This window comes from Bacillus rossius, chromosome 2 (genome assembly GCF_032445375.1).
Source record: "Bacillus rossius redtenbacheri isolate Brsri chromosome 2, Brsri_v3, whole genome shotgun sequence".
In the NCBI taxonomy this organism is placed as follows: Eukaryota; Metazoa; Arthropoda; class Insecta; order Phasmatodea; family Bacillidae; genus Bacillus; species Bacillus rossius.
In genome coordinates, this window is record NC_086331.1 from 24,440,975 (window position 1) to 24,701,203 (window position 260,229).

The 260,229-nt window shown below is 41.3% G+C and overlaps 2 protein-coding genes across 5 annotated transcripts; one reads left to right on the forward strand and one right to left on the reverse strand.

Moving 5' to 3' along the window:
- The first annotated feature begins 18,455 nt into the window (after positions 1 to 18,455).
- Positions 18,456 to 147,682, forward strand: LOC134529177 (uncharacterized). 3 transcript variants are annotated; one of them, XM_063363013.1, is made up of 3 exons: positions 18,456 to 18,686; positions 138,761 to 139,503; positions 145,589 to 147,682. In XM_063363013.1, the coding sequence occupies exons 2-3, from the start codon at positions 138,783 to 138,785 to the stop codon at positions 147,022 to 147,024; spliced, it is 2,157 nt and encodes a 718-aa protein (XP_063219083.1). In that variant the 5' UTR covers positions 18,456 to 18,686; positions 138,761 to 138,782; the 3' UTR covers positions 147,025 to 147,682. The 3 variants fall into 3 exon arrangements, with proteins under 3 accessions (XP_063219083.1, XP_063219084.1, XP_063219082.1); XM_063363012.1 differs by lacking the exon at positions 18,456 to 18,686 and adding an exon at positions 33,557 to 33,818; XM_063363014.1 differs by lacking the exon at positions 145,589 to 147,682 and having other exon boundaries at positions 18,471 to 18,686; positions 138,761 to 139,766.
- A 9,796-nt stretch (positions 147,683 to 157,478) lies between these two features.
- Positions 157,479 to 206,127, reverse strand: LOC134529179 (myb-like protein X). 2 transcript variants are annotated; one of them, XM_063363015.1, is made up of 5 exons: positions 206,007 to 206,127; positions 201,208 to 201,321; positions 194,372 to 194,485; positions 161,320 to 162,326; positions 157,479 to 158,366 (listed from the first exon to the last, which is right to left on the reverse strand). In XM_063363015.1, the coding sequence occupies exons 2-4, from the start codon at positions 201,302 to 201,304 to the stop codon at positions 161,365 to 161,367; spliced, it is 1,173 nt and encodes a 390-aa protein (XP_063219085.1). In that variant the 5' UTR covers positions 201,305 to 201,321; positions 206,007 to 206,127; the 3' UTR covers positions 157,479 to 158,366; positions 161,320 to 161,364. The 2 variants fall into 2 exon arrangements, with proteins under 2 accessions (XP_063219085.1, XP_063219086.1); XM_063363016.1 differs by lacking the exons at positions 194,372 to 194,485; positions 201,208 to 201,321; positions 206,007 to 206,127 and adding an exon at positions 177,436 to 177,466 and having other exon boundaries at positions 157,594 to 158,366.
- Positions 206,128 to 260,229: the final 54,102 nt, after the last annotated feature.

Here is a 260,229-nt window from a genome sequence, read left to right on the forward strand (position 1 = left end):
ATTCGACTTTGAATTTTTTTAAAATACTGCCCATCTTGTTAAAATTCATCGAAGGGTTAGTACTAATAAATATCCCTTTGGCTTTGTGAACTTAGGTTCACGCCATCCACCACAGATGGAAACACCCTGGTTACACATTTCCGTTTCATGCGACTTCCGTTTCATTCGCGGAAAAAAAAAACTCCCACCGAATGTCGTATATTGAGAGATAAGATATTTAAATAGATTAAAAAAAAAAAAACAGAGAAAGGCGCAGTCTAGGTCCGTGCAGGAGATTTTTCGTGAAAACGTCTGGAAAAAATCATATGTGTTTCGTATTAATATGTCATTTCATTATCCATCTCTTTAATGCAACTTGCGTTTTATATATTTCCGAGCATATTTACGAGACATATAGGACGACATCTTAAATTATTTTGTTAACAATCACACGCTTGCGTCTACACTGGTACGATGACGTCACAGGCCAAACAAATTCTGCGCGACAAACACGTACAGAAATAATCAATCCGTTGTGGGCTCAGCCATTGTTGACGCATTATTAGTCTCGTAGTTATTAGCGATTCAAATCTGACGGTGTTTTGTCACTCGAGAAAGTTCGACCAACTATCGCCGTAACGAGCTAATAAGGCGTTTTCACGCCAAAAGATGCGCGAACTCGGGTTATTCGGGAACTGACCCTGGGTCAATGAATGGTAGGTTTCCCCCTCCCCGCACGACGCGCGAACTTCCGGCGACAACGGACAGTCCGCGCGAAACGTCCGGCGATAACGGACAGTCCGCGCGAACGTCCGGTGATAACGGACAGTCCGCGCGAACGTCCGGCGATAACGGACAGTCCGCGCGAACGTCCGGTGATAACGGACAGTCCGCGCGAACGTCCGGCGATAACGGACAGTCCGCGCGAACGTCCGGCGATAACGGACAGTCCGCGCGAACGTCCGGCGACAACGGACAGTCCGCGCGAACGTCCGGCGACAATGGACAGTCCGCGCGAACGTCCGGCGACAACGGACAGTCCGCGCGAACGTCCGGCGATAACGGACAGTCCGCGCGAACGTCCGGCGATAACGGACAGTCCGCGCGAACGTCCGGCGACAACGGACAGTCCGCGCGAACGTCCGGCGATAACGGACAGCCCGCGCGAACGTCCGGCGACAACGGACAGTCCGCGCGAACGTCCGGTGACAACGGACAGGCCGCGCGAACGTCCGGCGATAACGGACAGCCCGCGCGAACGTCCGGCGACAACGGACAGCCCGCGCGAACGTCCGGCGATAACGGACAGCCCGCGCGAACGTCCGGCGATAACGGACAGTCCGCGCGAACGTCCGGCGATAACGGACAGTCCGCGCGAACGTCCGGCGATAACGGACAGCCCGCGCGAACGTCCGGCGATAACGGACAGTCCGCGCGAACGTCCGGCGACAACGGACAGTCCGCGCGAAAGTCCGGCGACAACGGACAGTCCTCGCTTGCACTCGGTGCACCTTGACGGACTGCGTGTGGCTGTTGCTGGGCCTCAAAAGGCCCTACTGTTTTTGCAGAAAATAAGAAGTCATAAACCTACGAAAGTGGGATTGAACACCAACACTATGATCACCTTGTACAATGCAGTATATCTGGGCATACTTACCTATGCGTGCTCAGTTTGGTATGAATTATTACGCAATCAACATGTAAGAAGAAAATTATGCTCATCCCAACGTACGGCCTTAATTGCAGTAACAAAAAGCTACAGAACTACATCATTAGAAGCACTGCAAGTAATTGCTGGAACTTTACCTATAGACCTATTAATTCAAGAAAGAGCAAAAGTCGCAATATTGAAGATGAACAAGGAATATACTGACTCAAAACATCCCAGAATCCACTCAGAAAACACTGTAATCTGGCAAGAAAGGTGGCGAAACTCAAACAAGGGAAGGTATACATACAACATATTCCCCTCAATAGAAGAACGAATGAAATACTCATGGATTAGCACTGATCACTACACTTCTCAATTCCTAACAGGACACGGGAATTTTAAATATAAATTAAATACTTTTAACTTAGTGGAAAGTCCTATGTGCCCTGTATGCATGGAAGAAGATACAGCAGAGCATGTTCTAAATGCTTGCATTAAATTAGAAGACATACGAGACAAGTACACAAGGAAGATGGCCATGGAAAATGCAGATATTAAGGACATCAATCGAATTTTAAGAAACAAGAAGACTTATGAAATATGGAGGAGTTACACTTTTGAAGCATCCAAGAGACTAGAACGCTTTGACAGTTGGATGCATGAACAATCCCTGATGGAAGACATGCTTCCCGACACGGAATAACTAACTACAGAAAACAAAATAACTCTTCGAATTTCCTACACAAGTTTCTTTGGCTGTTCTTCTTGTGTATGTGTAATCGAACAGCCGGATATTGAATAAGATAATTAAAATCAAAAGAACTAATTAAGGTAAAGAGAACAAGAAATATACACCAGATCTCTCTCTGCAAACGAGAATAAGAATTATGACAAAACTATTCCCCGGAAAATTGTATAAGCAAGGCAAAAGGAAATGAATTATTATATAATATAAACTGTATTATATTATATAATATATAAATATATTTATGTGTGTTAATAATATAATCTGTGTGCAATAAATATAAATAAACTACTCTTGCAAACCTTATAAAAAGGATTATATCCAGAGTAGTCTTTAAGTAAATATATATAACCTACAATATAAATATAAATTTATAAAGCTACAAGATAATCTGTTGCTGGGCCACTCCCTGCCGCAGCTCTCCTGGGGAGTGGGTTTCAGCGCTTGCGGAACACGTGGCTTTGGTATGTAGCCATGGCTTCCACATTCGATTACGGGCCCAGGACCCAGGATCGGAGACGCCCCCCCTCCCCCCCCCCCTTTCTCACAATTTTACATTCACGTGCTAAATTGTAATTGCATGGTTATATCTTACCTACACTCTTTTTAGAATGTTATTTAACCTGAAAATACAGAGTACAATCATGGTTACTATTACATAAGTCCAAACTAAGCTTTATTTATAAAATTATTTTACTTTAAAATAACCACAGCGAGCGAGTATGTATATTTATTTCCCACACTGAGATAAAAATACACGGGGCTGGGCCCTGGACCCAGGGGTCCACCCAGCCCCACCCTTGTGGGGGCCATGTATGTAGCGCAATCAAGAGTGATGTGCACAACTCGTTGTGCCATATGCCCGAGTGTTTACGCGAAACATTGCTCTCTGATTTAATTATCAGTTGAACAGTTAACGCTGAAAGTCTGTTTTCTAACTCTTTAAGGACCTACCCACAACGAGCAGTCCACTAAATTGATAACAGAATTTTGTTACTGTCATCAAACAAAAAAGGCAATGCTACTGGTACTTCCTAACGTAATTACCGTAACATAACATTATATGTTCTGTACTTACCTTAGTTACATGTAGTATATTCCATGGTGTAGTAATGCATTATATTTCCTTTTGTATTATCTTTTAATTTATGTTTCAATTATTCACACTAGGTATAACTTCAAATTGTGTGTCTGTTGTTTGTGTCAATGTTTTAATTCATTTTGTTTTGTATTTGTTAATTTTCATTTTTTTGTGTTTTTTTTTTTTATGTATGGTTTCTACCACCCTGGCTCATCGCTGTTGGTAGTCATCTAACAACATTAATAAATATAAATAAATAATAATAATATCTATGTAACCTTATTTTCCTTTCAGCATTATAAAATTTTTAAGGATGTTCAAATACAAAAATTATTTAAAAGTTAATTCTTCCAAACGACATTAAAATCATACCAAAGCTAGAAAAATTTCAGATATGTAATCCATTTGGATCTCTTCAAATTGAATGACTCGCCGCCCACACACCCAGGTAGGGTCGAACCTGGGTTCTCCGCGGCTGAGTAGGCCTGTTTGTTTCTCTCACACCAGTGCATCCTGTCGCTGCTCCATCACGCCGTTTCACTCATCGGTCTTAACTGATAATGACGTGGACGGATTTGCTAAGCCATTATTCGTCCAGTTATTCTTCCAAGGCACAGATATACTGAAGAGAAGGCCTATTGACGTGACAACGTCTAATAAATCGATGAACGCCGGCTGCACGCACGAAAAAGGATGACTCATTGTCCCGTTACGCTCATTGTACGCTTGCGCCGCATCTATCTCTCTTCCACTCGATTGGAACAACCATCGATTTGACTTTTTCGAGGCACATTAAACTTGAAACACTCCCATTCGTGTCCTACTTTTCCTATCATCGTCCTAGCCTTAACAGAATAACACAGATTGGAAGAAGTTAAATAGCAAACATGTATAAAAGTTATAGTTAAAATAATCTGTTCGTTAAAGTAATAAACATATTTGAATTAATGAGTGCAAATAAAAGTAAATTTATCAATTTAAATTGTAGATTTCATTTCACTCCTTCTTTGTATCCATACAAAATAGATGTAATTAAATAAAAATGATTCAATTTTATTCATAAAACTATGCAATCATTTCATCAATGTTTTGTTATGACGTTGTCACGTTAAACTATCGTCCGTAAACCGACTTTACAGACAACCAATTTTTTTTATTAACTAAGCAAGAACTCAAGGCGCAAAATGTTGAGCAATCACATTTTAGAGTACTGGTTTATAAACTACGCAACGCAAGTATTATTTAACTTCCAACTTTCTTGCGTTTTGGCTTGCGTTTCCGAAATTCATATTGGAAGAGAAGTTTTCCGAAAATTGTTACAGACGCAGATGTTTTGTGTATGGAAGTCCACAATGTTCTGCAATTTTCTGTACACAATGTAACACTTAAATAAAATTATTCACAATATCTTTTGTTTAATGATAACTATGAATTATCAAAAGAAGCCCGGGCAGAAATTTGTATCCTATTGTTTTACAAATTTTTTTAAGGGTTGGTAATGTCTAGGGACTTGCGTGCTTTACAAACGACCGTGATTTGTTTCCATTGGTTGCGTGTTGCGTTATTGCAACGTTGCGTTCCTTGCGTAGTTTATAAACCCGTCCTACGTTAGCATACTACGATTTTCCTTGACTCAGAGACTGGAAAATGTGAAGGGGGGGGGGGAGCACGATAAAACTTTGTCAATGCTGTATGTAGGGCTGGACCCAGACATTCCTTCCCTAAAACATTTTACACTAGATAAACGCGTACTTTTCTACTATTAATGAACTGACATATTTGAAGATAATGTTTATGAATGTATGTATCTGAGAAAACCAAGACCCTGTGACTCAAAATTTTCTTGATCTTGACTTAAGTCCTGGCCACAAGCAACCAGTAGCGTAGCCAGGATTTGTGTATAGGGGGGGTTAAGAAGCATGGTTCCCCCCCCCCCCCTATTAAAGCGTGGGGTCCCCCGGAAAAATTTTAAGGTGTAAAATAGTGCTATTTGAGCAGTTTTCGGTACTTAACTTTAAATATTGTAATGGTAAAAATATTAATTTTAAAAAAAATTGTTTGAGTCATGAAGTAAGAAATTAATTAAAGATATTTTAATCAATCCAAGTGCCTTGTCCACGTCCACTCAAAATCATAAATCATGCTCGAAGCTCGACAATACAAAAAAAAAAAGGAATAAAAATGGTTGGGTTTCGGCAGAACTGTCCTATTCCTGGAAACAATTAGCTTTAGCTTGAAGAGTTACCCAGTCACCACCTGCTTATAATTACCGCGCTGGTTAAATTCAATAGGTGTAAGATATTTGAAAGCTTGGGACCCGTCACGACGTCACAACCTTATAGCTTCTGCTCGCGACAGGGGTAGGGGAAGGGAAGGAGAATCGGTAGGTCTCGCTTACTCTTCCCCTCCAGTGCAGTGGCCGGTGATAGCAGTAAGACACCCAGGCTTTTAGCTAACCTGCTTTCAGATAAGAAACATAGTATTATAGCGTTAAGCACATTCGCAACACAATACCAGCACAGCGGCCTGGCTAAACGAAAATAAATTTCACCCCATTTCTTTATTTATTTGGATTTTTAGCCTTCGGAAAACTGTTGTTGCTGTAGTTGATAGTGTATACTTAAAATTTAAAAAAAAAATTATCAACAATAAAATCCATAAATGCTCAGGAATTATAAAATTAAAAGCAGAATATTATTTTCTTCTTCGGAAATTTGACCATGATGTTAATAGTTTAACGCCATCGTGTCAACATTATAAACAAAAGTAAATAATATTTGGTACAATCTATGGTCAACACATACATTATCTTATTTATTAAATAAAAGTTCTCAAGTGCCGTAGCAGGGCGCTGATATCTTCTGACTGGCTGAAAACATATTAATACCGCGCTTATGTAAATGCTTATCGCAATGCAAGATTGCAGCTCGTCAGATTAAATTACATGGTGTTCAACTGCTATGTATAATTAATACTGTGTTGTGCTTATGAAAAGCTAATGTTGATTGTGGCCGGGTCTTAACACGTTAACCCCTTCACAACTTAAATCATAACCGAGTATGTTTTATACGAATTTTACTGAGACTTGTACACGCCGTACAAAGTTCTGTAAATATCTAAGCATCGAAGCAGCTGAAACCTTGAGCAAACTATCCCAAGTAATTGTCACTTGATGGAAGATGCTATGGTAGTGCAGTTCATTTCCAGCTCGTTCGCAATGGCGCGCAGGAATATTTTACAAAGGTTCAGAATTGTTCAGATTGGCGTCAACGCACTTTTTAATATGTTCCCACACTAGATTAAATAGACTTTAAAGTAAAGGCCCACTGTGAAGGAGAAAAAAAATTCTAAACTTAGGAATCGCGTCTTGGTACATTTATCCTGATTTTTTTTTTTTTTAAATATCTCCAATTCACTCCGGCTAAATTACCGTACAGTTCCTTATAATAAATAGGCTATGGTAGATTCCTTCGGAAAAAATTCCATTAGGTGCACTTAAATCACCCGTTTTCGGCGAGATGTAAAAACAACTTGCTTACCTACCTAGTTACCTTTCATAACACACCATATGATTGATGTGTAAACATCTTAGCTCTCGGTATTCGGCATTTAGTAGGAGTGATTTCATAACATTGGAACGGAAGCCGATGAACGGAAATGTGTCACAAAGATGGCGGACCCATGTGTAGCAACATAAACCAGTATATAGTCACTTTGGGGCGTATACCAAACGGTTTGCTGTGCCAAATTAATCTTTATGATATTGAAGCTACCCCGGAATATATTTGGTAAACTAACATAGTCATAGTAAAAAGTAAACTCAAGTTTTAAAATACCTAAGAAAAATGGCAGTAAACATTATAATACATTCTCCTTGCAGGCTGTCAACGAGCTTGGTAGCACAGGGGTAGAGCGCGTGCTTGTTAACCTCAAAGGACGTGGTTCAAGTCTCGTCACTGGAATTTTTTTACTGTTACTAATAACATTATTATATAATAATAATGTTGAATCAGCTGAATAAGGTTAAGCTTTGTTCTAGTTATTATTTACATACTGATTTCAGTCGTTTAAGCAATAAATAATAGCCTATGTGATTTAAAATTTTTCAGATTAGTATTTTAGTAATTCCATAGAAGAATTAACTTCTAATGTGTGCGTAAACTTTAAAGTACTAACTGTTTAATGAATTTTACCAAGACGGACAGTACTTTAATAAAATTACTTGCCGAAAATCAGGTCCAAAGCCGGGATTTAGAATTTTGACGTGACAACGTCTAATAAATCGATGAACGCCGGCTTCACGCACGAAAAGTGTCCCGTTGCGCACATTGTCCCGTTATGCTGTGTCCTGTTACGCTCATTGTACGCTTGCGCCGCATCTATCTCTCTTCCACTCGATTGGAACAACCATCGATTTAACTTTTTCGCGGCATATTAAACTTGAAACACTCCTATTCGTTTCCTACTTTTCCTATCATCGTCCTATCCTTAACAGAATAACACAGATTCGAAGAAGTTAAATAGCAAGCATGTATAAAAGTTATAGTTAGAATAATCTGTTCGTTAAAATAATAAACATATTTGAATTAATGAGTGCAAATAAAAGTAAATTTATCAATTAAATTGTAGATTTCATTTCACTCCTTCTTTGTATCCATACAAAATAGTGATAATTCAATAAAAATGATTCAATTTTATTCATAAAAGTATGCAATCATTTCATCAATGTTTTGTTATGACGTTGTCACGTTAAACTATCGTCCGTAAACCGACTTTACAGACAACAAATTTTTTTTCAAGTAATTTTCGCTTTTATCGAAGCCGTTTCTGATTGAAAATTTCCGTTTGTTTCGTGCTGCCATCTGTGGGTGATGGTGGCAAGCAACGTTTGCGCTTCAGGCAGATAATCCTAGCGGCGGGCACAGAAATTAAGTGTGTGGTTCGCGTTTAGAAATTTTGGTATGTACTTGAAAAGTGAATATTGTAGCGATCTGTGTGTTTATCACGCTCGGCATTATTTTAAAGAGTTATACTTAAAATTTCGCGTCCGATTTTCGTATTGTAAGTTTATTTGCAACATGAACAACACGAGAACACATGATTTTGCTCGTTACCGACGTTAGACTTTTACACATCACTGAAGAGTACTGGAGGTCTCACCTCACTTTGTTTTCCCAGTTGCTTCCTTTCCATTCCTCTCTACTGCATGCGATATCGCTATTGAATTACACTCCTCTTTGGTCACCGGCACCACAAACCTACTTTTTTTTATTACATTATGCGTGGCCTACAGCTTGACGCTAATTGGCCAAAGGGTCTTTGTATCTTATTGTAATCATCATTGTTAATTCGTAGGTAATCAATTATCATCATGCAAATTTTACACCCATTCCTTACCCGGCACTCGAACCCATGACCCCTCGCACCGTAAGCCGGTGTGCATCCGACTATACTACGGAGGTCGGTCCACAAACTTACGAGAAGATAAGATGTCCATCAAGTTCTGTCCCTGCCCGAACACGCCCGAATATTCACCTTCGGCCAACCTCGGGATTTGTTTTATTTTTGCGCAGGAAAAATGAATTCAACTATTAAAAGTGGTCGGTTAGGTTAGCTACATTAAAACACTTTAAAATACTATGGACGGTTAGTTAGGTTAGTATAGCTACATTAAAATAAATAGAGAAATATAAATATAAACTCGGGGGAAGATGCCACAGTTAAGGGGTTTTAAACTCACAAATTTCGAATTACACATGAAAAAAAATTTAGCATTAGGATACCATTTTTGTTGTACATTTGTGTATGTCAGAAATGGACGAAAAGTCTCGTAAAAAAAGAAATGGAAATAAAAATTAACCAAATGTTAAGGCCCGTATGAGTGGCATGTTCCCCCAATAGTAAGGATAAGATGCCACTTGATATGGGGGAAAATGCCACCATCTATAAACTAAACAGTGGTATTAAAAATATGATGAGGGTGTTAAGAAAAAGTAGTTATATTGGTTTTTATAGTAAATATAACATACAGATTTACACAAAATAACACTTTGTTTACAAAACTCTGTTGAAGAACATCATGGCATACCTAACACGTATCACAATGTAAATTTCTGAACTACAATCTTCATGAAACCATTTTCTACATGCAACACATTGGATCCAGTCACACTTGGGACCTTTTTTTAGCATAGAAGTACCCATTACATACTGCACAAAAATTATCACTACCATTGATATCATCTAGTTCACTGTCACTCTTACTATCTTGGCAAGTTTCGCCACTACACGAAGTCGACGAGCTCACTTTCCTCTTTATTTTTCTTTGGGGAGCACGTTTGATCGTTTTCTCTTTGGCTTGTTGTTTCATCTTGTTTTTCATCTTGATATCCTTTTGAAGTTGTGATTTTCGCATGTCCATTAGTCTTGCTGGTGAATTCAAGACCACTGCTGTTTGCTTCTTACGACCAGTTGGCTTAGGCATAGTAAGAACAGGAACAGGCGATATTTCTTCGAAGGAACTCATGCTGCTATCTTTATTTGTCGAATGTATTGACACATCATTGGCCGAATCAGTTGCCTCGTTTTCAGGAGCATAGGAGCAAGAAGCAGTTGTCGATGCAATAGGCATCGTGACATTTTCTGCAAGAGTAGAAGAATTTTCACTTGTAACAACTTTATCAGCATATGCTGCTGTATTTAGGTTGTTACCAGAAGCATTGTCTGATAGAGCGAAAGCGTGTGCAGGAATTTTTTGCGGGTTGTAAAGATAGATGCCACAAGCAGAAAATCCTGCACTACCATTGCCCATTGTTGCGGTTCGACTCTAAGCGGAATTCAACAATGTTCCAAATTGGAGACGTGTCAGTTTTCTGCCGGGGTTGCTGTAAATCCAAGTGTTTACAGCTTGCTGCCAAAATGTCTTCAAAGATTTGAAAAACAGCCGGTCTAAGGGTTGCAGATACTGGGTTGTGTGGCTTGGAAGGCAGATTAGTATTATGTCGTCTGCAGCGAAGTCCAGTACATCAACATCTGAGCAGTGGGAACTATGACCATCCAAAACAAGCAAACACTTTCCTGCTTCCTTTCGAGGCAAAACATGTCTTTTTAACCAATCAAAAAATATCTCAGTATTTACGCAAGCAGACATCTAATTCATTTTGACGTGTGAGCCAGGTGGCAGGCCGTCTTCAAATTCAGACTTCTTTCTTTTTCCTTTAAAATTACTGTATAGGGGCAAGAAGATCCCTTCGGCATTGCAACAAGCAATTACGCTGATCGTCTCACCTTTCTCTCCAGATATAACATGGTGAACATCTCTATTAACATTGATAGCTATCACTCGACCTGTTGATTTGAAGACCACACTCGCCCATGTTGTAAATCTTCCCTGGGGCACGTAAAAGTAATTTTCTTCACAAACATGCAAAAGCACTTGAAAATAGTTGTCAACTTATTTACGGGACATTCCAAGTCCACGTGCGATGGAGATACCCTGTGCCTTCCTAAGTGTTACTTCAGGTTGACGTTTCAAAAACAGTTGTAGCCAGTCGTATCCAGCTAATTTCGTTTCAGTGTGCTCCTTTAGTAAAATTTACAGAATCAATTCGTTTTTTCAATGTTCTGTAGGGTATGTGATGAAACTGGGACGCATCCCATACTTTCATTTTCCCGTTTTTCACATCTTCAGAAGCAAGAAGTAAGTTTTCTTCCGACCAGGACGCAAGATCCGTTTTCCTCTCGTACCTGCGGGGAATAACCTGTTTGGGAAAAGGCGTAGAATTAAAAGCTTAGCTAAAAAGTAGTTAATGCACAGAAATAATATTATTATCAACATGGAATTATAATACATTATCATGGGGGAAGATGCCACTTGACGTGGCATTTTACCCCACGTATTGGGGTAACATGCCACTGACATTTTTTTTACTCCAATATTCTCAGCGGGAATCGCCCCACTTCACTTCAAATGCGTTAAAGAGTGTCGAATCTTCGTATACCACTAGTTTTATGCATAAATATAAATTAAATTTCTTACGTCTTACGAAATGGTAATAAAATATTATAAGATACGTACTCACCTTTCAATATCTTCATATATTTAACCATAAAACGATGAAAAACGGTCCTAGACGCCGTGACTCCTCGTGGCTTTTTGTACACGTTCAGCGCTGTCTCGCTACGCGGCTGGAGCTGCTATCTGTGTTTTTGTTCGGAAATACGTCCGCCTCAGGCATCTTCCCCCGACAGGCATCTTCCCCCCGGTTACCCGAGGTTGGCCGAAGGTGAAAATTCGGGCGTGTTCGGGCAGGGACAGAACTTGATGTACATCTTAGGCTTCCCCCAAACCTACACTCTGTCAGAGCCACAGTCAAATAGATATTATTTTTTATATAGTTAAGTGGCCTACAGCTTTCGCCCATAGCCAAAGGGTCATTAAATGCAGTGTGAATCTCAATTTCCAGTCGTTATCAAATATGAGAATATATATTTTACACCCATGCCTTACCCGGGACTCGAACCCAGGACCCCTCGCACCGTAAGCCGGGGTGCATCCGATTACGCTACGGAGGTCGGCGTCAAATAGATAGTCTGGCAACTTAACTTCAGTCTCCGTCCGCTTACAATTAGTGAAGCTCGCGGCGGCCTGCGAACTAACGGCGCTAGTAGTAGTGGCACCCATTGTTAACATTGTGTTAAATGGGAGTTTCGTATAAAAGTGAGAATTTTAAAAAAAAGTATGTTTAGTTTTAATCTTTGGATACAGTTTATAGTTTTAATTCATTTAGGGTGTTTTTTAGTGGCTAATTGCATAGCAATAACATGTAACTTTGCCACAATTTTCATTTAAAAGTTGGAGTGTTGATAATGCTGAATCCTAACAAACTGGGATCTCCCATAAGAAAGCACATTTGAAATGTTAATTGAGTATTCGAATCAAGAATATTCGTTTGCTATATATTTTAATCTTCAGGCAAGTGTCATTCTTTCAAATGTGATTTTTAATACAGTAATTCTTTTTAATCTACTAATTCTTTGTAATCTAAGTAAGATTTCAACTCTTTAATTTTCCTGGTATTGCGGCTTGCCATTTTTTATTTTAACCGAATCGTTAGGTTACAGGGGCGCAACAACAGGGGGGGGGGGCAAGGGTATTTTTCCCCCCCTCTGAAACCTTGAAGTGGGGGCAAACGGGGGCAAAGAAAGTGCTGTGTAATCGATTTTTAGATAATAAAACTGCTTAAATAGCACCATTTTCCACCTTGAAATACAAATTTTCCCGGGGGAAGACCCCCGGACCCCCCGCTGCAAAAGGGGGATCGATGATTCTTTATAAAAAAGTATATTGCTCCCCCTTTGGAAATTTAGTTGTTGCGCCCCTGGTTAGGTAGGTATAAAAATTAAAAAGAAATAAACTTGACAAGTTTTAAGCTGTAACTTTTCATTACAACCAAGCGCAATACAAAAGCGAGGCATTCTATCTCATCACTTCAACTTAACTGGCAAATGCGGAAAACTTTTAAGGCATTGGTACAGATTAGGCAACTACCAAGCACCCAATCGAATAAAAAATAGTAATATGGTAAAACATGTTAAAAAATTGAGACGGAATTAGGAATAACATTCATATTAAATACGAAGCTCCCATTTAACACAATGTTAATGATGGGTTCAACTGCTACTAGCGCCGTTAGTTCGCAGGCCACCGCAAGCTTCACTTAAGCGGACGAGACACGCCAAGGCAAAGTACCTATAGGAAGTTGCAAGACCTAGCTATATGACCGTGATGAAGGTCAAGGTCAAGGTCATCTAAGATGGTCTCTGTGACATCACAATCCAAAATGGCTGATGAGTCTCCTCGCTCCTCACTTCTGCTCCTGCCGCCGGACATACATTTATACATTTCTCTTTCAATAAAATAGGTATACTCTCGTATATCAGCCATATTTGTTTGCCTGTATGTAGGGTAAGTTGACAGACATTGTTATGAAGCCACGGTAATCTCGCAGAAATATATATATATATATATATATATATATATATATATATATATATATAGGTATATATATATATAGGTATATATATATATATATATATATATATATATATATATATAGTAATCTATACATTGTTCCACGGTAATCCTTGTGTTATGAAAAGGTTTTCCTTTATGTTTTTTTACATACTATGTTGAAAGTAATTTTTCGTTTCTTCTTAGTATTTATTGGTTGCCAGTAGTACATAAATGGGCATACTGGTGCAGGGTTTAAGGGGTAGGTTCCTGAAGATTCGACCGCCATCTGGGATTATAACGTCACGGCGGCCATCTTGGATGACCGTTACCTTTGATCGCCACAAATGAATAAAAATGTTCCAAAAATTGCCAAACAAAATGGCTGAAATGTCAAGCTTTTAGGAAGAAAATCCCCCCAAAAATCTTTAAAAAATCTCTAAATTAAAAGATTCAATTTTCGAGAGAAAAAAACCGTAAAAAATCATAAATTTGAAATTTGAAATGCCTCAAAATACTATTGCTTAAAAAATGAAAGTTTGTTAGGGCCACTATCTTGAAAATCCGTTATTATTAAGCTAGAAAATCAGGGAAAATTCCAAAAATCATCAATAAAATCACTTCTTGTCAAAATAATGTTTGATTCGATCGTATACAGTAGATCTTGGTTCGATCCTTGCTCGATCCAAAAATGTTTGTTCTAGGTAAGAACCACCTATTTAATAAAACATTATGAAAAATCCTAAAAGCGGCTTATATTCTTACTCTACTACCCTCCAATACGTTAATGATGACATAATGACCGCCATCTTGGAAATTCATAATTATTAACATAGAAATTCGGAAAAAATTAAATCAGCAATTAATTTATTGATTGATTCGAAAGATTTCTGTCCGCGGTTTGATACAAGGCAATACAGGGTTTATTAAATTGATTAATTATATATTATACAGTCTAATGTTCGGGATACAATAATTAAAAAAAATCAACATTACATGAAACAGCAGGACAGAAGAGAAAGGAGTTAGCACACTCCAAGTGCCAGTCACTCATGTGGTAAGGACCACGTGTTCAATAACTATGTATTTTATTTTTGCCTTGGGTAGAAAATAACTTCCAATACACTTGAAGTTAAAAGTATTCACACACGACTAGTCAAAGTACCTAAATTCTATAATTTTAAAAATATTCACGAGGCTGGATGAAGCCGAGCGAAGGCCCCGCTTGCGAGCACCTGCAAGTGAACACTGACCCATCATGCGCGAGAGTTGCAAGCCAGCAGAAGCATCGGGTGGCCATCCAGCTACTAGCTCGAGGCTCGCAGGGCGTTGCTTACCGACCATCACGCCAATACATTAAAACATCGTTGAAATCATCACCCAGTACATGGAAAGTACTAAAAACGGAACGAGTGTAGATATCACTAGCCTACCAAAGTAACATTCGCGCTCCGAAAAGTTTTGTAGTGCATATAGGTACCTAAGCCAAACCCACGCCATATGCCAAAAAAAAAAAAAAAAAAAGATGTCGACACGAATAATAAGAAACAACAAATCTTCATACAGCACAAGAGAATCGGAACCACGAGACCCATTTTTTTTTCTCGATAATCGGCGAACTTTTTAAACAGCCATGTTCAATGTCAAGCACACAGACCAGTTGTCTACGCGGCCAATCATGGCCTTGCTACAGTCTTGTTGATGCATATTCCTCAAAAAGGAAGCACATTCACAAAAAGGAAGCACATTTGGAAGCATATTCGACAGAAAGCAATCACATCTGGAAGCACATTCGAAAAAATGGAAAAACATTTGGAAGCAAATTAAACAAAAATGAAAGCATATTTGGAAGTGCATAAAAAAGGAAGCACAATCAACGGGAAAAAAGCACATTTGAAAGCACATTCGACAAAAAGGAAGCACATTTGGAAGCACAATCAATGAAAAGAAAGCTCATTTAGAAGTACATTCGACAAAAAGGAAGCACATTTGGAAGCACATTCGCGGCGTCAAAGTCTTTCTGCAAGCGTCGGCACATCACTCGGCTTCGTTCAGATTCGTGAATATTTTTAAAAACTTTGTGGTAAACATGTCTGAATTTAGGTACTTTGGCTTGTCGTACGTGAATACTTTTAACTTCAAATGTACAGGAAGTTATTTTCTACGCAAGGCAAAAATACAAAGCGCTTGGGTATTGAACACGTGGTCCTTGCCACATGAATGACTGGCACTTGGAATGTGCTAACTCCTTTCTCTTCTGTCCTGCTGTTTCATGTAATATTGATGTTTTTTTTAGTTATCGTATCCAGGACCTTAGACTGTTTAATATACCCTATAATTATTCAATTTAAAATCGGGTAAAAATTAACCTAATATGTTAGCAGGGCCCTATAGCAGATGAAAGAAATATGTCGGATTCAAGATGGCGGCCTCAAGAAAACTAAAACAAGATGACCGACATGACGTCATACTGACTGCTCTAATATCTGCCTTGGCCTTAGGGGCGTTTTGAGGGTGGGAAAGGGGGGGGAGGGGGTAGTCTGCCCGCGGCTACCGTGGAGGAAGGATCCGTCGCCATTTTTAATCGATTGTTCTCACCGGGCTCTAACCGAGGAAACCGTCATGTTTTTTTATCCAAAATTAATTAAATTAATATTTTTATGAATTTTAAAAATTTTCTCGATTATTTCTGTTAAAATCTGCTGTTTTTCAAGATAGTGGCCGTAAAAAAAATTGCATCGACAGTGATTTAGGCCAAGGTCAAGGTATAAGCTCCCGTCCAGAGGCTTACTGGAGGCTTAAAATCGGGGGATTTAAGCCTGAATCGGGAACTTTCTTTTTTCAGGCAAAAGTATATTGAGGAATTTAAAATTTCAAAGTTATGATTTATTTAAGATTTTTTTTTGTTTGGAAAATAGAATTTTTGAATTCAGAGTTTTTTTTATTTTTTTTTTCCCTTAAAGCTGGAATTCGTGGCAAATTTTTAGTTAATTTTTTGCAATTTTTGAAGGTCAATGTCAAAGGTCAAGGTCAAGGTCATCCAAGATGGCCGCCGTGACGTTACAATCCCAGATGGCGATCGGTACCTCAGGCACCTCACCCTTAAACCCTGCGTTAGTATGCCCATATCTACAGAATAATACGACAAAAAAATATTTGTTAAAAATTAATTATTTATTCATGTGTGCCTTGCCCTAAGATTAGTTCGAATAATAATATATGGCCCTAGAAAATAGTAATTTTAGCCATAACTGTAACAGAATCGCTGTAAAAAAAAAACCTCACGTTATTTTAAACACATTTTTTTGACAGCTAACAAAAATGAGGTACTGTAACATAACAATGGTGTGTCCTATCCCCGTGTTTTAGTTTCTTGAGAGAGTGTACGGTTTAAGTAAAAAAATTATGTGTGATGCTTTGAGTTGAGATTTGTTTAAATTATGCCTCTCCCCGATAAATCAGTTAGGGAATGTTTATGAACGGTAATTGTAAGAAATTAACACTTCGTTAAGTTTTTAAATATAAGAAAATAAACTTTGAAACCTTACGTCAAACACAAACCTTATAAATATCTAATTAAGTTTGTATCTTTTGTTTTTCAAATTGATTACATGTTTCCAAACAATAAAAAAATTTAACTTGATCTGAAATAATAATTTATTTCAGTTAAGTATGAAATGATAAAGTGCAACAGAACGGATTACTCGAAAGTTTGCAAAACAATACAAATATATTGATTAAAATACATATTTTATAGTAAACCATGTTATTTTTTTCCTTTCGGTGTATTGATGTGGTAAATTTTTAAGGATTAAATTTTGGTTTTGTTGGTTTAACATTTAAACTGCATTATGTTTAGTTTACCATAAAGTAACGATTAAAAAAAAAATGGAAGTCCGGTTTATGTAGGTTTTCGGTCTTCCTAAGTTATAAAATAATCTGTAAAACTGACCATATACTCGTGTGGAAATATTTTAGAAGTTTTGGAATTTTTAACAGTTAAAATGAGGTTCCTCAGTCTATAGGCAGGTTTATTCCGGAAATGATTTCACGACAGGCTAAAATCCAACGTGCTACGCAGCAATTGGGCTACCGTTCATTTGAGACTCGTGAGCCAATGACAAATTTACCATAAAGGCACCATTAAGTCATCAGCCAATGAACACTAGTATACGAAGGGGAGGTTGCATGAATAAGGTGTCTAGCCTACAGGCAGTTAAAATAGCGGATTTTTCCAGTTTCTCTAGAGTAACCTGATTATTTTTTTTTTTAATTCTTTGCGCACCAGATTTTGAGTGAATATGTATTGAATTAGGTACTGCCAATAGTTAGGCTACTTTCTGACGTATTTGGATGCATAACCTTTCGATGTAAAGGACTTTCGAGTTCGCATCCAGGATAAAACTACATGTCTACACGTAATTTTTATTTAGCAAGTTCACTCACGGGGAGAGGGGGGTTATCACCCTTACTTTTCCTCCCTTGGAGTCGCATTTGAGTTCATCACAGACGAGTGAGACACTTAAGCTCTTTAATAATTTCATATTAATTATTTATGTATGGGCATCGAGTCGCAAACCATGTTTGTTCGGGACCCATTAAGTCTTCGGGCTTTTAGAACTTTTTTTTTTTAGTGTCGTAAAATTCCTACTGCCACCTTTTTGGAAAACTGTCGCAGTGGTGCGACTCTGCCTACGTTGGGATTTGGCAAGTCCGTGACCCTCAGCTGGCAATGGAACGAACGACGTCACAACGCCAGCCGGTCAAACGGTTATTGACTCTAAGCACGAGGACAAAAAGTTAAAGAAAAAAATGGAAGCGCGGTTCCAAACGTAACGGTTTTCTGAATGAAATTTTTTTCTGTACCTTATATTTCGTTTTAAGATAAAAAAAACTTTTAAGTTAGGATACCGATGTTTTACAGAGTCTCACGTGTTGTTGCCCGCGTGCTGTTGCAACGGTTGGCAGCAGTGTGAAGTGAAAGGAGGACATGGAAGAGTGCAGAGGCAGATGCAGCCTCAACCGGCGCGCCACGGCCAGTGTACCTGTACGGGCGGAGGCGGCTCTGCGCATGCGCGCGGACGGGCTGGTCTGGAAGCCACGGCATTCCGACGCTGACCGCCCGGCAGTGAGCAGCGGAGGCGAGTGGCGGTAGACGCGTCGGTGTGTTCGTTTCCGAGTGTGATGTGAGTGGGCGACCCGAATGGATACGTAGCAGGTTAGTGCCGCTGCCATTATTTCAATCGCTGTCGGGTGTAAAGGTACCGTTACAGCGTGCGTTAAACGCCACATCACCAACGCACTTTCGGATCAACGCTCGGAACTAAATATCAGTGGTTTAGAGAAGGATTATTTAATGTATATACAAATATATTTAAGTTATAACTAACTAAGGTTCATTTTCTGTTTAAATTAAAATATTTTTAGGGCTGGTTCTGAGATATATAGGTAGGTATTCCAAACGACCGTTTTGATAATAATGCAACGGCACGCCGGAAGAAATTGTTATTAAAATTTGTTGTTGTTGCCAATTCATTATAACTCAAACACTGGCTAACCGACTCTTGTAACCTTACTGAAAGTATTTGGTTGCTTGTAGGTATTTGTATGTAACTAGCTTCCTGGTGATCATGGGGCTTAATCCGACCACTGTCTCTGGCAAAATGTTTCCCAGATTATTTCCTAGCAGTCTCTTAAACGTTTCCAATTCCAGATTTACACTAAAATGATTAATTTTAATTATTATTTAACTAGCCCTGGTGCATAAAATTATTTGACAGTAATATTTATCGCTTGTTTCGTCGAGAGTTTTTTAAATTTCATGCCAAACCAGTCCGTAAAGGTGACCAAACTAATACAGTTAGACATATGGTGCGTTTGTTGCAGGAGCGAATTCGATAGAGGAACTTGGTCAATAAGGGGGGGGGGGGGGGCGGAAGCCGAGGAGAAAATTATACATGTGGCTTAACGCCTCAGGGAGAGAAACACGCTCATTGGAGCCGGCTGCCGTAGGCTCTACCTGGGGATAGATTTGTAAAATGTTGTGAGAAATGATATGAAGCGGAATTGGAAACAACTGTGTAATTTATTTTTGGGAGGCGGAGTAATTAAATCTGGTCGTGGCAACGTCCGTCACGTTTCCCACTTGTGGAAAATCCTGGTTTGATCCCGACTGGATTCGAACCTGGAGCACACGTGTGTGAAACACGAGTGGTTTGACCAATCACACACCGTGATGCAGGAGCGACTCCGTGAAGACATTTCGGGAGGGGCTATCATACAAAGGAAGGATGTAGTTGCAAAACATGACATTAAGGCGAGAGCGCCAATAGAAACGTACCACACCGTGGTAACACGAAACCAAACAGAACTAAGCCACACAATCAAGCCACTTCCTGCAGTATTGCTTTTTCTTAGAGTGATAAAGTAGTCAAGTTTATTTTAGAAGTGCAGGAGGGAATCTCAATCTGGGATATGCCTGCAAAGAAATACTAATTAATAAGTCAACCTTAGGCTTGGAATAATAAAAAAAATTTATGGTCTAGAATACTGTTATTTAAATTTTTCAAACAAATTTTGATGAAAGAAAAGTTAAGCACTCGAATTAAAGTATTTAAGTTGATAAAAAGGTAATTAATGTAGTTGGGCGATATGTGTTAAAAAAAATTAAATCCTAAAATACTTTTATTCTATGCTCTTTAACTTCCACTTTTCATTAAACCCGGCGGAGATAAAAAATTCCAAATACTTTAGGAGATATCGAATTTTTTAATTTTCATCACAATACATACCTGTGCATTCATGCGGCGTTGAAATTTGTTTCTTGTTTACGAGTATGATTTTTTTTTCTTGCGGCGTTCACCATTGTTTCTTGTTTACGAGTATCAATTTTTTTTTATTGGAGAATGTTGTCACGTGATAGGTGTACCCGCCTCTAACTTAGGTGAGTTTTTAACGTTTCAAATTTTAATGTTTTATTTGTTATTTGGATATTGTTGCGCAAGTAATAAGTAAAAAAAAAAAAATACGTGAGTTCCTACTGTTAATCCTTTCTCCCGGTTTGTTAGATCAGGTCAGTTACATTATAAATACTTTCAAACTAAGGGGACATTAAAAATAATGTGAATTAATTTTAATCGTTGTTTAGTTTTAAAGTATTTATAATGTAACTGACCTGACCTAATCGACCATTTTAATTAATTAGGCATTCACGAACACACGGCAAAATAAAAAAAAAATTGTGGCGGTCGAATGATTGCACAGGTCTTGTATTGCAAAATAAGAACGGCGATATCTCCTAAAATATTTGTAATTTTTTATCTCCGCCGGGTTTTATGAAAGAGAAAGTTAAAATGCATAGAATAAAAGTATTTTCGGAATTTAAAATTTTTTTTAAACAAATATCGCCTAACTACATATTTACCGATAAAAATATACCCTACAAAAAATTTAAAAAATTATATTTTGGTTCGGGAGGGGCTATTGCCCCCTCTCCCCACCCCACATCTTAGTTGTTCCGTACACAGTCCATAAAATCACAAACTGAAGCTTCATCAAGCTCCTCAAATTTTTTGTGTTAGCCTAGATGAAGATTAATTTCAATTTTCCCCACGCTTTTGCTATGGGCACTGTAAAATATTCTCTCTTCGTGATATCTGTTTTAACATAGCTAGGACTCAATTATTGGGACAAGTTCACAAATCATTTTGGTTTACGTTAGAATTTTAGACGGCCAGTTTCATGCTGGCATGAAAGTATATATAATATTGTATTTTGGATGCTTCACACTAGATCATATAAGTTATTTTGTGTTCATAATGAGAAAGCAAAATACTAACAACTCAAAAATGCATTATTTGTGTGTGCCATAGCTATGTCGACAATTTTATGTAAACCACAGGCGAACGTTGTGGTTTGGAGGCAAATGTGATACACATATATATTATATGACTATAAACCATATTTATTTAATTGTATTTTATTCACTTTTACTGTGCATTTAAAGTTATAATTTTTTTTTCATACAAATGTTGAGGTTGTTACAATTACATAATGGAAGAAACCAAAACGAAATGAAAACACATGGTTATAAATACATGCTTTATTTATACTGAGGCCATACTGACACAGTATTGAAACAAGGGTTTGTTTTATCCTCTCCGAAATTCAACTACCGTTTATACAGTTTTATTTGCTACTAATATTTACATCACTAATTAAATCACCACAAAAATGGTCTGTGCACAAACCAATAAGTATCTATCAAGTACACAGTTCACACTCTTCACTGGAGCTAGGCTCAGCGTGGTTCGCCCGTTACCTCGCGTCTGTCCACACACACACCGTACAGTACCACGCCACTCGGCCACACACGCACGGTCCCGTCGCTCCGTGCCTGCGCCGCTCGCCGAACTCGCATCTCAACTCCCACGGAGGCCAGCGTCGCCGCTTTTATATCTGTGGCCGTCTTTCTGGAACTGACTGGAGTGGTTGTGACGTGTCGCGTCATCCCGGGGCGACCCGACGCTCGAAGCATTCAGAACATCTGCGCTTATTCACGCCACTACACGCGGCGGCCTCTGTAATCCCGTGGAATTCCCAGGCCACTCAGTGCCACGGAAGGAGGGCGCGGGGGCAGGGGGTGGTGAGGCCGGGAAGCTCTAATCCCCGAAGGTATGCGCGCGTGACATCAGTGACCGTGCGGGGCCGCCAGGCCACTCAGCTACCTGGCGCGCGTCGCGGCCTTGTCTTCCAAGTTCGTAACAATATTATATTCGCATTTCAGTTACCGAAAAAATAAATATAGTTTAAAAAACTAAAGAAACATGCTTTTAAAGATTATCAAACTAAAAAGTAAAAAATAATTTTAAAATTTAATTTATGACAACAGTATATAAGCAATACTAGTATAAATGAGAAAAAAGCTTGAGGCGCTTTGTGCCATATTTTTTGTATATTAAGCGCCCCATGCTTTTTTCTCATTTATACTAGTATTGCTTATATACTATTGTCATAAATTAAATTTTAAAATTATTTTTTACTTTTTAGTTTGATAATCTTTAAAAGCATGTTTCTTTAGTTTTTTAAACTATATTTATTTTTAACTTTTTAGTTTGATATTCTTTAAAAGCATGTTTTTTTTAGTTTTTTAAACTATATTTATGTATAATTATCATAGGGAAATGAGTTACCGACATAACCTATTACCATCTGAGATAACTATTTGGAGTTGCAACGTCACAAAGAAATGGTAAAGTCTCTCCGAATCATTTACAGTTAGATGTATGGATATAATCTTAGAATTTACCGGAAAAAAATTTTTTTTTTCGGCGTGGCCTGGAGTAGAACCCACGATCGCTGAATCCGAAAGCTAATGTCACAGAAGTCGCGCGCCTTAGACCGCTCGGCTAACGAGCGTAATAAAATTGGTGGGACATTTTACAATCATGAGACACTCACTCTTAGTCGAAAGAGTTACAGACGGACAGACAATCATTTACAGTTAGATGTATGGATATAATCTTAGAATTTACCGGAAAGAAAAAAAAAACATTTTTTTTTTCGGCGTGGTTAAGCAAGCTGAAAGGCTAGCACAGAGGAAGGAACAATTGAAACTGGTAAAAGTATGTGCTTTGCAAGAAAAGAAAACTTAGTCGAAAGAGTTACAGACGGACAGACAAACATACAGGTGAAGCTAATATAAAGCATGTAAAAACAACTCTGTAAACACAAATCAAAGAAAAAAACAAGTCTCACAAACCTGGTGAATAACCATGTCTCTCATCCTACGATTAATTATACGATTAATTATACGGACTCGTTAACTCTATGCATACACAAACAATGGTTGCATAATATACTTGAAGGACTCTCCTCCAGTGAAATGTCTTACAATAATGTTTCGACTAAATTTAATCGATAGGAAATCATGCAATGCGCACTTCCGCTTGGTCCGCTTGGTACCAAAGCCGCTTTCTCGTTCTTATTTCGATTAGTCAATTTATAATATTTACTGAACACAGCTCACGTAAAATGAATCGTGATTCTTTTCGCCTTTCTATGAATTGCATTGTATAATATTTGTTTTCCTAGATATAGTAAGATATTAATTAGTGAGTTAAAAAAATTCAAGCGTTTAATAGTGTAATGTAATGCGTAATAAACGTGTGCAATAACATTTCATTGGATATAATATCCCTGTTCAAGATTTCTTCTGTGATTGTGATTTAGCGATGTAATACGATATTGTTATAATATCACTGATTAGAGGAAAACCACAATAAATATTGTAAAATAACACAAACTAACAGTTGAGCATGAACAAGAAATATAGAACAAAAACATCCAAGGCCGTCAAAAATAAACTAAGGACCCGGAAGCAAATAATTTATATTTACAACTTTTCGAAACCCGCATTAAAAAAATTCTAAACACTGTAAACGTTACTGTAAACGTTATATGCACGTATTGCATAACTTGTAAGATTTCCAATGAATTCTATTAGCAATGGATTGTAATTTTTGTCCTATCACGGCAAACTGATGTACGTAAAAAATCGCAAAAACTCAACCGGACATAATTCACAACGGCCCAAGATATTTCGGGGTTCGAGAAGCGGAAATTATAGCTTGTGTCCTTGTGTCGAAGGCTAGAGTCTGGTTAGCATTCGTTTCCTTCTTTCTAGTTCGAGTACCCGAACAACGACAACATGACGTCATGACCATGGTGCACTTTTCAGTGGCACAGAGCTAACTCGCGGTCCTTGAAAGGTATTCCGAACACTGACTATTGTTAAGTTGGCAACGAGAAAGCAGCTGTCTCCGCGTGAGAGTGACTTTTAAATACTTGCAAGGTCTGCCGCTTAACCTATCAACATTTCATAACCAGGAGAATGTCAAGTGTCTTGTTCTAACCTATGTTTACCTATTTGGTCAAAATTGCCTGATAAACAATAGCAGTTTATCTCATCCCATAAACTACATAATCCGCAATAACTCAGAGGATAAGCATATCATCTTAAATGCACCACGAACAAGTTTTTAATTTGAACCATTCGCTCTATTTCAAAGAAACACGGTATTTTGAACCCTGTTTATGAACTTCATGTCGAAGAGACGTTAAACCAGGGGCGTAGCCAGGGGGGGGTTTTAGGGGTTCAAACCCCCCCCTTAGCACCAAATATTTAATTAATTTCTTATTAATCACTCAAACAAATTTCATATTAAATTTAATAAAAATTTTACCATTACAATATTTCAATTTAAGTACCGAAAACCGCTAAAATAGCACTATTTTACACCTTAAAATCCAAATTTTCCCGGGGGAGGACCCCCGGACCCCCCGCTTTAATACGGGGGGGGGGGGGTTGCATGCTTCTTAACACCCCCCATACACAAATCCTGGCTACGCCACTGCGTTAAACGCATTACATTATATAAGTTAAAGCAACAATAATTACATCATAATGTAAATGTTGCATCGTAGCGAAAATTTTTTTTTATTACGTTTATCTTTTTTAATATTTAATAAAAATTATGGAATGATCGAATTTGCTTCATTTTAATTAAATATATTTACACATGTCTTCATACTTCAATTTGGTATTTATTCTTTTTTCCGTATTTTTCAATATAAAACAGTTTTGTAAATGCTTTTTAACAAAAACTAACACTTCACTTACACCTTAACATAATATCAATGACTCCTCAAATATATATTTCATTAAAAAATGTAAACACAGCTAAAGAACATCGGATCCTCTGATCAAGACTATCCCACACATAATTAAAAGAGAAAAATTATAATTGCACTTTAATATCACATTAACTGTTTCATGGAAAGATTAATTGAAGATATGGTCTTTTTGATTCAAATTCTTACCTTTAAGGAGGTGGCATCCATAACTATTTTCCGTTTATAATTTCAGGGTTTTTGCCGTGATTTAAATTGCATTTATTTCACAACTATGATCGATTGCTAGTAAATGGTTTTATTTGTTCAAAAGGTGTTGCAAAACTTTGTGGATGTGAGCCGCGTCAAGGCTGATGTTTCAGTTGATGGCAGCAGTGGGCAATAGCAAACTTGACGAAAACTTTGCAGATTATGTCTTCAACCATCACGTAGCCAAATCAAGCAAATACCATTAAATACAGTTAAATTGATTTTTGATATTCGATCCTCTCGTAAACACTTTTATAAGGCGTGTGAAAACATTTAAAACTGCTGGATTTTGAATCTGTTTGGTGTAGTTTTAACCATTTCCCGGTTAAATTACACTGATTTGCAGGAGTATTAACAGTTTATCATTTAGGGCGTATCTCTAACTTAAGTCAGTGTCCGAAAGAATGTGATACCTAATATGTAAATATGCTAAATAATGTGATACCTTATATGTTTATATGCTAAATATATACATATTTAGCTTTAGTTACGTATTGCACTGTTAGTAGTTGGCATAATTTTTATTACAAAATTGCCACAAAATTACCCGAACACAAAAAAAAACCAACAGATTGAGTTAAAAATCATTGCGAAATTTCAGCGCTTATCAAGACAAGTTGATTTGCACGTTTCCTGTTCGACAAAAGTTGAGACTTTCAAAATTTAAAATCAATTTGTGTAATATTCCCTTTTCCCCTGTTTTTAATTGTTGTAAACACAGGAAATGAGTATAAATTAATTTTACAACAGAACAATCAATATGCCGTGTGCATCTTGCCGGGGATATCACACCACATATCACACACTGGCAGTCGCGGCGAGCAGTTGGAGCGAAATATCCCGGCAGTCACTGCCAGACGCGGACACTGCTGGTTGTCACTGTCAGACGTCCTTGCTGAAAGTCACTGCCAGACCTCGTTGTTGGCTGTCACTGCCAGACGTCGTTGCTGAGAGTGACTGCAAGACCTAGTTGCTGGCAGTCACTGCCAGATGACGTCTTTGCTGGCAGTCACTGTCAGACATCGTTGCTGGCAGTCACTGCCAACCGTCGTGGTGAGCAGTTCTAGCGAAATAGCACCTATACTGGGATTCGGTTTGGACACGTTCTGGAATATGGCCCACGAGTTAGGTTACAATTTTGTCCCAACAAGGCAGTGCTTATTCGCTACCTAACCCGAACGTCTTCGAATACTGCCCTCAGAACTTCTGTGAACCGAGCCGAGATATATGTAAACGTATAGGGAAAACATTGCTTTTTTCCTTATTCAGGTTGTTGTGGTAAATTCAGAGCTCAGGTATGAGAAATTAATGTATTTTCTAATTTTGTGACAGTTGTTTTATCGATGTTGCTTGTGTGTAAATACATTTTCAATGATTAAATGCAAATATGAAATTAAATTATACATTTTTAACTTTGTTAATGGCGGAGTGATTTTATTTATGGTTATTTTTACAAGGAAAAAATGCATTTACCGTCGTATTCTTTTTTCGATGCCCTTATTCGATGCGGACGGATTGGCCAAGCGAACGTCTCGCATGTTTGTACAGGGCAACTAGCAACAGGGAAGACCGAGAAAAGTGAGGAGATTTTCAACAGGGAAAAGTCAGGGAATTTATTTAATGATGTTACTGAAACATTAGTCATAGCAGAGACTTATTTTGATTTGTGCTGGTTCCACGTACACATCCTTTCAACATCCTTTCAAACCTGTATCCAAGGGCTGTAAAAAAAGTTTTCCTTCCATTCATTTTTGCTCGTAATGTAGCCAATATTACGATCAAACACATTGACTTCAGTGCTGTCGACAGCAAAGCAATAGTGTTGCAACAGTGAAGTGTGGTATCTCTACGAGTCGCGATTTTTAATTTGAATTTTTGACAGCACTAACTAATATGTGTCAGTGCACAGGGAAATTTTCCCCACCAAATCGGGAAACGCCAGGGATTTTTTTATCACAGATTTGCTAGTCACCCTGTTGTAGGCACGGTAGATTTTGGCCACAAAAAAAAATTAGGGAGGTTAGAATTCGGGGCGACTACCGCTATCATTTTTTGTGAATTCGATTAAAGTTCCAAGCCGGGTTGTTGTGGCTATCTGATTCCCTTGGATTGTCCACGTCCATTGATTCTGAGTATATTCGGAGCGTTATCGTCGAGTTGGGCCGATGCAGACGGCTGCAGCGCTCGAGACGTCGTATTCCGGCGTCTGCACACACCACTTCGGGCCGTCTGGGCCGATTCCGCTGCAGTTTTCTGAGATTATTTCCGTATTAATCGATAGAGCCGACATTTCTATGGATCGGAAAGTCTAGGTGACCGGTTATAAATGGTTGTCACTCGTTGCTTCTTCGATTTCTTCACCTTTTGGTTTGGACATTATTCCTTGCTGTTTAAAGTCTTAAAGCATATTAAAGTATTTGTTTAGAAAAAAAACATAGTTCCACTCAAACGTAAAGAACAAATATGGTTTGGAACAAATCGACCTAGTACTTTCGTCGCTAGCTCGCTTGCGACTGAACCACGCATTTTAGCGTTCTCTGCCACGCGGTGACGTCATTGCGTGGGACGCGGAGGGAGCGTTGCCGTCAGAGCAGGCTTTACGATGGTGAAGTTGTTATTAGCCTCGAGTGTGTAGTTCGGCCGCAGTGGGCGTTTCAAAGTACCACATTTTCGTGTCGCCAAACATAAGACGTTCGTCGAATTCGCGTCGAAACTCGCCGCTGCGCTCCAAGGCAGCGTCCGCTCCGTAGTTTCCGGCCAAGGATGTTGCCCGCCGCGGCGGTAGAAAGTGAGGTGAAATCGGCCGGCAGCCGAAACTCGTCCGGTCGCGCGCGCGGCGCCCGCGTGGGCGGGACTCTCCGAGCAGCACCCCGCGCGCGGAGACAACTGTCGCCCCCCAGGTCTCCGCGAGCACAGGGCGCGCCCCCCAGGAATCCGCGAGCACAAGGCGCGCCCCCCAGTTCTCCGCGAGCACAGGGCGCGCTCCCCCCAGGTCTCCGCGAGCACAGGGTGAGCCCCCAGGTCTCCGCGAGCACAGGGCGCGCCCCCCCCCCCCCAGGTTTCCGCGAGCACAGGGCGTGCCCCCAGGTCTCCGGGAACACAGGGCGAGCACTCCAGTCTCCGCGAGCACAGGGCGCGCCCCCCAAGTCTCCGCGAGCACAGGGCGCGCTCCCCCCCAGGTCTCCGCGAGCACAGGGTGAGCCCCCAGGTCTCCGCGAGCACAGGGCGCGCCCCCCCCCCCCCCAGGTTTCCGCGAGCACAGGGCGTGCCCCCAGGTCTCCGGGAACACAGGGCGAGCACTCCAGTCTCCGCGAGCACAGGGCGCGCCCCCCAGTTCTCCGCGAGCACAGGGCGCGCTCCCCCCCAGGTCTCCGCGAGCACAGGGCGCGCTCCCCCCCCAGGTCTCCGCGAGCACAGGGCGCGCTCCCCCCCCCCCCAGGTCTCCGCGAGCACAGGGCGAGCCCCCCAGGTCTCCGCGAGCACAGGGCGCGCTCCCCCCCCAGGTCTCCGCGAGCACAGGGCGCGCTCCCCCCCCCCCAGGTTTCCGCGAGCACAGGGCGTGCCCCCAGGTCTCCGGGAACACAGGGCGAGCACTCCAGTCTCCGCGAGCACAGGGCGCGCCCCCCAGTTCTCCGCGAGCACAGGGCGCGCTCCCCCCCAGGTCTCCGCGAGCACAGGGCGCGCTCCCCCCCCCAGGTTTCCGCGAGCACAGGGCGTGCCCCCAGGTCTCCGGGAACACAGGGCGAGCACTCCAGTCTCCGCGAGCACAGGGCGCGCCCCCCAGTTCTCCGCGAGCACAGGGCGCGCTCCCCCCCCCCCAGGTCTCCGCGAGCACAGGGCGCGCTCCCCCCCAGGTCTCCGCGAGCACAGGGCGCGCTCCCCCCCCAGGTCTCCGCGAGCACAGGGCGCGCCCCCCCCCCCAGGTTTCCGCGAGCACAGGGCGCGCCCCCCAGTTCTCCGCGAGCACAGGGCGCGCTCCCCCCCCAGGTCTCCGCGAGCACATGGCGCGCTCCCCCCCCCCCCCCAGGTCTCCGCGAGCACAGGGCGCGCTCCCCCCCCCCCCAGGTCTCCGCGAGCACAGGGCGAGCCCCCCAGGTCTCCGCGAGCACAGGGCGCGCTCCTTCCCCCAGGTCTCCGCGAGCACAGGGCGAGCACTCCAGGTCTCCGCGAGCAATGGGCGAGCCCCCCAGGTCTCCGCGAGCACAGGGCGCGCCCCCCCCCCCAGGTTTCCGCGAGCACAGGGCGAGCCTCCAGGTCTCCGCAAGCAATGGGCGAGCCCCCCAGGTTTCCGCGAGCACAGGGCGAGCACTCCAGTCTCCCCGAGCACAGGGCGCTTCCCCCCCCCCCCAGGTCTCCGCGAGCACAGGGCGCGCTCCCCCCCCCAGGTCTCCGCGAGCACAGGGCAGGCCCCCAGGTCTCCGCGAGCACATGGCGCGCTCCCCCCCCCCCCAGGTCTCCGCGAGCACAGGGCGCGCTCCCCCCCCCCCAGGTCTCCGCGAGCACATGGCGCGCTCCCCCCCCCAGGTCTCCGCGAGCACAGGGCGCGCTCCCCAGATCTCCTAGAGCACAGGGCGCGCCCCCCAGGTCTCCGCGAGCTATGGGCGAGCCCCCCAGGTCTCCGCGAGCACAGGGCGCGCCCCCCCCCAGTTCTCCGCGAGCACAGGGCGCGCTCCCCCCAGGTCTCCGCGAGCACAGGGCGAGCCCCCAGGTCTCCGCGAGCACAGGGCGCGCCCCCCCCCCCCCAGGTTTCCGCGAGCACAGGGCGAGCCCCCAGGTCTCCGGGAACACAGGGCGAGCACTCCAGTCTCCGCGAGCACAGGGCGCCCCCCCCCCCCAGGTCTCCTCGAGCACAGGGCGCGTTCCCCCCCAGGTCTCCTAGAGCACAGGGCGCGTTCCCCCCCCCCCCCAGGTCTCCGCGAGCACAGGGCGCGCTCCCCCCCCCAGGTCTCCGCGAGCACATGGCGCGCTCCCCCCCCCCCCAGGTCTCCGCGAGCACAGGGCGCGCTCCCCCCAGGTCTCCGCGAGCACAGGGCGAGCCCCCAGGTCTCCGCGAGCACAGGGCGCGCCCCCCCCCCCCCAGGTCTCCGCGAGCACAGGGCGCGCTCCCCCCAGGTCTCCGCGAGCACAGGGCGAGCCCCCAGGTCTCCGCGAGCACAGGGCGCACCCCCCCCCCAGGTTTCCGCGAGCACAGGGCGAGCCCCCAGGTCTCCGGGAACACAGGGCGAGCACTCCAGTCTCCGCGAGCACAGGGCGCGCTCCCACCCCAGGTCTCCGCGAGCACAGCGCTCGCTTCCCCCCCAGGTCTCCGCGAGCACAGCGCTCGCTTCCCCCCCCCCCCCAGGTCTCCGCGAGCGCAGTTCGTGCCCCCCAGGCCTCCGTTAGCACAGGGCGATCCCCCCAGGTCTCCATGAGCACAGGGCGAGCCCCTCAGGTCTCCGGGAGCACAGTTCGCACCCCCCTTCCCACAGGTCTCCGCGAGCAAAGGGCGCGTCCCCCCCCAGGTCTCTGCGAGCACAGGACGAGCCCCCCAGGTCTCCGCGAGCACAGGGCGAATCTCCAGGTCTCCGCGAGCACAGGGTGAGCCCCCCAGTTCTCCGGGAGCACAGAGCGAGCCCATCCAGGTCTCCGCGAGCAAAGGGCGAGCCCCTCTTGTCTCCGCGAGCACAGAGCTAGCCCCCCAGGTCTCCGCGAGCACAGGGCGAGCCCCTCTTGTCTCCGCGAGCACAGGGCGAGCCCCTTCAGGTCTCCGCGAGCACAGGGCGAGCCCCTTCAGGTCTCCGCAAGCACAGAGCGAGCCCCCCAGGTCTGCGCGAATCCTTGGGCGCGCTCCGCGCCCCCCAGGTCTCCGCGAGCACAGGGCGAGCCCCTTCAGGTCTCCGCAAGCACAGAGCGAGCCCCCCAGGTCTGCGCGAATCCTTGGGCGCGCTCCGCGCCCCCCAGGTCTCCGCGAGCACAGGGCGAGCCCCTCCAGGTCTCCGCGAGCACAGGGCGAGCCCCTTCAGGTCTCCGCAAGCACAGAGCGAGCCCCCCAGGTCTGCGCGAATCCTTGGGCGCGCTCCGCGCCCCCCAGGTCTCCGCGAGCACAGGGCGAGCCCCTTCAGGTCTCCGCAAGCACAGAGCGAGCCCCCCAGGTCTGCGCGAATCCTTGGGCGCGCTCCGCGCCCCCCAGGTCTCCGCGAGCACAGGGCGAGCCCCTCCAGGTCTCCGCGAGCACAGGGCGAGCCCCTTCAGGTCTCCGCAAGCACAGAGCGAGCCCCCCAGGTCTGCGCGAATCCTTGGGCGCGCTCCGCGCCCCCCAGGTCTCCGCGAGCACAGGGCGAGCCCCCCCAGGTCTCCGCGAGCACAGGGCGAGCCCCTCCAGGTCTCCGCGAGCACAGAGCCTGGCTTTTTAAAATCATTTGAATGGTTATATTTTCGAAAGGCTCAATAAAATTCAATAATTTTTTCCTAAAGAATATTAAACCATACCATGCAGTAGCCACCAGCATTGCCTCCAACCGAAAAAGTTTCATATTTTTATTCCATTTCGTTCTCCATATATCCATACTGCACAAAAATGTTGAAAATTCAACTTTGCAAGCTAATTGTGTAAAAGGTATGCACTATTTATTTATTTCATTTTGTTTAAGTTCAGCAACTCAAAAGGCTAAAAGTTAAAATGTTTTAAACGTAAAAATAAAATAATGACCTGGAATGGGACACACATCTTAGGCCCGCGCACGAGAACCATTGTGTTAACACATGGACAGTTACGGCTTAAAGCACTTGCACTGCACAGAACTAGCGCAACGGCCTGGCTAGGCGCTTGAGATCTGAAAGGGCGGGGTCATTAAAGGTACGATTCCTAAGGCGCGACTCTAGCCGCGCGGTTATCTTCGCGCGGCTAGAGTCGCGCGGCTCGTGAGGTTGCCCCATTCCTAAGAAGCGGCTGAAAACTATACTTCATGCGGCGCGACCACAGTGCAGTTCCAGTTGTTTGTAGCAATGGATTAACGTAACGTTGTTAAATGGTTACTGCTGGACGAAGAAGAAGATCAACTGATGACGTTGTTACTGAGTCACAACATCAAAAACATTGATGCACATGTGATGTTTAAAGCAAGCCGAGAAAAGGGATTCTACACAATCCTTATTAACAGACACTTAATGAAAGACGACGAGGGAGTTTTTCCGTTTAAATGTAAGGCAGTTCAATTATATTTTGGGACTAGTAGAAGATGATGTCAAATGTAAGTCGTGCAACAAAGTAAGAAAACCAATAACACCTGCAGAGAAACGGGCCATAACATTAAGGTAAACTGTTGAACTTAATTATAAATTAAATATAACAAAAGCAGTCATGTCAATATTAATTTTAGTTATAAAATTTAATTTCTAAAATAAATATTAGTATCAGGAATTGTAACTTTCAATTGCCATATTAAGTAGAGCGAATAAAATTGCTTAAAATACAATCATCTTGCATAAAGTAGTATGAGAGAAATATAAAGACAAAGCACGTGGTCAATACAACTGTGGAGATGACACGAATTGATAAGTTTTGTATGTTATGACATATTTAACATATACGTTTCGTTTGTTTCACTGATAATAGGATTGTTGTATTGGAAGGAACCTTGTAACAATGACTGCGATTGGTGTGTTTCGCCACTATTTGTAACATCATCATAGTAATCACTCGCCGAATGACTAGGACATGAAGTGTCCGACAAAGTGGATGAAGATCGTACAGGAGCTCCTAAAGGAGACAGGTTTGTGTGCTGTGCCATCTCAAGTGCTCTTATTTCTAATTCTGACACAACACTGCAGATGCGCATCTTAGCTTGTGCACGTAGAGAGGGTGGTAGCTGTTTCACTGTTAGCGACATACTTCTGAAGAACACATCAGTTGCATCATTTTCACGTTCCGTTATTTTACTTCGATTAAGAGCTTTCAGGATCTCCTCTCGTTCATTAGATCAGCCCACACATTTTCCCGTACATTTTGATCCTTATACTGTGGATGCTTTAAATCATGCAAGCATGGATGCTGGCCAACTAACTCAGCAAGCACTACGTCTTCTGTACTTGAAAATGCAATTTGTATAATCAGCAGCTCGGTCCACGGCGCGCGACGGAAGCGACTGGACTGGTCCCGCCACCAGTCGGGTCGCGTCGCAATGCGCAGCCGCGCGCGGCCAAACTACATCATGCTGCGCATGCGCAGATGCTCGTGACGCTCTGCCGCGCGGCTAGAATCGCGTGAGTCGCACCTTAGGAATCGTACCTTTAGGGCGACTCTGGCTCGCGCAACACTGGCTCTTCGCCTCTGTGCGCGTGGCACCGAACAGGCCTGCAGTCTTCGCGTCGGTAACGCGCCTCTTGCAGACTTCAAGCGGCGACCCTGGAATTTTATGGCGGATTATTCAAGGTATTTAAGGCTCCCTGCATTTCCCTTTACCGTTCGCAATACTGTGTGTACAGATATTTTCATACCTGAAAACGCTCGTGTAAACACCCACTGCCCAATGCAATCATGTTAGATACGAAAATATTAAACTAAACTTGTTTGGACAAGTGCAATAGCTCCTAAATGCTATTATTAATGAGACGCTGTCAATTAATCTTCAGCGGTTTGTAAACGGCGCATTAAAACCAGAAGCTCTGCATCTAGTTTGGCGGCTCAGACAGGCAGCCATCTTAACCCCATTCATTTGTTTATTTTGGCGGTTTTAGCTTTCTGAGAACTAACGCTGCTGTAGTAGGTAGTGTGTAATTATAAAGGAAAAGTAAGCACTAACATAATTTAATAATGTTCGCAGGATTTCACTGCCATTGTCTGAAGTAGCTTGGCTTCTGGGTTGTAGCCGTGTCCTTGGCGAATAATTCACCGACGTTTCGGCCGAAATTGCAGTCGCCATCATCAGGGAGCAGTTACCAACGCGACTGCAATGTCGACCGAAACGTCGGTGAATTATTCGCCAAGGACACGGCTACAACCCAGAAGCCAAGCTACTTAACATAATTTAATACAAAATAGCACAGGAATTGCTAAATTACTTGCAGAAATAATTCTCTTCCTCATTCGGAAATCCCTTAAAAGGCCAGTCCTACAATGGCACGGAAACGGAGACGTATCCCCCGGAATATTTCACTATCGCGTCTGCTGCTTCCACAATGCGCGGAAACTTAACGAATGGCAACCAATGAAATTGCATTTCAAGGTTACGAAATATTAATTTATTAAAAAAAAAAATGTGCTTCGAGATTATAGCACGGGTAGATTTCACATATATAATAAAAAAAAATTGGTTGTCTGTAAAGTCGGTTTACGGACGATAGTTTAACGTGACGTCATAACAAAACATTGATGAAATGATTGTATACTTTTATGAATAAAATTGAATCATTTTTATTTTAATAATAAAAGAATAAATACTTGAAATTATACTAGTAATCAGATTTTTAAAATGATAGAATAATTACCCTTTATTGCCGAAATTGTTTTTGTAATAAGCAATGAAAACCACATTAACTTTTCACTTCACTTTATAAACAGTCGACGAAACAGTTCACGTGTAGATGACTTGTAATTAATTATAAAAACTGGCGTTTAGCTATAAAGTTTAAATATAATTATGAACAAGTTTTCATATAAATAAACCTTAATCAAATATCTATCATCAATTATATGAATCACCATAGGTTTTTAGTCAATTGTAACAGTAGTATAGGAATGACGGTCCTGAAACAGGGTCCAGGGTGAGGAGCGAGGAGCTGACCGAGCTCTGACGTCACGTCCATCTGTGACGTCACGGCGGCCATCTTGGATGGTTGTGACCTTGACCTTTGACCTTTACCCCGGCGGTCATTTTGGATCCGCCATGTTGGATCCGCCATTTTGGATGAAGTCATTTTGTTTTCTCGAACATTCTGGCATTGTGTTTTCCGCCATATTGGCTGATGACGTCACCATTGCAATTTTCGTTACGGTCGCCATCTTTAACTTTTTTATTTATTATCCGATTTTAACGAAAAAAAATTTAAAATTTATAAAAAAAATCAATTAATTAAATTTTAATAAAAAATATTTAAAAAACAAACATTAACGACACGGAGCTCGGAGTCCTCGGTTCGAACCCGACGAGGGCAAAAAAATTAAAAAAGGCGACAGGCTCCTTCCCCCATGGTGGATGCAGGCAGACTGACTCCCACCACTTTTTTTCAAAGCATATATATCGTCACCTAGTATGACGTCATGTCCGCCATCTTGTCTTCGATGCTGGAAGCCATCATCATTGTATCGTCGGCTGGAGTGCGCTGACGCCATGTTAGTTTAATTCTTACCCGCTAGAGTGCAGTAATCATTTATTACTGTGACACCCGCCATCTTTACATTTGGCCGCCATCTTGAAAATCCATAATTATTTAGCTAGAAATTCGGGAAAAATTCCAAAATTCATTAAATAAATCACTCATTAACTTACATATTGATTCGATCGATTCCTGTTCTTGGTTCGATACCTGATCGATGCAATAATGTTTAATTTTATGTAAAAAATAATAATTTCAATAAACCATGTTCAACATTCGTAAAGAGACTTTAAATCATCTACTACCATCATCCTATCAGACATCAAGACCACCATATTGGAAATTCGTAATTGAAATGCTAGAGATTCGGGAAAAAGTTCAAAATTCATTAAATAAATTTGTAATCCATATAATGATTGATTGGATCGACTAAAGTCCTTGGTTCGATCCCTGGCTGATACAAAATAACTTTAATTTTAAAAAAAACTAAAAAGTGTTAGGTTTGAGAAAATAAAAACACCACAAGTTCTTTTAAAAAACTTTTATTACGTAACTTCAATACACTACTACAAGTAAAAAAAAAAACACTGTCAAATTATTAAAGCCTGTTGGATTCCTCGATTCAAACAGTCTTCTTATTGTACGGACTAAGCCTTTTACATGACTTTTAATGTCTATCCGATCCGGTCATCACCGCAGCCAGAGACGGACTGAAGTTCATATCACTTATATAGTCTCATTAGCCGGTACAACACATGAGTCAAATCAGTAACCATGTTCATTATACGTCTCGGAGCATTTTTTATAATGACGATGTAAGCTATCGAGACGTGAAATTAGTTTATTGCACTTATTGCACTGAAAGTGTATTCTTTGAAAATTATTAGAACAACCGCTTCTTTCATGTATGCGAGCATTTGAGGTGATAGTAAATGATGCGCCATAGTATTTGCACTGATGCGAAGTACGCTCTTCATTAATTGAAGTATTCAATGCTGATGAAACTTCAGCTGATGGTGGAACAGCACATATCGAAGTCTCCTCCAGTGTTTTCAGAGGCGTTGCCAACGGGATCTGCTCCAACATCGTCGGCGCTGACGTCATGGTTCCCGTAGTCGATGGTACATCCTCCATCGAGTTCGACGTTAAAGTCGGTAAAGATGCCATCGAAGTCTCAAGAACAGGCAATTACACGACTTATGCACCAGAAGAAACAAATTAGGTGATCCGTAAACCGTCGACGGCAGTAACAAACTGAGCGTCCTGCTGTCTAGGACTCGTTTATATACATTAAAAGGTTGGAATAATACCCTAGTCAAATCAAGAACAATTTTCTAAAATACTAGAGTCAAAACAACATTAAAAAAATAGAAGCACCATCAACAAAAAAGGAAGCACATTTGGAAGCACCATCAAAAATGAAAAACAATAGGAATCACCGTCAACGAAAAGGCAGCACATTTGGAAGCACCGACAACGAAAAGATAGCACCGCCATCGAAAAGGCAGCACATTCGGAAGCGCCGACTACGAAAAGGCAGCATATTCGGAAGCACCAACTACGAAAAGGTAGCACATTTAGAAGCACCGACTACGAAAAGGCAGCACATTTGGAAGCACCGCCATCGAAATGGCAGCACATTTGGAAGCACCGTCATCGAAAAGGCAGCACATTTGGAAGCACCGACTACGAAAAGGCAGCACATTTGGAAGCTCCGACATCGAAAAGGCAGCACATTTGGAAGCACCGACAACGAAAAGGCAGCACCGCCATCGAAATGGCAGCACATTTGGAAGCACCGACTACGAAAAGGCAGCACATTTGGAAGCACCGACAACGAAAAGGCAGCACATTTGGAAGCACCGACAAAGAAAAGGCAGCACCGCCATCGAAATGGCAGCACATTTGGAAGCACCGACTACGAAAAGGCAACACATTTGAAAGCACCGCCATCGAAATGGCAGCACATTTGGAAGCACCGACTACCTAAAAGGCAGCACATTTGGAAGCACCGTCATCGAAAAGGCAGCACATTTGGAAGCACCGACTACGTAAAGGCAGCACATTTGGAAGCACCGACAACGAAAAGGCAGCACATTTGGAAGCACCGACAACGAAAAGGCAGCACATTTGGAAGCACCGACAACGAAAAGGCAGCACCGCCATCGAAATGGCAACACATTTGGAAGCACCGACTACGAAAAGGCAGCACATTTGGAAGCACCGACAACGAAAAGGCAGCACATTTGGCAGCACTGACAACGAAAAGGCAGCACTTTTTGGAAGCACCGACAACGAAAAGGCAGCACATATTGGAAGCACCATCAAATAAGGAAGCACATTTGGAAGCTCCATCAACAACAAAAAAAAAAAAAAGAGGCAAAAAGGAAGCACAAGTTACGAGATCTAAGTCTTAGTTAGAAATCAGAATACAAGAAATAAACACATTAAATTCTTATAATTTAAATTATTTATTTTATTTCTTTACATTATACAAATGCAAGTAAAACAAACCATTTTTGTATGTAGCCAGCTTTCCTCAGTTCCTTGAGTATAAAGGATATTTCTTTGATGCACGAATAGTTTCCTGCACAAAGCGAACCATGTAGAAGTCTTAGCCGGTCAACCAATATGTTTGGATCTTTCCATGATGTGTAATCTTTATCTTCTACCACCATCTTCCTTGCACGTTTATAATAAATATTTTGATCTCTGGTGTCTTCCGTTTTACCAACAACCTCAGGGTAACTTTCATTTTTGAGACTGTGATCATCACAAGCTTGATCAGATTTATTTAATATATCACGTCATTTTCATCGTTTCGGTCTCAGGACACCGCCACATTCTTCGATCTTGTCAGCTTTAGGTGCTTCATCATAGTCTATGTCTTTGTCAACAACCTCAGAGTCACTGTAACAATCACCGTAGAAGGAATCGTCTTCACCCAATTTACCGTAACAATTCGATGTTGATGATGTTGAAGTGTCTTCATCGTCTTCATGCTTCATTTTTAGGAGTCCATCATTTTTACAAAGTAGGAAAGATCTACTTGAATTCGGCTGGAATATATTCTCACTTTTTACGTTAAGGATTCTTGTATTGTCTTCATTCTTCCGTAAATCATCAACCTCCTTCAATTTAAGTTCTTTGTCGAGATCGGAAGAGCCAAGAAAATTGTCGTAATGCAGATCACTCTTCCTTAGTCTAGTAGATTCATCGTTGTCCTCTAGCTTGTACGCAGACTTGGCGTTACAAGTTCTACCATGTCTTTTTAGGCTCTCTCGCCGCGTAAACGACTTGCTACATCGAACACAACTTATCATATTGCGCAGTGGATTTTTAACACAGTCATTCTTCTCGTGTTGTCTTTTATTCTTTCTCAAGATAAACTCTTTGCTGCAAAACTTACACCTATGTTCTTTCGATACAGCGTCAGATCCCAAATCGGAATTCATATTAGTTACTGAGACTAATGCCAGATACCAATTGAGTGTTTTAAATTAGATCCATTACTTAAATATAATTTTTTTCATATTTCATCAGCGAGAATTAATATATCTCATGCAAAAGTACTTTATGCATGTAGTTGTGGTTTTCAATAACAGATGTCGCCACATGTTGCTTGCACGTAAATAATATTTAGTTCTTTTATGCAGGATGCGGGATGCTCACTAACGATCGCAAAAGAAGGATGGCTTCGCTAGACTCCAAGGAGAAGGATGTCCGTCCTTCCTGTTAGTGCTTCTTAGATTTCTCAGAGATTATTATTATTTGACTGAGAAATGATATATTTTTTTTATTTCCACCTAATAAAAATATTACAATTGTTGATTAAGTAGCAGAAATTCACTAATTAAATGTAACCTTAAATAAATTAACATGACTCATTAAATAAATAAAAAAACCTTCATGAAGAGATCAATTTGCTCATCTGTAACCAGAAGCACTTGCAGAAAATCATCAAAATATTGTCAAGTATAATCAGGAGCACACTGAGAAAACCACCATAACATTGTCAAGAATAATCAGGAGCACACGGAGAAAACCACCATAATATTGACAAGAATAATCGGAAGCACACGGAGAAAACCGCCACAAGTTTTCTTTGATATAAAAATACAAAAAAAAATTAATAAAAATTAAAAATAAAAACGAAAAAAAAAAATACAAAATTCTGCTAGCTTGTGAACTTCTCTTTGATGTGCAAAGTTAGAATTCTAGTACAAGCCAGAATGTTTGTATTTTTTTCGTTTTTATTTTTAATTTTTATTAATGTTTTTTTTTGTATTTTTATGATATCAAAGAAAACTTGTGGCGGTTTTCTCCGTGTGCTTCCGTTTATTCTTGTCAATATTATGGTGGTTTTCTCCGTGTGCTCCTGATTATTCTTGACAATATTATGGTGGTTTTCTCCGTGTGCTCCTGAATATTCTTGTCAATATTTTGATGGTTTTCTCCGTGTGCTCCTGATTATACTTGACAATATTTTGATGATTTTCTGCAAGTGCTTCTGGTTACAGATGAGCAATTGATCTCTTCATGAAGGTTTTTTATTTTATTTAATGAGTCATGTTAATTTATTTAAGGTTACATTTAATTAGTGAATTTTTGCTACTTAATCAACACTTGTAATATTTTTATTAGGTGGAAATTAAAAAGAATATATATCATTTCTCAGTCAAATAATAATAATCTCTGAGAAATCTAAGAAGCACTAACATGAAGGACGGACATCCTTCTCCTTGGAGTCTAGCGAAGCCATCCTTCTTTTGCGATCGTTAGTGAGCATCCCGCATCCCGCATAAAAGATCTAAATATTATTTACCTGCAGCAACATGTGGCGACATCTGTTGTTGAAAACCACAACTACATGCATAAAGTACTTTTGCATGAGATATATTAATTCTCGCTGATGAAATACGAAAAAAAATTATATTTAAGTAATGGATCTAATTTAAAACACTCAATTGGTATCTGGCATTAGTCTCAGTAACTAATGTGAATTCCGATTTGGGATCTGACGCTGTATCGAAAGAACATAGGTGTAAGTTTTGCAGCAAAGAGTTTATCTTGAGAAAGAATAAAAGACAACACGAGAAGAATGACTGTGTTAAAAATCCACTGCGCAATATGATAAGTTGTGTTCGATGTAGCAAGTCGTTTACGCGGAGAGAGAGCCTAAAAAGACATGGTAGAACTTGTAATGCCAAGTCTGCGTACAAGCTAGAGGACAACGCTGAATCTACTAGACTAAGGAAGAGTGATCTGCATTACGACAATTTTCTTGGCTCTTCCGATCTCGACAAAGAACTTAAATTGAAGGAGGTTGATGATTTACGGAAGAATGAAGACAATGGAAGAATCCTTAACGTGAAAAGTGAAAATATATTCCAGCCGAATTCAAGTAGATCTTTCCTACTTTGTAAAAATGATGGACTCCTAAAAAGGAAGCATGAAGACGATGAAGACACTTCAACATCATCAACATCGAATTGTTACGGTAAATTGGGTGAAGACGATTCCTTCTACGGTGATTGTTACAGTGACTCTGAGGCTGTTGACAAAGACATAGACTATGATGAAGCACCTAAAGCTGACAAGATCAAAGAATGTGGCGGTGTCCTGAGACCTAAACGATGGAAACGACGTGATATATTAAATAAATCTGATCAAGCTTGTGATGATCACTGTCTCAAAAATGAAAGTTACCCTGAGGTTGTTGGTAAAACGGAAGACACCAGAGATCATAATATTTATTATAAACGTGCAAGGAAGATGGTGGTAGAAGAGGATGATTACACATCATTGAAAGATCCAAACATATTGGTTGACCGGCTAAGACTTCTACATGGTTCGCTTTGTGCAGGAAACTATTCGTGCATCAAAGAAATAACCTTTATACTCAAGGAACTGAGGAAAGCTGGTTACTTACAATAATGGTTTGTTTTACTTGCATAATGTAAAGAAATAAAATAAATAATTTAAATTATAAGAATTTAATGTGTTTATTTCATGTATTCTGATTTCTAACTAAGACTTAGATCTCGTAACTTGTGCTTCCTTTTTGCCTTTTTTTTTTTTTTTTTTTTTTGATGGAGCTTCCAAATGTGCTTCCTTATTTGATTGTGCTTCCAATATGTGCTGCCTTTTCGTTGTCGGTGCTTCCAAAATGTGCTGCCTTTTGTTGTCGGTGCTTCCAATATGTGCTGCCTTTTCGTTGTCGGTGATTCCAAATGTGCTGCCTTTTCGTAGTCGGTGCTTCCAAATGTGCCGTCTTTTCGTTGTCGATGCTTCCAAATGTGCTGCCTTTTCGATGATGGTGCTTCCAAATGTGCTGCCTTTTCGTAGTCTGTGCTTCCAAATGTGCTGCCTTTTCGTTGTCGGAGCTGCCAAATGTGCTGCCTTTTCGTTGTCGGTGCTTCCAAATGTGCTGCCTTTTCGTAGTCGGTGCTTCCAAATGTGCTGCCTTTTCGAAAACGGTGCTTCCAAATGTGATGCCTTTTCGTAGTCGGTGCTTCCAAATGTGCTGCCATTTCGATGGCGGTGCTTCCAAATGTGCTGCCTTTTCGTAGTCGGTGCTTCCAAATGTGCTGCCATTTCGATGGCGGTGCTGCCTTTTCGTTGTCGGTGCTTCCAAATGTGCTGCCTTTTCGTTGTCGGTGCTTCCAAATGTTCTGCCTTTTCGTAGTCGGTGCTTCCAAATGTGCTGCCTTTTCGATGACGGTGCTTCCAAATGTGCTGCCTTTTCGTAGTCGGTGCTTCCAAATGTGCTGCCATTTCGTCGGCGGTGCTTCCAAATGTGCTGCCTTTTCGTAGTCGGTGCTTCCAAATGTGCTGCCATTTCGATGGCGGTGCTGCCTTTTCGTTGTCGGTGCTTCCAAATGTGCTGCCTTTTCGATGTCGGAGCTTCCAAATGTGCTGCCTTTTCGTAGTCGGTGCTTCCAAATGTGCTGCCTTTTCGATGACGGTGCTTCCAAATGTGATGCCTTTTCGTAGTCGGTGCTTCCAAATGTGCTGCTATTTCGATGGCGGTGCTTCCAAATGTGCTGCCTTTTCGTAGTCGGTGCTTCCAAATGTGCTGCCATTTCGATGGTGGTGCTTCCAAATGTGCTGCCTTTTCGTAGTCGGTGCTTCCAAATGTGCTGCCATTTCGTTGTCGGTGCTTCCAAATGTGCTGCCTTTTCGTAGTCGGTGCTTCCGAATGTGCTGCCTTTTCGTAGTCGGTGCTTCCAAATGTGCTGCCATTTCGATGGCGGTGCTGCCTTTTCGTTGTCGGTGCTTCCAAATGTGCTGCATTTTCGTTGTCGGTGCTTCCAAATGTGCTGCCTTTTCGTAGTCGGTGCTTCCAAATGTGCTGCCTTTTCGATGACGGTGCTTCCAAATGTGCTGCCTTTTCGTAGTCGGTGCTTCCAAATGTGCTGCCATTTCGATGGCGGTGCTTCCAAATGTGCTGCCTTTTCGTAGTCGGTGCTTCCAAATGTGCTGCCATTTCGATGGCGGTGCTGCCTTTTCGTTGTCGGTGCTTCCAAATGTGCTGCCTTTTCGATGTCGGAGCTTCCAAATGTGCTGCCTTTTCGTAGTCGGTGCTTCCAAATGTGCTGCCTTTTCGTAGTCGGTGCTTCCAAATGTGCTGCCATTTCGTTGTCGGTGCTTCCAAATGTGCTGCCTTTTCGTAGTCGGTGCTTCCGAATGTGCTGCCTTTTCGTAGTCGGTGCTTCCGAATGTGCTGCCTTTTCGATGGCGGTGCTATCTTTTCGTTGTCGGTGCTTCCAAATGTGCTGCCTTTTCGTTGACGGTGCTTCCTATTGTTTTTCCTTTTTTGATGGTGCTTCCAAATGTGCTTCCTTTTTTGTTGATGGTGCTTCTATTTTTTTAATGTTGTTTTGGCTCTAGTATATTAGAAGATTGTTCTTGATTTGACTAGCGTATTATTCCAACCTTTTAATGTATATAAACGAGTCCTAGACAGCAGGACGCTCAGTTTGTTACTGCCGTCGACGGTGTACGGATCACCTAGTTTGTTTCTTCTGGTGCATAAGTCGTGTAATTGCCTGTTCTTGAGACTTCGATGGCATCTTTACCGACTTTAACGTCGAACTCGATGGAGGATGTACCATCGACTACGGGAACCATGACGTCAGCGCCGACGATGTTGGAGCAGATCCCATTGGCAACGCCTCTGAAAACACTGGAGGAGACTTCGATATGTGCTGTTCCACCATCAGCTGAAGTTTCATCAGCATTGAATACTTCAATTAATGAAGAGCTTACTTCGCATCAGTGCAAATACTGTGGCGCATCATTTACTATCACCTCAAATGCTCGCATACATGAAAGAAGCGGTTGTTCTTATAATTTTTAAAGAATACACTTTCAGTGCAATAAGTGCAATAAACTAATTTCACGTCTCGATAGCTTACATCGTCATTATAAAAAATGCTTCTTGATGTATAATGAACATGGTTATTGATTTGACTCATGTGTTGTACCGGCTAATGAGACTATATAAGTGATATGAACTTCAGTCCGTCTCTGGCTGCGGTGATGTCCGGATCGGATAGACATTAAAAGTCATGTAAAAGGCTTAGTCCGTACAATAAGAAGACTGTTTGAATTGAGGAATCCAACAGGCTTTAGTAATTTGTCAGTGTTTTTTTTTTTACTTGTAGTAGTGTATTGAATTTATGTAATAAAATTTTTTTAAAAGAACTTGTGGTATTTTTATTTTCTCAAACCTAATACCTTTTTAAGTATTTTTTAAAATTAAAGTTGTTTTGTATCGGCCAGGGATCGAACCAAGGACCTTAGTCGATCCAATCAATCATTATATGGATTACAAATTTATTCAATGAATTTTGATTTTTTTCCCGAATCTCAAGCATTACAAATACGAATTTCCAATATGGTGGTCTTGATGTCTGATAGGATGATGGTAGTAGATGATTTAAAGTCTCTTTACGAATGTTGAACATGGTTTATTGAAATTATTATTTTTTACATAAAATTAAACATTATTGCATCGATCAGGTTTCGAACCAAGAACAGGAATCGTTCGAATCAATATGTAAGTTAATGAGTGATTTATTTAATGAATTTTGGAATTTTTCCCGAATTTCTAGCTAAATAATTATGGATTTTCAAGATGGCGGCCAAATTACAAGATGGCGGGTGTCACAGTAATAAATGATTACTGCACTATGGCGGGTAAGAATTAAACTAACATGGCGTCAGCGCACTCTAGCCGACGATACAATGATGATGGCTTCCAGCATCGAAGACAAGATGGCGGACATGACGTCATACTAGGTGACGATATATATGCTTTGAAAAAAAGTAGTGGGAGTCAGTCTGCCTGCATCCACCACGGGGGAAGGAGCCTGTCGCCATTTTTAACTTTTTTGCCCTCGTCGGGTTCGAACCGAGGACTCCAAGCTCCGTGTCGTTAATGTTTGTTTTTAAAATATTTTTTATTAAAATTTAATTAATTGATTTTTTTATAAATTTTAAATTTTTTTTCGTTAAAATCGGATGATAAATAAAAAAAGTTAAAGATGGCGACCTTAACGAAAATTGCAACGGTGACGTTATCAACCAATATGGCGGAAAACACAATGCCAGAATGTTCGAGAAAACAAAATGACGTCATCAAAAATGGCGGATCCAAGATGGCGGATCTAAAATGACCGCCGGGGTCAAGGTCAAAGGTCAAGGTCACATCCATCCAAGATGGCCGCCGTGACGTCAAAGATGGACGTGACGTCAGAGGTCGGTCAGCTCCTCGCTCCTCACCCTGGACCTCGTTTCAGGACCGTCATTCCTATACTACTTGTAACATAACCTATTATTTCTGCACTCGCCGACAGCGTAACGGAACAATGAGCGTAACGGGACACAGCGTAACGGAAAAATGTGCGTAACGGAACAATGTGCGTAACGGGACACGTTTTCGTGCGTGCAGCCGGCGTTCATTGATTTATTAGATGTTGTCACGTCAAAAATAAATAGCTTATGATGGACCGAAAACGTATCTTGGTTTTAGCAATAACAATTAAGCCAGATTTAAACCTAGAGTTTAATACTATTAACGCGCTTGTGTGAATGCTTGTAGCAATGCACGATTATAGCTAGTCAGATTGAATTGAACAGAGTTCAACTGTTGTACTGTGTTGTGTTAGTGGAATGCATATGTTGATTGTGTCCTGACCTTAACCAACATGCGGAGTATGATTTGTTATGTTCCGTGAGAATTGTGAGCCACACCATAAATAAGTGACGTCAAAGGGTAAGGAACCAATTATTAGTGTACATATTTGTGTAATTTACTACTGTGTCGGTAAAACATTGTTATTTTGTTTCACTGGGAGTTAAAATATGAATAAAAATTTTACGCTATTATCTTGAACATTTAAACTTTGAGTTGCTTTTTCCCGTAATGATTTAAATTGATTCAGTAGAAATTTTGAGTCGCCATTGTTGTATGGTGTGCATTGCCATAGCAAACATGAAACCTTTAACTAACAAAATAATACATCAGTAACAATTACTAACATCTATTTTTGTTTACAAAGTACTTCAGTTTTAATAGTTTTGGCTTTCTCACGTACTCATCTATGCTAAAAGATAATTGTGCCACAAAAATTTTACTCTACTTTATGTTTATTACAGTTAACTTTCAACGCTAAACTTTTATTCGCTTCATATCACTCGCTTGGCAGTCCGATACGGTCAGCGAGTCACCGTACTCGCTTGGCACTCCGATGCGGTCAGCGAGTCACCGTACTCGCTTGGCACTCCGATGCGGTAAGCGAGTCACCTTACTCGCTTGGCACTCCGATGCGGTCAGCGAGTCACCGTACTCGCTTGGCACTCCGATGCGGTAAGCGAGTCACCGTACTCGCTTGGCACTCCGATGCGGTCAGCGAGTCACTGTACTCGCTTGGCACTCCTATGCGGTCAGCGAGTCACTGTACTCGCTTGGCACTCCGATGCGGTCAGCGAGTCACCTTTCTCGCTTGGCACTCCGATGCGGTCAGCGAGTCACCTTACTCGCTTGGCACTCCGATGCGGTCAGCGAGTCACCTTACTCGCTTGGCACTCCGATGCGGTCAGCGAGTCACCTTACTCGCTTGGCACTCCGATGCGGTCAGCGAGTCACCGTACTCGCTTGGCACTCCGATGCGGTCAGCGAGTCACCGTACTCGCTTGGCACTCCGATGCGGTCAGCGAGTCACTGTACTCGCTTCCACGGAATTCATATGTAGTCTGATATTAGAAGTTTGATTGTGGTTGTCTTGGCTGTCATCGTCGTGTTGTCCATAATTCCTGTTTAGTTTCATCGTTGGGTCCATCTGTTCGACATCAGCTGTTTTAGGCTTGTTCTGTGTGAGTTTATCTTATTATATTACGTACTTATTTTTAACTCATGACTTTTTTCTATGACAACTGTGTAAATCTGCAATGGCGTTTGTCCAAAAAGTTGTGATATATAAAAATCACCCATTGCATGAATCATTTAAAGAACGTAGGTACATGTAAACAAACAACTGTATCACTACAAAATAGTGTTCACAATAATACTTGGTTTTTATTCTTACCCTGGTATTTATGCTTCATGCAGAGCACCTCTAATAGTTAAAATTATTTTTAAACCGTTCCCTGAATATTTTCCAGTATTAATTGCGCATTTTAATAAGCAAATTTAAATATATATAGACAAAATGTTGATTATTCCATTATATTTTCATGGGTAAAAATTATGCGCCAATTTTTGTAAAAAAAAAAAAAAATATATATTCAATTTTATCTTGAAAATCGATTTTCAGATAAGTAAAAATAACCATAGCCGTGTGCTGAATAACATTACAATATATTTCTGTATTATTACAAACTATTTTTTTGGCAACTGATTTACAAATGAATCTTTTGTAAACGTACAGACAATTTTTGTTTTTGTTTACCAGAAGTTTCCGCAAGTGGGAAACATGGCGTGACCTTCGCTGTCTACGAGACATTAAAAAAATCCAAGTAATTATTTTTACCCATACTTAACATCCCACGCAAGGACTAGAAAAATTCGCGGTTTCATTGACCTTCAGGGTAGACTACGTGGTTGAGCAAAAAACGCCAGTTCGTTGGTTGCTGACTTGTGAGCCGTCTCAACCGGGTTGTCTGTGATTGGATGCTTCTTTGATTGAGAGTTTCTCATTGGCCCAGTACCCTCTGGACAAACAGTGAGCTTATAGCGAAGTGAATCCGCGAATTTTTTCGTCTCTCGAGATTGCTGACTCGTCATTGCTCTCGAGGCAAAGGTTCGTGGCTGGACCCCAACTCCCCACATGACTTGAGTTCACGAGTAGAGACCGGAAAAATTGGCGGACTCATTCCGCGTTATGCTATGATCCAAACACACGTACCTTCAAACTGCTTCTGTGATAGGCTCACAGTTTACTGGAAGGACTTTGAGCCAATGGAAAACCTTCAACCAAAGAAGTATCGAATCGGAAGCATCCCAGTTGACAGGTCTGACAGGTCAGTAGCCAATGAACGTGTGGCACTTGCTTGAGTATGTGGGCGATCGTGGAGTCTATCCTAGAGCATGGCCCCCACAAGGGTGGGGCTGGGTGGACCCCTGGGTACCCTCCAGGCCAGGGCCCAGTGTGTGAAATAAATATACATACTCGCTGTGGTTATTCTGAAGTAAAATAATTTCCTAAACAAAGCTTAGTTTGGACTTATAAAATAGTAATTATAATTATACCCTGTATTTTCAGGTTAAATAACATTCTAAAAGAGTGTAGGTAAGAAATAACCATGCAATCATAATGTAGCGCGTAACTGTAAAATTTGGGGGGGGGGGGGGGGTCTCCAATCCTGGGTCCATGGCCCGTAATAGAATGAATGTGGGGGTCATTGAAACCGCGAATTTGTCCATTTATGAGCACCGTGTCGGCACCAAGTGGTACGGAGACAACTAAAATCCCCCAGGTGCGTGATGAAGAAACATAAACTCCTGCATTGCCGATTATTTTAAAATCTCAATTGTCCGTGATAAGTATAGAGATGTGCAAAATTTGCGTTATTTTCTGGAGTCGGGCTAGAATTCATAAACGTGAGCACAACGGAGCAGATGCGATTTGTTCATTGGTCGCTGTTTCAATTTTTAACCTTCCCTTCGGGTCGCACATGATTTGATCGACGGTTGTTTTGGGAGCTTCTCGTTGGCTTTCAGCCCTTCGGCTTGTGCCGGATTACTCGCGATCACACGGCAGGGTCCACCGAGAGTACAATCATTTGTAATCTCGACAGTCGCAAAATAACGCTATTTGCGAGTCTCTAGTGATCAGGCGGAGTTTTTATATATGGTGTTTTAACAAAACTCTTCCATATAGTGTGTTATCTCCGCCTTGCGCTGGCTACCTAATACACGTGTCATTGTTAGGGACCAGAAAAATTCGCGGTTTCGATGGCCTTCAGGATAGACTACACATTCCCCTGTACACTCGGGCAAATAACGCAATTTCATTGGCTGCTGACTTGTAAGTCGTCTCATCTGGTTTGTCTGTGATTCGATCCTTCTTTGGTTGAGGGTTTATAATTGGTTGAGATTCGTCCAGATGAACAGTAAGCCAATAGCAAAATCATCTAATAGGTTTATGTATTTTAATTCTAGCTTATCGCCGAATGAATCCCCGAATTTTTCCGGTCTCTAGTCATTGTAAGTGGAAGGTCATTTAGGCCGGTATTCCAATGCACAAAAATAAGGGTTTAGGTGTTGAATATGCTACACCTGTACCCTAACCGTATTCCTAGTGCACGATAGGACACTTCCAGTTACTTATTATTAGGGAGCGGATTTTGGTGTCCTATCCGTGACCTATCTGTTGCCAAAATTCCGCGCATGCGCAGAGTTCACTTTTTCGTTGATTTCGTCCACATGACGGACCCGCGTCTGGCGCCATTAGCTCTTATATAGTCATTTTTGTGGTCATCGGGGGACGTACAAAGCGTGTTGGTGTGTCAAATGAGACTTATGATAGCGAAATATCCGGTAATATATTTTGTACATTTTAATGGTAGTAACAAGAAATAACAGCAACTTAAAAAGTACTTGAGCAAATTAGAAAGGTGGTTATATTTTTGTGCGGTGGTGCTGCTATTGTATCGATGGCTGAGAGAAAATTATAGAGGTGGTTCTATTTTTTTCTGCGGTGGTGCTGCTATTGTGTCGATTGTTTGCGAAACGTCCGCTGAAATGCGTTGAAACAAGTTTCTAGCCTCGCGCAGGGCACCGTTTAATAAAACGGTGGCCGATATTTTTTCTGGGATTCGGTTTGGAAACTTTCTGGAATACGACCCGCGCATTAGGTTCCAACAAGAGCAGTGCTTATTCGCTACTTACCTTAACGTCTTGGAATTCCGCCCTTACACTTCCCCCCTCCCATACCTTTTTTCCACCAAGCCCGCTTTCACAGAAAGTTCCAACCACGTCTCTGAGCTAAGACCACGCGTCCAGGAGCGTACGTAGAATTTCATTTGGTAAAGGATTGCAAGGGAGGGGGGTGTATATTTCCCCATAATCCCCTCCCCAGCGTTTGCAGGGAAGGGATGATGCACAGCCACGCCTTCCTCCGCTGCAGAAGAGACAGGTCGTTACCACAACGCCGAAATACCATAACGCCGAATGTCAAAATTGACCACAACGCCGACAGATAGAAAACTGCTGTGTACCACAACGCCGAAATAACAACTGAATGAATTTGTGTGTGTTTCTTAAATGTACCTTAACGCCGAAATACCACAATCAAACCTAACCTTACCTAGCGTAATATAACCTAACCTAACTTAACCTAACCTAACCTAGCCTAACCTAACCTAGTCTAACCTAACCTAGTCTAACCTAACCTAGTCTAACCTAACCTAGTCTAACCTAACCTAACCTTTGTGGCAGTCCTGCAATGACATTTTTCGGCGTTAGTGTATTTCGGCGTTGTGGTACACAGCAGTTTTCTAGCTGTCGGCGTTGTGGTCAATTTGGCATTTCGGCGTTGTGGTGCGTCCCCAGAAGAGACGACCTGGCGCCGACCTGGGTTAGGAGAAGCGTCTCCACGGAGTTCATTCATAATTGAGGGATTACCGAAGAAACAACATATTCTTGCGGAAAGATGGACTCGTGGTGAACAATATAGACAGGCCGCTCCGACCCATGAACCACGATTGATGAATCGGCCAAAAATTTTGTTTTGAGGTCGCGGGTGCCTCTGAGACAGGGCTGTACAATCCCTGTTGCCAAGTCACCGTGAAGTCTTAACTTCTGCCAATATGGTGGTTTGAAAACATTAGCCAATTTTGCTGTTACGAAATCTTGTTGTGCAGAAATGGCTGAGTCCAAGAAACCGGCATTTAAATTGTAATTAGTTAACTCTAATTACTGATATTGCATCGTGTTGCTAAAAGATGCTGTTTACTCCTTTAATGTTAAAATAAAATCTTAGTCTAGAACTGCTCACAAAAGGCATATATATGTATTTTTTTATCGCTGGCTCCTTAATATTTTGTCTCTTGACTCCTAAACTTTGAAAAATTTTTGTAGAGGTCTGCCCTAAGGCGAGTATGCTAACTTCTCAAGGGAGTTGAGTGCCGACTTGTGTAAAAAAAAACAGGGTGAAGTCTTTGTGTTTGGAGAAAGACAGTGAATTGGCGAAACGACGACTAGTTGTTATTGGCTCGGTAGTGTGCGTAGACACGAATTGTGGGAGTATTGAGTTCAGACTGTCAGAAGTCATGTTATAGCTAGGTAAATGTTTGTTATATTGTATCATTTAGAACAGTTTTTTTGTGAAAGATAGTAACTATACAGAGATATAGCTGTAATTTGATTGGTTAAGTAATTAATTAGGTGTAATTACAGTTAATATTTTTTTCTCGTGATTGATACCTTGATCGCTAAGAACCTACTCTTTTAGCACTTACAACATGAAAATTTGTATAAAAAAGGCAATTATCTTTATTCAAACACCGTGCTTTAAATTTTAATTGTACATTTTCATGATTATAATTTTCGTAATAATAATTATTTGGAAAGATTTATATGGTACCCTAGTGTTTTTTGTTACTACTTAACTGTCTTATTTTATTTAGCGTCCTGATAGGCCTACATTTCCCCACCTGCTACACCTTAAGGGGCCCACATAGTCAGGGGTGTATTTGTGTTAGTGAGGTGGGATGATAAGTGCGACGCTCGCTGGTGCTCATAGCACGATATCGCCTTTAAGCCCAAGGCGCTGAACTGGCGCGCCAGACATTCTCGTCGTGAATGGGGCAAGATAAGGTGTAATACAAGGCCCTTGCATGCTTTCAAGAATCTTTACCTGACGTTTCATGTCTCAAAATAATTCTAAAAACACGCGTTCGATCCATTTTCACTCTTCTAAAACCACATTTTAAAAACGAAACACGGAAACTAAACTACACTCATCCGCTCTCAGCGTATCCTTAAAAGTTTTTTTTTTTTTCGAAAACAGCCCACCCTCGGATATTTTGAACAGTTTTTCAATCGCGTAGTTTCTCTGAAGCCCCGCACATCCATGCAGACGGGGGCCTTAAACGTCTACCATTTTGATAGACATTTATTTAGTTTTTATTGCAATTGATATCCAGTGATTAAACGGTTGTTGATTTGACTCGGGGCTGTTCTCCCGGGGACGGCCAAACGAGGCGAGCGCTAGAAAGCAGGCGGCGGAGCGGCAGGCTGCTCACGTTTAGCGGAAGAGGACACGCCACTGCGACATCCGGCCGACCGCCAGCGCCACCTGCTTTCTCCGCGCGCCTGCTCTCTAGACGCCGCGGCCGTCACCAGAGGACGAGAGGTTATGCTCCCTCCCGGGCCGCCTGCACACGGAGCTGCGTTTGGCTGGTTCCTTGCATTGCTCGTTACACTGTATGTCGTAACAAACCTAACATGACGGACAAAACAATATGAACATGCTAAAAGCACCGTAAACAAGCCGAAAGTTAAAAACACATACCTACAGAACAGAAAATTACATGGACGGAATTTGACAAAGAAAAATACGAACACAGCAGGCTTCCTAAGACAAAAACGTCTTTAGGAAGCCTACTGTGTTCGTTTGTGCTATCGTCGTTGTGGTGTCCAGAATATCTGTTTATTCACATTGCTGGGTTCGCCTGTGCGTCCGTGTTGTTGTGTTGTCCACATTATCTGTTTAGTATCGTCGTTAGGGTAGTCTGTTTGTCGCTGTGTTGTCCAAGGTATTTTTTGTCTTTATTTAATGTTTTTTGTCGTAACTATCTCGTCAACAGCCCTTGTGTCCGTCTGTGCTATAATATTTCTTTGACTAATTCATTCCACGGAATTTCCTGTGCTGTATATATTCTTAACTTTTGACATCAGCTTATTTTGGCATGGTCCCTATGTGTTTTGCATATTCATCGTTGTTTGTAGTATATAATAGTAGGTCCTGAAATTGGGTCCTGAGTGTGAAGCCATGGAGCGGGTCCGCCATCTTGGATTGTGACGTCATCGCGACCATCTTGGATGACTTTGACCTTCAAAAATCGCCAATGACTCAACTTTTGCCGAAAATTCGCCAGAATGACTCAAAAGTCCAGTTTTGAGGAAAATTTCCTGCAAAAAATCTCAAATCTGAAAAATAAAAAAAAATCAATTTTCGTGAGAAACAAAAGTTAATTTAGGGTTAAAATATTTTACCTTAAAAGTGCCAGATTCAATAAATAAAACAACACTTTTTTTTACAAATAAAATTTATTATGTAAATTCTACACTACTACAGGAATACTTGCGAAAGTTAGCAATCTAATAAACATTTAGTGGTGGAATGGCTTGAACTGACTAAGTCTCAGCTCCAAATGGTTTACTGAAGACAGAGACCAGCCAGATCCTGTTCTTACATAGTCTTTTTCTTCCCGACAGGATTTCTCGGTACGGTGTTAACAGACTGCTTCACATTGTCGAAATTGATAACGTAAGTATTCGCTGCCTTGAATGTGCACTTCTTCATTTTGTCTTGGAACGGATATGGTTTTCTATATAAACAGTCTAGCCACAATGTATATTTTAAATATTCATGCGTTGCTACTTCATCAGTAAGCTGATTATGTTCTGCTTGATATCGTCAAGAAAAGTTCAAATGTATTTTGACTCACTTTTTTTTAGATAATAGTTTTTCAAAATTCCACGAAATGCAGATTTAGCCAAGTGGAATCCATTATCATTACCTATAATGCACCAAAGCACAGTTTTGGGTTTAGATTTATTCAACGTTCGGTTGCTGGACATATGTTTGTACGCATACAAGTCTCTAACCAAAACCGAGGTGTCGAAATTGCAGGCAGTACCGCAGTAGACACATGGACTTCACCTTTACAGTTTTTCACATGTCGTCTCAAACTGTCAATACGTGTGAACCAACCATGACACTTATCACATAGAAACTCCATACAAGAAGGATTCTTCGTACATTTACTCGTCTTGTGTCTTTATGCATTATAGACATTTGCGAACGACATATCTCAGTAGCTGCAAGGATGTCTAGTGGATGAAGTCGAACCTTTTAGTCCCGAACCAGATGCAGATGATACTGCAATTGTACCAATTCCCGGTGTACTATTAAGCGAATAAATTAATTGGTGTTGCAACGAAAACTATTTTCCGTCACACATTTGGACTTTTGCACGTCTTCAAAGGTGTTTTCGTTTTATCTTTTCTGGCAAAAAGCTTGTGAAATATCTCACAGCCAAACTTTTTGCGAGGTAAATTCTTTTCTAATCATCTCTCCTCGTGACATCAAACATTACTGTTGTTCGAGAGAATTTTTGTCGAAATAACGACATTGATACTCGCTAGTTGTTGACGAATCACCAACCAGTGAACTCTCCAAGGTTGTTAGCGTAGCTGCTGCTCGAAAATGTACGATTTAATTTTTCTCAAAGGAAAAGTGATGTCAAGGAATATTTATATTAGATCTTTTTTACTACAGTTATTACATCAGGAAGCGATTATTTTTAACGGTATGCCGAAATGCATTTGATAACCTTTGGTTAAGGATTTGTCATAGTAGATGCACAAATTTATAAAAGTAAACATTTAATTTGAAGTTTTCATCCCGATCAAATTATTTTGATTTTTCCCAATTTTTTATTTGCTTTTGGCGAAGCCGACCCTAAACTCTCAATTTTGACGGTTAAAGTATTTTTTTTCAAATCGGGATTCTTATGTAACTCATTTTTACACGAAATATGTACAGTTTAATTTTTAAAAAAGGAAAGTAATGTTGAACGGATTTTTTTTTCCTTACCTGGTCGGCCCTAGTTGTTCTTCAGCAAGCTAATGCATCTGAATAAATCTTACAGTTGAAGGTTAGTGGCGGTGAATCACATATAATTTTATCGAGGTAAACATATGTCAAAAATTTCATCCTGATAAAGTCGTCTGGTTTTTAAATATTTTATTCGCTTTGTTTGAAACGGTGTCTTTGCAGTGGTGCCTATAGGGAGACACGGCCAACGTCGAAATTGGTTTTAACAGCATCACTTGCAAAGAAAAACCACGCAAGGCATTATTGCTTAGCCTTTGCAAGTAAAAAAAAAAAAAACGAAAAATAGTTATTCAAATGTTTTATTTCTAAGTCTTTAACTTTAAAGTTTAAACTCTTCAGTTTGTTTGTCGCCTTTGTGACAATACTCAAAAGTTATCGATAATTTTAACTTTTTCTTTTTTTTAATCACACTAGGACTAATGTTTTACTCAGTTTGTATCAGACCCCGAAAACCGTCTTTAGATGATTCTGTGTGTTATTCTTATATTTTGATTATTAATTTATTGCATATGAAATAAGTATAATTAATGAAATGAAGCAGCGTATTTTTTTCTCTTTAAGTAGCCAAATAAAATAAATTATAATCAAGTTCTTATTTCACATTTATTCGTTAAGAAAGCACTTCCTGTTTAATGTAGCATTCAGGCTTCCCAAACTTTTACTCCAAAACAATTTTCTGAGTTTTCTTTCTTTTCTCTGTCCAAATCTCCTCAATCAATCTTGCAAGATAATGTAAATATATTAAACTAAAAATACTTATTAAAACCCATTTTAACCATACATAACAGGTCAAATTGACTATAATTATATTTTTCCGTGCAATACACAGTTTGAACTGTTATCATTCTCAACCAACACTGCTAGTAGGTAATATAAAACCACTATATTTGATTCAAATTTAAAACAACACATTACAGATTGAGACCAGGTAAATGACCATCGAAATTTGATATTTTAAAATTATTGAATTTGATTCATTCGTTACTTCTCTAACGTATGGTTAATAATAAAAAAAACATGTTTCTAATTACTTGTGAAATGGTAAATAAAATAAAGACTGGCTATAAGACTTAAAGAAACACGCTAGTATTTATAAAAATGTATTAAGCCAGTCTGGTAACTACCACTTTTGTCGACTTCCCTGTGTTTTCCAGGTTTTTGAAAAGAAACCTTTTCCATTCCCTGATTTTTTCCTGTTCTCGAGAATTTCGGTTTGTGCGAGAACCTTGGCATATCACATTCACATTGCTCGTAATTGTAATGGTTTTAACATGAGTATTATTTTTTTAATTCGTATTTATTTAGTTTTATGAAATGCCTACCAACAGCTTGATAGCCTTTAATGGTACACATCGTACAAAAATACAACTACATAAACGACGACAAGGTCACAAACATGAACAAAGGCTAACACAAAAACACAAACACAAACACCAAACAGACTATCGAGTGGACTGCTTAAGGCAGAGAAAACTTAACAAAAACATGTTTACAAGTACAAGTGACAAGTAAACAAGTAGAAGTTAATATATTTATGTTTGAAAGGATATTTTTTTTCTAACACTTATCTTATTAAATGTAAATAAAAAACTGCCGTAGTTATTAAAATGGTAGATTAGTCTACATATAATATCATTATTTATTTTTAATATAGAAAGTAAAGGTTGCTTTCAGTGGTTTCAATTTTACAATACAGTTGAGGTTATATTTATAACAATTAAATCACCACCACAATCAGCATAGAATTGACATATTGATAGTTAAAGCGATACCTAAGCACTTTCACAACACAAAAGTAGCATAGTTACCTGGCTACAACGAACACGATTCTTTGTTTATTTTGGTTTTAATAGTCTTCCATAAAATTATGTTGCTGTAATTGGGAGTGTGTAATTATAAGGAAAAAATTAGTATCCACAAAATAAAATCCACAATAGCAAAAGAATTGAAAAATGAAGTGCAGACATATAATACATTTTTTTCACGTTTGGGAATTGGACCGTCATGTTTATAGCTAACTCCATCGTGCGAATATAACGCACGGCTTATTTGTAAAATAAACTTCTCAAGCTTCTGATTGGCCGAAAAATACCACGGTTTTAGCAATAACATAGTTTTAAGCATGAGTTCAACCTATAGCTACTCTACTTAATAACAATACCAACATGTGTAATGCGTATCACAATGCACAGCCATAGCGAGTGTGATTTGAATCACATGGAGTTCAACAGTTTTGTATAATAGTGTGTTGTGCTTGTGAAAAGCTTAAGTTATTCTGTCCCGACCTTTAAAGTCGGTTTACGGATGATAATTTTACGTGATAACGTCATAAGAAAATATTGATGAAAAATTGCATACTTTTTAATTTTGAAATATTATTTACAGTTTTTGCAAATGTAATTTAAATAATTTGTTTAAATATAATCACGAACAATTAGTTAAAAAGCCCGCCTTAACCTGTTTGATATTATAGAAGATTTTCTCGCACGGTGGTTGGCCGGTTCTTGCACGTTCGGCTCAGGCGGAACGTGACAATGAGTCATGCTTTTTCGTGCGTGCAGCCGGCGTTCATCGATTTATAAGACGTGTTCACGTCAAAAAATAATTGAATCTAATATTTACCTTCGTTATGAAAGAGAACAGAGAATGGAACATAAAAAAATATTAATATATGTCTGTTTTTTATAAATTTGAGTTATTTATTTAGTACTTTCTCGAGTTATTTGTCTGCACTTGGACTCACTATTGGTATGGCCAGGGGGGCGCAACTGTGTAGGCGGGATATGGCCACTAAAAAAAACTGTAAGGTTGAGAAATGTCAAAATAAAAAATTAAGTTTTAAATATAAAAAAAACATAGAAATTTCCTAAACATAATGGCTTGAATAAAAAAGTAATTTTACAATCATTATTTGTTCAGAATTTATGGAATGGTGTATCAACGGAGTGGCGTATTTGAGTACAATTGCAAACTATTATACAGTCTGTTCATAAAAGAATGTCCCAATTATCAAATTTAATAGTTTCAACTGTAAGCTTTGTAGTGTGTTGGTTCAAGGTCACAATTAGAGTAACTCAAACAGTTTTAGATAAGCGCATGCGCGAGTACTGCTTTGTTGTTTCCTCGCTTGCAGCGCGAAAGAATGGCTCTTTCCCCAATTAGTAGAGGGTGAACCTGTAAACTTTATTTGGCAACAGGGCGTAGCCCCTCCCCATTGGAATCTATTTGTACGAGAGTGATTGAACGCAAGTCCCTGACCACTCGATTGGTCGTAATGGTCGAGACGACAGAGCTCTTTTTCTCCGGCCTCCACCTTCACCTGACATAACGACATGCGCTGTTTTCCTTTGGAGCTTTATAAAAAATCGTGGCGACGTTCCGCTCTACCTAATGATTTGCCAGAGTTGAGACACACAATTGAAAAGCTACTGCTTCAATTACTACTGACGTGCTAACCAAATTTGATTTATGATTTGTATCAACTAGTCTAAATTAAACTGTTATAATATATACCATTGAAACTAGGACATTATTTTATGGACAACCTGTACTTTGGGGAAAATGTTTGACAATGTTGAATTATCGTGGTAGCAATGAAATAAGCATGGCTGCCGTGTTCACATGTGCAGATGTATGTGTGCACGCGTGTATTATTTATTATTTTTTCAATTGAAACTGAAGTAATGATTTTTCAACACTCATACTTTGCGGCTATGCAGTTTTTAAGTTTCGAAACAAAAGATAAAACACTTTAACATGTTGTTTCGTATTGGAAAATAGATAATTTGAAATATTTATGGTGAATATTCCTAGCAACGAACGACAAAAATATTGGTTGTCTGTAAAGTCGGTTTACGGACGATAGTTTAACGTGGCAACGTCATAACAAAACATTGATGAAATGTTTGCATACTTTTATAAATAAAATTGAATCATTTTTATTGAATTATCACTATTTTGTATGGATACAAAGAAGGAGTGAAATGAAATCTACAATTTAATTGGTAAATTTACTTTTATTTGCACTCATTAATTCAAATATGTTTATTACTTTAACGAAGAGATTATTTTAACTATAACTTTTATACATGTTTGCTATTTAACTTCTTCCAATCTGTGTTATTCTGTTAATGATAGGACGATGATAGGAAAAGTAGGAAACGAATGGGAGTGTTTCAAGTTTAATGTGCCTCGAAAAAGTCAAATCGATGGTTGTTCCAATCGAGTGGAAGAGAGAGAGATGCGGCGCAAGCGTACAATGAGCGTAACGGGACACAGCGTAACGGGACAATGGGTCATCCTTTTTCGTGCGTGCAGCCGGCATTTATCGATTTATTAGACGTTGTCACGTCAAAAAAAAATCTAGGTAACCGACATTTTGTTTGGAAAAGTGAACGGCTCTCAGGTTGTTAGGTTGGCCATAAACACCGCACAGTTCGCGGACTCCCGAAGGAAACAAGCGCTGAGGTGCCTTGCCTCGCCGCCTCGCCGCCTCGCTGGCCTTGGCTGTCGCCGCCTGGCGGGGCGCGGGTAACGGGATCTCGGTGCGGCCAGCTGTGACGTCACCGCGGCCAGCGCTCCCAGCGGCGCCATCTGCCGCCATCTGCCGCTCCCAGCTAACGAGTCGCACATCAACGCCATAACCAACGCTGTTATTAATCCGAGTACTGCGCGGAATTTAGAGGCAACCTAACGACTTGAAAGTCGTTAACTTTTCGAAAGTACATGTTGGTTACAGGGGCGCAACAGCTAAATTTCCAAAAGGGGAGGGGGCAATATACCTTTTTATAAAGAATCATCGATCCCCCCTATTGAAGCGGGGGGTCCGGGGGTCCTCCCCCGGGAAAATTTGTATTTCAAGGTGGAAAATGGTGCTATTTTATTATATTATTATTAGCAGTTTTATTATCTAAAAATTGATTACACAGCACTTTATTTGCCCCCGTTTGCCCCCACTTCAAGGTTTTAGAAGGGGGGGAGGGCAAAATACCCTTGCCCCCCCCCCCCTTGTTGCGCCCCTGTGTTGGCAACCTTGATTTTTTTTTTGCTGGGAATACAAAACGTATTACGTTCAAGATGATTTATTGTTCAATACGGAACAACCAAAACACTATGTTAAAATGCTTTATCTTTTGTTTAAAAATATTGTAATCTGCATAGCTGCAAAGTTTGAGCGCTGAAAATCATAACCTCAGTTTTCATTGCAAATAACGGAACACGAGCAAAGCATACACAAGACTTTGCTTTGCAGCCGTGCGTATTTCATTGATACCAAAATAATTTGGAATTGGCAAAAATTATCCCAATGCATATTTTGCCATTATCCTATATATTGTTACGCTCACCACAGACTAAATGATCACGTAACGCTGTGAGATAAGAGCCTCCCTGCAGAATGCCAGCGTGCGACGGGAAGTCGCCCACCAGGCGTCTGAGGCCGGCACTCTGCAGGTAGCCGCACTTGCTGTTTCACACACAGCTACACTTTCTTATTTTTTATATCTTTTATATCTTTTGAGAAGTGCGTTTGGATTTTTCACCAAAAGATGGCGTTAGAAGTTAAAGAAGATATTTAATTTGTATTTAATTTGTGAGATTTATTCATTCTTTTACTTTTCTAATTTGAATAATTAACCTCGCATATTAAGTAAATATTCAGTGTATCGCTGAAAATAAATTTTGGATTACGTATGTCGTTATAGTTCATTAAAGATTATTGCATGAGACGATTCAAACGCAATGTAGTTTTACAAGAGGTTCTTCATTAAAAACAATTTTTTATCAAATACCTTTTTATAATTAGATACATCAGAAATAATTTTCATTTGCAGAAAACATAAAATTTATTAAATATTTCGTGTGTATTAAATTGTTTATTTTCATTATTTTTCAACAGGCGCATAAGGCCCTTACAACTAACTAGTATTTATACGCCACTCCATTAATACACCATTCCATAAAATCTGAAGAAAGAATATTCGTAAATATTCTTTTTTATTCGTGTTATTATGTTTAAGAAATTTATATGTTTTTCCTCATAATAAAAACTTAATCTTTCATGTTGGCATTTCTCAACCGCACAGTTTTTTAGTGGTCATATTTCGCCTATACAGTTGGGCCCCCTGCTCCCAGCGCTAGGCCGCCATGTCCCATTCTCTCTTCTTTTATGTGTAAATCTCAGCTCTCGGGGGTGATTTCGTGAATGGAACGGACGTCGCACGCGACGGAAATGTGTAACCACTGTGCTGCCATGTGTGGCGGATGGTGAACCAAAGTTCACAAATTCAAAGTGTAAATTTATAGTATTAACGGTTTGATGAATTTTAACAATATGTGCAGTATTTTAAAAAAATTACTTTTCGGAAAATCAGCTCCAAAGCCCGGTTTTTTTTTCTCAAGTCTTTTCGCTTTTATCGAAGCCGTTTCATTGTATAGTTTAAAATTTTGATCTGCAAACGGAAAGATTCGACAGTCGACGTAGCTGCTCCGGCAACGAATTCTAGCGGCGGGTGCGGAAACTGCGTGTGATTTTCGCCCAGGAATTAATTTTAAAACACAAATTGGCACGTATTTATCATGCTCGGCATTATTTTGAAGAGTTCTACGTTAAACTTCGTGTCGGCATTTCTTATTGTAATTTTATTTGCAACATCACGAGAACACGTGGATCTGCTCGGCGCCGAGGTCAGATGTTCGCGCATCACTGGCGAGTACTGCCCCTTTGTTGCCACGTTTCGCGTTTTCCACGAAAACATTTTCGAAGTTAGGCTGGATTTGTATACCAGACAGAGGACGCAACGTTGCAACAACGCAAAACGCAACGAGTGGGAAAAAAAAAAGTCATTTATAAAGCACGGAAGTCACAAAACATCACCAACCCTTAACTTTTCAAAACAGTAGTAAACAAATTAATTATCCGGGCTTCTTATAATGGTTCATATTTATCTTTAAAACAATATATATTGTCAATGATTTGGCTTAAAAGTATTATTTTAATTTACTGTTTTAAAGTTTATTGTATGCAAATGAGTTGCAACAACTAGCACAAAAATTGTTTTTTTCTATTCATTGAAAGACATTGAAACTTTTATGAAGCTAAAAACAATAATAAAGATTGTAGGATAACCCAAACCATAGTATAAATATAGGCTGTATAATCGTGGTTGTATAGAATGTAGTGCACATTTTATTTTATTGTTTTTTTTATTATTTCTCATAGTTTCACCTAATCTATGTTATGATTTTAAGTTTAAGTATAATGTAATATTGTATTTTGTGTTCCTTACTATACTTTTTATTTATTATACATGGCATGTGTCATACCCCAGAAATGGGGTCGAACGATATGTAGAATAAAATTTAAAAATGTAGGGAAAACCCTGCATGCAGGTAGGCTCTACACACAGGTAGGCACTACATCTATGGAAAGCTCTGCATACAGGTAGGTTCTACACACAGGTAGTCACTACGTGAAGGGAAACCCCTGCATGCAGGTAGGCACTACATCTAGGGAAAGCTCTGCATACAGGTAGGTTCTACACACAGGTAGTCACTACGTGAAGGGAAACCCCTGCATGCAGGTAGGCACTACATCTAGGGAAAGCCCTGCATACAGGTTGGTTCTACACACAGGTAGGCACTAAGTGAAGGGAAACCCCTGCATGCAGGTAGGCACTACATCTAGGGAAAGCTCTGCATACAGGTAGGTTCTACACACAGGTAGTCACTACGTGAAGGGAAACCCCTGCATGCAGGTAGGCACTACATCTAGGGAAAGCTCTGCATACAGGTAGGTTCTACACACAGGTAGTCACTACGTGAAGGGAAACCCCTGCATGCAGGTAGGCACTACATCTAGGGAAAGCCCTGCATACAGGTTGGTTCTACACACAGGTAGGCACTAAGTGAAGGGAAACCCCTGCATGCAGGTAGGCACTACATCTAGGGAAAGCTCTGCATACAGGTTGGTTCTACACACAGGTAGGCACTAAGTGAAGGGAAACCCCTGCATGCAGGTAGGCACTACATCTAGGGAAAGCTCTGCATACAGGTAGGTTCTACACACAGGTAGTCACTACGTGAAGGGAAAGACCTGCATGCAGGTAGGCACTACATGTAGAGAAAGCCTCGCGTGCAGGTAGGCTCTACACACAGGTAGGCACTACATGTGGGGAAAGCTCCGCATGCAGGTAGGCTCCACATGTAGGTAGGCACTACAAACTTAAGGGAAATACAACAGACAACACATTCACTGCAAGACAAGATACTGCAAGGATAGGTACATATGAATAGAGGGCTTCATGATAATGATCAAGTCACAAATATATACAAGTATAAGTCACTAGATGAACAACCAAATTTGAAGACCTTGTTTTTAGTATTAAGTTATTAAATAGCAGTAAGAGACAAAAACTTACTTATTTGTGAAGAGTTGAAGAATAATAAGATTTTTTGCAGCCTTTTTTATTATTTTATATGGAAAACGACTGGTTTGCATATTAAAGTAACTGATGATTTTATATACAATATAATTAGTATTGCTTAAAGTAAAGAATTCTCATGACTGTTGAAGGAAGGAACTTTAATGCCAGTGGTTTCAATAAGATAATTACTATTCATTATACTAAAGCAGTTACACATATTTAAATGCATCTAATTTTTCTCTTCTGGTTGATAATGTACTAAGAAGTGAATGTAGATTAACATCATTTTTGAAATTTTTATATAGATTTACGTTTATGATTTTATTTAGTACTTATCCAATTTATCACTATCCGTTTTGCAAATACTATTTCAAATTACAGAGCCATGTTCTAGTTTCGATATAACTAAAGATATATAAAGACTAAGAATAGAAGCAAAATAAGATGCATTATATGTTTACAAACACGGTTGGCAGAAGGATACTTAGGCCATTGGTACTATTTTTGAGAGTGGTCGAATTTGAGACAAGTTACTTGACTCAGACTATAGAAGGCAATGCGAAGCGTGTATCTGGCGGCAAAAATGTGCACTAAAACATAATATTAGCTGCTTGTAGAGCAGAAATAATGACGTGAAAATGCAAACACCCTACATAGCGGGTGAAGCCCTTTCTTAAGCGGGATCATATTCCTGCTTCTTGGATGTTTTGAAATATTAGTCGCAGCTTGCAGTTGAAGAAAGTACGTGACCTAACTTTAGGAACTGGATAAAGCCAACATTCGTTGCTTATTGTAAATATTACGTAATCTGCAGTAGCCTGTTAATATCCTACTATTACAACGTAAATAAGATTATAAATATTACATTTTTTTGTCGTCTTACCAATAACTTAATCAATAATTTAAAAAAGGAAACTATACGAAATAGTTACTGATACAAGATGACTAGATATGATGCCTCTTAAAACTGATTCACGTTGAAGTTACCTTGGGGCACGTTCTATTAACTTTTCGTTTTAAATAATTGTTTTAATTAAAACTGTTAATTAAAATCACATTGAAGTAAGAGTGTCGTGATTATGGAGAGCTACCATAAATATTTTAGTCCTAAAAAAAGGAGAGAAAATTTAGTGCAAGTATGTACCAAAAATTCTTCTGCCTAAAATGAACATGCGTGTAAACTGTTTTGTGACCCCCACAAAATATTTTGTGTTTTTAAATTTTACCAAATAGTTTGTGGTGACAGGGAAATAGTTTTATTCGCTCTGTATTGACTAAATGTTTAAAACTGACCACGGAACTCTTTTTTTTCAGTGTGCATATTGCATTGAAACACATTAAAATCATTATTCTGCATACACGAACTTAAAAAAAAAATTATACCAGATTGTTCCTATTTCGCTGCCATTGGTTTAAGTTTCATTTTATGTAATGAAATACATTTGGATTTTAATATAAATACAACACACGACGAGACGTAACCTTCAAATCACATCATCACACGTACCTGTGGGCATTAGTAAATGTCGACAAGTATCAATTGCGAAGAAAGGTTCGGCACGTACTCATAATGTTAAAACGAAAAAAAATCAAAGGGTTGTCTTTAAGTGATGAATTTAAAATTGTGAATGCGTTTGAGTGCGGGAAATTGCGAAATGAAGTACAGAATGAGTTTGGTTAACCAGAATATACCTTTTATAAAATTATAAAATCAAAAGATTTTATAAAGTCTCAGTGCTCTGAGGGACACGGAAATATTAAGAGGAGTCGACTTTCCGAGTTTCCCTACGTTGTAAAGTGCCTTTTAGAATGGATAAAAAACCCCTCTATAAGAACATTCTCATAGATGGACCCTTGTTGAAACAAAAATCAAAAGACTTGGCTACAAAATTGGGAATTCAGAACTTTTCAACTAGTAATGGCTGGTTAGAGGGTTTTATAAAGCGTCATGATGTAGCTTTCAAAAAGCAGCAGGGGAAAGTAAATCTGTGGACCAAGGCATGTGTAACCAATGGACTGAAGATCTGCCAAGTATTTTAGAAGATTCCAGAAGATATTTACAACGCGGATGAAACTGTTTTGTTCTTCAAGTGTCTTCCGGATAGAACATTCACATTTAAAGGCGAAAAATGCCATGGAGGAAAACAAAGCAAGGAACGTCTTACTTTTCTTCCATGTGTAAACATAACTGGTACGAACAAACTTCCCCTTTTCATCATCGGGAAATCAAAGCGACCTAGATATTTTACAGGTGTCATGAATCTACCGGTTGATTATCCCAGTAATACAAAAGCTTGGATGACAAAGATATTATTTAAAGATTGGTTGAAAAAAGTTAACAAGTAAATGAAGATAAAACGAAAAAAAAATAATCGTGCTTTTAATTGACAACTGTGCTACTCCTACGGACTACCAGCACTTGAAAACGTAAAAGTTATGTTCTTGCCTGCCAATACGACCAGTAAACTTCAACCTTTAGATCACGGTACATATCATGCACACATTCAAACGCTTTTATCGCAGAGAAGTCGTTAAACAAATTCTTACATGACTCGAAGAAAACAGTAGCCCTGAGATTAACTTACTTCTAGTTATGAAATTTGCAAGGAGAGCATGGTACACAGTAAGTGACTTTACTATAAAAAACTGCTTCAAAAAGCTGGGTTTCCGAGATCAGTACAAATAAACAAGACTTTCTGCCAGAGAAAAATGAGGTTGAAGTTGGACCTAGCAACGAGGAATCAGCCAAGCTTGTGACTCACGAAACTACTGGTAATATGTTGACGCCAACCTTTGAAGACTTCATACACATTGACGACGACATGGCTACCGCCGGAGAATACACTGATGGCGATATTGTTCAGAATCGTGTGAGCACATGTGCTGACGGAAATGACAGTGAAGATGAAGCAGACGGATCACAGATTTTGAATACAGAAGTAGAGAACATTCCAAAGAAGCAAGACGCTTTAAATGCACTGGAGACGGTCCACAGTTTTTTTGAATATTCGACGGTATTTGATAAAACAATATTTGATAAAATTTATGAACTGGAAAAACATATACAAAATGTAAAATCAGAAACGCAGAATAAATTAACAGATTTCTTTAAGTAAATATTAGTGTAAGATTTTTTCTGCAAGAATCTATGACACATTCTAATGAATATGCTGTACCTAAGCAATATATATATATATATATATATATATATATCACTACATATTTGCTGCATTTTTTATAAACCTCTATAAGTGAGAAAGGCCACTCCTGTACCTCTATAAGCTAAAAACTCGGGTTAGTGAGAAACCTCCATAAGCGCAAAAAAAATCGCGGTTTATTGAACTCTCGCCTATCCAGGTTCGACTGTGTGTGTGTATATATATGTAATATATGTGTGTATATATATAGAGGTATATATATATATATATATATATATATATATATATATATATATATGACGGGCAATGGCCAACCCGCGCGGAGGGGCAGAAATGTGAATATTATCGGTAGTTGCACCAGCAAACTGAAGTTATTTTCTGTGTATTTGTTATAGTTCATTGCCTTACTTGAACGCGTACAAATTAAATATTTTTTTTTTGAAAATAGATCTGGAAGGATCTGTAAACTCAAATTTACCACCTAAAACCTGTTTCATTTTTGACACACCAGGTTCTAAGCGCCGAAAAAATTCAAGAATCAGACATCCTTTCACGAATAGTTTCTCACAAAACTCCGCCTTTATATTTAAAAAAAAAAAAAACCATTCACTTGGCTTAGGCTGCACCGGTAAAGGCAGCCTTTCTTAGAAGTATGCAGTTGCAAAAAATTGGCATTTAATAATTTAGAGTTTGGTCTTGGAATATGATCTCAAATACTGAAAATTTAATAGTTTCATTCAACTTTTGATGAAAAATTATTTCAAAATATTAATCTAACATAAAATATTCCCTTCAAGATAAAATAAAATTCGGGCTTTTTGAAACAGCTTAACATCTATAAGTTTATCGGCAAGTATTATAATAATGGTGGACCAGTCAGAGACTTTGATATTCCTAGCGGGAACTAACTGGCGTGTTGCAGGGAAAGGTATTTGATCCGGCACGTTCCAAAACACTGCCGTTTTGGTTTATGATCAGCCATTTTGCCGGATTATCGAACGTCATTAAAGCTCTAACAGGATACCAATTGTGAAGTGTAGACAGCTATAAAACAGAAAACACTGTACTGAAATGAAACTCGACAGTAAGATAAACTCTGGTGCGAACTAAATAGCCAGCAGCGCAGTAATTTTCATAAAACGACAAGACTACAATTCACAAGTAAATCCCTTGTAGTTGAGGGGAGAAATTCAAGGAAGTTGTTTTATAAAACTACAAGACTACAATTCACAAGTAATTCCCCTGTAGTTTAGGGGAGAAATTCAAGGAAGTTGTTTCATAAAACTACAAGACTACAATTCACAAGTAAATTCCTTGTAGTTGAGGGGAGAAATTCAAGGAAGTTGTTTCATAAAACTATAAGACTACAATTCACAAGTAATTCCCCTGTAGTTTAGGGGAGAAATTCAAGGAAGTTATTTCATAAATCGACAAGACTACAATTCACAAGTAAATCCCTTGTAGTTGAGGGGAGAAATTAAAGGAAGTTATTTTATAAAACTACAAGACTACAATTCACAAGTAATTCCCATGTAGTTTAGGGGAGAAATTCAAGGAAGTTGTTTCATAAATCGACAAGACTACAATTCACAAGTAAATCCCTTGTAGTAGAGGGGATAAATTCAAGGAAGTTGTTTCATTAAACTACAAGACTACAATTCACAAGTAAATTTCCTTGTATTTGGGAGAAATTCAAGGAAGTTTCATAAAACTACAAGTGGACTCTTACAAAATAAAGTGCAGATTTAGAAGTTAGAAGTGGTTTCTGCTAGTAATATTTCACTCGTATTTCATATAGTTTCTTGTAACCTTCGTGGGTTTGTAAAATATGTAACAATTTTAGAAGTCTTTTAACACCAAAGTAAGCTATTTTACAAGTACAATTTGTATGTTTCATATGGAAGTATAATGGATATAATAATCACGGAAACTATAGATGATGATATTGATGTTATCGAGGTTAGGAGACTACATAATTTCAGACCCAGGCTTAATATGGATTTTGTGACAATTTTCGAATACATATTCATATTCTCATGCCCTCCTCAATTAGGCTAAAATTTATTTTATGTAACTATTTGTTTTACATACTCTTTTATTTAAAAAATACAAATATAGGAGTGGTTATGTTTGTAACCTAATAGCACTCTACTTAAACAAATGTATAATAAAAATATTATGTTACTCATCAAATCGAAATTTACACTACCAAATACGCAATGTTGCTATTTATGATACATTTTTGTCCAATTTTGCCAAAGAGCATGTTTTTCTTTTCGGGCAAAAAGCCCTAAGTACAGTGAAAAACTATAAATTTCAGTCCCTAAATTAGTTTTGTCCTCTTATATGATTTTATCTGAGAATCGTTTTTATTTATCTGAAACGCTGACAGTTTGCTATGAATTTATAGTTTCTTTAAGCTCTTTTTTTTTTTTAAATTTTGACATAAAACTTCCGGCATATATACGTTCCTTCCAAACATAAGCAATCCCAGCTGACTTGTAGACTTGAAATTCATTTTCATTAGTGTACCAATTTTACAAGTCAAACAATTTTCTCCATAAAACTGTTCAGTTTTACAATTGTAAAACATTCACGTGTAATTAATAACTTGCAGCTGGTCATTTGCAACAGCCGGAATCTACCCGGAAAAAAAAACTGGACGCGAGCTACTCGATTGGTGCCGGATTACAGAATGTGCCGAACCGCAGACAGCCGGATGAAAGACCTTCTACTGTGTGCTTGGCGGTGATCCTCCTGGCTCGCAGCTGGGAGTGCTACAGCGATGACGTCACGTGGGGCGACTCTCGACTCCTCCCACTGCCCGCCCACGGATCCGCCAGCAAGCCGCCATTCTTGGTGGCCGCCAAACCACTTCCCCCCCCCCTCCCCAGACCCCACACCCAACATTCCCCCTCGTCCTTCTTTTCCACCGTCACGATATGGCCACAAAATCAGTTACGCAACCGATATAAACGAAAATAAAAATCGCATTTTTCATAACGGAAGATTCTCGGTATGCCGAACATCACACCCAGGAATAGCAAGGAGGGCCGTGGAAAGGTTGTGTGGTCCGAGAGTTCTGCACGGGGTTTAACGTCACGTCATCTCAGGATACGGAACTCATTTGCTGTATCTGTGGCTTGCATGCATGCAGCAAGCAGAAAACTGTCAAATATTCAGAAAGTTTTCCATGAGATATGGTTTTGACATTCAAACCCGTTTCACAGTCACGCTTTAGCTAGCGCAAGCGAGCCCCCTCAGTGAGGGGTCTACGGGAGGGGGGGAGGGGGGGGCAAACGCTCATTTGCACGTCATTCAGTATGAAAACTTGGAACTTATTAACTGAAATCTTCTTAAGCTTTCAACGATTAAGCATGTTTTTACACAAATTTCTTTCTATTTTTTCGAAATTAAGGCAGGGTTTCACGTTTGTAAACATTTTAACTCTCGGTATACGGCAGAAGTAATTTCGTGAATGGAACGGAAGTCTAGAAAAAAACGGAAATGTGTAACCACGGGGCCGAAGTCATCAAGATGACGGACTCACGTGTAGCAACATAAACCCGTCTTTAATGACTTTCGTATACATTATGGGGCATACAAAACGTATAGTTGTGCCAAATAGAACTTATGTTAGTAAAACTACCCTGACACTGAGGCTCCTCATAGTGAACTCGTTAAGAGATAAGGTCAATCTGTCCAGAGGTGGAGCCTATGTGAATCACTCTAATTTTGCTATGTACATATATGGCGTAACATGTAGGTACAAGTGGATCGTATATAAAGTGGCTTATAATATTATATCTCGCTTAAGGCATTAATTAGGACCTATTTAGGGTACGACCAGAAGGGAGAACTATTTTTAGGTTTATTTTCATGTTCTGTTATATTTAATCACATTCGTGAATGTTGTCCAGTGTGAAAAACCAGTTATTTAATTAACCATGTATTACCGAGTATTTAAAAAGTAAACTGGGCGTTTACTTTTTTATTATAGATTCTGTTAAAAACCATTAATAATCTCGAATTACGAAATTGCTGGCCAGCTTACATTCATTATTTCAAAAGAAAATAAAATTCAAAATAGAAAAACTGACATTATTTATTTTAGTCAATAACTTTGAAATTATTTTTGATTCAATAAATTATTCCAGTTAAAACCAGTTTTTCATAGTCCAATGGAAGATCTCTACTGTACTATCTAGTTTCAAGAAAGTCAGATATTTGGGATGTGTATTACATAGTTGCGCGGACTACTACATTTTAAATTTCGGTGCGCCTTTGCTGCTCCCTGCCAGTTGACTGTGGGAAACACCTGCTGACGTCTTCCTTCAGCGGGACCGAGGAAACGGGTGAAGTGATGTCCAGCCCATCTGGCCAAGCTGCTCCCTGCCAGTTGACATTGGGAAACACCTGCTGACGTCTTCCTTCAGCGGGAGCGAGGACACGGGTGAAGTGATGTCCAGCCCATCTGGCCAAGCTGCTCCCTGCCAGTTGACTGTGGGAAACACCTGCTGACGTCTTCCTTCAGCGGGAGCGAGGACACGGGTGAAGTGATGTCCAGCCCATCTGGCCAAGCTGCTCCCTGCCAGTTGACTGTGGGAAACACCTGCTGACGTCTTCCTTCAGCGGGACCGAGGAAACGGGTGAAGTGATGTCCAGCCCATCTGGCCAAGCTGCTCCCTGCCAGTTGACTGTGGGAAACACCTGCTGACGTCTTCCTTCAGCGGGAGCGAGGACACGGGTGAAGTGATGTCCAGCCCATCTGGCCAAGCTGCTCCCTGCCAGTTGACTGTGGGAAACACCTGCTGACGTCTTCCTTCAGCGGGACCGAGGAAACGGGTGAAATGATGTCCAGCCCATCTGGCCAAGCTGCTCCCTGCCAGCGGATTGTGGGAAACAGCTGCTGACGTCTTCCTTCAGCGGGACCGAGGAAACGGGTGAAGTGATGTCCAGCCCATCTGGCCAAGCGGCTCCCTGCCAGCTGACTGTGGGAAACAGCTGCTGACGTCTTCCTTCAGCGGGACCGAGGAAACGGGCAAAGTGATGTCCAGCCCATCTGGCCAAGCTGCTCCCTGCCAGTTGACTGTGGGGATCAGCTGCTGACGTCTTCCGTCAGCGGGAGCGAGGACACTATTGAAGTGATGTCCAGCCCATCTGGCCAAGCTGCTCCCTGCCAGCTGACTGTGGGGATCAGCTGCTGACGTCTTCCGTCAGCGGGAGCGAGGACACTATTGAAGTGATGTCCAGCCCATCTGGCCAAGCTGCTCCCTGCCAGTTGACTGTGGGGATCAGCTGCTGACGTCTTCCGTCAGCGGGACCGAGGACACTATTGAAGTGATGTCCAGCCCATCTGGCCAAGCTGCTCCCTGCTAGTTGACCTTGGGGATCAGCTGCTGACGTCATCCGTCAGCGGGACCGAGGAAACGGGTGAAGTGATGTCCAGCCCATCTAGCCAGAAGTTTAATTTTGGGGCAGGAACCGGGACCCACTACGCAAAGAGGCAAGAGAGCGCGGAGATATAAACGGAGAAAGAGAGAAATGGGGGAAAAACAATTGACTCGTAAAACGTAAATTTGATAAGAGAGGACAGCTGGATCTAGCTTACCACAGTGGTGGGTACAGATGTCAAATCAATGGATCTCGCCGAAATTGAGCACAACACCGTACAAAACAACATAATAAAAGGCTAGCTCACTGCATGATGCTCAGAAGTCGAATATAAAGTTTTAAAAAGTTGGGGGATTAATCCCTTCGGTCGGAACTACATCTTTCAGGCAAAAGTCTTGAAGCACTTAAGGGTAGCGAAAACCTTTTTGATTTAAAAAATCAAATTTACAATTTATCGAGAGAAAAAAAACTACATTTTCTGCTGTTTAAAATGATGAATAACGCTTGACATTTTGAAACATATTTCTAGACCATAAATTTAATTGAATCATTGTGAAGTTTCCATTTTTTTGAGATACTGAAGGCCTGGAACCTTAGAATGTTTTTTTGTTATTACCGTATATATGTCTGTATTATTTCTAATTCCTGTTCCTAAGTTGGCAGCAAACTTCTCAATATTTCCTAAGTTGGCAACACTTCAAAAGATGTTTTTTTTGTTTGTATAAACAACTAATCCATTCATTGTTGTGTTTATTTGTATTGGTGTAACAGTCGTGAGTTTTATTTCATCTTATGTATATCTTGTGCTAACTGGTTAGTAGGACTACATTGTGCATTATTGTACCTGGTGAAAATTATGGCAAGGATAAGGAAATTAAATCCAAAACGGACTTTCAGAGGTAATCAACATACAAAGGAACATAAATCTAATAGCTGGTGTTCAGCATTTACATATACAGGTTCTGTGCAATTAAGTCCAAAGAGGTCTTCTAGTTCGCAAAAACTGAAACATTCCAAACTTCCAAAATATTTTGATGAAGAGACTGGTGTGAATGTAATTTTTTATTTAGAACTTATTTCTAGGTTATTACAGTCCTCAGCAAAGTGTAAATTTTGTGGTAGTGAAAATAGCCTTGTGGTGACTCTCGATGAACAGTTCAAATGTGGTTTGGCTCATAGAATTGTAATGAAATTTAATATTTGTGACGAAAGTTGTCAAGGAATGAGTTCAAAGTGCATTAGAAATATGTATGAAATAAATGTAAGATATGCTTATGCACTTCATTTCATTGGCAGAGGTAAAGCATCTGGGAAGATTTTTTCAGCTGTAATGAACTTGTTACCACCAAACACAAAATTTGAAAAATACAACACACAGCTTCTTGCAGCTGTAGGGCGGCGGGAAATCCCAAAGTAGCTGCGCTACGCCGGCTACGGCGGGCGCATCGATACGCTACGCCGGCCGAGCTCGAGCGGGCACGCACGTGAGACAGGGCGTGACGAGAAGTGCAACGCGCGCTCACGGTCGTGGCTGAACCGGAGACGATGCCTGCTCGCTATCACGTCTGTACGTGAGCGCAGGCGGGGAAATAAAACCCAGCGTGGGACAGCGTGGCGTGTCCGGCTGCAGCAGGGTACACCGACTGGGCAAAGTTTAAATCGGGAGGGCCGCATAATAAAGAAGTAAAATAAATATAAATCTGAGCCACTTAATGATCTTCAAACAATTGAATATATAAAAAGGGTAAATCCGTGCCGATAAGTCGCTGATGTGCGGCATAAATATATTTGGTAAACTAAAATAGTCATAGTAAAATAAATCAAAAAGTGAAATATATGTAAGGAAACTGACATTACCTTGTTTCTAATACATAGTCTTCTTTAAAATTTATAATATTCACGGTATTGCAGCGGCGGAGTGTGCGGTTGAGAAGCACAAATAGGAATTTTTGACGTGGTTCAAACATCGTCTCTGGAAAAAAAAAATATTTTTTTTAATAAAATAATGATAATATAATATCATATAATGTTGAATCAGCTCAATAGAGTTAAGGTTTGTTTGTAGGAAGTATTTACAGGCTGTTTCAGTCGTTTAAGCTAAAACAAATATACAAACATATACTGAATGTTGTAATATAACTTTTAAAATGTTTCAGGTTAATATTTTAGCCTTGCGTAGAATTATAACTTATTATGTCTGCGGACATTTTAAATAATTAATTGTTTTGTGAATTTTAACAACATGGGCAGTATTTTAATAAAATTACTCGTCGAAAATCAGGGTCAAGACAGAGCTTTAGGATTTTTTCAAGTCTCTTTCGCTTTTATTGGAGCAGTTTCTAATCGTTTAAAATATCTGTCTGTCTCGTGCTGCTATCTGTGCGTAATGGTGGTAAGCAACATTTACGATTCAGGCAGCGAATTCTAGCGGCCGGTGCAGAAATTACGTGTGTGATGCGGGTCCAGAAATTTTGGTATCTGAAAAGCGAATATTTTTTATCAGTACATTTATCACGCTTGGCATTATTTTTAAGAATTCTACGTTAAATTTCGTTAAATTTTTTGTAAGTTTATTTGCAGCATGAACAACATGAGAACACATTAATTTGCTCGTTACCGAGGTGAGAGGTTTAAAAATCACAGGTGAGTCCTGAAAGATTGGCTCACTTTTTTTTCCTCGTCATTGCTATTGAAGTTAGGGCTATTACTGTACATATTTCACTATAACACTCTTACATTTCTTCTGTCACAATATATGTCAACATACACTATGTGAAATATAATGGGTGTAAAAAGTCGCTCAAGTGATAATAATTATGAACACCTGTGCGATGTTTTACACCTAATATATTACACATAGTGAATCTGTTGAAAATATTTGTGGCAAAACAACAAATGCAAGACAGTTATGGTATTATATTTACAGAAATAGCCCTTAACTAACAGTTATTAAAAGAAAATTCTAAAAAATCAACTTGGAGTGTAAAACCTAGCCTTACACTTGATGTGAAAAACCATCAATTTAAAACTTTGTAAGTTTTCGACTTTAATAATTGAACAGTTGATACATTGTTTTAATTTATATTTTTAATACAGGTTACAAATCATAAAAATAAATAATTTTACGTACTTGTTTCTGTCGCTGCAGAGCCACAGTCATTTATTTCTACTCCGTGTCCTGAACAAACATAAATGTATTTTGAATACTCGTCCCCCTCACCAACACTATTAATCTCTGGCAACCGAGAACAGAGGGAGACCTAAGATGCACATAAAGTTTGGACCCTGCCCGAACACGCCCGAATAATTCACCTTCGGCCAACTTCGGGATTTGTTTTATTTTTGCGCGGGAAAAATGAATTCAAATATTAAGAGTGGTCGGTTAGGTTAGCTACATTAAAACACTTTAAAACACTATGGACGGTTAGTTAGGTTAGTATAGCTACATTTAAATGAAAATAAACCCGAGGTTGGCCGAAGGTGAATTGTTCGGGTAAGTTCGGGCAGGGTCCAAACTTTATGTGCATCTTAGGTCTCCCGAGAACAGACTCGCTTCGTCACCTACACGAGGTGCAAGCAAACTTCTCCCAACCGCCACTCAGCGCTAGTGGAACATTTCGCCAAGATTCGCTGAGCCCCAATCAGTTCCGAACATATCCGAAGTTCGCCGCTCACCCGTGCAACTTCGCGGTCGGAATAAATAAAACGCCATTTTGCGAGAAATAATACATTCTCACGATTTAAGAGTATTTTAAATATCGCTGATCTAACCTAACCAACGTTTACTTTATTTACGGTTACAGTTACGGTTACAAAGTCGTGCGAAAACGTTCCTCCCGGCGAAAAATACCCCTAGTTTTTGCGAGAATGTTATTTATGCAACAGACCTAGCCTAACCTAACTTGAACTTCTGGGCTGGGCTTGTAAACTACGTAAGGAACGCAACAACACGAGACACAACAACAACTAAAGCAAGAAAGTGACAGTTTTCATAAAGCACGCAAGACATCGCCAACCCTATAACTTAAAAAATTATAAAACCATTTAAAACTATGTTTTACTTCGAGCTTCTTCCGATGATTCGTAATAATCACGAAAATTAAAGAAATTGTCAATAATTTTATTTAAAAAAGATGTTTTCTACCACTGAGGGTTTAACAAGTGTAAACATGCTTTCTTTAATTATTTATGCACTGGGAAAGTTTGATTAAACACAAATTCTTTGGACACACGCCATTGCAGTTTTGCACTGTTTGCTATGGGAAAAATTCATAAATGCAAAATAAGAAATAAAAACATAAGTCCACAGACTTGCCAAACATGCTTGGGACAAAAGCCATAAAATACTCTGGGACAATGCTGCACGACTCTTACAGGAAGCACAACCGTTTGAAAGGAAACTAAAGTAATCAGCATTTATTGTCAGCAATCACAATATTATCAGTCAGTAATGTATTTAATTAAAAAAATATATGGATAACTTTAGTTGAAAAGAAACCAATATACCACAAAAATCACTTGCAAATCGACAACCCCTCCAGCAATACACCAGCCAATAATATCAGACCTTAGATGCGTGGCCAATCAGGGGAGCCCTCGCCTGCCATTGGCTAGGTGCGCGACCAATCAGGGAAGTCCCTCGACTGCCATAGGCTGTACTAGGAGAGGCAGTCTGTGCCTGATGACGGGAACAGATGTCAGTTCCCGAAAGGTCGCAACTGTTTTATCATCGGAAATCTCGGGACACGTCAGTCATAAAATAAAAAAAATGGTAATTTGTTAATGTCGCGGCACATAGGGCACTGACGCCTAGCCACCTTGCTGAGGTGGTAAAGTGGAAGGGCTTGTTGCCCGAAAAGAAAAACATGTTCTTTGGCAAAATTGAACAAAAATGTACCATAGTAAGCAACATAACGTATTTGGTAGTGTAAATTTCGATTTGATGAGTAACATAACAAATTTATTATACATTTGTTTGAGTAGACTGCTATTAGGTTACAAACATAACCGCTCCGCGGAAGTTTTTAAACCTCGCGGCCTAGCCGAGGAACTTGAAAGGCTGATATTTCAAAATTAAATGAATTGGTTTACGAAATCCAATGATAAGTAATCTTCTCTTACCTCGTAACGGTGTTTTGGTGTTTCTATCCGCGAAAATTCATGTTCGAATACTAATTTGTTCAATTTAACCTATTCCCTGTTTTATTCCAGTTTTTGTACCTAATAACTGGCATCGCGATTTAAAAAAAACTTTCCTTGACAATATTTATATGTTGCTACTGACTTCTTTTGCTTGCAATAGGACAAATTGTTAAAAAAAATCTTGTTAAAAATATTTATCTTAAATTATAGAAACATGCCGGTTACAAATTGTATACACAACATAATTTTTTCTGTATTTTTACAAAAGTTTCCTTTGGAAACCGGTGGCCAAGAAATACTTTCTAATACTACAAGGAAGACATTGAAAATTTGTACAAAACATGGCTGTGATCATTTTTGCATATATAAAATACCTTATTCGAGATAATACTGAGTATTTATTACGAAAATTGGCACATAATTTTATAATTTAATTGATGTTTTATTCAAGCATAATATTTAAAACGACGAAAATAAAATTGAATATTAAACAAATGTGACTTTATTTTGTTTTATCGTGCTTATTAACAACACAAAACATAAATTTCCGGGTAAGAATCCAAACTCAGTATTACTGCGAACACTGTTTTGTAGTAATACAGTTGTTTTCATGTAAATATACAAATTTACGAATATCTGCAAGTTTTGTGAATATTTATTATCAATTTACAAAAAAAAAAAAATGACAGTGTAAGGAACTAGGTAAATGCGTAGATGCACTCCACACTTTAGTTGAATCACTTGGATCAATGGCAGCGTGCGTGCTTTTTTTTTATAAGTTGGTACTCGGGCCTGAAGAGTGACTTAAGGTGTATTTTGTTGTGTAATGCTGGGTTAGTGAAGTGTTGGATCGGGCCGACGGTGGGTCATATACTATCTTTGCGCCCCCAAACCCTTTTATTAAAAATAAACCAAAACAAAACCTTTCCCGACAACACCTCATATCGCCACCACATATTAATTACAGAATTCCAAATAATTTTCATTCAACTTAGATGGTAAATAAATACATTTATTCAGTTCATTTGCCCTCAAACATTTTTTTTTCCATGTGCTGACGTTTCGACATTCAAATGAATAAAGATAGTAAAAAATGGCGTGGCCATGACAGCGTTCCCCACATGCTGCGCCCGAGGCACAAGCCCCGTCCCTCCCTAAAGTTTCGTCCTTGCGTGCTGGCGAGCTTGGGAAGCTTGGAGGTGTGCTGAGTGGAGCGGTGAGTTGCGCTCGGGCGCGGCGTGCTGGTGAGCTTTGGAAGCTTGGAGGTGTGCTGAGTGGAGCGGTGAGTTGCGCTCGGGCGCGGCGTGCTGGTGAGCTTTGGAAGCTTGGAGGTGTGCTGAGTGGAGCGGTGAGTTGCGCTCGGGCGCGGCGTGCTGGTGAGCTTTGGAAGCTTGGAGGTGTGCTGAGTGGAGCGGTGAGTTGCGCTCGGGCGCGGCGTGCTGGTGAGCTTTGGAAGCTTGGAGGTGTGCTGAGTGGAGCGGTGAGTTGCGCTCGGGCGCGGCGTGCTGGTGAGCTTTGGAAGCTTGGAGGTGTGCTGAGTGGAGCGGTGAGTTGCGCTCGGGCGCGGCGTGCTGGTGAGCTTTGGAAGCTTGGAGGTGTGCTGAGTGGAGCGGTGAGTTGCGCTCGGGCGCGGCGTGCTGGTGAGCTTTGGAAGCTTGGAGGTGTGCTGAGTGGAGCGGTGAGTTGCGCTCGGGCGCGGCGTGCTGGTGAGCTTTGGAAGCTTGGAGGTGTGCTGAGTGGAGCGGTGAGTTGCGCTCGGGCGCGGCGTGCTGGTGAGCTTTGGAAGCTTGGAGGTGTGCTGAGTGGAGCGGTGAGTTGCGCTCGGGCGCGGCGTGCTGGTGAGCTTTGGAAGCTTGGAGGTGTGCTGAGTGGAGCGGTGAGTTGCGCTCGGGCGCGGCGTGCTGGTGAGCTTTGGAAGCTTGGAGGTGTGCTGAGTGGAGCGGTGAGTTGCGCTCGGGCGCGGCGTGCTGGTGAGCTTTGGAAGCTTGGAGGTGTGCTGAGTGGAGCGGTGAGTTGCGCTCGGGCGCGGCGTGCTGGTGAGCTTTGGAAGCTTGGAGGTGTGCTTGTTGGAGCTGGGAGTTGCACTCGGGTGCGTTGTGCTGGCGAAGCTCCAAGGCCGCGCGCGGCGGCTTGGGCGGACTGAAGCCGGGAGCCGCGGTTGGCTGGAGCGCGGTTAGTTGTCGGCCTCTCTGGATCGGTAGTGCAGTCTGTTAGCACTGCGCGACCTCGCCCCGTGTGGGGACAGACCCCAGTGCCCGGTAACACTTGAACAGTGGGGTGTTGATTGAAGGCCACTATTAAAGAGTAACTTAAATAGTTTTAGACAAGCACATGCGTGAGCACTGCCTTGTTTTCTCGTTTGCAGCGCCTCCTGCGCTAAATGGCGACTTCTTTGTGTAAAACTTTTTGTTTTCTGCAATATCTGTCCCTGTACGTTTTATTGGCCATAATGGTCACATGACAGAGATCTTTTTCGCTGGCCTCCACGTTCACCTGACATAACGCATTGCGATTTTTTTTCCTTTGGTGCTTTATAAAAGATCGTGTCTACGTTCCACCGCTACCTAATGATTTGCCAGAGTTGAGATACACAATTGAAGACGCTATTGCCAATTTGATGTATGATTTATTGTAACTTGTCTTAATTAAACGGTTATAATATACCATTGAAAGTGGAAAATTATTTTATGGACATTCTTTTAGGAACATCATGTGTGTATATGTATGTATATATATATATATATATATATATATATATATATCTTATATATATATATATATAAATCTTATATAGGCTAAATTTATGTGTCATATAAATACATGTTTTAGTTGAACTTATTGTCGGTATGCCGGCATAAGTTACCGAGTAAAAAATTTTTCCCGTTTAAGGAATTATATAATTACTATACAGGTTCTGCCTCGTCTGATTTGATTGTTAAGTTTTCACAGAGCATAAACTTGTAGGTAATTTTCATTTATTTGGTATAAGTTAACTATGTCATGGCCAGTTATGTAACATTGTGACTTTATCATTTGCGTCACTCTCCCTATTTACATAAATTTGTCACTTATAGCCCCAAATTCATAATGTAACAAACATACTAACCCTTTTTTTTTTTTTTCGTTGCAGGAGTTTATATCGTCTTTATCACGAAATCACTATGCAGACCCGATGTAGCTTTTTAAAAGAAGTATTGTTATTTTTTTAATGAGTTGATCTTTTATCTCTAGGAGAATAACGCTACCGTAATGTTGGTCTCAAGCTTTTTGAATACAAAATATTGGAATATAATATGACAAAACAAAACAATTTTGTAGCAACATTTTTTTAAAATTGTGTAAACTTGGAAAAATAATGTTGGCAATGCTGTAGAATTAATTATTTTAAAAATGTCGAAAACTGTTATTACATAAACAAGCATTATTATTTTTGGTTTTTGAATAATACATCTGTATCAGCATATACCTAACCGTATCATAATGTAATTCGTTCATCTCATGATTCTTTGAAACGGACAGAACCCGGTTCCATTGTTCATTCGAATATTTATATTTTCAGTTGTCTATAAGGCATAACAATTAATGGATTTCACAAGGGATGACCAAGGCAGCATACAGTTTCCAGAGATATTTCGTTTTGTCGCCTCTGAAACAGGTGTCTGTGCTTGGTGCCAAGAAAGAAATTCCCTTGGGCATAATAACTGTCCTACAGTAAAGATTATTTTAAACCTAGCATCGCTGTGGTTTTGTTGAATGATCGTCTTAGTACTCAAACAAATAAATTTCCACTTGTTTTATTCTTCGTTTATTTAGCAACCCAGGCACAAATCATTTAGCTAGATGTTGATTGGTTAAATTTGTTTACAAATTTTTCGCAATCTTAGAATACATGAACTTTTTTGAACCGGAAATTAACTAACGTCTTCATTGCTTGCTACAGATTCAAGCTGTGTTCCGATTGACACATGTTGATAAAAAAATGGTCACGTGACCTTATTTTGTCGACGTTTATTTGGAAAAAGCATTTTTCTTTTTTTCCGACTTCCTAGCTTACACATTACAAAATACAAATGACCAAGTCTCCACAATTACTGTACATTATATTCTTGTTAAATAAAAAATAAAGTATAAATAACTATTTGCCGCCAAAACAGCTTCATTTTTCAAGAATTTGTTAAATGCATCGAAAGATATTATTTTAAATATAACGAGATTATTATTCTAATATTTTAAGGCTGATTTATTATGAAATATTGCCTAGAGAAAATAACATTTTATGTACGTAAGAGATTAGGGTGGTCTTATTTAACAATTATTAATTCACATTTATAAATAAGAGAGCAAGATGAAAACAAGTGACGAGTCTCAGTTGGAAGCTTACAAATGTGAAACGCAAAATGCAAATTACCTATTTTATTAAACCAATTGGAACAAGGCCTTAATTAAGTTAGTAGCGTGTGAGGATAGGTATTAACATGACATAACATCCAATGTTAAAAATGTTACGGCCATTAAAATTGGTTTCTTTTATTTTCTCATCTTGCTCGGCAATGTATGAACACGTTCTGTCATTCTCAGTTTAATTTGCGGTCCCATTTTTTTTACGGCAGATTTATATCGTGTTCAGATAAGTCTGAATTTCACTGTGAGACGTCGGACGGAAACAAGGGTTGTTACAGGTCGGGAAAACCAGTAAAAGTCGGGAAATTTGAAAGTGTTTAGGTAAAACCGGAAAATGCCAAGGGAAACTGCGAGAGGTGAGGGAAAACAATTGTAAATTTTAACTTTAACTTCTCTGACTGCAAAGCAGTATTCATAAATGTAGTACAATGTTATCTCTTGTGAACGGAATTGGCAACACATGAAATAAAACATGTACTACTAAAGTGTAAATAAATATTAAAACCATTTTGGCTTACTAGTAGAGATTTAGATTTACCTATAAAGTATCTATTGCTGGGAAAAAAAAATTCCAGTAATTCAACGGAAAAATTATTTGCCAACCAGGAAAATTTTTCCAACGAGTTTTACTTTCATAGAAGTACACAAATTAATTTTATCAACTGTTACATACAAAAATGCTTAAATAACAAATAAGTGAACTATTAGGTGGTAAAGAAAGACAAAATGTGCTATAAAATATGGGCATACTCCACAGTTCTATACCTACTTTCAAACTTCTTTTTTGACATATACTGTAATATAATGTTAATGTAAAATTTTACAAGTGGCATAAAATGTTCGTAATAGAGGGCAAATACTAAACACTGTACACGTATACAGACTATACAGCATATAAAGATTGTACTATTTTCTTAGTACATAAACATATTGTCGCGAGTATAATGTGAGAAACTGGGTTCGTAAGCGATAGCCCATGTAAGTTTTATTAATTACTAATAATTCCATTACTAATAAATAATTGTACGTCAAAATGTCCGATCACCAATCACTGACACTTAAAAATGTTTATTCTCAAATAACTCAATGTCTGTCAAGTTCCACAGTTCGCACTCCTCACTGGAGCTAGGCTCAACAGTGGTTCCCCCCCCCCTTATATGCGCCTGTCCACACACAGTCTCGCGCCACTCGGTCGCACTCTCTCAATCCCGTCGCTCCGTGTCGCGCCACTCTCGATGGGGTCTCTCACCCTCTTCGCCGATGTCGCACTTCCCTTCACTCGCGGAACTCCCACACGGAGGCCAGCGTCGCTGCTTAAGTACTTGTAGCGCCCTTCTCGAACCGACGAGAGCAGCTGTGACGAGTCGCGTCATCCCGGGCCGACCCGACACCCGAAGCATCGAGAATAGCGTCGCTCGCTCACGCCACTCCACGTGGCGGCCTCTGTAAGACCGGAATTCCCAGGCCGCTAAAGGTGATAATAGCCCGAGGTGGGACGATGCGCGGGGATCGGAGGGGGAAGTGGTAGCGAGGATCGTTGTAATCCGGCCAGGCACACATGGAATGCCTTACATCAATGGATGGCGCGTGACGTCAGTGGCCGTGCGGGGCCACGAGCCAGCTCCGAACCTGGCGCGTTGCGCGGTCCTGTCTGCATTCGTAACAATGCTGTTACGATTTATGTGGGTAGAACTTGAATTTTAATGGATAGCCGAATTAAGTTTTTAATTACAGTTTTTATTAATTACTAATATTTCCACAAATAAATGTTCTTAAAAAAGTCCTAATCACCAATTACACTTAAAAATGTTTATCGACAAGTCACTCAGTGTCTGCCAAGTTACAGCACTCCGCACTCCTCACTGGGCCGCACTCCTTGCGGGACTTTGTCGCCAAACTATCGCCTCACCCGCGGCACTCACTGCTCTCACCGTCGCGGAACTCTTGTCACCCCAAAACCTGCAGCGGAGGCCGGCGTCGCCTAGGGGCACCCTTCTCGAACAGACCAGAGGGGCTGATGACGAGTCGCGTCATTCTTGGTCGACCCGACGCCCGAGCAGTCGAGAAGGGCGTCGCTCACATCACTCAACGCGGCGGCCCGCGGAATTACCAAGGCCGCTCAGCGACAGATAACGGCGCCAAGGCAGGACGACGCGCGGGTGTGCGGAGGGGGAAGGGGGGTAGCGACGACCCTTGTAATCCGGGCAGCACTCGTGGCATGCCTTACGTCAGTGTACCACCCGTGGCACGACACGTAACACCAGTGTCCGTGCAGGGCCGCCAGCCAGCTCCGAACCTGGCGTCGCGGTCTGGTCTCTCGCGTTCGTAACAATATCTTAAATTATTCAAATATATGTTGGTATTGGAGAAAAGGAATTTTTCCGGGATAAAAGTAATTATGTTTTACCGGAAATTCCATTTACATCTCTATTTAGAAGGTCCGACGACCTGGCGCAGATTCTCGCTGTAGTGTACTTGACACGTTTTCACACGAAACTACTGAATATATTTGCAACACATTTTGGCACGACATACACACACACACACACACACAATACTGCACTTTAAGGACAATTGGCGTTAAGCAAATATTTATTCGAAGGCATTCCAGATGGCGAAAATTAGAATATTCACAGCGCTGTATCTTAAAACCTTCCAACCGAGCGTGCGCGAAACCACACAGGCGTTTAAACTAGACTTTTCTATAGACTGTCCGAAGAATACAATAATTGTAAGGTCACAGCTGAAAGTCTCACACATATCTACATGGATCACGGCGAGACGACTGCACGCCCGCTCATTGTCATGCGCATAAAGGCGACTGGGAATTTGGTTCTTGTGCCGATGTCGCCCTTAGCGCTACCTAGTTTATGTCCAAGCAACAGTAGTACTAACGCCTAGCAGACAAAACCCTTAAAACAGCGGAACGTTTTGCACTTTAGTATGCACAATTGGATAAAATACCGTTAATTTAGCTGCAAAAAGACAAGAAATTCTTAATTCCTTTCTGTCAAGGAAACCACTGGCATATAGAAAAGTAGCAAAGAAATGAAGACAGAATATGGGAATAAGAGGTTGCGGCTACTATGGAAGATGTTTAGGGCGGTAGTAATATAAATATTCGAAGGAGGTTAAGGCGGAAAGTGAATTTTAAAAGAACAGAAGAAGAAGAAGAAAGAAAAGGTTAAAGGAAGAAGTGGTTGAGAATGACTTTAACCTTAAATGTATGACGAGTAATTAATGAAAATATATATAAATATAGATATGTAATGCTCTATATATACATATAAATATTATGAATAAATAAATACAATAGTTATAATTTGGCTGGAGATACATTAAGAATTATAATCCATAATAATAACTACATGTTGGCAACATTGACACTACACCCCGAGCGAATCAACCCTGATACTCTGCGTTCGTGCATCCTAACTTTTTTTCTGTTTTAATAATAAAAGATTGGGTACGTTAGGACAGTTACATAAATAATGCGTAAAAATATTTTTAAAGTATAAAATTTCTCGCGAAAATTTGTGACTATGTACGAAATATCGCAAAATGGTGTTGTTTTTTTTAAGGGAAACTTCGTTACAGCCGGCAGGCTATGACTCATCGCAGCGTATTGAGAAGTGCAACTCTCAGGAGTAGGACACGTGAAGGAGGAGAAGGGGAAGGAAAGGGGAAATAACGAATAAAGTAGAGAGTCAGGCAGCTGCAAGACTCTTTGCAGGTTTTTCGTAGCCATGTGGCTACACTACAATCCACCTGGCTTCCAGTTGCATCTAAAAACTAAAGAAAAAATTGGTTGTCTGTAAAGTCGGTTTACTGACGATAGTTTAACGTGACAACATCATAACAAAACATTGATGAAATAATTGCATACTTTTATGAATAAAATTGAATCATTTTTATTGAATTATCACTATTTTGTATGGATACAAAGAAGGAGTGAAATGAAATCTACAATTTAATTGATAAATTTACTTTTATTTGCACTCATTAATTCCAATATGTTTATTACTTTAACGAACAGATTATTTTAACTATAACTTTTATACATGTTTGCTATTTAACTTCTTTCAATCTGTGTTATTCTGTTAAGGATAGGACGATGATAGAAAAAGTAGGAAACGAATGGGAGTGTTTCAAGTTTAATGTGCCCCGAAAAAGTCAAATCGATGGTTGTTCCAATCGAGTGGAAGAGAGATAGATGCGGCGCAAGCGTACAATGAGCGTAACGGGACACAGCGTAACAGGACAATGTGCGTAACGGGATACTTTTTTCGTGCGTGCAGCCGGCGTTCATCGATTTATTAGACGTTGTCACGTCAAAAACAAACGAATAACCAATAAACTAGGCACTGGAGTTATACATGTTACTCTACGTGCACGTTCTGCAGAGGCCATCCACTCGGTTCGTAGTCCGTTCTGCCTTTTATCTTTGCGAGTGCGTGCGTGCCTTCGGGCGGCATTCCAAGACGTCCGGATAAGGTAGCGAATACGCACTGTCTTGTTGGGATACGACAGTGACCTACCTCGCGGGCCGCATTCCAGAGCGTGTCCAAACCGAATCCCAGTAAGGAAGCAAATCAGCAACCGTTTTAATAAGCGGTGCCCTGCACGAAGCTATAAACTGGTTTCATCGCATTCTAGCGGACGTTTCTCAACCAGCGTACAATTGTTACAGCGAAAATACTAGAGACAGCAACACCATCGCACAAAACTAGAGCTTTTTTTCTTCTTTTTTTTTTCAATTTTCTCAAGTGCTTTTTAAGTTGCGATTATTTCTTGTTATGTCCATTCAAGTGTACAAAATGTATTCCAGGATAGTTCCGTTATCATAAAGTTTCATTTGGCACATCAACACGCTTGGTACGTCTCCTGATGATCACAAAAATGACAATATACGAGTTGATGGCACCAGGAGTGGGTCTATCATCTGGTCGAAATCAACGGAAAAGTGATTTCTGCGCATGCGCGGAATTCGGACAACAGATCGGCCACGGATAGGACACCAAAATCCGTTTCCTAAAAATCAACGGCTGGTCGTGTCCTATCGTGCAGTAGGAATACGGATAGGGTACAGGTGTAGCATATTCTACCCCTAAACCCTGTGTCTTGGAATACCGGCCTTAGACTATTCTTAAGATAATAATTTTGTATATAATTTTCTTTTAATTTTTTTTTTGTTTCTCAAGGCTTTTAGATTATTATATGGTATGCTAAATTTTATGATTTAGTTTTCCTGCACAGGCCACATCCTCGGCCAGTGGCCACTCGGGAGTCGTTTTCGCCTTAGATTTATTTTTTTTTTTTTTTTTTTGGGAGCACACACCTGTTGGACGTTATTTTTGGTTGCACGATCGAGTGGCGAGTGAACTTCGGATGTGTTCGGGACTGATCGGGGGTCAATGCTTCCCCCCCTCCCCCCCCTGTCCAACGGGCGCGCAGGCCGCCCGGAATGTAGCGCAGGCCGAGGCCAGTCGGCCAGCCCACACGCCGGGTCACGCATCTCCGCCGGGGTCACCCGAACTGACCCGAACTTGCCCGAGCCCAACCAGCGCAGCGTCTGCATTCCCGCGGGAGCGAGAGCTGAGATACCTTCCTCCAGTGTGCTCTATTGCCGGATGTACCCATAGACCACAACATTATAATGTAATGATTTTTTTTTTAAATTGACAAAAATTCATATATTTTTAAGAAAAAAATTGCCATGGGAATGTTGAAGTACATTTTATTTGTGTATTTCATTGAGAGCATAATCTGATAATATTCAATGATTAATTTCAGGAAAAATTTACTGACAGAATCCATCGTGGTTTTACCTTTTTTTTCCATAATTTTTTATCATTAAACATTTAAAATGTCGGCTCTGTTTGGCCATAGTAGCTACATAATTAGTGTAATGTCTTGTTATTGATAGTGACCAACATTGATAATTTTTTTCTCTTTCAAATGCATACCACTGTAAAAATACTGTCAGAAGACACTATTTTATGGTCATAAAAAATCAACAAATAGTAAAACTGAAAAAATTAAAACTTATTTTGATTATCAATCACATATTAACAATCTGGCGACAGTGTGCGTAGTTTCCTCCGCACTGCAGTGGAAGCGTGAACCGGACTATACGTTCGGCAACGTCGCACCGTGACCTTATAGCTACTCAGAATATTCGCTTAAGGGCTCTATTCAGCGGTGTATTTGTGACAGCGAGGCAGGATGATAAGTGCGACACTCGCTGGTGTTTACAGCGCGGTATCGCCCTAAGCGCAAGGCTCTAAGCTGGCAAGCAGTCTTCTCGTCGTGCGTGGTGACCATTACATTTGATGGCGAAGAAATGAAGATAAAGTTTTGTTGCAAGTGCCTAGAGTGCTTTTGAAAAATCTGTACTGGATGTTTCCTGTTTAAAAACTATTCTTAAAACATGAGTTTTAAACCATTTTTACTATTAATAGAGTTTAGAAACGAAACCCTGAAACAGATCTACTCATCCGCCCTCTCCGTAAACAGACACCACTCGGATGTCTTGAGCAGTCTTCACATCGCGTGGTTTCTTCTGAAGCCCTGCGCACGTGTGTGTGCCCGGGTATGCCCCGCCCACCCGGGCACACACGCGGTGTGCAGAGCTTCAGGAAAAACAACGCGATTTCAAAACTACACAAGATATCCGAGTGTGGTCTGTTTGCGCAAAGCATTTGAGAGTTCGCTGAGGGCCAAAAAGTACTTTTGATTTTGGATTAATTTTTTAAACTGTATTTTTAGAAGAGTTAAATTGACTAAAACGCTTTTTTTCAGAGTAATTTTTAGGTGTAAAACAGCCAGTACAAATTCTTGAAATCACTTATGGCACTTGTATTACACCTTTATCTTCATTTCTCGGCCATATAATGTTACGGTCACCGCTCAGATCTCACAGTTATCCTGTAACCACGAGAAGACTGCGCGCCAGTCCAGAGGAGACACCGCGCTAGAAGCACCAGCGAGCGTCGCGCCTATCATCCCGCCTCACTAACACACATACACCCCTGACGAGGCTCGGTTCACTCCCATGCTAGCCGAATAGCGGGATAGGGATTTACAGGTTAAACTTAAATGCACGCGATTCCGTCAGTTATTGTAATAGAAAACCAAAACAAACACCAAATTGTAGATATTAAAAGCATACAGATTTCTACGAAAACAATTTGAATTTAATTTAAGTTTTTAAGTTCGATATTGTAAAATTAAGTTTTAATTTTGTCACAATTATCAGTCAGTATGTTCTACCCCTTAATCATCTCGTAACAACGTTGGTCATATCTCAATCTCACGAAAAGTCCTTGGCTTTGGCAATGTATCTGGTTAAATATACAAGCAACACCAAATTTTTTAAATCTATATTGTGGAAGTGCCTGATGTATAGGCTGCAATGCACGCTGGTAATATGATGTGCTCCGCCGGCGGCCGACAAGAGATAAGGGCCGCGTGGAATGAGAGAAGGAACGGCCTAGTTGCCACTTCGCCTATCTCCCCCTCATCCACCCCTCTTCAGCTGCCACGCGACAGTAAACCCGCACTTCAAGTGATTTTGTTCCTCGGTTCAATTCTCCAGTTGCTACGCTACAACCATGGGAAGAAATTGGCGTAAGTGTTCCAAGATCTCGCGACCTTTATCTCACCGTGGAAAGTCCATGAAAAATCGAATGAAGCTTCTTCTAGCATCTAAACGTCAAAGTAAATGGTATATATTTATATGATGCAACAATTATTTTAAGAAAATTTAATTGTAACCTTTTTAAAGCGGGTAAAGTAAGATGAGGCGATGTTGTAATCAACATAACAAAAGCGTAACGCTTACAGGGTTACTATCAGCAGTGTCGTACTCGAAGGAGGATAGGGGAACGGGGCTCAAGAGTGAGGTGTTTAATAATGAAATTTTTGCATTATAGCACACTCGCTTAAATGAATACTTGCGCATTTGTCTACTTGATCACTTGCATACTTGCACACAATCCACACATTCGTAGACATTATTATTCCCCTATCACTTACATATATTGATACATCACTTCTAACGCGCATAGCGGCCACTCTTCCATATGATTTTTATGGGTTTTACGGCTAGAGTATGCTTTTGAAATCAACACAGTCAGTACAGTATATAATTCTGTAGTGAACAACCGGCTTAGGGCTAAAGGTTTCCAGCGGGAAATGAATATATATTTCATTCGTAAAATGTTTTTATTGGCCATATAGGTTGTGTATGGTACATGCAGCCTTACAAGAAAAACAATACATTTTAAAGTTTTATTATTTTGCCTGCCTATAAATTCAGCAAGCCTTTTTAAAAGATTGCAAGCAATACAGTTTAAATGTGCAACATGAAATGAACACTCTATGCGATATTCCCCAGTATTATTTCAGGTGACCGTAGCTGAAGTCGCTATGTACCTTTGGAAGGAATTTGGATCAGAATTTCGGGTGTGCCATGAATTTAGTTAAAATTGTATAATTTTTTTTATATAATTTATTTGTCCATCCGCCCCGGACTGGCAGACGTAAAGAGCGAGCGTTGAAAAGCAACAATTTCACAAGAAACTATCTAAGCTTAATTACTGCATAAAAATGCGATGAAACTATTTAAACTATCAAAAAACCTATGGACTTCTATATCTGGATCAGAGATTTTGAAATAAATTTTAGGCATTAGTAATAAAGATTCCGCCGGCTTTCGCGGCCATTGTCGTGCATTTATTGGCCAATAAATTTAGGCATTAGTGTTCCTAAGATTAGGTAGTTGATACGCCGAGCCCTAACAAACCCTCAGGCACACGGGAACCTGTAAAATAAAATAAGTTATCAAAGTTTTTAAAACTAGTCAGTGCTGAAATTAATGGAGTTGAAATATTGGATGTTTTAAGATGAATATTACTAAGTAGGATATTAATACATTGTTATCAGTTAAACAATTTCTTACTTACAAGAGATTGTAATACTATCATCATGCCAATGACTACAATTATAATACGCACAATGTTATTATGTTGCTATTTTTATAACATGGTTGTATTTGATTCGAACAGGAAAAAATTATTTTTCTTTACATACTATATTTACTGTAACCAGTCCAACTGTTTACAGTTATATTATTTTTATTATTATTGTAACATTAATTGTATATTTCATGGGCCAATATTATGTATTTAATTATTTTATTGTAAAGAGGACAACCAAAGTATAACAGATATTACACATCTTATTGCAAGAGACAACACACTGTTAACTTCAGGGTCTTCTAAGCATTATTCTTTGGAAACTTTATTCATTTGGTCATAGTTCAGCACTCTTACACGCTAACATCCAAGTTTTATTTCACTATGCAGCTAATTCGGTTTGCTGATAGCTATAGCTCCTTGGTTGCTAGGGATTGAAAGTAAATAGTTAGAAGGAGGGGAGACGCCATCGCCATCTTGCAGCGGGAAGACGTTTCTCGGGCTGGGGCGAACCAAAGCCTTGGTTGCCGCCCGAGGAATTGAAGATTCGCGTCATCCGCGGTCGTGTACTATCTAGAATTCTCCATTCTACGAGTTGGGAGAATAGTATCTAGACTGAATAAGTCTGAGATAGGGAGTATCGGCGACATCGAGTGCCAACTTCCGCGTCGGTCCCGTTTCGTCCCGTAGTGGTTCCGGACGACTGATGTCAGCGCCAGCTGCGATCGGCCACGACGATTGGTGAGACCAAACCAAATTAAACCAGACTTTCTAGGACGAGAGGGAAGTCAATTCTTCAGCCAGACACCCGGCTACCTCAGATCTTCTGTAGTTCGTCAATTACAGCTTCCAGCGTCCAGTGTTCCAGCGTAGCAGCAGACCACCTGGAGGTCCTTGGAAGAGAGCCTCAAGCCTCCGACAGCGTATAGCTAGACCCGGCATGGTATTCAATGTGTTCCAGTGACGTCATTTGCATTTAATTACCGACACCTAGGTTTGAACAGAAGTTAACATACAAAATATATTATTTTGGTTGTTCTCGCTTAATCACATGTTAACAGTAACTTCACGCCCATATTCAAGGACCCATTAAAATCATATGTTTTTCAGTTATTACTATTTCATTTATAACAAACGTCAGTTAAGTAATGTAAATTTCCACTATTCACACAACACTACCAAATTTTCCTGTTAATAATTACTCTCTGGACAGTAACACAGTGCAGTGACGTGCTAGCTGGATTATCAGTCTGATAGTCAATCCAGTAGCAGCGTTCCTGGTATCTACTGCGAAGAGGGTAGGCGCCCAAAACCCCGCAAGAACGCAACAATAATTATTTACATTTGGCCACACACATGTTAAATTACACACCAAATAAGTTAGAGTGTGGCTACCACAATTTGGAGCCAGCGTATACTACAGGAGCACCTATGGACTTCTATATCTGTATATATATATATATATATTAGTAATAAAGATTCCGCCGGCTTTCGCGGCCATTGTCGTGCATTTATTGGCCAATAAATTTAGGCATTAGTGTTCCTAAGATTAGGTAGTTGATACGCCGAGCCCTAACAAACCCTCAGGCACACGGGAACCTGTAAAATAAAATAAGGTATCAAAGTTTTTAAAACTAGTCAGTGCTGAAATTAATGGAGTTGAAATATTGGATGTTTTAAGATGAATATTACTAAGTAGGATATTAATACATTGTTATCAGTTAAACAATTTCTTACTTACAAGAGAATGTAATACTATCATCATGCCAATGACTAAAATTATAATACGCACAATGTTATTATGTTGCTATTTTTATAACATGGTTGTATTTGATTCGAACAACAGGAAAATTTTTTTTTTTTTTCATACTATATTTACGAAATTGTAGTAATTCGACAGGCAACTTGAAAATAATTTTGATATGGTAGCCATTGATTAGGCCTATGTTAAACAAAGTTAATTGTAAGTTAATTTAGATGGTTCATGAGGCTGGAATATATATATATATATATATATATATATATATATATATATATAATATAAATTACATTTAGGTTTATGTAGTGAAGTGGTCACTTAGTAACTGCAATTACGTTTATTTTCTCCCATAATCTTCAGTATAATTTGCTCCAAACTTCTTAGCGGGCGAATTTTCGCGATGTTGTGCATTACCACATCAAAGAACTTCTGACTCAATGTCCAGTCGTTATCTTGGTAATAGTCTGCTTACAGCCGAGCTGTTAGCAATTTAAGGTACGGTGAACAGTGCTTTTCTGAGGACCATTGAGTGAGCAACTAGATGGATGAGTCGTTGTGACATTGCTTGGACAGTTATTAGTAGCAGCGATTTTTTTACCTCTTAATTTATGAATATATATTAAAAATACTGAACATTTAAATGACATGTAAAGCAAGTTAAATTGTACAACTTATTTAATATTGTAATTATATAGGTAATCTGAATATTTCCATCTTTTATTTCAGACTGTTAAATATAATAATAAATGTTGTTTATTACATCCACAGCGCACGCTGTTCACCATGTATTTGAAAAAGATAAAGATGAACTAACTATTTAACTGATAGAATTAGTTTATGAACATTTTATAATGTGCCTGAGCATTTAAAATCTAAATGTATTCTAAATTTTATTCTTCAGGTCAGATCAGTGCAAATAACTATTTACCCCAAAAAAGAACATATATTCAAGCCGGCGCATACAAAATACAACTGCAATACATATTAGAGCTGAAAGAGTTGAGGAAATTTGCTAAAAAGCTAAAATAGATTTAAATAGAGCTGGAAAAAAGTGTGAATTAAGAATTCGTGTGAAGCTATTTCATTTTTATCTGGGAACCACAACTTCTTAATTATTTTTTTATACACAGAAAAAAAATACACTACAAAATAGTTACTTTTATTTTTAAGAAGTAGAGAAATGTTCCTTATAGCTGTAGGTTTTCACTGTGATTTGTAAGGTCTTATGTGTTTCGGCATAGTAGTGGGAAACCTCGACAGAAAAGTAATAATATAAAGATACGCGAGGACTGATAGCCACAGCATTATTATTGTTCCACTATTCGTCTTGCTATTTTTAATACATGAAATAATTAAACAATTATAAATATTTAACTAAGTCTATTTAGATGTACATCTCAGTAAGTTTTTTAAAGGAAATCTGCTACGGAAAATTTTAACATAATAGGGCTAGTTTACATCTTACATTATTACGATGCGGAAATTAAGATTTACTTTAAATGCACTTAAATTAATCATTCTTGTCTCCAGTGATAATTACGATGTGAACAAACATTTTATGAATAATTTTAGTTTTCATACAGAATATTCTCCATTGTCATTCTCAACATAAGAACAAAATATAGCATGTTATCCTGAGCATTTCATTAATAATAAAGTCTTTAAGTAAAATCAGAACTAATAATCATTTTAAAAAAGTTTTTTTAAGCCCTAAAAACGTTTAATAAGATGATAGGATTATACAATATCGAGGTTTTGTAGCGATACATTTCATTAACATATGACCATTTTGCATCATTTACACGTCTTTGTCTGAAAACAATATTTCCGAATCAAATGCCAAATCATAACTGTGTAATAAGCATGCTTTCTTAACAATAGTCATGTATTTTACATTTAGTTAAAATATGTATTTGTACTAATTTCTTATTTTATTATTGTTAAGCACATTTTATTCTTATTTTTATTTTACAGTTCGGCTGTTTGTGAAGATTTTAATGAGCATTTACCAAACCTCATTGTTGAAAACAGCCAAATTGAGAGTTCTTCATGGATAAATTTACAAGGAAACAGGATATTCAGACCCTCATATGTAATACCATATTTATTAAACCTACAAGAAAAGCACACAAGACAGTGCACTGCAGGAACCATTCAGTTCAAAAAAGAAATTCGTCATGGTCTTTAGAATATTTATTTCCTATTACTTTTAACTGATAATAATGTATTCTTTATGGGACTTACTCAAGTTAAACATGGATATTGATTATTTACTACATAGCTTCACAAAATTAGTGGGTAACGTTTATTAATTGAGTTGCTACCATATAGTACGATTTTGAAATGAACTCAAAACTAGAGAGTAAAGTAAGGAAGACTGCAGTATTTGTGCAATTAATTAATCACAGTTGTGGCCTTATTTGTATCACTGTGCATTGTGTTCACGAATTTTCCAGTATTTCTTATATTGACCCCACTTCCAGCCTCCTGATCCCGAAGTAACTACAGCGGGTACACATCGTTTGCCCTACAGGCGTTTGCCCTAAACGTAGGGCAAATGCCTGTAGGGCAAACGACTTTAGGGCAAATGCCGTTTAGTGCAAACGACTGTAGGGCAAACGCCGGCAAGCACTTATGTTTTGGATTAACGAAACCACACCAACTTTTAGGGCAGACGCCTGTAGGGCAAATGCCTTTAGAGCAAACGACTGTCGAAAAACTTATTTTAGGGCAAACGCCTTTAGGGCAAATGCCGGAGCTTGGTTCGAATGGGATTATCAAACATTTTGTGCAAACGCCTGTAGGGCAAATGCCTGTAGGGCAAACGCCTGTAGGGCAAACGCCTGTAGGGCAAACGCCTGTAGGGCAAATGACTTTAGGGTAAACGAAGTTTAGGTTATTTTGGGTAATGTAGGTTTTTTCAATTATGTATCGATTCAAACAGTGTTCTTGTAGTTTATATTTCCTCCGCAGGTGGCAGTACCTCAATAAATGTTTTCCCTCTAAATGCAAAGTTTACAAAACCGTTGCTAGATGGCACTTATGTAAGCCTATATCGAGGTTTGGTGGGAATTCATGTGGTATGAACTTCCTAGATTCACCAACAGATGGTTCCCTGCGGTAAGTTCAATGTTATCGAATATTTTTTCTGTAAAATATTTCGCAACATTAGGTGATGAAAGGTCTTCGACCAAAAAAAATCGTATAATAAAAAAAACAGTATTGGCGATTTAACAAAAATATCGCTGGAAAAAGGTTCAACTTTTTTTCCAGGGCTTTGCTTATTTCAATTTCAGCTGTCAGACGCGCATTACGTTATGATTACTTAAAATATTAAGAGCATATAGGTAAATAATGCGAATACTAGCTGTTAAACATTTTCTTAATTAGCATAATAGTACTAATGCGGTTAAACTCCTACATATTGTTCATACTATTTTTAACTGGAATGTATACACAACATACAGCTGAAGTACACAATGAAGAAGTATTCCAGTTTGTTTTGTTCTGGGTTTTCCATAATTTGCATTTAGCTTTTAATGTTTGTGTTAGATCACTTTGACGTTCAGTTATAAGAGTTGGCCGATAATAGTCATTGGTTGGCATGATTCTTAAAATAGGCTATATCCGTAATATAATATATATTAAAATATATCCATAATATTTCCCATATTTCCATAGTGGATTCCACTTATATTCCCAAAATAAAATAATGAAGATACGTAATGGTATTTCTCAATAATAATGTGACTTTAGCCCACCGCACACAGAACGAATTTCCTTGCGGGATTGTATGCATATTTTTTTGTTCCACAATATTCCTTCCTTCTTCCAAAGTGACACTTGCAGTGACGCGATGTAATGTTCACACTTACTTAATAGTTCATTTTCAGGAAGATCACACCCTTGTACATCAGTAATTTGCTCTGATGAGGATCCATAGTCAACATTTGGTTTAGTCGATTGGAGTTCACGCCGTTTTAGTTTCAACCGACTATCTTCTTGGTAAGCCAGTTTACGCCGAGTTGTGCCGAGTCGAATCTTTTGTATTGAACCGGGGCTCCTACCTGACATTTTTTTGAAAGGACTCTTCTCCCAAGCTAAACCTTTCTTGAATCTTGTCCTGCCATGTATCATTTACGCTGAAAAGAGTCTCGCTGTGTTTGTGTGTAGGTAATTTATTATTTTGCGTCCATTAAATTTGGCAACGAGGCTCGTATAGAATTCTGCCGAATTACTGGTTTTGTTTTCTTTGAGATATCTGTCACTAAAAAAATTTCTTATTAAAAAATTAAAAACCTTTCGTTTGAACAAGATTGTTTTAGATATGAAGCGTCTGTGTGCATAATAGTGTGAAATCATATCTCCCATAATTATAAATGAAAAATCCCCGATGTCAGCCAGTCGGAAAGGTAGATTTCGCCGTACGGCCTACCAATATAAAAAAAAAACTTTCTGAAAAATTCCAGAAGTTTCAATAACTATGTAAAATCTTATGAATATTTCTAGAATATCCAATGTAACAATATATTGCAAATTAATTGTTGGCTCAACAATATGTATGGGATATAAATCCAATCCAACAATACATTAGACATTCATATTTACCTCAATTAGAAATTCTAAAATTCATAGGACCTACATCGGAGAAAATATATGAAATTTTCTGTAAGTCGCTCTGCGAAATCTACCTAAAAACGATCTCAGAATAAAAAAAAATTATAGTCACATACAAACTTAATTTGTGGAGATGAACTGCGCGTGCACAAATAATACTATTTTTGATACATGATTGTTATGCTAACAGTTTTTGTTATGGTTTGCTGTCCTGTAAGGCCGCCCCACACGACGCCCAATTTCTGCTTTAAATTATATTATACTCATGGGTATAAAAGTGGGTATATAAATTTCATTAGCAGAAGTGAAGAAAGAATTAGTCACTCCATACACACGATACCCAGAGTTCTAACAGAGAAAACAGCCAACATAGTTGCCGACCAAGGCAAGCAAGTCGAGTTGGATAAACCTATTTCGTGCATTTAACCAAATACTGAATATATATATATATATATATATATATATATATATATCGTGCCCACTGTTAAAGTCGTAAGACTGTCTGTGGGCATGTGACAAATATGTAATTAACTAAATAAAATTGCAACTGTTTATTTTGAAAATTATGTAATTCGGTGAATTATTTTTTTAAAATATTTATTGTCTAAGCTTTACTTGCAAAAAATATAGAGAAGTTGATTCAGTGTTTGAAAACAAGATCATGGCAATTTTTAAACTATCAATATCGAGTTTTCATTGGAGGGTTAATTTCAAAATCTAGTAATATAAAATTTTAAGGATACAAAGGAATTTAAGTTGATTTTATGTACGTAGTTAATTGAGGATATTTTGATAATATTACATTAATCAGACAGTAGGTGCATCTAGCTAATTCACAGTATTAATTGTGCTAATTTCATTATGATACTGTAGTTCAAAATGCTACCGATTCACATATTTTATATGTTAATTGATTACTTACTTATTAACTTACTTATTATACTAACTACTCTGAGAAACTGTAACTAACCATTTATGTTACCAAGGAAGACAAAGAAACACGCATAGCCTAAGATAGTCGTATTTACCGTAATAAGTTTCAATCTAAAGTGAAGGTAAACAATCGCGCATTTTCATTTAGGCTAACAGGTTTTGCGTTTCTATGAAGTGTATTTTATTCATTAATAGTTTATGAACATTCTTTTCCTAATAAACGTAGGTGTTTTAACTAGAGAGACAATTTTTTTTGTTTAAAATACTCGTGTACATACCATATTATATTATCCTAAGTAAAAACAAAGGATATTGGTCCATCTAGTATTGTAGGTACGAAATACTCATAGCAATCGCCTGACATTGTATTTAATAACATTATAGCAATTGTATAAAAAAATAAAAATGTGTAAATAGCTAATTACTTAAACTAAATTTGTTTAATCCTCTAATCTATTATTAACAAAAAAAAGTCCAAAGTTTTTCTGTTACAAGCTTTGAACCACTGCAAAAAAAAACCTTTGGCTTTACGACCGCGCGCGTTGTCACTGCGCTACCGAGACAGTTGTAACATGAGGTGGAGACTACGGTATATTAATTAGTACAGCCAGTTTTCTTATGCATTTTAAAACTCGTGACTACGTCTTTCTGTAAATGTTTTTGTTTACCAAATCCCTTTTTCACCCATTGGGGGTTGAATTTCGAAAAATAATGATTTTGTTGTTTATAGTTTTTGTGTGTTTATTATTGGTTCCCATTATCTTTTGTAAAACTTTATTAAATTCAAAGATATGATTATAATCGTGAACACAATTTTCACCCCTTTTTAACCGCTTAGGGGTTGAATTTAGTAATTAAAAATTGCTGTTATTAGTTCAAGTAAGTTACGTTTATTATTGGTACCAAATATCTTTCATTTTGCTACATTAAATTTGGAGATTTAATTGTTAATCTTAAAACCATATTTCCCCTTTTTTCACCCTTTTAGGGGTGGTATTCAGCAATTTCATATAGGATAGTATATACTATATCCGAAGACCTTTGTTTAAAAAAAAAATTATCAAAATCCCACCAGTAGTTTTCAGTTGATGCCGGAACAGAAATACAGACAAATAGACGAACAGAAAAAAATTTAAAAACTATATTTTCCAGTTCACAATAATGTAAATAGGCGTTTAATAGTTGTTTCGTCAGTACCTTTGATAGACTTTTCATCTCGAAAATAAATAATCTATAGATTTGGTAGCCGAGGTAATTTCCCATGTTACAAGAGGTAAAAAAGCTGTGTACCCTGACAGACACAAAACAAAAATAAATAAACAATACTGATACTTGAAAATAAAAATTAAACAAAATTACTTAGTTAAGTATTAATTGTGAAGTATACGTAATTAATAATAAAATTAAGAAAAACATAATATATAATTACTTACGCATATAGCGCCCATCTGAATTGTCAAAATGCATTAGTAGTGATGATGGTTAATGTGCGAATAATAAACTCAAAGCGTTAAATTATATGTTCGTTAATACAATATTAATGCTTTATATATTGTTAAATTTATTTTTTACTCGATATTTGACGGTAATGTTCCGAGAAAGACAACTGTCAACTCCGTTGCATTGTTATTTAATGCGTTATATTATGTCCTTAGAGGGAGAAGGGGAGGGGGGGAAGAAAAGAAGGCACATAAAAAAGAAAAAAAGCTCTTATTTGAATTCCTGATACAAATACTTTCGTTGCAACAATGCAAAAATGTTAACTGCTTTCTTATGAATGTGACATATTGTTTACGATTCAAATGAGTATGACACGGAAACAAAATGTAAAAGGACAAAACAAGAACAGCCTTTAACTTCAAAGCTTCTGTGAGGTTAATTACTTTCGATTTATCTAAGTCACGCTATTTATGTGTCGAAAGAAACTTGAGGTGGATAATAAGTTACCTAGTATGAACTGTAGTAATTATACTTCACATACATGGGTAAAAGGAGAGGGAAGGGTGCTGTCTTCCAATTAACCGAAAATGTTGAGTTTTTTAGTAACAAACCTGCCTATATGCGACAAAATATATTCATATTTAATAACAAATATTAAAACATAAGTTACAAATTAAAATAAATTTTATAAAATATCGGGAAATTTTGAAACTAGCCCATGCGATTAGTAATAATAATATTGAACACATGATAGTAATCAATCACTTGAATATATATAAATATAAACAAATAATATTATGTTATATATGACATTTTCCAAACAATCACATAAATTTCCAAATGTCGTCCCATCTCTGCCTAGTATGCCTACTAAAGAATACCCTAGAAACTATTAATTTGAAACATTTGTGTAACTTTATATATACTTATAAAAAAATGTTACAAATCGCGGTAATAAATAATTTTAGTAATAGTGTCCATGAATAAGAACGAAATAAAAACAAGTGAAGCACTGCTTTCTGCGAGTGGGATTTGATGACAATGGTTTCAAGCTCAATGCTAAACCGCCCTAGCCCTCGATACTAGGCTGCCGGGTAGGGCCTACATAAGTATCGCAATAGGGCATTCATCACATAGCACATATATAAAATTTTAAGGAGTGAATTCTTTCAGCAGCATACACGAAAACACCTTTTCCATTACGTAATCGCATATCACCTTAAATACGGCTGATAAACCATACAATTACCATGTTATGTGTACTAAGGTTGTATACAAATTGATGTTTTGTTTTGATTCATAAACCATGTCAAAATATGAAACTAAACTAATAAAAACTACAAGTCATTTGTACGATTTCAAAGACGACACGTAGACAACATGGCATACACCGCGTGCTCAAAAAAAAAGTCATTGCAATCTAGAAGTAATAGTCTTTCCAGCACAGCATGTACATAGCAATGAGACAAAACAAAAATAACATATAACGTATTTATTTATTAAACATAGGTGATGGTGAATAGACGTCACTTGCTCCTACTTAGTTATGAATAACATATTTTCCAGTAAATTCTGTTTGTTTAATTGTTTTGAAAATATATTAACTAAAATTGCACTTTTTTTTGCAAATATGCTGATTCATTAGCATCTGAAACAGAGTTATATTCAATGATCTTTCTTTGTGTATTATACTTTTACGTAATTCATTATTGTACATTCCACGACATATAAAAATCGTTCCTAGTTTACACACACCTATGACATTCATTCAAATATTGTGGCAATATTACCTCGTTTAGGGTAAAATTTCAATCCGGATTGAACATGGAGTGAGTGAACTCGGAGTGAATGTGTAACGAACATAGACTGACGAAATGCGTTTATGGTACCTAAATATCACAATCCAGATTGAAATTTAAACAAGATCGAAGTTGGAGTCAACATGGACTGAAAAAAAAACTTGCCTTCAATCCTTTCCATTTAATTATATCTGTTCTGTTGTTCTTTTGAACCCCGCACTGTCAATTTCTGCCTTCACTAACTCAAATATCTCACCTTTCCTATATTTTTTTCCATCCAGCAATCTTAAAATATGTTTTTCAATCATTACGTTTAACAATAACTCTACTTCCATTTCTATCCACACATTTCTCTGCTCTTTTTTTGCCATTTTCACAAATTATGCCTGAAATGCAACGAGACCAATAACAAACAATGCAATATGGCGGCGGCTTGCTCGTGCGTGTTTTCTTTTCACTCCAGTCCATGTTCAAAGTAAAATCTCAATCCCGATTCTTCAGTCCAGTCGACCTCAACAAGTGGAGTGGATTATCTCACTTCACTCCAACTTCAGTCCACAACAAAGTGTTTTAAGTACAATTTCAATCTAGATTCCTCATTCCACTCCAGGTTCAATCCGAATTGAAATTTTACCCTAAACGAGGTATATGGATGATATGATTAAATGCATTTTGAAAAGTTGTACATTTCATTGGCTGCCACACATTAAATCAGTCTTTTATTATACTTCACTTGTTCCCATAAAACTTATTAGGGGTTAAGCTATAGATGGTCTGGGCGAATTAGCAAAATAATGCACACTCTCGATGGAAGTATTTTCACCGCATTCTACAAACATATTAATAAAACGAAAGATTCAGTTGGGCACATGTTATATAAAAATTTAAAATAGGCATGAAGGTCTCGGAGGCTATTTTAACAGTAACTTTTAAACACTGAAAATGTTTTTATAAATGCATATATATATAATCCTCGGCCTTAAATTATTTTAGAGTCATCGTTTTTAGGACGACTTTAAGTGAAAATTCCAGCAGGCAAGGTTAATAAAATTTTGTAAGCTCCTTTTGTTAACGCTTGTTTTTATATATAGCAGCAATATTAAAATATTATCTTTGAAAGATTTGTGCAATGGGAGTGCATGACTTGATGTAAGTTTTTGGACAGACGCCATTGCAATGGCGTATGTCCAAAAACTTACATCAAGTCAGCAATATTAAATTAAGTTAATTCGTTTGCTAGTTAACTTACCCCCCCCCCACCATTGAAAATATTACATCATCAATCTCTCTGTTAAAAATTATTTAAAAAATACAATCTAGTCACTGATATTGGCGCACCATATTTTGTAAGGTTCAATTACCAGCTGCATTCTTAGACTTCAACGTTGGGAAAGCAAACCGTATGTGCTGCCATCTAATTTGTGAATTTTGTACTTTGTACTCATTTGGAAAATGGTTCCAACATTTGTCAACAGGGGCGACACATGTAAGGACATCTATCTTCGAAAAGGTTCGTAAGGCAAACGCCTGTAGGGCAAACGACTTTTGGGCAAATGCCTTTAGGGTAAACGACTGTAGGGCAAACGCCGGCAAGCATTCATTTTCGGATTATTGAAAATTCGCAAACTTTTAGGGCAAACGCCTGTAGGGCAAACGCCTGTAGGGCAAACGACTGTCGAAAAGCTTCGTTTAGGGCAAACGCCTTAGGGCAAATGCCGGAGCTTGGTCCGAATGTGATTATCAAACATTTTGTGCAAACGCGTTTAGGGCAAACGCCTGTAGGGCAAACGCCTGTAGGGTAAACGCCTGTAGGGCAAACGCCTGTAGGGCAAACGACTTTAGGACAAACGCCTTTAGGGCAAACGCTTTTAGGGCAAAAGTAGATGTATTTGGTTCGTATGGGGGCAGGGGAGGAGGGAGGGGGATTCGGGGATTATGTCACTTCCTTCGACCATGCACACACGAAAAAGTGTCCCATTACGTTCATCAGCCATGTACGCACGAAAAAATGTCCCATTACAGTAGTTGGAAATGGGGGGTTCAAGAACAGGCGGAGGAGCCAGGAGCCGGCCATCTTGGATAACGTCATCGGCGGCCATCTTGGATGACGTCATCATGACCTTTGACCTTGACCTTTGACCTTGCCAATCTATGCTAATCCATGCTAATCCATGCCAATCTATGCCAATCCGTATGCCAATCTATGCCAATTCGTATGCCAATTCGTATACCAATCTATGCCAATTCGTATGCCAATCTATGCTAATCCATATGTTAATCCATGCTAATCCATATGTTAATCCATGCTAATCCATGCTAATCCATCCGCCATTTTGTATTTCTAGAAATTTCCACCAACTTCGAATCGTGACGTCACCGTTGCACTTTTCGTCACGGCCGCCATCTTGGATTCGATTTTTTTTTTCGAACTTTTGAAATTCGATGTAATCATCAGCCGCCATCTTGTTTCGTCTGCTGGTGGCCGCCATCTTGTTTTCGTCTGCTGGTGGCCGCCATATTGTTTTCGTCTGCTGGAGGCAGCCATCTTGCGACGTCATATAGTTCTGTTGGTCGCCACCAGATAGCAGCAGGGATTATTTTATTTTTTTTCTTTAACTAAAATAATTTCAGTGCCGAGGCTGGGATTCGATCCATGGGACGTGAAAACGTCCAGGATGTCGTGGTTACGAGGCGGACACCTTGACCACTAGACCACGAGACCAATTGTGATATGGTGGAATAAATAATCTATATATGCCACGTACTGACGTCAAGTTTTATGATAAAAGGGGGGAGGGTGTCTTTGCCTTCCCAAATGCATGAAATTAAAATTATTATACAGCCGCCATATTTAATTTCAGCACAGACTACCAGATGGCGCCAAATTCAAAAAATTAGTTGCCAGAGGCGCCGCCATCTTGGTTCTCAAGTTGGCTGGTAGATGTCGCTAGTATCGCGCGCCAAATTCAAAAATTAGTTGCCAGAGGCGCCGCCATCTTGTTTCTCAAGTTGGCTGGTAGATGGTGCCACCGTCGCCATATTTTAGTTCATACAATCGATACCAGATGACGCCACCATCGCCATCTGTAGTTCCTAGTGTTGCTACCAGAGTGTGCCACCGTCGCCATCTTTAATTCTTAAAGTTACCGCCGGAGCGCGCCACCATCGCCATCTTTAATTCTTAAATTTACTGCCGGATGGCGCCAAGTGTTATGTAGTCAGTCGAGACAGGTCGGGAACGAGTCGAGACAAGTCTAGACAGTCGAGACAAGTCGGGGGACAAGACGAGACAAGTCGGTAGCCTGTATTCACCAAGTTCACTGTTGACGTCACTGCCACCCGGGTATCTGACAAGTCCTAATTAATATACTCATACACATCCTACCTCTATGACTTCTACAAACAGACTGATTGTCTGCGTATAATTACATTTTACCATTCTCTAAGACATTTATAAGTATCAGTACCTTGGGGGATATAGGTTATAAGAATTAAAAAATAATAAGTAATGTGTAGGTAAAATCTTATATATTAAATTAAAAACATAAAGTGAAACAGAAACTATACAACCAAAACAGAAACTATACAACAAAAAAAGAAACTATACGACAAAAACGGAAACTATTAAAACAAAAAAAAACAGAAACTATACACCAAAAATTGAAACTATACACCAAAAATGGAAACTATACAACAAAATGAAAACTATAAAAAAATTGAAACTGTACGACGAATGGAAACAACAACCAAACTGCCAAACTATTTACAACAAAAACTATTTACAGAAAAAAAATTATTCATCGCCTCCGATATAGCCGTGGGGGACCGTGCGGATACCGTCTTCACAGATTAAACGTTTGTCGTCCTCCCACGTTATGGCTAGCTTATTGCTGTATTCGCTGTACAGCACATGCTCTCTCGACCGTATGGCTCTAACACCTGTCCTCCTTGTGTGGTGGTCTTGCAGGGCATCCAGGTAATCACCGAATGTGATGCGGTTTTTGACCACACAACGCTGGATGCCCTTAGCCTTCTTCTCGACCTTGCCACCGCACCTGTATGCATAGAGTTTGGCCCGCAGACTGACAAACTCGCTCATTACTTCTCCCCCACATTCATCTTTGAATTTGCCAACAACTTTCTTGTTGATGGGGGAGAAGCATGGGTGGTCAGGAGGGTAGCAGCTGGTGTCGAATTCAGACATGAACTTAGGGTCCGCTCTTAGATCATGGTAGAAGTTCTGTGTCTGAATCTCATACACAAAGCTGTCTGTATCCATATATGCCAGATGAATATTTTCCTGATATTTCGGTTTCATAGTATTATAGTGGAAGTCGTACATGAGTGTTTTTGATAGATCAAGTACTGCGAGTCCGGCATAGATTGGCTTGTCGAAAATGATGGTCTCATGGTTCAGGTGGACAAGACTCAAGTTTGGCTCGTACATCGTGCGGTCCTTGAAGGACGGACGACACACCAACTTCTTAAATCTCTTCTCAGAGCACACCAACTCCATTTTGAGCCTCCGCCTCTTGTTTTCCATTAGTTTGCCAAATGTCGAGTTCACAGCGAGCTTGAAGAACTCCTTCTCGAACTCGTTGGCTGCTGCTTTGCGCTTGTTGGTGTTCAGCCGAATATAGGGCTCCAACCATGCCGACTGCTCAAACTGAAGAACTTTATGTATACTTATGATTTTTAGACCATGCGATACTGCTTGCTGTAGGTTTTTGTAGTGAACGATGTAGTACTCTTTATTTTCCAGCATTGTCATCAGCTTTGATTGCTTTGAGCCGGGCGGACACTGGTTTACGGGAAGAAATGGCAGGTCTTTGTGACTTTCGTAGAGTTCGAGAGGGTACTCCACATCACACTCGATAATGTAGCCTGTGGGTGAATTTTCCGGAATAGACATGACATCAATTGATGTGTCTGTCCATTGGAAATGACGAATGGGGAGCGGCAGAGACATCGCCCACCCGTACAAGTTGTTTGCATCAATGTACTCCAGGAATGTGGATGGCTTGGAAGCATCGTGTGTTTCTGGTACGTATGCGTTATTGGCTACGCAATGACGTTTAATGCTTTGAGCTACACCACCGCGAATACCAGCCTCCACAAACATATACATGTCGTAATCTGTGAGTAGCTCTAGCTGTACACCTGTGGTTCGAAGCATCGCGTCGAAAGCGAACCCAGGACAAGAAATGTAGTGAGATGGATCTAAACTATATGTTTCCAAGCAAAGACTGCGAAAATTCTCAAATACATCCGCCAAAATCAGAACATCAGTCTTCAGGTACAAGTCAGCGTACTCCCCCAAAGTAGCACACTGAAACTTGTCCCAGACATTTTGTGCGTGAGCGTAATCCGCCTCGGAAATACCAGTATCAGTCAGAATATTAAAGAACTCATCGATGGATGGAAGACTAGTATCGTCTAGTCGAGAAAAAGAATCAACGAAGTCGTATGGGAATACTCCTTTGCGGGTAACCAACTCCAACTCATCAGGAGCGAAAAACTCAGCAGTACTTATAAACTTGTCCGCAGGCAAGAACTCGGCGAGCGAAGCAAGACCCCGACTCATAAAACGGAAAGTATCAACAAACTGGATACTGAACTTATCGCATAACTTTTTGGAAAAAGTTATCAGCTTCTCTTCTGAATTCGGAATTATGAAAATATCTTTAGTATCATACCCCAACTTCCTGATAATGAAGTTCTGGTCGTATGCCAGGTTGTGGAAGAACACAATCAACTTTTTTGGTCTGCGCCTGAGAAGGTTGCAGTCATTACATGCAGAACCAATAAATTCGCCGGTGAAGTGATTATGGTCACGAACTTTCTTTACAGTTCCTCCGAACTTTCCCCCACAGTAGCAACAACACCTTGCTTGCAGAAAAGCAGTGTTCTGTGCATGTGTGAGCGGAGTCATAGGAACAGATGTAGAAAAGATTTTCTGTACGTCATGTCCAATCTCCACAATGCGGGATATGAATTTATCTTCTGAATCACACCCCCTGTATACTTCAGGCTGTGAAGGAAGTGAAGAAGTTAGGTGTACAGGAATGACGGAGTTATCTGCTTTCACATAAATGCAGTAGCTGTATGCTTTATGCTTTTGGTACTGCAGTGTGTATGGCTCATCAGGATTCGGGTGACATGTATGGATTTTCTCCAGAATAGCTTCAAAGTCGCAATACACCACGATGGGCATCTTATCACTGTGATGGAAGTTTTTGAACTTCAGAACAGGTGGCTGGCCATTTTCATCAAGCTGTGGCATCTGCATCCTAACAGCAGCATGTTGTTTGCAGAGCTCACTGTGTTTTACCAAACACTGAAGACCAGTGAGCCCGCTAACCCTATCCCGATCATCGTAATGCTTGAAGCATCTTTTGCAAACATGAATAGCATCATGATGTGTAGTGATTTGGGACCGAACCAGGGCAGAAAATTTTTTAATGAATGTGAAATGGGACGAATTGTCATTGACCAAGAGCAGCAGATCGAAATGATGTTCTTTCTCTTCAGGAGCGACTCGTACAGGAACAACATTCAGATTCTCGTCGATACTATAAATGTTGATGGAGACTCCGGGGTTCTGTTTTTCAAACAGAGGTATTTGCTTGATTGGAGTAGGGAAGTCAATGTTGTTGAAGTTGAATTTATCTTCCAAGTCGTGGTAGCGCTGGTTGACACGTTCAGGATTCCATCCTTCCATGTACTTGACAAGAATTGACCACTTAAAGCACATGTGATCATCCAGGTTTTGCGGATTGATCACTGCGAATTTGTCTTTGATGGAAGTAGGTAATTCGATGTAGGAGCTGGCACGGAGTGGATCGAGCTTGTTTATTCGTAGTTGAAGTCGCTTAACGGCCGACAAAGTCCATCCGGACCCCTTCCCCATGTAGTCTTCCTCCTCCTTGCAGATCTTAGAGATGGACTCGGTAACTGCCTCCTCCACCTCATGAACTGCGTAGAGGGGAACATTCATGGTTTTGAAGGCCCTCTTGTCTTCGCTGGCATCCGTAGGTTTTTCGTAGTCGCACTCGAGCACGATATTGAATTTGAGAGGTCCGTTCTCTTCAATCTCCTCCACAAGTTGGTTTATTATTTTGTTCTTGATGGAGTCCATGTACATACAAATGTCCTTGGCAGAACTTGACGTATTAACAGCAATGTAAGTCTTCAAATTACCCTTGAATCCTACTTCAGCGGTGATGAAGCCATGGGTATTGACCAAACCCGCGCCGGTCACCACCTTTGTTCGGCTGGTCGATGGTTTAGGCAGTACTGCAGGCTTAACTGCTGCCATCCTCTGCTTCTTTGTCGGAGGCGGAGCAGACCCCTTGCACACCTTGATGTGGGCTTTCAATTTGTCAGCCCTGACGAACTCCTTGGCACAGTTGTCGCAGGTATGTGCTATGCGGTTAGGGTTGAGACCACAAGCAGACTTCTCATGACGTCTAGCAAAATCAGCACGAGCGAAGACCTTATAGCAGAAACTGCACCGCATGCCTGATGTCGTGGCGACAGCTCCAGCACATGTTGACAGGTGCTGCTGCATCTTGTCGCTGCGTGCGACCATCTTGCCACACAGATGACACTGCTGGAAGTCACGCTGCATGTTGTCAGCACACTGACGTTCGTGACGGTAGCGGTTGTGGGCCAGCGAAAACACGGCAGGACAGAAACGGCATTTCTGCACGGTAGATACCATCACAGCAATCGGTAGTCCGGTCTCAACGTACAGAACACGTGAAGGAAGCTCGATGTACGGAGAACTATAACAGAAGAATTAAGAATACAATGTAGCTAGCCATTACACGAAAACAAACATAACCTCAAAACTCTAGCCCTCAAGCTTACTAACCTAAACTCTTAGCAATGTTACTAAATATAAAAGTTGCAAAAATAACCTCAAAACTGTAGCCCTCAAGCTTACTAACCTAAACTGTTAGCAATGTAACTAAATAAAAAGTTGCAAACATAACCTCATAGCTGCTCCTTCATGTACAATCCAAAAAATGGTATAATATTTAAAGTACTGGTAAAAGTTAAAGCTGAAAAAGTATTCAATGTTAACTAAAAATGATTTATTACATAACCTCAAAACTACTCTAATGCACAACCCAAAAATGCTAGAATATTTAAAGTACTGTTAAAAGTTTAAGCTAAACAATTCCTGTTTACCCACACATAAGTGTACAGAGAAAAAACTAGCTATCTTATAACCTACAAAAAAGCTGAGAAACATAAAAATATTAACGAAACATGTAGCATACCTCAAAAAACGATGAAGTGGAGCTGCAGAAGATGATGTAGCGTTGGCGGTAGGAATCGTGGTAGCAGCGAAACTCACACACGAACTAACTTACTCAAACTCTAAGAACACACTGAAGCTCCGACAGCTAATCCCGGCCTTTTATAAGCAGTTCTGCTTTTCAACAACAGATGACACCAGGTGTTGTGTTGAGTCATAATTTATTTAGTTCTTTTATGTGGTATGCGGGATGCTCACTGACGTTCGCAAAACAAGGATGGCTTCGCTAGACATCAAGGAGAAGGAAGTTTGTCTTTCATGTTAATGCTTCTCGGCTGTCTCAAAGCATATTATTTGTCTGAGTAAAGTTATTATTTTTTTAAATCCACCTGATAAAAATATTGTATGTTCTGATTTATTGACAGAATTTCACTGATTAAATGTAACTCTGAATAAAAATGACATGGCTCAGTAAGTAAAAAATTCTTCATGCAGAGATAGATCTCTAACAAATAATCAGGAGCACTCGGTGAAAACATCTGATGTTTTCACCGAGTGCTCCTGATTATTTGTTAGAGATCTATCTCTGCATGAAGAATTTTTTACTTACTGAGCCATGTCATTTTTATTCAGAGTTACATTTAATCAGTGAAATTCTGTCAATAAATCAGAACATACAATATTTTTATCAGGTGGATTTAAAAAAATAATAACTTTACTCAGACAAATAATATGCTTTGAGACAGCCGAGAAGCATTAACATGAAAGACAAACTTCCTTCTCCTTGATGTCTAGCGAAGCCATCCTTGTTTTGCGAACGTCAGTGAGCATCCCGCATACCACATAAAAGAACTAAATAAATTATGACTCAACACAACACCTGGTGTCATCTGTTGTTGAAAAGCAGAACTGCTTATAAAAGGCCGGGATTAGCTGTCGGAGCTTCAGTGTGTTCTTAGAGTTTGAGTAAGTTAGTTCGTGTGTGAGTTTCGCTGCTACCACGATTCCTACCGCCAACGCTACATCATCTTCTGCAGCTCCACTTCATCGTTTTTTGAGGTATGCTACATGTTTCGTTAATATTTTTATGTTTCTCAGCTTTTTTGTAGGTTATAAGATAGCTAGTTTTTTCTCTGTACACTTATGTGTGGGTAAACAGGAATTGTTTAGCTTAAACTTTTAACAGTACTTTAAATATTCTAGCATTTTTGGGTTGTGCATTAGAGTAGTTTTGAGGTTATGTAATAAATCATTTTTAGTTAACATTGAATACTTTTTCAGCTTTAACTTTTACCAGTACTTTAAATATTATACCATTTTTTGGATTGTACATGAAGGAGCAGCTATGAGGTTATGTTTGCAACTTTTTATTTAGTTACATTGCTAACAGTTTAGGTTAGTAAGCTTGAGGGCTACAGTTTTGAGGTTATTTTTGCAACTTTTATATTTAGTAACATTGCTAAGAGTTTAGGTTAGTAAGCTTGAGGGCTAGAGTTTTGAGGTTATGTTTGTTTTCGTGTAATGGCTAGCTACATTGTATTCTTAATTCTTCTGTTATAGTTCTCCGTACATCGAGCTTCCTTCACGTGTTCTGTACGTTGAGACCGGACTACCGATTGCTGTGATGGTATCTACCGTGCAGAAATGCCGTTTCTGTCCTGCCGTGTTTTCGATGGCCCACAACCGCTACCGTCACGAACGTCAGTGTGCTGACAACATGCAGCGTGACTTCCAGCAGTGTCATCTGTGTGGCAAGATGGTCGCACGCAGCGACAAGATGCAGCAGCACCTGTCAACATGTGCTGGAGCTGTCGCCACGACATCAGGCATGCGGTGCAGTTTCTGCTATAAGGTCTTCGCTCGTGCTGATTTTGCTAGACGTCATGAGAAGTCTGCTTGTGGTCTCAACCCTAACCGCATAGCACATACCTGCGACAACTGTGCCAAGGAGTTCGTCAGGGCTGACAAATTGAAAGCCCACATCAAGGTGTGCAAGGGGTCTGCTCCGCCTCCGACAAAGAAGCAGAGGATGGCAGCAGTTAAGCCTGCAGTACTGCCTAAACCATCGACCAGCCGAACAAAGGTGGTGACCGGCGCGGGTTTGGTCAATACCCATGGCTTCATCACCGCTGAAGTAGGATTCAAGGGTAATTTGAAGACTTACATTGCTGTTAATACGTCAAGTTCTGCCAAGGACATTTGTATGTACATGGACTCCATCAAGAACAAAATAATAAACCAACTTGTGGAGGAGATTGAAGAGAACGGACCTCTCAAATTCAATATCGTGCTCGAGTGCGACTACGAAAAACCTACGGATGCCAGCGAAGACAAGAGGGCCTTCAAAACCATGAATGTTCCCCTCTACGCAGTTCATGAGGTGGAGGAGGCAGTTACCGAGTCCATCTCTAAGATCTGCAAGGAGGAGGAAGACTACATGGGGAAGGGGTCCGGATGGACTTTGTCGGCCGTTAAGCGACTTCAACTACGAATAAACAAGCTCGATCCACTCCGTGCCAGCTCCTACATCGAATTACCTACTTCCATCAAAGACAAATTCGCAGTGATCAATCCGCAAAACCTGGATGATCACATGTGCTTTAAGTGGTCAATTCTTGTCAAGTACATGGAAGGATGGAATCCTGAACGTGTCAACCAGCGCTACCACGACTTGGAAGATAAATTCAACTTCAACAACATTGACTTCCCTACTCCAATCAAGCAAATACCTCTGTTTGAAAAACAGAACCCCGGAGTCTCCATCAACATTTATAGTATCGACGAGAATCTGAATGTTGTTCCTGTACGAGTCGCTCCTGAAGAGAAAGAACATCATTTCGATCTGCTGCTCTTGGTCAATGACAATTCGTCCCATTTCACATTCATTAAAAAATTTTCTGCCCTGGTTCGGTCCCAAATCACTACACATCATGATGCTATTCATGTTTGCAAAAGATGCTTCAAGCATTACGATGATCGGGATAGGGTTAGCGGGCTCACTGGTCTTCAGTGTTTGGTAAAACACAGTGAGCTCTGCAAACAACATGCTGCTGTTAGGATGCAGATGCCACAGCTTGATGAAAACGGCCAGCCACCTGTTCTGAAGTTCAAAAACTTCCATCACAGTGATAAGATGCCCATCGTGGTGTATTGCGACTTTGAAGCTATTCTGGAGAAAATCCATACATGTCACCCGAATCCTGATGAGCCATACACACTGCAGTACCAAAAGCATAAAGCATACAGCTACTGCATTTATGTGAAAGCAGATAACTCCGTCATTCCTGTACACCTAACTTCTTCACTTCCTTCACAGCCTGAAGTATACAGGGGGTGTGATTCAGAAGATAAATTCATATCCCGCATTCTGGAGATTGGACATGACGTACAGAAAATCTTTTCTACATCTGTTCCTATGACTCCGCTCACACATGCACAGAACACTGCTTTTCTGCAAGCAAGGTGTTGTTGCTACTGTGGGGGAAAGTTCGGAGGAACTGTAAAGAAAGTTCGTGACCATAATCACTTCACCGGCGAATTTATTGGTTCTGCATGTAATGACTGCAACCTTCTCAGGCGCAGACCAAAAAAGTTGATTGTGTTCTTCCACAACCTGGCATACGACCAGAACTTCATTATCAGGAAGTTGGGGTATGATACTAAAGATATTTTCATAATTCCGAATTCAGAAGAGAAGCTGATAACTTTTTCCAAAAAGTTATGCGATAAGTTCAGTATCCAGTTTGTTGATACTTTCCGTTTTATGAGTCGGGGTCTTGCTTCGCTCGCCGAGTTCTTGCCTGCGGACAAGTTTATAAGTACTGCTGAGTTTTTCGCTCCTGATGAGTTGGAGTTGGTTACCCGCAAAGGAGTATTCCCATACGACTTCGTTGATTCTTTTTCTCGACTAGACGATACTAGTCTTCCATCCATCGATGAGTTCTTTAATATTCTGACTGATACTGGTATTTCCGAGGCGGATTACGCTCACGCACAAAATGTCTGGGACAAGTTTCAGTGTGCTACTTTGGGGGAGTACGCTGACTTGTACCTGAAGACTGATGTTCTGATTTTGGCGGATGTATTTGAGAATTTTCGCAGTCTTTGCTTGGAAACATATAGTTTAGATCCATCTCACTACATTTCTTGTCCTGGGTTCGCTTTCGACGCGATGCTTCGAACCACAGGTGTACAGCTAGAGCTACTCACAGATTACGACATGTATATGTTTGTGGAGGCTGGTATTCGCGGTGGTGTAGCTCAAAGCATTAAACGTCATTGCGTAGCCAATAACGCATACGTACCAGAAACACACGATGCTTCCAAGCCATCCACATTCCTGGAGTACATTGATGCAAACAACTTGTACGGGTGGGCGATGTCTCTGCCGCTCCCCATTCGTCATTTCCAATGGACAGACACATCAATTGATGTCATGTCTATTCCGGAAAATTCACCCACAGGCTACATTATCGAGTGTGATGTGGAGTACCCTCTCGAACTCTACGAAAGTCACAAAGACCTGCCATTTCTTCCCGTAAACCAGTGTCCGCCCGGCTCAAAGCAATCAAAGCTGATGACAACGCTGGAAAATAAAGAGTACTACATCGTTCACTACAAAAACCTACAGCAAGCAGTATCGCATGGTCTAAAAATCATAAGTATACATAAAGTTCTTCAGTTTGAGCAGTCGGCATGGTTGGAGCCCTATATTCGGCTGAACACCAACAAGCGCAAAGCAGCAGCCAACGAGTTCGAGAAGGAGTTCTTCAAGCTCGCTGTGAACTCGACATTTGGCAAACTAATGGAAAACAAGAGGCGGAGGCTCAAAATGGAGTTGGTGTGCTCTGAGAAGAGATTTAAGAAGTTGGTGTGTCGTCCGTCCTTCAAGGACCGCACGATGTACGAGCCAAACTTGAGTCTTGTCCACCTGAACCATGAGACCATCATTTTCGACAAGCCAATCTATGCCGGACTCGCAGTACTTGATTTTTCAAAAACACTCATGTACGACTTCCACTATAATACTATGAAACCGAAATATCAGGAAAATATTCATCTGGCATATATGGATACAGACAGCTTTGTGTATGAGATTCAGACACAGGACTTCTACCATGATCTAAGAGCGGACCCTAAGTTCATGTCTGAATTCGACACCAGCTGCTACCCTCCTGACCACCCATGCTTCTCCCCCATCAACAAGAAAGTTGTTGGCAAATTCAAAGATGAATGTGGGGGAGAAGTAATGAGCGAGTTTGTCAGTCTGCGGGCCAAACTCTATGCGTACAGGTGCGGTGGCAAGGTCGAGAAGAAGGCTAAGGGCATCCAGCGTTGTGTGGTCAAAAACCGCATCACATTCGGTGATTACCTGGATGCCCTGCAAGACCACCACACAAGGAGGACAGGTGTTAGAGCCATACGGTTGAGAGAGCATGTGCTGTACAGCGAATACAGCAATAAGCTAGCCATAACGTGGGAGGACGACAAACGTTTAATCTGTGAAGACGGTATCCGCACGGTCCCCCACGGCTATATCGGAGGCGTTGAATAATTTTTTTTCTGTAAATAGTTTTTGTTGTAAATAGTTTGGCAGTTTGGTTGTTGTTTCCATTCGTCGTACAGTTTTAATTTTTTTATAGTTTTCATTTTGTTGTATAGTTTCCATTTTTGGTGTATAGTTTCCATTTTTGGTGTATAGTTTCTGTTTTTTTTGTTTTAATAGTTTCCGTTTTTGTCGTATAGTTTCTTTTTTGTTGTATAGTTTCTGTTTTGGTTGTATAGTTTCTGTTTCACTTTATGTTTTTAATTTAATATATAAGATTTTACCTACATATTACTTTGACGCCGACCGCCAATGCTCCTCTATGTCGCATAGACCGCTATGCCTCATCAACGTCTCCTAGAAGCGTGTGCACCGAACGCGCCCGTGCGCGCAGCTAAGTGTAGTGCGTGCGTCGAGGCGATCGCCGTGCAACGAGTGCTGCGCCGGCGGAAGGATCCGGCCGGGTGTGGCATATCCTTCCGCCGCACTACAACAAATTGTTATAATTATGTTTTTCCACAGGATTTTATTAAACTTTATTTTTTATTAATTAATAATTAAGTCTTTGCAAAATCATGTTTCAATGTGCGATTTGTCCCGAACCTGGCCGGTTCAGTTTCCCGCGAAATTCACACGTTTCCGCGGGAGGGCCGGCGGGGGAGGGGGGTCGTGCGCGGCGACACCTGCAGTGTCCTTCGAGAGCTCAACCAGGCCGGCAGCCTGCGCGCAACGCGGAACCTTCAACCTTTGCATTCACCGACATGTAGTTTTCCATAGTGTAATTTCTTTTCAACCTTTTGTACAGTTCCGCGGTCGGCCTAAATTTACCATGAGGTACTTAACTTAATTCAATCAGTGCTCCGAGATGAGTGTTTTACGTCATACGTAAGTACTGTGGGGAGAGTATGTGTTTTTACGTCGGCACTTCACGCCCAACCTAGCCTACAGGCTACTTAGTTTTGGCCCGCACGGGGCAGCCAGCAGGCGACACGTGCCATCCAACTTATAACGATTCAGTCCCTGGGACACACCTAGTCACCACGTAGAGTCGCCGGAGACACGGGCCTACGTGTTGCTAGCCCAGTTTATCCAGAGCTAGGTATTAGTGTAGTGTATTGTGCTTCAAAATATCGTGTGCCATGTCAGTGTCTTTTGTAACTTTCGCGTCACGTATACGAGTCTGCCCCTCACGCGCATAATAATCGTGAGCCGCCACTGAGGAAGTGAGCTGCGCGTGTGACTAGTCGCGTCGGGCAAACCGTTACGGCCAGAACGGGCAGCACCATGTATTGGGCTGTGCTGTATTAAATTCACCAACTATCTGAAGAGGTTTTGTGTTATTATTCAGGCGTCCCGAGTGGCCTCAACAGCTCGGGGGGCCCTACTGCGTTGACCCCTACCTCTAGCCACAAGGCCGAACCTTCCCTGAGAACACGAACCTAACAAAATCACGTCTATATAATCGGAGGTAGCGGGGACGGCGTCAAATTGGCGCCCGACTAGTGTGGCTTTCATTTTATAAAAATTAATTTCCAAATTTTGTTTCAAATTTTTCAAATTCTTTTTCTAATTTTTCAAATTTTGTGCTTCAAATTAGTGTACCAGTAAGGGCTCGCGTAGGAAGTCAGGAATCGCGCGGAAACGGACGCGACGCGCAGACAGCCAAAGGAGCGGGCACCTGGCGATAGGCGCGCGTTTTGTTACACGCCAGACGCGCATCAAGTGACGCGCCAGGCGAGATAACGGCTGTGGGAGCGGAAGTCCGCGCGCCTCACACACGGATCAGGTGGCGCAGCTGCGCAGCTGCTATGCGCCGAACATGAGCACGAACATGAGTCGTGACGAAGCGGCGAGCATGCACAGTGGAGCAACGTCACAAGTCACCACGAGTCACTAGAAATGAACGACTTCCAGGAGGCCTACGAGGCATGGGCAAGCGAGGGCTACCCATGCCCAGGGGACAACTGGGAGTACGAAGAACAGGACGAATGGAAGGAGGACGACACCGCAGCGGACACCGAGGGGCCGGACGTAATCCGGACACCGCTACGACAGCACATAACGCAGCCCGCATCGCCGCTGCCACACGCGGCCAACCACCACGCCGCGGTAACAGCCATGATGCCGCCCGCGTCACTGACAACCCAGATGTCCGTCCTCAACAGGACGCCGCCTCCGACGCCGCCCCCGCCATATGGGGTGGTGACGACCCCACCGCAGATGGAAGACGTCACACCCGTCCAACCACTGTGGTACGATTGGCACGCGGAGACCGGGTGGACACGTCAGGCCGACTCAACCACGCCACCTCCAGCACCTCCGACGCCGCCCCCGCCATATGGGGTGGTGACGACCTCACCGCAGATGGAAGACGTCACACCCGTCCAACCACTGTGGTACGATTGGCACGCGGAGACCGGGTGGACACGTCAGGCCGACTCAAACACACCACCTCCAGCACCACCGACGCCGCCCTCAGCCGCTGAGAAAGCGACAGGCGCGGCCGTGCACACCGACACAGCCACAGGGAGATGCAGCCTGGCAGGCAGCCAGGTCGCCGATCACACGCAGCGTCACTGCGGATCCACCACACCACCTCCAGCACCACCGACGCCGCCCTCAGCCGCTGAGAAAGCGACAGGCGCGGCCGTGCACACAGAGACAGCCACAGGGAGATGCAGCCTGGCAGGCAGCCAGGTCGCCGATCACACGCAGCGTCACTGCGGATCCACCACGCCACCTCCAGCACCACCGACGCCGCCCCCAGCCGCTGAGAAAGCGACAGGCGCGGCCGTGCATACAGACACAGCCACAGGGAGATGCAGCCTGGCAGGCAGCCAGGTCGCCGATCACACGCAGCGTCACTGCGGATCCACCACGCTACCTCCAGCACCACCGACGCCGCCCTCAGCCGCTGAGAAAGCGACAGGCGCGGCCGTGCACACAGACACAGCCACAGGGAGATGCAGCCTGGCAGGCAGCCAGGTCGCCGATCACACGCAGCGTCACTGCGGATCCACCACGCCACCTCCAGCACCACCGACGCCGCCGCCTCCAGCCACTGGGAGAGTGACTGGCACGGCCGCACGTCTCAAAGCGGCCACATCGCGACCCAGTCCAGGAGACAACCAGGTTGCCGACGACATACCACAATGCACTGGGGGCATTTCACCTCCGCCCGCCGCGCACGTCACAGGGGGCGTGTCACCTCCGCCCGCCGCGCACGTCACAGGGGGCGTGTCACTTCCGCCCGCCGTGCACGTCAAAGTGGGCGTGTCTCCTCCCGCCGCGCACGTCACCGAGGGCGCGCTGCCGCCACGCACGCCACTGTGGGCGCGCCACCGGCGCATGCCATGCGCGCCGCTGAAAGCACCGCGCCGCCTCCGCACGTCATGCGTGCCGCTGAAGGCGCCGCGATGCCGCCGCCTGCCACGTGCGCCGCCATGGGAGCGCCGCCGCCTGCCGCTGAAGGCGCCGCGACGCCGCCGCCTGCCACGTGCGCCGCCATGGGAGCGCCGCCGCCTGCCGCTGAAGGCGCCGCGACGCCGCCGCCGCCCACCTCGGCCGCCGATGACGCTGACCTACAGGTACCCGACGCCGCCCCGGGTGTACCAGGTCAGTGTGCTGGCGTATCTTTAAGTGTGTGTGTGTGTGTGTAGTGAGGCGTTGATGCACATAGCGGTCTCAGAGAAGGGGGGGGCATTTGACGCCGACCGCCAATGCTCCTCTATGTCGCATAGACCGCTATGCCTCATCAACGTCTCCTAGAAGCGTGTGCACCGAACGCGCCCGTGCGCGCAGCTAAGTGTAGTGCGTGCGTCGAGGCGATCGCCGTGCAACGAGTGCTGCGCCGGCGGAAGGATCCGGCCGGGTGTGGCATATCCTTCCGCCGCAATACAACAAATTGTTATAATTATGTTTTTCCACAGGATTTTATTAAACTTTATTTTTTATTAATTAATAATTAAGTATTTTCAAAATCATGTTTCAATGTGCGATTTGTCCCGAACCTGGCCGGTTCAGTTTCCCGCGAAATTCACACGTTTCCGCGGGAGGGCCGGCGGGGGAGGGGGGTCGTGCGCGGCGACACCTGCAGTGTCCTTCGAGAGCTCAACCAGGCCGGCAGCCTGCGCGCAACGCGGAACCTTCAACCTTTGCATTCACCGACATGTAGTTTTCCATAGTGTAATTTCTTTTCAACCTTTTGTACAGTTCCGCGGTCGGCCTAAATTTACCATGAGGTACTTAACTTAATTCAATCAGTGCTCCGAGATGAGTGTTTTACGTCATACGTAAGTACTGTGGGGAGAGTATGTGTTTTTACGTCGGTGCTTCACGCCCAACCTAGCCTACAGGCTACTTAGTTTTGGCCCGCACGGGGCAGCCAGCAGGCGACACGTGCCATCCAACTTATAACGATTCAGTCCCTGGGACACACCTAGTCACCACGTAGAGTCGCCGGAGACACGGGCCTACGTGTTGCTAGCCCAGTTTATCCAGAGCTAGGTATTAGTGTAGTGTATTGTGCTTCAAAATATCGTGTGCCATGTCAGTGTCTTTTGTAACTTTCGCGTCACGTATACGAGTCTGCCCCTCACGCGCATAATAATCGTGAGCCGCCACTGAGGAAGTGAGCTGCGCGTGTGACTAGTCGCGTCGGGCAAACCGTTACGGCCAGAACGGGCAGCACCATGTATTGGGCTGTGCTGTATTAAATTCACCAACTATCTGAAGAGGTTTTGTGTTATTATTCAGGCGTCCCGAGTGGCCTCAACAGCTCGGGGGGCCCTACTGCGTTGACCCCTACCTCTAGCCACAAGGCCGAACCTTCCCTGAGAACACGAACCTAACAAAATCACGTCTATATAATCGGAGGTAGCGGGGACGGCGTCAACTTATTATTTTTTAATTCTTATAACCTATATCCCCCAAGGTACTGATACTTATAAATGTCTTAGAGAATGGTAAAATGTAATTATACGCAGACAATCAGTCTGTTTGTAGAAGTCATAGAGGTAGGATGTGTATGAGTATATTAATTAGGACTTGTCAGATACCCGGGTGGCAGTGACGTCAACAGTGAACTTGGTGAATACAGGCTACCGACTTGTCTCGACTGTCTAGACTTGTCTCGACTCGTTCCCGACCTATCTCGACTGACTACATAACACTTGGTGCCATCCGGCAGTAAATTTAAGAATTAAAGATGGCGACGGTGGCGTGCTCCGGCGGTAACTTTAAGAATTAAAGATGGCGACGGTGGCACACTCTGGTAGCAACACTAGGAACTACAGATGGCGATGGTGGCGTCATCTGGTATCGATTGTATGAACTAAAATATGGCGACGGTGGTGCCATCTACCAGCCAACTTGAGAACCAAGATGGCGGCGCCTCTGGCAACTAATTTTTGAATTTGGCGCGCGATACTAGCGACATCTACTAGCCAACTTGAGAACCAAGATGGCGGCGCCTCTGGCAACTAATTTTTTGTATTTGGCGCCATCTGGTAGTCTGTGCTGGAATTAAAGATGGCGGCTGTATAATAATTTTAATTTCATGCATTTGGGAAGGCAAAGACACCCTCCCCCCTTTTATCATAAAACTTGACGTCAGTACGTGGCATATATAGATTATTTATTCCACCATATCCCAATTGGTCTCGTGGTCTAGTGGTCAAGGTGTCCGCCTCGTAACCACGACATCCTGGACGTTTTCACGTCCCATGGATCGAATCCCAGCCTCGGCACTGAAATTATTTTAGTTAAAGAAAAAAAATAAAATAATCCCTGCTGCTATCTGGTGGCGACCAACAGAACTATATGACGTCGCAAGATGGCTGCCTCCAGCAGACGAAAACAAGATGGCGGCCACCAGCAGACGAAACAAGATGACGGCTGCTGATTACATCGAATTTCAAAAGTTCGAAGAAAAAAATCGAATCCAAGATGGCGGCCGTGACGAAAAGTGCAACGGTGACGTCACGATTCGAAGTTGGTGGAAATTTCTAGAAATACAAAATGGCGGATGGATTAGCATGGATTAGCATGGATTAACATATGGATTAGCATGGATTAACATATGGATTAGCATAGATTGGCATACGAATTGGCATAGATTGGTATACGAATTGGCATAGATTGGCATACGAATTGGCATAGATTGGCATACAGATTGGCGTAGATTGGCATGGATTAGCATGGATTAGCATAGATTGGCAAGGTCAAAGGTCAAGGTCAAAGGTCATGATGACGTCATCCAAGATGGCCGCCGATGACGTAATCCAAGATGGCCGGCTCCTGGCTCCTCCGCCTGTTCTTGAACCCCCCATTTCCAACTACTGTAACGGGACATTTTTTCGTGCGTACATGGCTGATGAACGTAACTGGACACTTTTTCGTGTGTGCATGGTCGAAGGAAGTGACATAATCCCCAAATCCCCCTCCCTCCTCCCCTGCCCCCATACGAACCAAATACATCTACTGGCAAACGCCTGTTTGGAATGAGGAATGCGAGAATATGCTTCGAAAATGCGTTTAGGGCAAACGCCTGTAGGGCAAACGACGCACTCCCACTACAGCGACACAGGTAGAAGATTTATCTTGACTCTGAAGTGCAGACCGATTCAGGCCTTTTACAATTCCTAGAAAACAACTTAAAACTATTATCACAATTATTCTATTTTTAAGGAAGTTGTAGCTGGATTATTGTAATATGAGCTTAAACCAAATTTTGTGATTGAATTTAGGTTTTGTAATCAGTGAAATGTATGATGTTTGAAAAATTGAAACATTTATCACGGTAAATCTTTATATTTACTTACCTAAATTTGTGTAACATTACAACACTGACGAGAGTTTATATGTTTGAAATGCCAATTTTTTACTTAGCATAAAGCTAAGTGTAATTAATACATAATATTTGATATACATAGTAGACAAATCAATTATGATACTTCAAATAATCACAACCCAAAATCGCACCATGGATATATATATATACATACAAACGAGGTTTTTTTTTTTTCAACCTCCGATCGGCTGTAATTAAAAAACGGGAATGAATTGGGAAATTATTTTAATGTCAAAAGAAACTTACATCTTTACTCTATTTTTCCACATAATCACCGTGCAGATTGAGTCATTTGTCGTACCGATGCACCAGCTTTCCAATACCCTCTTCATACAATGGTGCCTCCTGCCTATTCAGCCACGTTTCCCAGCATGTCCACCACCTCGGCCCCCTGCTCGCTCAGCTCACCTCAGCCCCTGGAGCAGCACTGCTGGCGCCCACATCACACTGGGACCCCTCAGTCACCCAGTGGAGGCCGTCCCGGTGTTGTCGTACAGTAGTGTCACGCTTATCCGACATAAACGGGTCAGCAGAAAGTCGGATAGTTAAAATGTCGGATTAATAGGGAATTGCTAATAAAAACATTATAAAAGTAAAAATTTGCTAATGTTTTAAACATTTCAAACCTAATAAACATTTTTACAACCAAAAAATAACAAAAATATCTGGCTGAATAATAAGTTGCAGTACCTAGAGTCGGGATCAACAAAAATTATTATGACACTAATTGTCGTTTATGTTTCCGATAGAATAGTTTTTATTTTTGAGATGTTGGATAATACGAAATGTTGGATAAAAAAAGGTCGGATGAACGTGACACTTCGGTATTTGATTATTTGTGCGTAATTCAGTCATATTAATTTAGTAAGAAAATGAAAGTAGGTAATGAAAATAAATCATAACATTGCGTGGTTAAGTTGATGTCAAACATTTATTGGAATTAAATAAAACCTGCATGTGTAGTTCCGATGCGAGTGGTAAAGTCTCTGTTTTCATTGAGTAGAATTCGTGATTTTCCGGAGGTTCAAAGTACAGGAGGTGCTTTTGGGCGTTATTTATTTAATGCCTAAATTATTTCGATAAATACTAAATTGTTTACATGGAATTATGTTAATATAAAGCAGTGTTTACGTTTACAGTAGTCAAATGTCAAGTTTCCTTTCGAATGACTGTGAAAAACGGGGAGGTTCATCGCAGCAATGAAGGAAATATTTTTGTGTCCAATATAAGTTATAAGCCGAGGCTCCAGATTGTTAGGATCTCAAGGCAATCGCGGGCTACATATATCTTGGGTGAAAAATATTGGGTCAAGTAAAGTATTGCATTAATGTTCTGGACATTTACCACGAGATTAAAATAAACTGTATAAAAATGCTAAAATGTCGTTTATTTATTGTTAATTCTGCTTGCGTTTTGTAACATATTGTCCCAGCCTAATCAAAACGCGAGTCAATAGGCCTCAAAGATTTAAATTTTTTATTGGTAAAAAAGTATTAGCCTGGATTAGTATATATTGCACTGAATAATTTCTGTTTGTCACACAACATATTCTTTTCAATCCAGTGTTAGTTTAATACGGTACAATTTCAAATTTATATAAATATAGTAACATTTGAAACAAAAAAAAGGTACGTATTTTTCTGAATGTTTTTAATATTTATTGTACTTAAAACCGATTGGATGATGATATCAGGAAACTAAAAAAAGTTACGTTAACTATTAAAATATTGTTTGCCAAAATCGAAACCATTGAAATAAATAAATAAATATATATATATATATATATATATATATATATATATATATATATATATATATATCCTTTATGGAAATAACTTTAAACTGAGAATACACAAAAAAATAATTCTGTTTTAATTCTTGAATCACTATATTAGGATTTTGCCCTTAGTTCTGTGATTTTTTTTATTTGAATATAATTTTGTAGGTAATATTCTATTTAACTTTTCCTTAATCGTACCAGACTGCCTTTTCCACCAGCCGGCCAAATGGTCGACGTACTGCTATTCAATATATCCATGGTTAAACCAGCAAGCAAATAGCACACGCCAACAATTGGGGCCCATTCGGAAGCAGAAGGCACTGCCTAGCTGCCCTCGGATAGCTAGCAGAGCGACCGCGGAACCGCCTGTCTTCGGTAGGCAAAACCCTTGGTGCGAGCGTCACGTGTCAGATAACGCTTGGGAACACCGCGTTGTAATTATCGTGTCGCCCCCCCCCCCCCCCCCCCCCCCGCTTCTACCCGGATGACAGCGGCGCCCGGGAAGAATATATGTCTGTGATAACCAGTGTTCAACTGATCGTGACTACTAGCGCTCTCCAGCGGGACAGAATCACAACCGTGACCTTGAACCGAGCCCTTAAGGGGGCAGCCTGCTGGGCGCTAAGGGCGACATCGGCTCGGCATCGCGCGCCTCACAGGCACCGACCTGGCGTGCAGTCGCATTCGCTTCGGTGCTTCAGGCGGTGACTCCGTCATTTTACAATACTGTGTGTGGAATGTTTTCGTACCTACAAACGACCGTGAGAACACCCGTTTCAGCCTTTTTCACTGTGCAGAAAGTACACGTTAAAAGACGAAACCATCAAGCACAATGGCTCTTAATTGCTAATCGTAATCAGACATTTTCAATAAATGTTGAGCGGTTTTCCAATAGCGCGGTAACATCTGTAGCTCTGCACACCGGGTGTGTGGTAGGCTGGCCTTTAGGGGCCCGCCTCGCCAGGGGTGTGTGTGTGTTAGTGAGGCGGGATGATAAGCGCGAAGCTCGCTGGTGCTTCTAGCGCGGTGTCTCCTCTGGACTGGCGCGCAGTCTTCTCGTCGTCACAGGATAACTGTGAGATCTGAGCGGTGACCGTAACATTATATGGCTGAGAAATGAAGATAAAGCTGTAATGCAAGTCACTAAGTGCTTTCAAGAATCTGTACTGGTTCTTTTACGCCTAAAATTACTCTGAAAACATGCGTTTTAGCCTTTTTAATTCTTCAAAAAATACAGTTTATAAACTTAATCGAAAATCAAAGATACTTTTCGGCCCTCAACGAACTCTTAAATGATTTCCGTAAGCAGACCCTACTCGGATATCTTGAGTAGTTTTGAAATCGCGTTGTTTTTCCTGAAGCTCTGCACACCTATGTGTGTCCTGGTAAGTAGTCCCGGGCCGCCATTGCTAGCTGCAGCTGGGCTATCGACGCAGTTGCGGTGCCCAGGGCGAGTGCCAGAGCAGGGCATCGAACCCGGAGCCCGCCGGGATTCCCCCCACAACCTTCTGTTTTTAACGGGCTTTTACTATCAGAGGACACCAAATTTCGTAAGCCTGGGCTACGTTTGCGACGGCACGCGAACAAAATGTGAATATCACACTTGCACAGCACAGGATTCGAAGCTTCATTTGCACACAACACCGTAGTTTGCATCACTCCAGCAGATTTTCCCGTCATTTACGTCTGTCGAAATTTTTCAGTTTGAAATGTTTGAAATTTGGCAGCTATTATTTACAGATGCAGTTGTTTACATAAATCCGAGATTTTAATTTCGCCGGTTTGTTTTCAAGCTTAGGAATAATTAACTGCAAAATGTTTCCTCCGAAATAAATACATAACAAGTCAACTATTCTATGCGCGCACAGTAAGCAGTTCGACAACTTTCTGTGCACTGTGTGGGTGCTGTTTTGCTGTGCGTGTGCTATTTTCCAGTGTGGCTGCTGATATATTTTTGTGTCTGTACGTCTGTGCTGTACGCTTGTTGCTGCGAATGTAGCCCAGCCTTTCTTTAGAAACTTTGTTTGATATGCCATAGGTTGAATATAATATTTGAAATTGAAATTTTTTTAATTTTTAATTCCTGTGAATTTAGACGTGGTAAACTGGGAATTAGTTGAAAACATTGTTTACCTGTGCTGTTGACCTGTGCTGAAACAGTGTTTAAGTGTATCTTAAGGTTTATTTTGGATATTTTAGGGATTAGTGAATTTATAATTATTAGTTTTTTTTTGTGTTTGCGCACTAGAATGTTATTTAAACTACGGGATTACTAAACCGTGGGCGCGTTGCACTGGCTGCCTGGGCGACCTTGAGACAGGTCACTGACCTCGGCAGGTGGAACCACGATTATTTGACGAATACATTTCACTCCAGGCTAAACTCGACTTGCCTGAACCCAATCAATCCTTTTCAGAATGCTCTGACGACAGTCGTCGTACCCTCCCAGATACAGAGGCCGTACCTGGCCACCGACGCGGGCCTGAGGGGGCCTGTTTCCCCCCCCCCCCAGTGAACCCCAGTGTGTGCGACGGCCAGGGACGCACCCGCGTGCGCCCTAGCATGCCAACGAGTGTTTTTTCTATGTGACTTTATCGTTTATTTCAGTGTGTATATATTTGTAAACGATTAAGGGATTTGAATGTGTGTAATTAACTTATTTTATTTATTATTCATTGTGCAAGTTCGCTGTGTAATTAATGTCTCGTGTATGTCTTTGTAAATAATTCAATAACTTTTTCTGAAGCGTTTCGCCGTAGTATGTAATTGCAGCCTGGCGCGCCGCGGGACGGAGCTCTCTCCCACGCCGGCCGATTTTCCCCTCCCTCCCCGCCACCCGCGGGCGCCGGCCCGCGGGCGAGCGGGGAGAGTCAGTCGCGTCCTGGTCTCGAGCGGAGACAGACGTGTTCGTTGCTCCGCGAGCCGCGCACGTTGCGCTCGGGATTGAACGTTCGCTCAGTCCGCAGTCGGTCACGGCAGCTGAGCTGCCACCGCGAATCAGCTTAGCATTGTTAACTTACGAGTCATCGGGAGACGTGTCTAGCGGGCAGTTTCTACAACGCGAACGTGGTGCTACGAGTCTCTGAACTTTTCGCCGTCCACGGAACATTACGTAACGGGCCGCGTACGTACAGCGCTCCGTCTTCGGGCCCTCTCTCACTGGGTCAGCTTAGCATTAATAAACTTTACGATTCGCGCCGAAACGTATTTGAGAACCGCCCCGTCATCAGGGAGTCCGTGTCGCCGTGGTAGGGCACTTGTTCCGCGACGGTTCCGCCAGGCTGCGGCAGGACTTTATAAGCGTTAATAAAAGACGGCTCGTGAAATTCGTTAATGCCGTGTTCTGCTTGCGACAACCTACCAACATTCCTCGCAATCACTTCACTCTCCCTCCAGGTCCCGCCTTTCCCGGTCCCGGCCACGTTGGCCTGGACCCACACCTCTCCGACGAGGGCAGTACGGGCATAACAGGACATTTATTTCAACGGGAAAACGGGGACCAGAAGCCGAGGGACGTCATTTGGCGCCCAACGTGGGGCCGTAAGCGCACGCAAGCGCACGCAAGCGCACGCAAGCGCGCAGGTGCAGGACAGAACGGAAGCAGGTGCGACCGCGCGGCGTGGGAGCGGCTCGAATTCGAGACGGCGCGCCGGCGCGCCGGCGGGAGATAACGCGGCGCGGGAACGTCGCGAATACGAGTCGTTTTCGGCGAGAGATAACGTGTCGTGGGGGCGACAGAAATACAAGACGGCGGTGCAGCGGTATCCCGGACTGAAGATAACGCGCCGGGGAGGATCGTATTGTATTACTGGGGGAGATTGTGTTCACGATCCGCGGATCAGTAGCACAGGAGGACAGGATGGCGTGGAAACAGGCGGGACAAGAAAGATACGAGCTAATCTGTTTCGAAACGGACTTGTGTGAGGAGGGAGACTCCGCGAAAATGGACGTAAAAAACGAGGTGTGCGGGTCCGGCGGCGCGGCCGAGGGCGCGAACAGCACGGACAGCACAGTTGAGGACAGTAAACGGGAACAGGGGGACAGGCACGCGGACGCAGATGGGCCGGTAGTGCGGTACGTGAGCACGCAGTTTGAGTTGCCAGAGTTTGCGGGGAGAGACAACGAGGACCCGCGGGAGTTTTTGCGGGAGTGTGAACACCTCCTAAAACTGTACGAAGTGCGACGGGCGGAGTGGACGCCGCGAGTGGCGGGACAGCTCCGCGGCGAGGCAAGGAACTGGTGGTCAATGGCCGGGAGTTTTGATACCGAGTGGGGACATTTTGTACGCCAAGTCAAAACTAGGTTTGATAACGATCAGGCGCGGGCAATGTGTTTGCGGACATTTTATTGCCGAAACCAGGAGGAGGACGAGAGTGCAGAGCAGTTCATTTACGAGAAGTTACGCATGTTCCGCCGATTGGGGACAAGTGGGGACGTGAGTGCGGCGTTGCCAACCATTGTCGAACAATTGCTGCCAGAGTTTCGCCCCTTCATGAGGACGGCTGCTGGTCGTGACACGGAGGAGTTCGTGGCCCTCGCCCGCGTGATCGAACGTGACATGTCGCAGTGGAGGACGGCACTCAGGGGCGCGAGAGCTCCCCGTGCTCGCTCGGGGCCGCGGGGGGTCACCGTCACAGAGGTCACGGACAGTGACTTGGCCGTGGTGAGCTACGCCGGCGGCGCGGGACCGCGCAGGACAACAGACCGCGGTGGCACCAGGGAACGCCCGGAACCAGCTGCGACAGGAGGAGGACGTCACGAGCGGACAGCTACGAGAGAGAGGGACGAACGTCCGCCGCGATGCCGTTTTTGCCCGGACGCGTACCATTGGCATCGCCTCTGCCCCACCAGAGCCGCGTGGGAGGAGGCGCGCGAAGGCAACACGTCGCAGGCGGGAAACGCAGGACCGGGGGCGGAGGGACAACTGGGTGCCGCTCCCCGGCCCGCCAGCCACCGGCAGTCCCAGTAACTGACAGAACACGTCGACCACCACCGGCGCCTACCGCACTAACGTCCTGTATGCCGCCGGGAAGCAGGGGACAACGGGACTGCTCCTCATCAGCTGTCCCCACGCCGGGGCAACTGCGGGGACAGCTGACTGCCGGCGCCACCACCGCGGCCCTGAGGCCGGGTATACCAGGGCCGGACCAGCCGCCTCGTCGACACGCCGTCGACGGGGCGGACAACCAGAGCATCAGCGCAGGCATCTCGCCGGCCATCTCCGTGCAGGGACAGCTGACTGCCGGCGCCACCACCGCGGCCCTGAGGCCGGTTATACCAGGGCCGGACCAGCCGCCTCGTCGACCTGTCGTCGACGAGGTGGACCACCGGAACGTCAACACGTCGGCGCCGGAGCGAGCCGCGGACCTCGCCGCGAGTTCCCCACGCCCGGACGGCCAGGTGGCCGGGGGCGGTGGGGGACAGACGACTGCACAGCTGGGGCAGGTCGGCCCCGAGGAGCCGGAGCTGCTGCGAATTCCTGTCCGCGCTAACGGGCGGGAGATGCTGGCCCTGGTGGACACCGCCGCCAGCCGAACCTACATCGCGGCCCACCTGGTGGGAGCGGAGGCAGTGACACCGCGGAGGGAGCTGGTGCAGCTGGCCACCAGGGATGCCGTCGTTGCAGCAGGGGGCATCACTCAGGTAACAATGAGCATCGTTGGTCACGTTAGCCACGTCGAGGCCTGGGTGGTCCCCGAGCTCCGCGAGGGGCTGATTCTGGGGGTCCCATGGCTGCACGAGGTCGACGCCACCGTGGAAGTACGAGCTGGCCGGATGCACTTCGGCACCCAGGGGCGCTGGACGGTGTACGGCGTGCACCAGGTTCCCCCCAGTCCCCCTCAGTCAGTCATTCGCCTAGAAGACCTTCAGCACGGTGTTCCAGAGGAGTACGTCGATGTCATCAACCATGTCCTCACCTCTCAGGCACAGGTATTTGCGGCCGCGGACCGGCTACGACGGACAAACGTGACGGAGCACCGGATACCGATGGTACCGCACCGCCCTCCCTTTGAGAAGGTATACGGATTTGGCATCCGGGAACGGGAGGCCATACAGACTCAAATTGACGAGATGTTACGTGACGGGGTAGTGGAACCCAGCACCTCCCCGTATAACTCACGGGTGGTGCTGGCCACCAAGAAAGACGGAAGTCTACGCTTTTGCATAAACTTCAAGGCGATAAACAAACTGACCATTCCCGCCCCGCCCCCGCAGATCAATATCACAGACGCACTGGCAGGACTGGGGGACGCCACTATTTTCACGACACTAGACTTAAAATCAGGCTACTGGCAGGTGCCGGTATGTCTGGAGGACCGCCCTAAGAAGGCATTTACGGCACCAGACGGTCGACGTTACCAGTTCTGCGCCATGCCGTTTGGTCTCATGGACGCCCCTGCCACGTTCCAGGCCCTGATGGTACGTGTTCTGGATGGGTACATTGGTGAGTTCGCCAGTGCCTATCTGGACGACGTTATCATCTGGTCCAGGACGTGGGAGGAACACGCGCACCATCTGGCATTGGTGCTAGAACGTATGGCCAGACACGGACTGACGTGCGCCCCAAAGAAATGCCACATTGGGGCCACGGAAATAGAGTTCCTAGGACTTATAGTGACGGCGGAGGGGTGCCGCCCCCGACCTGAGCAGTTGGAGCTAATAGAGGGAAAGGGGGCACCGAAGACCAGGAAGCAGCTCCAGAAGCTGCTGGGGCTGCTCAACTGGCTGCGGTCCTTCGTCCCCGACTTCGCTACGGTGACGGCCCCGATGACGGACCTACTGTCGCCGAAGACTAAGTTCCGGTGGACCCCTTCCGCGGACGAGGCCTTGCGACAGGTGAAGCGCCGGTTCAGGAACTGTCACACGCTCTCACGCCTGGTGCCCAGCCGCCCCATCTTCATCCAGACGGATGCGAGTCAGGAGGGGATGGGGGCGGTGTTGTACCAGATGGATGACCGGGGCGAGAGGCGCGTGATCGAGTACGCCAGCGCCAAGTTTGGGCAGGCTGAGCGGAAGTATCACGTGAATGAGCAAGAGTGCCTTGCGGTGGTCTGGGCCCTACAGAGGTACCGTCACCACGTCGAGGGCCGCTCATTCACGCTGAGAACCGACAGCCAATGCCTCCGCTGGTTGGACTCCGCTCAGGGCCGGAAGTCTAAGTTCACTCGGTGGGCCATGCTGATCCAGGAATTCTCGTTCACGGTCGAGCACATTCCTGGACGTGAAAATCAGTTGGCCGACGAGTTGTCCCGGAATCCGGACCCTGAGAATGAGTTCCACGACGACCAGGGCTGGGAGGAAGTGCTCCTCCCTGAGCGTGAGCGCGGGGTAGAGGACTCGGTGCCGCGACCGTGCGCGTTGTACGCGCTGACAAGCCCCACTGCTCCTGCACCCGACGCGCGACCCGAGACTATGACTGACCTGCTGGCGTGGGTCCACGCGGCGCAACTCCGGGACCCCGACACCCGGACCCGACTGACAGAGTGTGGGGAGGGGGTGATACCGGGCTGCCGGAGCCTGAACGGGGTGCTCCAGACCAGGGGGGCTCACAGGTCGAGCGGGTGGCGGACCCACGTGCCGCCCGAGGCCAGGCGCTGGGTCCTGAGCTACCTGCATGACCACCCCCTGGCGGGACACCCGGGCGCGGAGCAGACGCTGCGTGAGGTCAGACGGACGTTCCGCTGGCCTGGCGACGCGGCAGAAGTGAGACGCTACGTGCGGGCCTGCCTGCGTTGCCAGGAGCGGAAGTCCAGGCGACCCGACGGCAAGGAGCAGCAGGTCCCACGACGGCCCCGGAATCCCTTCCACACTGTGGCGGTGGATATTATGGGGCCGTATCCTCGCACGTCCCGTGGTCGGCGATTCATTGTTGTGGTCACGGATGTCTTCACCCGCTGGGCGGAGGCGTTCGCAGTACCAAACGTGAAAGCCGGCACCGTGATTGCCCTGCTCGAGCGCGAGTTCTTCCCGCGATACGGGTACCCCGCGGTCCTGCTGACGGACAACGGGGTGCAGTTCACGGGGAGAAGCTGGCGAGTGTCCTGCGCGGGTTGGGGGGTGGAGCATCACACGACGCCCACCTACCATCCGCGCGCGAATCCGACCGAAAGGCGGAATCAGGACATTAAAACTCAGCTGCGCATCCGGTTGGACGAGGACCACACCAAGTGGGACCTGCACCTGCCGACGCTGCTGTTTTGCCTGCGCCGTCGGACGAACGCGGTCACGGGCCATTCCCCCGCTGAACTGGTGCAGGGCCGGAACCTCGCCCTGCCCGGGGAAGCGCGCGCAACCCCCGACTTGCACAACATGACCACGGACGATCTGCGCGAAGACGCCCGACGTCGCCAAGCTGACTACCTGACTAGACGTACGCCGCAGACGCACCAGCCCCCAGCACGACTAGAGCCTGGCCAGCAGGTGTTTGTTAAGTGTCATCACCTGTCGGCTGGCGAGCGGGGCTTTTGCGCCAGTCTGGCTCCTAAGTGGGCGGGGCCACAGGAGATCGTAGACAGACTGGGCACCACCTCGTACCTCGTGCGTCGCGCCGACGGACGGACAACTAAGGTGCACAGGGACGACATTCGACTGATAGGCGACCCGCACGACGAGTACGACCACGACGACAGCGGACCAGTGGACGGTGACGAGGCCGAGGATGACGTCACCGAAGGTGTACTGGCCGACCTTGGCGCCCCTGTGGTGGTACCGCCGGAGCCGGACCTGGGACGTCGACGGGGACACGCCCACCCCAGGTCACTGCGGGGGGTTGGCAGGAACGTTGACAGGGACGACGACACACGGGACGGGACCGATGACAACGTCGCAGTAGGATTCCTGGTCGACCTCGATGACCCCGTGGTGACGCCACCGTAACCGGATCAGGGACGTCGACGGGGACACGCCCACCCCAGGTCACTGCGGGGGGTGGGCAGGAACGTTGACAGGGACGACGACACACGGGACAGGACCGATGACAACGTCGCAGTAGGAGTCCTGGTCGACCTCGGTGACCCCGTGGTGACGCCACCGGAACCGGATCAGGGACGTCGACGGGGACACGCCCACCCCAGGTCACTGCGGGGGGTGGGCAGGAACGTTGACAGGGACGACGACACACGGGACAGGACCGATGACAACGTCGCAGTAGGAGTCCTGGTCGACCTCGGTGACCCCGTGGTGACGCCACCGGAGCCGGATCAGGGACGTCGACGGGGACACGCCCACCCCAGGTCACTGCGGGGGGTGGGCAGAAACGTTGACAGGGACGACGACACCTGGGGCACGACACATGGACGGGCCCCCACGACGACACCGACTCAGCCTCCTACGGGGGGACAGCAAAAGGGGAACGGTGGTTGGCAACTGGCAAGAGGGGGCGGGGAACGGACGCCCGTCAGAAGGGGCGGAAGGGGTCCGCGTGGCGCAAGCATGGCAGAGCTGGAGCGCTTCGTGGACCGGGTGCTCCCGCCTGATGACGTCAGCGCCTACGCCAACGACACTGATGGACCACTCATCGAGGACGTAACACATGACAACACTGCTCAGGGCGACCTGGTCGACCTGAGTGAACCAGTGGTGACGTTGCCGGAGCCTACCCAGAGACGTGGACGGAGGTACGTCCACTCCTGGGAACGGCGGGTGACGGGGACGGACGTGAGCAAGGACGTGACAGACGGGGTAACGGTCCGGCTCCTCAGTGGGGAGGGCGATGTCGACAGGGCCCAGCAGGTGGTCCTGGACTTGCCTTCCGGGGAGCCGAGGATGACCGCTCACGCGGGGAGGGGACCGGCGTTGCGCCGGTCCACGCGTGAGAAGACGGCCCCCCACTACCTCCGGGACTACGAGTGGGGGAGTCAGCGCAAACCCCGAGACGTAAGACAAACGACCGACGGGGGGTTACGCTGCAGCGTGATGCAGCTCCTGCCCCAGTTTGCCCGACCCGGACGGAATGACGTGACGAGCTCCGACGACCAGACAAGTGGCCGGACGCGGACGCGGCTGCCGGTCTAGGTCGGCGTCGGGGGCCAGGACGGCCTCGGGAGAGGGGGGGCATATGACGACAGTCGTCGTACCCTCCCAGATACAGAGGCCGTACCTGGCCACCGACGCGGGCCTGAGGGGGCCTGTTTCCCCCCCCCCAGTGAACCCCAGTGTGTGCGACGGCCAGGGACGCACCCGCGTGCGCCCTAGCATGCCAACGAGTGTTTTTTCTATGTGACTTTATCGTTTATTTCAGTGTGTATATATTTGTAAACGATTAAGGGATTTGAATGTGTGTAATTAACTTATTTTATTTATTATTCATTGTGCAAGTTCGCTGTGTAATTAATGTCTCGTGTATGTCTTTGTAAATAATTCAATAACTTTTTCTGAAGCGTTTCGCCGTAGTATGTAATTGCAGCCTGGCGCGCCGCGGGACGGAGCTCTCTCCCACGCCGGCCGATTTTCCCCTCCCTCCCCGCCACCCGCGGGCGCCGGCCCGCGGGCGAGCGGGGAGAGTCAGTCGCGTCCTGGTCTCGAGCGGAGACAGACGTGTTCGTTGCTCCGCGAGCCGCGCACGTTGCGCTCGGGATTGAACGTTCGCTCAGTCCGCAGTCGGTCACGGCAGCTGAGCTGCCACCGCGAATCAGCTTAGCATTGTTAACTTACGAGTCATCGGGAGACGTGTCTAGCGGGCAGTTTCTACAACGCGAACGTGGTGCTACGAGTCTCTGAACTTTTCGCCGTCCACGGAACATTACGTAACGGGCCGCGTACGTACAGCGCTCCGTCTTCGGGCCCTCTCTCACTGGGTCAGCTTAGCATTAATAAACTTTACGATTCGCGCCGAAACGTATTTGAGAACCGCCCCGTCATCAGGGAGTCCGTGTCGCCGTGGTAGGGCACTTGTTCCGCGACGGTTCCGCCAGGCTGCGGCAGGACTTTATAAGCGTTAATAAAAGACGGCTCGTGAAATTCGTTAATGCCGTGTTCTGCTTGCGACAACCTACCAACATTCCTCGCAATCACTTCACTCTCCCTCCAGGTCCCGCCTTTCCCGGTCCCGGCCACGTTGGCCTGGACCCACACCTCTCCGACGAGGGCAGTACGGGCATAACAGGACATTTATTTCAACGGGAAAACGGGGACCAGAAGCCGAGGGACGTCAGCTCATTGGCCGATAACAAGGTCACATCCTTTGGCGAGGTATGCGTGATTGGGTAACAACTTTATATTTCTTGTTTATAACAGGCCCAGGGTCATCAAGCACTGTAGTCCAATCATCAACGTGAAGCAGATGTATACGTGGTTTGTCTACTTTGCTTACAAAATAATTGTGGCTCTACTGGGCACGATGGACCAATATTTTTTTTTTTAGACAGCTATAAGGTGAATAGAAAAACAAATAATACAGTATCTACTAAGTTACTGAAAATGCTACCCCTCCATCTATACTAATATTATAAAGATAAAGAGTTTGTTTGTTTGTTTGTTTGAACGCGCTAATCTCAGGAAACACTGGTCCGATTTGAAAAATTCTTTCAGTGTTGGATAGTACATTTATCGAGGAAGGCTATAGACTATATTATATTATAAATAACATTAGGGATCCTTACTAAAAGTCCAATTTAGAATCAAATGCGTTGGAGGGGGTTAGATACAACATGCAGTGCACGTACGAAGTGTGTGTTGACAATGACGCAGGCGCATAGTAGTTTATTTCCTATTGCCTATTAACATTGTTTTCACGCACTAGATGCCTTATCATTCTTAATTTTCCCATACAAGTAAAAAACACCCGTGTGATATTAACAACGAAGCAATCAGTACCCTCATAAGAGTTCAATTAGTATTTAAATACTTTTTATCACTTCAATCGCAAACCTAAACTATTGTTTTTTTCCTCTATCTGTGTTTAATTTGTTTTTTTATTGCCCTTTTTTGCAAGTATATATATTTTAACAGACTTGAAACTTCACAGTAATGTTCCTTATGTTACGCAGGATGACATTTTCCGAAAAATTAGATCCCATGGGTGGTTAAAACCAGGCAACAGTGGGTACTTTGCATGAGAACAGGATTTTGCATTGTTCATGCCTTCTGCGTCTCCATGGCAACGGGCATCGCGCGGCAGTGGCGTACCCACAAAGAAGGGGCATGTATAATGAGCGGCGCAAGAGTGATCTGCCTGTAGACTGCCGTAGCGAAGTACGGGTACATCAGTTGTACGTTGCATGCACGAGTCGGGAAACCATCGGTGCTATTCATTTTCTCTCCGGTACATTATACAGCATTGTAATAAATTTTCTCTGAATTTTTTTTAAATTTACCATTACTGTAAATGGGAGATGTGGCTTAATTTTTTTCCATTAGTATAGCCGTGCGAAGCCGGGTCGGGCAGCTAGTAGTGTACCTATATATCTATACCTCCGGAGGCATAAGTAGAGACCGGGAAATTGGCGGTTTTATTTCGTGATAGGCTAAAATTCAAATAATTATACTTTTGTGCTTCTTCTGCTGGATGATCTTGGCTAATTTGAAACTCTCAATCATAGAAGCGTCGAATCACAAGTTACCCAGCTGCGACACCTCACAAGGCCGCAGCCAATGAACAGGCGACGTTCGCCCTAGTATGCAGAGGATCTCGTAATTTATCCTGGAGGTCACTGAACGCGCGAATTTCTCCGGTCCTTAGGCATAAGACACTGTGTCCACTTTTCGACAAAACGCACTTTTAACCATAAACGTGACCACTGTTTTTAGATTCTTTATATTGGCATACAAAACTAAGATCGAAGATATGACAAAAATTCACATATTTTGGGTAGAAAATAGTTCAGTATAAGTCAGGCAAATTTTAAATATTTTTAAACTGCTCAATCGAAAAATATGGTTTTTTTAACACAGTTTCTCATGCTTCCGATGTACATGTGTGTCCTAATTACCTAATTTTTAGAGATACAGAAATTTCACGCATTCATTAAGTCACAAGTTATACTGAAAACCTTCACACTCTCGCACTGTGTTCATGATTGGACCATATTTATCTGGACATGCCCCTCTAGGACTGTGAGCCAATGATGTCCAGCTAGGAGAGAAGTAAACGAATCAGGTAATGCCAATTAACAAGGCTAAAATGTTCTCGTTCAACCAGTGAGAAAGCGAACATGGGTTGAGCACACCTATGACTGAATTCTACCCTGAGGCCAGACGAAACCGCGAAATTTCTGGGTCTCTACGAATTGTTGTGTGTATGTGTGTGTGTGTGTGTGTGTGTGTGTGTGTGTGTGTGTGTGTGTGTATATATATATATATATATATATATATATATATAATTTGACCTTGGGAATACAACATTAACTCAAGTTTAGTTTCTATGCTTTGTCAAATAATTTTTCAATTATCAACGTATAAAAGAAATAAAAATATAAAAGGAAATATTGTATCCAACATAAAAATTCCTTTTTACAAGTTACTTGCTATCGCACGTAACAAGTAATCCTTTGCCATGCATCTTCTTTTTGTCGCCATGTAACCGCATCGGTTTTCTAGCATTCTACGATACTGGAATACTTTTCCACTAAAGATAAAGTAACTCCGTTTCCGAAGCGAGAAAATTTCCGGATCGTGGCCGTTTATTTTCGTCCATATTGATGTTTAAAATTTTCTCTAACCGAACTTTAAACACTGGCCAAAAGTAACAAACGAAGGTAGTACGACAGCCAATCGCGATCCGATACGTCATCGCCTGGTTGCCATATTTCCCTTAACCATTGTTTAGTTAAACACTCGTTAAAAGTACGTTGGGAAACAGTCAAATGATAATCAGTACTTTAATGTCCTGTTTAAATTAATCGTTCGATTAGATAACCGAAACTTTAAACATACTTTGTGAAACCGACCCTTAAGGTTACAAAACATCAGCGCAAGATCTGCTATAAGGATTTCGTTGATCAATCTCGAAAATCGGGCCTTACAGCAATAGTGTCTTGACCTGCACAAAATGAAACATGTAAATAAATGTTGAACAGAATTTGTTTAATTAATGTAACCATTATATAAATTGTTTATTCTTGGTTTTGTACTTGTAGAAATTATGTAATATTTTTTTTTGTAATTTTTTGTTTTTATTTCTCGAACCTATACTTTAATGGTAATTTTAATTAAATAGTTTTTTTTTTACCTAAAATAGGGAATCGATCTAATCAATCATTATTTTAACAAGCATTTTTGATGATTTTTAAAGACTTTTCCGATTTTCTAGCTTAATATATACAGAGTTTCAAGATAGCGACAAGGACAGCCAACAAGATGGTAGGCGCCCTGCCAATAAATAATTACTGCATTTTAGTGGGAAAAAATTAAACTAATATGGCAGCAGCACCCTCTAGTGGTAGAAAATGAGATCTGGCCTCCAGTAGACGAAAACAAGATGGCCACCATGTCATACTGGCTGATGTACTTAGCATTAGTGGTACAGGGTCAGTCTGCTGGTGGATTCCGTGGAGGAAGGATCCGTCACCATTTTTAATCAATTGCCCTCACCAGGTTCAAACCAAGGACACCATGATGTTTTTATAAAAAGTATTTATTAAATTTTTTATAGCTTTTAAATTTGTTTCCCAAATTTCTAGCAGAAAAATTGTGTATTTGCAATAAGGCAAAAGAATTTCAAAATGGTGTAGGTTTTTATATTAAAATTTTATTAAGTAATTTATTTTATTAATTTAAAATTTTTCCCTGATTTCTTACTATAAAAATAGCGATTTTCAATATAACACACGTTACTGAAATTTCAACATTTGAGAGTGCAGCATTCGATTCCACTATGGTGGAAACAAAATGGTGTATCCAAGACAGTGGAAAAATAAAATGTCAGATACAAAATGGCTACCAGGGTCAAGGTCAATTTCATCCAAGATGGCCGCCATGTTGTCACAATCTAAGATGGCGGTCGGCACCACACTCTGAATCCTGTACCCAGAGCACCCAATTTATTCTATTCAGAAACTCAACTAATGATTCAGACAATCAGTATTTAGTTTAAATTAACTGAGTTTTTTAAAGAGATTTTTAATTACATAAAATCACAAAATAATGTAGCTGACGTATATTTCAATCAACGAAAAGTTTCTAAAATTACCTTAGACAGTTTTGTATAAGTAAATAAAAGTTTGCATATTTTTTCTTACATAAACCTAAAGCTAATATTTGTTTTTTTTTTTTTTTTTTCAGGCAAGTGTGCTTCAGTACGAAAATGTCACGAAAAGACATTCGCAAGTCCTCGTACTACGTGTGGTCACTGGGGGTCGAGCTGGCCAGAGGATTGAGAGGTCCAGATGTAGTGGAGGAGGCACTGCGTAAGCTGCTGTTGCGTGTATCAGAAGACGTCCCGTACGACCCGGTCAAAGTGACCTTGCAAGTGAGCCACAAGGGCGTGAAGGTCCTGCAGAACACGACGTTCCGCCGGAGCAGCAAGCCGGAGGCGAAGGAGCTGGTGCCGCGCGACGGCATCATGTTCGCGCAGCAGGTCCAAGACGTGGTGGCGTTCGTGGTGCTGAGCGAGTCGAGGACGCAGTGGCCGCTGCGCATGCACGCGTACCGCTGCGACTCGGTGGAGACGGCCCACAACCTGACGAACCACCTGCGCGTGCTGACGGGCCGTCCCGAGCACCAGCAGCGGGTGGCGGGCTTAGAGGCGCAGCTGAGGTCGCAGCGCGCGCCGCAGGCCGAGGCGAGCTCCGAGTCGTCGGCGGGCTCCTCGTCAGGCGAGATGGCCGGCCTCTACATGTCCCTGGCTGCCGAGCTGCGCGAGAAGCTGTCGCTGGGCTCCAAGGAGCCGCTGCTGCTGCCGCCCAAGGACTACGACACCATCAGCCGCCAGAGAGGCAACATGGCCGCCGTGGACCTGCGGCGTGGCTCCAGCAGAGGCAGTAGTGGCATGGACTCGGACCACGCCGTCAGCCCCTCCAAGTCGGGTCGGTATTTCTCGTACTTCTCTTGCAATATTTTCAACAGTGTCATATAATGTTTTATGCCAATTGTAGTACACTTAGTAAATATCAATTTAAAATATTTGTGACTGAACCTCAAATTCAAAAGAGGTAAGAGTATTACATTTAGGTAAATAGCACTTAATGGTAATGAAGTGAAACTGAAAAAAAAAATCAACATGGCATGTGAGCCTTGGGCTTTAAGACAATCTGTTAGTTCTTCCAACTCTCAAAATATTCAATCAAGCATAAAAATTAAATTTCCAAATTATATAATATATGTATATATATATATATATATATATATATATATATATATATATATATATATATATATATATATATATATATATATATATATATATATATAAAGGTTTTTCATTTTTTGTACATGCATATGAATTGGAGTAATAAATATATATTATTTTTATACATAACTGAAAATTATGTTTAAAATTGAGTAAATAAATATACACAGAAATACGTTTATCTCAGAATTAAGAAAATCACATTAATCATTTTGCTATGAAAGTTACTTAGAGCTTTAACTTTATAAGTCATGAATTTTTTTTAACGGTTCACTAAATGTTCCAAAAACTTTTAAGTTTTCAATGGCCCTGAGAAACTGCTTACATTGAAACAATTTTCAAAAGAGGCAAAAAAAAAATATTATAATCATCCAAAGATAGTTTTTAGGGCTGTGACGTAGAAAAAAAACCTTGTACGTTGCAGGGATATGCATAAAGGTTTAAGGATACTGCATATTCAAGATTAAGTATGGTGTGCTCTCATCCACTCGGGTACTGACTCCATGCTCATAAATATGAGTCATACCGGGTTTTCGAATCAAATACTTGATATCCCAGCTTCATGAGCCCGATGTGTTAGCGATCAGGGCCAATGGGGATGAAGGGCGTATCTAGCTCAAAACATATGGTTTGGAAGGGGAAGGGGGAGGGGGAGGGAGGAATTTTTCATAATTCAACCTTTTCCATGGGGGAAGAGGGTTTGTTGTAACAAAAGAAAAAATTACTAAAAATAATTTTTTTAACAAATGTTTGTGAGTAGGAGTAGGCCTATACAGATTTTCAATCTCGAAAAGGGAGCTGGGGAGATAGAAAACTAATTTGCCCATTGTTTTGCTTTCAAATTCTTTCTTTTTGTTATTGGGAACAATGGTTTTAGTTGGTTTTTTAGGATTTTGGTTTTGGGGGGGGGGGGGGAGGAGAGGACATATCCCCTTATCTCACTCCCATTTTATGCCCTTCTGTGTGTGGATAAGTTACAGATTTAATTCTTATAACCTCTTCAAAGATGACATAGGGTGGTATTCCAGGACGTTTGGGTAAGGTAGCGAATAAGCACTGCCTTGTTAGAATACAACCGTAACCTTATTCGCATGCCGTATTCCAGAACGTGTCCAAACCGAATCAAAGTAAGAAAAAGAAATCTGCAGCCGTTTTAGTAAACGGTGACCTGCGTGAGACTAGAAACTGGTTCCAATGCATTCTATCAGACAATTTGCATCCATCTATACTATTGTTATGGCAAAAATCCTAGAGGTAGCAGCATTATCGCACAAAAATGGAACCGCCTTTATATTATCAAGTACTTTTTTACTTGTGATTATTTCGTGTTATGGCCATTAAAATGTACAAAATGTATTCCAGGATAGTTTTGTTACCATAAGGTTTCATTTGGTACACCAATATGCTTGGTACATTTCCCGATGTACACGAACGTGACCATATGCGAGTTAATGGCACCAGACCCGGGTCCACCATCTTGACAAAATCACAGAAAAAGTGAATTCTACACATGGGCAGAAGTTTAAGCTACAGATAAGTCACACACTGATAGGACTCAAAAATCTGTTTACCAAAAATAAGGGTCTGGCGTGTCCTATGTAAGGGTTTTGGGAGCGTTTTAGTCACTAGGAATACAGTTAGGAAACAGGTATAACATATTTTACACCTAAACCCTAATTTTTGTGTCTTGGAATACCGACCATAGTGTCTGTGTTCGTAGTTAGTTTCTCTCACAGTGTTAGCATACCAAAAACTGACTTGTTAATATTATTTTCCAACTTTTTTTGTTTATAAATTTTTCTATTTTTATTTTATCTTTGGAATTGGGAGGGGGCAGCTGCCCCCCTGCAACCCCCTGCCCCCCTACAACCTCCTCCCCCCAATTCGCTCTTGCTGGGGACTCAGGGCGATGTTGGAGGAGCAAGTTGGTGACATCTGACCATTTAACTTGACCATCATGCCACCGAACTTGGCCGAAATGTGCTACGGAAAACTGATTGATTTTCACCAAATAATGTTATGAAAAACATAATTTTCATTAATTAATTTTTAGATTGGAAAAATTCTCCAAAATTAGTAATTACATATATTCAAAGTAAGATGACAGCTATATTTAAATTAGTAAATATAATTTATCATTACAGTTACCAATAATTAAAAAAAAAGAATTAATAAATATTTTACTCAAGAAGTATAAACACAGAACCAGGCCACCTGTTGGAACTTAGCTCGCATAGGTGTTGTAAATATCACCTAAATTTGTGTAGTATCAAGGTTTTGATTGGGGATAGGGATAGCAGAATATGTGTAGGCAACTATGTGTAGTCATGGTATACTTATGTTTTAATATTTTGTGCCAACTTCTATAACCATAACTTGTCATAATAGAGTTATAGTCGTGTTAAACACATGATTTTGTGTCTTGCTGCCATCATGGACCAATAGCCAAGTAAGACATACAACAAGTAATCTATCGGGAGCTAATTGATTAAAATACATTTTGTAATATATATAACTTTAATAAATCAACTTAATTCACCAAATTTTTAAGTAATGGCTTTCAGCTCTGTTGTCATTTAAAATAAGCAAGAATAGTAGCATTTCACCTCAATGTTTATTACCAACATTCATTGGCAATGAAAATCCTACACGGGGATATATATATATATATAGTGTGTGTGCGTGTGTGTGTGTGTATATATTTATTTATTTTTTGTGTGTGTTTTTGTATGTCCTCTCCTCATGCTGTCCACCAATTAGCACAGTTATTCAGTAAAACACAATACTGTAAAATTACAGATAGTACTTAGATTTAATAAGTTGAATTTTTTTTTCATAATTAAAAATTCGTGTAATTTTACATAAATATTTCTAGAAAACTAAATATTGCTACAGGCTTTGGTTATAAATAGATGAATGTGCAATTTTTATTACAATTAACAAATGGATAAATTACACATTTTGATGTGTGTGTTGAATTATACATACCTACCTATAATAAGTTGTAAAATAATCAATCTCTTATTTTTTTGTCAGTATACTATAGTTGTGTATATACATTTATGTCATCATAAAAGTGCATAATGTTTGTCAGAGTAAATTTACAATGATCAAGAAAATTTAAAAATAAAATATATTTTACAATTTATTATTGAAAAAAAATTTATTTTATGAAGTTTTATTCCCAGTAATTAAAGGTTAATAGTAGTGTACAAGATGGTCGAGAGGTTAAGATGCCAGACTTGTTAATATTAACCCATGTGTTAGTTACTTCGCTAGTTTACTCTGTTTATGTGAATGGTTTACTTGAGCATTAAGAAATAATTAAATTTAAATATATTCTAAAAATATTCATTAACAGCTATGAGCTAAAAAATCCAACATTTTGTAAGTTGTACAAATTAACATGTTAAATGTAAGTGTAAATTTATGCAATAATGCAGTAAAGTTAACTGACAGGTGAGGTAATTTTCACATGCATGCATTTGTACATTTATAAACCACAAAGTGCACCACTGCACCAACAGTTATGGCATATTTACCAAACCATAGTATTTGTACTTTTAAATTGTTGATAGTATTTTTAGTTTAGCACAAGAGAAAAAATACACTAACACATGTAGGAGTATAATTACACTAACATAGGTGGAGACTGCTTACACATACATTTTGTGTAAAGTTACACATTATTATACAGTGTATAAGAACAATTAGTCGCCAATACCTCTCACTCAATACACGGTTTAGATGATGAAAATATTAAAGTTCAACAGCAATGGCCACAATGCACAACCATCATAATCACGTGTAGGTTAAATCGTAAATAATTACATATTTAAGACATTTAAATTTTGTTTTAGTAATGTTAGTAATCTACGTATAAAATTGAATGAACCTTAATAGCTAATAATATGCAACTACCTAATCATAAACAATATTTATCAAACAAAATAAACCAACATAACATAAATTATGAGCAACTATTTAAATCAATGAATGAAACTCCCCTCAATAATTAAATGATATACTAATACCACTTCAAACTAATTCCACTAGAATTACAGAAAAATAAGCTAGTAAAGACTTCAAATCACTTTGATGTTAACAAACTATTTAAAAGACCTCCTTAAAATCTAATATTGATTCTAATAAAATCACACAACATATCAGTAAAATTAACAGAGAAAAAAATAGGTAATAAGCATCAACACAAGTTCAGTGCTTAATAGCCACAATCCTCTTATGTACTATATATTCTAAACTATTCTATTTATTGTAAACCCAGTTACGAATATGCCAAGCTGCTATTTTCGAAAAAACATTTCCCTCCCACCAAGGAAACCCATGTTAGATTCTCACTCAGGTCCAAACCCAGTTATTGCTTTGTGGGGAGTCTTAAGTTCATGTCACTTTCAGGAATGACAGTTATTGGTATGTCTCATCTCAGAAGCAAGTTCACTTTGGTTAGTGCTAGTTCGATAATCTTACTACAGTCATATATATGTAATACTAGCTGCCCGACCCGGCATCGCACGGCTATACTAAAGGAAAAAAATTAAGCCACATCTCCCATTTACAGTAATGGTAAATAAAAAAAAATCAGTGAAAATTTATTACAATGCTGTATAATGTACCGGAGAGAAAATGCATAGCACTGATGGTTTCTCGACTCGTGCACGCAACGTACAACTGATGTACCCGTACTTCGCTACGGCAGTCTACAGGCAGATCACTCTTGCGCCGCTCATTATACATGCCCCTCCTTGTGGGTACGCCACTGCCGCGCGATGCCAGTTGCCATGGAGACACAGAAGGCATGAACAATGCAAAACCCTGTTCTCATGCAGACAAAGTACCCACTGTTGCCTGGTTTTAACCACCCATGGGATCTAATTTTCGGAAAATGTCATCTTGCGTAACATAAGGAACATTACTGTGAAGTTTCAAGTCTGTAAAATATATATACTTGAAAAAAAGGGCAATAAAACAACAAATTAAACACAGAGAGAGGAAAAAAAACAATAGTTTAGGTTTGCGATTTAAAGTGATAAAAAGTATTTAAATACTAATTGAACTCTTATGAGGGTACTGATTGCTTCGTTGTTAATATCACACGGGTGTTTTTTACTTGTATGGGAAAATTAAGAATGATAAGGCATCTAGTGCGTGAAAACAATGTTAATAGGCAATAGGAAATAAACTACTATGCGCCTGCGTCATTGTCAACACACACTTCGTACGTGCACTGCATGTTGTATCTAACCCCCTCCAACGCATTTGATTCTAAATTGGACTTTTAGTAAGGATCCCTAATGTTATTTATAATATAATATAGTCTATAGCCTTCCTCGATAAATGTACTATCCAACACTGAAAGAATTTTTCAAATCGGACCAGTGTTTCCTGAGATTAGCGCGTTCAAACAAACAAACAAACAAACTCTTCAGCTTTATAATATTAGTATAGATGTGTTTACTCTACTGTTGACAAAATAAGTAGGTAATCCTATTTATAATATTTCATAAGGATTTTTTGAAGAAACATTTATTAAAGTGCTCTTGTCTTGTTTTCTTGTGGGTGTCTATAATTATGAGTAAACATTTATTAAGAACTCTGTTATAAATTGTACTAATTGGTAGAGGTTTTAGGTCTTGCATAAATGAAAACACAATTTTATGAATCTTATAATTGATTGATCCATTACTAAGGTGAAGTTATATAAATACACTTTATTTCATTTTATTTTATTTGTTTTGTTACAGATGAGGAATGGGCAAAATCTTTGGATGATGACCCAGTTCCTATTGCTCTTACAGAAAAAAAGTCTTCCAATGTTTGGCGAACTAGAGGTGAAACTGAATCGGAACTGCCCAGTAGGTTTGAACAAGCATCGCTAGAAAGTTGCCTGATACCAAACATCACCCACAATCGGACAAGTGCAGACCGACAACGATCTCCTACGCCGCCATCGCAACTATCTGCTGGCAAGATGAAGTCTGCTAGTGTGAGTGAACCTGTATCCCCGCATGACCGTTTCAAAGATGCAAAGGAAAAATTTCTACTTCTGGAAAGAGAAAGTTTATCAAAACAAGTGACAGAAATAGGCTGCAGAAGTGTTCGATCAGTGGATACACCAATATTGTCAACTTATGAAAAAGGATCTCTTTCTTATGATGGATACGCAAAGGTTGGAAAAAATACGTCGAAATGTTTCAATCATGATATTCCAGAAGAAAGGTTACACCACAGTTACGAGGCAATGGGGAACTTTCCTTGTCATGACAACAGAAATCCACATGAAAATGACTGTGTCTATTGTCAAAATGTTCGTCGGTTTAGAGCTAAGTCATGTAGTGACGTAATAGGATCATCAGAGTATTGCTTATCTTACCCAGGAAGAAGTGATAGCAATAAGAAAAAAGGCAATATTGAGTGCCAATGTGTGGGTGAACCAAAAAATTTTAAGTACGGTTACATGGTTGAAGACATTTCTGTCGAAAACTCATCACAGTTTATGGCTCCCGTGGAAAAAATATCAGACTGGCAAAGTAAACAAATGCATTCTAATGTTTATGAGGAAAATGACCTTGATAAATCATCACACAGGTTTGGCAGACCTGTTGGAAATATAGGCAAGCAAATGATAAACAACAGTTCAATAATAGAGCATGGATATTTAAGTGATCGGCAGCATTCTGCTAAACCTGGAACATCACATGATAGGTATCACAAACCTCGTCACGAGGCTGACAGAAACTTTGAAGGAACTGGCAAGCCTCGTTCAAAGTTTGGCATTTTGGAAAGAGATCCTTATAGACATTCACATGACTATGTCAAAGAGTTGAAGCAAAAATCATGTCAAGACTCAAGCTGTTCAGAATCATCAGGGGGAGAAAAAAGTGAACTTTTAGTGCCAAGGCAAGGAAACATGAAGCGAAATCCCAGCTATCAAGAACTGTCTGATCATGAGAGGTTTCCGGGCTTGGATCGTGAAACAGCTCGATTGCAGCACCACAACATAGTTAATATGTCTCCTTCAGAATCAAACTCGGCACGGAATCGCCACAGCTACGCGGAGCTCGGTGTGCATGGATACAATAAAAACACGAAACAATTCCCACATCACAAGCAACTGCAGCAAACAGCAAGCAATGCCAGTTCAGGTCGGGTTGGTTTGGCAGTCGTTCATAGATTTTAAAACAATTGAATGGTTGTAAGTGTTTTATTTTAAATCACAATATTTGTGTAATTACTTGAGTCTGAGACTTGTGTGCTTGTTTTTTGCAAGTAAAATCTGTAAATTCTTTAATGTTATTCTTAACGCTTATAAAAAGCTATTGTGTTAAAATCATAAGTTTATGAATGAAATATATGAAATAAAGTTATTCCGTTTTTAAAATTGTAAGGAATGTCAAGGGAATGAGATTAAATCGTTAGTAGGTATTATATGCTTAAAACAATATTAAGAAGGCTGTACTAACTAGTGCCAAATTAAAATTTTCATGCTACTCATCATTTAACCAACATCTATCTTAAGTTAAGTGTTAACAATGCTCTATTACTGTTATTTCTTTGAAGAAATTTTGTTTAATTTGATTAAACTAAAAGTGTTAAAATATTTTTTGTAATACTCTCATTGGCTTTCAAATCAGATATTCTGGCTGTATTATTTTATCTCTGAATGTGTTTTATTAATCTTTTTATTCTGCTACAAATAAGTGTGTATTTATTGATAACCTTTTATATGTATATTTTTTTCTCATTTTAGCATAGATCTGAATTTTTGTTACACTGTTAATTATGTGACAGCTAGAGAAAATTTATCTTGGGAAGTCAATAATTTTTGTTAATTTCAGTACAATTGATTTTTTTATCGACATTTTAGCAGATCCTTTCCCCTATTCATCCATACAATTTCCTTCCTGCTCCGAATAAATAATATACTGGGCCTTTTTAGTGTATATCTTATCATAAGCCTGTATGCAGTTTTCCTTTCAGTGAATTCAAACAAATTAATAATTTTTTGTTCCAAAGCATGAATTAGTTTTGTACATTAGGAAAAAAGGGTGTGTGATGTCAAAAAATATTGATGTTAGCTTCTATTTTATTTATACTTACAAATTTTTCACAATCTTTAAAATTAAAGCATTACATTTGTGGCTTCCGAATAGTAAGGATGTGTCTTATACCAATCCAACCTTAAGAAAAGCATCTTTTAGTTTCAAGGCTGCATCATGTGATAGATTAGTGGTGAAAGTATATTTTAATTCTTTTGGCACTAACAAAACCTAGAACATCAACAAATAAATAGGTTTCAGTAGTCATTTGTTTGCATTTACCAATTTCTTACAATCAACAAATAAATAGGTTTCAGTATCAGTAGTCATTTGTTTGCATTTACCAATTTCTTACACAATTTTTTCAGGTACTTTTCAATTTTTACATGTTTAAGTTAATCATGCGATAGTTATAGATAAACATAAAGCTGTAGACAGAAATTGATTGGTTAAGCAACTGACTATCTTTACATTTTTACAAACAGGTAGCACCACAAACTCCTCAAAGGCACAAGGATGCATGAAAAGTTAGGGATTCATCCATTCATGAAAGGCTACATGGGCGATTCTGTAAGGATCGTTGAAACTATTCTGAAGGTCAACAGAAAAAGCTGAAATCCTTTAAGATGCACTTTTCAAGGGTCCTTTAAGGAGGAATTCCAAAACATAATTAATAATGTTGAGAAATTATAACACTGAGGGAGGGGGTGGAATATTACAGTATTATTCCCCTCCTCGAGCCATTGTTTTTGTTTCCAAATCTCAAGGATAATGCTTACATGGAGTTATGTTAGTTGTTTGGACAGAAAGAAGAAAATGCTAAGAATGACAACGGCATTGGCATTAAGTGCCCAAATGTCTCTATATGCTCATGGCAGTTAGAGGGCGTGCAGTCTTTTCGTCGCGCTATGAGTACCTCTGAGGCTTTAAGCATAACCGTAATATAATATTTCCGGAAAGTATACAACTAAGCTCAGTTCACACGCCATGTGTGGTTTGGTAGAAATTCAGCCAGAAGATTTTAATGAATATCAGTTAAGAAAATTACCATTAGGACCATGATGGAGGACTTCACACTGAATGTTTACCAAAGGCCAAATTTATGAATCATGCATTAGCTGAAGCTTTATTTATTTTGGTGCACAAATGGATTGCAAATATTTTTTTTGTATTTTGTTTTCTAAGAAGAAAAGTGTGCTTTAAATGCTCTACAATTTCACGCCATGTAGACAAACCCCATAAATTTAAACACTGAAAAATAAACACAAAAACCTACAATATACATAGTGCTTAGTTTTATATATAGTCCGTCTAACACTTAGATTGCAGTATAGAGCAAGGGCACCAACTTACCAGCCCACACAGTTCAAGGACGTCCCATAAATGTCCATATGATATCTGGCATTGATATGATGCATGTCCAGTGTCCTTGCTATATCTACAAAGTAGACATTGGGATATCCTATGTTAGTTCCAATGACCACAATAGCCAACAAGGGTGCCCAAATGATATTTTGTAAAGGGCCCTAGACCTGAGGGTATGGAGTGTTTTAAATATTTTGGAAGACGAATGGCGACTTTTAAGTAGCCATGAAAAAGTTCCAATTCCAACCCTGTTAAAAATTTTGCCCTGTTATTAAAATACTAGGCCACGGTACTCATATTCTATAAAAAAGAATAAAATATTATATTAACTGCTTGATTGAAACCAGTACATATCTTACAACACAAATTCAGGAGCAAAGTTTTAATACTTAAACCACTTCTACATATTATTGAATTTTAAATAATTTTCTTGAAAGAAAAACACCTGATTACACTAAATTTTTTCCTTTATCTGAGAGCCTCCAGGCATGGGCACCCTTGATAACCAGGACATCCACGAAGGACATCACTAGGACATCCACAAAGGACATCAGCCAGATGTCCATAAGGGAATTTGCCTTATGGGTCAATCCATTTCAAATCATCCAGGGGTCTACACCCCACCCCGTCAGATTTTCTTGAAATTTTTTTTACAGCACCTATGAACAAATATAACAACGCATATTTTTTATTTTTGACAAATTCACTTTAGTTTTTATTTTATAAGTTTTTTTAGAAAATGGTGCATTTTAACTGATCTGTTGTTTGAGGTGCAAGATGAAAAAGGCATTTTTCAGGAAATATCTAATTGTGAAGTTATTATTTAATACTAACTAATGAATTTTACAATTCTTACTTGAAATTTCATCAGGGTTCCAAAAATCATGTTAAAAATAACATTAGACTCATATTAAACCCTGTTTTCACTCTTTAAAGTTGGCGCTCTGTAATTTTTTTCATCTGTACAGCGATTTCCGTAAATGTTCATAACTTTTTTCTGGCTGATCCAATGAGGCTGAAAAATGTCTCATTTGAAAGAGGATGAAAAGTACTATAATAATATAAAATAAAATTCATGGGTATTTGATGTTGTCATTCGATAAAAAGGGAAAAACATATTATGTTGCTGAAAAGATGCATATTAGCTGTAAATCGTTATCAAATCAATGGTTGGAACAATTATATTAATTTTATTATTACACATAACAAATAGCTTTTACACTCTAATAGGCTAATGAAACTAATCATATAGTTTTAATTTTGTAAAGGATACTACTTAGGATTTTTAGGTAACATTAAAGTGTCGAGTAGGTAGTTAAAGTATGTTAAAAATAATAGGTATTAATAAGTTATATAATTTTTTGGCTTACTTTTTTTGTTGATATGAAACTTAATATTTCCTTGGCCAGCCAGCATTAATGTTTTAAACACTTGTTTTTAGAAAGACTGAACATCATTCGTCCAACTTGAGTACTTAATTGTGGAACATCTATGGAGCAAATTATGTTTGTAAAAGGGACCCAGCACTTATCCTCTCTTCCAACATTTCAGTTTTCTGGCCAAAAAAATGTCTGTGATGGCTAGTGAGGGTGCATAAAATTGATATAAGCATCTTTATTGTCATCATCAAGCTCCAAAATGAGTCCAATGAAGCATTTATCTTCATACACACAGCCTATGTAGGTATTTGGTTGGAAATTAGGAAGTTCTAGTTTTTGTGATAAACTATACCTCGATGAAAAAAAATTTGTCACTGCTTATCCGTTTAGCTGCTATTACAGTATTAGATAGTGGTTGGAAAAAATGGAAAGATCTTGTGCCAGGTACAGTTTTATGTTCACTAAAATGCTGAGTCAACTTTGGTTCTACATTTTCTACACTATCTATATTAATGAATTGAAATATTATTTTTGAAAAGTGTTTGCTACAAAACTTAAACATTTCTTCTGGTGTGCAAATTTGGTCTTAATATGGTCTTTGGAGGTTGGCTCTTGTAACAGATAGTTTAACTGAGCCACCTATACCATCGCAAGCACATTTTCCATGGCTTGTGGCATGAAAAGTCCAGGAAGCTTTTAGACTAAAATCTGCTTCATGAAAATAAAGATTGACTAAACTCTTGAAATTTTTGTATTGTGCAGAACAGCCATCTGTGATGTATTCTACTGTTGTTACTTTTGGTTGTTTTGCTTTCATGTAACTGCAAATTCTGCTACTTCTTAAACAAAGTTTACATCATGTTTCATGTAATCTGATAAAAAGGAAAAATGATTGCCGTGAAACAGAGGAATTATCATTGTCTCCGTAATAAACTACTACTGGATGTAGTGTGCAAGATGTATGGGACCGATGATTACTTTGAATCTCATCTTGAAGGATAAATCCGTAATTTTCAGAAAAATCCATAAAGCAAAGCACTTAGTTTTGGGATACATTTCCTTTCCTCTTTTTTATGTATTCAGATTGTTGCTTTGAAATATAAGAATGAGGTATCAAGGTTTCAAGTTTTTCATTTTAAAGTGTAATGTATTTGGACAATGGTAGGACCATTGTTTGAAGCTGGCTCCGGTCAGTATTTGTCCATTGCTTGAATATTATTTGGTCTTTATCATCATAGTCTTCCAGTGTTGTTTTAACTAAATCATTCAATTTGTCAGAATTAGGACATTTATCACACATTCTTAACATGCATTCTCTTTTTACATCTTCACACATTAACATTTTAGTTAATTCCTTCAATTTTATTTTATCCAGATTCATTGGACTTATAAGTAGTACAGGATTTTGATAAATGCAACAAACACATACTGAATGAACTCCTCTTTGAATAACTGTTACACACCACTTGGGCCTAAGTTCACAAAACTTTGATAGTCCAATTTTGGCATTAGGGTACATTTCTTTAAAAGCTGTGTACAGTTCCTCAAGATTACAAGGGGGGTGGGGGGGCCTGAAAGCTGCTTCACAGCCGCCTGGTTTGTTTCAGCCTGCCCCTGTCTGACTGGAACCCCCCCCCCCCCCCCTTCCCGTCAACCATTTTTTTCTATGGTCATGTGACTAACTGGCAAGGGACTGAGAAGAAATAATAACTTTCCACCAAGGGAAAAAAAATTAAATACAAGGAAGGAGAAATACATGTGTGCGGAGCAGGGGAGGGGGGGGGGGCAGTGCTGTAAGGTTTACATTCCAATAACTGAGAAAAAAATACAAAGACTTCTCTTGTGCTCAGAATTCTACTGAAAGCAAATATATGGTGCAATCCAAATTCGAGGGCTCTTAGCATGAAAAGGATTATCCAGGGTTTTTGCATTGGTGGGTTCTAATTAACATGGATAATCGAGAGTTTACTGTAAATGTAAATCTCAAATAAAAGAAGGTTAACTAATTTTAAAGTGTACACAAACTATGTGTTAGGTGTAATAATAAATAAATAAAATTAATATGATTGTTCTAACTATTGATTTGATAATGATTTAGAGCTAACCTGCATATTTTCAGCAATATAATAATTTTTTTTCCTTTTTATCAAATGATAACATCAAATACCCATGAATTTTATTTTAATTATTATATTACTTTTCATCCTCTTTCAAATGAGACATTTCTCAGCCTCATTGGATAAGCCAGAAAAAAGTTATGAACATTTACGGAAATAGCTGTACAGATGAAAAAAATTACAGAGCGCCAACTTTAAAGAGTGAAAACAGGGTTTAATATGAGTCTAATGTTATTTTTAACCTGATTTTTGGAACCCTGATGAAATTTCAAGTAAGAATTGTAAAATTCATTAGTTATTATTGAATAATAGCTTAACAATTAAATTTTAACTGAAAAGTGCCTTTTTCATCTTGCACCTCAAATAACAGATTGGTTAAAATGCACAATTTTCTAAAAAAATTATAAAATAAAAACTTAAGCTAATTTGGCCAAATTAAAAAAAACACGCGTTGTTATATTTGTTCATAGATGCTGTAAAAGAAATTTCATAAAAATCGGAGAGGGTGGGGTGCAAAATTTTGTGTTCTCTGGATGATTTGATTTGTAATGACCCTTATGTCCACAGAGGAATCTGCTATGAATTAAATTGGGTCTTGTGGAAACCCTGTTACTTGCTATCCACTGTTGTCCAATTGTCATCTTTTTGGAAGCAACTGGAGTCTTATGATGGCATGACTTTCTTTTATGGTGATTGTGGAGAATTTTAGAGTAAGTTTGTAGAAAAACAAATTTACTGTACTTAACAAATGGTGCACTAAATTATTCCAAACACAAACTGCAATATTCTACACTAACAAAATGGTTTTATTCTGTATATTTCTGTATGGTCTGTAGCACATTTGTAACCATGAGGTAAATGAATGGTTATGGCTTATTATGGAAGAAATATTGAATGATGAAAATATTTTGATAAATATGGGCATCTCACTGTGTAAGTGAATAAAAAAAGTTAAATGTACTTAGTTTGGAATGAGCATGTATGAATTGGTGATGATTCTGACATTTCCTGCTAGCTATGGTCTGAAATGCACATGCATAAAATACTTGTATAGTTTGAAAGTTTAATAGGAAATTTTCTTAGTTCAGAATATCAAAGTCAACAAAAATGGATAAAATTAAGATGGTGGTTATATTGAAGGAATTAATTTTTATTCTTTTTACCAAAATGCACAATGGCAGACATTAAATGATGAAGCAAGTCTCTGATCTTCATAACACAAACCACAAAAATAAATTTACTTTTTCACTGTACCAAGAAATAATATGATTTTTAAAACTGCCTGCTGTTGATGATAAAGAGAACCCTCAGTTACTTCATAACTGGGTATGACTTAGAAATGCCGCGTTCCCAGGCATGTAAATTTACGTGGTAAAGAAAGCTGATACAGAAAACTGTGGTCAAAAAATACATGTTAAATTGGCAAACTGTCATTTGGTGCGAGCAGTTGGCAACGCTGCAAACAATAACTGAACGACTAACTTCCTGTCTCTTACTTCAGACCAATAAAGGTTTTTCAGAACCGAGAAAGTTCATTGTTCCAACTCCCAAAACACATGTGTTGCTCTCTGGCTTACTGTAACAATCACGAAACCTACAGGAGCATTTCATCAAAGTTCTTGAAACAATATTTATAAAAATTACTAAAAAAAACTCAGAAATATAGCATAACTAGAATATTAAAATTACTTATATTCTGACAAAAATTTACACAGCTACAATCAGTAGTTTTTACTTAAATTCTCAAAATGTCTGTATCAATTAAAATAATAAAGTATCAAAAACCATTCAGAAATATTAAAAATTTCTAATGCACACAAAATTAAGGTCATCGTAACCTTGAACCTATACATCAGTAGACATTAATGAACTACCCAATATATCATATTAATCTATTTGGAAAATATACTTAAATTGGGTATAAATAATAATGACTAACACACAAAATTACCATACTACATTATTACACATGAAGCACTATTAACTATGGTTTGGAATTTCTAAACAAAAATAGAAACCATAAAATTTGTAGGAAAATTATTTAATAACAATAATTATTTTTGTGCAATATCTTTTCGAGTGCCGACAAACAAAAATCAAATGTATTAAAATATAGAAATTATTTAATAAGTACAATAATTATTTATGATTCAATTTTGAAGACAATTGGATTTTAAACTATTCTCCATTTTAATATTGAAAATGTCAAAAAATTACCATTATCTTTTTCTTAGGATTTTCTGTACTTCCAAAGTCGATCTAAAATATATAAAATTTAAAACGTAATCTATTCAACTGGAGCTGTTGGTACAGCTTGTATTCTTTGCATTCTTGTGGAATACATGACACACATCTAACGAAGAAGTATCTATTCCCTAAAGATACTATTTTGACAGTTCTGAAAATAATTTTATCAAAACCTGCAATATTGCTTTCATCCAAGATTTAAAATACACTGGAAAAGTTGAAAGTCCAGCACAGCTACAAAAACCAGATTTTTAAAGTACTGAAAAACCAACTTGCAGTATTGCAATTAATGGCATATTTGACTGTGTTCAATGCCCTTCAAAATGCATATAATCATCACAACTTGCCCATGTAACTGCAATGCTCCACTGCATCTTGTGCTGATGAACTTGAATAAATGAGCATCACTACATGAATAGCACTATTTCAATGAAAAATAAGTTAGCACAATAGCAAGTATGTTCAGTGTTTTTAGAAATATTGATTTGTAGTAAATACAGTTTATTTTATCCCACAATCGCAGATATCAATCTTTAACTCCAAGCTATTCACGATCTGAAGTGTAAGATAAAAAAAAATTAAACAGCTTGTTTACATTTCACATTTTAGGGACTGGATTTTGAACCAAAGTAGCTGAGTCTGTTTAATTAGGTGTTTGTGAAGCACAAAATAAATGAACACATGAAAAAGAATAGATTTGACATTTTTTTCTTATTTAAGGGGCTTAAACCTGTCTTGCAAGTAATCCATCATTGTGAAACATTTCAGGATTAGCCATAACTTGCACATGACCTCCTTTAGGCCCGGTCCACACGAACGGGCAGTGTGTGGGACGGGAGCCGCGTGGCGCCCGCATAGCAGTTGCGTGGTGCAGTCCACACGAGCGGTCAGTGTGCGGGTTGGGAATGCAGCTGATGTCTGCGGGCATTACCATTTTGGAGTTCAGTCATTAGATGCAATGGATGCACGCCATAGTGCAGTACTTGTGTACGTAGGTATTCAGATGTTAAAAAGAAGAAAGTCGAATCTTAAGTATTGGGTACATCCCATAGTGAGCAGTCGTTAGTAACAAGGAACTTTTTATTGCAAGAAGACGAAATGAAATTTTTTAATTACTTCAGAATGTCGTCTGCAAGCTTTCATGAACTGCATGAGACTGTGGAAGTATTCCTTGCAAAAGCAAGATACAAACATGAGACTGGCTATACCTACAATGGAAATGATGGCTTTAACGCTTAGGTAAGTGTGTTTCCTTTTTCTTGTACTCACTTGTATTAAATAAGTTGACAAGGCCATTTACATATCTCAATAACTTTCTTAGACAATACAGGTTTGTTTTAAATATAAGAAAGATAGCAAAATATACTTGTAGGTGTATTCATACAATTCTATTAATATTGTCATGTACAGTACGCACTGGAAAACAAATATGTCCTTAAGTCTGAAAAAATTCTTTCGCACAGCTATTCACGTACAATAAAAAATGAAAGATAATAAATATGAAACTTGATAGTCAAAGTGTTTATTTATGGTATGCACATTAGGAGTCATTCGAAAATGCAGACAGTTCGGTGTCAGATGGTGATACGATGGAACGACATGAAGTAAAAAGCCGATTTTCTGTAAGCTCGCTGTTTTGGCTTCCTTGTATTTGTGACAGATGCTGGGTATACATAGGTTTTGCACTTTGTACCTGGAGCTGTCCATACATAGGTGTTGGAGGTGGGTGGCACACACTTGTAGGTGGTGTCTGGAAAGCGGAAATGTGCTTTGGGTGTGCGGAAGTACTTTGCAGTGGCTGCATAGGGCTGTATTTAGGGAATCAATTATTAGACCTAGTTGCAATGTTGCCCGTCTAATTTTTTAGAGTAAACGCAACTCCTCCACTCGGAATTCCAGTTTCTGGTCTGTATACACATCAACATCAACTTTTTCTACGTCAGTATGATTCATGGTGGAAACCAATTCTTACTAACTTGACAGCACACACAAGATGGTTCCCCCGCAAGACTGGCGCGACAGCTCGTGTGTACGACTCTGTATCTCACAACAGCCCGTAACAAAGTTGCGGCTGCCGCGCGGTGCCCGTCGCGCTATGGGCAGTGCGGGTGGCAGCTAAAGCCGCACGGCTGCCGCGCCGCTGCCGCGCAGTGCCCGCCCTGTGTGGGCTGCTCTACCTATCTTACTGTCCGTAACAAACCGTGCGGGCGCCGCGCGGCTGCCGTCCCGCATACTGCCCGCTCGTGTGGACCGGGCCTTACTCTGATTTCTGAGGAGCTGATCTCACCAAGGTACAGAGAAGCCGGATGTACTTAATACTTTGTTCTCAAAAATTATTAAGTGAGATGATACCAAAATTTGACAGCTTTGCCAAACCAAACCTAACAGTGGGACATCATGCTAAAAGAATGAATTATTAAAACCATCCGAATACTGGATCAATGAACAGGGAATCTATAAGCTACATAAATAAAAAGAACCAAGAGCTGAATGTTGCAGAACAAGTCCTTGTTTACTTTATATTTTCAAATCATCATTACAAAAACATTACTTCTTAATTCTACATTAACAAAGTACATAATAAATATCTTAAAACTGGCTTTACAATAAAGTAACAATATCTCCTCTTATTTACAAAAATTATGTTTACTTCAGACATTTCTCCAGAAGTTTGAATAAATTAAAACAAGAAGGGTACCTGCACTTTCTCACTGCCAACAAAACATACCTGAATTTACTGGGGCAAACAAATAAACTAAAACCAATACTTACTTTCTGCAAATATCAAACAATAATAAAAACCGTAATTATTACTTTAAAATTCTTAAATTATGGCTGAACGATGGTAAGGGGGGGAGAGCGAGAGAGAGACAAAACCACTGTGGTCACAAACTAAGTTTCAACTTAAAATAAACAAACAACACTTCTGATACAGGTATAAACACTTACAAACTTTAAGAAAAGTTAAATTCTTATACTCAAGGTACAAATCAGAGCAACTTTTATTCATTTAAACATTTATTCTTTTCTTTGAAAGCATTATAGTTCCACAATAAATCTCCATTTAATATTTTATGTTACTTGTTTACAAAAATAAAATTCCATTTAACATTAAAATTTTAACAAACAATATAACAAATTACTGATTTTAGTGTACTTCAAAATACAAAAGAGTTATTTGACTGGGATCACACAAAATGACTCAACCGATGTAATGTCTTAAAGCACTCTGTGGTTGTGAAGACCTAACAGCAAACTTTGCTCCAACCTTAACAGCCAGGATTCCCATACATCAGATGCTGTTTCCACCATCCATCAGCCAGGTCACTCTAAAATCCAGGTCACATGGCACCAAGAGCAGTGGAAGTTGCGAACCTGAAACATTTTTATGACAGCATCAAGATCCTACAAAAATCTCTAACACCTGCTTTGTGAGGCAACCGAACTGAACTTGCAAAAGAAAAATGTTTCAGAACAATTGGGAGTATCATTATCTTTATAAGCAACTGCAAGGACAATTTGCGGAGTCCAGCCAAAAATACTCAAGATTTTCCTGTGTTCGAATGCAGTTTGAGTTTAGTTTGAGATAGAATCAGTTGTGATTTCGCAACATTTCTTAGCACGTTGCAGAGTCGTCGAACTGAGATTTCTCAATGCTCAGTTGAATTGGTACCTCATGCAGAAATGGAAAAATATTCCTCTCTGTGTTCAGTCTTGAAAAACATAATATTTGTCATTGTTATGATGGTGACATCGCTCAAAACATCAAAATATTTTTTCCTGTATACTATTTAATTTGATTTAAATAGATGGAGCTGCAGGTGATGAAGTTCACTGCTGAAGAAAAGGATTTACTGTGCAATTTGGTATACATGTGCTATTATATAGTTTATTTTATTTGACTTCAATAATATAATATAGAACATTATAATGATGTTTGACAAATAGTGGGTGATATGTATAGGGACAGAAAAATTAACATGAGTGATAAGAGAACTTTTTGAAAGACTGGTTGTAGTACTGTGCCAGAAATTCGGCATTTCCACACTTTTTTTAAATTTTTATTATAATTTTAAATTATTTTGGGAAATTTTATTTTTTTAATTTATTTGGTTACAATAGTGCGATTTACTCTTTGTTAGGCTGGTGTACGCCACATAGTTAAACTTTGTGCCAGTGGACCGAAGCACCTTTCTCAGGGACCTACCTGATATTTTGCTAGTCTAATGTGGACGTGGGCAGCGCGGTTGAAATTTCTCTCGCCTGCAGTCACGTCCCGGGTTTGTAATATTAATTCCCTGCATGACCAAAATCGCATAGAGCAGCTTCTGGCCTGCAAGCTGCTACTTCTTAGAGGCCTGCTGAGACTAGCTAGTCTCGGCACAAACGAGTCTCCCGTGGACCTCCGTTCCCAGCTATCTCTGCGCTTTTCTGTCCACCCTCCCCTCTCTCTCCAACCCCCTTAGTTCTGAGAAATTAGACTAGGAGCATTGCCCTGTGGTGAACCCGCCAAGACGATGGCCTACTCCAAGGATATTATCCCTTGCCCTGAAGAGCCCCCCCACGACATCTAGCGGCAGAAAAAGTAACTTCGGCCCTGGTGGCCAGCGAGCGGAGACAACGCCAGTGACACCTGGCGGCGGGTCAGTTCACCGCCTCTGTTAGTTCCCCTTTAGGCCACCAGAGTCCACCACCGGCTACGCCATAAGGCACTGTGCTTTCTAGGCGCGGCCGGTTAAAGTCGATTCTTTGTAGCTTCCTGTTACCGCCAGTAGAGAGCGCGCAGGTCATGCGCAGGTCATGTTGTTGTCACGCCCGCCTCGGACTCCTTCGGAAATTTTAGGTCTAAAGCCGAACCTTCCCCCTCCTTTTCCCTAGGGCCCTAGCTCCCGTTTTAATTAGGAGCTTTGTCCGCCATCGCCGGACTTTGTACTCTGACCTCGGCTACTTACCACGTCTTCTCGGCGTCCTCTGTGCTAAGAGGCTTTTCGCGGAAACGACGGAATCATCTTCAAATCAAGATGTAGTCAGCGGTATTGGGGGATGTGATCCCAGTTGTACAGTAGCCAGTCAAAAGTAGTCATTAGAAAAAGTCATGTTTTAGTTAAATGTTATTATTCTTCTGTTTTACTAAAAATTTGATTTCTGCCGCGTCTTCCGCGGATTTCTTGGTGCGTGCCATCCTGATGTCGGCGCGAAACAACTCCTGCGCCCTGGAGCTACACCCTGTTTGGTGAGTGACTTTGATTTTTTTTCCTCCCGAATTCCCGTTTGTTGGCCTTTCGCGCTGACTGTGTTTGACTGTCTGGAAGCAGGTCTAATTCGTTTTGAATTTGACTTGTGTTTCAGACAGGGTCCAAGTGCTGGGGAGACAAATTGCTCCCCGTATGTTCTTCGGGACCTCGAGCTCCGAGTCCCCCTAAAAAGAGAGGTTTTCCCACCCCGACGTCATATTTTGAAGACCCGGGTGATATGAGCAAATATTTTTTACTTGCATATAACAAACTAAATTAATTAAATACATACCAGCGAACAGTGCCTTAAGAACGTAATCGACGAGAATATGTAAAATTCAGGAGACTGTGATTTATGTAATCATCGAAAGAAGCTAAGAGGGTGGAATATTTTAATTTTTGTTCTGTGATGATGTTTAATTAGTATAATTTGTTTTAGATAATTTCGGGGCACCCCCTTATTTTTGTTACTTGCTAAGATATTTATTGTGTTATCTAAATAATGCGAAAACAAAACCTTTTCATAATAAACCAGGGAAACCTATAGACCAAGCTACTTATGTAGTGTATTTATTTATCATATACCTTATTCTATTTAACGATCCATGAACTCCCAAGTTGCTTGCGTGCAGGGAGTATGAAATTGTCTTGTTCGCTGCCTGGTGCCCCCTCTGGTAAATAACTTTAATTTTTTTAATATTTTTGAACCCACCAGTTTCCAAGGTTTTTTTTTTTAATTAAGTTAAAATAATTTAATATTTAGGCACGAGGGGCTCTCAGTACTTAATGGGTTAAAAACAAAAAAATTTCCACAAAAATTTTGATACATGAAGAATTTTGGATTAAAAAATTTGCTGTCAATGTGTTTGTCAGTTACCATTAGGTAGTTAATTTGTATGTAGTAATTAAGTGTTTACTAAGCATTTTGGATAGTACCTCAAATGATAGATTAACTTAGGTAAACTTGTATAACACACAAGCAAACATTTTGTAAAAGAAAAACATAATTTATCTTTGTGGGTGTTCATGATTGATGATTATAGAAACTTAAAAAATATATATATTAATTCATAAAAACTCAACTTAAGACTTACCTTTAAACATTTGTTTGCCTCTTTTTTCTTATATTCTTCATTTTCCTACTGGCCTTGAGAAAACATATCAATATTTCCATTATCTTTCTTATCATCGTCTGCCTCAATTTTGCCATTTTTTCCACCTTCTTCTTCATCTATATCCTTCTCTCCCTCCTCTTCTGCCTCCTCTCCCTCCTTGTCCTCCTCCATCCCCTCCTTGTCCATCTCTTCGCACTCCTTGTCATTCACTTGACTACTTTCATCCTCTTTATCATCCTCCTCCCCCTCCTTGCCCTCCTGCATCCCCTCCTCATCCGTCTCCTCGCACTCCTTGTCATTCACTTGCCCACTCTCGTCCTCTTTATCATCCTTCTCCCCCTTCTCATCCCCCTCCCTCTCCTCATCTTCTTTCATTCCAGCCTCATTCACATCTTCCACCTCCCCATCGCCCTCCGGCGGTCTCTCCTCCTCCACTCTCGTCTCCCTATGCTGGTCATTGTCATTGTTATTCTCATGCCAGTGATAAACCCAGTCAATATCCTCATCCGAGTCAGAACCCTGTAACCAGTAATAGCCCTTTTCCGAAGCAATACCCTCTTCCAAGTCATGACCCTTTTCCAAGTCATGAACCTCTTCCAAGTCATGACCCTCTTCCAAGTCATGACCCTCTTCCAAGTCATGACCCTCTTCCAAGTCACGACCCTCTTCCAAGTTGTTGTAACCCTCCATGTTCTCCAAATTCTCCAGATCGTTGAAATATTGATCCCATAATGCATCCTCTTTTTCTTCTTCATCTTCCTCATCATCTTCTTCTTCTACGTCATCCTCCTCCTCCTCTACGTAATAGTCCTCTTCCTCTTCATCATCCTCTTCATCACCATCTTCCCCATTGTCATCATCACTTTCATCACTGTCCTCTTGATCATTATTATCATAGTTCTCTTCTGAACTATCATCATCTGTAAACGTCGGCTCACTTTCATTACTGCTGCTCAAATTATAAATATGGGTGCTATAGTAAGTACCTGTAATTGTTAAACATAATGTTAGCAAAAACATCTCCCTCCTCAATACTGGTACATTAACACAACATATCATTTATATCCAAGATACTAAAAAAAAAAAGGTAAATGTCTACACACTTTTCTTAACTACTCTATGGAAAACCATACCCACAGATGTCACATGGAATTATAGTAACAACAGAATCCCTATTTTATGGTTGTACAATAATTTTGCAACAAGAGTAAATAATTGAGTAAGAGCCAGCATAGTGTAGATTAGGTAGGCCTACTGTGTTTGTTTGGTCTGTGGCTGCAATGTAAATAGCTCTGTAGACTAATTATGTGAGTATGTACTAGTTTTGCTGTAAGTGTGCAATTATCAATTTCTCAATTTTGTTGTGATATTAAATTTTTTTGTGAGTGTTTTATTAATCAATAATTACATATTGGTTTACGAAAATACCAACTTGTGTTCATGTGTCAATAACTCTCAGCCAAACGTAAACTGAATTTTTAGGTTAAAACAATGGTTGCGCATAATCTTTACATACTTTTTAGCCTACAACAGTATAACAATGAATCTGAAACTTACACTATTACTTTATTTGGGAATTTAAATATTAATTAATTAAATAATCATAACCTATAAAGTTAAAAATACATTGGCAATAATATTTTTAAAAGAAATACTAGTAGTAAAGATATGATAAATAACAAATGGCTATTCTAATATTGAAAAAATCACAGATATAAAATCAAAACTCATTCAATTTTATGGTTACATATATAGGCTACATGTTCTCATGCAACACAATGACACCCTTTCAGAGTTATCTTTGTAACTATGCTTCAATAGTATTTCACTGAGTAGTATAATTAAATATAAATGTTTAATAATAGTACAAGAAGTTATAGCCCTTTCCAATAATAATATTGCATTGACTATCTTCAGAAATAAAACATTTTTCTTAAAAAAGCACAAAAAAGAGCATTGATTATCACAAGTTAAGGGCAAACAATACAGCAAAAGTTGACAGTTAAAATTACAAGTAAGAGAGGTATCAATTGAAAATCAAGATAAAACGGACAAGTAATATCTGTAACTCAATATAAAATTTTTAAATAAAATAACTTGTTAGAAAAGCAATTTATATTTTGTCTCCTGTAATATTTCGGCTATAATGATTTAATTGTGCATTTTGTTTAAAAAAAAAATAAAAACTAAGATAGTTTTTTGGTTATTCTGATTTCAATCAAAAGAAAGCCTTTGCCTTAGAGTTTAACATAATAATAATAAAACAATACCTCGAACAGAAAAATAACGGTTTTTAAACAAAAAAATAATATCCCTAAATTAGTATGTTAAAACATTTTGCAGCATAATTATTAATGAAAATATACTAAAGAAGGATATGTGAAGTCAAAGCAGGATGTTCTTATAAACACTTATATTCCAAGTTGTTTTTCAGTGTACTATTACACACACATACCTACAGACATGCACACAAGCAATTCTGTGGAAACCCATTTGAGTTTTTCTAGTACCTATCTGACTGTCAACAGTATTTTCTTCTTGTGTGCATGGCAAGCCACTTGAATGCAGTGTGATGTCATGCACAGTAAGATTTCCAAACTGATTCTCATTTTGTGCTCTTCTGAGTTATGAACACACCTTAAAAAACTAACCCTGTGTTGAGAATGCAGCACAACCAAGCATTGAAGAATGCAGCATGTGTTATTGGACAAGGGCTAGCAAGATTAAGCTTGTAAATACAAGCACATACCACCATAAAAAGAACTGGAAATTATTTGACTATTCAGGAAGAAGACTTATATGTAACACACAATACAACAAGATCAAAAATAAGCAGTGAGGAATTCCATTCGTGGTGATGGAAGTGAAAGTGAAAAATCCATGCCATATGCTTTTGAAACATGGTAAAAACACCCCACTGTAAATACTTTACACTTATATTCCAGGCACCTAGTTGGTTTACGTCCAAATAAGTCACAAAGTTTTGAAATTTCTATTAATCTGTTTGTTTTACCATCCTTAACAACATATTAATTTTGTATTCCATGCCTTTGTTGCTCACACCGCCAATTGATTAATATGATAGAGAAAAAAAGTTTTGTTCAAGAAAAATTTTTAATGCAGTCTATGGCAAAAAAATTACTAACAAATTTCAAGAAGTGATTCTTTACTTTAAATACCCTACCAATTTTCTTTGAAATGCATAATCAAGCATTTTTTTTATATAGTACTTGTTATTTTTTTTGCAACTAAACAGCTTTGTATTAGCTTTAATTTGTAGGGTAGACTGGGTACGGTTGAAATATTTTAGCGTTTATCGTCCATTGCGTCGGGATTAGTTAAGCGTGGGATGACGAAAATATACTAAATAAAAGACCATATATCTGTCTACTAACGGGCAATGTTATTTGAGATCACTGTATTGTATTTTATGTGTAAAATCAAAATTTAAAAAAAAATTGTAATTTGTTTCAACCGTCCCCATGCCAGGGTTGGTTAAACAGTGCCTGGGGACAATTGAAGCACATGCAAATAATACAAAATATAATAAATGAACATGTTTTATTCATTGTGTAATAACATTTGACGACTCGTAATGGCACAGTTGAATATCACAAATATATTTTTATTAATATTCAAGTCTTTCACTATACTTATAATCTAGTGCATTAATGTTGACGTCGTCTGGCCGACGACCACCCCAGAGCCCGACCTGCACCCGCCAGTATACGCTCCCGCTAACGGAACACACCCCTGGCCATGGCCCACCCGAGTCAGGCGACCCGAACAGCAATTAAAGACAAAGCCGCGGAAACCTGAGTAGACAAGAGAAGAACCGTACCCATTCCTCCTGAAACATTAAATTAGGATTTTAGCGACAATAAAATCTCTTCCAGACACACCCGTTTGGAGTCTAGCGTAATGAGGTCACGCCTGGCGCGAGAGAGACCGAGCCTCCCTCGGACGCCATGCCAGTTCGGCAGTTCAGCGCAGCTCACGGACCGGGGCGGACCTACGTCCCACGGAGAGGCAACATCCTTTGTCTACACTGAAAGTAACGTCCGGTAAATATAGTCACTAATTAACAAAACCCCTTTTATTGCTTAACCTCTCCGTGAGTACCCGGTCCCTTTTTTCGGTCCAGGACCTAATCCGGCCGCATCAATTTAAAGACACCCCGCACCACACTTGGTCAGCGGGGCTGCTCTTCAGCATATGGCACGGGCCGTCTCCCGCAACGTACAGAACTTTATTTAAGGTCACGCGCACGGCGCTGACCACAAACCCGCACGGGAACTTGGACAAACTTAATTGCGGTGCGTGTTTCACCACAGTGGGCACAACACCCGCGCCGGAGACATTTGCATACGGGATTGGCCGTCTCCAATCGCCCGCCCCTTAATTCAGTGTATTTTTGTATCCCGTATTTTGTATTGCTAACTTACGTTACCCGAGTAACGAGTGCCACGTAACCTGTGCGCGCCCCCTTAATTCAGTGTATTTTGTGTCCTGCCCTTGTGTTACGAAATTACGTTACCTGCGTACCCAGTGAGACGTCTGAGACGTAACAGCGTCCGAGGCCACGTAACGCGGAACACAAATACGGTGCCACGGAATAACGAATAAACCCCCCCCCCCCCGGGGACCTTTGTAGAGTGTTGCATTGTGTACGACTCGTTCCTATGAATAAAAGGTACGACACCACCACCTCAACTCCACGCCTCTTATTTAAAATCATCTCACGCAACACCGCCGCCGGCCCTAGTGGGCCACGCAGGGGCACATACATCCACGACCCCAAATTCACGACTAGAAACGAGCTAGTCTGGCGCCCACCCGGACAACACAGATCAAGAACCGCCTTTTCCCACTAGGAGCCACACCGGGACTCGAGCCCGAGACCCCGGACGACGGCAATGTGAATATGTGAAGAGTGGTTATCAAGCACAAGTATGACTTTGTGTGAAGGAGAAGCATTTGTATGTTTTTTAAAGTGTTTCAGGAAATGAATAAATGTTTCATCCTGCATCCAGCCAGAAGGATTTGCACTTCCAGCAGATCCTATTGGTCCAGCCCTGATAAAGTGATCTTGGTATCGCACTCGCGGAAAGACGAAGAATGGAGGAATAGCATTTCCGATGGCATTGACTGCAAAGGCTACTGTGACTAAAGTACCCCTCTCGGCTGAAGTCACTCAACCTACTTGACGAGCACCACGTCTAGCTATTATTCTGTCGCGTTTTTGCACAGTAGATATGCCAGTCAAATCAGCATTATATATATTTTGTGGTTCAAATTTATAACAGTCCATGACAGTAGCCAAATTGTCATAGAAAGCATATACGTTATTTTAATTAAAGCTAGTTGCCCTAGAAAGACTTGTAGCCTGTGTTGCACGTACTTACAGTTCAGGATTTCTTGTCATTTACATGCAAAATCATTCCTTGCCAGCCATTTCGTTGCCATCCCAAGTCCGAGGTCATGATAAATCGTACTTGAAGGTTAGTTCGTATGCCAATTTCATAACATCCTTTTTAGTTAGGCCAACATATATGTCTGCACATCTAATTAAATAACATTTAGGCCCGCACGACATCAGCTTTGTTCCATCCTTTGGGTTCATAGACAATGCAGGTACTGACACACATCCTTAAGCGCCTCTCATTTGGTTTTCATTTTTAAAGATACTTTGGAGGTGTGTGTTGGCCTTTCTAAGATGTTAAGTTTTAAAGGTAAAAAAATCAGATTAGATTTGTCAATTAATTTAAGTCAAACGAAGACAGCTTGAGTTGTATAGTTATCTTAATTAAGTGGTTTGGTCACATACTAAAACATAAATAAAACATTTTTACTAACATAATTCATTATAGTTGTTGCTTTTAGATTAAAGTATTATGGACGATGCATCCAATTCAGCACAAAAGAATAAGTACACACAGACATTTCCAGTTTGTCTGTGGTTTATTACAGGTGTTAGTTATTACAGCAAACAAAACCGGACTATAGGTAAAAACCTTATTTTTTGAGTTGAAAAGATTAGGTTTGATATTTGAAAAAAGTTACCGATAGGGGGTGGCTGGCCATGTTGTAGTTACATTCTTACCTTAAATTAGATTGACATTAGCAAATTGCATAGAAAGAGAAAGCAAATGGAGATTTAAAAAAGCTATACTTATCTATGAAAATGTGTTTGAGAATCATTTTAGAACCACTACATCCACTCACAATAGACAATTGTGAGCGAGAAAAAGTTATGACTTACCTATTTATGCTACATGTTCATAGAGATTTATCTCAGTGCCAGCTCTGAGGAGAAGATCGTCATGCAGTGATGAATGATGAAAAGCAAGCCCAAAAGGAAAATGATGTGTAAATCGTAGGCTACAGGGATCTGCATGAGGCCAGAGAATTTGGCTGCAGGCTCATCCAAGGAGGTTGACAGGGAGTAAAGTTAAGACCACACCACAAGAGACAAAGAGTGAAGTCCGGTTACAGTCGCGCACAAGAAGACAGCCCCTGAGGGATAGCTGCCATGCCTAGTTAAGGTTAAAGGCTATGTGGCAGTCAAAAAAAAAAAAAGAGGTGGAGACACTAAGGCTGGAAGTGGGAATACTGTGTTATGCCTGAAAGGGGGGTTGGGGGAATAAAGTGGCAATGGTCCATAAAATGGCACTGCATGTTGAAATTAGGAACCAGAGGGGGCTCAAACACATAGTTGTGTAAAGTGCCAGTAGATGGCCCTCAGAGCTCGGGAGTAGGCATAAGCCTGAAGAAAAGAGTCCATAAGATGGCCTCATGGTGAGGGACGTCATAGAGTGGTGGACACCCAAAGAGGCAGCACTCATGGTGATGAACACAATAACTACATATATGAGTCACATGTTGGACCAACCATCTTGTCCCTATGGAATGCAGTTGCAAAAGTGTTATTGTATGTAAAGGGCACTATCAACAAAAATGTTTACCAGAAACATCCAGAACAGTGTTCTCACAGGGTGTCTACAGGCAACAGAAAAATTAATTTGGTGACTTTTGGTGACCTTTTGGTGACCTTTTGGTGACCTTTTCAAGAAAAGTTGATACTTCGAATTACACGTTTCATTTTTAGGTAAAAAGTTTTCAGAAACGTTTCACATTATACCACACAGAAAAAAGGAATATTTTTAATGCAACTTATTGACTATGTAATAACATACACTATTGAAAATAACGAAAAAGCAACAAAATATACTAAAAAATATTACACAGTTTTATGTGCTTACCTTTTAATAGTCCCGGGTGTTAGCAGTTGTTATACAAGACCACAATTTCAACACTGGCCAAAAAACACTGACAGTTAATATTTAAATTTGTAGGCCTATGTGTTTCTGCACTGTGGATATGGATAGAAACATAATTCATAATTTTAAGCCTGCTTTTTCAAAAATGTTATCCTATCCTCCATGCTGGTCATTTCCTCCTTATGCATTTCTAACATCCTGCATTTTGTAGCTTGTAGTTCCTTCAGTTCTGACTTGGCTTTCCTCTTTGCTTCTACTTCCTCATCTTTCTTCATGTTTTTCATCCTGAGTGCTTCCTGTCTCCTGGCAGATGCATTCCTTACAGAATGGATCATTTTTTTAGTGATTTGGACATTTTTAACTCCACCTTCTGAATGAACAGAATCATACACACATCTCTGTGCTATCAAAGAGGCTTCCGACAAGTTTTCTACCAGACATTCTCTGTTCACTGAAAACCCCCTCTCAACTGCAGCATTGCCATGAAACATAACTAAAATCTTCTTGCAAAACTGAATCAGGGCAGCATTGTCCACCTTCGCCATAGAAATTAATTCCAAAACAAGGGCATCCAATTTTTGAGACCTCCAATCATCTGTCTCTATAGCATCTTTAACAGCTGCATTGTCACAAACAATCAAGTAATCTCGTTTGATGCAGTCTGCTACATGTGGAGCCATGTGTCCATTTGACACAAAAATGTCTAATGCAGTGGTAATGCGTGAGTTTCTTAATAGACTACTTCTGATGACTTGAGGCGATAAACAGGATGCTCCTTTAACAATTTTACTTTTGAGTGGAGACTTCACAGTAAACTTTGAAAATATATGTTGTAACACCTGCATTCATTTATAAACAACAACACTACAACCTCTTTAAGGTCTTTGCATGCTGCTTTGGCACCAAATCCTATATCTATATTGCTCACAGCTTTCAAGACATCTGAATTGTATACATCAACATTTGTCAGCTGAACACCCGATTTGATGTCTTCTACCACATTTTTCTTCAAGATGCGAGTGCCAATGCCTGTCAAGAGAGACAACGTATCTTGATAGAGCAGCGGAAATAAAGCATCATTGGACTGGAATTTCGTTAGAAAAGGCTCTAGCTGCAATGAAACTGATAGAAGAAATTCCAACTTTGCAAACAATAGCTTATCTTTCAAGGCTTCTTTCACTCTTACATAACACTGAGAATTCGGGGGATTTTTCTCTACTGCACTGACATATTTCAAAAGTGATGGAAACATCTCAATGGCTCTTTGAAGTACTCTTGAATTTTCAACCCATCTAACTTGGCAGAACTTGAGTGGGAAAACTTCAGAAGCAGTCTTCAGAGTGTATTCAGCTCTTCTAACCGGAAAATCCCTGAACAGATAGTACACAGATCGCAAAAATTCATGTATTTTCCATCCTACTGTAGTGTGTGCTGTTTTATAAGCCCCTTGCACAACATGTAAAGGGCATGTTCCAGTATCAAAAGGCTTTCCATTTCCATCCAGCTCGTTACCAATACTGTCTTGCAAGTCACGTAAAAACTTTAAGTTCACGTTAGGCCCATCAACAGATACTTGCAAAATGTGATTTAGGGGCAAACCTAGATTGGCCATAGTAGTTGTGAAAGTTTCCAACAAATCTTTTGCTGTTGCTCGTTGAAGAAATGTTGATGTCAGGTACTTGGTCACAACTGCATTGCAATCTTCATCCCAGAAACGTACAATCAGATCCATTTGACCTTTCTGACTAATTTTATTTAAACTTTCATCGAGGGAAATAGCAAAAAAATTTGCATTTTTTACTTCATCTACAAGTTTACTTTGAAAATAAGGTCCAAGACCATAAGTAATAACATAGGACAATTTGTCCTTTTGCATCATGAAATTTTATGCAATCAAACTATCGGGGAACATGTACGGAAACAGTTCAGAACTTGATCCTGAGCCACGTGAAGACCCATGAGTAACTACTTTATTTAAAGCCCAAACAATTTCTGCCTTTGCTACGTCATCCTTCAAAATGAAATTGCCTAGGCCTATGCCAGAAGTACCTGCACATTCAGTTCTTTTAGTATCACTATTAGTTGTTCCGCTAGAACAGTCATTCTGTGTTTCAGTGTTCATTGGTGAAGTGCCTGTTGCCAACACAGATGGAGCATCATTTTTCTTAGAAAATTGCAGTAATGTTTGCTTACCTTTAGAGATTTCCAGGAGTTTCTGAACATGTTTTTTCCCCTTTTCATGAACTTTAACACAGTATACACCACCATGGGAAATACCAAAGTCGCTTCTACAAATAGTGCAATAAGCTTTGTATTGTGACTTTTCTACAGGCCTAAGCCAAGACGTCCAATTTCCTTCTATTGCGCAAGGCATTTTGAACCACTGATCTTGGAAACTGCACTTTCCAGGCATTTCTTTTATATTTCACACATATAAATACATAAACACGTGAAGACGTGTCAATCAGAATTTCCAGAACTTAAGTAAATAATTAACTGTAACTTTTTGTTACAACAAACTCTTCCATGTTCCTAAATAGCACATGATACATAAAAGTCAAGAAATATTTTGCACCAATTACAGAAAACACCTTTTGGCCGATCTATATTTAGTACCACGTGCTAAAACGTTGCAGTGGCGATTAATTAGAAAAGCACACATCGATTTACTGGTAAATAACGCACGGAACGTTTTTACTATAAACTCAGTTAACTGGCACACAAACGAAAACGTTTTCTTTCCGGTTTTATATTCACAAGAATTACAACTACATGACGTTATAATTAGTAAAATTCACGCCACTTTACACAACACAAGTCGGCAGCCATTACAAATCTACGTACAAATCCAAACATCCGTGTTTCGAAGACAAAGGAAACAGCAAACAGGAAAGCACTATCGATTAGAAGATATCAACGTCTGCTTCCGCGAGACTGTCGATGCGCATATGTCGATTTATACACCCGCAAACTATCGATTTGTATCGAAACGTTACGTACGACGGGTAAATAAACATTAATCCGTGACTTCCACAACAATTGCGCCACTTTTTCGGTACTTCCGTGACCAGCGCTTCATTTTAGTTACTTTTTGGTGACTTCCGTGACTTCCGTGACCTGTAGACACCCTGTCTCAAGACATCACATATTCAGGTGCAGATTGGGGAGCAACAAGTCTGATCACAAGAGCATTAGGGGTACAGTGTCATTTCACTGCAGCAACCTGGTGTCTTGCAGCTCTTAAGAAACAGCAAGTAGTCGCTCTGAGTTAAGCAGAGGCAGAATACACTTCATGCACCCTGGTAGCATCAGAACTACTTACTTGAAAGGGTTTCTATCAGAGTTTGTAGGTGAAACAGGGAATATTATGTGTAAGTGTATTATATGTGGGTAATTCTCATGGAAACTCGAAATTCCTGTCATAGCAATTTTTACAATAATCCTAAGCGATTTAGGATGGTATTTTTTTTTTTTTTCGGAAAGAATATCATCAAGGCTAAAAATGTTGGTCATAACTTAAGAACCGTACGGGCATTTGTAAGAATAATAAATATATAGTACTCTGAAAATCATTCCCTCACTATGTCCCAAACTCCAGATTAAAACATTGTCTAAAGTTTTTATCGAAAATTTCTTAAAAAATCTGTTTGCAACTATGGCTTGTCTATTGTAAATACAACAACTTTTCAAAATTTCTCTGAGTTTAGGATCATAAGTCATGAACAAGTTGTCTAATGTTGACTTAACATGTGTCCCATGAAAAATTATCATTCCCTCACATCATTACCAACAGTCGATAAGTATGTATATTCTTGAGGACTTTAGTAATAGTCTCATTAGTTTTTGATAGTTGGTAGTATGGTCACTTGTTCGAAATGGCAAATTGACTTTAAGCTTGTTAAAGTACTTGTTGGAAGAAGATGTCATTGTAATTTTTTAAAGATTACATTTTAAACAATCATTCCATCACAGCGAAGAATAAAGAAGGTAATTGAAATATTTGAATTTTGATGACGTAGTAAAGTATGTTTTTAAAGGTAGAAAGTGTAGAGAAAAGTTAGATGGTTACAAAAGGTTATGTTGCGAGATTTTTTAGGTTATGGTTTATTTTGTCATTTCCTCACCGTCATTCCCTCACATTTGATTATTTTCAGTTATATTATAAGTTTGTTCAAAATAATGTTCAAGAATCTCACTAAGAGATTTTAAAAATTTCTAAAGAAGTACAACATTTTTGGTAATTTTATATTGATAGTTTATTGTTGTAATTGAACTGTGATTACTACTACGATAAGAAAAAGTTTTGGTTTAAGTATTCTTTTACTCATCTTCAAGTTGCAATATGAGTTTTAATTCATAATTTTTAAGTTAATGTAACCTAGTAGAATTCTAAAGATATTTAAAAAATAAATAATACGATTTCATATGAGAAATGAATATAAACATCATTTCCTCACCTCAGTCATAATTCCCTCACATTTGATTATTTTCAGTGCTCATAAATTCGTTCAAAACTCATTTATTCTGGGGACCACGATATTTTTCACTTCTAGTAACACGAGTACTACAAATTTAAGAGAAAACGAAGATGAATTTATTTAATTATTTTTCATTAATTTATTGATAGGTAATTTCGGGATTTCATGAGAATTACCCATGTATTATATGTATATGTAAGTGTAATGGTATAAAATCAAGGAGTTAATTTCATGACGAACATCAATGGAAATTAAAAAAAAATCGGAGCATATTGACACAAATTTACATTTTTTGAAAGATATTGTCAAGAAGCAGGTCATAAATGTTGATTATGTAGTACTATCTAATATTATGTAGTATCTAACATAAATGTATCTGATATATCTACCAGACTGTTAAGTCGTAAATAATTTTGGATGTTTAGAATTATGCTAATTTCTTGTTCATACATCTCACTGTGTTAACATAGCGTGTAGAGGCTATATTTATGTAAAATTTCAAATCTCTTTTTTATTTCTTGTAAATAATGTTAGTGTGTTGTGTGCCCAGTGAGGGAAGAACCTTTGTACAGTAAACTCCCGGTATATCGCGCCCCGATTGATCGCGGAATCAGGTATATCGCGGGTCAAACCATGTCCCCCAAACAGAAATGAATAATAATGGAATAAATGGTTGACAGCAGATTAGGATAATTTTGCGTTGTAACTCACAAACTAAGCATCGGGCAGAAAAAAGGATAGACGTAGAAAATGTCCGCAGTGAAATTCTAAACAAGATATCTCCGTACATTATTCCTCTATCTTGTAGGGTTTTCAATTTATGGTCCAATCCAGCCCAGTGTTAATTTCTGAAACACTAGTTCTTAACGTCGCTTTATCTCACAAATGAAGCATCGAACAGGGGACCCGATAAAGCCCACCGTCCAGCGACATTATCCAGCGTGACTCGGCTGGGGATTGATGTTGGATAGGCTTGGTTGACGGCAAGTGCTGGGAGGGGAGAGGCGAGCAGAGAATATGCGACCAAGACACCTGGGTAGACGGGAGGGGTGGAATATAAGCGCTAGTGATGAGAGGGGCGATGAGTAAGCCGAAAGGGGGGAAGTCTGGTGTCCTTGAGTAGTTCACTCATTTCCCGTCTGCACACTTCTCGTGGTCACGTTTGCTGACAAGCGGAGACAAGTCATTGTTGACCGTGCGTTATTGAAGCCGTGTTTTTACAGTCAGTCTTGTTAGCGCTTGGTACCATGTCACAGAAACGAAAAACTCATTCTATAGCAGATAAACTGAAAATCATTGAGAGTGTGAAAAAAGGTGAGACGAAAGTGAGCATATCACGTGAGTGCGGTATTCCAGAAGGTACAATCAGAGGGTGGATGAAAAAGGAACAGAAACTAAGAAATTTTGTGGATGTTATTGAAAGTGATGTAGGGTTGCAAAGAAAAACAATCAAGTTAGGTGAAGACAGTGAACTGGATGAATGCCTTTACAGGTGTTTTTTTAACTAAACGAAGTGAAGGTGTACCATTGTCAGGACCTATTTTGAAGGCTCAAGCTGTTAAGTTTCATAACGATTTGCATGGAAAGATGGACTTCAAAGCTTCAGAAGGGTGGTTTTCGCGATGGAAAGTTCGTCACGGAATACAGCAGGCAAGCATCGAAGGTGAAGCCCGATCTTAGTGGGTGGGGCGGGGTAGTTGACGTATACTGTCGGAGAGGGAAGAGGTGGGAAGGAAAGATAAGGCGTAGAGAGAGTTAGAGATTGGAGCGGGCAGAAACACGGCGAGGGGGAGAGGGTGGGGGAGGGAATGTGTTCACGCAGCACACAGGCAGAGCATGAGTCACTTGACTGAGCAGCGTTGCTGCGTACAAGGCAAAATCAGGTAGTCCCGTGTTTAAAATTCCACTCCAGAATCTTCCCATTTAGTGTGGAGCGCTTACAAAAACTATGACTTCTTTTTTATTTTTTACCATCTTTTACTGTACAGCATGTATTATATTAATCAGTATTTTACTGGACATCTGTATATAAATGTTTTGTTACAACACTTAAACCTACAGACGTAATATTATTGGGTAATACATTGTATTATACACGTTCATCTTTTTACTTTGGTATACTGTTTTAACATTAAATAGTAAAGTAAATCAGCTAGCGTATTTTTAATCTTTGCCGAGGAATTCCCAGTGGTCCAATACTTACGTGAACCATACTGTACCACTTTTGCCGTGAGGTAGTAAACAAGCCCCGGAAATGTTTATGTGTAGCGGCTTACCGACCTTTAACCAGAAGCTGGGGAATATAACACTTGCCGATCGGAGCCACACACACTCAGCAACTCAACACAGTGTTTGGTGAAATAAGTAAAGACAAAGTTTAACAGACTTTTTAATACGGCGCCACTGATAGCGCTAAAATTAATTTGGCGCAATTTTTGTTTCCCGCGTGTGACCATTTATAATTTGCTGAAAGCATGGATAATAAAATTTAACCACTTGACACGATAGACGATTCTTTATTTTTTATTGTACAAATGCTAGAATCGTTTTTCCCGTATCTGTGGCCTACTTCTGCAAAAGACACGCTATCTGTAAGTAAATCTAGAATTTTTATTTTGTCAATCAAACTCAGTACTTTGCGATTCATATTCGGTTTGAAGTATCACTACGGCCTTTCTATTTAGAAGACTTTGACCACAGAATCGTGTGTAACCGCACACACTGCACTTACTTTGTTACGGACACTCAGACGAAGCAGATACTGTGGCTAACCCCACAAGACTGGCAGCAGCTTGTGTGCCGCACGTGTGTATGGCGGCGTGTGGCGCGCTTGTAGGCCGTGCAACAAACTGTGCGCGGCTCGTGGAAAAATAAAAAAAAATTCAACATTTAATATTTATCTTTAAAATTTATTATTTTTATTTTTTCACCCGCGTTTAGTGAAAACTGCGGATGCAAAGTCCGCACATAAGGCGGGCCGGGCCGTCTATACTGTGCGTGCTTGCCGACCTATTAGAACACATGCTGTGTTTTATGCCTTTTGACCTTGGTCACATCGAAACAACGCGGTTATGCAACAATGCGGGTAAAAGTTATGTCCCCCGACAACCGCGTTAAATAGGGAGTGTACTGTATCTCTTTTTTTTTATATTTGCTTTATGTTGCATAGAGCCTTGTGACTTGAAATTGACAGGGATGTCAAGAAATGTTGTGAATAGTCAGCCACTAGTTTTGCTTGTAGTCATTAGGAGCACATGTGCCATTTAGCATAGCAAATAAAACATTTGGGCATGTTACCTCTAAAAATCTTATGTGTTATTCCTAATTCAAGCATGTTAGTTTTATATTTTATCTGAGCATATAATATTTTCATCAATGTAATTACAACATGACTAGTAATCAGATTTTTTAAAATTTTTTCATAGGCTATACTTAGGGGCCTGTTCTTTTCGCGATCGCGATTAAACGACGATAAACGCGAAATCACCGTTAAATACAGTTTTTACGCGAAATCGCCATAACACAGCGTTTTTACACGAAATTTTGTATTAAAACGCGAAATCGCAGTGTTTTTATGCAAAATTTAAATACTGGTTAAAAGACGTGTCTCGTCAATGGTAAACACCGCAACATGGCCGCCGAACATTAATCATAAATGCACTAAAGCAAACAAAAGCTTACACACTCACGTTATAATGTTAAACCCAAAAATATACTGTAAAAATACGCAAAACTACGGCGTTTATTTTCCTTTCCGGCTTAATGTTTGGATAGATAAGACAAACATGCGAAGTTCTAAAGCGTACGCACACCGCTCGGGGCACTGACGTCAGCTTGGAACAGCGACACCGGATAAATACAAAAGCAAGCAGATGATTGGGCGAACAGTGTTTGGAAGAGCCTTACGTGAGTGGCCATATCACGTCAGCCGGGGGCGCTGGCATATAGTTGGAACAGCGTCGTAGTATCAAGCAGATTAAATCGCGCCAAAAAGCGGAAAAATGTAAACAAACATTAGTTTTCGAATGGTGTGACGATGATTAGTTGGCCAACAGTTTTTATAGATTTTGTTGGGTCGTTACAAAAACACGGAAATACCATAACGTTGAATGTCAAAATTAACCACAAAGCGGAAATAACTGAATGAATTTGTGTGTTTCTTAAATGTACCTTAATGCCGAAATAGCACAATCAAACCTAACCTAACCTTACTTAGCCTAGCCTAGCCTAGCCTAGCCTAGCCTAGCCTAGCCTAGCCTAGCCTAGCCTAGCCTAGCCTAGCCTAGCCTAACCTAACCTAACCTAACCTAACCTAACCTAACCTAACCTAACCCAACCTTTGTGGCAGCCCTGTAATGACATTTTTCGGCGTTGTGGTACACAGCAGTTTTCTAGCTGTCGTTGTAATCAATTTGGCATTTCAGCGTTGTGGTTCGTCCTCGATTTTGTTAAAGGGATTAATAGTTTTCCAGATTTGTTGTGTTTTCACCTTGTTTAAATGGACATCAACTCATTACACTGTACGACTATCACATATTTATTCAAAATCGCTCTACTCATTATGTTACATTCACTCTCCACCATTACATCACGATCCACTGCCCGCTCTACCACTTCCTTTCATAGATACCAACTCTCATAGATGCCAACATCACATATCACAACACCTTCCCTTTTATAGCAAATACATCCACACTCTTGACATATTACTACAATCCAGAAACAGAGCAAAAGTTAAAACAGTCATCAGTTTGGGGAATCATATTATTTGGTACTCACTAGTCTTTGTATCTTGCTGGCACTTTCACCTCACGTCCACTTTTTGTACGTCTCGACACATTGACCTTTTCCTTACCACTCATCAGTGCTGGTGGGCACTCTCCCTGCCGCACTCTTGACCCTGCTCCCTGCGACTCTCCTCCTGCCTCGTCTTCTGCTGGGAACCCCCGGAACTCATCATCAGAGTCCAGGCTGGACCTTCTCCTATGCAACTCAGGAGCAAGGCTGGATGGTCTCAAGTGATGGGAGTTCCTCCGCACGTGCTGGCCATCCTGATCACGGACAACGTATGATCTCGGAGTCGAAGACTTGTGTACAATTTCTGCTGGTTCCCACTGATTGTTTCTATTTAACAAGACCCTATCTTGGTGCTCGAACTCGGTTGCCTTTCTTGCCCGTTGATCATACCACTGTTTGATCTTCGCTTGCCTGTTACGTAGTTCTTCTGCTACCTTTCCCTGCACTTCCGGTTGTAGTAACTGCTGCCTCATTGGTAGTTTCGTCCTTACCCGGCGACTCATTAGCAACTGTGCTGGTGACAGGCCTACAGCAGTCAGAGGAGTGTTTCTGTACTCTAGTAACATGACAGGTAGATCACTAGACGAATCCGAACACCTCCTCAACATGTTCTTAGCAATCTGCACTGCTCGTTCTGCAAGCCCATTCGACTTTGGGTAGTGAGGACTTGCTGTCACTACTTCGAAGTCCCAACTCATTGCGAACTGCCTGTATTTATAGGAGTTAAATGGCATATTGTCTGAAATAATGAGCTTTGGCACACCATGAGTAGCAAACACAGATTTCAGTCCTCTTATGACTTCATTGGCTTGTTTATTTGCTACTGGTACTATTTCAATCCACTTGGAATAGTAGTCAATGACAACCATATAGCTGTTGCCCCCATAGTCACAAAGATCAATACCAAGTTTCTCAAACGGTAATTCTGGAATGTTGTGAGATATGAGTGGTTCTGCTTTATTCTGGCTTCTGAATTTTTGGCATGTGAAACACCTATTTACCAATATCTCAATGTCTTCTGCCATTTTTGGCCAATACAGTACTTGCCTGGCTCGTGCTTTGGTTCTTTCTATGCCTAAGTGGCCCTCATGGAGTAAGAGTAGCATCTGCTGCCTCAATGCCACTGGCACTACAATGCGATCATTTAAGAACACTAGACCCTTGTCGAGATGTAAGCAATTCCTTTGGACAAAGTACATTTGAGCTTGCTGGCTGACTTGATGTTTGTGTTCTGGCCACCCATTTTGACAGTACCTCATAACCTCACACAGTGCTGTATCCTTAGCAGTTTCCCGCCTGAACTCATCCTTTCTAGTAGTCGACACCTGACTTGTATCACTCACACTCACAAGGTGAACCATTTCTGCAGACAAATCTTCATCTGCATGTTCCACTTCTGGCAAATACGCCCTTGACAGTAAGTCTGCTACATGCATGAGTTTGCCTGGAAGATACTCTACCGACAGCGTGTACCGTAGCAGCCTGATTTTCATCCGTTGAAGTCTAACAGAATACACATCTGCTATACTTTTCTTAAACACTGGAACTAATGGTTTGTGGTCTGTGTGTACTATGACATGCCTTCCATATATGTAGTGATGAAACTTTCTCGCTGCAAACACAATACTGAGCATTTCCTTCTCGACTTGTGCATAATTCTTTTCTGCTGAGGACAAACTTCGGGAAGCATAGCTGATCGGCTGATCATCACACATTAAACAACATCCCAGTCCATCTTTTGAGGCATCACACTGAATGGACAGTTTTTTGTTGGGGTCATACAAGCCGAGTACTGGTGCCTTGCTGACCAACTCCTTGACTTGCTGCAACACATCAGTGTGCACTGGTAACCACTGCCACTCAGTATCGTTCTTCAGGAGTTCCCTCAGTGGAGCTATGATGCTAGCTAAGTTAGGTAAAAACTTCCTTAAGTAGCTGATGAAACCCAACACTCTTTGCAGCTCAACTTTGTTGGTGGGTGTTTGTAGTGCTAGAATAGCTCGCACCTGGTCGGGATCTGGCTGCATACCATTTGAGGAGAACACATGCCCAAAATACCTTGCCTCCTTCTTTTTGAACTGAATCTTGCGTACATTGAACTTCACATTTAGCACTCTCGCTCTCTGTGCTACCTGTAACAATATTTGATCGTGCTCAACTTCATTTGCAGCAGCAATCAAGAGGTCATCAAAGTATACTAGTACCCCTGGAATATCACCAAAGTTTTGCATGTTTATTCGTTGAAAAATTTCAGGTGCACTCGATAACCCAAATGGGAGCCTGAGAAATTTATAACATCCAAATGGTGTGCTGAAAGTGCAGTACATACTTGATTCCTCATCTAGTTCCACCTGGTAAAACCCATCTTTCAGGTCCAACACTGTGAAAATGGACTTATTGTTCAGCTGGCAGCTCAACTCCTCTAATGTTGGTATCATGTGATACTCCCTGCAAATTGCCTTATTCAGGTCTACTGGATCTAGACAGAGTCTGAGACTTTTGTCGCCCTTTTCAACAACAGTTAGGTTGCTAACCCATCCAGTTGGCTGATCAACCTTGGCAATAATTCCTAGCTTAACAAGCTCGTCCAACTTGATTTTTAATCTATCTCTTAAGGCAAAGGGCACTCTTCGAGGTGGTTTAGCAACTGGCTGAACAGATTTATCTACTACCAATGTGCACTTGTTCGGAATACACCCGACTCCCTGAAATAAATCTGCAAATTCTGAGAGGAACTTATCTTCCGATAAAACGCTACTGTGTAAGGTGTGGACAAAACTGCGAGAAACTAACTTCAAACACACGCATCCTGGCAGTCCAAGAATGGGCATTCTGCAGCTACCATCTTCAACAACAACAAACTCCAGGCACTCCTGAGCACCATCTGCTGTATTTACTCCACACATTAGCTTAATGACACCCACTGGTTTCACTTTTTTGCCGCCGAACCCTTCGAGTGTTATGTGTGACCATTTCAACTGGGTTGGGCGAGCCAGCTGCTTCACAATACTCTGTGATATGATATTTACCTCTGAGCCCGTATCAAGCTTGAAATATACAGTCTTACCTTCAACCCACATTTCTTGGATCCACTCCTTTCGGCCTGGCTTGGCATCCTCCACCCCGGTCGTTGCTTCTGCCACTTCTAATGTGCTGACAAAGAACTCTTCCATCTCACCTCCCGTTAACCTAACCTCTTCAACTTGGTTGGTGCACACGGTTGCAAAATGATTGAACTTCATGCACTTGTAACATTTTTTTCCAAAGGCAGGGCACTCATTCTTCCTATGTACCCGCCCGCACCTTCGGCACTTAGGACTTCCTTGTTGCACATGCTTCTGTTCAGCCCCCCCTTTGTATCGTACCTGCTGCTGTTCAGTTGATTTCTGCTTTCTTCTATTTCGCCACACAGTTTCAACTGTGCCTCCTCTCGGGTGAATTTCATCATCCGACGAATCCTCACGCCGATTAACAGGATTGACAGCTTTGGTTTGTATAGCGTCGGCACGTTGCTTGCCTAGCTCAGCCACCCTACACTGTTCCATTGCCCGTGACAAGCTGAGATCCGGTTCACGCAACAAACGTTCCTGCAGCCCTTTGTCCCGAATGCCCAAAACTATTCTGTCCCGCACAACACTGTCTGTCTGGTCCTTGAAGTCACAACTTTGAACCAGCTTTTTTAAATCTCTCACAAACGAGTCAAACGGCTCTCCCTCTTCCTGAGATCGGCAACTAAACTTGTACCGCTCAACTACGATATTTTTTACAGGGTTACAATAATGTTCAAATGCTCGCAACACCTTTTCAAAATCCCTACGGTCTTCCGCTGGAAGATCGAATGTGTTGAACAACTCAACAGCCTCGTCTCCTATGAGGTTTAACCACATCGCCGCCTTGACTGCCGATGGTTTGGACTCATATCCAGTCGCCAGCATAAAAATATCAAAGCTCTGTTTGAACCGCCGAAAGTGTTCACACAGATTTCCATCTAGAAGCAGCGCCGGCGGTGGCTTAAACGATTCCATCGCGCCGAAACCTGTATAACCTCTATCTCCACGTGGCACAACAACGAAACAACACCACTAAGGTCACGTTGCGAACACTATGCGATTTACTACCGACTGCGCCATGTTGTGTTTTCACCTTGTTAAAATGGACATCAACTCATTACACTGTACGACTATCACATATTTATTCAAAATCGCTCTACTCATTATGTTACATTCACTCTCCACCATTACATCACGATCCACTGGCCGCTCTACCACTTCCTTTCATAGATACCAACTCTCATAGATGCCAACATCACATATCACAACAAGATTAGTTTATGGGAACGAACTAATAATCAGTGTCTAAATCAAAAGTATTGTCATATAAATATATGTAACCGATTTGTTTAGGGTATTCAGTAATGAGTAGGTTCAAGTAAAATTATTTAACTTAAATAATTTTAGATATATTTACAGTAACACATGTTTTTTTCTTTTTCTTTCTTTTAGTTTTTAGCACCGCTTTTGTGTTTTAAAGTGAATTTTAACACCGCTTTTGGTAATTTTTAATGACGAAATCTGAAAATTTTATTTACCACTTTAAAAATTAAAAAAAATCCTTCATTTTGATATTATGGTGTTGCGGAGCAGTAGAGATACATGATTGGAAAAATTAGTATGTCTCTAAAAACAATCTGACGTCGTCCGGGCCTGCGGCCCCCTTTGAGCCCGATATGCCACCGCCCAAACACCACCATATCTGTTCAAACCTCCCGCTTGTGCGTGCGTATGTGATTGTGTTGGTAGCCCAGCAAGAGGGCACTTAGCTGCAGTGCGCCGCATCCCTATATGTATTAATAATTATTGTAACCTTTTCTTTTCGTCCCAAAATAGTGCCACGACGATTCTGTATGTGAGTGCCTTTTGTTTCATTAATATATTATGTTTTTTGAATAAAATACGTGCAAGCACGGACAAGGACGCTCCCTAGCGGGCGACGAAGGAACTAGCATTTAACTTGATTTAAGCTATTTTTACCACATAAGTAATAATTACAGACAGTCTGGTTATGGATGTGATGTGCTGATTTTTATAAAGAGTTCATGTTATTTTCAATAATAACCCGGGGCACGCAATAGCTAAGATGTTAACGGTAATTGTGCTCGGCGCGAAGGGCGCCATGTTGCCTGCCGCAAGCCCTTGTCTCAGCCCAGTCTCCTTCTTCAGCCGGCCGAGAGCGGACATCTCTGCAGACACCCCGAGGACATCACCATTGTTTCACCAAGAAATAGTTCTGTTAAGTTAATTTATTCAAATCGTTTTCATTCTATCTTCGGGGCCTCTCTCGGTGTGAGAGACTGTTTAATTAAAAATTCTTATACTCTCCGGAGTTTTTAATCACCCATGTTATAAGTAACGACTTGAGGTGACCACGTGTGTGGTTCGCCTCCTCAACTAAACCAATTCGTGCCTCGGGCGTTTTTAACAGTATCAAGGAAGGATTGTATAAGGGCGTGTAACGTGAGTAAATAAAACCAACTTAAGTGAGTCACGTGTCTTTGTGTACGGGGGGCCACTTGGGTCCTTAACCCAGTCAGCGGCGTGTGGGACGCCCTAAGAGCCCACTGCGGTTAATTAGAAGCGTGCCCGTTGCTGAGAGCGGGCTCGGTTAGGGACAGGTGCTGGATTAAATATCAGGAGGGCTAATATCTCGCCGCACACGGGCCACGTAACGCCCTGAGTAAGAGTATCGAGCCGGGTCCACGTGCCCACTCACGAGGTGGCGCCCACTATTTCCACCAGTAATTCGAACCATAACACCAGTACGCCCTCAAATCAAATATGCATATTTATAAAAAAAACTTTATACTTCCTGACATATTTTGAGGCAAGGTACAGTTTCAACCTGTTTCCTGAAATATTTTTGAAAGAAAAAAAAAATACTTTCGAACTGCTATGACATGTTTTCATAGTATGGAGTGGCCTCTTTATCCATTAACTAGCATCTCAAGCTTAAGGTTTGGATCTGCCAAATAAGTGATATTGTATTTAACAAGGGTGAAAGTGTGGTAACTGAATTAAACAGATTCAAGAGGTTTGCACATTTAATTTGGGAAAAACTATTCTTACTTATTATTACTTATTTTTCGATTCTTTATGATGAATCAAGAATTGTCTCAAAAAATATTCATCTATCATGTTGCAGTTCAGATATTTCAAACAGTCCAATAATAATATTTCTGTGTTTTTCACATTTTAGAGTTCATGGAGCAAGGTAGAGGTGGTGGAGCAATGAGACTCTGGACACATATTTCTGTGGACTTGGGTTCAAATCCCTGTCCAGCTACTATGATTTTGTGTTCTGCGTTTTCCCGAAATCACTCCAGGCAAATTCTGGGATTATAACTTACTACATACAGGCCATGGCTCATTCTTTGAAAATTATTTCAGTAAACAAGCAGGGTTGAAAGTGACCGAATTACAAAGAATTTTTTTTTTAACTTTTATGTTTGGTTTTAGAAGAAAACTAGTTTGAGTGAAATAATAGTGGATGCAGCCATGTTTGAAAAGTGCTTTTGAATGGACTAAGTTATTAGCCAATACAAGAACATATAGATTTACTTTCTCATCCTGCCATAATGTATTATAAGACTTTAAAATCCAGGATATTAAAACAGCAGTCTTTAGAGGGAATTGTACAAATTTAGGCAAACAGTCAAAAATAATGGTTTTTAGTTTTTGTATGGAAGACTAAAAATTAATAATCCTAATATAAAGGCATCAAAGCCGTAGCGACCGAGTTGTTACGTGGAAAGTCCGTGCCCTCCACAGTTTTTAAGAGTATTTGTTAAAGGAATAAATATTATGTTTTCTTGATACTAGGTGGGTCAGCGGATTATTTAGTTCAAGGTAATAATGACCTAGATTTTATATTTGTGTTTTAATACTATTAATACTTGTAATTAATTTTGAAATTGAAATATATTATTTAGAAAAGCATCTTGATAATATTTTTACTATTTTTAATTTTCAATCTAGGTTAGTACCTATGTAGATAAGAGTGAACTTCAAGAGTCTATTGCATTTGAATGTTAATTTTATAGTTATTATTTTACTTATGTGTTTCATAGTGGTTTTATAACAGAGAGTATTGTGTTGAGAAAAAGAAAGACAGAAAGACGTGACCGACACAGTAAAGGTGGAAATGAAAGAGACGATACTTTGTCACATACTGGGTAAGAGAGAGACAAATATGTTCGCCAGGACTATGGGTAAGCTATCTGACTGAGGAATCCCAGAATGTCTTAGGTTAGAAAGAGAAGGCAATGTGTGAGAGGACCAGTGGAAGCTTTCTGAGAGAGGAATCAGAAATGGTAACTGTAAGAATAATATGTATACCAAATAGGAAAGCTGCTTTTCTGCAGGAAAGACCCCAGTTAAGTGAATTTTCTGTGCGTTTTGCAGTGATCTTTCTTTCGTCAGTCATTGTGCGAGGGCTGGACCATGAGGTCGCACCCGACAAATGTATTTTTTGTTTGAGAGGAATAAATTTCAAAAGTAATAAACTCGTTTATTAATGTTCAACACGTAAACAGAATTTTTTACCTAACTACTTGATACTGTCGATGAGACTAATTTTGTTTTTCCAGTGTTTATGTATGTGCAAGGAGCAGTAGTCGTCTTAGCTGGGCAAGATTGTGACTTGTTACAGGATGTTCATAGCCGATGGGCATGTGACGCGTGCTCCTGGTATTCATGAATATATTGGTGTTTTCAACAGTTTTTATCATGCATTAGTTAATATTAATTCTTTGTACATTGACCAACCTGATTTTTTTGGAGGTTTCATATTTTATTAATGATATTACTGAATGTTTTCAAATCATCTCCCAAGGAGACTGGATCAATAATAGCTGGATGTCAAGATCAATTTTTATGGAGGTCTGTAAATTGGTAGATGTCATTAAAACTGGGGAATCGCTTTGCACAAAAGTAGATGACTTTGAGAGTGAAAACCTGTGCTCAGGACCTTGCTTATCCACTGAAGATATGAAATGGCAGAGATTAAGCAGAAAATTTTTCATCCGATATTCGGTCTTTTTACTTTACTGTGCCCTTTAGCCTGATGCACTGAGTCTTTTCCTTGGAGCAATCACCAATACTGCTTGAGTATGTGTGCATGCACATGCGAGTTGCTTTGTAAACAGCATGTTGGCAACCCGAGGGTTGGCAACAGTTTATGTGCTTCGACACTGCTTGAATGTGTGTATTTTGGATTTCATGTGTTTTCCTCATTTGATACTATATTTGCTTTGTTTAAGTGTATTGTAATCTATGACCCTATCGCTAGCGTGTGCATCTTCACACCAGCAAGCACCTTCCTTACACCACTCGCCTTTATAGGCCATTTGGAGTATGACACTACACTCTGGGAGCCTCACTCTTGTTTAAACTGTGTATCGTAATTCAGGTGATGGAAATCTTCATAAATGCTTTCATTTTTATTTCCAAAGCCTACCTCAGGCTGGCCAACTGCTTTACTAATCCTTTTGTATATTGACCAACTGGACTTCAATCAAGAAGTGCAACTGAACTAAGCTTGGCCACGTGGTGTAGAGACTCATCGGGTGCATGGTGGTGTGTAACCAAATTCACATCCAAAATGTTATTTCCTTCATTAACCCGGTGTCATCTTATCTCATTAGTTAGTTATAGTGTAGTATATATTATATTCCGTCAACATAAAAAGGTCTCCAATTTTGAAATTAATCATAACTGGTATCATATTGTTACGATCGCGCTTGGCTGTAGTGCTTGGCGTCGCCGCGCTCGTTCGGCTTGTCTGCGCCCCCTTCCACCCGCATCCTCTCCCTGGTATCTCATGTCAGCACGCACCTGCCTCAGATCGAGTTACGTAAAAGAGGCCATACTGCGCCATAAAAGGACTCAGACATGTTTATCGGCGCTTTTTGTGGGAACCCGATGCTTGTTGCGTTTATCGGCTTTCTTTGAGCAGCCGCCGCATCCTTCGACAGGACTCACGACGCGTTTCTGGATATTTCGACGGCGAAGGTCGCGCGATATCTCGGAGACATGCCCGATTGTTCTGGACGGGAACCCAAGGGCTATATAAGGAGGTTGGGCCGACCTTCGAGTCAGTTGAGAGTGAGTGAGCAGTGAGAGTTCAGTCGGGAGTTCTCCCGTGGCGGAGTTTCCGGACGATAGAGTCACGGGCGCGGCGATGTCCCGAGCGAAGTTGCGAGCGAGGCGTCGAGTGGGATCATCGGCTAAGGCAAGTATCGGCGGCGGCGGAGTGCGGCGTCGGAGTCCCCGGGTGGAGACCCACGAGGGGTGCTGCGGCAGGAGTTGCACCAGAGGTGCGGCCCAGCGTGGATTGTGAGAAACGAGTGACTGGGGAATTGACATTTCTTTAAGTGTAATTAATTATTTGCCAATTTAGAAGATTATTTGTAAGTGACAAGTAGTGGTAATAAATAAAACTGTGTGTGTGATAAAAATCTTTAATTGGGCTATCCTTTACGAGCCGGCGGTAAATCTTAACAATATCATATTTTGTTTTATCAGTATTGCATCAATGTCAAGGAACAGTTACAGTTTGAATCTAAAGGAATTATATTCCTATTTCAGATGTCAACATAGGCCCATAAACAGACAATTTTGTTCTTGAAAGCAAGCAGGTCAACAAAATTGTCTGGTTTTAGCGAAAAAAATGTTTTTTCCTGCACATTAAAATTAAATTGCATAACATAGGCTTTAGCTTCATTCCTGCGCCAATCATAACACAACTTTTTAATAGTGGTAAACATGTGCTGATAAATTTATAATACGTAAGAAAGATAACCTGCTGATAACCCTCTCTTTTTAAACAAAGGAAAACATGGCACAGTTTTTATTTAATTTCATTCTTCTAGCAATGACTGTTACATTACAATATATTTACAAATTTTTACACTTTTAATTAAGTATTTTTAATAAAAAAGACTTTGATTTGAAATTTTTGCTGAAAAGTGTTGAATTGATGACACTAACGCCGCACATCGCAGCATTCATGGTACTCGTATTGCACCTCGTTATTCACACACAACACACAACCTGCCGTGCCCGTCGTAGCCGCGTCCCGCCATAAACACCTTTTGTTTACAACAACATGTCCCACTGCTGCCAACTTACGAAAGGACACAACACCTCCTCCCTACTAAAGTTTCCTATAACAGTACAGTAAAACCAAATATCTTACTACGCTATGCTACACTAGTGGTACAGTACATAGTCCTCCCACTTCTTGGGTCGGTGGCTGATTCTCTGTGGGTACCGTCGTGCTCCAGCCGCCTGGTCGCTCTCCGATGGTTCCAGATCCTGGGCGAGCCGTGCACTGTCGCTCCCAGAGTCACTGGTGGCGTTGTGCTCCCATTCTGCGATGGGCTCTCCCAAAGCTGGTCCTCCCCTGATGCAGACGCTGGCTGGATCCCTCTCGATGGATTTCTGGATGAGCTGCTCCACGTAGCTGGTACCGCTGCCAATGGTTTCAATTGTCTTGAATTCCCGAAAGGGGTTTGTGTCGTCTTCGCAGCTTGCGGAGTCTTCTACTGCTGCCTGTTGCCGCCTGTCATGGGTGCTGCGAGTGCCATGCTCACCCTTGGGCTGCTCTCCCCTAGGTGGAACCTGGACCGCGGCTCATGTCTCAATTGCTTCATTTGGCCCTCCCCTCGCAGGCAGGTGCCCATTTGCCTCAGCCGATCCTCTGGGCACCCAGTGCCTGATTTGATCCTTGTGGCGCCTATGCTCTCCTCCGATGTCGTCCTTGACTATAAATATCTGGTGACCCTGTGCGCTTAGTACTGTCCCAGGCAACCACTTGGCGTTCTTGTAGTAAGCCCTGTACCACACTGTGTCCCCTGCCTTGAAGTGTCTGCTATGGCGCTCAGCTGCTGGCTGTACTGAGGGCGACTTGCTGGGGTTCGGTTGAATCAGGTCCAAAGCTGTCCTAAGGGCACGACCCATGAGCAGATCAGCTGGAGTCTTGTGACTTCCAGTGACTGGGGTGGTATGCAGTGCGAACAATGTTCGTGCTAGCCGGGTCTGCCAGTCACCAGTGTTTCCCTTTGACCGTCTGGAACATGCGCTGTACCTGTCCATTACTAGAGGGGTGAAAGGGTGTTGTGCGCACTAACCGGATACCATTTTTCCGTGCGGATCCATTGTCAGAGACCAAACATTCTGGAATCCCGTGAATGCTGAAAATGTCCCGCAGTTCGCGCACCACACATGCTGATGATGCGGACCTTACTATTCTGACTTCCAGCCACTTGGAGTAGGCATCAACAGCGAGAAGGAAAACCTTGCCCTGGAACGGTCCAAAAAAGTCTATGTGTACTCTGGCCCATGGTTTGGTTTCTGGTTCCCAATTAGCGGGTACACGTTGGGGTGGATTGGCTCGTGACTGTTGGCATTGCTGGCACAGCCCTATCATTCTCTCAATGTCGTCGTCCATCTTCGGCCACCACATGTAGCTGCGTGCTATTGCCTTTGATTTCACCACGCCATTGTGAGCTGCGTGGAGCACTACTAATAGGTCCTGCCTTAGCGCCGAGGGGATAACTACTCTGCTGCCCCAAAGGATGCACCCCTTGTACAGGGACAACTCGTCCCGTCGTGTCCAGTACGGGCGGAGCTCATCAGCCACTGCGCCACTCTGTGGCCAGCCGCCACCACAATACTTCTTGACCGCACCCAATACTGGATCTGCCTCTGTCAGTGCAGCAATCCTGGCTGCTTCAATTGGGGGATCTGGCAATGCCTCCAACATCAACACGTCTCCCGCAGCGGGCGGACTTCCGTAACCTTCAACGGCAACCTGCTTAAAGCATCCGCATGTGCAATGCTCTGTCCTGGCCGATATGTGATCCTGTAATCGAACATGGACAGTAACTGGCTCCAACGTAGCAACCTCGGCGATAGAAAATCTGGCGTTTGCCTGGTGGGGTCCAGCAACCGCAACAGGGGTTGATGGTCTGTGATAATTGTGAAGGGTCTCGCTGTCACATATTGCCTGAACTTTACCACCCCGAACATTACTGCGAGCGCTTCCTTATCTATTTGTGCGTAGTTACGCTCATGTTTGTGCAATGTACGCGACCCGAAAGCTATGGCTTTCTCACTCCCATCCTCTTCCACATGAGCCAGAACTGCCCCCACGCCGTAATCTGAAGCATCACATGTCAATGACACCGGCCTCGTTGCATCGTAATGTACTAAGACTGCGTCTGACTGAAGAAACTCTTTTACAGCGTGAAAAGCTTCTTCATGAAACTCAGTCCACTCCCATTTATGCCCAGCATCCAGGAGACGGTGAAGTGGTTCGGCTATGCTGGCCTTACCCTGTAGGAAACGGTCGTAGAAGTTGAGTAGCCCTAAAAAAGCCTGTAGTTCCCTTTTGCAGGTGGGTGCCGGTGCAAGGTGTATAGCATCCACTTTGGCTGTTGTTGGGTGTATGCCAGCACTGTCTACGCTGAACCCCAAAAATTGAACGGATGGTGCGGCAAACACGCATTTATTCTCCTTCAATCGTAACCCAGCTGCCTCTAACCGACCCAGGACCTGGTTGACCCTCTGCCAGTGTTGCTCAGTGGTCGCTCCCATGATGAGGATGTCGTCTAACAGCACCGCGACCCCTTCTATCCCTGCTAGTAAGGTTTCCATCAGTCTCTGGAACACCGCCGTGGCACACTTGATGCCGAAGGGCAACCGCCTGACCCGATACAGACCTTTCATGGTGTTTACCGTCAGTAGGTTGGCAGTGTACTCATCCACGGACACCTGCAAGTATGCATCAGCCAAGTCTAATTTAGTAAACATCTTACCACCGGCCAATTTGGAAAAAGCCTCATTTGTAGTTGGTAAAGGGTAAGTCTCGCTTTGGCACACCCGATTCACAGTACACTTGTAATCGCCGCACAATCTGACAGAACCATTTGCTTTGCATACAGCAACAATGGGTGTTGCCCACTTAGAATAAGCTACTGGCTCGAACACTCCCTGTTCCACGAGTCTGTCTATCTCTTTGCTTACGGCATCGCGCAGTGCAAATGCCACAGGCCGACACTTACGAAAAATTGGTCTGGCATCTGGCTCAATGTCTATGCTCACTGGGGGCCCTACATAGTGCCCCAGGTCTGCGCTGGCAAACACGTTGGGGTGCTGTGCGGCCATGCTTGCTACTAACGAGTGCATGGTGTGCACCCCTCCACTGAAATTCCGAGGGGCTCTAACCAGCTCCGCCCCAGTATACTCGGTCCACGCCCATCTGCCACTAAGAGTGGTAACTGTACGTCTGCAACATTCGTCTGCACACGCACTTCCAGTGCCCCTAGTACCCGCAGCTTCTCCTGGGACCAAGTGTGGAGAAGAAGATTTGCGGCCTTAAGCTCTGGTCTGCTCGGCCATAACCTCTCAAATGTTTTGCTACTTATAACGGTAAATCCGGCCCCTGTGTCCACCTCCATTTCTAGGTCTTTACCGTCCACCTGTACCCACATTTTGAATGGCGGGTGACTTCTGGGGGTGCTTGCCTGTAACTGGTAGAGACTGTACAGGCTAGAGTGCTCGCCGGCTGTATCTGGGCCATCCGCTACATGTAAAGCCCCGCTACTGGGGTTTGTTTTGGCCCATCTGGATGTCCCCTGCGCCCTGGAACCGTGTTTCTGTTTCGATATGCATGCCCGTTCAAGGTGTCCCAGCTTGGAACAATAATTACATTTTGAGGAACGGTGTTTGCAATTCTCTGGACTGTGCGATCCATTACAGCGCCAGCAAGCCTGCCGCTCGAGTGTGCGCCTGTGTGGCCCGTCCTCACAAACCAGGTTAGACTTGTTCTGTCCGGTGTACCGGTCCTTGGAGGTACCGAGACCTAACCGATTTACTGCTCCCGTCAAACCGCTCACTTCCCCTCTTAGATCACTTGCGTTTCGACCCGCTGCTTCAGCCGCAGTCGCCATGTCCAGGGCGGACTGGAAGGTTAAATCAACCTTGCCCAACATTGCGTGCTGCAGTGTCCTGTCGCGCACCCCGCACACCAGGCGGTCCCGTAACACCCTGTTCAAATCTGTGAAGTTACAGTGGGCCGACAGACGCCGTAGCTCGGCCATATACTCTGAGATGGACTCACCCTCCTGTTGATCTCGCTTGTGGAATTTGTAAGTTTCCACAATTTCGCTTGGCTTGGGGTTGAAATGATTGGACAATGCTGCTAAAATATCCGTGATATCCACTTCACTGGTTGCTTTCGGCAGGCACAACGACGCCACTAAAGTGCACAATTCGGCCCCGCATACCATAAAAAATATGGCTCTCTGCTCCTCTTTGTCCGTAATCTTATTCGCTATAAACAGGTATTTCACCCGTTCCACGTACGTCTGCAAGGCATCCCGGCCCGGAACAAACTCACCAAACCAGTTCCACGACGCCATTTAGGTTATGCTGCCGCGGATTATCAGGTGCCCGATGCGACCCGAAAACGCGTGGTTATTCCGACCTCGTCGCCAGTGTTGAATTGATGACACTAACGCCGCACATCGTAGCATTCATGGTACTCGTATTGCACCTCGTTATTCACACACAACACACAACCTGACGCGCCCGTCGTAGCCGCGTCCCGCCATAAACACCTTTTGTTTACAACAACATGTCCCACTGCTGCCAACTTACGAAAGGACACAACAAAAAGCTTCTCAACAATGTGGCAAGCCTATGTTGTCAAGCGGAATAAATGCGCTCTACTTTCTGCCAGTTTTCAGTTACCCACAGCAAGAATTGTGAAAAACACTAAAAACGTACCAAAAGTATGTCCATAGTATTATGTATTAAGTACGTATGAACAAAAACTACCCAGTTAACCCTCTTAAATTATTTATTACTTACATCTATACCGGAAAATTTTAAAATCAGTATATGTGTAAATATCAACTAGAAATTTCCTACCAAAATTAGGTTGTCATTTCTGTAAAAGTGAAGTTTTTAACTAATAATCTTTACACAATTTGAAGCTGTTATTTACTAATACTAACTCTGATAGTGTGAAAAAATAACATGATTATAGTCATCAGAAGTAGGCCGAGGTCTGTAAATTAATCAAATTACTTTAAACGTAGGCCTTACTATTTAATTTAAAAAAAAACTAACATTTTTAAAGTAGTACATGTATAATGAACTACTATAATAATAATGAAAATTATAAATGCCCATATAATTTTTCATGTCAATGTCTAGGGTAGCTAGTGTTTTTGTGAAATCATATGCAATATCCTAGCATTGGAACCTGGCACAGTGAATCCGGGTGATAAGGGCTGGTTTGTGGCAGCCACTGTGTCCATGACAGCCAGTGAATGGTCACATTGGGTGACAGCAATGCTGGCTTGCCTGTCACAAGTCCAGGCATACACTGCTTAAAAAAAATAATACTTGTTGAACTTGCTCTTTAACAAAATATTTATGCTTGTTTGTAGAATATGTTGTATGTAAACTATCATTCTTTCATTCAGACAGGAGCAAACACAAACAGTATTTGCAATAAAATTGTGCACTTCTATGAGACATTTACAGACAGTCCCTAGCTTATAACTAATTGATCAAGTGGAATATTCCCAATGATCCCCATTTAAGACTTTTTAAAATTACTTAAGTTATTATATTTGTAGGCAACATTTTAAAAGAATGTTGGTAAAAAATGTGTACTTTCAACAACAAAAAGCTTTTGGCACTGAAAGATTATTTATATTTAAATGATTATATCCAGTGTGTATTTTTAACCATGACTACAGTAATAATTTAACAAACTATGCCTTAACACACAGATAGTTCCATGTCATTGTCATTAAAACAGATCTGCTTCAACATTCTCTACATATCTCCTTGACAGGTTAGACGAAATCCAGTGCCCGCTAAGTGACTTTTGCCTCATGACATCAAGCTAATCATAAAGCATTCTTGATCCATTTGAAAACCATGAAATTAAACTATTATAGTATTTTATAATAAATACTTGATACTTGCATGGTTCCAGGGGCGTGGTCAGGGAGGGGCTTTAGGGGTTCAAACCCCCCCTTAGCAAAAATCTTTATTTAAATTTCTTATTTATCACTCTAACAAATTTCATATTAAAAATTAATAAAATTTATACCATTACAATATTTAAATTTAAGTACCGAAAACTGCTAAAATAGCACTATTTTACACCTTAAAATCCAAATTTTCCCGGGGGAGGACCCCAGGACCCACCGCTTTAATACGGGGGGGCCATGCTTCTTAACACCCCCCATACACAAATCCTGGCTACGCCACTGCATGTTTCGCATTGGTTAAAATTTGTTGGTAAGAAGTAGCTTATAGAGAAGGTAAGGCTTAAAATTTCTGCAATTGAAGTATAAATGTAAAAATATTAAAAAATTATGACCATAATATTACTTACTCGCATCTGGGCCTATATTTATTGCATCATGTGGTTCTGGAGCATTAAAATCTGTAGATTCTTCAACAGATGCAGTTTCAGCTGAATGTTTGATCATTTGTATGGTGCTAAGTTCTGAAATTACAAAAACCACCTTTAATTTATAGCTACTTCAATTTTAAAACAAATGAATGACTGCGTCAGTTAACTTTTATATATTTTGTGTTACAGATAGAATAGAAGAGAGGATTCACAAAAATTAACTAAAAATAGTCACCTAAACAAAATACAGGATTTCAAACCAAATGTTAACATTATTTGTAAGTAATCATTGGCTAGTTGGTTGTAGAATTGTGTGTGCGCCAGAAGCCGTTCAAACAGTGGGCCAGCAACCCCGACGTTTGGCAGCAGTGCATGTGTACCAGCAGTGGTTTCGTAAGTTACTTTTTATATGTATTTTATGTGTATTTCTTTTTAATAATAATACTGACACAGCCCGTAAAATCTGGGATAATTAATAAATAAGTCCAATCAAGGAGAGATGATGTGTTTTTTGTTTTTGTTAAGGCTATTAGGCTAACTCAGTCAAAGTGTAGCACCTCTTTTCTCGCATCTATATGGCTTTAATGTATAAATCAACTATTTTAGATGAAAAGAAAATAAATTTATTAAAATTCACTTAGACTTTATGAGTATTTGTTTTTTTAACTTTAAGGTTGACATGTCTATAAGGATATAATGGTAATTTAATTCATTAGAAAAATAGCTTATTCTTTTAACTTGTTGAAGTTAGGTATCAGCTTAAGGCAATTTTATGAAAACTTAAAAGTTACTATGTCCGAAGTTAAATGTTCAGTAATTTTGTCAATTTGAAGTGTAATTTATTTATTTATAACAACACTGACACCAAAACTTTAAGGCATCTCTTGTCAAACTCTTAGGGGTTAGAAATGGCATTGCTTATGTGAAAAATTCCTATCTGTTCAAATTAAAAGAAAGGAATCCAGTGATGTTAATAGCATCTTGCCACTGCTATAAAATAAAAACAGTTCATTTTAGAAAATAATTAATATCTTATTCCGTTAATTGAAATCCACCCTTTTTCGTTTTTAAAGTTGTTAGGAAAAGAGGATGGTCTTCTTTTGTACCTCTTGTTACCATATCACCCATTTTTCACATTCCCTTTTCCTTCATTCTTACAGAGTTAGGGTGCCAACCAGTAAGTTTGACTAGGCTTAAACATAATTCTAACAATGTACCCTAACTTATATTAATCAGTTCAAAATGGTGCATTTAAAATTTGCTTTTCTGAAGGTGTTATTATTGTTTATGGTAACTGTTTTTTGATACCTACAGTGATTGGCAATCTTGGAACTAATGCTCACTCTGGTGCCGATAGGCATTTGGCTTCCTCTTGTCTTTTTTCGCCCGCCATATCATTTAGATGTGTCGCACACTACCGCTGTTCCATTCGTTATAATTCGACTACAATTCTCACCGAGGCTCTCGGAGAAGTGAGTTGTGAGCATGCTGTTTGAGTTATATTTGCATTATGTAACAAATAAGTGAGACAAACCTCATCACATACTATCTTAATTTACCAGAGGTAGAAGAAGTGTGGTGCTTTAAATAGCCTATAATACACAATGTGTAACTGTATTATGTGTGTTTGCACTCTCAGATAGGATATTGCTCTGTAATAATGAACGGAACATATCTTAACTGCCACAAGGTCATCATTATACCCTGAGGTAGAGCATTCCACTGAGTCTTTGTTTGTTCATTCCATGATAGGGTAACTCTCATCAATTTGCACTTAAAACATATGCTTCCCTACCAGACCACATTAACAATTGAATGTTTAAAGTAACCTTAATGTTAAATATTAAAAGTCATTAACATTGAAATTAATTAAAAATAGCATAAAATCTTTACATTTTAAAACTAAAGAAAACTTCATTTAAGTAGTAGATTACAACATATACAAAATAATTTATTTAATACCAATACAGACCCTGATATTGATTTAATGCTTTTTTGGAAAGACGATAGCCCACAAAAATGCTCTGGCGATAGCTAAAAAAATACAGTTAACCCTCGATTAGTCGGACCTCGATATTCCGGACATCGGATAAGTCGGACAACCATTAAAAATAAATAAATAAATAAATTTAAAAAATTTGCAACAGACAATATTAATTTCTTTAACGTATAAGACACCACAATAGCAATGACGGTGTTCAATAATGTGCAAAAAAACAAAGTATGTACAGCGTGGTATGGGCCGATTCTTTGAAGGGGAAAAAAGTGGCAATTCGGATGTCAGAGACTTGACAACGTTACCTTGCCGGCGGAGACGTGGTGTCATAGCCGGGCGGCCGCTAGCTAGAACACGTCCTTCTCTTCCCCTCTTTCGGCTAGCTTATTGTTAACACTCATTACACTTCCCGAGTTCCGCACGCCGCTATTTTTTCGTGTTATTAACATTTATATTTCACAATGGGGTCTAAAAGAAAGTGCGTGACTTTGACTGTTGCTGAAAAATTAAAACTGATAAAAAAAATTCAGTATGGTGTTTCTGTGGCGAATCTATGTCTCGAGTACGGTATCTAGAAACAAACAGTGTCGGACATAAAAAAAGTAAAGACAAGTTTAAGCAGTTTGTGTTCAAGTGTGACTCGGAAAAAACTGTTTCCAGCAGAAAATGGCTTAAGCAGCCTACATAAACAGATCTTGAAGAAGCAGTTTACAAATGGTATGTACAGCAACGATCAAGTGGCGTTGCAGTGCGTGGTGTAGAGCTGCAAGCAGCCGCTGAAAGACTAGCGATGCACCTGAACATAGAGTTCCGAGCAAGTGATGGCTGGTTGTGGCGTTTTCGCAACAGACACTGCATAATCAACAAGAGGATGTTTGGCGAAGCCCTAAGTGCTGATACTGCTAGTGTTAAGCCATTTAGAATGCGGCTTAATGATCTACTTGAAGAAGAAAACCTATCTCGTGCACAACTATACAACGCTGACGAGACGGGCCTGTTTTGGAGATCACTACCAGAAAACACACAGGCTTACAAGCATGAGGGTACTGCACCTGGACGAAAACTTAGTAAGGAGAGACTTTCGGGTTTACTGTGTGCAAACGCTGGTGGAAGTCACCGCCTTAAATCAGTTGTGGGAAAATCTCGCAAGCCGCGTGTCCTCAAGGACATTATGAATAACCTGCCTGTTCACTATTACAACTCAAAGAATGCGTGGTTCACACAAGAAATCACAAACGACTGGTTTCAAAACCACTTTGTACATGAAGTGCGTCGATTCCAGGAGGATGTTTTGAAGATTTCTCCCGATGAAGTCAAAGCTTTGTTGCTCGTCGATAATGCCCCTTCCCACCCCCAAAGTGAGAAGATGTGTAGTAGTAACGGCAAAATTAAGTGTATGGCACTGCCTCCAAACACAACATCCCTGATTCAGCCTATGGATCAGGGAATTATCTTGGCCTCGAAGATATTTTACAAAAAGAAATTTCTTTTTTAAGGTGATGGTTGTATTGGAAGAACCACAAGATGAAAAAGAGGACACACGGGGCCAGAGAACACTGCAAAAACTTCGGGCCTACAACATAACGTCAGCCATTTTCAATTGGGCCTCGGCTTGGAGGGAAAAAAAAATGTCCACGCTAGTCAATGGATGGAATAAGCTTCCCTTCAACAAAGAGTAGAGCACGACTTTATGGGGTTCGAGGCCACTGATTACCAGGAGACATTGTTGACATGTGGCGAAACTGGCCCCACAGAAGCAGATATCAGCGAGTGGTTACATGCTGACGAGGCAGAACTTCGTTGTCAGATACTGCCTGACGAAGAAATTGTTCGAGAGGTTACGTATCCTAACACAGAACATAGCACAGATGAAGAAGAGGAATTAGAACCCCTCTCAAAATCAAAATTATCAAGTGCCAGAGATGCGTTAGATACTCTAATTAGCATTATTGATTCAACCACTGACACTGAACAGCAGCCATTCTATCATCATTTCCGGTCAGCACGAGAAATTGTGATTCGAAAGCAGCACCACAAGACCATGCAGCTGAAGAAGGACAGTTTCTTCCTGTCAACTCTGACAGATCCCACCACAGTGCCACAGTTGCTTATTTGATACTATATTTGCTTTGTTTAAGTGTCTTGTAATCTATGACCCTATCACTAGCGTGTGCATCTTCGCACCAGCAAGCACCTTCCTTACACCACTCGCCTTTATAGGCCATTTGGAGTATGACACTACACTCTGGGAGCCTCACTCTTGTATAAACTGTGTATCGTAACTCAGGTGATGGAAATCTTCATAAATGCTTTCATTTTTATTTCCAAAGCCTACCTCAGGCTGGCCAACTGCTTTACTAATCCTTTTGTATATGACCAACTGGACTTCAATCAAGAAGTGCAACTGAACTAAGCTTGGCCACGTGGTGTAGAGACTCATCGGGTGCATGGTGATGTGTAACCAAATTCACATCCAAAATGTTATTTCCCTCATTAACCCGGTGACATCTTATCTCACTAGTTAGTTATAGTGTAGTATATATTAAATATTCCTTCAACATAAAAATTCTCCAATTTTGAAATTAATCAGAACCGGTATCATATCATATTTTGTTTTATCAGTATTGCATCAATGTCAAGGAACAGTTACAGTTTGAATCTAAAGGAATTATATTCCTATTTCAGATGTTAACAGACAATTTTTTTTTCTTGAAAGCAAGCAGGTCAACAAAATTCTCTTGTTTTAGCGAAAAAAATGTTTTTTCCTGCACATTAAAATTAAAATGCATAACACAGGTTTTAGCTTCATTCTTGCACCAATCATAACACAACTTTTTAATAGTGGTAAACATGTGCTGATAAATTTATAATACGTAAGAAAGATAACCTGCTGATAACCCTCTCTTTTTAAACAATGGAAAACATGGCACAGTTTTTAGTTAATTTCATTCTTCTAGCAATGACTGTTACATTACAACTTATTTACAAATTATTACACTTTTAATTAAGTAGGTATTTTTAATAAAAAAGACTTTGTTTGAAATTTTTTCTGAAAAGCTTCTCAACAATGTGGCAAGCCTATGATGTCAAGAGGAATAAATGCACTCTACCCTCTGCCAGTTTTCAGTTACCCACAGCAAGAGTCGTGAAAAACACTGAAAACGTACCAAAAGTAAGTCCATAGTATCATGTATAAAGTACGTATGAACAAAAACTACCCAATTAAACCGCTTAAATTATTTATTACTGACATCTATACCTACCGGAAAATTTTTAAATTAGTATATGTGTAAATATCAACTAGAAATTTCCTACCAAAATCAGGTTGTCATTTCTGTAAAAGTAAGTTTTGAACTAATAATCTTTACACAATTTGAAGCTGTTATTTACTAATACTAACTCTGATAGTGTGAAAAAATAACATGATTATAGTCATCAGAAGTAGGCCGAGGTCTGTAAATGAATCAAATTAATTTAAACGTAGGCCTTACCATTTTAATTTTAAAAAAACTAACATTTTTAAAGTAGTACATGTATAATGAACTACTATAATAATAATGAAAATTTTATATGCCCATATAATTTTTCATGTCAATGTCTAGGGTAGCTAGTGTTTTTGTGAAATCATATGCAATATCCTAGCATTGGAACCTGGCACAGTGAATCCGGGTGTTAAGGGCTGGTTTGTGGCAGCCACTGTGTCCATGACAGCCAGTGAATAGTCACATTGGGTGACAGCAATGCTGGCTTGCCTGTCACAAGTCCAGGCATGCACTGCTTTAAAAAAAATAATTCTATTTGAACTTCCTCTTTAACAAAATATTTATGCTTGTTTGTAGAATATGTTGCATGTAAACTAACATTCTTTCATTCAGACAGGAGCAAACACAAACAGTATTTGCAATAAAATTGTGCACGTCTATGAGACATTTACAGACAGTCCCTAGCTTATAACTAATTGATCAAGTGGAATATTCCCAATGACAACCCCATGTAAGACTTTTTAAAATTACTTAAATTATTACATTTGTAGGCAACAGTTTTAAAGATTGTTGGTAAAAAATGTGTACTTTCAACAACAAAAAGCTTTTGGCACTGAAAGATTATTTATATTCAAATGATTCTATCCAGTGTGTAATATTAACCATGACTACAGTAATAATTTAACAAACTATGCCGTAACACACAGATAGTTCCATGTCATTGTCATTAAAACGGATCTGCATCAACATTCTCTACATATCTCCTTGACAGGTTAGACGAAATCCAGTGCCCGCTAAGTGACTTTCGCCTCATGACATCAATCTAATCATAAAGCATTCTTGATCCATTTGAAAACCATGAAATTAAACTATTATAGTATTTTATAATAAATACTTGATACTTGCATGGTTCCAGGGGCGTAGCCAGGGAGGGGTTTTAGGGGTTCAAACCCCCCTTTAGCAAAAATCTTTATTTTAATTTCTTATTTATCACTCAAACAAATTTCATATTCAAAATGAATAAAATTTATACCATTACAATATTTAAATTTAAGTACCGAAAACTGCTAAAATAGCACTATTTTACATCTTAAAATCCAAATTTTCCCGGGGGAGGACCCCTGAACCCCCGCTTTAATACGTGTGGTGGGGGGGGGGGGGGGGCGCATGCTTTTTAACACCCCGCATACACAAATCCTGGCTACGCTACTGCATGTTTCGCATTGGTTAAAATATGTTGGTAAGAAGTGGCTTATAGAGAAGGTAAGGCTTAAAATTTCTGCAATTTAAGTACAAATGTAAAAATATTAAAACATTATGACCATTATATTACTTACTCGCATCTGGGCCTATATTTATTGCATCATGTGGTTCTGGAGCATTAAAATCTGTAGCTTCTTCAACAGATGCAGTTTCAGCTGAATGTTTGTTCATTTGTATGGTGGTAAGTTCTGAAATTACAAAAACCACCTTCAATTTCTAGCTACTTTAATTTAAAAAAAAAATTAATGACTGTGTCAGTTAACTTTTATATATTTTGTGTTACAGATAGAATAGAAGAGAGGATTCACAAAAATTAACTAAAAATAGTCACCTAAACAAAATACAGGATTTCAAACCAAATGTTAACATTATTTGTAAGTAATCATTGGCTAGTTGGTTGTAGAATTGTGTGTGCGCCAGAAGCCGTTCAAACAGTGGGCCAGCAACCCCGACGGTTGGCAGCAGTGCATGTGTACCAGCAGTGTTTCCGTTAGTTACTTTTTATATGTATTTTATGTGTATTTCTTTTTAATAATAATACTGACACAGCCATTAAAATCAGGGATAATTAATAACTAAGTCCAATCAAGGAGTGATGATGTTTTTTGTTTTTGTAAATTACTAAATTAGACACACTGAGGCAACTTATATTAAGTTTGACAGTGACAGAATCACATTAATGACATCAGAGAAGGAGCGAGCAAAATAGGAACTGGCCAGTCACACACCACATGGGAAAATAGACAAATTTCGAATGGCACAACACTCGAGCTGATGCTGCAAACATGTTTTTTCTATGATGGCAGGTCATGATGATAGGTATGAAGTTTCAGAAACATTTTAAGAGTAACAACAAAGAAAACCCGATCATCAGAGAGCTTCATAAGCCATGGGAATATAGACATTTAGTCAATCTGTCCAGGACTGTCTTGGTCGACACATCTGACAAGTAACATCTAAATTCAACTAATGGTGAGTAAACAGCATAGTTATGGTTTATCAGTATGAGAAAGCAAGGCTTCTAGGCTAACTCAGTCAAGTTGTCCAGTTGGACAGAAGTTATTTGACGTGTCAAAGAAAATATTTTGTGAAAGTGATGACGAAAAACTTGCTGAGCATGCAAGTAATCATCGTATCCTTTACGATTGTAGATACAAATACTTCCGCAAAATGAATATATAAAATAGTACATATATATAAAAGAAAGTGACAAATGTAGGGAATGTGCACGTGTATTTATTACAATAATTTTGTTTTAGAGGTTGGCCTATACATACTTCTTTGTATTTTGTCCACATGATGTATTCTATGGTGCAATTTCAGTTTTGTTTTTAAATATTACTATTATTTAAAAAAAAAATATAATGGGCTATATTACAATAATAAAAAAATGTATTACAAAAATTTAGGTCTTAAATCACAATTTTATATTTCCTGAACAGTAAACTGAAACCAAATTAAAAATCCAAAGGGGGTGGCCTAAATTAACTTCTGAACATCTCTTCATTGTTCATAAAATGTTTTGTTATCATTGCTTAAAATTCATTCTTTTTCCCCAACACTGAAAAAGTTTAATTGAGTCAATCTCTAAGAAGTGTTCATGTCCTCCTCTACCTCCTCAAACACAAAAACTGTAAGGATAGCTAGAACCTTTTTTTTTTTAAACTTACAGTGAGTGTATTTCTATCAAAGAATTTGATAAAAAAATTCAATAAACAAATAAATATTATAAATCCTTTTGATAAGATTGCACAAAAAAATTAATGAATAAGAATATTTAGTTTTTGGAACAAAGAAATTACGAAATGTAGTGATTTCGAGAAGTACAAAAAGTATTCATACATTATCAGACCAGGAACAACATTCAATGTTAGGTCTGGAACACTGTTCCTACATTTGTTTACATCTTTCTGTTTGCCCTTCCCTCCATTTCTGTAGACAAAAATTGCATATTTCATTCAGTTGTTACTTTTTACTTGTCAAAAATGGGTTATAAAGGAAAAGAAACTACCAAGGAAGAAAGAAGAACTATTGTTCGGCTCCATAATCAATCCCAAACTCTTGTGCAAATTTCAACGTTCTTTGGTCGAGCACGCTCAACAATTCAATCCATAATTGATCAATTTGGCAAGCCGAAAATGGTAAAAAAAGGGTAAATAAGTAATCGACCACATGCTGTTTCAAATACCGATGAAAGACTTATAGTGTGTCTTATCAAAAAAGACCTAAAATACCTGCTCCGACAATTACTGCTACCATGCAAGATCGAAATACAAAAGTTTCAATTAGTACAGTTCGAAATATCTTGCGTAAAAAATGGATATCATGGTCGAGTCATGAGGAAAATGTTTTTTGTTAACAAAACTAATAGCGAAAAAGGACCTGAATTCGCCAAAAAAAAAACAGAAATAAAGATAGCGATATCTGGAACAAAGTCGTCTTCTCAGATGAAAGTAAATTTAATATGTTCGGATCAGATGGGAGGCGTACAATATGGCGAAGACAAAAAACCTCCGAAATGCATCCAAGTCAATTGATACTGACTGTCAAACAGGGTTTTGGTTCGGGAAGAGTGTGAGGGTGAATGAGTGCTGCAGGAGTCGGAACGTTACATGTTATTGAAGGAACAATGAACCCTAAGATGTGCATTGACATTTAAAAAAATAATTTAGCAGTGAGTGCAAAAAAAGTTGGGACTTGAAAACATTTCAACAGGACATCGATCTGAAGCACACTGCTTATAATACCAAAAATTGGTTATTATATAATGTACCCGGCCAATTGCATACTCCTTCCCAATCACCGGACCTAAATCCTTTTTAGTATTTGTGGAGTCTTTTAGAAAATTTAATCAGTGAAAGACAAGCCTCAAATCACGCGGAGTTCATCGAGGTTTTACAAAAATAATGGGAAGAAATTTCTCCTACCATCACCAAAAATCTTGTTGATTCGAGGCCACGAAGACTGCAATGCGAAAGGATGTCCAACAAAATATTAATTTCATTTTTATTATGAACAAATGTCTGTACAAATACTTTTGTACTATCCAAAAAAGATTTAATTCATTATTTTTTTGTTTTGAAAAGTAAAATATTCTTATACATTGGTTTTTTCGTTCAGTGTTATCTAGAAAAAAAGAATTGATAACCTTTATTTTTGGATCACGTATTGTACGATAGAATTACACTATTTTTTGTGAATAAAGCTCAGTATACAAATACATTTTACACTCATTGTATATGAGCTGTTTTTTGTATTCAAGTGCACATATCACACGACAGTTGTGGCAAGCAGTTTGATCAAAATACCTTGGCAGTCACTGCCGGACTTCACTTCTGTCAGTTACTGCCAACCGTCATGGTCAGCAGTTCTACTGAAACAGTGATCTCACATGTCATGTGGATATATATATATTTTTTTATTTATTTGTGATAACTTTTAATTAAAGACTAATTCAAAAATTTTTGTTATTCGTTATTAATATTTTCCTCTTATAAACACTTAGTATAAAATACTGGGTGTAAAAAGTCACGTTAAGGAGAACTCTTTAATGATCCGTCACATCTGTCTGTCAACAATCCCTGCATACAGAAAATGTTTTTACATTTTGATGGTGCCAACTGACTAGAAGGTTTGAATAGCCGTGAAAATTTCTCTTATTTGTATTTGTAATCAATAAAGTTAGGTACTTATAAATCATTAAAACAAAACTTTTAGGCTCTATTTAATGTTACTTTTTTAAGTTTTAAATAGGTAATATCTTACAATTCTATTTATCATGAAATTTTGGTATCAAATATCAAACATAAAAATGTGTTCCAATGTAAGTTCAAAAATCATTAAGTACATGAAATCAGTCAAACAAATCTTAACAAACCTTTAAGATAGCAAAGGTTGCAGCCAAGAGGTGTCTTGAAAATATTTTGTAAGTTATTTCATCCATCCGTCCATCAAGAGTTAAACCTTTGTAAGGTTTTGATGGACAGATGGATGGAATTTTCCTAGTCATCATTGGCTGCCGGTAACGTGATTGACGGACGGATAAGACGGATTATTAAGAGTTCACCTTAAAGGGTTTATAATTTTAATCAATTCCACAACTTTTTACATGCAGACTACTTGAACATATGTTAGAAATATTTGTGAAACAACAACAAGTGCAAGGTAGATAGCATATCAAGTTAAAATATTATAAATAACCCTTAAATAAAAAAAATGACTGAAAAAATGAAAAATCAACATGAAGTGTGCATCTGAGACTAAATACTGCTACAAATAGCTATTTACAACTGAGTACCTACAAACTTTTCAACTAAAACTACCTACTTTAAATTTAAAACGTACCTATGTAGCAACCACATTTGTACAACTAGCCGGACCTACCTTGGTAAATGTATTGTTTTTCTGCCCACAAAAACTCTTTAAATTTCACAGTATTTGTATGTTTTCTGACAGTGTCTTACAGAAACACATTGACAGAGTAGACCTACATAATTTAAATAATTCTTTTAACTTTCCTGCTAACATGTATCATGGCAAACCCTACGACTAACAACTAAGCCAGTTGTTTACAAATTTGCAATAAATTTTTCGTTAAGTTGTATTAAGTTTTAATTCTTAAGCTTAAATGTGGATTAACATATAGGTATGTACATTTGTCGTTAGTCCGATTTACGAATTCCTAATAAGGATTATAAAAGTATTATTAAAATAACACATAATTTAGTCACAAATGTACCAAATAAATCTCTTAACCATTATACCCTAATAGACTGCAGTAATATTTAGAAGTGAGAAGTGATTAAACAGAAACCTAAAAAAAACGCAAAACAAATTCAATCAAAAACTTAATAGTTCATTAAATGTAACTTACCGATGTAAAAGTAATAATGATTTCAAAAGTAATATAATAAATGTGAATAAAAGCAAATCCAAATTATTACTGACAAAATAAAACGACCTGAACTGATTTGAAGGCAATATCACTGCAAGTACAAGAATGAACAAAGATAAAGCACTACCAACATCGTAAAACTAATTGACGAAATTTTCAAACATATAGAAACATTCCCACCTAAAGTTATAAATTAGTGAGATTTAAACATTTTAAACTCAATGACATTATTTAGAGGCGGGGAAATAAAATTACTTTTAAAAATTTCAGATTGCAAAGGAAAAACTTAATTTATTATTTGTAAATATTTTTTTATTCAATTAGTAGCGAATTTTATCATTGAAATGTATGGTAGTTTAAATTTATTTTACAAATTATATATTAAAAAACAACTTATTTTTTCATTTGTATAATCTAATCTTATACAAGGAATTTTTTTCATTTTTTTAAATTTAATTCATAGTTATTGTCATGCTCAGTAATTTTCGCTCCTTGGATATTAGCTGAGTTTGGAATATGAGGCTTTCGGCAATGTCCACCAAGTGCAACCTTGTCGCGGCCTCGTCTCTGGTGTGATGTGGAGACGTGGTTGACGTCGCTCGGTAGTTCGGTAGTCGTGATGTTTGCCCGGCACCAGCTCTTGGGTAGAGCAGCCTCACACTCTGAGGCGGGAGTGGACCGTTCGGCCCAGTGCAGCTGACCGAGGACGTGCTGACAAGGAGTAGCTAGCAGGAAGATTGGGTGTAGAAGAGAGGGATGCCCGTGGTCTCACGAAGAGTTGCTAGCGGAAAGGATGGAAGTTGGAGAGAGGGATGCCCGCTGTCTCACGAAGAGTCGCTAGCAGAGGATTGCCCGCGGTCTCACGAAGAGTCGTTAGCGGATGGGTGGGCAGAGAGAGGTAGAATGAGAGAGAGAGAAGGAAGCCCGCAGTCTCACTAGGAGTCGCTAGCTGAGGAGAATGGGAGAGAGGTAGAATGAGAGAGAGAGAAGGAAGCCCGCGGTGTCACTAAGAGTCGCTAGCTGAGGAAAGGAAAATGAGGAGGGCAAGCAAATAATACCACTTTTGCCTGTGTCAATATTTATTCTCCCAGATTGGCTGGGAGAGAGGAGAGCTCACAATGGTATTTCTACTTCCAGATTGGCTGGGAGACTAGGCAATTTTTTTTTTCCTAACCTAACTAAAACTAAGTGTATTTTGTTTGGGAGGGGTCTGGGTTAGGGAAGACTCTAGGTGCATCCCAGGCCGAAGCCCTTACGCCTAATCATGCTGGGTTTAAGCCATGCAGAAAGGGAAACATGCATCGTGTGCTTTGCTCGGGGATTGGCCAGCCATGGCAGCAATTGGCGCCATGACTAACTCCCCTATCTTAATTCTAGACTAATTACTAGATAAGTTGGGCCCAGGTAAAACCCTGGGCACTTTAATGCGGGATGCAAAAATATCATGCATTATTAGCAGGCAGGTTGAGTACAGGAAAAGAAGGATGGTCCTGGAAAAAGAGTTGGGCAGATAGAAAAATTTTACTAAGTAATTTGGGAGCTTGGACCTTTTGTCCGCATTTGGTTTGGGTGGTACTGGTCTTTAGGGGCAACATATTGTCGTTCCCACCAAGCTGCCAGTCAGCTCACGTTAGAGGTGGGTCGAAAAGTATCAACCTTATACTTTGGCACTGATACGCGCCTGTATCAGTAACGGCAAACGAGTACACTTGAAAAGTATCAGGTACTTTAGTATCAGTTCAGAATTCGCCTGGAACACCACGGCCAATGTGCACAGAACCCGATCGCAGATGACGGTCACTTGGGCGGAGCTTGTGAAAGGGGAGGGAGCAGGAACGACGAATAAGGGATAAAGAAGGGAAATAATGTAGGGGAGGAAGCGCAGGGGAAGGCGTTGAAGGAGAGGCGCAAAGCGAAATTGTTACGAGTCGTTTGGTTATAATTGTCCCACATCAGTGTACGCTCAGAGCGCAGTGCGTGCACAGACTCGTTCAATAATAAAACTAATGAAATTTTAATATTAAAAAGTACATTAATACAAGATATAATATTTATATTTGTGCACCTAACAGCTATGAAAATGCAAATAAATTCTCAGTTGACACTTGCCGTCGTCCCGGGTCTCGGGCTCGAGTCCCGGTGTGGCTCCTAGTGGGAAAAGGCGGTTCTTGATCTGTGTTGTCCGGGTGGGCGCCAGACTAGCTCGTTCCTAGTCGTGAATTTGGGGTCGTGGATGTATGTGCCCCTGCGTGGCCCACTAGGGCCGGCGGCGGTGTTGCGTGAGATGATTTTAAATAAGAGACGTGGAGTTGAGGTGGCGGTGTCGTACCTTTTATTCAGAGGAGCGAGTCGTACACAATACAACACTCTACAGAGGTCCCCGGGGGGTTTTACTTGTTATTCCGTGGCGCCGTATTGTTTGTGTTCCGCGTTACGTGGCCTCGGACGTTGTTATGTCTCAGACGTCTCACTGGGTACGCAGGTAACGTAATTTCGTAACACAAAGGCGGGACACAAAATACACTGAATTAAGGGGGCGCGTACAGGTTACGTGGCACTCGTTACTCGGGTAACGTAAGTTAGCAATACAAAATACGGGATACAAAAATACACTGAATTAAGGGGGTGCGCACAAGTTACGTGGCACTCGTTACTCGGGTAACGTAAGTTAGCAATACAAAACACGGGATACAAAAATACACTGGATTAAGGGGGCGCGCACAAGTTACGTGGCACTCGTTACTCGGGTAACGTAAGTTAGCAGTACAAAATACGGGATACAAAAATACACTGAATTAAGGGGCGGGCGATTGGAGACGGCCAATCCCGTATGCAAATGTCTCGGCGCGGGTGTTGTGCCCACTGTGGTGAAACACGCACCGCAATTAAGTTTGTCCAAGTTCCCTTGCGGGTTTGTGGTCAGCGCCGTGCGCGTGACCTTAAACAAAGTTCTGTACGTTGCGGGAGACGGCCCGTGCCGTATGCTGAAGAGCAGCCCCGCTGACCAAGTGTGGTGCGGGGTGTCCTTAAGTTGATGCGGCCGGATTAGGTCCGGGACCGAAAAAAGGGACCGGGTACTCACGGAGAGGTTAAGTAATAAAAGGGGTTTGGTTGATTAGTGACTATATTTACCGGACGTTACTTTCAATGTAGACAAAGGATGTTGCCTCTCCGTGGGACATAGGTCCGCCCCGGTCCATGAGCTGCGCTGAACTGCCGAACTGGCATGGCGTCCGAGGGAGGCTCGGCCTCTCTCGCGCCAGGCGTGACCTCATTACGCTAGACTCCAAACGGGTGTGTCTGGAAGAGATTTTATTGTCGCTAAAATCCTAATTTAATGTTTCAGGAGGAATGGGTACGGTTCTTCTCTTGTCTACTCAGGTTTCCGCGGCTTTGTCTTTAATTGCTGTTCGGGTCGCCTGACTCGGGTGGGCCATGGCCAGGGGTGTGTTCCGTTAACGGGAGCGTATACTGGCGGGTGCAGGTCGGGCTCTGGGGTGGTCGTCGGCCAGACGACGTCAAACGCCCCCCCCCCCCCCTGTGAAGCCCGACCTTGCGCCGCTTATGGTCCCGCTAACATGGGGCCACCCCTAGCTCCGGCCGCTCCATCCCAGCGTGGTTCGCGGCTCAGCAGCTGGTTGGCTCCGCGTACTGGACCTGGTGATCAAGGCCGACTGGGCCAACGTGCGCGCCGCCCCGGTTGCCGTCGTGGCAGGCGTGCCGGGGGCGGCGTCGTGGCGCCTGTGCGGGGTCAGCGGCTGATAGGGTTAGCGCACTGGACCTGGTGATCGTGGCCGACTGGGCCAGCGTGCGCGCCGCCCCGGTTGCCGTCGTGGCAGGCGTGCCGGGGGCGGCGTCGTGGTGCCGGTGTGTGGTCAGCGGCTGGTAGGGCCAGCGCACTGGACCTGGTTTTCGTGGCCAACTGGGCCAACGTGCGCGCCGCCCCGGTTGCCGTCGTGGCAGACGTGCCGGGGGCGGCGTCGTGGCGCCTGGGTGGGGTCAGCGGCTGATAGGGTCAGCGCACTGGACCTGGTGATCGTGGCCGACTGGGCCAGCGTGCGCGCCGCCTTGGTTGCCGTCGTGGCAGACGTGCCGGGGGCGGCGTCGTGGCGCCTGGGCGGGTTCAGCGGCTGATAGGGTCAGCGCACTGGACCTGGTGATCGTGGCCGACTGGGCCAGCGTGCGCGCCGCCCCGGTTGCCGTCGTGGCAGGCGTGCCGGGGGCGGCGTCGTGGCGCCTCCTAGCTCCGGCAACAGCTCCACCCGGGTGGTGCTCGCGGTGGCCGCAGTTGGTAGGGTCCGAGCACCTGTCCCGGGTCGTCCCACGCCGAACATCCAGGGGTCGACTCGTCGAGGTGGCCTTGCGGCTGACAGGCTCTGCGCCCTGTTCCCAGGTCGTAGTCGGCCAGGCGAACTGGAGGTCTGTGGGCCCGTCGGGGTCGTTCCGCGGGCTCGCTGGCGGGTTCGCTTGTCCCCAGTCGATGTCCCGGTCCGCGGAGGTCCTCCTTCGGTGGCGGTTGACAGTTCGTGGACTGGTACGGGGTCCGTTCCCGTTCGGGTATGGCGGCTGATGCTGAGGCGGCGATCTCCGATTCGGTCTCTCCGGGTTGCGTGACGATCGGCGTTGGCCCGTCGTCGTTGCATGCATCGGATTGACCTATGCTGTGCGACAGCTCGGCGATCTCCACGGCCTCTTCGTCCTTGCCCCGTGGGTAGTATTGCGGTGGGGGGCTCTCGTACACCCCGCTCCCCTCCTAAGGTACCACTGCTGTCTCCGGTGCGTCCTCGTGGACCTCTTCCGGCTCGTCTGGCACGTCGTGGGCAGGGTCGCCCCCGGTGTCCCCCGTGGCCGTGCTAAGTGCGTAATCGTCGAGGTACGTGGGCGGGCGCCGCCACCGCCGTGGTTGTGGCCTCGCCTCGTCGTCTGACACGGCCTCTGCGGGTGATGTCACGGGCGTGTCCGCGGGTTCGTCGCGGGGCCTGTTGGACGTGGTGTTCGTGAACACCAGGGTGCGGTATGGGCGCGGTTCGGGTCGGCTCCTAGCGGGGGTCGCTTCTGGCGAGTCGTCCTCTTCCTGGACTACGTCGCTCTCTGGCGTACGGCGTCCGTTTTCGTCCGGAGTGGGGGGTCCTGCGTCTCCGTCTGGGTTCCTCTCCCCAGGTAGGGCGGTGAGCCGGATGTCGTCCCTGTGCACCTTCTTCAGGCGCCGTCCCTCCGTGCGGACTAAGTACGTCGTCCTGCCTAGTCGTCGCCGTACCGTGTATGGCCCGCCCCAGCGCGGGGCCAGTCCCGCGCAATAGTTGCGGGGTGCGGCTGAAAGTGGGTGTAGTCGCGCGAACACCTGATCGCCGACCTGCACGGCGGGTGGAGGATGATCTGTGGTTGGGGTGATCCGGTTGGCGTACCTCTCCTGTCTACGTCTTGCCTCGTCGTGCAGAGTCACCCGTCGTTGGTCACGTTCCTCCGTCGTCTCGTCGGGGTGTGGAGTGCCGTGTGTGGCCCATTCTCCCGGTAAGGGCAGGTTGTGGCCCTGTATCATTTCGGCCGGTGTGCGGCCGGTTGCGGTGTTGGTGCGGCGTCGTACACAGAAGAGGGCGTCAGCCACGTGCAGGTCCCACAGCGTGTGGTCCGCCCCCAGCCAGATCCGGAGCTGTGCCTTCAGTTCCTGGTTCCGGCGCTCTGTCGGGTTCGCTCTCGGGTGGTAGGCGGGCGTCGTGTGGTGCTCGATCTGGTGTTCGTCGCACCAGCCCTTCCAATGTCGCCCCAGGAACTGACTGGCGTTGTCCGTCAACACCGACTGGGGGTATCCCCAACGTGACAGGAATTCCCTGGTCAGCAGGCTGATGATGGTAGGTGTGCGCACGTTCCCGCATGGATACGCCTCCGTCCACCGCGTGAAGAGGTCTGTCACGACGAGGAGGAAGCGTTTGCCGCGCGGCGTGCGGGGGTAGGGGCCCATTACGTCTAAGGCTATCGTTTGGAAGGCGGTGGTGGGTTCCCTGGGTCGTTGTTGCTCCTCGCCGTCACGCCGCCTCGCTTTCCTCGCCTGACAGACCTCGCATTCGCGCACGTACGTACGTACGTCGTACGTGACGCGGGGCCAGTGGTAGTGCCGGGTGACTTCTCGTCGTGTCTGATCGGTCCCAGGGTGTCCAGCGAGGTCGTGGTCGTGGAAGAACCGAAGGACCGCTTCTCGGGCTTCCATCGGGACGTAGGTCCTCCAGTCTTCCTGGTGTCCGGGTGTGTGAGTCTGAATCAGGCTGTCTTGCACGCGCCACGCCTCATGTCCGGCGGTCGCTTGCTGGCGGCGTCTTGCCGCGTCTATTGACGTTTCCTGTGCTCGACGTACCCGGTCTTGGACGTCGGCCACGGTGTTGGGTGGGTCTTCGTCCCCGTCCGCGTCGGCCGTGATGCGCGCGCATGCCGAGTCGTGCGATGCGTGTCCGTGTGGTGTGTCCGGGGGTAGAATCTCCTCCCAGTCGTCCTCGTCCGTCAGCTCTGTTCGGTCGTCGGGTTCCCGCGACAGTAAGTCGGGGAGCTGGTTCTCCGTGCCGGGAACGTGCTCGACGTCGAAGTCGAACGACTGGAGGAATAGCGCCCATCGTATGAGTTTGCCTTTCCGCCCCTGCATCGTACGCAGCCAGGTGAGGCAGCTGTTGTCCGTCCTCAGTGTGAAGCACTTCCCCTCCAGGTGGGGCCGGTACTTCTTCATGGCCCAGACTACGGCTAGGCACTCTTGCTCGTTGCTGTGGTACCGGCGTTCGGCTGGTCCGAGCTTTGCGCTAGCGTAGTCGATGACCTCGCGGACCCCGTTCGGGTCCGTGTGGAAGAGCACCGCGCCCACACCGAGTGCGCTGGCGTCGGTCTGGAGGTAGAGGCGGCGTCCGGGGTCTACTCGTGTGAGGGTGTGACAGCGAGTGAAGGCGGCTTTTATTTCTTCAAAGGCGCGTTGCGCGGGTTCGCCCCAATGGTACCGTGCCCGTGGTGACAGGAGGTCGGTCAGCGGTGCGATGGTACGGGAGAAGTCGGGAATGTACCCCCTGAGCCAGTTCACTAGGCCGATAAACCGTTGGAGTTGCTTCCTCGTCCGCGGTGGTGCCGCCTCAGCGATCTTGCGCAAGTGAACGGGTTGGGGTCGGTTGCCAGCCGCGCTTACTAGGTGGCCCAGGAATTCGACCTCCTGGGTCCCTATATGACACTTGTGGTGTGCGGCCGTGAGATGGTGTGTGGCTAAGCGTTCTAGGACCAGCGCCAGGTGTCTGGCGTGGTCCTCCCACGTCTCGGAGAAGACGATGACGTCGTCGAGGTACGCGATCGCAAACCGGCCCAGGTACCCCTCCAACACTCGGGTCATCATTCCCTGGAACGTGGCCGGTGCGCACTTTAGCCCAAAAGGCATGGCGCGAAATTGAAACTTCCGCCCGTCTGGTATCGTGAACGCGGTTATCCCCCTGTCTTCCGCCCGTATGGGCACTTGCCAATACCCAGCCTTCAGGTCGAGCGTACTGAAGACTTTCGCGCGGCGGAGTCCGGCTACGGCGGCGTCGACGCTGATTTGAGGTGGGGGTGAGCTAATCCTGATCGCGTTTAGCGGCCGAAAGTCGACGCAGAAGCGTAGCGAACCGTCTTTCTTTGGGGCTAATACGACGCAAGCATTGTATTGACTGTTGGACGGTTCGACTACCCCGTCGCGAAGCATGTCCGCCACTTGCTCCCGGATGGCCCTCTGCTCCCGGAACCCGTAGCCTCTCGGGGCCTCGTGTACTGGGTTGTCGTGGGTGGTCGGGATTTGGTGTTCGGTGATGGTGGTGCGCTTCAGTGGGTCGGCTACCGCGAAGACGTCCTGCCTTTCTGCCAACACGCGTTCCACTGCTGCTCGGTACTCGTGGGGGACGTTGTGGCGGAACTGGTCTAAGGTTACTTTCTCCCCCTGACTCTCGGGGGTAGTGCCTATGGCGTACACCGTGAGCCGCTCGCGGGTGCCAATGTAAACTCGTCTGGGTTTCATTTCGATCACCGCATCTTGTCTCGCTAACCATGGTTGGCCTAGTACTATCCCTTCGTGTAAGTCCTCTACCACTAGGGCGGTTACCGTGGTGACGTCGTCCCGAATGCGTACCTCGAGTTCGGCTTGCCCCACTGTCCTTCCCGGTTGCGTGCTGGTTGCTAACCGTAACTCGGCTTGGTGGGGCTGCAGCGCGCCGGGGGGTACCAGGTGGGGGGCCACAAACAAGTGGCTCGCGCCCGTGTCTACCAGGGCCGCCGTGGGTTGTCCGTTGACTTCCACGGGGATGCGGAGTAGGCCGTCGCGGGGACGGACTAGCTGGTTTAGTTGCGGTGTGGCTATTTCCGCGGCGGGTGTGGGTTGGCTCGGTTTGCTCGGAGGCGCGGGTTTTACCGCCATGCCCCCGGGTGGGCATTTCCCGACGTGTTGGTGACGTGTGGTGTTTGCCGGCGTGGGCAGTCGACATGCCAGTGGCGGGTACCTGCGGGGCAGCCCAACTGGCATCGCGGTAGTGGGGGTTCCTGCTGTGTCGATGACCCATCGGGCCTACCAGGTGGTGGTGCGTCCTCGATGGCTCGTCGCGGGCGGTCGGGTGGGTAGCCCCCTGCTTCCCGGTTCTGGACGCTGGCTATTCTCTGACCCATTGGGCGTCTGGCCAGGTCCCGGTCAGTGTTCGGGGGGTCGTAGTGTCGCAGTCCCCGGATGTTCCGTTCCGTGTCTATGGCTTGTCGGACGTAGTCCTCAACTTCCTCTGCGCGGTAACACCGCATGAACGGTTGCAGTTCATTGTGTAGGAGGGTGGTAATGGTTGCGAGCGCGGTGGCTGGCGCGGCGCCGGGTGCTACTCGATTGAACAGTTGCATTTTCTTGGCCAGAAACTGCTCGACGGGTTCGCCGTCGCGTTGGCGTTCGCCATAGAACTGTGTCGTGCATTGGACCAGTGCGTGTTCCGTGTCAAATCGGCGGTTGAACGACATGGCAAACTCCTCCCAGGGCATGCCGAAGCGTCCCCAGGTGTTCCACCATTGGCGGGCGGTCCCCTTCAGCTGTTCGCTCGCTCGCCCCGACCACTCATCGGTCGGTATTCCGGACCGTGCCAGTCTGACCTCGCAGTGTGTTAGGAAGTCTCTGGGTACTTCGTGCCCTATTCCGCTGAACTCAGGTAGTGCTAACTTCCCTGTGTAGCACGGGTTGCGTGTATGCATCCCCGTGTTTGGTCCGGTGATTGCACTTGGTGGTGGGATGTATTTGGGTGCCGGATTGGTCCGCGCACTCGTGAGGCCCATAGTCGGTAGTATGCCTCCCAGTGTGACGTTAGCTTGTGCCTCCGTCTTAAGCGGTGCCCATGACCACGGTAATTGGGTGTGCGGCTCGCCGAGTAACGTCTCGCTCCAGGGCTTGCCCCAGGTCTGCTCAGTGACGTTGTCCCGGGTGTTCGCGCATTGGCATGTCCTGTACCACGGCAGTGATCCCGTCAATAGGTCTATTTCCCTTGGTAATAGGCAACGCGTGCACACGAGGTCTGTAGGTGGTGCCTGCATGTTGAGTTGTATGTTGTACGTTCAAGTTCGCCATCTGTGACGGGCTGTTTGTAGTCTGGGCGCGTGTTGTAGCGCGCGGGTTTGAGATCGGCGGCGGGCAGGTGCCCGGACAGCCGGGCTCGAGTCCCGGTGTGGCTCCTAGTGGGAAAAGGCGGTTCTTGATCTGTGTTGTCCGGGTGGGCGCCAGACTAGCTCGTTCCTAGTCGTGAATTTGGGGTCGTGGATGTATGTACCCCTGCGTGGCCCACTAGGGCCGGCGGCGGTGTTGCGTGAGATGATTTTAAATAAGAGACGTGGAGTTGAGGTGGCGGTGTCGTACCTTTTATTCAGAGGAGCAAGTCGTACACAATACAACACTCTACAGAGGTCCCCGGGGGGTTTTACTTGTTATTCCGTGGCGCCGTATTGTTTGTGTTCCGCGTTACGTGGCCTCGGACGTTGTTATGTCTCAGACGTCTCACTGGGTACGCAGGTAACGTAATTTCGTAACACAAAGGCGGGACACAAAATACACTGAATTAAGGGGGCGCGTACAGGTTACGTGGCACTCGTTACTCGGGTAACGTAAGTTAGCAATACAAAATACGGGATACAAAAATACACTGAATTAAGGGGGTGCGCACAAGTTACGTGGCACTCGTTACTCGGGTAACGTAAGTTAGCAATACAAAACATGGGATACAAAAATACACTGGATTAAGGGGGCGCGCACAAGTTACGTGGCACTCGTTACTCGGGTAACGTAAGTTAGCAGTACAAAATACGGGATACAAAAATACACTGAATTAAGGGGCGGGCGATTGGAGACGGCCAATCCCGTATGCAAATGTCTCGGCGCGGGTGTTGTGCCCACTGTGGTGAAACACGCACCGCAATTAAGTTTGTCCAAGTTCCCTTGCGGGTTTGTGGTCAGCGCCGTGCGCGTGACCTTAAACAAAGTTCTGTACGTTGCGGGAGACGGCCCGTGCCGTATGCTGAAGAGCAGCCCCGCTGACCAAGTGTGGTGCGGGGTGTCCTTAAGTTGATGCGGCCGGATTAGGTCCGGGACCAAAAAAAGGGACCGGGTACTCACGGAGAGGTTAAGTAATAAAAGGGGTTTGGTTAATTAGTGACTATATTTACCGGACGTTACTTTCAATGTAGACAAAGGATGTTGCCTCTCCGTGGGACGTAGGTCCGCCCCGGTCCATGAGCTGCGCTGAACTGCCGAACTGGCATGGCGTCCGAGGGAGGCTCGGCCTCTCTCGCGCCAGGCGTGACCTCATTACGCTAGACTCCAAACGGGTGTGTCTGGAAGAGATTTTATTGTCGCTAAAATCCTCATTTAATGTTTCAGGAGGAATGGGTACGGTTCTTCTCTTGTCTACTCAGGTTTCCGCGGCTTTGTCTTTAATTGCTGTTCGGGTCGCCTGACTCGGGTGGGCCATGGCCAGGGGTGTGTTCCGTTAGCGGGAGCGTGTACTGGCGGGTGCAGGTCGGGCTCTGGGGTGGTCGTCGGCCAGACGACGTCACACTAATAACAGATGTAATCAACCTTATTACTTTTTTTTCCGAAAACAATTAGTAACTAGTGTTTTCATACATTAAAAGATTACGATTTTATCAAAAATTAAAAAAAAAAAAACAGATACGTAGATTAGTGAGCATACTATATCAATGTTTACATTTCAAATGTTTCTTCAGATTAGTCGATGATGATTTATAACTCAGTTTTTGTTTACACAAATTACAATTAGCAAACTCATTATTTTCCGTAAAAAAATTCCACACAAATGAAGTCTTTTTCGTGCACTTATCCATTCCTTATTTCACTATAAAGATACTAACTACAAAGCATGACAGCCCGCAACAATGTACATGGTGATACACGGCCAGGACGAACTGCAGTGAATGTTCAACTGATTGATACTGGCTGTATCAGGCGGGCATGAGAGTAACAGAGGTAGAGAATTACCGGGCGTGATAAATAATGTGTCAGATTCTCCTTCCGGTCGCACGGTCTGCATATGCGGAGCTTTGTTGCTTCCTGGGACCTTCTGATACAGAAGTATCAGAGACTTGTAACTAGGTACATTACTGTATCAGTATCAGGTTGGAACAGATACCGAAAATTGCTGTAACAACCCACCTCTAGCTCACGTACCTATACTATAGGAAGGTTGAATTCTAATTGTGGTGTATGCACTAGGGATGGGTAGTTCGCGAACTACCAGTTCATTTGGAACTGTTCTGACGAGCGAACTAGGTGACTAGTTCGTTGTTACCAAAAACAATTGTTCTTTCGTTCTTTGCGTGTTTCTCTTCTCCTACTATGTTTGGTCCTTACTGCGCATGCGCGAAAGATCCTTAGGTGACTAGTTCATCCTGAGACCGCTATTGCTCTGATACAAAAGTATCGGATACTTGTAACTAGGTACATTACTGTATCAGTATCAGGTTGGAACAGATACCGAAAATTGCTGTAACAACCCACCTCTATTCCTGGGACCGCTACTGCTCTGATACAAAAGTATCAGATACTTGTAACTAGGTACATTACTGTATCAGTATCAGGTTGGAACAGAAACCGAAAATTGCTGTAACAACCCACCTCTACTAGTTCGCTGTTACCAAAAACAATCGTTCTTTCGTTCTTTGCGTGTTTCTCGTCTCCTACTCTGGTCCTTACTGCGCATGCGCGAAAGATAAACACCCCCCCCCCCCCAAACCATACCACTGTCACCCAATATGCCACGTCTTTCTTTCTTGCTTTCTTCCCTCTCTTACATTTGTTCTTTATTTGGTCTCGCTTCGTCAGTTCCAAGCAGAGACGTTCCAAATACTGATCTGAACTACGAAGACCGAAGAGAAAGGGAGTACATATACACACTGAACTAGCTAGTTCAAAGACATAGATAGTTCACACAGTAAGTTTATTTAATTGTGTAGTTAGGCTGTCGGTCATTATTTTCGTTTCGTTCTTTCTTGCGCAATGATGTATCGTTTGACGATCGTGAACTCTTAATTTTTATCTAATATTCTTTAGACATTTACTTTACATATTGGCATTAAAAAACGTGTCACGTAAATAAGTGTAATTACGTTAAATTTCAGATAGCCTATACAATCTGAAATTAAACTTTAATTACACATAGACCACACATTACAAAACTACACTAAAATTTAAAGAAACATAATAAAACTTACCTAATACGAAAAAAATCAGCTTAGGTGGTCACAGATGAGAAAACACTATACTATTATTTTGTTTTGTACACATGTGAAAATAAGCACTTTACTTGCAGAAAATAAATTAATACACATTCAAAAATGTAAGAAGTGTGTGAAAGAAAAACAATATGATAGTCGCTCATTTGTAATGGGAGATATTGTTTACAATCATCGGATTACTGTGTGCCTCTTTTATTTATAGAAAAAGAAATGTCCATAAAACAAAAAGTCTGTAACGATTGTGTTGGTGTCATGTATGGAATATTTTGTTTAAACATTGGAAACCGCGATACAGTCCACGACCAATGTAGTTCAATAGAACGGTTCCTAAAGAACTAGTCTTTGAAGTGACTAGTTCCGAACGAACTAGTTCTTTCCAAAGAACTATATTTTCCATCCCTAGTATGCACGATGTTGTTAATTGCATTACTTATCGCAATTATTGCCACTGGGTCATGCTCTGGAACAGACACAGCTCATTGTCGATTTTTTTTTTCCTAACCTAACTAAAAACTAGGTGTGTTTGGGAGGGGTCCGGGTTAGGGAGAGACCTAAGTGCGTCTCAGGCCGAAGCCTATCACGCCTTAGTCATGCTGGGAATAGCCATGCAGGGAGAGGGTCACATGCATCGCGTGCTAGGAGGGGATTGGTCAGCCATGGCAGCGATTGTTGCCATGACTAACTCCCCTCACTCTTATCTCTAGTCTAAGCTACTAGTTAAGTTGGGCCCAGGTAAAACCTGCATAGACACAGGGAAAACCCTGGGCACTTTCATGCAGGATGCAAGTTTGCATGCATTAGTGTAGGAGAGTACAGGAGACAGAGGATGGTCTGGATGAAGAGTTGGCCAGAGTATTAACAGTCTCCCATGCGGGGGTTCGGTACTTGGACTCGAGGTCCGCCTTGATGCTTGATTTTGTTCAGGACTGGAATTCTCTGGCCAGGGATTGAGGCGCCCCTGGCTGTGAGGGTAACACGAACTACTTACAACCGTTCCAGACAGCAGACAGCTCATTGTTGTCTTGTTAGCCCGCACAATTTATACAAGTTTCTTATAGAACCATTTGTGTTAAAGTTTTACATATTTCTATCTCTTTTTATCTTTTGCATTTACAATATGATTTACACGTCTACAAAATATACTTACAATTAACACTTAATAATCTACATAAATATTTACAATAATAACATATATAACATAACTATAATACATTGTCTCTTTATATTTACAACTGCCATCTGGTGACGAGTGGTGGCACTACCAGGGCCATGGCTGGAGTGTTGCGCCGCGGACAGGACTGTGACCCGGGTTTTTTGTTTAATAAAGCGGAGGTACGACGTCAACCTAGTGCAATTACTGAATTTGCTAAAAGATTTGTTTTATTCAATTCCTCTTCATAATATAACCTTTACAATCTCAATGCCCTCTTTACCATATTATTTAATGAAAACAATAAGAATGCAGGCATTTTACTTTACGTCGTACCTCCTCTTTATTTAAACTAAAACCCAGTTCACAGTCCTGTCTGCGGCACAACATTCCGGCAATGGCCATTGTAGTGCCACCACTCGTCACCAGATTGCAGTTGTAAATATGAACAATGTATTATAGTTATTTTAAGACATGTTATTATTGTAAATATTTATGAAGATTATTAAGTGTTTTGTGTAAGTATGTTTCGTTGCCTTGTAAATAACATAGTAAATGAAAAACTCCCAAAGGGATAGCAATATGTAAAGTTTTAACACGAACGATTGTAGAAGGAAACTGTATAAATCGTGCGGGCTAACAAGCCTAGACAGCTCTCCTCTCTCCCAGCCAATCAGGGAGAATAATTACCAACACAGTAAATAGTGGTATTATTGGCTTACTCCTCTCCTTATCCTTCTCTGCTAGCAACTCCTAGTGAGACCACGGGCTCCCCTTCTCTCTCTCTCATTCTCCTTCTCGCTTGTACCCATCTGCTAGCGACTCTTTGTGAAACCACGGGCATCTCTCTTACTTACCTCTAACCTATCTGGTAGCGACTCTTCGTGAGACCGCAGGCATCCCTCTCTCCTACTTCCAGCCTTTCTGCTAGTGACTCATCGTGAGACCACGTGCATCCCTCTCTCCTACCTCCAACATTTCTGCTAGCGACTCCTTGCGAGACCGCGGGCACCTTCCTCCTTCTACCTCCCATCCCCGAAGGCCGTTCCGCGCAAGCACGTCTTCGGTCAGCTGCACTGGGCCAAACGGTCCACTCCCACCTCAGAGTGTGAGGCTGCCCTACCCAAGAGCTGGCACGGGGCAAACACCACGACTACCGAACGACCGAGCTACGTCAACCCTGTCTCCACATCTTCATCAGAGACGAGGCTGCGACATACTAATCAAGTGAAGTTACTCTAAGTCAGCCAGTTCATGCTCAATATGCTACAACTCTAGTAAAATATTTGTTAGGGCAAATGATCTGTATGATTCTATTAGCATGATTGTCTACATTTGTGATCCTTGTAATGTTGAGTGTATTGTGATATTGAGAACAACCTATAACTTATTTATTGAATAAAATATTTAGGTTACTTTTAGGTGCAGCCCATATCCGACAGAGTGCAGAGGCATGGTGGACTTCATTAGGTTGCTTTGCTGGTGATGAGATTGTCGTGTTTGCATGGCAAAAGCTCTGTGGAAGAGTAGCCTTACATTCTAAGGTGGGACTGGACAGTCAGGCCAAGAGTGGCTGATCGAGGACTCACCTGCACTGGAGAAATCTTCTGCGAAAACTTGCCAGACTACTAGTAGCCCACATGTTATGGCGACTAAGTTTGTCACTCTGATACACAGCCAATTTAGAGGATGGACAATGACGGCTGTAATGCATTACTGATAGTTCCGTAGCCAAATGTTAAGATGAAATTTGCTGGAGTCTGTGGGTCCATAAGAATGAAAAACAAAGGTAAACTATTAAATTCTTAGTATCTATGAGAAAGAATGTCTGGCCTTGACAGTCGCCAGTGTTGAACAAGGGAATAGTACATCAGGATTGACACTCCTGCCTGCATGGAGCGGAAGTGTCGCCATGAAAATAGTTAAATTAAAAATATTGTTACCAGTCTTTATATAAATGGAAGAAAGGAAAACAAAATTTGCACCAGTAATTCATTAATAAAGTCCAAATTGCTGACTTACAGTCTTTAAAACACTTGTAAACAAACACAGCATTGGATGAACTTTGGTCTTGGCAGTGTTGCTTCAGCACATGATCTGACAGTGGTGGCATGCCATGGAGAGTACTGGGACATGGACTTAAAATAATGCTTCAATTAAGTACACCACAGAAACCCCACTTGCCCTCCAGGACAAGAAAGTGTTAAGGCCAACCATGCTCTAACTCTGGCAGCAGGATCAGAACACAGTCTCCCAAAGTGGCAGCATTGCACAGTGGTTAAATGGTCTTGATTGCAGCACAAGAATGGCAAATACACTGTGTGATGTGAGGTCGATCATCTGGGCGTAGCGGGCACATACAGAGTAAGTAGGTCACAATATCCATTGTGCTGCAGCTCTCCAGACTGTGCATATTTTCCGGGTCGGGACAAATACCAGCTATAGAAAATGGCATCGCGATGCATGAATATATCACCGAAACACTTGGAGTATTCTATATAACTTCTTTCAGTGGTCCGTAATGAGGCGCAGCAGCTCGTAATTCCACATGTTGGTGTCTGGGCTTCTGGAAGGCAATCAGTTTTCATTCTTGGCACACCAGACATTCAGATGTGAGCAAAAACTGCCGATCTTCCCACCCATACACACTGTCTGTTAGTATAGTATCATCCCTCTATCGCTGTGTCAGTACCAAACCACCGTTTATGCCTCGCTATCAGGGTTGGTAGTCGCTCGTTACTCTCCTCTACAGAATAGGGTATGTGGCAAAGAATGCCTTCTTGGATACCCTGTCTGGTATCAAGGGGCGGGTACTTGAACCACAGCTCTGCCTTGCAAAATGTGCAGGGCAGTGTACTAAATGTGCAGGTAAAGTTCAGCCATGGATGCTGTGTTATGCCTAGTACCACTACAAAGGGCTACTTTTTACAGAGCCGAATACAATATTCCATTAGCACTATTCATATTTACACTCCATAATACTGAACTGGTTGCAGATGGTTTCCCTGGCAGCTGCCATCGTGGCACCATTGATAGCATCAACATCACTGACATCCCTGGCAAACAGCCTATTGTTAATCGCCCAGCTGGATGCAGCTGTCATCAATGCTGGTGATTTGAACAGCTGCCATGATAAATGGGGCTGTGTCATTTCTGATTCCTAGGGGTGGGTTCTCCCCCGAGTGGCCACCAATGACTGTCTCCACATATGCATTCCAGGTACCCCGACCTATTTGCCATCGCGAAGCGACAAGTGGCCTTCCAATTTGACCTTTATGTGACCACTCCTGGTGTCACTCTTTCTGCTGTCTAAAGCCACTTTGGTTTCGACTCGGATAACCTGACAGGGGTCGCGGAATTGCTGACTGTGTTGGACCACGTGGACATATACCTGCACTGGGACTTCCAACATGCTTATTGGAAACTCTACCATCACAACCTTAATGCCCAGTTAGACCTCGCTGCACTGCCTCACTCACAATTTGCCATCGATGTGGCCATTCACCTGTTTTTGACCGCCATCTTAAAGGCTGCCGAAGCTTCTGTTCCCAACTTCCACCCGAGGATGTCTCGGGTGCCTTTTCTGCGAGACATCAGGGATCCTAACTGTCTTCGCGACTGGGCACATTCGTATTGACAATTGTTGCGGACAGAATCCCAACTTGACAGTACCATCGAGCTTGGAATGCTGCCCATTCGACCATCTCTCTGTGGCAAGATCAGTCCCAACTGGCGCAGCAGCGTTCGCTCTCCATCTCGACTGGGAGTGTTTGGCATTACATCTGCCACATGCGAAGAAGTTCATGGGGTATTTCCCCTTTGCCTAATAGAGCCAATTTGCTCGAAGATCCTCATGCTAAAGCAGAGGCGTTTGCTGAGAAATTTCAAGCCACCTTCCAGTATGCTGTTCCTTGAGTCGGGACCGTGGGAAGTGTACGATGTACTCTCGTCTTTGATGCCGAAGATGACTCCCTGTTATCTAACTGCTATCGCACAATGCCCAGGGAAGTGACCTGTATGGTCAAACTCTTCATTATGAAAACTCCAGTAGTCAACAAGATATCGTCGATTCATGTTCGTTCCCTTTTTCAGAAGGGTGTGATCTTCCTGATGGCCATTATAAACAACATCCTGTTGGCATCACACTTCCCATTCGCCCGGAGGCTTGCGATTGCCGTCGTGGTGCCAAAGCCAGGTGGTCAACTGCATCTGCTTTTGTCATACCAGCCGATATCACTCATGAACATCCTCGCCAAGGTGGCCGAGCGGAACATCTCAGGGCATCTCCTGTTTTCATTTGATGTCCTAAACATTGTGGTGTATAACCAAATTGGGTTTCATCAATAACATTAGCTATGTATGGCGTTGCGACCTTTGTCGACCAGATTTTGGCTGGGTTCTTTGTGCACCGTCACTCCGCTCTGATATTGCTGAACCTTAAACGAGCCTTTGATTCGGTGCATCATAATAGCCACCTGTGTAAGCTCCATTCCTACCAGATTCGGAATGTATTCTCTCTCTTCTGTGCAGTTTTCTTTGTGGCAGGAATTACCACTTCAGGTTCGCCAACATTCTTTTGCCGCCGCTGACCATAGAGGACGGGGTACTGCAGGGATACATCCTTAGCCCGATGCTCTTTGTGCTCTATGTAGCCGACCTCCCGTGTATTCCAGGAGCGATGGTGTATCAGTACGCCGACGACATGGCTGTCCTCCTGGCGGGGAATACACCCTTAAATGCAAGCAAACATCCAGTGCTGTTTGAGGACCTTCAGTACCTATTTTCAGCGGTGGGATGTTCCACCCAATGCGACGATGTCATCAGTGTTGTTCCTTACAAAATGTTGTTGTCCTCCTGTTCCGCCATCTTTGTTTGGACAACTGCTTGCATATCAGCTCATGTGTCAAGTACCTCGGTGTCCACCTGGACTCTTAAACTGCTATGAATTTATCACATCACTACCATGGCCGCCAAAGCCCGCGCTGCCTTCCGGACCATGCGCCCACTTCTCGTTCCAGCCTGCCCTCTGCTGCAAGACATCCAACTAAAACTCTGGGAAATACTGATTCTCCCGATCCTGTTTTATTATGCTGTTGTTTGTGCCTATGTGCCCACCTACAGTAAGCAGCCTGCCTTCACCAGGGACAACCACGGCCTCCGAACCATTCTTGGCAGTCCCCTCCACACTTCTGTCTGCCTCCTTTACCAGCAGGGAAATGTTCCGAGTTCGCTGAAACGAATCTTCCAGATCACCCAACATTTTATCAGAAAATCCATAGACATGCCAACCCCGATGTTGCTGCGACCGGGAACTATGTAGTTGAAGCACCTCATGGCCACTGCCACATCCGTTACTACCTTCTGTAAGAGCCACTATGACACTAATATTACAATGGGAGTTGTCTTTGGCACAGATTTGCCTGCTTCACTTTCTGGAAGACCTCATATATATTTTTCTAGTGACCCTCTTTGTTTGTTCTTTTTGTATCTGTCTCCCACTTGGTCAACCTTGATTTCAGTTTCATTCATTGTTGACACACCTCCCATGCTGTGGGCTGGGTTTTTAATTTTTTACCAGTTTATTTCATTCTGTTATTTTTGCTTCTTTGTTTTACATACAACCGACCTTCCAAGAATTGACAAAAGACTTCAATCTAAGCTGGAGAATTTGAAACAATGCTGTGGTCATTGTGGTTAGCATGAGTGTGGATATTGAAGTTACGAGAATTATCCAAACAATTATAATAAACTTAACCTTTATTTCCATTGTCCTGTATGTTTCTAGGAGTAATTTTAATATACCTAGCAAGCATGAATACTGATGGGGCAGAGGAGGTTTAGGTTGAGAAGCTCTCGATCTTGGGTCTTTCCGTCAATGGAACAGTTATGAACAACATGTCCCATCGTGGAATTTTGTATCACCAAAACAACCTATATATGCATTAGGTAATCCATGGCCTGCGAGCGATGCAAGGTGGGATTTTATAAAATACTGCTTTGGTATCGCAATCTTCGGGGAAAAACAAATGTGTATGGTTGGGCATCGTTGACAGTCAGTTACTTTAGGAGTTTAGGTGGAATTCCCAACTGGATAGATAGATAATTACGAAGTTTATCTCCCTGTTACATCACCTTGAAGGGGCCTTTTGTTTTTTGAAGGGCGCAAAGATAGTGCAATGGGTTTCACTACTATTTTCCCAGAAGTAAATGGACTAATTCTGGTTCTGGGGCAAGAAGTGTTCTTCGTACTGTTACTCTAGAAGGAGAGGAATGTCCTAGAAATTGATTGTTGAGGTGGAGGAATGTTACTAACCTGCTTGAATGGCATATACACAGAAGGTTCATGCTTTTTGGACTGTGATTCTTCAGGGTTGTTTTGGCAGAGTTTGTCTGTACCCTGTTGACTTCACATCCCGGGGTCTGCCAACTAAATATATGTTGAGAAGTACTGGCTGTCAAATCCGAGGCATTGTCCATGAATGTACTGTCGTCGACATATTCGCAGTGAATGTTGTATATGCTGCCTTAAGCATGGCTGGATATGTCTGCACATTGGTTGATCCCTGACATTGTAGGAATAAGTAACCTTTCGAGGAGGGATATCTGGCATTCAAGCTCGCGATGCAAGTCCTGGTTGTGGTTGGGTGAAAGGGCCAACTTATTCTAACACATCTAGGGTGGGCATCAAGTTGTAGTAGTAGTCTCGAATGGGTGGTGTTTCCAGGTTGCTCCAGAGGTGGTGTGGCGTGGCATCCATGGAGGCATCTCATGTAGTGATATCATATGCTGTGTTGCATACGGCCTGTGAGCAGTCCTGAAGTGGAAAACCTTGCAGAGTAGACATGGTTGACTTTGGTTTATCTTGTATTGTTGGTGGTATGTGGATATTATTGATCCCAGATGTCGTAATTTTTTGTAATTATGGCTGTTTTTTGGGTTGATGACACTGGTATTGACTGGCAGGCTTTGTGTATGTCGGGCTATTCCAAGAAAGGGAATTTTCAATCCCGAGAGAGTGTCTTTTTGAAATCGAGGGTAATTTTTTACATGAAATTCAGATAGGATGTGACTGCCTTTTTTTCGTGTTGTGTTTCACTTCGGCTGAGAATTTGACACTGTTTTTTAACTTGTAATCTATTAACACCACAGAATTGAAATAAATATATCTTAGTAGAGCAGACTTTGCTCATGGTCATTATGTATGACTAACTTGGTTAACTTCTGCAGTGATCATGTAACGAGCATTGGTGAGGATCATCGAATCGAAGTTAATGAGAGCATTAACTCTGAAAGTAATAGACTCATTTGCGTGATTTAGACTTTAAGTAATTTTGTGAGTGGCACAGAATTGGGCTATGTGAGTTGAATAACTATAAAATTACTAACTTTGGTTTTTAAGCCATTAATCGCATAGTGCCTAAGTCAAAAAGGCTTATACTGGAAGAAAACAAGAAAACAGGCATAATTGTCCGAGCAGAAGCAATTAAAAATGCGAAGAAGTGTCATGTATCAAATTAGGCCAACAGCCTAGTGAAATGTTCCCGTGGAGCCAAACTATCCCTCCGAAAAAGGTGCAAAATTTGCTTTCGAGAGAGTCTCAGCCATATTTCTAGCTAGAAATGTTGTTGAATTCATAAAATTGTTTGGTAATGGATGTGGGTATGTTCTCTGATGATGGTATGAAGTCAGTTGGGCCAGTAATTGTGTACGATAGCCCGTACAGCGCGATGGAATTTCACATAAAAGACTCCCTGGTGGCTATAATACAAAATACAGCGTACCCAGAATTTTTTATTCGAACCAAATAGGGCCCCAGCCTTTTGCACCGATGTGGTTTTTAAGACCTGTTAACTCGATTCTGTATTGCATGCATTTGACATCTTACCTAAAAAAAATTGCACTGTATGTCTCCCCTGTAAGATTTGAGGGAGATCAATGGCATTTTCCATTCCAGAATACAGGATTGGAACCAGACAAGGTTAGCAATTAGGACTCAGATTCTGAACTTATACTAATAGTCACTGTAATGTTGATCAGTAAAGCAAGTGTACATTTCGTTGGTCTGCATTAATTGAAATGAAAGTGTTGTATCCGTTGCAGGGCGCATTGATGCAGGTTAGAGAGAAATAACACCAAAACAACCTTGCTTGTTATTCCGAGCGACATGCTCCCTCTCTCCAGTCGGCCATGACACTGAACACTCGAGTCAGGGCTGCAACATCTCTCTCTGTTTATTGTTTAACTAATCTTGGCTTGAGCACTACCATTACAAACATAAATCAAACATGAATACACATTACAAATCTGGTTACAGTTTTCTACATTCACTGAGTGCTACCATTACAAACATAAATCAAACATGAATACACATTACAAATCCGGTTACAGTTTTCTACATTCACTAATGTTTCACAACTTCTGATACATAGTTTTATACATAACTTAATGTAAGAAATATGGGTTTCTCTTAGAGTGCTGAAGTTCTGGTGTACAAATTTTACTATTTACAATAATTTTTCATCCAAGCAGGTTGCACCCTTTTCCTGTCTGAATGGCGCACTCCTCCGGGGACCTTTCTTTCCATCTGAAGTTGATCAGGACCATTGTTAATGGCATTGTCCCACCCACTCCATTCTGATTCACTTTTTGATGACTCGCTCTCATGTGTAATACCAGTTTCCTGTTGGAGTTGTACCCCCCTATCACCATTTTCTTTGACTATGGTACTATCAGGTTTTCCTACTGCTGGCAAATGTTCCCTGCCTATCTGCACTTGTTCCCTGCCTATCTTCTCCCCTCTTTCCTTAAAAGCTGGGGCATGCATCAGGTGTTGATGATTGCTTCTGTACATGCTACGCCCTACCTGAACTAGATATGATCTGGACACAGCCAGATCCTGAGGCGTGCCTGACACTGTCCCATACCTCTGCAGATCAGGAATCCAAACACAATCCCCTTTTGCCAAAGGAGCTAATTCTCTTACCCTATGACGTCTGTTGTACCACTGGGCCTGATAGTCCTTTTGCCTTTCTAATTTCAATTTGACATCCTTATGAATGTTTTTCTGGAAAAAATTCCAGATAGGTACAGTCGTCCGAACTTTCCTACCTAACATCATCTCTAGAGGAGATAATCCGCAGTCAAGAGGTGCACTGCGGTAAGCTAGAAGCACCTCATAAACATCGTCACATTTTTAAAAGTCTTTTAGCTGTTTTGACAGCAGCTTCGGCACAGCTTTTGGACTGGCTAAAATATGTATTACTTTGTTTATGCACAAACCCATAATCTCTCGCAAACTGGGAAATAACCCCTTGAACTGCGGTCCATTATCTGTCCATACAACTTCTGGGATTCCGAATCGTGCAAATACTGATTTGCATTTGGTAACTATTGCTACTTCAGTTAAACTAGTTAGTTCAATTATTTCAAAGTATTTTGAATAATAATCAGAAATTACCACAAACCTTTTGCCTTGGCACTTCATCAAATCGACTCCAACATTCTGCCATGGATAATATGGAACTTTTTCTCTCATAAAGGGTTCTTTAGGATAACTTCTATGTTCGGTGCATATGGGACAAACTTCAACCAAAGCCTCGAGCTGGGTGCTTAGTCCCAGCCACCAGACTGCTTCTCGTGCACGAGCCTTACACTTTGTGCTCCCTAAATGCCCTTTATGTAGTTGTTTCAAGACATACTGCTGCAATGTTGCTGGAACTATTAATCTAGTACCTTTCAGGAGAAACCCTTTACAGACACTTATGTCAGACCTATGTTGGTAATAAGGAAGTAATTCTGCTGGTACTTGGCATTTGGGTGGCCACTGTGTAGTAGAGTAATCCCTCAACTTTTGGCATATTCGGTCTGAGTGCTGGTGCTCTTTTATGTGATCCAGAATGTTAGGTGCTACAGATACATTTGCTACAACCATGTTCACATGTGCTGCTATATCTACAGACAATTCCTCCCCAGGCACATCGGTTCCCTTAACTGGATTCCGTGACAAACAGTCAGTAACCACCAATTGTTTACCTGGTATGTACGAAATCACGTAATTGAACTTCATTGCCGTATCCTAAATCTCTGTAATCTGGGTGTTAATTCGTCTATGTTTTTAGACATTAATATCTGAACCAATGGCTTGTGATCTGTCTCTAGTGTAACCTTGAGCCCTAAGATGTATTCCTGGAATTTATCGCAGGCACAAGTCAGCGCCAATGCCACCTTTTCTATTTGCGCATACCTACTTTCAGTTTTAGACAACACTCTAGAAACGTAACACACAACTACTCGTGACCCATCATCACTTTCTTGGAATAAAGCACACCCCAAGCCATAGGCAGAACTGTCTGCACTGACAATCATTTTCTTCCGCATGTCATAGTGGGCTAAACATGATGCTGCCTGCAACAGTTGTTTTACATTCTGGAAGGCTAACTGTTGCTCATTGCCCCAAAGGAAAGGTTAGTTTTCTTTCAACAATGCATTCAAAGGTTCTAACAACTTACTCTTGTTAGGTATGAAATTACAAACATAATTTACCATGCCTAGAAAACGCAACATTTCTGTTTTATTTGAGGGCACTGGGAAATCGCTAATTGCCGTTACTCTACTTTGTTCAACTGTGATACCCTCCGGGGAAATTACATGGCCTAGAAAAGTAATTTTTTCCACCATAAATATACTCTTGGACATATTGATTGTTATACCTTCATCACTATACTTTTGTAACACTTGACGAAGTGTTTTTTCATGTTGTTCCACTGTTTCCCCAAAAACAAGGACGTCATCAAAGTGGTAAAGGACATTGGGTATTCCTTCTATTACCCTGGCAATTTTACAACTGAAAACTTCAGGGACTGCATTCAGTCCAAATGGCAGTCGCTTGTACATGAATCGCCCAAATGGTGTAAGAAATGTAGTTAGAGGCTGGCTGTGTTTACTAAGAGGCACCTGGTAAAACCCAGAATTTGCATCAATTTTATTGAACACGTTTGCTCCATGAAGTTGCGACAAAGTGTATTGAACCTTGTGAATTGGAAATACTAATTGCTCTACATACTGGTTCAATTCTGTAAAGTCGCAACAGATCCAGACACCCTCTCCTTTAGCCACTACCACCACTGGAGCACAGAACTGGGTAGGAAAATCGATGGGAGTGATGACTCCAAGCTTAACAATCCTGTCCAATTCTTGTTTCACTTTTCCTAGCATTGGTAGTGGGACTATCCTAGGTGTCGTCAGTGCATAAGGCTTAGCACCCGGTACAAGATGGATATCCATTTAATTGTCAATTTTACCCAAACCCTTACATACAGTAGGAAACTCCCTCTTAATATTCTAATTATTTACAACTTGAACAACCTTTAGCACTTGCAGTGCATCTTTGCCCAACAATGGGTTACGCAGGTTGTTGATAAAATACACATTCACTTTCGTCTCCTGAGTCTTGTAGCAGAATGTCAGCTGTTGAAAACCTACTCCCTCTAATGCACGACCATCTGGACCACCTATTTTGCTGGCACATTTTTGCAGAACAACATTCGCAGATCCCAAATATTCTGTAGGTAGACACGTAATGTCTGCCCCTGAATCTATTACAAAGTCAATTGACCTACCCATCTCCCTAACCGCAATTTTTACTTGAAATGGATTTTGTTGGGACGATGGATTCCTGGGAGTGTCTCCCAAATATGCCATGACAAAGTCAAAGTTGGGGTCTTGTGTGTCTGGAACTTCACTGATATGCTGGACTTTCTTACTAGCTCTGCACGCCTTAGCAAACTGGCCCCGGCGGACACACAAATAACACCGAATATTCTGTGCAGGACACATACCTCTGCAGTTGGCCCGACCACGCTTATCGCATGTGCTGACCATTTCAGGGGTTTAAAATTCCTTGTAGCTCTGGCGGTTGTTCCCTCGAGTCGCAGAATGAAATGTTCCGCGTTGCTAGCAGCTTCCTCCCTGGTTCCCCTGCTGGATGAATTGACGTCCTCTAGGTGTGTCTCGCGCAACTGAAGCGATTGTTATGACTGCAACTCCGACTGACGACACATATTTACAGCTTCTTGCAATGTCAGAGTACTCATGAGTTGCATTTTTTCACTTAATACCACATCTCGCAGGCCCACAACGATTCTGTCGCGAACCAACACTTGTTTTAGCTGCCCATTGTCACAAGCTTCGGCGAGGTTATGTAACGCAGTGATAAACTGTTCTGCAGGTTCCCCGGGTTTTTGAACACGTGAATTGAACTTATAACGCTCAAATATGATGTTGACCCGGGGCTTAAAATGTCTGTCAAAAGCTTTCACCAGCTCGTCATATGTCCACCCGGCGGGAGGTTTCTCAAAAGTCACAATGACGTCATCCGAATTCACGCCCAACAAATACAATAACAAGTCAATTTTTTCGGTCTCGTTGCAGCTGCCTTGTCCGCTCAAACTAAGATACCTATCAAAACGCACCTTCCACCGAAACCAAGCATTCGTGACGGTAAAATCTAGCGGCCCCGGCGGTTTAATCTGATTATGCACGGGTGGCCTGCCTTCTCCGTCGCCGGCAGCCTGGGTTAGCGCTGTAGCCATGTTGATTACACACTTCCGAGACGCAACTGGCTACTCATTCGTAGCGCAAATCTAGGCCTACAAATAAATGTTTATGTTGTAATTTTACCGCTGCCACCATGTTGTATCCATTGCAGGGCGCATTGAAGAATGTTAGAGAGAAATAACACCAAAACAACCTTGCTTGTTATTCCGAGCGACATGCTCCCTTTCTCCAGTCGGCCATGACACTGACCACTAGAGTCAGGGCTACGACAGAAAGATTTCAAGATTACTGTTTTTCCACATATATTTCTGAGCAAGGGATCATGTCCTGGTCAGTTTGTTAAAGATAAACATACAACTAGGCCGTACTTATGTCTCTGGCCAACTTTTATAGTGCATGTTTAAAAATAACATATAGTCATCATGTCTTACTATACAATATACACAATACACAATATTAACATGGTAACTACAGTATTCATCCTTAATAATATATGATGATGAACTAGATTAATTTACAATATAATTCATGAATGTTGATAACTGCTATCTTTGGGTGCTTGCTGATATTACTTCTCTCCATCGATGCAGAAATGATAAAGTTGGGCATACTTGGATAATTATTATGTTTCGAATGTACTGCAGCACTGGCCAAAGCCAACATGGTGGTTATGGCATTTCGCAGCAATCCCTATGTTTTCTTGGCTTGTATTTTTTTATTGTTGTACATGCTTGGGGTCAGCATGTTGGGCTTCAGTTGCAGCCCCTGCACTACGCAGTCTTTTTGTGGATTGCTTCAGATGCTCTCGTGGTTTGGAGACCTTTGCTGAAGGTAAAGCATTTTGTAGGACATCAATGTTTCTTAGCATTGGTAGGGCTCTTGGTTCCAGTTAAAACTTAGGTGGACAAGTGTGCTACTCTGCGGCTGTGTCCATGTAGGCATAGGTGATATCTCATCTGGGGCTCCCCCATGTTTGTACCTACTACTGAAAATCGCTTCCCAAGATTGTTTGTTTGAGTGGAGTTGCGGTTGCATCTGGTAGGGATGTTTCTTCGAGTCGCTGGTCTCCTGGTTCGAGCAAAATGGTAGGTAGGTGTGGTTGTCAATATTGCTTTTATTCAAGGGATCCGGGCCACAAAATTTCTTTGGTGGTCTAGTTATTTGCTCGATGAGATGTTCATCCTAAGTGAATAGTTTCCACTTTGAATTCTAGTATCATTTGCTACTGCATGATAGCAGCTAAGCCTGGTATGAGAACATCTCGGAGGTTCTCTGCAACTAGGCAGGAAATCTTCTCTAAATATGCTATGCAGCATTGCACAGTGGTTTAACCTTGTTAGGTGACCAGTCATTTAGGTTGGAGTTGGGACTTCATAGGGGTCCCTATTGCAAGAATGACAATTTTATGTACATGAATGGTGGTATCTGCTGTTTCAATAAGGGCATGAATATACGGTGGGTTCATATGCACTTTGACTTGTGGCAGTTTGTGGTACGGATTTTTCTGTATGCACATTGTGTGGAGCTTGGATGTTCGGGTTCTTTGCCTTGGATTCGGGAGTAGTGCTTGAGGGGTAAATTTTCTCTCTCTGAGTGCTACTTTGTTAAGGTTTCTCCTTTAAACTGGTTTCCAGCAGAATATTGGACAGTGTTGGTGGAAGTGTTGTTCGTGGCAGTGCCAATACTTAGTCAAGCTTTTGTTTGGTGTTGTATTCTCTTTTAATTGGGTTGGTGATGGGTCTTGTTTACTTGCTAATGTGTCCTGAGTTTTGAAACGATCTTTCTGCTCTTCAGCAGTTCGCTGACTAGTTCTGATAGATCTTCGGGAGACTGGTACCTCAAAAATGGCGGAAGTTGTGAATCCACCAGCTCCATTAGAGTAGGAGAAACCTTCTTCCTGCGTGAAAACTATCAGAGAGCTTTCTTTTATGTAGTAAGAAACAATCAACATCCTCCCCTGAATTTGGATTGGTGCCAAATAACTGGGCAGTAAACTCTGTTATTCTTGGTTGTTTACCAAAAAGGTTCAGGAAAACCCCTGTGTACTCTTCCCAGTTCTAGTACAGCCCTTTATGTGTATTCTATCATCTAGCTGCTTCTCCCTATTTATAATGTGCCTATCATTTTTACTCATTTGGTGTGGTGGATTGCTTGCCCCCAAAATACCTGTTGCCATTTTCAGACAGCTTTCAGAGGATCTTCATTATCTTGTTCTCTGAAGGTAAGGGTTGCACTTGCAGATCTGGTCTTAAGGGTGTGGAGTAGTGTTCTCGACATATGATACATTAAAATGAAATCCCCGCGACGAGTTTGAGGAGAGTGTTCTTTCAGCTGAACCTGAAGACATGGCAGTACCTATGGCATGTCTGGCAAGTGACAAGGTCTAGGTTGGTTCAAGTGTAGTTCGGCACAAGGCAATACCGGACCACTGTGATTTATGGCTTATTCTCTACAAGCTTATCTCGGCAGGGGTTGCAGAAGTGGATCAATTGCTGTTGTTCAATGACTTGTTGCATGAGGCCAAGCTTTTGAAGGTGGAACTGGACACTGCAACATGCACATCAGAAGCTTAATCATTCTGTGGCAGTGCAACATGTTTCTGGACAGGATTATGCAGCCATAATGGTGAACAGTTGGGTGCCAGGTTTCTTCTTCACTCCTGGAAGTGGGCCGGTACTCTGGCAGTGGTGATGTGTCCGCAGATACATAACTACACTAACCTCACCCCATGTTTGGTGCCAAATTGACTTGTTCCATGACTCTGTCCGAGTCGATCAACTTATCACCTTGACTAGGATATGGCTGCATTGGCACTAAAAGATTGATATACAGGAAATCGCTAGCAGGAAGGTTGTGCCTGCTGTCTCTGCAGAGTTGATGTTGGAGGGTTGGGAATTATCTGCAATTTTGAAAGAGCTAATAATGGAAAATGGAATTGTCCATTACCTACAAAGCATTATTGTAGGAATGAATTTCCAATAATTTCTAGAGTTTTCCAGAGGGAAAGGATAAGGAAGGGAATATAATAGGTAGGTCAGTAAGTTGTTAGGTAATCTCAATAATTTACCTCTCAGGTTTTTTTTACCGAGTTTTTTTGGAATTATATTTCTCACTTAAGTAATTGGTTTAGGTTTCATGTAAAACTAGGTCATACATTAGTAGTTGAACTTCTTTTATATTGCAGGGTAATTCACAATATTTACTTACAATATCTTATTGTACAAAATCTGGGAAAATAAATTCTAAAGGAATTTATTGTGTTTTATTATAGTTATTTGCTTTATCCTTCCCCTTCTCTTCTCTTTCACATTCAACAATGATTCCTCAGGGATCGCAGTCCATTTTCTTAATGCTGGTAGCAACCATCCAGGGACTGTAGCCAACCTCCTAATCTCGGTGGCAACCCTTTGGACACTGTGGACGAATAAATTTTCTATATTTTACCAACATCCTGGCTTACATCTGGGACAAGGCACTATATTACTATAATTATGGAATTTATTTTTTTCGAAAGGGGATGGTTTATATTTAGTTGTTTAGTGTTGGTAGAAACTTATCAAGATATGAATTTTTCAGGTAACACTTCTTTTAAAAATTACCTATTAGTATATTTATAAAATTAGCATTTAGTAAAACGTACTGACGACAGTCGTCGTACCCTCCCAGATACAGAGGCCGTACCTGGCCACCGACGCGGGCCTGAGGGGGCCTGTTTTCCCCCCCCCAGTGAACCCCAGTGTGTGCGACGGCCAGGGACGCACCCGCGTGCGCCCTAGCATGCCAACGAGTGTTTTTCTATGTGACTTTATCTTTTATTTCAGTGTGTATATATTTGTAAACGATTAAGGGATTTGAATGTGTGTAATTAACTTATTTTATTTATTATTCATTGTGCAAGTTCGCTGTGTAATTAATGTCTCGTGTATGTCTTTGTAAATAATTCAATAACTTTTTCTGAAGTGTTTCGCCATAGTATGTAATTGCAGCCTGGCGCGCCGCGGGACGGAGCTCTCTCCCACGCCGGCCGATTTTCCCCTCCCTCCCCGCCACCCGCGGGCGCCGGCCCGCGGGCGAGCGGGGAGAGGCAGTCGCGTCCTAGTCTCGAGCGGAGACAGACGTGTTCGTTGCTCCGCGAGCCGCGCACGTTGCGCTCGGGATTGAACGTTCGCTCAGTCCGCAGTCGGTCACGGCAGCTGAGCTGCCACCGCGAATCAGCTTAGCATTGTTAACTTACGAGTCATCGGGAGACGTGTCTAGCGGGCAGTTTCTACAACGCGAACGTGGTGCTACGAGTCTCTGAACTTTTCGCCGTCCACGGAACATTACGTAACGGGCCGCGTATGTACAGCGCTCCGTCTTCGGGCCCTCTCTCACTGGGTCAGCCTAGCATTAATAAACTTTACGATTCGCGCCGAAACGTATTTGAGAACCGCCCCGTCATCAGGGAGTCCGTGTCGCCGTGGTAGGGCACTTGTTCCGCGACGGTTCCGCCAGGCTGCGGCAGGACTTTATAAGCGTTAATAAAAGACGGCTCGTGAAATTCGTTAATGCTGTGTTCTGCTTGCGACAACCTACCAACATTCCTCGCAATCACTTCACTCTCCCTCCAGGTCCCGCCTTTCCCGGTCCCGGCCACGTTGGCCTGGACCCACACCTCTCCGACGAGGGCAGTACGGGCATAACAGGACATTTATTTCAACGGGAAAAACGGGGACCTGAAGCCGAGGGACGTCATTACATAACATTTTTTTTGAAAAATTATTTATTAAAGGTTTTGGTTACCTAAGCTTAACATTATTTCATTATAACTTAAAACAATTTTTGATCTTAAAAATAGTTTTTGCCGGTCGCATTTCACTCTAAATACATATTTTTTTATCAAATTTTTACAGAAGTTAATTCTTTATATTTAATTTTTTAAAAATAATGTAAAGCATTCAAATGTATATCAATTTTGCAAAGGTAATTTTTACAAGCTGTGTGTTTGGTTTTCTATTTAGTGGCTTTTTAAAATGGTGAACTCTCCTTTTATTTTAAAACTTAATTCAAATTTTATTATTGTCAATTTTTTATAGAATATATATTTAGAACTTATTACTTGAAACTCCGTACAAAATTAGGTGACGATGGTCTCGTAGTCTGTGTCTCTTTGGTTCTGTGCTTTCAGCTGATTTGAATTCGATTGTAAATATTTTTAAATATTATCTTTGTCGCTTCCTACATCCGCGAAGGCATGCAAGCGAGAGGTATCGTCTCCGCTGTTTTTCTCGACCTTCAAACAGCGTTTGACCGAGTTTCTCTTCCTGTCCTGTACCGCAAAATGGATTCTGCTGGCTTTCCGGTCCAGATCATTCGTCTGATACAAGCTCTTACTACCGAAAGGATTTATATTCCTCGGGTTGTAGCTGGCGACACGCTCTCTAGGGTTAGTTGTTTAGGCCTTCCACAGGGCAGTGCTTTGAGTCCAATTTTGTTTCTCCTCTATACGCAGGATGTAATTTTTCATTTGGGCCCTCTGGTTCGTTCCCTCTCCTATGCCGATGACATTGTGTTGTGGTACCCCTGTAAAACTTATGTTGATGCTGCCGATACTCTGACCTCCGCTCTCCTTCATTTACGACATTGGTTAGATCTCCACGGCCTTGAGCTTTCTGTCACAAAGTGTCGAGTCATGTACTTTTCCAAGAAGCGTTGTCCTGTAGGTGTACCCCTCCCTCTATTTAATGGTGTTGCCCTTCCTTTGGCTACCTCTCACAAATACTTAGGTGTTATGTTTGATGCTCGCTGTACAGGAGAGGCTCATGTAGCTCACCTTCGTAATAAATGTCGGAAGCGGATTCAGCTCTTAGAAGCCCTTGCTCGTCGGTCGTGGGGTGCGGACCCTGTGGTATTGCGGCAATTTTATTTTTCTACTATTCGCTCCGTTCTTGAATATGGATGTCTTGTCCTTTTGTTCACCCCTTCCCGCTTGATCCATAGATTGGAGGTCCTTCAAAACACCTGCCTACGAGTCATTTCAGGTGCGTATCCATCGACCCCGATTCCGTATCTACATGTGGATTGCCATGTCATGCCCCTTAAACTCCGATTCCGCTGGATTTGGGGTAAGTATTGGTTGACTACACGCCTCTCTCGTATCTCAACTGTTCCTCGGGCAGTGGATAAACTCGATCTACCTATTCCGCCCATCCTTGTTGATGCTTTTCATAGCATTGCTTCCACCCATTCCACTTCCTTTTCTCGATATGAGTTTTCACATGAGGTACAGTATTACATACCACGGTGTGTTGCCGTGGGACGGAAAACTCAGCTCCCTCTTACAACTCGGCAGGACCTCTCTCGGGCTCTGCGTGGGTTCTCTGATCATGTTCGTATTTACTCCGATGCATCCAAAACTGAGGAGGCCGTTGGTGCGGCTATTTTTATTCCCTCATCGCGGATTTCTAAGCTTTTTCGACTCCCCTCCTTTACTACGATTTTTTTCGCCGAAGCGTTTGCTATTTATCAGGCCCTGTTAAGCATCGTTTCCTCAGGTTTAGGGCCATCGGTGATTCTCACCGACTCTTATAGTGTTTTTCAATCCCTCTCCTCGACCGCTCCGTCGGCCGAGCCGTTACTTTGGAAAATTCGCTCCCTATGCTATCAACACGCACTGCTTGGCTCACCAGTTTCCTTCATATGGATCCCGGGTCACGTGGGTATACCTGGGAATGAAATGGCTGACAAGTTGGCGAAATTGGCGTCTGAAGAGGGTACGGCGGTTACTCAGACTTCCCCTGTCACGCTTCTCCCTATGTTGCGCCGCCTTATTTATCGTGAGTGGGAAGATGTCTGGCACTCTTATGTACTTTCCCATGACTCACTCTATACTTCTTTGCACCCTAATTTAGATGATGACATCTTGCGTAGGTTCGGTCGGTTTGGCAGGAACGTTTATGTCACCTCCTTCCGCCTACGCACCCACCATGCTGCTATTCCCTCCCACCTCTTTAAGCTTCGTATACTGCCCTCAGCAACCTGTTCGTGCGGTGCCCCTATGGCCGATTTAAATCATATATTGCTGGAGTGTCCCCTTCTTCTGGACCGTTCTTTCTTTTTTCATGATTTGGGTGTCCTACGCGTTCCGTTCCCGCTCAAATTCCCGGAAGCTCTATTAGTTTCGTCACCTGAAATTTTTCGGGCGATCTCTGCTTTTCTTTCCCATAATCACGTAATTTTATGATTTTGTGACCCCTGGTTATCTTGTTTCTTCCTTCGGTCTGTTTTCGCTACTCCCCTGTTTCTCTCCCATTAAGGTTCCAACCTTGGTTGTTTGGCGCCCCCGCCTGAGACAAAAAAAAAAAAAAAAAAAAATTATCTTTGTCGCGGCGATGCCATGGCTATTTTGCGTGTAACACGTAAGTGTGTATTTCAAAATTCCCGTAGTGGAGATTTTCCTGGACAAGGTCATGAAAGGCAACAGCTGGCAAATATGGTTGTTTGGGAGGGCAGTACATACAATGGTGGAGGAGTTTCTGGAAGACTTATTTGACCAATGGAGGGTAGGCATCGATGTACAGGAACTGTGGAGTGATTTTAAAAAGGTGGTGGGGTAGGGCCGGATTTAGGGGAGGGCAACCGGGGCGAAAGCCCCGGAGCCTCCACAAACTGAAGGCCCCCACAAACGGAGGGCCCCCACAATAGAAACTTCGGAAAAAAAATCTTTAAAATTCCGACAAGTAAACACTAGTAAACATCTTTTCCTTTGATATTCTTTTTTTCGCTGTTTTACCTTTACCTACAGTACTTTGTACATACATGATTATATTATTGTTAAATATTAACAGAAATAATTTATCTATATTTGTTCACTCCAATCAGGCAATCAGTAAAATATTCAAATGCCTATTCAGCCTATTCCCCGTATTTGCGTGTCGATACAAGATATGACTTTACCTGTTTCCCCCGTTTTTTGTCTGTACGATCCGTCGTAGCGTTGCCAATTGTCCGCTGAGTGGCGTGCTTGTAGCAGGGAATCCCGGAATTTGATACATTCTCGTGCGTCTGAGAAGCTACGAACTTACGAACATTGTGCAACAAATGTAAATCCTTACGAATTTTTACGGACGTGAGTATTTTCATCGTTATCTTGTAATCTACAACATAAACCAAATGTCGTATTTGATTGTGCGATTACGAAAACGTGTTTTTTTTTCCTTAACATATAACAACATATAGGAAATATTAATATATGAAGACAAAAAGAACCTAAACGGTTATGGAGAGGTTATGATATATCTTGTCTCAGATTATATTTATGTATGTTTTTTAAATACTAAGAGAATCTACTTGATTTCACAAGAAATTATTTATTGGAAAACTTGACTGAAAAAAATTGTTCATTTTATTTGGAAAATAATTTGGGGCCAGGGGACCTCTGCTCCTCTGTTGCCCTGTGGCCTCCAGACCTCTAAATCGGGCCCTGGTGGTGGGAGATGCTCAAGAGCAATATGTAGGCCTAAAAAAAAGGGTAAATATGGGAGGGGACCTACACTATTATGGAAGGGAAATTCGGAAACTAAAGAGGAAGGGTAGAATGTTATATACGTTGGGGAAAAAGGAGGGAAAGAAGACGGTAACAGAGGAGCTGAAAGAAATAGGAAAGCAAATAAATAGAGAGGTAAAGAATGCAAAGGAGGCCTATCTTGGGGACCTGATGGTACAGGGGAACGAAGGCAACTGGCAAAAGCTATACGGGTTTGTTAGGAACACGAAGGGCACAGGGACAAGGGTACCGATTCTGAGGAATCAGTAAGGTGAAATTGCAGCGGGATCCAAGGAAAATGCAAACATGTTGGCCACGCAGTACATGTCAATGTTCGAGAAGGGAAAACAGTGGGAAAGGAAACATGCTGAGCAAAGTACAGGGCGACATGAGAAACGGCTGGAGATCAGGAAGGAAGAAATTGAGAAAGTAGTGAAAAGGTTAGACAGCAGGAAAGCCATAGGCAAGGTTGGCACAGGGAATGGGATGATAAAACTGGGGGGGGCAAGCCATGGTGAAGTACCTGGAGTTGTTATTCAGTAGATCGCGGCAGGAGGGAAAATTGCCGCAAGAATGGAAGGAGGCGGAGGTGGTACTTATATACAAGAAGGGCGGTAGCAAAGAGGACCCAGCCAGCAATAGACCAGTTATCATAACGTCGGCAGTAGGTAAGGTAATGGAGAGGTTAGTGCAAAGGCATGTAGTAGGGGAACTGGACAAAAGGCAGTGGATTGACAGGAGACAGCATGGATTACGGAGGGGATATTCATGTGAAACTCAGCTGGTGGGCCTGTTGAATGAGCTGGTGGAGGGGGTAGACAAAGGTCTGCAGATTGATGCCTGTTTCATCGATTTCGAAAAGGCATTTGATAAAGTTCCGCATGAGAAAATGATAAAAAAAGTGCAGGGGGCTATAAGTGACAGGTGGTTGGTGGGTTGGAATGGTGACTTCCTAAGCAACAGGACACAGAGGGTACGTGTGGAGGAGGAGAAGTCGGAGAAAGGAAGGGTTACTTCAGGGGTGCCGCAGGGCAGTTTGCTCGGTCCACTGCTCTTCACTATAATGGTGAACGATATAGGTGAGGAGATAAAAGGGCATATCAGGCTATTTGCAGACGACTGCGTAGTATACATGGATGCTGAGAGGAATGGGCTACAGGATGATCTGAAAAGGCTGGAAGAGTGGGTGGAAAAACATGGCATGAAAATAAATGTGGGTAAGACAAAAGTGGTCAGGTTTACCGGGAAGAGGAAGATTGACAGGAGGTAATATCGCTGGAGGGGAGACGTGACAAGTGAGGCCACAAGTTATAAATATCTAGGGGTGGTGCTGCAAGGTAACCTGTGGTGGGGGGAGCAGGTAGACAAGGTAGTCAAGAAGAGTAAACAGACCCTGGGCATGCTGGGACGAGTGCTCGGGTGGAAGCAGCATCTTGTGTGATAAGGCCTATAAAACTATGGTCCGCCCCATGCTGTAGTATGCCGCAGCAGTGTGGGACCCATACACGGCAGTACTTGAGAGGGAGCTGGAGGGGGTGTAGAGGAGAGCAGCTAGAAGGGGGAGTGTAGTACTACAGAGATGATGATAGGAATGAGATGGGAAACCTTAAAGTATAGAAGACAGAAGGTGTAATTGGTCAAGATGTACCAGGTGCTGAGTGGAGTGGGAGGATGGGGAGAGCTGGGAAGACGAGTCAAAATGGGAATGCCTAGAAGTAGAAAGGAAAATACTAGGAAGGTTTTCAAAGAGAGGAGGAGAACAGAAAGGGGAAAAAATGTGATGGTCGTGAGGACGGTAGGGGAATGGAATAGGCTGGAGGAGGAGTGTGTGTCGGCTGGGAGTGTGGATCAGTTCAGAAGAAGAGTGCGGGGAAGTAGGGAGAATGCTTGCCACCGGGCACTACTGTACCCAATTGCAGCTATATAATTATAATAATAATAATAATAATGTAAATTACTGTTACAAAATAACGGCAGTTTGTTCCGTTGCTTGTTTTATTGTTTCTACATTTATCATGAAGTCATCTGCTGCCTTTGAATCAACTACGGCACGAAAATTGAAAATAATTTGCAAATTAGATCCTGAAGGATGCTTTCGATGTAATATTTTCGGACCCTGTAGCAGCATTAATTTGTAAACCACTTTGGGAAATATTAACAGCATATAGTATTGTCTAAAAAATATGCTCTGTTGATTACTTAATGGAGAATAACGTCAAGGTACGAACCTACTTTTGCATCCATTTGCAATGACTTACCTCGTTTATAGTAAAATTTTATTCTGCTCTAAATCCTGAGTAGAAATAAGAATCACTATTGAAAATTTAGTAATATCTAAGTGTAGGTGCTCTTTAAAAAATATTACAAAAATAGTGATAACGTAAACTACTAGTTTTTCTTAACGATTCCCCTTATTCAGAATTTTTTAATTCACACGGAATACCTCGAAAAAACTGTAAACTCAATAGTGGGGAGGACTGAAGACCAGAAAAACTTCCCAGAAAAGCTCCTACACTAGGAAATGGTAAATTCCTGGTCTTAATAGTCCTTCCCACTATTGAGTCATTCTAGGTATCCCATATGAATTTTAAATTGCCACTTAAGGTGTAATGAAGGACCATCAGTAGTTTATGGAAAGAAAAATTTTTATATTACAAATTTTTTTTCAGAAGAGCACCTACACGGAAATTGTAATTTTTCTGGGTAAACTTCTAGTATCGTGGCTATTTCATAAATATAATTATAAATTCTTTACATGTTTTTTTCTAATACTATAGATGTTTATCCATTTATTCTGAAAACATAGTTTCTAAATTCCTAGTGGTTTCTAAAAGATTACCATTTATAGACTACATTAGGTAGCCTATGCAGAGGCAGAGATGCGGTTACCACTATTGTGCTTTAGCAAAGCAACTTGATCCTGTGGTTCTTGATGTATAAGTTTGTGTATATTTTGAATTATTATTTTGTGACAGTAAATAACAATTACAAAAAATATGGATTTTATGTATGCTTCAGGCCGCCTGTGTATGTAAGTCAACCTTTGACAGGGATATTTTTTATTATTATGGATTTGCGAAGTGCTGACTTGTTACGTGAAATAACATGTAACTTGACTTAAAAAGGAATTGTCATATTGTGTACCAAATGTAGGCCTACAGTAGCACGTAACAAGTTGATACACTGTGCCTCCATGCTGCTAAAAAACAACCATGTCAAGGGTTGAGCTTGGGTTTGGATGCACATCAGGAACTCACGTTCCTGGATGGCCCGTGGCTAAACATGAAACAAGTACCATATTGTTACGATATATTAAAATGAAATAATAAATGTTGTGGGAAAACTACTGGGTTCGTAAATGGATAGCCCCATTAAAGATTTTACTATACAGGTTTATTGATTGCCAATATTTACATCACTAACGAATAATCATCTAAAAATGCCTAATAATCAATTACACTTAAAAATGTTTATTCCCAAGTCACTCGGTTTTTACACACCGCACACGTCACTGGGCTGCACCTCTGGTGCAACTCTAGCCTCAGCATCCCTTGTGGATCTCCGTCGCTGAACTCCGTCACCGCACTCTGCCACCGCCAACACACTTCCCTTCGCCGACGTTCCACTCGACGCTTCGCTCGGAACTTCGCTCGGGACTCTCGCCGCACCCGTGGCACTCTCGCCAACCAATTTATCGCCGAGAAACTCGTTTTCCGAGGAACTGCTTGCCCAGGAACTTAGCCACACCCGCGGCACTATCGCCCCAGAACTCCGCCGCACTCGCGGCGCTATCGCCTGGTCTATCGTACCGGAACTGAACTCACAACTCAACTGAACTGTGAGGCCGGCGTCGTAGGCCTATATAGGCCCAGGCGCCACTTCTAGAAGTCGTGAGCACGGCTGGGGCCTGTCGCGTCATCCCGCGCCGACCCTACGCCAGAAATCTCGAGACACGCATCGGTGGCTCGCGTGGCGAACCGTGGAACTCCCCAGCTGTCAGGTATCAGATAATGACGCAGAGACAGTGCGCCGCACGGGGAAAGCTGCGACCCTTGTAATCCACCAGGCGCCGCCGAGTAAACATAGTCATCGGCGAAGCACCGGCCACGCTGGTAGAGGGGCGGATTCTCCCTTTGCCCGGGCAATACCACGTCGAGAGCCGTGACCCGGAGAATGAGGAAGCCAGTCCCGAAGAGCGAGTCAGGGGCCCTGTTCCGATCGTCGAAGTGCTAGGCACTACCGCCGTGGTGGTTTTGGCTACCGACGGTACGGACGGTGAAATATCTCCGGGACGCAGTTAGGCTGGTGGCCGAGGGAAGGGACTACCACCTGTCAGATGACGGACACGAACCTGCAACTCCAAGTAGCGGGAACCTGCTGGTCGGGGAGGACCCAGCCACGTCAACCCCCAGAAAAGATGCTGACCTATAGTTCCGGGGTTTTCCAGAAACAGAAATAGCGTTGCCTATCTGAGCGACAGCAGACACATTCCAGCCGATACAACTGAATGCAGAACAGGCGGACCATACGACGCACTTCTGAGGTTTTCCGCAGGACGCAGGGACGGAGGGGACAAGGGCGGATCTCGAACCCGTCCCCATAAACTCCTGGGAACCGGAGGACGTGCCGTAATGCCCAGACACACCCGACGAGGATGAACCTAGGTGGCCTTTTCACATGTCACTGACAAATGCCACTTTACGCGTGACTTTTGAAGAACCACTGGAATACGCTATAGATGACTCAGTGCCACGTGGGGTGGGGAGGGGGGGGGGGGGAGAACGACGCACCCACCTCTTTCATCTTCTGCAACTCTCCACTATTACTGTTCCGTGTCCATCTGGCTATTTCATTTATATAAATCATTTTCTTTAACTTCAGGACTTAACTCGGTCAGTAGTCTGTTTTATTTAAGTTTATTTTAATTAACATATCAGTGTCTTATGTGCGCATGGCCACGCGGGTAGAGGATTGAGGCGTGTGGGCTGCCTTCGAGAGCCTACCTTATTTTAATATATAGCGTGCCCCCAAGTGAGAGGTGATGTAATTACGTGTTTTTATTTATACTAGGGAAACGGGCCTCGCTGCACACGGGCGATGTCACGGCCCTGAGAATAGAGTCGCCGGTCCACATGCCCGTAACACATGTGGTGGCCTCCTAGGTATAAAGCCAAGTACATATACATGGTTGCTACAGGACTAGAAAACCGGGAAAACTGGGAAATGTCAGGGAAATTAAATTGGTCAGGGAATTCCGGGAAATGTCAGGGAAAAGTCTACGAATTCTGGAAATTTTAAAGTTGCTTATAATTCAAACAAAGCTTTGTTTTGATGCGCTCGTACGGCTACCGAACGACTCCGCTAAAAGGCTGCTGCTTAAGGCACACGGCAACGGCAACTTTTTTTTTTACTTGGTCTACGATTGTCTGTTGCAATAGGCTGTTACAACTACCCACCCAAGGTCGATACCAGGTCGTCTCAACAGAAGAAAAATGAGTTTGGTCGTTCGGGTGTTTCCGTGATATGACGTATCCGCTAGACCTTCAAAGTAAACAAAACTGTGAAATTGCGTGCTTGTTTTGATTTTGTTTTCGTGCTGTGGTTTAGTAATGTAAAAATGCCTGCTGTTGAGAAGAAATTGGTTGCTTCATTTGTAAGAATAAGGACTTTTTTAAGATTGAATCATCTCAATCGACAGCTAAGTAAAAAACGTGTTGGAAGAAGCAGCAACAAAGTGTGCAAGAAAATGAAAAAAATTGTAACATAAATAGTAGGCTTATAGATTTTTTGAAGGAAGTGCCATTTAATTTAGATTTAGCAAAAAAAATTGTGGGGTGTGTTTGGAGTGATAGTAATATTTTGTATTTCATATGAAATAATTTACATGTAAATTGCAGTCATGGATAATTTCAGAATGTGTGTTTTCTACAGAATTGTTTAACAAAAACTTATGACTTTGCAAGATAGAACTTCTAACACTGTTTGACATGACTAAATGTTATTGGGTGTATTATGTTTGTAGGAAAACAATAAGGCTCCTGATATTGCTCATCGTTCATTGAATAAAAGCATGTTTGATGTGAACCACACCTAATGAACTTCATTTTCTGGTTTAATGAATTTGTCATTGCTTTGTTTATCTTTAAATAGCAAACATTCCATAGCTTGTCAGATCACTCATTCTTTCATTGTATTGTTTTCTTTCTCTGGTTTTTCACTAAATGAAACTAAATAAATAACTCTGGACATATTGCAAAGAGTTGTCCCTTGTTACATTCACAAGTAATTGTCTATGTTCTTATTATATTTACATATTTGTGCATTTTATAATTTTTAATATGTTTTGTGGTCATAATTGGGCCACAGTGATTTAATGCAGTTGAACAAAAAAAAACCTGAACCTAACCGCAGTTGTTTTCAACATGACTAGAAAATATGTAGCATATCAAACTAAGTAATTCAGATGCATGGAAAAGTTACAAATGTGTTTGTATACTTACGTAACAAGCAAGTGCACCCATGTGATATTTTTTTTTGGGGGGGGGGGGGGGGGGAAGTGAGATCTGGAGGTATATGGTGTTTTAAATATTTTGGAAGACAAATGGTGATTTGTAAGTAGGTACATATTTTTAAAATCTTCTACGTGAAAATATTTCAGTGTTGGACGACTTACCGGCATACGTAACTACATTTTTGTCTTTCTCTGTCAAGGGGGGCTTTGCCCCAGGTATGGGTGCCCATGGTAACAAGTAATAATCTAGTGATGTAAAATATGTCTTGTTAGCTCCAAATGAAGTATTTAGGGAGTCATGCTTAGTTTTACCTCAATTTATAACATGTATTTGTCTACCACACCAAAATTTATACTAAGCCTTATCATCATCATCATCATCATCATCATCATCCACTGTTTCCAGCCTGTGGCTGGGTCAGCCAAGTGGGTCTTGTGACTTTGTCCATTTAACAATCACATTAAAGTGTGATGATATTGAAAGCCTTGCAGTTTATATTTTATTCATACAAATATATAGTTATGTATGTATGTGTGTGTGTATGTATATATATATATACACATAGATACATACATACATACATACATACATACACACACACACACACACATACATATGCCATATAAATTTCAGAGATAAAGAAAATATGGTATTAATTTTCATGGCTAGCTGCCACTATAATTCTTTTTATCCAGGATTTTGTGTGAAATGATTTTTATAAAAAAAAACTAATGGCAACAGTATAATAAATAAATTTAACATTTAATAGAGGTGGTATTAACCAAAATGTAAATAATGTTATATCATTTACATAAATATCTTGGTAACAAAATTTATTTATGTACATATTTCATTAAGAAGACTTAACGCTAAACCATTAGAAACTACGTAAATATGTAAAATTACAGAAAAAAATATTAAATTACTTTTTATGTAAATAAATGTAATAAATGATCAGCTACAAGTTGGGAAAACAATTCCTACACATTTAAAGCAATTAAAGCAAAATAGTAATGAGATAATGCCTGTAGTAAAAAATAAAGTTTTGTGTATTTTTTGTCAGCTTTTTATTTATCTTTCAAATATGTGTTCATTATAAAACATACTTGAAGTGCCTATTTATGTTGATGAAATATTTAGAGAAAAAAATCATGTAAATTGATGTAGTTTGTATGACAGAACATAGTGACTAATTGTATTTGTTTTATAGCTTCTTACTCACCACAATTTATAATAGGCATAAGTAAATGTAGATTATTATGGATTAGGGTAGGTGAGGCAATTGTCCGCAATTTTTGGTTTTAAATATTTGTGGACAGCAGTTATATGATTTTACTAGGTTTCTGGTATAGAATTAAAAGATTAGGATGTAACTAACCATTGTATAACAATTCCAGCCAAATATAGTTATTATTTTGGGAAATATTAATTTTTATTCGAACAAATGATTGTGCGGAGATTTGCCCCAATAGTGGAAAACGGGAGGTAAAAATACGAATTCTATGAAAACTCATCATAAAAACTTTATTTTAGTAGTTATAAAAGTCACTAGAAAGAATAGAAACTGTGAAAGGCTTATTTTTTTAATATCTAACTACCATCTCTGAACATAACATTATTGTGATGAAACAATAGGCTAATATTACAAGAACTTAAACTTATTGAAAATCACCTACGTCAAAAAGTGTAGGTAGTTTACTTAACATAAAAAATAATAAAACTAAACTACCTTCCAACTTAAAGACTAGGAAACTATTGATTTCTCGACTGGTAGACAGTCAAATCAGTCAAATCGTCTGGGAAAGTTAACATTTTATGAAATCTAGCACTGTGGCTCTCATTTGGTTTTGACAGTTTCAGGATGATATCGTTTTTGTCAACGAACGCTTCTTCTGGAGTTTCTGAGAATTTGTAGGTATTAGGATACCGCTTGAAAAACATACATTCGTATCCTCCGTGACTATGAGAAAGGATTTTAGCCACATAAAGTCGGAAAGAGTCCTTAGTTTTTCCATGAACTTTAACTATAACATAGTCATTCGATGATAGCGAACCAGAGTTCTTGTTCTCTTCAAAGTTTTCTGTTTCATCTTCATCAACCTCACTTCCAGAAAACAGAGACCTCACATCAAGGTCAGTGTCAGTGTTATGAAGAGACATTTCACCTTCAGATTCTGAAGTGCTTGAGAACTCAGTGTCAGTCTTTTTTTTTGTTTTTTTATACCTTTTTTCAGGAGGAAAGAGCTGTCTACCCTGCTTCCTTGACATCAAACGTTTCTCCTTTTCAGTTGCTTATTTTTTCTTTGCATTCAATTCTTTTTCCATGTTTTCTTTATGAGGAGTTGACGTCAGCAACACAGATTTTAACCCTTTTCTTGACCGTTTCCTTCTTATAAGTATTTTCGGAAGAGGAATTATTTCTTCTGGGCTCTTGGCTTGATGCTGACATTGTTCAACATTGTCTTTGGCTGAAGTGCTATCAATACAAGCAGGAGGTTGGGCAACAAATTCTTCTTGGCTTGCGACAACTGATGAATGTGCTAAGGAGGCAGAGGATGTTGGATCAGGAGCAGCTTCCAAGATTTTATCAGGTTGATTGAATGCAATCAATCTATTGTTATCTGGGTCCTGTAAGTCTTCTTCTTCTTCTTCTTCTTCTTCTTCTTCATGTTGTAGTTCCTGGTTTTGTTATTTCAGCAGGAAGAAAGTCATCATCTGTGAATTTATTTACATCCAAGGGGTAAATTCCTGTAGCTCTAAAACCTTTTACGGCATTTTCGATAGTGCCTGCCTTCTCGAAAGCTATCTTGAAAGCTTCGGCAACACAGGATATGTTGAAAACTTCCCCTGGGTGGTTGACATCCCAAGTGTCAACAGCAGCATCGTAATATTTTATCAAGGGACCAAAAAAATTACGATCAAGTGGTTATGTCTTGTGACTGCTGTGTGGTGGCAAAGTCAGGAGGTGAATATTGTTTGTTTTTGCATAAATCACAGCCTCAAGAATTGTGTGAGACACATGGTTATCCAATATCAGCAATATAGGATTGTTCTCACTTGGGTTTGCATGTTTCTTGAAGTGCTCAAGCCATGTGATAAATGTGACTGTCGTCATATATCCTTTATCCGTTATACCCATGTCGCATCCAGTAGGCCCTCCTTTGATTAGCAAACGATTTATTCTTTTACGTGCATATATGAAAAAAGGAGGTACATAATGACCAGTGGCATTCATAGCGCAGACAGCTGTAACAGTCTGACCTTGTTCAGCTGCGACTGTTTTGGAAACATCCCTTTTCCCTGTTGGTGCTACATGTTTTGGAAGTTTATTTGGCACCGTTTGTACCCCACTTTCGTCCATGTTGTAAATTTGATTTGGACCAAATTGAAATTTTGTCAATATGGCCTCCAAATTATTAAAATACATCGATAATTGGACCCGATTAAAGCCCATAGTTCTAGCCACACTTGTCTTACGTGGCACTCGTAGTGACAGGTTGTTCCTTTTCATGAAATCCCGAGTGAAGTCTCTACCAGCTAATTTCGCCTCGGTTGAAAATTGGTGGGGAATTTCATTTTCCTCAGCATATTGATAAAGGAGCAAACGTAATGATTTAAGGGTCAAACCAAAGTACATTTTATCAAGTTGAATGCAATGTTTAACCAAAGCATCCTCCTGCTCCTTGGTGAATGTCTTCTTCCTCCCAAATAGCCCACTTGCTTTATTTGCCTTCAGTCGATTTCGTAGTGTCTTTTCATCGAATCCAACTTCTTTAGCAGCTCTACGAACCGAGAACCCTCTTTGAACTAACGAACAAGCGACTTTGAATTGCTCTTCTGTCATGGGTTTGTAAGTTTTCTTCCTCACATAGTTCCTGGAACAAAACATATATTTAGAATAGGTATGTATCTAACTAAAGCCAGTACACGAATGTTACATGTGCAGGTGGATATTAATTTTAAAGTGAAAGACTTGATGGGTATAAGTAAACCTTTAAGTTAATAGAAATACTACATTTATTTTCACTATTTATAACTCTGTTAGAAAAAAAAGGAAAGTAAAAAGGTTTTGAAAAAATGGAACAGACAAGGGGCAAATGTCTGCAATTGGTAGAGTGCGGAGAATTTCCCCAAATAAAGTGAGGAGACTTGCCCCATTTTGTAATGTCCAAATGATGAGCTACTTTTTTTTTTGTAAACAAAAGAAACAAATAAAAATTAAGCTTTAATTTCAAAGATAATCAATAACACTTTTTGACAGAAAATTCTACAGTTATAATAAAGTAGCTCTATTCTTCTAGAACTTTAAAGAGAAGTCACGAAAATATTGTAATAAACATATAAATATCTGACTTACCTCATTTTTTCTGCTCCCGAATGACCATTAACCACGAGTTCTCCAGATACAACTGGAAGTTGCACTCACAACCTACTGAGGCAAGACTGATTGAGTAATTGATTGTTAAAATCGATATAACATCGATGCGGACACTTGCCCCCTGCGGACAATTGCCCCCACCTACCCTACCTATATATTTTGTTAAATACTGAATTTTGATGTAATGAATTATGTTCTGGGATCAGATTTGGAGTGTTGAAATATTTCTGATGAATTATTTGAGAAAAATTACCTTGTTACTGTTTCTAGCAGTAAAGAATTATGATGAGAGTATACAGACTGCATCTAATAAAATGAAAACAATTTAAGATATGGAGAAATGTGTTATGTGCATGAAAAATAATGAATATCTGATAAATTAATGGTGACTTCGAAATGCAAATCATCAATATAATCACAAGTAAATTTATTAATAAATTTAATAGTCACAAAAATAAATATTGCAAGTTTTAAAAGATGTTACACTCCTAGGATATAAACACTTACCTACAATGAATAATTTTTCACAGTAAATTATTATGTTTATTTGGCTCAGTGGTTTGTACGTAGTTATGGATTACAAGTTTCCAGGTTTAAATCCTGTCACTTAAAAATTATTTTAAGTAGGTACATAAATTTTTACTACATTTTAACACACTAGAGTTATAGAGGATTATATTATTGATGGTTATTTGTTCACCTAATTGTTGTAATTACTATTATAGCTTGGTCATTTTTCACTAGGTGGTCTTACAACATTTATATATTTTTTACTTGTAACAAAAAATTAATCTTACAAACACAATCAAGGAGATTAATTATGAACATGTAAATAAACATTGATATTGATACAAATTAAGTGTATATGTTTGTTTGCATGTTGTTTTTTTTTATATACAAATGTACAACTTTATTCTACACAAATAAAGTTTTGCACATTTAACCTTTGAAACTAGAGGAATGTCACTGTCTACACATTTCAAAAACCTGCCTCTTTTTCTACCTCTTACAGCAGAAGTTTGGCATTTTGTGGTGAAATTTTTTGTAACTAACAGTTCAAAATATGATTACTACTGTGAACATCTGATTACAAAATAAAAAAACTATTCTCATGCTCCATCTTCTACCAGTAGTTTAATTTTCTGACAAATTAAAAAAATATATTTTTTTTATTCTAGTTACTCTCGATCAAAAAAAAATTATGTTTGTCTAAACTGCAAATGATGTTTATGTGATACTGTTTCTCATTACCGGCTTAGTACAATTTTACGTTCCAATGTTAAGAGATGAAATAAAATTACCCAGCGATGTATCATGTACTTAATAAAGACTTTGAACAATGGTCTGTGATATTTGTGTTTTAAGCCACATATTTGCGGACCACTTGTTGGAAAGTATCACAAGGTAGCAATAAAGTGTTTCAGTGTTTTAGGCATGTTTTCTTCCAGAAGAAGTGTTCAGGTAAATCAGAAACTGAGTATGCCTTACTGCCTGCACTATGGTGCGTAAGTAGTGGCCGTAGTGGGAAAGGAGCATATTTAGGAATACCAGCTTGGAAACATGTACTTGCCAAGAATGCCAAAATACCAAAATATTTTTATCATGGTAAATGATCTGGGAGTTTGTTTTGAAATTTTAATTTGAGATTTTATATCAAAATATAATAGTATATGTGGTAATTTTGGAGACTATTAGTTTTTGGTAAATAAGTTGAGTAAGGATTAAAATAAAAGATTTTAAGAAGAGAAATACATATCTTTTAAAGAATTAATTACTTTAAAAAAATAATTGTGTTATTATTTTACACTAATAAATCTTTCACTTAGAGCTACCATTTTTCAGAATTACAGATTCTAGTTAACCTAGCAAACTTTTCACATAGTGATCATTTACCATGTTACTCAGGAGTTACCATTCTTAAGAATTACAGCTGATGGAAAGGGACATGGTTAATGGTAGGCCAGACAGACTTGATGTAAGATTTTGGACATACGCCATTGCTAAGAACTTTTTCTGTTGAAGAAAAACTAATAAATAAAATAAATAAAAATACCAAAAAAAGACAAAAAAAAAACACAATTTAAGCAAACAATTGCTGTTGTCAACAAGGATATGAACACCACAAAATATTCCGAAACAGGAATATGGTCAACAAACAAAGAAAAACAAAGAAAAATGTACTAAGAGAACGAAAAAAAAAACCACAAATGATGACAACACAAAAATATTAAACCCAAAATAATTCAGCACAACAGTCGCACCTGTGTTTCCGTACAATGTGCGTCTCTGCCTGAGGACGGGAGCAGATAGCAGTTCCCGAAACGTCGCTTGTTTCTGTTTTGGTAAAACTATTGTGTTTGTTTGTCTTTTGGTTTTGTCGTGTTTTTGTCTCGTTTCAACTGTTGTGCTGAATTATTTTGGGTTCAATATTTTTGTGTTGTCATCATTTGTGGGTTTTTTTTTTCCGTTCCCTTAGTACATTTTTCTTTGTTTTTCTTTGTTTGTTGACCATATTCCTGTTTCGGAATATTTTGTGGTGTTTATATCCTTGTTGACAACAGCAATTGTTTGCTTAATTTTGTGTGTTTTTTGTCTTTTTTGGGTATTTTTTTTATTTATTTTATTTATTAGTTTTTCTTCAACAGAAAAAGTTCTTAGCAATGGCGTATGTCCAAAAACTTACATCAAGTCATGCACTCCCATTGCACAAATCTTTTAAAGATAACAGGCCAGACAGCTTTAGAGTGCAGTTTAAATTTTTTACTTAAATTAATAATTATAAATGACAGGTCTGTAAGAAAATTTTCTATGCAAAATTACTAGCTCACTTAATATGAAATTAATGGTAGGAAGAGGGAGTGGTGACATGGAGTATGTACCACAGGGGAGTGCCATGGGGCCCTTGCTGTTCATAATGAAAGATGTCTGGGAAAGCATGATGAGTAGATTAAGATTGTTCGTAGGTGACTGTGATATACAAAACCTTGGGAGGAGTGGCACATCTATAAGATGAAATTAGTGTGTTGGTCAAGGAATAATGGAATGGGGATAAATGTAAACAAAAAATAGATGGTTAGATTCACAATAAATAGAAACATAGACAAGCAACTTTATTACTGGAATATATTGCAGGAGATTCTGTAAGCAATAGATGATTACAAGTATCTGGGATTAACACTACAGAGAGACCTAGACTGGAAAAAAAAAAAAAGTGGAAGGTGAAGAAGGGAGTAGGGGTCTGGGGTTAACTGCTATGACACTAAAGGAGAGAAATAAAAGTCAATGAAAAGGCATCTTCCATGCTGGTGATAACCAGATATGGAATACGCCACAGGAATTTGGGACTCGTACCTAGCGATGGACATTTAAGAATTATAAAGGTACAATGCAATGTAGTGAGATAAGTGACAAATATCGGAGGAGAAATGATGACGGAAGAAGGAAGATGCATAGACCATCAGTGATGATGATGGAGCTTGTGTGGGACACACTGTAAAGGAGGAGAAAGAAAGAATGGTGAAATAGTTTAACACTTTTACCGAAACCCTAGGCCTCACACCACTAACCGAAACCCCCGGTCTGTCAGACCTCAATATAATATAACCCATGATTCCATTAGGTTTTAATGGTAATTACCCTATATAGTATGAAAAATGGTGTTTATTGAAAGAATAAAACCAATTGAGCCAAAAACTACATTTATTTCGCATGAAAAAAATCATTATAAGATCAAAATATTATGTTTTAGAATGTTCAATGAATTTTCAAATGTTTTTCAAATGTTCAAAGAAAATAAAAACATCACCTGATTAGGAGATGACTTCCTTTGCACATTCCAAGCAAAGTTTTCTACTGCACTCCAGACAGATAGCCTTTGAACAAAGTATGCACTTGTAGGCCGTCTTCCTTTTCTTTGCACTTGGGCACGTACTGCAGGTTTTCCTCTTCTCCATTTTGTCACTCGGTCCAGCGTCAGCTTCGTCTCCTTCTCCCTTGCCTCTACTTTCTTCGGCTGGCACGTCATTTCCAAGCACTCTTCTGATGTCTTCTTTCAGGGTTCGTTGAAGGCTTGGAAGAGAGAACCTTTTTTGAAGATGGGGTTTGATGAGCTAAAAACTCAACTGTTTTATGAACTCGAATCGTGTCAGAAGAGAAGAGTTCTTGTAGCTCATGTACAGGATGAACAAATTCACGGAACCAATATTCAGCATTCTGTAGAACATTGCTACTGGCCATCTTCTTGTTCGCCGGCTCGAAGAATAGATAGCACACTTCATCTCCATGATGTCAACTCCACATTTAGTTGCATTATAATGCGCTATTATCTCAGGCTTGCGTTTATTCTCGTTTGTTTCAGTTGAATGATGCATCGATGAAATGAGGATAACAGCTCAGTTTTTCTTTAGCACATAGCTCAGTAAAGTAATTCTGTCTCTAAATCCATACAATGATGAGCCAACTGGACGTACAGGATCTTGTAGAAATACTTCTGGGATAGCCTTCTTGTCTTTTCGTACTGTGCCGACGTGAGTTTTCTTTTCAGTAACTCATCTACAACTTCAAGTGAGCTAAACCAATTATCTGCAGTAACGTTTTTGTTACTGTTTACGATCGGTTTACAAAGTCTTACTACAGATTGAGTTGGTATGGCAAGGGTTTTTTCTGTCTCACTCAGTCCCACGGAATCAGAACTCTTTCCGGTGTAGATGTAAGCATTTAGAAGATAGGAGGTTTTAGCATCACATAGACACTTGACTTTGATTCCATATTTCTTAGGTTTTTTTGGCATAAACACCTTAAACCCGCACCGCCCTCGAAAAGGTACGAGCATCTCATCAATCGTTACCTCAGAAGATACTGAGTATGATCTTTTGCAGTTTTCAATGAAATTTCCAAATATTTCAGATATAGGAGCAGCTTTGTCTGTTATTCTTCTTTGATTACGTGTTCTAAAATCATCGAAGCGTAGACACATTAGAAGTATCTCGAATCGTTTGATGGACATAGTCGCTGAATAAATCTGTCTACTGTAAGGATCTTTTGTAAATACAGAAGTTATTTTCTCTTCATTTGAAGATAAAACTGATGATGCCAGTAATAATCCAATTAGAGCGTTGAGCTCCTCAATGTCTGTATCTCTATAGTTGGTTTTTTAGTCGTAACTGACAAACCAGCTCTTACGGCTTCAAGTTTTATGTTGGTGTTTACCAGGATCATGTTCATAATTACATCATCAAACAATAGCTGCCATACCTCTTTTATTGCTTGGTTGGTCTCCGAGTGTTCTACCTCGTGCTTGTAATCCAGGTAAGCCCTTAATAATGTTCCTAGCAGGTGTTCTCACGTTTCGGGGTGGTGGCTTGTTGGTCCATGCGTTTGGCACTACTAGCTCAGTCTTCTTAGTTCTTTCAATGAAAAAGACTTCTCTTACAGCTTGATTAGCTTGATCCACTATTGGTTCGTTCGAAGCATCCTCTTCTAACATAATTTCATCTTCTTCCTCAGAACTGTCATCTATAACTTGTCCTTTGCGCCCTGGTAAAATGAAGTCGGGATCTTCGTCGGAGTCGTCCACTTCACTTACACTGCTTGTTTCATCGTCAGGGACATCATTATGCAACAAATCTCCGATAATATCACCAAACCGTGGATCACTAGGGTCCAAATGTCTTCGGGGTCGGTTTTGATTACTACCACCCTGATCCTCATCCATAGTACAAAACAATATCTTACACACAGATTCAGCCTAAAAATGTTATACACACTACTTTAAATCCTACAACGTAACTAAAAACTAAAAAAAGAAATCAGTTCAAACATAAACAGAAACCCTCGGTCTGTGTGACCGCGCGTCACCACTACACTTACAGAAACCGTCGGTCAGGGAGACTGGTTTGTTTACGATTAGGGCTCAGTCAAGGTAAAGTGCCGCACTCAAACTGAACAAAGGATGTGTCAGCAGTAGGAGGGGAGGGTGGGGGGAAGGTACTAGGGAGGTGGACCCGAGACGTCCCACTAGTGTTGCCAACATTAAGATGTACAATTTCCTAGCGGTCTGTGAGACCGGGGTTTCGGTAAAAGTGTTAAGGTAATTAAAGGGAGGGGATTTTGGAAAGCTGAGAGATAGGTAAAGGGCAGAGGGATCACATGTGAGGATCCACAGGTTAGAATGCAATGGATTAGACAAAATCATATTACTGCACACAAATATAAAATTTGGTAGTTAAAGGGCCATTAAATATTCTTAGAATATTTTTTGGAGGATAGTCATTACCATAAAACTTGTTATATTGTATGATATTCTTAATATACTTACAAAGTTTGTTTACTACTGCAAATGAACATAACATGTTGACACTTAAACATCTAGCAAGGAAGCTAAATGTAATATTGAATATAATTACTTATCAATGGTAACAAGCATAAACAAATTAGCATTAAATAACACAATGTTGTGAATATTGCAAGAACAGCACACATCACAATGTTTACCAACAACACCAGTTTAGATTTTAAAATACACATTTGAGCCTAATTTACGATTAAATAACTGACAACATAACAAAGATTAAATATATTACTAGCGGAAACACGTGATACATTTAACCTGTACATAAATTACATCAGTCTATGTGAATCGGAAAATTTAAGAAAGTGCCATTTAGACACGTGATTAATTTGAATTCCCGCAGCAATATGGTCTAGCATGTACGTCAGACGCGATTGACCAATAACAGTAAAATAGCGGAATGAGATGACCTGGTATCTATTGACCTTGCCACCCACCATAACTTCTGGCCAATCCAGGCACTCGTTTGTTCACTAGTGAACCCGGCCTTCATTTGTTCGTGTTTTGATCCTTTTAATTTGCCCTTGAGACTTTGTGTTTTGTTCCGTTCCATGCAGTGAACTACAGACAGGGCATGGCGTTGTTTATCTTTTGAAGGCTATTTTAACGTGGAATAAGATGAGTACAAAGCTTATTACGTGAATAAAAGGCGTTGTTTGGGTGAAGTTAGTTTTTGATGCGATCATAAGAAAATAAAGTGAATTTTGATAAAGAAGCAATACCAATTCTCTTTTTTGAAAACTACCAAGCTGATACGAAAACACATGACTTTTGTGTGCGGTTATGTTTTTGCATTTTTTCTAACTATTTTTTTAATTACTTTTTTTTTTCAACCGTTATAATCCGTGAGTTCTGTTGCGTGACACTTACATTGTGTATTAAAAAATATCCATAACTGAACATGTTTTTCCCCAGAATCGTTAGTTAACATTGAAAGAATGTAAGAGTAGGCCCTATTGCATGTTGTAATGCTGCTATTGTAATTCTCTAAGTAGTCCCGTTATATTGCTAGGTGTGAATTTGTAATAGTTTTTGTATTTGTGTAGTAATATTTTTTTAAGAATTCATAAACAATAATTTTTTAACCTAACCTGAAAATATAAATATGTACTTTATTTTTAGCTTAGAGATGTCGAAGAAAACTACTTTTAAGGAGAATTGGCTCAAGGAGTCATAGTTTCAGCATATCAAACCCTCTGCTTAAAACATAAATTCTGCGTACTGCACTTTGTGCTACAAAAATATTCACAGCAATATGGGCCGAAGAGCTCTCACCAGCCATGTCGAAGAAAAAAAACACATTCACAATTCTGCCGTCAAAATAACACAATAAAAAAACCTTATTTTACCTCATGTTGAAATTTTTATATTACATTTAATCATATGCACGTTAATATTTATGGTATGTACTTCATAAGAAAGTTAGGTAATTTTTCTCTTAAATTTCTGGAAAACAGGGAAAAGTCAGGGAATTCTAAGATTCTATTTCTGTAGCAACCATGATACCCGCAAATCTGAACCCACTTTGCGACAGCAATGCAGTATCGTAATACAGTCAAACCTCTATCTATCGTTTTTCAGGGGACCAACAAAAAAATTCAGTAGATGCGGACATTCAATAGATGTGGACTTCACTCTAAGAATTTTTTTAAAAAAATATTTCAACCTCAAAATTAGTGTCAGAAATATATATTAGTTACTAGTCATTAAAGTTAAATCAGTTGAAAAAAAATAAAAATGGAAGTATTTTACTTAATTCAATTTACACTTGCAAAAAAAAACATATGCACAATAAATCTACATGCAAATTAAAGTCTTTTTCAATATCCTGAAGTCTGAAATATGTTTACTCATGTCATCAAATGTAGAGCTGTACTGAAGAAGTCGATTTTGCCAATATTTAGTTGAATCGGCATTTCTGCCGACTTTCAATATGCTTGTTAATTTTCGGCCGATATTACTGAAAAACGAGATACTA

Bases quoted from the DNA above. Each gene is read 5' to 3' on its own strand.
- LOC134529177 (XM_063363012.1), top strand. The intron at 139,504-145,588 runs GTCGGTATTTCT...GTTTTGTTACAG, and splicing joins CGTCAGCCCCTCCAAGTCGG to ATGAGGAATGGGCAAAATCT.
- LOC134529179 (XM_063363015.1), bottom strand. From the start codon at position 201,304: ATGAACAAACATTCAGCTGAAACTGCATCTGTTGAAGAAGCTACAGAT. The intron at 194,486-201,207 runs GTAAGTAATATA...TTGTAATTTCAG, and splicing joins AAATATAGGCCCAGATGCGA to AACTTAGCACCATACAAATG. The intron at 162,327-194,371 runs GTAAGTAATATT...TAACAATTACAG, and splicing joins AAATATAGGCCCAGATGCGA to GTACTTACTATAGCACCCAT.